Source organism: Aulonocara sp. 'chitande type north' Nkhata Bay, linkage group LG14 (assembly GCF_057382095.1).
Source record: "Aulonocara sp. 'chitande type north' Nkhata Bay isolate Kocher_YH1m ecotype deep benthic linkage group LG14, A_spYH_male_GT1.1, whole genome shotgun sequence".
NCBI classification, from domain to species: Eukaryota; Metazoa; Chordata; class Actinopteri; order Cichliformes; family Cichlidae; genus Aulonocara; species Aulonocara sp. 'chitande type north' Nkhata Bay.
This window is the reverse complement of record NC_141357.1, coordinates 27650462-27938819: the sequence shown is the minus strand read 5'-3', so window position 1 is coordinate 27938819 and position 288358 is coordinate 27650462. Positions and strand designations below refer to the sequence as shown.

At 39.7% G+C, this 288358-nt stretch overlaps 3 protein-coding genes across 13 annotated transcripts in view; 1 reads left to right on the top strand and 2 right to left on the bottom strand.

The window, feature by feature from the left end:
* The window catches only part of zbtb16b (zinc finger and BTB domain containing 16b), a 20412-nt gene extending 13834 nt beyond the window's left edge, over positions 1-6578 (bottom strand). The window contains exons 1-3 of the mRNA XM_086261884.1: positions 6344-6578; positions 3953-5218; positions 648-745 (exon numbers count right to left, since the gene is read on the bottom strand). Coding sequence (XP_086118010.1) covers positions 648-745; positions 3953-5127 — 1273 coding nt within the window. The 5' untranslated portion in view covers positions 5128-5218; positions 6344-6578. The remainder of the gene's footprint in view (positions 1-647; positions 746-3952; positions 5219-6343) is intronic.
* A 2123-nt stretch (positions 6579-8701) lies between these two features.
* ncam1b (neural cell adhesion molecule 1b) lies at positions 8702-92251 on the bottom strand. 9 transcript variants are annotated; one of them, XM_086261883.1, is made up of 25 exons: positions 91950-92251; positions 91324-91389; positions 48879-48953; positions 48055-48264; positions 46864-47007; positions 45692-45829; positions 45197-45314; positions 42268-42428; positions 38182-38324; positions 36926-36949; positions 31242-31271; positions 27579-27729; positions 27221-27408; positions 26780-26876; positions 25142-25312; positions 23575-23703; positions 22902-22916; positions 22371-22403; positions 21632-21634; positions 19828-19952; positions 19080-19260; positions 16616-16814; positions 14749-14865; positions 12869-13984; positions 8702-10813 (listed from the first exon to the last, which is right to left on the bottom strand). In XM_086261883.1, the coding sequence occupies exons 1-25, from the start codon at positions 91999-92001 to the stop codon at positions 10699-10701; spliced, it is 3801 nt and encodes a 1266-aa protein (XP_086118009.1). In that variant the 5' UTR covers positions 92002-92251; the 3' UTR covers positions 8702-10698. The 9 variants fall into 9 exon arrangements, with proteins under 9 accessions (XP_086118009.1, XP_086118007.1, XP_086118000.1 ...); XM_086261881.1 differs by lacking the exons at positions 21632-21634; positions 22371-22403; positions 22902-22916 and having other exon boundaries at positions 12851-13984; XM_086261874.1 differs by lacking the exons at positions 21632-21634; positions 22371-22403; positions 22902-22916.
* Positions 92252-122587: 30336 nt separating this feature from the next.
* Positions 122588-284152, top strand: cadm1b (cell adhesion molecule 1b). Of its 3 annotated transcripts, XM_086261870.1 has the most exons (11): positions 122588-122725; positions 230825-230845; positions 237843-237989; positions 244715-244867; positions 247779-247916; positions 255755-255913; positions 258562-258658; positions 258932-259104; positions 268044-268094; positions 280488-280616; positions 280782-284152. In XM_086261870.1, the coding sequence occupies exons 1-11, from the start codon at positions 122650-122652 to the stop codon at positions 280898-280900; spliced, it is 1263 nt and encodes a 420-aa protein (XP_086117996.1). In that variant the 5' UTR covers positions 122588-122649; the 3' UTR covers positions 280901-284152. The 3 variants fall into 3 exon arrangements, with proteins under 3 accessions (XP_086117996.1, XP_086117998.1, XP_086117997.1); XM_086261872.1 differs by lacking the exon at positions 268044-268094; XM_086261871.1 differs by lacking the exon at positions 230825-230845 and having other exon boundaries at positions 122591-122725.
* The last annotated feature ends 4206 nt before the right edge of the window (positions 284153-288358 follow it).

The following is a 288358-nucleotide window of genomic DNA, read 5'->3' as shown; positions in this document are numbered from 1 at the left end:
AGAAGCAGATTCTTTCTCTCATCCGTCAGCAGGATGTCATTCCAAAACAATCCTCATAGAGAAGGCGGAGAGGACAGGGACTTTGCCTTGTCTGTACACATAATCCAACTGAGGTTTCTGTTTTAGTTTCATTTTTAGTCCCTGATCTCTTACCCCCCCCCCCCCCCCCCCAAACTACCCGCCCCTCCTCTCTCTCTATTTTGGATAAAGTAGCTGGGAGAGCAGTCAGGTCTGATTAAGTCTGCATTTGGGTACAGTGTGTTCCTGGACACACATCTGCGAGCGAGCCATCACACACGCTTCGGAACACTGGCAGAACACCCAGGCCTGCCGGCAGCTGATGATGTCATCACTCAGAAGGGGCAGAGCTGGCGAGCTGCCAGAGTCTCCGAAAAAACACAGAAACGATTCAAACTGAGAGAGACTAGAGAGGGAGACGGAGAGAAGAGAGGGAGGGAGACGCGCATAGACCTAAGCATGGAAAAGAAAGCATGATCCAAGTATTCGGAGCAGCACTAACCGGCATGGGTAGGGGTGGAGGGGGGGTCGTAGCATGAACAGGTGCATTTGAAAAGCTGCACTACTGTATCAAGAGGGTTGATCAGCTCTGAATGCTCTGAGATGAGAGTGTGAGAGTTACTAAGTACCTGTGTGAGACAGCATGTGCATCCTGAGCCGCATGCTGTCCTGGAAGTGTTTGCCACAGTATTCACAGCCATTGCCCTTCTCCTCATTATGGAGCCTCCTGTGGAAAGACAAACACTAATGTGAGCGTGTTAACGGATTCAAGAAACGGAGCGAGACTGCACTTTTGATAAAGCAAAAAAGCCGCAGATTCGAGACACTTTTATTAAGGTCTCCCAAACCTAGAAGCATCATTGTAACAAGAGGAGCATGTTTTAATTCCGGCAAGAATCCCTCGCTGAATGCGGCATCATTAGCGTAAGAGGCCCTTGGAGTTGTGAATCACAACGCATGAACGCTAAAAGAACACAGACAATAGGATATCTGGCTAATTTCAGAGCGCAAACATACGCGTGCCTCCACCCGCCAGCACTGCAAGACACTGGGCACACACGCAAACCCACTCAGACTAGCGCGCGCACACACACAGACAGCACATGCAAGCAAACTCGCATCCCGACATAATATGCACACGCATACACTCCTCCTGTAACTGCAATGAAAAGGAGAAAAGAAGATGATTCGCTGAAGCTCCGCCGGCAGCAAAACCTATCATATCATATCACACACATCCAAGCATGCAAGGCATCTGTACTGTTATCCTTGGATCACCCCGCCAACAGCAGAGCAAATGGCCTAAAAAATCTGTGGTTAAACACACACTGTGGTCATAATAAATGAGACTTAAGATGTCATTTAATTTAGATGAAATCAACATTAACGCCGTCGGGAACAAAAAGGAATCCTTTTAGAGCTGCAGGCCCAGTTTCAAATTTGACCAGCTTCTGTTCATACTAGATTCTTATACTATACTAGATTAGGTTTTATTTAGGACATCCTGGTGGTCAAGCAGTCGGCGATATATGCAGTTATGTTACAGTCTTTGATTTTTGGCAGATGCTTGCTAATATTTGTTAATATGCTTAAAAAAAGATGTTTGAGGTAGTTTAGAAATAGTGTCCAATACGATTGCTTACAGCGAGGTCTGCAGCACATGTTGCAGAGTAGCATCAGTGGTTTTCATATTAAATAGAGAGAAGTACATTACTAGAAAAATATTTTCCTATTCAATATAACTGGCATTCTGCATTTATAATAAGAAGCATAATATTACTATTAAGTTCCAATCGCATTTGAAACTAACTTAAACTAACTTCACTCACCGTGCATCTTAAGCTGACATTTTTGTCATTTAGTTGCATAGATGACCCCTTAATTACAGAGGTGGGTAATTAATTTTCCCAAGGGGCCACACGAGAATCTCTTTAAAAGCTTATTGGCGTGGCCTTCCACAGCAGTCCCATTTTTCTGTGTGGCTCCTGCACGTCTGCATATGCCAATCATCAGCGTTCTGCATTCCCACTGGTCGTCACTTTAATCACTCGCTTCAAAGCTGAACTCGCTTTACCGTGGCACCCGCCCACTTCGCATCACTATTAGCTTTTTCAGCTGTCACTGCTACGAGTCACCGACTGGTCTCTTCCTTTGTTTGACACTGTTTGAAATACTTGGAAGACCAAAAAAATTTGATTTTGTGACTTTTTAGTTTATTCGTTGTTATGTTTTAAATCATACCATATATGGTTAAATGTCAATATCAGCTTCTGCCCTAAAAGAATAATTAACTGTTGGGCTCCAAATGCAATGAACGGGGTGGACTTTGTGTCCTGCTGGTCTGGGAGTGGGGATGGGGGTTAAAGGCACTGACCGTGTAATCATAATGTTTTAAAGTCGGAGTCCAGCTGCGAACAACTGTTGCGTTTGATTTTGAATTCATTCCACGTCTTCCTGCCCTCATTTCACTGTCATTGAAACAAAACCGATAAATTATTTGAAGTTAATTAATTTTGGAATATTGAAAAGAGGAGCTGTCCTCAAACATGCAAAACAGGCTTTTAATTTGATTTTAGCGGCTGTTTAGTAACCTTGAAAAGTTAGTGGAACACTGAACTGTTCATTTTATAATTTCAGCCTCAAGGCTGCTGATTTTTTTTTTAAAAATGGTATATATTTCCCAATTTCTTATTTTAATCATTCAAACCAAATGGATTTCTTTTTCTGAAGTGTTTCATACTAAAACTGTGCCAGGAGATGCCTCCTGAACAACACCAGAAAATGTCAATCTGCAGGCCAGGTGTATGCTCAGTGACCTGGTTACAGACCTACAGCAACTTCATTACATCCTCAAGCAGTGCCACCACCGCAGCTCCTTGAACCTGCGGACATGAGCCTGTCTCCGTGAGTAAGCTGTGCGCATCACTAAATATCCCACAGGATGCATTGTTTCAACAGAGTTCTGGAGTGAGGCTGAAATGTCAGCCACAGGCATGAACAGGGAAACACTGCGATCCTAATCATGGGTTAGCTGCACATTAGGACTGCAAACTGTCTTGTTTCTACCGACTGATGATGAGTCAAACGCTGACGAGCTCGCACAATTGGAAACATCTGCAATCAAGTTAATGAGAGCTGTCATCGATCTGGTTAATTTTTTGTGTACAATGACAAAAGGACAAGCTAATAAGTAGGGTAAAAATAAACAAGAACAATAAAAAAACAACAACAACAAAACAACAGAGCCGAGTCGTGAAGCAGAAGTTATCCATCATGTTGCTGAAGCGTCCAGCCCGGCCCCTGCTGAGAGGATCCTGTCTGCTGATGCAAAGGAATGCATATCAAATAGCCTGGGAGACAGACTGTTGTGTGAAGCGCACTTCTGCACAGATAATCAAACAGAATTTAGAAAATGAGGCTTTGTAAATGACAGCATTTTGCGACACCAAGGCCTCTTTATATCAAAGCCCTCACAGAGACTCGATTCAAAAGTTGCCGACACGTCTCACTGTTAAGACACGAGCGCAGGTGTCCCTGAGAATAAATGAACAAATTCTCAGATGCTGTTTCAAGCTTTTGACTCGCATTATATTCACTGAGAGAGGGGGAAAATCTCGAAGACGTAGAAAAGGTTAAATTTAAGAGACACGTGTCTAGCATAATCATTCATTATCACAATAAGCACAGATCCACCTGCACGCCCGTCTCCTCCATCTTTTATTAAAGGTAACGCACAAGTGTCAGTGAAAATGTTGAGCCGCAGGAGAGTGTAGCAGTGTTTCTTCAGCACAAAATACAACAAAATATTTTGTGATTATTAGCTATTGAGCCTGGCGTTTTTAAAGTATATTATTTCATTTTGCATTAGTTAAAACAAGCCAGATTAAAAATAAACAGCACAAATTAGTGTTAATGGTTGTTTTGTGCATGTTACCTGTGCTGCTCCGCAGCCTGCCGGCTGTGCAGCTGGAGCCCACATTCGCCACAACACTGCTGGCCTTGAGCTGGGGCCTCGTGCCTCATCCCTGCTGCAAACTGGCCAAGCCTGCTCAGGAGCTCCCTGTGCAGCAACCCTTGGTGCAGCAGTCCACTGTAGGTTCTCGGGTCTAGTGGCACACCCAGGGTTGGGGCCACAGAAACAGACACTGGCATGCCCTCCCCTGTGTGGTTGGATGGCACAGAGTATATGGAAGCCAGGTGTTTCTCAGAGATCCCGGGAAAACAGTCAAGAGTGTTTCCTGCCATTTGTCCTCCATCCTCGGGGCCTGTGTGCAGCTCTCGAGCACTGGTGATGACGCTACCTCTCAGGGGCGTCCCCGGGCCTTCGTCTCTAGGCTGGTCTGAGATGCAGCTTCCCTCCCCTGCACTGGAGGATCTGCCCTCATAGCTGTTGGCATCATCCACCTGCATGCGCTCTAATTTTATACTTCTGGGAGGTTCGTGGGATGAATCCTGGGCTATCTCTACACCGCTATGCTGAGCCTTCTGGGAGTTCTCCATGTCTACCACTGTGTCCTGCTTGGGGCTCGATTCAGGAGCTGCCTCAGGCTCTGGGCCAGGAGAGCTCCTCTCAGTCATGTGGTACAGTGCCAGGTGGTGTAGAGCTGTGGGACTGGTGTGGTTGGGTCCATCCTGTATGGAATGCTTCTTGGACATCAGCATTTGCCTCCAGTGCCTGGCCCGGCCATGGTCACTGTGATCTCCGGAGCTGTGATTCCTGACCGCCACTTCCTCACTCTCCTCTGCCTGGATGGTCTCCAGCACCTTCAGGCACTGCTCCTCCAGGTACTCGATCTCCAGAATCTCAGCAGCATACAGCAAGTCGTCCAAGTCCTCAGCTGTGGCCTGGAGCGAGGCGGTGTAGGCGTACTCTAGGATCTGCTGGAAAGTCTTGGGGGACAGGAAGTCCAGGGCGTAGCGCAGGCTGCTGCGGTGGAACAAGATCTCGAACATTTTGCTAGTGCAGGCCAGGACGGTGCGGTGCGCTGGAAACTCTTGGCCATCCACTGTGATAATGACATCACACAGGGTGCCGGTCAGACGCATCTGATTAGCCCGCTGCAGGAGCGTGCTGGAGTGAGTGGGATTGTGGAGTTGAAGAACACCCATGTTTGTCAGACCCCTATCCACTCGGACCTTTGCTGAGCCCACGCATGAGGTGTGGCTGTCCTGCCTGCTTTGCTTTCAGTTCGCTGTAGGTCTGCGTTTTGGGGTGGAGGAATGAAGATGGAAGACTGTTAGAGCCCATTTCACGTACAGTATGATGCAAAAGGCAGATGATTATACTCCAGGGAACACACCAGTCAAAAGCAACTTAAAATGATATTAATGAATATTATATAAAGTGAAAAGCAAACCCTCGACCCCCCTATGTGATTTCTTTAATTATTTTATTTGATGCACCCTACATGCATTTAAAAAATACCAAAGGGAGACAACAGGTCGATGAGCGCAAAGCAACAGTTTCCACTGCAGGTGATTAGTCTGAGGTTTCACTGAGAGCGGTCACGTCGCTGTAATAACGTCTGCATACTGAGAGGTGACGATCCAATTTATCAAGCTCCTCACACATTCATCCATTCCTTCAACAGGTAGGCCTGCTATTAACAAAGCCCTTCAAGGGCTGATTAGTTCATTTAGGCGGCGCACGTTCATGATTAGATGTGTTACAATTAAGCGCTCTGCTTAAAAAAAAAGAAAGAAAGAAAGAAAAGAAAAAGAAAAACCTGAGTAAGTTACCAAACTGGCAAAGCACGCAAATAAAGCGCAATCCGCGCATGCATGGATTTTTTCTATACATCCAAACGGCTGAATGAGTGTCTGAATAATCCCTGTTTGATGTTTTGTGTAGTCGGACCACTCATCACCTCGAGTGATGCTGACGGGCTGCATCCTCAACTAACCGCAACATCAGAGCGCATCAGGTGCAGACGCACAAATCCACCTGATTATCCAAACACATTGCGACAAATTAAGCCTCCCTGCGCGCTTTTCATTTAAGGGGACGCGACGGGTTCGAAAATAAAAGACCCAATTTGTCTAAAATAGTCCAGAGTGCATCACAGTGGCGTGAACAGTGTGCGATACAGTCTGAGCTCATTCAAGTTTGGAAAATCCTAAAGCAGTGCGCGGACTAAACTTAAGTGGATTTCCACATGGTTGCTGCGAATCGAAATTATATCAAGGAGCCGCAAAGCTGACATTATTGTTCAGTGTTAATAATTAAGATGAGGAGGTCTCAAAAGTAGTTCATCGGAGCTGAATCACCTGACAGAAATCAACAGTGGAAAGAATAAAGAGTGGCGGCTGTCAGAGCTGTTCTTACCTCCGTCTCCTAATGTCCTCCGCTGATTATCCAGGCAGTATCATGCTTACACATTTCACAGTACCCGCTCCAAACTCAGTCCTGCTCCAAGTAAGCAAATCATCACCCAGCCACGACAGTCAAACCAGCAGGGGAAAGCGAGACTGCCGAGGAGAATTTTCAAAATAAAACGACGGCCTGAGCGATGTGATTAATAACTGTTGATCCAACTGACTGTTATTATCAGGTTATAATTACAAACGTAGTGACTGTGTGGCGTTAATACATTGTTTCCAACATGCTGTAACTAACTCAAGAACTAAATTGTTTCCAGAACCAACACTATGATCACAATAAGAGGGGCAAAGTGATCGAAATGCGTGCAGAAAGCACTTAGTGTGAGTCAAAATCGTTATAACGATACTACAGTATTCACGTCTTTGTAGATCGTTGCAAAATGACACTCCTGGAAAAACGGCACTACATGAAGGAAATTATAAAGTTTAGTTAGATTTGATTATTCACAAATATTCTGTGCATTTTATTCACCTAAATACTGACACACACATCAACATATTTTGATCAGTATTAAATGATGTAGCCTATTTTACACAAATTACTGGGTTTAACTCTAAGCCTTCACGTGGAAACAAAGGTAGACAGAGAGTAATGGTTACACTTGTGTATTTTATGTAGATAATGCAAATATTTTGGAACAGACGTAGAGAATATCATTTTGTATTTGAAGACAAAGAAAGAATGCGATTCTTATGAGGCTTTGCTTCTTTTTCATTTTTGCCAGCTACAAGGTTACCCAGCTTGTAAACCGGTGTACTTTAGTTTTTAGTATTTCAGTAAATGAAGTGAAAAACTGGCCTGCAAATATGCTCTTGTGTTTAGGCCACTGAATCCGTTGCATCCTGGTGATTTAGTGCTTTAAGATATGCAACATGTTTCCCCAGCGCTCCTAATTTGCATCTGACTGAGGAGTTTTGATTAAGTAATCCTTTACCATCCTTTTGTGCTTTTCCTGTGCATCTCTCTCTTTCAAAGGTAAAATATGAGACAACGATAGATGGGGGTAAAAAAAAATCCATCCAATGCCTATTTAACTGTGTATGATTTTACCTTGGAAGTCTCAGAAATATCTACACTCCTATACATTTGAGCTGGAAATGCCATTCTATTTACGGCCCTGCATACCTCCTAAATTCCATATATTAACATATGATTTTATTCACCTGGACCAGCTGCAACTTTTAAATGGTCCTGCTGGTGGCTTATACAAATGCAGATGACGTAGATTACAGGTTAAATGAACTGAATTTTTATTGGCCAGCGGGACTGGGAATAATGTAAGTATGAAAGTATGTCAGCTTGTGGCATGAATAAAGAAATGGGTTACTTCAGACACGGTGAGAAGTAAACGGTGTGTCTTTGTCGTACGCACAGCTTGATTAAAATAAGTTTGACAGCAGGTTGAGGTTTGGTCTCTCTAAAGGGCGCTCAACGTGATTTCCGTAACCCTGCATGAATATAATGAAATCTTTCTATAGAAAATAAATAAAAATCACTTTTGCACTGAGTACTTGCAGTTTTACTTTGAAGATCCCACCGTCTAACTTCCTGTCTCCACAAGGCTGCTAGTTGCTGACTTTACCGGCTGCAAATCATCGCCGGGCCGACGTCACGGCTCGGTGTGATCGCCCTCTGCTCCTCGGCTCTCCATCAAGGCTGCGGTCAGAAACATCTACAGCGTTTCAGAACTAGTGACAGGCTACAGGCGGAGGACTAGTTTGTTTGCCTGAAATAAGAAGCACACTCTGATTAATTCAGTGCGTTTACGCATCAGCCTGGTTCGTGCGCACAGGGCACACCGGGGAGGCGGAGGGGGGATGAAACTGCCTAAGAGGGGACAGTGGGTCGGTGTGGCTCCTGAAACTGGATGCCATACCGGGTCACTGTGGTTGTTGACACTCTGACACAACACTGGTTCATGTCACATCAGAGGTACTGAGGGGAGCCGAAAATATCAAGCCCTCACTGGTACATAGTTTTGTCCAACACTCCAGACTGGAAGTACTAACTTTATTCCTGTACAAGCGTGCGTTACGTAACACATGTTTACTTGTTCCCCCATCTATCCGAAGCATTAGCCCGAGGGACTTCCAGCGCTAACATAACCTGTTTGCACTGTAACCTTTCTAAATCGTCCTGTGTTTCTATGACATGGCGAAACCAAGAGGGGTTCCGAAAAGTGGGTGCTTTCTGCCATCTACTGTTAGAAATCTGTCACTGCACGTTCCGGATTCAAGTTGTGCTGGAAAAATAAGAACGGAAAAGTGAATAAAAGTAATGACAAAATGGGACAGGACGAAATTAGATTTGGAAACCATTTTATTTTGTAAATGGGTTAGCACTCAGACTGTACACAACAGATATTTTCTGAGTTTGACCCAATAAAACCAAAAGGAGCATCCAGAGGCGAGAGAGCAAAGTGGTCTGGTGACAGCACTGGAGTACAAGGAGAGTAAAGATCTTCTTTTATTCCTGCTTTAAAACTGTATCTGATTTTTGTGATGGTACAAAAAAAAGTATGATCATCTGTCTTAGGTGGACCACCTTGCTTCCTGCCAATGGTATCGTCAAGCAGTCGCTCTTGGTGAGTGATTTTTGTACAAAAAGACAAAAACTTAAAAAAAAAAAGAATTTCAGAGATCACATTACAGAACACTTGAATAACAACTGGGGGAAAAAATAAAAAATAAAAGCAATGTGTATAATTATTCCAGAGCAAGCCCCAAAGGTAACACTCATTAAATCAATATGAGCACTATTTGCCCCCATACAAACACGGGCATGTCTATCTGCCTTGTAGTTATACGTTATGATGTACTGACTGAATTCATGCCGAGGCTTGAAACGCCTTCCTTCACTACAGCTGGCGATAATATGGTGCTGTGACCAGAGACGGACAGTTTCATACACTACACGTGTTATAATGACCACATTAGTCCATTTATCGTACTTTTTCTTCTAATAACACATCAAATAAAAAGAATAGGCTAAATTTCTCACAACGAAGCTATGCAGATTATCATAGAAACTGATGACAAGACAATCTATTGACACACAGGCACAGTGCACAAGCTTGCAGGCAGGAACAGAAAAGAAATCTTTGTAGTTTTTAAATAGTACAAAAAATGCTTTTTTAAATTTCCTTTTTTAAATGGTTTTTTTTTTTTTTTTGCTTCAAATGCACAACTCAAAACTATGAAGCCAGACCTTTGATCTGCGTAAATGGGAGGAAGAACTACAGCTCTCATAGTCGTCCCCCAAACAAACAAATTTAGCTCGAGATCACAAGACATTCGCTTGATCCACAGTTCTTCAACCAGCGGCTGAGAATCAGCAGCTGTGCTGCCTCCTGTTTGTTTGTTTGTTTGTTTTTTTGGTCTGTGACTGTTAGCGTTCAAGGAGTCGCCTTTTTGTTTTTCTCTAAATCAAATACATTTTATTAATGAATATTTTAACTACCAATCTGGTAAGGCAGTGACAGACTGAATAAATTTGATCCAGAAATGGTGTAAATCTGATCAAATCATGCACATCATGTACTTGTGGGATTCTCTCAGCCTCTTTCCCCCCTGCAGCTGGCTGTGGGTTAATCCTGGATTTCATATAACCATAAAAAATGGCTATAATCCAAAGGCCGAACTCGAGTGTATGTTTAATCAATGCCAGCATATATCTGTGCGTGATTAAACATCCCCGTAGCAGACAAAGTGAAACAGTAAACCTTGTAAACAAAACTTCACAACCAATTGCAGATCAGACATGCAGAACAAGCTATTTAATGAGACTAGGCCACAAAAGAAGTCAAACTTAAAAAAATGCTGAAAAAAACGTTTACATTTGAACATTAGAACATGAAAATAAGAAAAATAATTTCTATAGTCAGTTGTTTTTTTACCTTTACATTTCTCATAAGAATCCAATACTTTTGCGCAATTGCAGTCCAAACTATAAGCACAATAGAAAGTAGAGTCTAATTTTTTATATATATATATATGCATGTATAAGTGATCTGTATAATTAGAGATTGTTCTTAATCTTCCTGACTGGTTAAATAAAATAATAATAAAAAAATAAAATAAATCTCTTATGACCTACAGATAAACTCCTTGGGTGTAGTAAACATTTCATGAATGAGAGCAGAAATGAAAGCACAGTCAAAGTGCGCTCTAACCAATCGACACGCGTGTTGTTTTGAGAGTGGAGATAAGGGCACTGGAAACCAAAAACTCCTGCAGTGTTTCTTGCTCGATGCTGCTGCTGCAAAATGTTTTGGATAGGGCTGGGATGTCCCCGGCCCATCATGCTTTGCTCTCGGCTGTATTTGTCTGTATGACACTGTTGTGTTCTGCAGAGATCAGGGTGTTTGGTAAGCCTCCCTCCTCAAGTTTGCCCTTCTCATCAGAAAAAATCTTCCTGCAATGGGAAAGAGACAAAGTTCAAAATTAGAAATCGGGACGTCTCACGCAAGACAACAGAAAATATCTGAACAAACAACACTTTGTTTGAACAGTTTAAACCATTTATTCTCAATGACATCTTCACCCAATATGTAAGAAGACACTGTATTTAGATATCTTCTTACATACCTCTTCACCACCTTGACAACAGTCAGATAAAATAAACAGATAATGGCATACCCATACACCGCGTCCTGTAACGACTAGCATGCCTAAACTGAAACAGCAAATATTAGCTATTAATTGCTTTAGTTCTACTACAGAGAGACAATGGTAGGACGAGAAATTAGCCCTGGGCTTGTGGTATGTGATGTCCATTTTCATCTTTAAAGCAATTAGCACAGTTTCTAATTGCTCAGAGCACAGAAACACCACAGTTAGAAGCTGTAGAATTAGTGAGAACTAAACATTGTGGTGATTAACAAAGGTCCATTGCAGACATGTAACACTGCTGTTAAAGTGATGGCTTTTACTTAACTGCTTATTGTGACTTTATTCAGACATGAGAGCAACGCTCAGGTACTCGAGTAGTTGAACAGTAGAGATGGAAAGTCGTGTTTTTTTTGTTCTCCTGACAGACATAATCAGTGACTGATTTTACAACGTATAAGTTGGATTTAAGCGTTTCTTTTTTCTGCAACTTAATACAATTGCTGTTGAACAATAATGACTTTACTGGCTGTTATTTTGCAAATTAAAGCTGATTTTATTTTCAGCGATTGCAAAAAATTGTGGGATGTGGGGCATGAGCTTTCTTCACTTCTGAAGGGAAGCATGCCAGAAGAAGTTTTAAGAACCACGGAGACATCAATAAGACGGCACGAATGAAAGCACACTGAGAAAGACAGAAGATCTGTTTACAGCATTTTTAAGGCTGCATCACTCCATTCACTCGTATTTATTTTCTTGATTATTTATTCCTCCTGTAAAAGGTCAAAGTTTCCTAACGCTCAAGGTTATTTCATCACTTCCTAAATTCTTCAAAACCTAAAAAATATTCAGTTTACTATAAATTTGATTTTAACTATTATGTTGATACATGAAGACTCACCTCAACAGCTCAACACTGGCTTAACCAGTTGGGTTCTTTTTACAGGAATCGTATGAGGCTCGGTTAGGGACGTCGTGTTGTCATGGTAACTAACAGTGTGCAAAACTAGTTCAACAGATGTTTAAGAGCTGTGGCCCTCGCTAGTTGGCTCCAGCAATACTAACTCACTGAACTAATTATTTATATTTGGATAATTTACAATGCCAGTTAACTGTTGTGTCCAGAATGGTATGTAGTTGGGCATAAGACACCCTGCAGACCAGTGATCTAGACAGTGAATGACTGTATGTAAGCTGTGTCAGAGTAAACTGGGTAAAACCCACTTGATCACCACAAGTGGTGTGTAGACATTCACCCACAATGTGAGAAAACTGCCGGTGCTAGCTCCACCTCCCTGAGCAAACTAGCATGACGTGTGCAATCAAAGATGTAACACAATGGCTTTTCAGTGACATTTAAGATAAAATCTACTCACTGAAGAATTTGAATAATGGTTTGAAATGACTTAAACATACGCAGTATTTCATGTGCACAGCGTTTAACCTCATTTATTAGTTTTCTGACCTGTTCGTGAGAATGATTTTATTGTCTCTGTTTAAGTCACTCACCAGGAACACACCTAGACTTATGAATGGCATGTCAAATTTCCATATTTATGTAACGAGCTTCTTGTCTTGAAAGGGATTTAACTACGTTTGTGGTGAATGTTGCAAAGATAGAGACCCCACAATGGAGAACGGTCACAAACAAAACAAAAGCATCGTATCACTTCTCTATCCACAACATTGTACTAATAACTATCTTATTATCATTACCACAATTTACCATTACAATATTTTATATATTGTGTGGTCAATGGCAAGATGCGGTGGTGAATGAATGGGTATACAAGTTACACACACGCACTCACGCACACACACACACTCACACACACAGATAAACCTCTAGAGGGAGCCGTACTCATCGTTGACAGGAGGAGCAGTCTTGGCCAGAGTCTCTGATGGCTGTAGAACTGGGCCTGAGGGGGGGTCTGCTTCGTCTCCATTGGGTAGAGAGGGGGCAGCTGGTGGGCTGTCTAAGCTAATGAGATCTGCGGGGGGCATGGAGGGTCTTTCTGTCCCGTTTATCATCTCTAAGTCTAAATCTGCATTTTTGGGCTCCATGTCAGGGGTCAGTAAGTCATATGTGTCTGACGCTGATATAAGAAGGTTGTTCGATGGCAACGCCTCAAGATTCACAGGGACAGGATTGGAAGGAATAGGAGTAACAGGTAAAGGTGAGGGAATGCCTGAAACTAGAGAACCAGGGTTTACAGCATCCAGGTCTTCAGAAACACCGTGGATCACTGCAGGTGAACTAGTAGTAGCAACTCTGGCAGTGGGCGTGGTACTGTCAACAGTTTGATCAACAGTTTTGTCTTTGTTAAAGGCAGTAAGGCTACGCCCACTGGAATCTGGGGCTGTAGGTTTTGAATCTGGGTCTGGTGCAGGGGCAGTAGTTGCTAGACATGAGGCAGTTTGTACTGGTGGCTCTGGATTTAAGGCTACAGTGTTTGGCTGTGTGGGAGGTTTAGTGACTGGTGGGCTTGGAGCAGGTTTCCTGTTGTCTAAAGTGGGAGAGGAAGATACAGGAGAGACAGCCAGAGGAGAAACAGGGGGACTACTTTTAGCATTCAGAGCAGCAAGTTTAGGAGAGTGTCTACGCTTCGGTGGTATTGGCGTCCCAGATTTTTGAGGTTTGATCTGTTCGGGGGTGCAAGGAGGAGTGTTTAATTTCTCCTGTTCTTCTGGGGCATCTCTTCCTCTCTGTTCTATTAGCGGGGCCATTTTAGCTTCAACAGCAGCTGTGGAGACGAGGGGGGGCGGCGGGGCCGTGTTCGATTCTGGAGTCGGGGCCGGAGCCAGGACAGGGGTGGGTGAGGGTTCGTTGGCTGGGGTGGACAGGCTACAAGTGAGGGTAGTGGTTTCACTAGAGGGGCTGTCCTGAGCGGGATCAATTGTTGCAGTGGCTGTGTCAGAGTTGGTGGCTACGGAGGAGAGGGTGTCCAGTGCCAGAGCAGCAGTGTAAGCCGCCTTCCTGAGAGAGCAGGGAGAGAACAGAGACACACAGACTAGACACCAGGGTGACTGTGACAAGAGGAGGGGTGGCCCGCACGAGAGCATGCAGAGGGATTAGTTGGCTTTAGAAATTCACACAAACATAGACAAAGCAACTAAAAGAAACACAAAATACAGCAACATTTAAGCCTAGTGAGAAAAAGAAAGAAGAAGAAAAAGAGGGCATCATGCTGTGAGTGGACATCAAAGGATACATCCCATACACACACCAACATGGAGTACACTGACTAGGAAAACTACTGTAGTAAAAAAAGGCACCAGCCTTCCTGCAGGAAACTACAGCACCACAAAGAACCACCTATTAGGGTTAAACAGTACCAGTGGCAATCTCATACTGCATAATCTACTTTTTTCCAGACTGCTGATATGAGATGGCTTGCTGAAATTGTCAAATGGCTTCATGAGTTGACCACACTCTAGAGGACTAAAGCCTTTGTGTTTATTTGACTGGTATTGCTTCAACCTTCATACAATGAGACAGAAAAAATCTCCAAAGGCTGGAGAAGAAACACAAAATACAGCAATCCCTCTGGTTAGGGAATAAAAACAGAAAAGCAACACAGTCCAATGGACTCCACTCAAGAATGACCTCAACTTTTTCAATAATGTAAAGCGTCAAATTATATCCTGTTGAATAAATTCATTATTCTTTAAAGTGGAGTGCAGTGTACAACAGCTCAGAGCGGTAAAAAGGCCGTTTGCCATGTGTCAGCGTTTACTTACTCTGGCTCTGTGAGAGGTGTGGTTTCATTCGGCTCTACGGGTCCTGCTGCGTTATGATTGGCTGAGCACTCATCCTCTGTTCTGACTTCCACTATTGGCTCTTTGGACTCATCTTTCCTGTAAGACACAGACAGTCTTGCTAAGCTGTTGTTTTTGGCCAAGCGGGCAGTAAGAAAGGATGATTCAAAAGCAGCAGACGGCCCACAGTGATCATCTATTTTCAAGCTTACAAAGTAACGTCAAGTCATCCATCTGGCTGTGCTTTCGTGGAACCGCACTCATGAAATGTAACAATCCAATACGTAATGCAACATCTTACTCAGAATGATTCAAAACGACTGCCGTTTTGTACACATGAAAGCATCCATTCAGTGCTGCGCTTGAATCAAACATCCTCATCTGTTTCATTGAAGGAAAATTTCATCTTACCTATGGGGCCATTTTATTGACTCATGTATTCTTGCTGTACTTCAGATACTGCCTGGTTAGACATTGTAATACATGTTTATTTTGCTCAAGAGGCAATCTCAGTTATTGTTTAATTACACAAGCTTCCCTTGATATATCTAGATATAGCAGCCCAAAAATAAAATAAAACCTTCAGCTAAAATTCTAAGTAATCTTCAGAGTTCATTCCTGAAAGGCCTTCTGGGAAATGTGGGAAGGCCAGTTATTCTAAGCTGAGGTCGGCTTATTTAAAACGCAAACAAAAGGTAAATTGGAAGATAAATAAAACCCTCAAACACATCACATTTCTACAAAGAATCTTCTTAATTTTGTCTTTCTTATTACCCACAGACCTGCTTACAACAAAACTGAAAATTATTTTCTATCTGGGATTTTGTAAGTTAGGTACAATATGTAACCACATCAGTCATTTCTATCCACCACTTGCTCTTCCTGTTATACAGACTTTAAATAGTGACTGTGGCGTACATCACCAGCTGCTTGTATCTTCTCCCTGCATGATTCCCTGCATTTTTACCTGAAGTAATGAAACAAGTTTGTTGTGTGTACCTTAACCATTTTGCAAAGTGCTTTGCTGGAGGATGTTGAAGTAGCGCATTTTGAGCTAAATGTTTATTCGAGGCAGAGGTGGCTTTGGCTGTCTGACATGACTTGGTTTGTCTTTTTGTTGAGCATACTAGGGAACATAAGCATGCGTTGCTATAGCAATGGCATTATGATATGATCTGACACAGCCCTAATAATCACTTTATAAAGCTGATATGGTGAGAGTGCTTGTGTCAGGTTGTCTGACTGTTACATCCAATATTAACTCTGCGTTTAGCCGTTTTATTCTGCACCAACTCCTGATGTGTCTTTATCTCCTCTATGCTCACCCATAGACATTACAGAAAATCTGGACACAGTCACCCTGAAACCACCCTTTTGTAAAAGAAGTAACAAAACCTTAAAGTAAAACTGTTGACTGAGGTCACAAAGAATAAGAGCCAAAAGTTTTCCCATTTGCCTCTACAAAGACTTTTTAGTAACAGATCACTTATCCTCAGGCTACTGGAAATAACGCAGATTTAAAGCACTTGAATCAATGTTGGCTTTGCTTTTAAAAACCAAAAGCTACATTAGTCTTTTATATACAGTCTACCTTTTCCACTAGCTAGTTGCTCAGTCCTGTTGTTGTTTGGTGCAAAGTTGTATATAACCATCTCACATTACACATGTAAGAGATCCAATCATCTGATCCAATCTTAAAATGAAGATATGCATACGCTGAGTTGAAACAATCTCTCTGGTTCCACATTTTTAACTTTGAACATAAATTAGACATCATATGTGTGCCATCAAATACATCAGTTTAAAAGACCCAGACAACATGTATGTAAATATACAGTCTGATACTCACATGAAGGCTGCCTTGCCCTCCTCTAAGTTGTGCCCTTTGGTCCCTGTGCCTGACTTGCCGCAGAGACACATGATGAGGCCACATTTGTTAACAAAGTAACAGGTGACATCCACAGCCAGGAGCAGGAGTATAAATACTACAACGAGGATTCCTGCCCAGAGCATGATGCCCATGGAGAGCGGAGACTCTTCACTTAAATCTGCCACACAAGAGATGAGAAAAGGAGGGCGCTGAACTAACGTAGCAGGACACACTTTTACAGAAACCATGAACAACTAAATAAAGTGCTGACGTGTTACTGTAACCACAAATACTTCCATAAAACAGAAACAACTCACCTGCTATGAGCACTGATAGGTTCTAGATGGCTCAGCACAACTTTAGATGCTATGTGTCGTTTGTATCGACTGTGCTGTCAGACTTTAATTATTTATATGACTTCATTTCTAATTATGAGGCATACTGAAGATTTGATATGCATGAAGCTGTGCATAAAAAAACGAAAAGTATAAATATATATTCAACCCATTTATTTGGTAGTAGAAAGAAGAGCAAACCAAAGCATACAGTGTGCTGCTAGTTACCCAGACATGTGGAATAATCTGTGCACAGAAAATGAATGTCAGGCTTTTCCCAGATTTAAAAGCAGTGATGTATTGTCACTGTTTGGGTAATATCAACTTTGATTTAGCAGAAATTACTCTAAAATATACATTTAACTCTGCAGGTAATTAACATGTAAACAAGATCTATACATCTGAGTAAAGCATCCCAATTACGTACGTATAAAAATGACTATTGCTGATGACACTTGCGAAACATTACATGCTGGAGGAATATCTGGACATTTATCTTAGTAGTCCGCATAAAAATAGGTTGTTGTTTGATCATTCTTTAAGTGGCTTGTCAGTCTGTGCCAATATAAACAATTGTTTCCCCATTTTATGACCTTAATTGTGTAAACGTTAATATTACAAACCTTTACATTATGCAGAATTTTGTGAGCTATTAAACAATATAATACAGTGCTTATGTAAACACACAGGTCCAGCAGTCAGCCTTCACTCTGTTCTAATGCTACTTGAAAAAAATCTACTATTGTTCATCACTGTAAACTGGCACTCTTCTCTGTCTCTCTTGTCTAGTGCTGATGACTAGCAGTGCTAATGCTGAGCAGTATGAAACTGTGGGAGGTGGAGGATTTCCACTGCCTTTGGTTCAACATGTCTGTCTGGTCTGTTCTGAAACAACACAGCACTCTTTTCCTCACCCATAACAGAGACACATCTGTCATGGACAAAGTCTGTTGTAAGTGAGTGAAAGTGTCCAGAAAGACAGCCAGAGAGAAGGCAAGCTCTCCTCTACAGTAATGGTGTGAATTTCCTCACGAAAACTATGAGAGCAGGAGAACAGTGATGAGGGACATGATGAGTGATACCAAAGTGTATGTCACAGATGAGCAGCCCTGAGTGGCTGTGGGTGGGGACAGCACAACCCAGACCACACCAAAATGCACACAGGTCGGGACGAAAATGTTCACGTGGTCCACCACACCAATGTCCAGGACCAGGCAAGAGAGCAGGAACATTGAGAGAGAAAGAGGGGATAAAGAGAGAAGGGGGAAAGATAATAAAGGAAGAGGGGGAGAAATGAAACGGAACAAAGAGGGGGAGAAAAAGAGAAGGGCGGGGAAAACAGAGGAAGAGAGAAAGTGAAAATGTGTCAGGTCTGAAAACCAAAAGTGGAAAAAAAAAGACGAAGAAACTGATTTCTTGTATTGAAAAAGGGGAAAAAAAACAGCAACACATCAAAGCAAAAGCACAGCACAAAAGAGGAAAACTACACCATGTCGACTAGATGGTGACTCAGTGGTGGGTGAGTGGAAAATGCTTTAGTTTGGAGAATGAATTAGGAAAAAAGTGAGAGGAAACATAATGGCCTGCTGTGATGTTTCAGTGAGGTACTCAAGTGTGTCTATCACCTAAAGAGAATTTGACAGGCTGTGTAGGTTTCGGCACGGTTAGTAAAGAACCTTCAGCTGCAGTTAAGAATTCAACATACGTGTTAATCAGCGGTTACTGAGGGTCATTTTAAAAGCTCCAACCAGACAGAGACAAACTATCCACATTAACGGTAAACAAAGCTACAGACATTCAGAGGAGATCATTTTATCCTCTGTGTGAGTGTGTGTGCCAGATCTGCAAGCACAAACTCAAGCTCATTTAGTGAGGGCTGTCAAAACTTTAAAGTGAGAAAATTCAGCCGGAAAATCATTTTTGGCTCACCGCCGTCCACGAAATCTATTTATTTTTTCTATAGATTTATTTAGTTGTCATTCACCCGTCAGCGCTCCAGATTTAAAAATAGAACAAGCTGCTCTGGTTTTCAGGTTTGAGTTTGGCTCCTCAGGTTTCTGGCTGTTTAGTTCCACATTAGTGTGAGTGACCGGGGGCAGGTACGCTACCTGGGATGGCCTCTGGCTCTGACGAAGTCCTGAAGGACATGGTTGCTGGCTGAGACTTGCCCTTCTGATTCTCTGCCACCACATAGATGTTGTACTCTGTGTCCCACTCTAACCCACTGAGAACTATGTGATCACTGACACTGGGCAGCCGGATTTCTGGTTTCCACTCTGAAGACTGCACCTAAGGAGACACAGATAAATACAGTGCATGCATTCAGGGTTGAAACTTTATTTGGTCTTGTGAAGGTGAAATTTTTAAGCATGTTTTCAAATTGCTCCAAAAACACCTGTAAGAGCTCGGAGCAATCAAAATTTGTGTCTGTTTGGCCAAAACATAATTCATTCATTATGAGAATATGAGAAGTTTTTCTATTTTCTGTCAACAAACCAGGTATTAAATAACAATTTCAGCCCTAACAACAGCTTGAAAATCACAGAATTAAAAATTTTTTGCAGTGCTTTTGAAACTACAAGGATTTGGTAGAATCATTATTACCGCTGCAACTAAATTACTGCTTTCACTGACGATTAAGTACTCGATCAAGAGTTACTGATCAAATTTTTGGCATATAAAATAGCGTAAAACGCACATGCCATTCTAAAACCCACAAAAAAAGCAATCTTAAGACTATGTAAAGCAGTAAATGTTCAGAGAATATTTCATCGTTTTACTTAAATGATTAAATCAGTTATCAAAGCAGGTGCCTTAGTTGAGAAGGAGCAATTGCTCTTTAATCCTCATACTCACTGGTTTATAACGGATAAGATAATGTAAGATGGGAGAGCCGCCATCATCCTGCTTGATCCAGCTCACTCTGAGGGAGTTGCCTTTACGTTGAAGTGCTCCTTCAAGTTTAGGAGGATTAGGATTCCCTACAGGGACACAGGAGCAAGATGGAGGTCATTTAATGGCTCATTTCAAGAGGTGCAGCGAGCTAGAGGGTTATTTCTTTGAAAGAGGCAGCTCTGTCAGTCCACTTTTCCATTTTGAAATAAAGGAAAAAGAAAACTTTCAGTCCAAAGTTTGATCTTGGATGCTCTCCTTATTGTTGACCTTTTAGGTCACTTAACCTCCCTTAAACGCTCTCCTAAGGGTGGCTTGTGTTACTAATTAGTGAATGACACACAGCCGCATGCTTATCTGTTTCATCAGAGTTGCTGTGTGTTGCTGCTGTTGCTGAGTGACATCAATTGGCAGATGGACATCGCACCAGGCTTCAGGCTAAAGAGTTATTTATCATTAACTAAGAATACGTATATAAGATTGCCAAGTTCCAGCACAATAACAGGGTTTGTCTTTAATTGTTGTATAGTTGTACCTACTGGCATGGAAATCGCACAGAATTATACTAACATATGTCTTGTCTGTCTTAAACCTGTAATCATTTATCTATTAAACACTGATTACATAACAAACACCAATTAAGTCTAATATAAATGTAGTCAACATAATTTAAATTTATTCAAATTAATTTTTCTGACATCTTTTTGTGTCCATTGCTGACAGGGTGGAGGTCCTGGGGGGCAGTTGAAACTCTCTTTCCAGATAGATTAAAAAATTAAAATGTTCTGCATCAAATGAAACCACTGAATTTATGCATTAGCATCACATAAAGGCTACCTGATATGTAATTGAAAACTGGACGTCCTTTGTTTGTTTTACAACCTAAACTATTGAGTTCTGCCACAGTACACATATATCATTTTTCCAATTGCTTAAAATAGAACTACAGACTGATTTCAGTGACCTAAAAATATTCTAGTGTTTCATCCAGGGTTACTAAGTGGAGCCGAATCATCAGCTATGAGCTGATGGAGAAGTAAACAATTAATCCTGTATTTCTGGTAACTAACAGTCTAAATACATTTCAGGAATGGTTTGTATTCATAAGTGTCTGTCACAAGTTTCCAAAGTATAAGGTAAAGTCAAATATCTTGTCTAAACTCTAAATTTCAGTTTACTGTCAGAAATCTCAGAAAACATTCAAATTTGATGAGCTGGAACACTGAACGTGGCTGCTGATTTGTTTTGTCTCAGATATTTGATTAATCAACAAATTATTGAAGCTCTAAAGGTTAATGCACTTACAAACAGGTAACAAGAAAGATGTGCACAGTGGTTAACATTCAGGATTAGATAAAGTCTAAGCTGTTTAAGCCTCAGGTTAAATAAGATTAAGAAAATATAGAAAATATATACCAGCAAGCCTGCTGCAAGGATGAGTATTTTGTGGGATGGCTGGAAGATACTGACTATGTTTATTACACTTGATTTATAGCAACACATCCTATAAGTAAGAATGGTAACATCCCTCAGGTGACAGGCTATCAATACTATGTAAGTGAAGCTAACAGTAAACACTGCTGACTGTTATTTAAACAATAAATACATTCTCGTTCTCTACGTTTACATTTATCTTGCTCAGGCAAATGTCTAGATGACTGATTAATGTGTTACACGACCGCAGAAGCAAACTATGTGCTGTTTTATCTGCTGAATTCTTTAGTTCAAGTTAGGAATCGTCAGTCAGGAATCTGCAACAGAAAGTTACCTTCTGCAGAGTGGAGGGAATCATCAGCAACATGCAAGCCAAATAACAGTCGCAGAGACATAAAATGACACATGTGAGTGGTTGAAAGAGGAGGAAGAGCATGAAAGGCATAACAGACAACAAAACACAGATACAGGTTGAGGATAGAAAACTGAAGTGACCCAAAGACAAACCAATACTGATAAATAATAAATCACAGCTCCACATGCTGACAAGCTGCACAGGGATTCCTCTGTTTGGATTCTAAATGAGAAAAGTGCAGAAGACATCTAGCAGCTTTATGCTCTCGACAATTTGCAGCTAACTGATTAATCACTGCTGATGGGCCTAATCCGAGTGTAAACATTCCCAAACTACACCAAACAGCTGAAGCCAGAGAGAAAATGTGCAGCTTTTGAAATGCAGAGATTTGGCTCGGATTCCTCATACTTGCATTAAGCCAATTAATTCACATGCTGCACATCAAAATTATATTAATACTAATGGGATAAATCAGCTGTAAACTCATGGGATGCAAGTAAAATTAAAAACCTAATCGGTCTATGTTACAGACGGAGGAGTTTGCATTGATGGCCATGACATTATAGGTCACAGTTTCTCGAAAACGATACACCTTTTGAAATACTTAAGCGGGATTACAAACACTGCTAATCAGTAGGGGTGATGGGTTATCCTGTTGGGTAAGAAACAGCTACAGCAGTAAAAACTAATCTTCTATTATCCCCACTACAGAACAAACCTGTGTCTTCAGTGAAAAAATGAAAAATGCCGTCTAGGGACATAAAAGAGAAGAAAGGCAATCAGAATCACTTGTCTGCACAAATGACCACCTGAATCTCTAATAACACTTCACTGAAGAAATCAGGAAGACACATTTCTGTCAGATGGCTCCAGAAAGGAAGAAAAACAAATCATTTTAGGAAATGATTGCCACATTTAAAGTAGGGAGACAGAGCCAGCCTCCATGAAAATGAAAGGCCACTTTACGGTCTAAAAAGGTAGCTTGAAGTGATGTTCTTCTGACAGTATTTTATGTAAATATTTCAGCAAACCTCTATCGCATTTGATATTTCAGCAAACCTATATGACATTTGTTCAGTTTTATCAATTACTATGACTAAATGTTAATGATCTGGCCTTTAATTATGATCTTAGTTCTAAAAAAAAAAGAGAGAAGGGGTTTAAGTCAATTCAATAGCAATATATATACACAACTATAAAGCTATCTTTTTAATGTTTTTAATTAATGCATTTTAAATGAATCACTTACTGTTGTAAGTGTGGCCTGATGAATACAACAGACAGAAGAGCAAATGGATAAAAAAAATCAATGATTAAGAATGATAAAATAGAAGGAGAGATGATCAGTACACAGACAATATATAAATCATACCAGCACTCCCTCAAAAAACATCTATTGCCAAACAACAGAGGGCGCTAAAAACTAACTAATGTGTTGAGGTTTCACTGCATGCTGGCTTCTACAGAAGGATGAAATCACACTTCAGGGTTTGCAAGTCAATATAATGACATGATGGGCTTGAAACATGGCTTTAAAACAGGATATCTGAAGCAACTGTGCAGATGGCTCTAAATGATACCTATGTGATGAAATCAGTATTTAATTCCATATGTAAAAACAAGCAATCTGGCTTTAAAGATTTGGTTATGGCAGAAGTATTTCATGAACTAGAAAAATCAAATAAAAGCAAGAAGGTCAGAGAGCTGCTTCGTAGAGACGTAAAAGCGGTTTTAAAAAGACATACATGGAATGAAAGGAGACAGGTGAAAGCTTTTGTGGCATCATCCAAACAGTCTTAGGACCAACTCTTCAGCGAGTTTTTATAGAGAGACTGAAGGTAATATGTTTGTGGAGACAAGAGGTCAGAGAGGTATACTAAAAGCATTACAGCATGCTGTAAACTGTAACATGTGCCACTTACGAACAGGCTCCGTCTTCAAGAACGCAGCGTTGCAGCTTTCACCTTCACCCTTGCCGTTGACGGCTGACAACTTCACTTCGTAGCTCGTGTCTGGCTTCAGGCCTGTGACTGTTACCTCACCGATGGAGCCTGTTACAACAGCAGAACACCATGATCATTTTGGTGAGCACTAAAACAAACAGATCTCCTGTTCCAACAATATATGCATAATTCGTTGCTGCCCAAGCAAACACCGATTAGCTCAATTCGCATTTCATTCCAACAATGTTTGAAAAACTGATGAATATATTTAGAGTTGGTCTAAAACTAGACAAACAGTGACAGCTGTTTTATATGTTGCACTGTCATCTTAAATGTAATGATCCCTTTTGGGATGATGATTGCTTTTGATCAAGCTTTTTATATAAATTATATTGCTTTTATGTACACTTCCGTGTTCAATTCCTTTCTAAAGGGGTGACTTGTAGGTTAAAACAAAAAAACTAAATTCATACCTATTTCTTAGAAATAATCATTAACTTTTGTATTTTACTTTGTAGGAGACATTTAGGGGAAACAAACACCAGAGGAAAGGAGTCATTGTTACCACTGCTCTTAAAACTCTGTCCGACCACACTGTACAGGGCAGAGATGTGCACTGTGTAGTCTTTGCTATGTCTGTACTGTGAGTTGGTCAGTTTTCCTAGTCTGACCTTAATTTCATGATTTCACCATTTTGAATTATCATGTTTCTACAGGAAACACGAAAGACTTTCCTGCCTTCACTGTGCAGGACCCACTGCTGTATCTGTAACAAAAAACAAGGCTGTAAGTGCAGACATGAGGGTGTTCCAGACGATATAATTGAGTTTCACGTGAGACATCTAAACCAGGACTGCGTGAGACTGACAGCTGGTGCTTTTTCTTCAGTTTTGCTGGCAGTGGTCAGCATAAAGCTAGACAAAGTGTGAACTACAAGTCATCTATTCTAATGTTTGCTGACTTTCTCATACCTAAATTTAATAGATTTGGCTGATAGCAGTTGATTCTTGTGCATCAGTTTGTGCTATGGCACTAATATGCCAGCCCAATCTAGTACAACACAGTCAGAAATGGACTCTTTTATCCTGATCTGTGATATCAAAATAATAATGAGGCCATATAAGGCTGTTGTTTTTATTTAAATAAATATTTTCAACGTCTTACAGTATGTGTCCAAACAACTGTAGGGATCCAAATTTATTTTGTCATACATGACCTAGTTTGGCTGCTCTCCCTTTTGTGACTTCATGACCAAGCCATGTTTCTGTGTCGAGGGTATCAACAACTCTAAATTACGTTTTAGTGCATATATGGACATATTTGTCAAAACGAAAAGAAATCACGTTCACACAGCCTTTTAACCTTCCTTCCTTTAATACAGGTCATCTTTACTGATATGATTTAACAAAATGTGAAAAATCTAATTAACATTTTTAACATTAATATGTATTTCTATCTATTTGAATTGTACTTGGATATTTAAAAAAAAATGTAGTTAGACATTAAAGAACAAACAAACATCACAATCATGTTTCTGTGTTATTACCATCTTGGACTTCATAGACTTTCTGCACCCAGCTGCCTCTGCCACGCATCCTCCACTGAGCTCTATATTTGAGGACAGGAACGCCTCCAGTGGATTCAGGCTCCTGAAACTGGATCAGTGCTGTGGTGGAGAATGGCCTCACCTCCACGATGGATGGAGTTGACGGAACCTCTGTGAGGGGGAAAAAATCAGTGCAGTTACAATAAAAACTTTAAGATTGCAGCACACCAGCATTGTCAGACTCCATTGCTATATCAGAGTAACAGAATGAGCCCACGGCTCCTAATGACCCCACAGTGCATCTAAAAACCGCTTCATCTTCGTAAGAAATCTGTGATTTATCGTGACAGTAAGTCTGGTTCTCTTCTACTGAATTCTGTACACTACTGACATCGTTTCAGAAAATAAAAGGCAGGAAAAAACATTTAAAAGCTCCTTATGACCAACAGATTCAAGAACAAACCATTCCCAAGTCAGCCCTAAAGATGATAACTCCAGAAAGAAAACCACTAAAAAAAACAGTAAGTGCCTGGTTGGATGTTTGAAAAGACCAAAAGTTCTGAGAGACTGTTGAGTTTGATAAAACTTTAAATTGGAAAAGGAGATTTCATAGATTCAAAGACCTTGCAGTGAGTTAAGCAAAGCTTAATCTTTAAATTTAAAGTGAATATTAAAACTGAAGAATATGCAAAAGCTAGTTCAAAGACTTCTGTAATTGTACTTTGATTAAAGTTTAGAAAATAAAAAAGGATCCATCCTGTGATGTACACAATGATTAGACAATTAGTTCTTCATTTACAGTCTGCCTTTGTTAAAAAAGGTTTACTTTGTTTCAGCCAGCAATGAAAGGCTTATTTAAGAGAAAATTACATTATTTAAAAGTATTTAACCTACTGTGATTGTCCACATCTGAATAATGGTGGCTGTTCTGAACTCACAAACTCTAGTGTGAGTAGTTTTGTATTGCATCACTTTGATCTTCTAAATTAAAAGGCACACTGTAATTACTGTGGTTGCCCATGTTCGGCTCTGAGTGAACAATGTAGTGTTTTCAATTAATTCACTTCTGATTGTGGCTTAAGAGTGGCATTATCTCTCTGCTCTCTGTTCCATTTGCCTAATGGTACATTTGTCTGGGAAGTCTATGGTGTAGGTCCATGTTACAATAAAATGCTATACCTTAATATAAAAAAGTCTTTTACTTTATACTGCAAACAGTGCAATGTTAGTGGTGAGAGGTTGAGGTAAAGTTTAGTTGTAGAATAACCAGAGGGAACATTACATTATCATGTAGGTTACACATTCTTTTCATCTTAATCAATTTATCAGCCATCGATACAAACACTGATCTGTGTAATCTCACGTCATGGTGGATGTTTTGGTCTAATGCGATTTGATCATGGATAACAAAAAAATAAAATAAAATCTGTTCCCGAAGCCTTAAAAAACCTGAAACAAAAACTACTATGTGATCTAATGAAATTTACCTACTCATCATTTTTAAGCTGTTACTGAATCACGATCACATATAAGGCTGCTTGTTTTTTGTTTTCAAATTTTAATTATGCTGAAAATCTTGGCACAAACACTATAAATGCAAAGTAAGAATGGATTTTGAATCACAGCATTGCCACTGACCAGCCTGAATGAGCAGGAACTCCTTGGACTCTGTGCCCATCTCATTTGAAGCAGTGCAGTTATAGCTTCCAAAGTCATTTTCAGACTCGGGGGTTATCTGGAGGGGGGGGGGGAATAAAGCAGTAAATATACGAAGGGCAGTGTACCAAAACAGATGAACTAACTTGTGTGTCAAACACTGAAGGTGACCTTTTTGTTTGTCCATTAGAGTAGCCTATTTTTATTTGTTGCTGTGAGCTCTCCTGCTGCTGAATTATTCATGAGATTTTTTTTTCCCAACAATGAAGCTGAAAGAAAACCCTACACTTCAAGTCTGTGCTCATGAAATCTTGATGACACATGGGGTTCAGAGTGTGTGTTTGTGCACACTGTGTGTATATGTACATTCATTAGAGAGATAGAAAGAGGGATTAAGTCATGGTGTGACACGGGTGTTCGTACCTGCAGGAAGCTGGCTGAGGGAGTCCTGAAGATCTTAATGTTGGTGGTGTTTGAGTTGGGGAGCTGCAACCCGTCTCTCAGCCACACAATAGAGACATCACTGGGATGAGCTTTGACCTCACAGCTGATATTGGCAGGATTCCCCTCCCAGGTATACACTGCCACAGTACCATTTATCTTAGGAGTATCTAGGAAATAAAAACGGATACAACCTGTCAATCCATTTCAGGTGTTATTTAACAGTTCAGTTATAAATAGTCATAGTGACTTGCAGTGCTATTTTTTTTAATGACTAGTGCATGAGTGTACTCATTTTGTAGGGCTAAACACTTGTATAAAGACAGAGGGAAACACTTACAGCGGACCTCCATATATGCTGTTTGATAATCCTCTCCGATGACGCTGTGTGCTGTGCAGAGGTACTGACCAGCATCTGTATACTTGACATACTTCAGGGTGAGGGAGGACACACGAGCGTGACTCCTCACCACTACGTTTCCATCCGGGCTCTAAATGGAAGTTAAAAATGGCTTTGTTTAGTAAAAGAAATTAGTTAGATCAGTTCTTATAAATAGATATTATGCACATTTACATAAAGAATACAATTATGCAGAAACACGTGACCTTGAAAAAAAGTATTTAAAGTCCACTTTTACAGAAAAGAACAGAAACTGAAAGAATGAAACAAGCACAGACTGTTCTGTAAAGCTGCAGAGACATAAGGGCCCAGTTGACAGTGCAGAGGAGCTTTTCAATAATTGATGTCAGAAGGCATTAGAAACCATCTAGGGCTTTTCACACACAGGGCTTACTTGTGAAATATGCTGATGCATTACCTTACGTGTGGCGCTTGCACTTTTACACTAAAGACACTGGATTTAGCGTCAATCCACAACATTTTATTTCTTTAAGTTAATTACTTAAAAATAAAATGTTGTGGTGTTGTGGACTGTATTAGGTTGAGGAACTCTCTGAACCTACATCCAGCTCCAGTGTCAGTGAGGAAGAGGAAGCACACGCCAAGTCACAAAGCATCTGAAGCCACTCAAATAATAACAGACAGCTGGCTAATGAGATGTGTAAATGCACTTCCCTCTCTAAACCTGGTTTCATTAACTTGATATGCGGTGTTACAGCATCCTGACATGAGTAGCTTCCCAACAGGGTCAACAACTTTGTGTTGTTGTGGTTGTTGTTGCCATGTGACACTTAACTGCAGAGTGTAAAGTTTCAGACAGGCTGAATTTCCCCTTTCAACGATACATTTTCCTGTTATGTTATTACAATATTTCGAACAAACTCTGGACATTATTGTCTTGTGACAGATGTTTTTACTGAACATATCTGTAATATCTAGCATAATTAAGCATTATTCACAAACTCTGTGGATTTGGGGCTTTAGCACAAAGCTCTTACACAGTAAGATGCAGCATTTTTGTGAATTATTCCTTTAACAAGGTGCTGCAGGGCTGAATATTTGAGCTTCCCTTTTGGTTGCTTTCATGGCTTTGATCCAAGCTACAGGCAAAACAATAGCCGAATGCTTTTACACATATTGAATTAGGGCCCAGCCTGGGCAGCCATGTAAGAGAAACCCTTGTTAGTTTGTATTCAATTTCAATAGACAAAGCATGTCTGGGGCATTCATTATGCATAGCGGGTAGCAGGACCAGGGAGACACTTACATAACACGCTACCCTTGTATTGTGACCCCGTGCAGGAAGCATTCTCACTCGACCCCTGTGGTTCTGTTTCTGAGTCCTGCGTCTGTGCAACATGCCACACTATGCACAGCTATGTGTCATAGTAAGTGAGTTGACTCCAATATGGAAACCTTTTTTGTGTCATTATTTTATGATAAAGTATGAGCAGTTTCTCCAGAGCTACAGCCTCTCGTTTCCTATATGAAATCCATCATGATTATTGTTATTTAGCAAAGAAAATGTATGCCTTCACGCAACTTAATATTGTGATTCATGCATTTTTTATAACAATATATTTTCAGTATAAATTCATAGTGCACCGGAGTTGCTGTCTACTGGAAACATCCGTGCTGAATTTTGTGCTCCTTGCGTAAAAAGGCATAAAACCATTTCGCACGTCTATGAGAAAATGAAGACTTTCGCGTGTGCGCTCCTGTAATAAAACCAAGCTGACAGCAGAGCTCTCCCACAGATTCTTCTGCTGTACCAACAGAAGAGACACAGAGGGAGCATCAGGGCATAAAATTGAGATTGCATTGAAGACATGTTAAACTCGTGTCTCACCAAATATTAAACAGCCCACAGTACAAAATCACCTTCCCTTCTGAGGCTTGTCAAATGAACACTAAGCTTCCGACGCCTTTGCAACAAACATGGCTCCTCACCCTCACCCCCCCACCCCCCCACCCCCACTGTGCAATTCATAATGGGATGTCTTTGAGAGATGTGCACTTATCAATTCAGAGCACAGGTGAACTTTTAAAACAATATAATTATGTGAAGTGAGTGAAAATGTGAAGTGAGTAATTTCCATTAATGTAAACCGTTCCATTTGTGACCTGAAACCACAAATATGCTGCACAGATATGAGTGCCCACATTTAACTAAAATACTCCTCTTATATATATTAAAAAAGGGAGGCATAACTCTTTTTAAGTAATGCATGTGTTCAGCAGTGGAACTTGCTGAGATCATCAGTCTTTTAAAAAAAATGGAAAACGCAAGCAACTAGGATACGCTGTTTGAGCTTTTTTGGGGTTGCCTAATTTAAATATAATCAGCAGATCATTAATGTAAATGTTCAGAACGATTCATTTTGCTCAGATTTTCAAGATAAAAGTGTTCCAATTCACAAATTCAACAGCTTAGTATTGCAGATGCACAAAAATCCAAGTGCATCCATGTGTAAATCATAGTTATACACAAACTGAGCAATTACTGTCAGCATGTGCCTGATGAGAAAGGCTCTTCCTCCCCTCCTGTGGTGAGGTGGGTGAGATTTTTTATTCCACACTTTCTGCAGGTGCTATTAATGAATGCGTATCAGCTGACAATCGTAATGAAAAAAATACCAACAGCTGTCACGACCGAATAATTAAGGCCGACTGTTAGAAACACCCCTCCTTAAACCTATTAGCAGAAGGAGTAAAAGGAAAAGACCAATTCTCTTGATGTCCAGTGCTTCCTGCAATGTAAAAATAAACAGCGTGGCTATTTAGGGAACCGAATGGTCTAAGAATACACATTCATATCTTGTTAAATAGTACTGAAGTAAAAATAGAAATGGCAACCCTAATATCTGATCTTGCTCCTAAAACAGAGATGGGCTGATCAACAAGGCACTGCTTTGTGTGAGCGATCACTTCTCTTCAAGAGTCTGGATCCATTCTTTTTGTCACCATTTTTCTCGTATGTAAAACACATTCTATAGGGAAGTGCTGTATATTGGAGAAAAGCTTATGTGGGCAGCTCTTTCACTTACTGCCAATTTTCGCTTTCTTTCAGAAACAGTCGCTTGTTCTCATACTCTGTTGCTGCACAAAGGTAGCTTTTATTTCCTCCTACATACATATTTAGCCATGTTCAAATTAAACTAGTGTATACACTAATGTCAAAAGTATACTCTGAAGTTATAATTAAGATTTAGCGGTGGACAGGATGTGTGGGTGGGGGGACAGAGAGATCTGAGGAACAAAATCTATTTCTGCAGAAGACAAGTTGATCACATGGTATAACTGTAACTGTCATGCGTGTAATAAAATGCTTTTGCTGATGTCCAGGCATGACAGGTAAAAGGTCAGGAGAAAGACAAGAAAAAAAGACTGAAATAGGCTGTGATTTGTTAAGAAATCTAAGGAACACGGCGAGCAAAGAAACACAGACTTGCACTGTCCTGTTTTGCTACTGCTTCTCAGAGCTTATGCTCTCCCCAACCTTATTTGATCAAGAATGTTGATCTGCATCCATCCAGAATTGGACTAGATTCCCCTGACATGAAAGATGGATGGGTGTAAGAAAAAGTCATGCATTTAGAATACCTTGTGTTGCTCAGGCCGAGTCCATGATGCCTGTAGAAGACAGAGAGACGAAAAAACAAAAAGGCAGAGCAATTCTTAGAAAGCAATCCTCATCCTGTCAAAGCTGGGATGTTGCACACTGCATCCCAGTTAAATGACCAGTTTATTTTTTTATGCATCTAAAGTACCTGAGCTGAATGTCTGAATTTACTAAATTAAGAGTCTGCAGACATAACGAGATGTATGCTTTAGATGTTCTCTCAAGGGAAGCCTATTTTAGGAGGACAGGAGTTTCGTTTGAAAGGGAAATTTTGTGGGAATGTTTACAGTCTGTGCCTGCCTGTACGTGAAGTAAGTCTTTTGGCATCATGATAGCACAAATGCTTTGTGATAATAAGGTTATTGGTTCATCAGGAAGAGGTGAGTCTGGTACGCTGTAACAACAGAGTAATGTCTCCTTGGGTAATAGAGGAATTATCGCCTCACAATCCATTTCTGAAGGCTGAAGCAATAATGTGAGCCCAAAAGAATGGAATTTACTCTTTATCTATGAATATAAAAAAGCCCTCCCAAGATCGAGAAGCAAGTTAGTACCCTAGTCAATCAAGCCCTCTAACAACACTTGCTTGATATCTCAATAAGCAATGAAGGAGGTTCAAATAAGCAATTTGCTACAGCTCATCCTCCACACCATGTGAGACCTGGAAATAAATCTCAGCCTACAGGTGGCCTTTTTAAGTCATTTTGAAAGTCCAATGTTCTGCTCATTGTTACTTACACTATGAAGTTCTGTCTTTTCCTCCTTTGTCACTGATATGCTTTGATTGTACTCAAAAATAGCCTTAAAACAGCCAGGAAATGTGATTTGCATGATGAATACTGAACTTTCTAAGCTATAAAAATATAATGGCTTTCTCCTTGTTAGATGTGGACTTTTAAAATATTCCGTTTTTTTGTGTTATAAGAATGGATCCACTGAAGCTGTACTAACTGACCAAAACAATACTACATTTAAATATTCAGAATACTGTTTTTTAGCTATTCCGGCATAATAGCAAATATATGCACATACATTTTAGAAAATGACCACGTTACAGTCTAATACAGGAAGAAGAAAAAAATCACCTTTCTCTAGATAAACAAGTGATTATCATCGACATGTTGGTCAGTAACACATCGAATGAAATAAAGAATTAATTTTACACCAAAGCACATAAAACGTCACACCTAAGTAACATGGCAGACATCATGCCACATTAAATCACAAGAGACTGCAAAGCCCGACTTTACAAAACAGAAAGCTTTTTTGGACGGCATGCTGTGTGGATTTTATGATGCTGAGGAAAATGTTAAGCATGACAATGAGATGTGATGGCCTACGCAGTGAAACAATTTTGAAGCTTAACAAGGAAAATGAGAAACAGCAATTTCATCAGGCGCAAATGCAAGAAAAGTCAAATAAATGAAAGCAAATGGTGGTATCACTGTAGGGCAAACAAAGTGACTCAAACCATCAATGTTCACATCTAAAAATCACCCCTATATTGTCCCCTCACAATCACTGCAAAAGGACATATGGTGTGGTTGAATTCATCTTGTTTTATAATGGTTAAGTAGTTATATCACTGATGAATGTTAATCCTCCTCAGCGGTGAAAAATAAAGCCAATACCGAAGGTAGAAAGAGGAGGCAATAAAATTCTTATTAGAAGAGTCATGTCCGAAGCTTACTGCATGAATATAAATTCAGCCCTTTCTTAAGAGCAGTTTAACTCCCCTACTGGCACAATAAAATACACTGTGCACCCTACATCATTACAAGGAGCAGTTGGCTGCAAATCAGTACTGAGAAAGAGCAGTAGCCCAATTAAAACATAACCTAACAGTGTGGAACATAACCACCTCATTCACATCCTCGTCTGCGGCGCTGCCTCTGCAGTAAGTGAGCTGACAAGTATTGCTGTCATATCTGTGACAGGTGTTTGTTTAAGACAAAAGGACAATGAACAGCGGCGGATGCATGCGTGCACAACAGAAGACGCCGTAACAGAATCACTTCTCCGAGCAAACGCGAAGAACAATATGGTGATGGCTCCCTTGGGACTTATCATTTTTCCAGCCTATTGTTCCTCCCTTCCATGGAGAATTAGCCCCGCTCTTTGTTCTGACATGAATTGGATGTCAGTTCAAAGAGGATAAAAAAGCAGACATACTAACACAAACACATAAATATAAAGAACTGCTTCATTTACTGAGTGAACCCCGGATGAAAAGTCATGATTATGCATATTCTCAGTTTAGTTTCCTTCCTTGTCATTAAATGCTGAGCCTCAGAACCTTTGCAGTACATCACAGAAAATGGACAAGCATTTTAGTTAGTGAAGACATTCTTGCATCACATCACTACTGAGCCAGCCAGCATGCTGTAAATGAGTAGCCTTTTGTGTTTGGAGAAAACAGTGCTCTCTTTGCATTAGCATGCAACACTTGAAGTACGCCTGTTTCAGATGCTCTGCCTGCACTGCTGACACAAAACATTAAATAACAAAGCATCTCATTGTTTTGGTTTTTAATTTAACACCATTTTTTTTTAGCTTTTAATGTTGGAAACCTCTATTTGAGACTACAAATTTTAGACAGAGAAGGTCTTTTAATACAGATTTATCTCCTTACAAAAAAGAGACACACTTGAAACACTATAAAATGCTGATACCCAATCAATTACAAACTTGAATGTGCTTTTAGGTTTTATAATTACTCATATTTCCCTGCAACTTCCTTCTGTGTAGTCCAGGATATTTTCCAATAAATTCTGCTTGAAAGTCTGCATGGAGCACAACATTTAATATGTATTCAAATAAGCAAAATATTCATTATGTAGATAATGTACAAAGCATGGATAAATAGTCCATTTACATTTTCAGTTATTAAACCGACACACTTATCTACAGCGACTTGAGCGAATGCATTCAAAGGGCTGAAGGAAACAAATACCAAATGTAAAATTGATGAAAGTTTTCAAATAAATATATAAACACTTAACTTTAATAGCTGTATAAACAAAAACAAAACCATCCCCTGATGAGCTCCAATTTGAATTTGAAGCACAACTAAGCGGGAATACACCCACAAGACTTTTTGAACATACTCCTTTTATTCTGTCTTTTTCATGTACAATACTACAGTTCTCTATTGTGCGATACAGTAATCTTCCTCAATCCTCACATTGTGTTCCCCCTTACTCGCGCGCGGTTAACGAACAATGCTTTTGTGTGCCAACACTTTAGACTTTGAGTAGGGAGTTGTTCAGAATGAATTAGTCTATCTTTACGTTAACCTTTAAAACCCAAGACCACAGTAGACTGGGAACAAATTCAAACAAAGCCAGACAAAGATTGTGAGAACACAATGAATAGCTGATCTAGCTCAAAATGCTTCAGCCTTCACATAGACCACCTTGGTTTCGTAGGGCATGCAGGTCATGTAATAGACACATCCATTTAATAAGATCCATGTTGTCACAGTGATCCAGATGTGGCAGTTAGCAGGCAAAAATGCCACACGAATAAACATGGACATGGTTTTTTATGTTTTCAGAAATGTCGGCTTTGCAAAGATTCTCTAACAATCCGATACCTCAGGGTAAGACACTGTTTTGGAAGGTGGCATTCAACATAAACACAAGCCTCATCTGTTTAATCTGCATCTTTAATAACCCTGTAAGACATGCTTTTTAAGGGTTTTCAGTGTACTCAAACTTTAAAGAAAACAATAAACATGTAGAAATGTCTTCCCATAATTGGTTTCTGAGGCTGTTTTTATTTCTTCAAAATAAGTATCTTTTTCTTATTACAATCAATCTGAGCATTGAACTATGAACAGTTATAGCTCCACTCAGATGAAAAGTAGTAAACTGAAGCACTATCTAATTGTTTAGCTGTGTTGTGTATTGTCATTGTCATACTGTGAAGCAAAGGTGATCAGAAGCCTTATTTGTATAAACTAAACTGCATTCGTTTTGCATAAAAATCTGATATGAGTAATGATTTTAAAAAAGAAAGAAAAAAAGAAATGAAATCAGCAGATAAACTAGGGAGCCGAGGAGCTGAAAACACATTAGAATAAACTGCTAATTAATTCTGTCCTTTCATCACCACCACAGATCTACATCTGTACCGGTTTTCTGACAAATACAAAAATCTCACATTATTAACAGAAAAATGCTTCCCTTTACATCCTTTTTCAATTCACCGTGTTCACCCCAAATGAATGTCATGTCATTTGTCACACTCATCCTAGATGAAATGCAGCTGTTGTGATGATTACAGATAGCGTGGCGGATGGACATCGGATGAACAAATAAAACAAGACAATTAAACAATTAGCAGCCGTTTCCCATTCATTGAAAGCCCACCATAGAAATGATTTCCCCTGCTCAGAATCACAACTACGAGGGAAAATCTAACCAGTATGCATCTACGTGATTCGGTAAGGCTGCTAATCATTTCTTTGAAGACGGCTGTGAACAGACACCACATATAAAAGCATACCATAGGCGGCACCCCAAAACACACTGCCACCATTGCGCAGCTGGCCATCACGACATGTGTCATGTCAACAACTACACAGTGCAAAATTTGTGGGTAATGCCTATTATAGCCCATTGTTTCCTATGTGTGTTGTTTATTTATTCTGCCCTGCACCTGTAGAGTCAATCTACACTGCTACAGTATAGCATGACTGTGGTCAAACTGTGGGATGTAAGCCTCAAGACCACAATACAAGCTGTCCTGTCATTGACAAAAGTGGAAGCCGATGGAAATTTATTCTACAAAGCAAAATTTTGCTCAACACTGGGTAATAGGACAGAAGTAAGAATCGTTACTATGTGGTGCATTCATGTACGTCAATCTGTGTAGGTACAAAAAAAAGGGGTGGGGGACCGTCATGACGTGCGTCATATGGTGGCAGTGTGTTTAGCACTTGTGAGTGAGGCTCCACTCAAAATATATTTTTAAATATCAAACAATCTGGTGGTTTGACAGGTGGCTGTGAAATCTTCTACTTTCACAGTGAACAGCTGCTGCAGTCTGCTCAGTTGCAAGGGACTCCAAAAGTGACCTGTTTTTACTGTTGAAAACATGCCCATTAAATCTCTTCCTGCAGTTCTATGATTATTCTGTTTCAGTCATGTTTTACCTTTGCTGCAGGGTGCAAATGTTTGATACCCAAAAGATAGACTTTAGGTGGAGCACTTTTACCCTCAAACTTTGAAGTGACACTGACATAAGTGTTAGACAATCTACAATCTGATGGCGATGACAGACAGACTGAACCGGGCTTGAATCCAAGCAACCTCATGCTGTGATTGAAAGTGTGAAATGATCAGGAAAAAGCGACACAGAAATGGCATTTCCCTTTTATTATCTTATTAACCAAATTTTCAACTGATCTCGTGAGATAAGCTCTGCGCACTTGCTATCCCGAGAACAGTTGAGGTTTTCAGGCAATATTTGGAAAGCATGCGGCAGTCAAATCAATTTCATGAACTCTGATGAGATCATTCCTTGGGGTTTTTCAAGAGGCAGCTGGGAAATTTTCAATAAAAAGGGATGATTTGATTTCAGTGGGAGTTTTTGTCATATCTGGAGGCAAATTTTACAACACTACTCCACTACATTTCTGTGCCACGTGGATTTTTCCTACCTGATAGATCCTGTTTAGATGTGCCTGTAGGAAAAAAAATGTAGCGCATGTAATGGACTGGCTCAAGAATTTCTCTATGAGCTAGAAGCATTAGGCTCAAGCATTTTCCTCCTCATTACCTCCCAACTGTAGCAACACACCAAGGCCTTGGAGAGTCAGGCCAGGTGGGACATAGATGTATGAGAATACAAATCAAGTATTCACTGCTTTTGATGGTTTGCACATGGAGTAATGCAGAAGACCCCAGAGAACAAACTGGAGTATCAGGATGTAATGGAGGGTAAGAAGCTGGCTCTTGACCAGTGCAGAGCCAAAACAAATTTAAAAGATGGCAGCAGAGTATAGACAAATAACAATTTCATATAAATCAAAATAACTTTTCAATCACTGGCATGAGAAGAATAATGGAAATAGTGATTGAAAGTGCTAAACAAACACTTGAACGTTCAAGTACTCGTTCAAGCAAATACAATAGAAAACGGGCAAAGTTTAATTATCGTGACTTTTCTGGGAATGTTATAATTAGGTTTCTGTTGCTGATTTTCGTGGCATTTGAGAAATCTCAAGTCAAATCTGAATCTACTCCATATTACTGACTGACTATAATTGAGCTAATTACAGGAGATCCACGGGGCCATCTCAAAGGAACTGCTAATTTAGGGTAAATAATTAGCAGTGCATAAACCTTGTTGGGGGCATTCTGCAATGAAACTGCAAGCTGAGTCCCCCACCTGCAAGTAATCAATATACCACTTCAGTTTAGGTTAAAGATATTCAATTCCTCTCCTCGAGACACCGGTGTCCTGCAGGTTTGTGTTGCTCCCTTGTGGGTACGACCTAAGTGTGTCCCAATTTCACATCACCCACAATAAGGTATAGTAAAAAAACAATGTACTTTTTCCATTTTGTACACAGAGGAACAGATGCATTAAAAGATAAAGATAAAATTGCAAACTGTAAAGGAAATAGGTGTCTTCGGGCATTATCGTTTTTCTTATTAGTTTTATTCATCGCTAATTTTTTGTTATGTCATTTTCTCTTAATAACATAGGAAAAACTTTAAAAAAAATAGGGGTTAGAATATATTTATAGTATGCAACTGGGACACAGACTATATCAAACTACTTTGCACCAGGTGCAGTTCATTAACTCCAGAAGGAAAAATGCATACAGGCACTCACGGACCAGGATCGAGTGCCTAGGATACATAAGTATCTTGCTACTACTGTTCACTCGCCTCCCTGTAATCATTTTACCTGCTCTCCTTCTGTGAAGACATGACCTCCGTAGCTCCAGGTAATGGTGGGAGTTGGGTCCCCCGACGCCTCGCAAGTCAGGGTTACCTGTTCTTCCATCTCGGTAGCAGTCTGGTTTATGATGTATGTGATGTTAGGTTTGACTGTAAAACAAAAACCCAACGTCATCACACCTGCTCCATATAACAAGGCAGCCAGGTGTTACAGCCGCACGAGTATTATAAGCACAAGAGAAACTCTAGATTTGAAATGAGTTCAAAGAGGGGATGAGGATCAGTAGTTGACAGGTAAGGGGGATTTTTATGGCAGTAAACCTGTATTTAAGCTTTCCCAGTCCCAGCAGCAGTTACGCTGTGATAACCATGTGTGCCTCCAAACGTAATTTGTGTAATAACTTATTTAGCCTATCTCAAAGGAGCCGGCTTTCATTTTTGTTTACATTGGAGACAACTGTCAAGTTACACTACACTCGAGTTAACCTGAAAGCGCAGCGGGGTGCTGCAACGGTGACATGAGCCGAGCAAACGGAAGTGCTGTTTACGAATCAGTTGAGCATTACTTCGTGCTCCCATCTTTTCTATTCCGCTCCAAAAAGGATGAATGCATGGATTATGCAATATGCTGAAAAAGCGCAGCCCCAGACAGGATCGTAAATATAATTTGTAACCTGCCGCCTAAGAAAACAACTGCGACTTGGTTTTAACTGCTATGATCTCAACTGATAATTATTAAATGAACAAAGAAGCAGCGTTTAAGAACTTGTACTTACAGCCACGACTGTCAAAAGGCAGTCAGCACGATTCAGATCATAGCTTTTTAAATAGACTGCATGAGCTATTTAAAGCCTGATCCATTCCAATACTTTATCATAAAAACATTAGGTACATGGGTTTTACATTCAGAAATGTTAAGGAGCTATTTGCTAGGCTAATATCATTCTATGTATTCCAATTTCCAAAGGCTCGTAAAACTGATTTTCTAAGATTCTTAGTTTAAGCTTTTATGTCACATAAAAGCATACCCTAAAGTTAGACTGGTTTTGGTAATTTAGTATAGGTACACTTCAGTTGTATATTAAACAGCTGATATAAAAAGGAGCCCAAGAAGGGTGTTGTTTTCGGGTGGAGAACATGGGTGAAAGGACAGGCTTGGGGCTCTGGTGGAATCAGTGCATAAGTAGCCATGACCAATATCTGCCTGAAGACTAATGTTGAGAGTAGTTAGTAAATTGGATTGGGTAGCTTGCCCTCTATTGCTTGTATTTCACCCTTGCACCTGTTCTGGCACACGTATTAGTGTTCATCTGTGGATTTACAGCTTTACAAATAACATGTCTAGCATTTTAAAAGGACGGCTGATGCCAGGTGGATGAAAGAGAGACAGAGGCCAGCTTTTATAGGCTGTAAGACCCAGATTAGTTGTATTAGCTGATGACCCAGCCCCCAACCTCCCAAGGCTAGCGCAGTGGTTGAATAGTTAAAATAATTAATTTATATGCAATTGCTTTTTCTTGACCTAGATGGAAAATGTCACAAGGTTGACAAAAGATACGATAGAGAATTTAAGATGAAACTACACTATCTCTAAGATATAAACCAAAGAATGTCAGGTCAAAGTCAGCCTCATTGTCAAAAACCATATGTACAGATCATACACAGGAATTTGAAACTGCAGTGCTCCCACGCCTCTTAATGTTACACTAAAACAACATAAAAGATAAAAAGATGTATTGTTGCATCAACTTTTAATTTTTACCTTTATTAGCATTGCTGCATACTTTAAATAAAATTGACGAATGAGAATCCTAAGAGCTGGGAATACAGCAATTCCCAAAAGGAGGTTGTAAATTTACCTGTGCACACGTTTTTTAAGGAACTGAAAGAAATCTTTATACATGTTAGCAAGAAATGAATGAGATGGAAATCACAGTGCGATGATCTGTGCCATTTGTCAAGCAGGTTGTTTTTTGTGAACACTCAGTGTTTCAACATGATCTCATTTCTTTTCACTAAGGATGGTCTACTGTATCTTCAGCTAAGCACTGAAGCATCTGTCCTTAGTATATAGAGAACCTGACTAGTCCTCCTTGTGGCTAACACAATGCTTCCAGGGATCTACTCTAGAAGCCAGGTTTGGAAAAAACTGAGCCTGTTAACGAAGAGATGAGGGAAACGTTGGCTTTTCTGTTCTAGAAAAGAAAAAATCGACTGTGACCCAGTAACAGACACCATGAATCTAACCTGCTCACTGACAAGTTTTCTTCCACAAACTTTGAGATTCCCTCTGATTTCTCCCTCCCACTACATCTGAACTAGCTGACTGACACTTAATCTCATTTCCTCATTCAGTCACTTTTAAAGAGCATACCAGAACAGACTGCAGCTCTGCAGTCTTTTCTTAGTATTTAGGGCATTTATCTTTTTACAAATATTTAAATCCCAGTTCATCAGTTCATTATTTTCTGTGTGTAAAATGCACAGATTTATAATCGGTGATTTATTATCAGCTTAGAATAAAATCTATGGTTACATCTTTCAAACTCTGTGACTCTGTGGACATTAAGGCAGCTGTCAGGTTGTCAGTCAATTCCCCTGCACTAAAACATTTACTGTATGTTACTGCAGCAATCATACTTTAAATAAACCGTATTTGTATAAAGCTTTAGACACATAATATACTGATCATTCATCAATCATTTGTCACAGTGTAATCTATCTCACTGATGAAAAGATGTCTGTCATAGAGATGATGTGAATATTTGAGTGAAAATGAGCCTGAAATGACTTTAACACTGAACTAAATGCAGTTTAAAGGAACATTTTAAAGGCTACTGACATACTGATTGTATTCTGATTACAATTCATGCTGAAATATGTTGACATGTTGAAATGCAGTCATTAAATTCTGTCAAGAAATATACTGAAGGGTACAAAGTCTGAACATAACTGACAAATTTATCACTAAAAGCACACTTAGTGTGTCTAACTAATATCCGATCCACAAGAAAACAAATTCTTATATGTTTGATTCATATGTTTGTCGTCAATTTCTGCCACCTGCTTTTGTCCCCGTCAGCTTACGGCTGAATAATTAGATTTACTAGATAATTAATTTCTGATGTAAATACTGGGTTGGATTCCAGCTTCATCTAATAAAAAATCAAGTTATTTAAGTTCAAGGTAATTAAAATGACTTTTTTTTTTTGTCCCGCACCTGTTTTTCTGTTTTTGTTGTTTTAAGATGAATGGCACGGTCTACATTGAAACACATTCATAATTCTTGGTCCAGTGGATTAAAATGGAGGCTCTGCTCTTTGTTTACCCATTGTAAATGGTAAATCTTGGTATTGGAGCATCACTGACGATGGCTTACTAAAATATACTCACAACTGATCCAGACACATTACTAAATACAATGTTTTGATGGATCATCCAGGTGAGGAAGACTGTTTACCTGGACGTTCTCCCACTGAAAACGCTACGTCCAGATGAACAAATCAACTTTTTGGGGTTACTACATACAACTTCCTCCAAGAAAGATCCTGTGCCACCACAGAAAACGCAGGATTGTAGCTTTTGCTAAACGGAAGTAAAGAAACCAGAGCTTTGTGGAAATATTTCACAAAATAATGTCTTAAATGATGGCAACATACAACAGTCATTTACTAACTCTAAAGAATCGAGCTATTGCCACTTCTCTTGATTTGAAAACTAAACTCCCTCGGCTAGTTCACTGATAAGGTACCAAAAGACTGGCACTGATACTATAATTGGGCTTTAAATTATGGTCACTTTGAAGTGACAAGAAAACCTAGTGGGCAAAAACAAAGGGGGAAAAAAGGAGTTTAGAGATTTCAGCTGAGCTCATCCCACTTGGCTTGCTCTCTAAATCCTTAGGCTCCATCCCAACATGAAACAATCACAACCCACACCGACACACCGTATTTTGAATGCCTAAGAAAACAGACACAAAACCGTACTATTGTTCTTCTCCCACCTACATACACATATACCTCATTCCGACACACTTGGAGCATTTTATAATTCCACTTTCGTTCATGTAAATACACAAAACAATCTGTCTTACCAAACACTTTCAGACTGAGTTCCTTTTCAGTTTCTCCAGCCTTGTTCTTGGCAATGCAGGTGTACTCTCCTTCATCCAGTTTGGTAACATCCATTATCGTCATTTCTGAGCCATCTTCATTAAAGCTGTACTTCTCTCCTGCCTCAAGGTTCACTTCGTTCCTGTAGAAAAGGCGAGTGTTAAACCCTGTATCCATTTATCCACACAAATTTAAGCACTCTTCTTCAGCTGCAACATTTTCAGAGATTTACTTTTACCAGGATTTCAAATTTCATCATCCTTCCATCTAAAGAAAATCTAGTTATGTACATCTATAGACAGACCAATAGTAGTTTCATGATCACCAAATTACAAAGTGAAATTCCAATGTTAAAAAAGCATAATATTGTTTGGCATTCTTTGGCATTCCTTTTGACATTTGTTGTTTACATTCAATTCTACAAAAACATCTCATTTATTTTTATTCCAGCCTCGTAGAGTATAAATTATTAAAAAAAGGCCAACTTTTGGCTCTTGAATTGTCTGCTCTTTGTGACCCTGGATCTAAGTTTTGTGCCGAGTTAACAGATGAACAAGAACAGTTTAACAAAGCAGAAGCCTATCAATGGCTCTGAATGGAGCCATTGATAGGCACAGAATAATGTGGCTATTGTTGTCATGCTAGTCTTCATGTTTCACTGTTTACATGCTCCTTTGATAGCCTGTGATTAAGTATCCTACTGCAATGAATAAATCAGTTAGTAGAGTATCCCAAATAACCTAGAGTGCCCTGCATGCACATAATAGTTACTTTGACCTGTAGGCTGGTCTGAGGTAGTGCACAGAGCCAGTAGCATTCCTGTCACATTACTGTATAGATATTTTCATGGAGACTGGGTTTGACTATTCAGATAACTGCATGCTAAAGTCTTTAGACAAGTACTGGATGGGAAACTCAATCCAATAAAGCATTATCATATAGCTTTTCTCTGAAAGCAAGGCACCCAGCAGCCTATATTTAGTGGGCTATTCGAACTACAGGTTAGTGATAGGGGAAGGGTTGAAAAGTGTGCAGTTGCCACTTCTAACACATTATACAAATTATACTGGAAATTAGTCATTTTTTGTTAAAAAAGATCAATGGAAAAAAATATGTTCACTTATTTTCAAGATGATACAAGCTGATATTTGGTCAGTACACATACAAACTATGCAGCTCATTATTTTTGATTAGCCCTGCCTCATTAGTCTGTTGCTGCCAGCTTTTATCTCTCCTGACGCCACGTGTAAGTCATTTGTGGTGTTTACAACAATTGCCTTTACAGAGCCGACACCCGCGATTTTAACGAAATGGTTCTATGAATTGAAATGTTGGTCTGGCAGTTGGTTATTCCCGCATTCACTGCAGTTCAGACAGAAATATGTATTTGATTGCTGTTAAAAATGTACTTTTGTTCAGAATGAAATGCGTCAATAATTATTAAAAGAATTACCATAGAATTTTTTTTTTTTACATGCACGTATGTAACCCCCCAGAATTAACCGTAATAACTTGCTACATGTAAAACTGATGACACTTCCATAATTATCAACTTTGCTTTTTGTTTAATGTTTATTAGCTGATGTTAGCACAGCATCCAAGGGTGTCGATGTGGACATTTGTCAGCATTTAGCTCAAAAATCTGATGTAGCTGCTTATGCTATTAGGTAAGTTCGGCAGTTATATAAAATTAAACTCGATTAACTGGTTTGTTTAAACTTTAACAGGGTTTAAATTAACTAACTAACTAACTTAAGAAAATAAGTCATCTTTACAAGTCATCCTACACTTGCCTGCCACTTTGTTAGGTACATCTGTTCAACTGTTCATTAGTACAACTATCCAAATAGTCAATCACTTGGCTCCAGCGCACTACATTTAAGCATACAGACTTTAACTAGATGAGCTGCTGCAGCTTAAACTGAACTCAGAATGGTGAAGAAAGGTGATTTAAGTGACTCCAAATGTGGCACGGTTGTTGGTATTAACCAGGCTGGTGTGACTATTTCAGAAACTGCTGATCTGGGATTTTCCCCCTCAACCAACTCTAGGGTTTACAAACAATGAAAATATCCAGTGAGTGGGAGTTCGTTGGGCGAAAGTGCCTTGTTGACGCCAGAGAAGAATGGTCGGACTGCTTCAAGCTGACAGAAAGGTAAGAGTAATCCAATTAAAAAGACAGAGGCAATAAATGCAGCAAGTGATGAGCCACAGCAGCAGAAGGCCGCACCGGGTGTCACTCCGGCCAGCTAAGAACAGGACACTAGAATAGAAGATTGCCAAAATGTTGACTGGTCTGATGAGCCTTATTTATTGCTTCAGCATTAAGATGGTAGAGCCACAAATTGATGTAAACAACACAAAACATGAATCCTTCCTGAAATGTTTAGGCTGATGGTGATGATCTAATAGATGTGGGTAATATTTACTTGGCTGCTTAGTACCAGATGAGTATTATTTAAAAACCTCAAACTACCTGAATAGCTGACAATGTCCATCCCTTTATGACCACAGTGTACCCAACCTCTAATGTCTGCTTCCTACAGAATAACACCATGTCACAAAGCTCTGATCATCTCAAACTGTTGTTGTTGGGTTTTTTGAAAATGACAATGAGTTCACTGTGCCAAAATGTCCTCTAGAATTTAATTCAACAGAACACCTTCAGGATGTGATGGAATGAGAGATTCACATCATAAATGTACAGCTGACACAATTTGCAGCAACTGTGTGACCCCATCATGTCAGTATGGACCAAAACTGAGCTCTGAAGGCAAAAAGTGATCTACGAGTATAAATCACATCAATGTACAAAGATGCAAATGCCAAAAAACAACAATGATAATAACAAAAAGGTATTTACTGTACTTGGAGCATATGCAACCGAAGATATTTTATTATTAGGTTTACCTTGTCCAGGTCACCATGGGTTCAGGATAACCATCAACAGCACAAGTCAGGATAGCCGGCTGCAAAACGTCTGCTGTAGCATTTACCTCTGACTGCCATATCCTGATTGACGGGAGCACTAAGGTACAAAGGGAAAAATAAAATAGGCAGACACATATGCAGAATATAGTATAGCTCTAGATATAAAGAGTGCAAGTGCAAGAGAGAGCAAGTGAGAGGAAAACCAGAAACAGAAGCAGCGACAAATTCAAAATACTTATTTTAGACACACTCATTTGCTAGGCTCAGAAGTTACAGGAAACAGACTTCATTAGCATGAAACATCTTTGATACACGGTTGCTCTGGGCAACTGTTTCCACATTGATGTTGAGCCTGGTCGCCTCTAAGGATCTACAGCTTATTTAAGCATCACGGGACACCTGCCACACACAAAATATTCAGACAAGAACAAAAAGGAAGAGGAAAAAGCGTGAGGGGACGAGAGGGTCGCTAACCATTCACAACGACCTTGATGACACGCAGATCAATCTCGCCGCGCGCCATCAGGCGACCCTCGCAGGTATACAAGCCCTCATCCGTCTTCTTTATGCCACGGATTTGAAGGTGATTGTTGTTCAGTACTTTAAACCGAACTGGAAGGAAGCAAAAGATAATACATCTTCAGGTATGCATATTTGGCAAGTTAATAACAGCAGTAAATGCTACATGATAAACAGCTGTTAGCAAAGAAGTGAGTAAGGCATCAAAAAAGAAAACTATCTGAATCAACTCAGCTATAAAGACTTTGTTTAACTTAAACATTTTAACACTAACATCTTAGTCACTGAAATGTTTGGTGACAAAAACTGGAATGTCATTTTATTGCTCATTTGATATTACCTTAACTATCAAATTTGAGGCCATATATCCAACAATCATTTTACGAGCTCCAGAAAAACAGAAGAGAATCTAAGCAAAGCCCACATGAACTCCTTCAGTCTGGGATAAAATGTGAACCGAATAAATGTAGTCACATAATAATCAAAAATACTATTGCAACCCACACATAAGCGCATGTTATTATTTTTCAGTGAGCAATAACACTGCCGTACACATTATTATACTGCTCAGTGTCAAGGGTGAATAACAGAGAGTCAATTGTATTTTCAAATTCAAAATCAAATTAATTTTTCCCTTTCAAAGCACAGGGTGAATCCCGGAGAAGAATGGCAACAAAAGCAGTGGATGACTCATTTTATGACTCAAACACCAGGATCTGTATATGCATATATATATATATATATAAAATATTTCGTTGGCTGTGTGTTTTTATTTATGTAGTGCATTTTTACTACAGTTTCCATTTTGCCTTATAATCTGTTTTTGTTTTATTTTGGCTGTTAACATAAGTGCAACACTACAATATCACCGAGTTACATCTTGATAATGTTGCGGACATCTCACATTTTGATTCACCAAACTGCAGCCATCAACATAATCTCGTGGCTAACAAACAAAATAAACAATAAAAAAGCAAGCTATAACATCCTGAGAAGTAATGGTCAGTATGGCTGAAATCATCTTATTCCCTCCTCATTAATTCTGAAATTTGTTCACCTTGTTGTTCTGTGTTATAATCAACTGAAAACAAACTGAAATATAAATTCTGCATTGTTCATAAACTTACCATCTTTTTCCATCTGTATTTTCGCTCCTTTATATTTCCAGAGGACAGTGGGTGGAGGTGAACTAACAACATCACAAACAATGTTGGCATTGTCTCCTTCAGTAAACTCTTGGGGTGAGGGTGCGTTTTGAAAGGTGATTTTTTCTGGAATAAAAAAAGAAAAGCACTATATTCACTCAGTGACATAACGAGGTTCATTAAAGCTTTCACTCTCTATGATTGCCCTGCTATGGCACTATGTTTTAGTAAAACACTATCTTTAAAAGTAGTGCTGTCTATGCTAATAAATCACAACTGAAAATGATCAAACTGAAGGAATGCTTAACATTTTTTACCAAAAATCTCATTCATTTTATTATCACCCTAAACAAGCTCCCCTGGCTCAAGTTACCAGAACTGAAGCAATATCTAGCCAAGCCATTTCTAAAATTGACTGGTTAATGGAATTTGCTGGAAGCTTTTTAGAAAGAAGCAGAACTGCTACCTGACAGACTTCAGCAGGACACAAGTGACAGAATTGGATTCCGAACTGGAAAGCTATAGAGCTATCTCATCAAGGCTTAACATATGAAGCCATTTAGCTGTAATGCGCAGCTCATTTCTTGAAATGGTCGGTAAAAGTTTAAATGTAAAGTCTGCTCCTGTTAAACTGGCCGTCTGCATGGGGCAAAAGCAGTTATAGGTTATCTCTTATATGGCTTGCAAGCTGTAGCACTGAACTAACTATGCAAACTGCTGCTGGTACTGTACAAATGTTCATTCACAGGAAGTTGTGATGTTTTGTACACTTCTGTGCACAACATTGTGCATTGCTGTTAATATGGGTGACCACTTCTAATAACATCCTGAAACAGGCCCTGAAATAACAGAAAAGTTCTGTTTGGAAAATAATTTCATCTCTGACGGACAATTGCTGATGCTTGGCATTCATGGAAAATAAAATCCATTACTCACAAGAACTGCACAACAGACAGGATCATTAAGCAGCCTTCTAATGGTCTTCCGACCGTTTATTGAACTGATGAAAAATCCATCCTCACTTGAAAAGAAAGAATAATGTGTTGCCCTTGAGCAGTCAATAAAATACTATGAGTTCAATGAGCAGGATTCTTTTTCTTCTGTGTTCACACCACTCAGTAATTTGGAGTGTGTACCGTATACTGTGGGGTGGGGCGGTGGGGGGAAACTTACGGAAGATCTTCACTTTGACTGTCGACTCCGCTTGCTGGTCTCCATTGGTAGCGACACACTTGTATGTCCCAGCACTTTCCGTCCCGGCTTTATACAGCGTGAGGGTGGAAGATGACTCATCGTTACGGGTTACTGTTGTGTCTTGTCTGTTCGGCTCTATCCTGTCCCCGCTTGGTCCAAACCAGTCTATGTGCTTGGCAACGCCTACAACTAAGACAACAGACAGAACAGAGCAGTACATAAGAAACAGGTATCTATAGGGTAACACATTTCAAATCAGAGAAGTCAGCCACTGCCCACAGACTGTACATTGTAGGTGGTTCATGCTCCTGCAAGGAATGAAGCGTGTGGTTTATGCATTTTAGCTGTGTCTAGTAACTAAGACATCAGAAAATGTTATATGTTTTCAAGGTTTGATGCTAAACAAACAAACCAAAAACAAAAGGACACTTAATCTCATCATTCATTGATGACTGATTGATGAATGTATGATACACATTCAAGTAACCGGAAAACCACTTAACATAAAATATGAAGGGGGGTGTAGTTGTCCACTTTAATCCTGCAGAAGAGGAAGTGTGGCTGATCAAGCAATACTGTGTATTCGTACCACAAACATCCATGCATATTTATCCATACACCTAACACATGGATAAATATGAACTGATTCCAACAGAAACACAGACCTCTGCTATGTTTTGTCTAGTTTAACCACTTTAAACTCATTTTTTGCAAAACAGTCTAAAAAGTGGGTGAACTGTTAAGGTGCAGTTTATTAAAAAAGTTTAAAATATATATAACTTGGAACATTTTGATAAACTTACCTTCACACACAAAGAATTTGGACTCTCCAAGACTAATCTCACCGTGGGTTGGTGTGATCTGTACTTCCAATGAAACTGCAGCAGAAAAACAAACATACAATACAAAATTAGAATCAACCCACTAAGTGAAGCGCTGATTAAGAATGCTTAACAATGTTTCAACACTGAGATGGAACAATTATTAAAACAGGAAACAGGCTAATTAGATGCGCAAATGTCTGCATATCAATGTGTTCCATCTATATGCAAAGGCAAAAGCAATCACCTGCAGGCAATCAGAAATACGACTGTGGGGTTCTTTAAAAATATATTTTAAGGTCTTCGATTTGCTCATGTTAAGAGCAGCACTTGAGTGTATATCTTACTTCCTCCAGAACCGAGAGTGTACCTTCAATAGCACTTTTAATTTCTACTGGAAAGGATCCAAAGACTTGCTGGAGCCAGCATCTATCTACACTTTACTGCACTTTAAGGAATATGCTTCAGTTTTCTGCCACATAAACCTGATATTATCTTTGTACATTCGTCCATATTTTTTTTTACCGAAACTTAAAATGCAGTACAAACAATAAAATCAATCAACATGCACATTCAGAAAACAACAACAATGCAAATTTTGGCCCTAGCAGACATGTCACCAAAAATATGGACATTTCCTATGCCTCTGTTTCCTACAGTCCTCCTGTCCTATCAAGAGAAATAACATCAACACAGCAATGCAAATATTCCGCTAAAATTCAGCAGCTGGAACCAGTGCTGTGCTCCCAGTGTACCTTGAGACGAATTATTTTTAAAAGACTATTTAATTTTTAGAAATGACATCGTCTGGCAAGATGAATGTAATGCCTCTCAGTGATAGCCTGCACTTCATCAAAGATTGTCAGATAATACAAATCTCTTTTTCATCCAAAGAGAATGATGCCTTGAAACATTTTGTACTTAATTAGAACAAAGTGTGACTTGCTTCCTGCAGAACCTCCCAAGGGGGCACTCAGGGTTCCAGTGGATGATTAAGAATGGTGTCGAGATTGACCTGAAGTCCCACTCTATATCATGCATGAGCAATACTGTGTGGCTGTGTACCAAACTAAAGGTCAAGGCAAGAAGGTCTCCATAGGGACATCGATTGACACGGGAAAATAGCACAGTTAGTTAATAATGTAAGTTAATGTCTGGAGCTGGCAGAATTATTTCTATATTGTCAACTTGTGGAGCAAACAGGTAATAACTGATTTTATTTTAGTCAATTTGTTTCAAGTCTTCCCACAAAAGTGACACATCCCATCAAATGTGAAGTACAGTTCAAGGTTAAACAGTTAAAGGTTAAAGAGATTAAACAAAACCCAACAATATTGTTGTATTATGTTCAATTTTCTCACGTTCAAATGTGATATTCACCAAACGGCCGTTGTATCTGCAACAGAATTCTGTTTGAGGCACCAAATACAGAAGGAAGAACTCCTTAAATATTACAGACATGTAGCTTATCAGATGCACCTACATATACATATGTAGGTGCATACAAGTGTCTATTATCTACATACACATATATACATATACATACACACACATATACATACATATGTAGGTGCATACAAGTGTCTATTATCTACATACACATATACAGTGGGGCAAAAAAGTATTTAGTCAGCCACCGATTGTGCAAGTTCCCCCACTTAAAATGATGACAGAGGTCAGTAATTTGCACCAGAGGTACACTTCAACTGTGAGAGACAGAATGTGAAAAAAAAATCCATGAATTCACATGGTAGGCTTTGTAAAGAATTTATTCGTAAATTAGGGTGGAAAATAAGTATTTGGTCACCTCAAACAAGGAAAATCTCTGGCTCTCACAGACCTGTAACGTCTTCTGTAAGAAGCTTTTCTGTCCCCCACTCGTTACCTGTATGAATGGCACCTGTTTGAACTCATCATCTGTATAAAAGACACCTGTCCACAGCCTCAAACAGTCAGACTCCAAACTCCGCCATGGCCAAGACCAAAGAGCTTTTGAAGGACACCAGGAAAAGTATTGTAGACCTGCACCAAACTGGGAAGAGTGAATCTACAATAGGCAAGCAGCTTGGTGTGAAAAAATCAAATCAAATCAAATCAAATCAAATCAAATCACTTTTATTGTCACATCACATGTGCAGGCACACTGGCACAGCACATGCGAGTGAAATTCTTGTGTGCGAGCCCCACAAGCAACAGAGATGTGCAAACACAACAACACAAACGAGCAAAATACAAGAATGGCCAACCTGAAACTAATAAATATATGTACAATATATAATAGTGTATGCATTTCTGGATGTGTATACTAAATATTTTCCTACGTGTGTGTGTGTGTGTGTGTGTGTGGTGTGTGTGTGTGTATGCACATTTTTACAAATTAAATAGTTAAAAAAATAAATAAATAAATAAATAAATAATAATAATAATAATAATAATAATAAAATATATAAAATAAATATACAGAGTTGAATATGTGCAAAACAAGTGGCATTTATATACAGTGTGGAGTGCATAATGTTAAAGTTCCAGTAGTGAAGCTGAGGTGTCTATGACGTGTTCAGCAGTCTGATGGCCTGATGGAAAAAGCTGTCTCTCAGTCTGCTGGTACGGGACCGGATGCTGCAGAACCTCCTTCCTGATGGAAGTAGTCTGAACAGTTTATGGCTGGGGTGACTGGAGTCCTTGATGATCCTCCCCGCTTTCCTCAGGCACCGCTTCCTGTAGATGTCTTGGAGGGAGGGAAGCTCACCTCCAATTATCCGTTCAGAGCACCGCACTACTCGCTGGAGAGCTTTGCGGTTGTAGGCGGTGCTGTTGCCATACCAGGTGGTGATGCATCCAGTGAGGATGCTCTCAATGGCACAGTGATAGAAGGTCCTGAGGATGCGGGGGCTCATGCCGAATCTTTTCAGTCTCCTGAGAAAGAAGAGGCGCTGCTGGGCCTTCTTCACTGTTTTGTTTGTGTGTACTGACCACGTAAGATCCTCAGCCAGATGTACTCCAAGGAACCGGAAGCTGCTCACTCTCTCCACAGCAGCGCCGTTGATGGTGATGGGGGTGTGTACTTCTCTGCACCTCCGGAAGTCCACTATCAACTCCTTTGTCTTTGCGACGTTGAGGGTGAGATGGTTGTCTTGACACCAGTGGGTCAGGGCGCTGACCTCCTCCCTGTAAGCTGTCTCATCACCGTTGGTGATAAGACCCACCACTGTAGTGTCGTCCGCAAACTTCACAATGATGTTGGAGCTGTTAGTGGCTGTGCAGTCGTAGGTGTAGAGTGAGTACAGGAGAGGGCTCAGTACACACCCCTGTGGAGCACCAGTGTTCAGTGTGATGGGGGATGAGGTGATGCTGCCCAGTCTGACCACCTGGCGTCTGTCAGACAGGAAGCTAAGGATCCAGCTGCAGAGGGATCTGCTCAGTCCTAGATCCTGCAGTTTCCTGTCCAGCTTCGAGGGAACGATGGTATTGAATGCTGAGCTGTAATCTACAAACAGCATCCTCACATACGTGTCTCTCTTCTCCAGGTGTGACAGGGCAGTGTGTAGTGTCAGGGCTATGGCATCATCAGTGGACCTGTTGTGGCGGTATGCAAACTGTAGAGGGTCCAGTGAGTCGGGTAGTGCAGAGCAGATGAAGTCCCTGACCAGCTTCTCGAAGCATTTGCTTACGATGGGGGTCAGGGCTACAGGTCGCCAGTCGTTCAATGAGGAGATGGTGGAGGATTTGGGTACAGGGACGATGGTGGCCATTTTGAAGCAGGCTGGGACTACAGACAGAGAGAGGGAAAGGTTGAAGATGTGCGTGAACACTCCAGCCAGCTGAGCCGCGCATGACCTGAGGACGCGGCCGGGAATCCCGTCCGGACCAGTAGCTTTGCGTGCGTTCACCTTCCTGAAGCACTTCCGCACATCCTCCTCAGACACAGTGTGCGCACTGACGTCATCCGCGGTGCGCACACTGTCCGGTCTCATGGTGTTCGCTGTGTCGAATCTAGCGTAGAATACGTTTAGATCCTCACACAGAGAGGCCGTGGTCTGCGGTGTGCTGGTTTTCCCTCTAAAGTCTGTGATCGTGTTTAGTCCCTGCCACATACTCCGAGGGTTGTCAAACTGTTGCTCCACCCTGTCCCTGTACTCACGTTTGGCTGCTTTGATCGTCTTCCGGAGTTGGTAATGTGCGTGTTTGTAGTCCGATGTGTTCGCGGAGGCAAAGGCGGTGTTCCGTGCCGCGCGAACATCTCCGTTAATCCAGGGTTTTTGATTTGGGAAGGATTTGACTGTTCTGGATGGGACGACATCTTCCACGCATTTCCTGATAAATCCACAGACTGAGTCTGTGTATTCATCAATGTCCCTAGCAGCCACGTGAAACATTTCCCAGTCCGCGTGATCAAAACAGTCCCGCAGCGCAGACTCCGATTGGTCCGTCCAACAGTGCACCGCCCTCCGGGTTGGAGCTTCCTGTTTCAGCTTCTGCCTGTAGGCGGGCAGGAGCAGGATGGAGCAGTGATCTGATTGGCCGAATGGGGCGCGGGGGAGGGCTTTGTACGCATCCCGGAAAGAGGTGTAGCAGTGGTCGAGTAGCCTATCTCCACGAGTGTTAAAGTGGATGTGTTGGTGGAGTTTGGGTGAGACTTTCTTCAGGTTTCCCTTATTAAAGTCTCCGGCTGTGATAAACGCTGCCTCTGGGTGTGCGGTTTCCTCGCTGCTGATCGCGCTGTACAGTTCCCTGAGTGCTCGGTCAGTGTCGGCTTGTGGGGGAATGTAAACAGCCGTAATAATCACTGCTGTAAATTCCCTCGGTAGCCAGAATGGCCGGCACTTAATCATCAGGTACTCCAGGTCCGGTGAGCAGAAGGATTTGACCGGGTGCACGTTCGCATAATCACACCAGCTGTTGTTGATCATGAAACACACACCACCGCCTCTGCTTTTCCCAGTAAGATCCTGTGACCTGTCCGCGCGATGCACGGAGAACCCCGGCAGTTGTATTGCGGAGTCCGGTACTTTGTCCGATAGCCAGGTTTCTGTGAGGCATATCACGCAGCAGTCCCGCATCTCTCGCTGGAATGAGATCCGTGCCCGAAGCTCGCACAGCTTGTTCTCCAGAGACTGCACATTAGCCAGTAATAAACTGGGTAACGGTGGTCTGTAAGTGCGCCGTCTCAGTCGAACCAGAACGCCAGATCTTCTCCCTCTGCGTCGGCGTTTGCGGCCTCCAGGGCCAGAGAACAAAGGCGTCTCAGGTGAGATGAATGGGGGGTCTGCAAACGGAGCGTCCGTGTTGCAAAACTTGAACTCCGGAAAGTTATTAGAAAGACCGTCTTTTATGTCCAGTAAGGTTTGTCGGTCGTACACAAGGAGACAAGTGCTGCTCGTGAAAAAATAAAGGAAAAGTAAAATTAAACACAGAAGAAAGCCGTTGCTTGGGGGAGCTCGCGACGAGGCTGCCATACTCGGCGCCATCTTGAAGCAATAACTGTGGGAGCAATCATCAGAAAATGGAAGACATACAAGACCACTGATAATCTCCCTCGATCTGGGGCTCCACGCAAGATCTCATCCCGTGGGGTCAAAATGATCATGAGAACGGTGAGCAAAGATCTCAGAACCACACGGGGGGACCTGGTGAATGACCTGCAGAGAGCTGGGACCAAAGTAACAAAGGTCACCATCAGTAACACACTACAACGGCAGGGAATCAAATCCCGCAGTGCCAGACGTGTTCCGCTGCTGAAGCCAGTGCATGTCCAGGCCCGTCTGAAGTTTGCCAGAGAGCACATGGATGATACAGCAGAGGATTGGGAGAATGTCATGTGGTCAGATGAAACCAAAGTAGAACTTTTTGGTATAAACTCAACTCGTCGTGTTTGGAGGAAGAAGAATACTGAGTTGCATCCCAAGAACACCATACCTACTGTGAAGCATGGGGGTGGAAACATCATGCTATGGGGCTGTTTTTCTGCCAAGGGGACAGGACGACTGATCCGTTTTAAGGACAGAATGAATGGGGCCATGTATCGTGAGATTTTGAGCCAAAACCTCCTTCCATCAGTGAGAACTTTGAAGATGAAACGAGGCTGGGTCTTCCAACATGACAATGATCCAAAACACACCGCCCGGGCAACAAAGGAGTGGCTCCGTAAGAAGCATTTGAAAGTCCTGGAGTGGCCTAGCCAGTCTCCAGACCTCAACCCCATAGAAAATCTGTGGCGGGAGTTGAAAGTCCGTGTTGCTCGGCGACAGCCCCAAAACATCACTGCTCTCGAGAAGATCTGCATGGAGGAATGGGCCAAAATACCAGCTACTGTGTGTGCAAACCTGGTAAAGACCTATAGTAAACGTTTGACCTCTGTTATTGCCAACAAAGGTTATGTTACAAAGTATTGAGTTGTGTTTTTGTTATTGACCAAATACTTATTTTCCACCCTGATTTACGAATAAATTCTTTACAAATCCTACCATGTGGATTCATGGATTTTTTTTTTTTCACATTCTGTCTCTCACAGTTGAAGTGTACCTCTGGTGCAAATTACTGACCTCTGTCATCATTTTAAGTGGGGGAACTTGCACAATCGGTGGCTGACTAAATACTTTTTTGCCCCACTGTATACATACACACACACACACACACACACACACACACACACACACACACACACATATATATATATATATATATATATATATACACACACACACACACACACACACTAGAGGTGGGAATCACCATACATCTCACGATACGATATTATCACAATACTTGACGCACGATACGATATTATTGCAATTTTTAAAAAATATTTTGCGATATTCAGACTCTGTACATAAAGGTAAACTTTATCAATATTCATTTTATCTAATATCAAAGTTTCGCACTCAGTCTTTCTCTCATTTCAGTCAGTTTTATTGTTGACAAACTGAACAGTTTGTATTACAGTCTAGTCCAACTTAACTGAATGCAACCATCTGGTACAATTATAGCTATTCTGAACTATGAAATTTATGAAAACTGCAGCCCCTTCAGCAACTGAAGAATTTGAAAGTAAATTAAAACAAAATATAATTTTACATTAAATAAAAAAGTTTTAAACTTAATTAAAATAAAACATGTCTTAAATGAAAATAAGTAAACTGTCATGTTTATTGCTGCCATAAAAAAAGTTAAACACATTTGGACAGTGAAGGAATGTCAGGATTCTTGCTCAGAAAAAGGAGCTGATCAAAAAAAAAGTTTTTGTGGACTGGAACATGCTCTGAAGTAGGAGCATGTTCCAGTCCACAAAAACTTTTTTTGTAACAAAATATCGATTTCTGCTGTCCCTGTATCGATACATTATTAGCAAACAAAATATCACGATACTACACAGTATCGATTATTCCCCCCACCCCTAATATACACACATATACATATATAAATGGTAAATGGCCTGCATTTGTATAGCGCTTTTCTAGTCCCTAAGGACCCCAAAGCGCTTCACACTACATTCAGGCATTCACCCATTCACACACACATTCACACACTGGCGATGGCAAGCTACGTTGTAGCCACAGCTGCCCTGGGGCGCACTGACAGAGGCAAGGCTGCCGGGCACTGGCGCCACCGGGCCCTCTGACCACCACCAGTAGTGTGTGTGTGTATGTATATATATATATATATATATATATACACACACTAGAGCTGGGCGATAGAACGATAACGATATGTATCGCGATATAACTTTTACTCGATAGAGAAATTAAGCTATCGCGATAGACCTCGCCGCTCTTGTCCTCTTTAAAAAAAAAAAAAAAAAAGGTCAGCCGATCCAAATTCAGTAGCGCAGAGCCGAACCAATCACAGCCGCAGCGTCACGTCGCGTGACTTGTTACATACAGCACAAGTGCCAAGCCGCACGTGTGTTTGTTTGGGAAGCAGCCAGCGCGTAATGGAGGAAATGAGTGTGCCGACTAGAAAAATCAACCGAGCGTGACCGAAGAGAAAACAGATGATGGTTCCAATGCCGGAGAGATTGTCGAACGGAAGAGCCATAGAAGTTCCGTAGTGTGAAGGTATTTCGGCTATTTCAAGTCTGACAAAAAACAGAGTAGCGTGCACTGTAAATTGTGCCGAAAGCAAGTCTGGAAATACAATAAACTGGTGCATGCGTCACACTGTGCGCCATGTTATTGTTTCGGTGAAATGAATTTCTACAATACTGTTACTGTTAATTCTACTCTCTGCAGTGTTTAAATGCTTACATATACACACAGTTACTGTCCGTCCACACATACGACTCGGTTCTGCTTCTATGCCCCAGCTTTGTTTACTTTTTCCCACCGAGGCTTCTAGACTTCTGATTGGCCAACATTTCTGCACGGTTAGGAATCTAGCGCCACCTGCTGCTTTGGCATGTTCATAGCAGCGTTTTCCTTCATTTCTGCCTTTATGTGTGGATGGGATTATTTTTTAAAACGAAAACGGAAAATCTCTGTTTTCAAAAATACCCGTGTACGTGTGGACGTAGCCTCAGTCTCTAACTGGAAGCGCTAATTTGTCATTCGGCTTTTGTCAGACTAAAGTAACTGTTAAAACTGTTTGAAAAGCTAAGCTATACAACAAGGAGAGATTGAGAATTTCCTTTTAGTTCTCAGTTTATTTGATATTGACAAAAGTTAGTCAGTTTTGTCTGTTCTTCTGTAAAACAAACTAAGATTTATTTTTAGAATTAATACTTTGTTTCTAAGTGGAATTGACAATTTAGTCTGTTTCGTTTGTTCTATTTTGAAACTTGAACGCTTTAGCGGCTGCGTTTTGTGTAGTTTGCAATATTTGCCTTTATTTATCTGAAAAAGTCTCATGTTCCTTAAGTACATCTACCCTGTTGAACTTATTATGGGAAATAAATATTTAAATAAAAACAAGCTGCTGATTATTTCACATTTTACTTGTGAGCAACGGCACATTTAAATCTTACAATTATAGTTATTTGGCTTATATCGTGATAGATATCGTTATCGCCTGAAATGAAAAAAAACATATCGTGATATGAAAAAATCTCATATCGCCCAGCTCTAATACACACACACACATATGTGTATATATATATATATATATATATATATATATATATATGTATGTGTGTGTGTGTGTGTGTGTGTGTGTGTGTGTGTGTGTGACATATTGAAATCGCGTTTGAATTTGCGCTTGTTTTATGCTTTCACTTTGCAATCGCGCGAACTGTGTATAGAGAGCGACAGCACTGATCTGTGAGTGATGATAATTTGCGCACCAATTCCTCTGACATCGTCTTATCAATCGTTAACTTACTATGCAAACATGACAAGTGAAATCTCCCGCAGCTTAAACATGTGAGAGGTTGATCGCGCAGAGAATCGCTGAGCGTTATGTGAGTGCGTGTGTAAAAGCAGCAGGATATATATTTTAGTTCTGCTGAGCCAAATAAGACAGGTCAGGGTGAAGAAGTGACAGCCAAAGAAAAGCTTACCACAAAACGGAAAAGTTATGACAAATCAGACTATAAGGCAAAAAGAAAGTGCAGCTTTATGGTTTCATGGACAACAGAATTTCTGTGGCTACAAAATGACAAGCTAAATAACCAGGGCTGCACATAAGTGGTCCGCAGGTGCACATTCGCTGTCAAAATAAAAATTGCGCACAAGATAAGAAGTTGCAACGCGTGTTTGCGTACATAAGATTTTCAGGAGGAGGACAGACATTTGTTTAGAACTCTTAAAGATGTTGAAGAAGCAAGCTCCTTTAAGCAGTTACTTTGGTGTTCTTCCACCTCCAAAGAAATGTCAGGAGTCCGAACCACAAAAGAAGCACGTATTCTCAGAAAAGTAGTTGCAGGAGTCACAGAAAGATAGATAAATATTTAAATATATAAATTTCTAAGAAGGAAATTAAATAATCAGAATGCAGATATTTAATAATACTTTTTTAGATTCTTATTAGATTCTATTCTTTTTTTAAAATCTGCACAATTCCTTTCTTTAAGCTTGCCCAATAAACTGTAAATAAATATGTGAAATATAAGCAACTATTCCAATGCTAAGCTAAGCTAACATATGTGTGTGTATATTTTTGTTTTGTTTGAGAGGATGATACCAGAAATTCTGGATATGTTTGCCTAATAGATTAACTGTTGATCTATAAAGCCCCTTCGGCTCTTTACCCAAACTTAGAATCGATGCAATTACTGATATGAAGCTGAAAATAAAATGTTTGCTATATTTTTAGTGACTGGTACTGTGTCGTATTAATGAAAAGACAGTTATTCAGTTGTCTTACAGTTGTATTTTTAAATGTGCCTGTCATTTCACTTTTATCAGAAGGATTTTATATTCAAAGTGATGGAACATAAAATCCTGATATCAAAACTCTTGTCATTCTTTTTAAATACAAGTGTCTAATAAAAATAATGTCATGCTAATTTTATGGAAAAGGTTTATGAATTTAGTTTTAATTGGACTAACAAATGAGAACAGTTTGTATTTATTTATTTAGTCAAACAAACAGGCAACTAATTTGCAGAGGAGGCACGCCAGTGATAATTATTCAAGTCAAGAGAAGTTTATGTGTACAGCCCATTATCACATTCAGTGTCTAAAACGGTTTTGCGTAAACAATAGTTTTCAACCCAGACAAAACAACATAGGCAAAAACATCCATGCATGCATCCATGACATAAAAATGGAACGAAGGGATAAGAAATGTAAAATATAATAATTATACCAAAATTTGGCTGCGGAAAATGTTTTTAAATTGACTAATGTGATAAGTCCATTATAGGAAGCTTAATACAGAAAATAGTCCAGCAAAGGTTGAATGGAATAAGCTCCCTTAGATAAGAGGAGAAAAGATCTACTATTAGGATTAGGAAGGTGAAGTGGCCATTATGCAGAGGGGTAGGATGTGGGGCAGCTGATGATTTTACATTACAAAGCAGGAATGTCACAGTAACTAACATCATTAGCATCTAGCACTAAGCACACTGAGTAAAATGGCAATGTTCTCTGTGCATTTACTTGCCCCTGAAATTTTAACAGTAATACGACTTTGAGAATTTGCTCGGGGGAGCGTTAAAAGTGGTACAGTAAAAAACAATCAACTCAGAATACACAGTGTACTCTAATATAAAATAGAAATGCAAAGGCTGCAGGATGACCTATAACACACTAAATGCTCACCACTGCAGTGTTTGAAGACAAACAAAAGATAAAACAGATGCCTTGTAAAAGCCTGAAAAAATTTCATCTCATTACCAAAATCAAGGTCTGTAAACTAATTGTACCAATCTATTCTCTGTAAACCTGCTAAGTAGGGCTGGGCTATATCATACCGTTCACGGTGATACCGGTGTAATTTTGGGCACCAATAGGAAAATGAAATATCGCGATAGAATATGGGTAAAACACGCACGCGCAGTGCCTTTGTTTTCATACGCACATGGCGGCAACGCAGAATGAGAAGAGCGAAAGTGGATCGTTAAATGAAACGGATGAACCAGAATTGGTTTGTAAAAATGCTGCAACTTCAGTGGTGTGGAACTGGTTTAGCTTTCGTATGTCAGATACACAACAAAGCACTATTTTTGGTAGAGCATGCTAGCGGGCCGTCATTATTACCGTGTTGTTTGGAAAATACGGCACACTTAAAATCAATCCTTTGATTTTTCTGAAAATCGACAGTGCCCCTTATAATCCCGTGTGCCTTATGTATGAATTCTGGTTGTGTTTACTGACCTCGAAGCGATTTTATGTCGTACATGGCGCTCGAAAATCTGTCAAATGTTTTAGTACGACTTTGCTAAGCTACGAAGCCGCACCGCTTGATGGATTGTCGGAGTATTACGGCTATATTAGGCAGGCGCCTCGCAGAGTGACACGTACTGTATTACCTAATATTACCGTATTGTGTGTGTATAACCTATTTTTTAGTTTTGTGGATATTATCCATGGTTATGCTGAGGATATGTCAGCCAGTTTCCACTGGAAATGCCTTTTGGTTAAACTGTCAGCAAGGAATTTGTTAAATATTTATATAACTTTAATGCACATAAAAAAAAACAGCTGCTTGTTTAAGTGAAAATACGTTGATGGGGTTTTTTGCACTAATAAAGTTGTGGAGTTGTAAAGCATTTTGTCTAGTGTCAATTATATCGTCAGTTAAATCGTTATCGCAAATTTTCAAATGTATATCGTGATAAATATTTTTGGTCATATCGCCCTGCTCTACTGCTAAGTAATGATAACTGTTAAACTAATAGAAAGAAACTTGGTGAGTAGTGACAGAAATGACCTATACTTTTCATCTAACTCTCCCAACTGTATGGGTTGAATTATTGTCACAAAGTCAGAAAGCAGTGAGCCCAACTCTAAAGCCTGTCAGCATACTTCACAATGCTGCTTTTCCTATTAAAATCAACAATGCAAAACCACTTTCATATCCTCCGAGCAGGCTGACATTCAAGTCCCAAAGGGAAATTTTATCACATGATCCCATATCCTCTTCCCTTCCATTCAACAAATGTTGTTTTTCCTTGTTCTGTAAGGTATTAGAATACAGTAGCAACACACCTGCACCATCTGAGAGTTTTCCAAATGGAATTGTTCTGTAGGCCAAGCACTAATTGGTTCTCTCAGATTGAAGGCAGAACCGTTGCTCTTCTTCGCTGAGAGTTATGAAGACAGGGTAATTGCTCTCCAACGAGCAGCTCACTTTTCATACATTAGTGAGGCTAACAAGCTACTGTAGTTCATCTTGTTAAAGGGCAAAAACTCTTTCAAAGCAGAGGGTGGCAAAATTGAAGAGAAGCAAATTTGTGGTCTAGAAATTTGATATGCATACATTTCCCACACAATCAGATTGTATAGGAAAACAAATATTGCAAATATTTTGAATGCAAGCTCTTGGCTGCAATAAATAGCTTACAGGGAATGAAATACGCTTTTCATATTAATATGAAAAGAGTGTAAATATTTTCTGTTTCATTATGAAACTATGGTGGCGCAAATTAGATTAGTGAGCGGCTACACTATTGGTAACTAACAGGAAATCTGAACAATTGAATAAGCTTAGACTGGATCACCACATCAAAGAACTTAAAGGAGTAGAACTGTAGATAAGAGTAAGCAGGAAAATTATTTTTGCCTGTAGCATACATTTCAAACACGGTTTACCAATAACTGTGATATTTCTTAATTCCCCACCTTAAGAGTATTTATAGCATTACTTGTAGCATATTTCCAGAAGTAGCAGTTATAGTATGCCAGTTGGTTAATCTACCTAATCTAAACGGTCCAGACTGAAATGACTCAACTGCTGGATAGACTATATTTTGAACAGTCACAGCCTTCAGATGATGAAACTTCTCTCTATGTACTGTATTACAGGTTGTTTTCATAGTAGAAATACCAATTACCAGGAAAATACTTCATAGCATAGCATAGCATAGCATAGCTAGATAGATAGATAGATAGATAGATAGATAGATAGATAGATAGATAGATAGATAGATAGATAGATAGATAGATAGATAGATAGATAGATAGATAGATAGATAGATAGATAGATAGATAGATTGATTGATTTTAGGTTGTGTGCAGCTGTGTTTCTTGTGACTTTGGTAAAATAGACTGCCACTGGTGTTGTCTACTTGCTAGTAGATTTTTCTCAGTTTCAAGGGAAACATAACACTTTTTACACATAATCGTGTGTCCTGTTAAATTAACACTGTCTTTCAATGTTACAGACTGTTAGGGCTGCCAAGTTTGCTTCCAAGCTCACACATTACTGTCATTTTATTATCTGCCACAGATGCTAGCAGATACCTTAATGATAACTAAAGGCTAATGATAACAGATGGCTAATGTTGCTGTCAGGTAACTGCCAGTACATCTCGGCAATTAACTGAAAATAAAGCAAAACCGGTATTCACCTCTAATCAATGTGATCTTGCCGATGTTGGTTATTACATTTGATTGTTTAAAATCTGTTAGTACGCCTCCCAGTATATATGGTACCTTTTAAATCATACCACCACATGTGTTGTCATGTGACTTCGCTGCACCCAGTCTAGCATGATGGAGGAAAAGCCAAACACTGAGCTGATTACCCAACTTTAGTTTGTCCAGTTAAAATCTGTATGGGTTCTTTGGACAATTTTTTTGGCTTTAGTAAAGACAACATCAAATAAAAAGGAGAAAACTGTGGGGAAAATACTTTCATCTGTTACAACACGAGTACAGTAATAAAAAATAAATACATCTCAGCTTCATTAGTTTGGCATATTCACAGTACAAAGAGAGTGAACTATGAGGCCAAAAACAATACATATACTTCTGCAACAAATCTGAGTCGCAGGTGCATCATATCCACAAATCCTGCTGAAACCCAAGACATAACCTCATATAGGGCTGTTCGATATAACAATATATATCAGATGATGATATAAAAACATCTATCATTTCATTTTACGCCATCGTTTGTTTCGTGCTGTCGCAAAATAAGCTGTTTACAGCAATATTTTTTCATCGTTTTGATGGTCACTGTAGTGGCTATATTCATTTCTTAAAGTTCTCTCTTTCGCTTATATTTAATATAACCACACTACCTACGGACAAACGTCTGCTTTTATGCGTTGTGGTTAGCAACAACGACGGTAAAACCATCGCGTGTCCGCTTGTTTATCTTCCACATAACCCTTTCACAAGAAAGCTCAAGATCCTGTTGAGACTTTTCAAAATAAACCGAATCACGTAAAAGAGTATGCAGAGTATTTACGGATGAGAAGCAAAACAGAGCCGTCAGGTGCTAAAAAATAAACCTTAGACTCAAATGTTAGAACCGGCTTTTCCCCGCAGCATGCCGTGTAATAAATACTCACAAAGAAACAGCAGCCGTTACAACATATGACTAAAGATGTATAGTTTCATGCATCTGTTAAAACACTCGACTACAGGTACACAACGCCCAGCTGGAAAAACTTCACGCAACTTGAGCTGCCCGAGATTCACAGAATTTACAAAAAATGTTAAATTTTTGTGATTTATACCGTAATCGGACGATAGATGTCTTATATCGGGATATGAGATTTTGGTCATATCGCACAGCCCTAACCTCGTATGCATCTGCCAATAAATATAACTACGCATCGTCTCAACGAAGCCGCTAATGACTGTTACTGTCCCATTTTCTACTGTCCTGCAGCCACTTTTCAAACTGACTGGAAGAGAACAGACCAATTCAAAGAAAGAAACCCTACCTCCAAGTAGTGTTTTACAGCAAAATTGGAGACCAACACAGGCACACCATGCCCAAGAATAAATGCAGCCAATACCATAACTATGTTGAAGGCTCTACATATAGATTCAACAGAGACATATAAATGACGTCCTGTTTGTGTTGTGTGTTAAGGCCCCGATATCTTCCAAAATCTTCATTCTCTCTGCACAGCCTCTGTTCAAACGAAGCCATAATAAAGCATCCAAAAACAAAACTAAATTTGTTTACCCCAAACATCTTTGCCCAAGGAACAACAAATGTTTGTAAAGTTTCAAAACAAAATTTAATGCACAAAATCAAAGAATGTAAATGCAATGTAACTTTTTACATCCATTCCTTCCTTACTATTCCTTATCATATTAGATATTTGAGCTTGATCGCATTGAGTTGCACTATTTTAACTGTAAACACCTCATCATAAAACACAAACAATAAGAATTAAACGTTAACAATTTACAGGGAGAGTATGGCTCTTGAATACTGACGCTGGAACAATGACCTAAAAATGAGGATAGCAGAAGATGGTCTAAAGAGTACCAGAAGGTGCTATGTACTACTAATTGCCAAAACTTACCTTAGGCTCGTAAAACTTGCGTTCATATAGCAGTACCATACACAAACCTGTGCTATGTTTCCTAGCCGTTAAGGCACCCAGCAATAAACTGGATGAGAAACCTACAGAGAAATAAACAATTCAAGTAGAAAAGACTGACCCAGTTCTGAAGAAACATGTAATTTCCCTGCAGTTCAACTTGGCATTCAATTGCTTTTACATAAAATGAACACAAAAACGTCCCACTGGGGAGTGCCTCATCCAAATCAACCTGAACGTGTCCGCCTATGATGCAATAAACAACCCAGGAACACAAAATTACAATGCAAGGTTGTCAGGAAGTATTCAAAGAAAATTCAAAATTCAAGAAACAGACAAACTGTAATAAAAAAATAAAATAAAAAAAGATAATTACTGTAAATAATAGCTGTTGTTGACTAAAACAAAATATGGCTGGAATTTAAAAATCAACTGCCAACAACTGGTTTAAGATTGCTTGTCTCACCCAAAATCTAAGCTGCAAATTAAAGTCTTACTTAAATGAAATAATGACAAATTACATCACGAAAACACCAGCAATGTTTGTCTGTTTCTTCTGCATCCAAACAATAACTATGCTCCTGACATTAGCAGTTCATTTGTGATGTAACATTTTCTGTAGCTCTGGGCAATGTCATATTTGGATGCAGGCTGATTATGACTATAGGAGACAGCTTGCAGTGTCAATAATTCATGACTCTGTAGGTCATCAACCACACAGTGGTGTTTTAGTCTTGGAGAAATCTCATTAAATTCATACTAACATGTATAAAAAATGAAATTATTATTGGTAAGATATCATCAGTTACATAGTTTATTTATTTGCTGCTTCTCAATGCAGATCACAGCATGATGCTGGAAAATGCAAAACATGTTTTGCCATCTATCTGAATACAGCTGTGGTTTGGGGACCAGAAATGGCAGCAAAAATCCTTCTTGAAACTCTGCTATCATTTCTATGTACGAGATTCTATTTAAGGATCATGTTTGCCATTTCTTCAGAATAGCCATAGGGTATTATACTACAGCACATGCACAATTTCATGCACATGTGCTCGCACGTGTGTACAAGCGTTTGTATGTAACGACAGTATTGGAAGGGTAAGATTTCATGAATGAAAATTATGTACATTGATGTCCCTGGGTTACAGCAATCAGTGGCTGCAGCTGGAGGACCTTTAATAGCCTCATGTAGCTTAAACCTATCTTTTCTAGCATGGCTTGTATCTTAGATCTACATTTCCCACAGGAACACACTGTTATTTTGGAAGTAGCTGTGTAGCTAAGATGTGAAGGGCAAGTACACTATATGGATAAAAAAAAATTATGCAGAGTTTGGCCTTTTTCTTCTGGCCTCTGTAGTTATCTTAGAACACTCCGGGTGCTGAAGCCTAGGCTGTCGGATGTTGTAGTAAGGCTCGACCCAAGCCGTGACTCGCCTCACTTGCCATGTGGGATTATGCTCATCATCTATTCTGCCAGCGTAAAAAATGCACACACATTCAAACACTTAAACTTTAAGCCTGCCAAACCGACAGTCACAGTAATAAACATCAGCTTGCTATCTGTGGTTTAAACCAAACAAAAGATTGAACGTGTCCTCCAAATTAATGGTGTACTTGCCATGAGGTCAAGGAAGCTCATAATACATTACTAAAATTTATATTATTCATATTTGGCTTTTCAGCAGGGACACACAAATAAGAATGCGTGCGCCACTGCTTTACTGTCAAAGAGCATTTAATTGGCAGCTTCTAAATAACCGGAAAGCAAATGATTCTATAATTCAACTGTCTCCAGAAATCAAGAGCCTCTTGCTCAGTAATGGTGCCAGTGTGTTTATAATATATTGAAAGAGGCTGACTCATCCGTGCTCAGTGATGATTTGTCCCATGCCAACAAGCTACAAAAGCTGCCAATGATTTACAAACTTAGGCCAATTTATGGTGTTGATTTGTTATTACAAGTACAAAACTCAACTAATGCATTTGTCACTTGAGCAAACCATAACCAGATTTATTTATTACAATGCACAAATTACAGCTAGCAAGCCATTTGAAATGACAATAATATATGCATTTCAACATTTGACTTGAGAATTGGTCGGTTTCACAATGCAGCAGACACAGACTCAAAAATTCCGAACACATTTTGATTCCTAATTCATACTGGTATCAAGAAAACCATCTAATTACAAAAAAAGGGGATGGGAAACATTTAATCTTAGAAAATGTAGCACTGGGATTCCAGTTTGAAATGAACAGTCTAAGCCTTAAACACCAAAATAATTTAACTTTTAATTTAAAAAAAATATTTATTGGAAAGGCATCTTCAAATAGTCAATACATCATTTTGTACATTTTGCAAGACATTTTATTTTATTTTAACTGCTTTGTTTTTGCAAATTTTATCATGATGAGTTATTGCTTGTACAGAATATCATGCCCACAGCCTTCCTGGCAGGAAGAGGGATGGAGCTTTTTTCATACATGGTTGTTTTGTGCAGGTCAAGCAGTAGGACTCCTGTGCTGTGTCTGTCACAGGAAAAAAAATTGAGTGCAGCACTCATTTTAGAGAGAAGGCTTACATTCCTCCAGATAAGATGGAGTTCTGGATGGGATTTTGAAGTCAGGACTGTGGGACGCTGATAGCTGGTATGGTTCCTTGAGTGCAAGCCGCTGCTTCACTTTCACTTTCAGGAGAAGCTTATTGTACAGGTTCCGGTGGGAGCAATGGTCAGGGATTCGGCTTAAAAGAAACACAAACTGTGCTTTAAGTCTGTATTTTTAATGTCTGATAACTTTCCAATTTGATGGTATCACAATTTAAATAATAAGAAGCAATCCTAACGTGAACTAGCAGTAACATACTGCTTTGAAAACAAATTAATATCTCGTAAAACATAAATGTTCTTTTGGTTTGCTAATAGCTTTACCACATAAGTAACTACAAAGTAACTCAGGTAATACTCTCCCCATCTCACACTGTCAAAACATGCTAATTCAACTGAGTATAGTTGTTAAAAAAACAACAACTATAACTGTCATTTTCATGCATAGAAACATTTCTTTTCTGTTAAATCTTATGTTGATGCTTAATGCTATGTTAATCTTATTGCTTCATATTTCCCTACATTTATTCACTGAGGTCACCAATTTGTGAGTTGCTCTTTAAGTGCTCAGTTTCAGAACTTACTAGTTTTAAGGAACTAGTGAGTATTTGCTTGCCGCTCATGCCTCTCAACCACAGTTATACTCATTTCTACCAGTTGCTATGGAAACGTGTTTCCCCGCTCCCTTCTCCCCTTACTTTGACATCACCGCTTGCCCGCCGCTCTCTCCCTCTCTCTCTCCCTCTCTGATTGGAGGCAGCAGTGCAGCCTCAGAGGAGTGACTATTTACATTGAAGAGGCTGTCAAAACAACGAACACACAATTTCAGCTGATCACCGTGGCTGCCTTCAGTGGTTGAGCCGTTGGTGGTAGTAGGCTTGAATGTCTCTACCAGCTAACTACATACTGTACAGAGCTATAAATTCAACACTCTATACAGTACCATTCAATAAAACTACTGGATGTCTAAAGAGCAAAGGCTCAGCTGGTGCTTGCCTTATTATATTTCCAGTCTCAGGCATCGATATCTGCAAGGCTTTAGACAGTTGGGGCCTCTCATTTGTGCATTACTTTTCAACTATAAGACTGAATAACAGATGGCTAGCAGCTTACAGTCACTGTTCATTAGCTCTAAAAGAAATGTTTATGAGTCAACCCAAAAGGAACCCCTAGCACAGAAATATGACTGGTTCCTAATTATGTGGATCCATTTCAAAGCTTTCAACTTTTAATACCAGATCTTTCTGTAGCATCTATAACACAGAATAAGGATTATCTTTCAAATCATCTTAATTTCTTTTTCCTAATTTATAAATAATAAATTATATCTGAAAATTTTAATATTCTCCGATCACAGTCTGCAGAAAACAGGTTGTATATTATGTGAATCTTAGGTGTTAAAAAATGAAAGTGAAAAATATCACTTGGAATACTGACGTAATCATCATATTTATGTGTTATATAATAGGGCAGAACACATTAAAATAAGAGGCTGAGGCAGCAGAAGCTGAGCTGCCACAGAGGGGATGATTCAGATTTTTATCTCTTGTTAAAGAGTGGCTGCTTGAAAGGTTTTTGGCTGTGATATTGAAGTATTCTAATATAATGCATATTTTATCTCATATCATCTTTATCATATTGTCATAGGCCAAAAAGATGTGTGTACTGTAGCCTATGCCGTTCACTATAAAAAAGGATTTACCTTAAATACAGATTTAAAATCAACTATATAAATCTGACAATTCAATTTTTTTTAAAACTAAAACACGGACCTTTTTCGTGTTGATCGCTGCAAAATTAAAATGTGTCAAGTACAGATCTAGGCAAATGTGGAATAATGTGATGCTTCAGTGCGCTGGTTCAGTTTTTCAATTTTCATCGACTGTATTCATGAGCAAAATTCAATTTGGGAAGTTATTTTTCCAGGTTTACACTTGAGTGTAACACGCTCCCAGACATGACACTTTCAAATTCATTTTACAGTCTGCTGGAAAAAAAAAGAAAAAGAAAAAAAACAAGGACAAAACTCACATAATAATTTGTGTTGTGGTAAACACTGCCATGGTGCTCAGAGATCTTTAACATCGAACGGAAGCCAAAATATGAGTTTAAATGATCTCTCTCTTTCTCTAATGGCCATATGCCTCTCTGAGCTGCATCCCTTTTCCTCTCTGTGCTGAAGATAAGCTGTGACTCAGTGAGCTACGGTGCAGTCCACTTCAGTGGCCAAGAGAAATTTGCCCTCATTCAGGCAATTTAGTGTGAGTGCCCCTCAGCATCTGCCTCAGCTGTGCACCACACAACAAAAGCCCAGGGAGGCGGAGAGCTGAGCGCCTGTGACCCATCATGCCATGCTGCGTGCTCCTGTAATGAATCAGTATTTAGAAGGTTGAATACAAGGCCAAGGAGACAATATAGACATTGTGCTATCAGAGACACTCAAAAATTAGGTGAGAAAAAGCTTTAAAAATAATAATAATACACAGAAAACAGATTAATTTTGGCATAACAAAAAACAGATAATTCTGCAAAAGAAACCAAAACAATCCATAATAAACATGTTTTGTCATCTCAAACAAACAGATACATGATCCTGTGAAAAAAAAAAACATAATAATGCCCAAAACCCGAGTTTGATTTTCATCCAGCTTAGAGCTCCAGCAGAGCTGTACAACCTGTGCAAGGACTGAGAGAGAGCAGTCTGTCACTATGTCTAAAAAAGACATGCATAATCAGTGAAATGGAAAGATTCTTGGAGGCTGAATACTGGAGACTCTGCAAGGAATTTTTATTTACAGTTTGAATTCTCCGTGGCAAGAATAGGGAGCCTGTGTAACATGAACAATGACTGAAATGTTAACCATCACTGTCTGTCACTGAAGAAAAAAAAAAAGAAAAAAAGAAAAAAAAAAGAGAACACTCATCCTTACAGATTAATCATTACAGTGTTTCTCCTGTGACTTCCCTGATGGTGCTAGTCACGACATACTCCCCTGAAACAGCCCACAAAGCAACCACTCCGCTTGCTACTTGAGTGAAAGCCATTAAGGTTTAGCAGAATAAAAAACTATAAGGCTGTGCTAAATGGGCAGATTTTCATACACCTCTAATAATTAATGTAACAACAAAGAGGGGGGAAAAGGGCTAACTGGGAGGGTAGGAGGACTGGACGGAGGGAGCCAAAATGACCACTCAGCCACAAGATGCCTGTGACTACACAGAACCCCGAAGCCTGGCACATGCACACAGCTCCCTCTGTGTGTCCATTGAGAAAGCAGACAAGCTGGGACGAGCCGGATAAGCCTGCCTGTGACTCCACCAGGAAGAGGATCAATAGGAGGGAATGCACCATTTCGGATACAGCCAGACAGAGCCAGGGGCAGGGCAGAGAGGCAGAGCAGCACTTGAGTGCTCATTATGTTGTGTAGGATGACACAGTGTGTGCAGCCACTTCTGGAGTTATCTATGAACGGAGGGAGGTGTTGCAAACCCCTCAGAGATTAGGGCAGACCACACAGTAATTGGATTAAAGCACTAATGAAAATAAAAACTGGCATGAGCACATCTCCATCAAGGTTACAGAGCTCAGGAGGACAATCACATGAGCTAGCTGATAGCAGGTGGAAAAAAAAAAAATAAAAAAAAAAATCGCTTGCCAGGAGTCCAAAGCTATCGCACGACCGGACAAATACTGGACAACGTTCATCGTGGCTGCCTCTTTCGGCTCGCTTGCTGGCATGGAAACAGTTGGCTGCAGCTGAGCATTTGGACATCACCCACCAGCAGTCAATCACATAGCAATGTCCCGCCTTCTATACAGAGTCTCAAACACCTGCCAAGTATCAAATGCCAGTAAAATTTGTCTTTGCCAGTAAATAAACAAGGGTCAACCACCACAGTGGCCAAGACGATGATGCCTCAGCTGCCTTCTCCTGTCCTCAGATTATGTCCCTGCTGACCAGTGAACACTTTCTCCACTCTAAGCCAATCAAACCAAAGCAAAACAGTGCCTGTGTATCAAACAGGTTTCTGATGAGCTGTTTTAAGTGCTGGCTCTACACACAAAAAAAATGCTAAGCTGTTATTTCCCACTTGACAATATGATTAACCAGCCAAACACCACTTTAAAGATGACCAAACAGACTGCATGATGAATACAAAACTGAGTGACCAAGCTTGAAATCAAAGCGTTTACCTGTTCAACAGATTACTGACTTTTTCACCATGTTCTTCAATTGTTCCAGAACATGAAGCCGCACTCAAAATGAGTGGGTTTGTGTTACGGCTCACTCACATCAAGCGTGAAGATTGTAAGGAGAGAAGAAACAGCAGCACGGCAGAGAGAAAAGTAAAGTAGAAAGTAATGTTCCATCATCATCATCATCATCGTTTATTTGTATAGCACTTTAAGAACACACCAGGCAGACCAAAGTGCTGAACAACACAGATCAAAACAACAACCAAATTAAAAATACCATAAAATCATTACAAACAATAAAATAAATAAGAAGGTGTCAGTTTCCTACAGAGTTAAAAGCCAGGGAATAAAAATAGGTTTTCAATCTGGACTTAAAGACCTGCACTGATGACGCTTGTCTAATTTGGAGGGGAAGGTTATTCCAGAGCATCGGAGCCGCAATTGAAAAGGCACGGTCTCCTCTGCATTTCAGCCGCGACTTAGGGACCGACAGCAGCAGCTGCTCAGTTCCATAATCAATCGAACATAATTAAACTGATGAAATAATATTTTAAGAAAAGAGAAATATTTATACTGTCAAATGGGGTTTAAAATACTTGTTTTGTATGTTAAATGTCAACTTACTTACTGCAGTTAGAAACCCTGTGTAATAACCCTATTTTGATTTCATTTAATGTGTGATTTCAAAATACTAAACCAAGCTGTCAACAGCTTCCTGCAACACCAGATTTTTGCAGCATGTTTCCTCCTCTTATAAAATCCATATGCATAGGATCTCTCTCCGTCTTACTAATCAGCCTCCACAGTCTTCAGTTCAGTTCACATGGCCGATGTGTATAAACAACATTTTCCCAATTGAAAAACTGGCCTCCTGGTTGCAGTATCTGAATAAAACCCTGTTTATTACAACACAAGAATGATGACAAAGACCCTCATTTTTTTTAACAAATTAAAAACAACAGACTTTATAGTTTTTGTTGAAAAATTTTGTCCTGCAAGACACTTGGGACCAATTGCTGAAGTGGGTACCTTGGTTAGGGACAATAACAGGCCTCTTCTGTTAACTATTGTGCATGTTCATATGGTTAATAAACACAGCAGCTACAGGAAATACAGTGACAGGAGTCAAAACAGATTCTTGACCTTAAAAGTAATACATATTTATATAACAACAAAAGACATTTATCAGCATACTTTTTATATTTTGGGCTACTGAGGTTGTTTGAGTATAGCAAAAATCCAAAATGAAATAAATAAAAATAACCATAGCACCTGAACCTATTAGTTTGGGCTTCTAGGGAGTCAAATTCCACCACTATAAAGAAAACTGGCAAGCTATATTTATAATTCAATACAAAACAAGAGCATCATTGCCAGAGGAATGCTGCACAATAATCGCTTTATCTCAATTATCTTTTCACAAGTGCTGGAAGCCAGAATGGTAATTGAAAATAAAATTATTTTAATTGTCCAGTCCTGCCCAGGGTCATGGTCAGAATTCTTATTGCAGATTCTGACTTCTCTGAAGTTGTAAAGTGCTTTGTGACAAGGACACTGTTGTACTCCAGTAGAATGCTGTGTGTTATTCAAGGCCATTCCCGATGTCCCTCATTAATCCATGCCACATCTAATTGTGCTAAGCCATAACAGCAGGCCATTAGCATTCTTAAGCAACACTGCCATCCTCTTCCAAAATATTTCCAGTGGCTGACTAATTAGCGATGTTGTCATGCAGCATCAGGATAGGCAACACCAGTTAAGAGTTTTTAGACACAGGTGTGCTTGTTCAGGCAAAAGCTGAACAAGTTGATGGAAAGGTTCAGGTTTAGGCAGAAAAGACAGTTATGACAAGAGACGATCACGCAGCGTGATAAAGTCATCTGTTTTGTGTTATCTTTCGGTCCGCCAAGTCTGTAACACAAATGTTGTGATTCAGTTATTTAACACTTATAGTCAGACAAGTTCATATTCGACACATAGACTAGACAAGCAGTGACTCATGAACAACCTGTTACTACACCTGCTAAGAAATCTGTCCATGGTTAATGTTGGCATTTAACATCAGGCATTCCTTTCTGTACAAATCCAAAGAGCTAACACACATTTAAAAAAAAAGAAAAATTGTATTAACATTCAATTCACTTCATCGCACTACATATAGCTTCTCAAATGAACAACACGAAAAAAAAAAAAAAGAATCTTTTTCACTTCAAAAAGGTTTTCATTTCTCTTCTTTAGAAGCATCTCCATCATGTTTGCTGTATAGCTGTCAGTAAAAGAGAGCAAGGAAAGCCCAAGGTTGTGTTCTGCATTCTTTGAGACAGACTGACAAGGCGTGGTCGGGCTACACGATGGTTCCACTGAGGGCGACAGATGGCACAGAGGCACCTTATGACACAACATTAGCTTCCACACATACACACCTTCTTGGCCAATCAGAGACTGGACTATAAAAATAGACACTGGGACAGGGCTAGCCTCCAGAGAGTTAACTTCCCTGTTTCTAAGAGCTAGGATCTCCAGAGACGTCCACAAAGAGGGAACACTTTCACTGCCATTAATCTAGGCACTAGAATTTTTTACAACTATTAGCAACACAATGCCTTTTAGATCCTTTAATACCTTGTTATTATACGTGAGTGTTTTCATTATCATGCTTTTTATTTCATTATCAGTGGAAATGTATTTCAAGGCAGTTATGCTGATGATATGTATAAAAAAAAAGAAAAATCACTAAATTTGCTATGATTTGTTATGGATAGTTACCGGAGCATTTCATTTGGTTGACCTTCAAATGATAAAAAACAGTCAAGCTACCCGATTGGTACAGATTCAGTTTCCCAGCTTAAAATTCATTAAATTCAGCCTGAGGTAGAAGGAAGGCAGTATACGCTGCACGTTTGAGCTGTAGTTCATTCAATGTTCTGTTACAAAGCCTGTGAGCTGTGCTAACAGAATACATTTGTCAGCAGTAAAAAGCCTGGGAAATTCAGAAGTCGGAAATGTAAGTCATCTGAGGAAGTCAGTTTAGGTCTTCTTTTTTTTCCTTTGAGAAACTCAGGTCATTCCCAAGTGAGGGGACATATTAAATAAAAGTTTTCATGTAAGTCATGTTCAAAATGTCTCAGACACAAATTTTCCAAAAGAAAAAGAAAAAAAAATCAGACTGAAATAATTTATTAGAATCATGTAAGGAGACCCCACATATTCACAATATAGTACCAAAGACACTACAATATATGTTTTTTAATCAAATGGAGGTTCTACAAGTTCTACTACTACTTCTTCTCCTCTAGCACTGTGAAATATTATTCAGCAAGTTAAATAGAGGCATGAAAGCTGCAACTGTTTGCATGTAATTGCTTCAAAACCATTCATTTGCAACACAGAGGATGCAAAATCCCACAACCTCTGTGAGATTCTACAAGAACACAAATAAATCACCCCCGATTCCATGTGTAATACAGTTGTGACACATTTTTTAAGTTTATTGTAGTACTCTGTGGGTGTAATCTGCAGGTATTAGTGTACTGAAGGCACAGTAATGCTGTCACACCCCATTAAAAGTGCACCTTTTAGTGGAGTTTTTTGTTGACTCATCCATATGGTGAGATTTTAGTGTTTGGAGAGGCTAAAAAAAAAGTCTGTTTTGGTGGACCCTTTAGAAGTATGATGACTTCCCTTATCACCTGTTGTCAATAATAAATGTATTCATGGTTTTTACTGCTCTTCTGAGCCTCCTGATTATTTCTGTATGCTCTCATAATTTGCACAACACACAGATCAGGCTGAGACCAATTATTTTTGACAACAGCATACATTTTTACCCCTGTGTAGCTCCAGCTTGTTTATGATGGCCACTGTCGCTGGCTATTTAAACGAGACACTAGCAGAGTAACCACAGTCGCCTCAGCCCACAGCATCCTGGAATTGTGGGAAAATCTGTCAACCTATCACTGAAAAACCACCAAAAAACCTAAAGCAACACAACAGCTCTGTGATAGAGCCCTGCAATCACGATGTCTCATGTTGCAAAAGAATTTCAATGCTGCATTCCTCCATGTTTATTTTCTAATTAAGGGCTGGGCAACACATTAAACTGCAATGATTTGGACACAAACTGCATATAGTGCAGTCCAAATGAAATTAAATAAAAAAAATTTCTTGATGAATATGATTGTAGATCTGCTACATTAAATGAGGGTCCTTTGAGTTCAGGAATACAAGGCAATACTAAAAGAATAACTGTTATTTCTTTAATTAATTGCTCATTTGTAAGAGAAAGTATGGAAAAAGAAACAAAAAAAACACTGACTGTATGCTGTACATTAGGGCTGCCACAAACGATTATTTTGATAGTCAACCAGTCACGATTATTTTTGCGATTAATCGACTAATCAGATCATACATCCATTGGACGTAAAACGTACAGCTTATTGCACCAGCAGCATCTGCTCTTATATAACTATCATTAGCTTACAGCTTTAAGTGCTTAAGGTATGTGCTAACTAAAAATAAAGACAAGATGATAGTTTATTAAATTTTAATGAAATTTGCAGATTGTGATCTGTGAGTTTAATAAACTCAGCCGTCTGCTCCTTGCTATCTAAAATATAACGGGACACTGGAGTATATTCTCAAGCATCTCACACTTCTGATAATCAGTTGTCTGCTTGACGTTTATTCAGCTGTGTAAAAATTATAACTTTATCTCAGCCAAACCGATTTACTCAGGAACAAATAAAATACTGAAAAAAGCCAAACAATAACATTTTTAAGTTATCTAAGTGACTTATATATCATGTTTAACCTGAGTAACGAAAGACCGCGGAGGGTTTGAAAACGATTTGCCGGGAGTCCGGTGTTCTCACGGGCTCTAGTGAGCCTTGAACCCCGGCTAGCTATCAAGCTGGTGGATAACTGACGTCTCCGAAAACGTTGGAGCGCTTTTGAAAATATGTGGTGTCTTGATAAACTGAGCAGATATTTGAGGTTTACACAGCTACATTCGCGCCTGAAAATATGTTAAAAGTTTATTTTGTGACCCATAAAGAATAATAAGAGTAATATTAAAACCAACTAGCTGCCGCCATTGTTGGAAACTGAGCTGGGCTGCGCTATGAATTCTGGGACACTGCTTCTTCTTCTTTGGGGTTTAACGGCAGCTGGCATCCTTGTACATGCAGTGCTGCCATCTTCTGTTTCAGTCTGTTATTACACTCTTAAATCCTACTACTCATTCCTGCGTCTTTTGGGATCTTACAAAGCTTCAAACGATGCCTCGACTATTAAATTAGTCGTCGATGGTAATCGCGACTAGTCGACTAATCGTGGCAGCCCTACTGTACATAGCCATTGCTATGTTCTGTGATAGGCATTAACTGATGTAACTGTTACATCATTGTTTAAGAAAGATCCTCAGAATATATGACTAAAACCACTTTTTTGCTCATATGAATACCTGGACAGCTGGATCAAGGAATCAGCATAAACTTTTAAAAGTACTTTTATATTGAATGCCAACAAATACAGTGCCTAAAGGTCCAGTAAATTGAAATGAAAGACCAACTCTGAATAGTTTAAGTATTGCAACATAATACTCAAGGTCATAATACAAAAAAATGACAGGGGCACTTTTATTTGACTCAGCCTCTTCACATCAATAAACCTAATGCACACAAACAACTGTATGCACATCTTTACCAATATGGTTCACTCACACCAGTGTTCTGAATCTCACAGCAGCTGATGTCAATAATACTTAATGTTTCAGCATGGTGGCAGCACTACTAGTGAAACAGAGCCCTGACCCTGTTCAGTCAAAATGTGTTTTAACTGTTATTGCAGCCACTCATGCAGAGAAAGCAGCCATGTGCTGTCATAAGGTAGAGAAAAGTCCTTCACGGGCATATTCCTCTTTCCACTAATGGTGGGTGTTGTGAAGGAATCTCCACTGGGAATATGCACTCAAGTCACTAGTATGCCACTGAGGATACAGGGGATCATTACTGTTTGCTAACAGCATACATGCAGCCTCATAAGACATGTGCTTTCTTTTTACTTTTTTTTTAGATTATTATTCACTGCAATAATGGTTCATTAATAAGAAATGCAAATGTGAAAAATAAAACATGTTCTGATTTGTTTGTTGTGCCAGTCTCCCATTGGTTTAAAATGCATTTAGCTTGACAAAGATATGCTCTGAGGAATACACCACCATAAAAATCTAACAGGGTTTGGGTTAAGTAAATCAACACCATTTTAAGGGACTGTTAACATTTGAGCACAACCCTTGTTTTGAGCTGCTCTATACTGAAGCTTTATAATCACAACCAAAAGGACAGTAGCATTAAATACAATACTAAAACTATAAAGATAATCTTGGGAAGATGGCAATGGTTCTTATTGGCGGTTTTCGTGTTTTACTCCCAGTTTCAAACATATTAAGGACGCATAGATGACCCGCCCCCACACTGGCTTGGTCACCGTGACTGGTGTTGTGAGATTATTTGCTTCAGAGCAATTTTCATCTGCTGTGGCATCTATGGAAAAGATGCACGATGGGGTTCATGACACATCCGGCTTCTGCTGGCAAAGAGAGCAAGACAGCTTTCAGCCAGTGGAAGTCAATGAGTCATACTGAGTAGGGATCCTTTAGGGAGCAGTGTGAGAGACAGGGTAAAACAGAGCAAGACAGACAAGCAAGACAAGATGCCAAGCTCACAGCACGGCATTAAAAATAGAAAAAAAGTTAGGTTCAAAGAAAGCTCTGTATTATACAAATTCTATTTGGATACTGCATTTTAGTATCAAACATTACTTGGATAAATCAAGTGGTAAGCTTTATTGACTACTGGTTGATTTTTTTAACTACTCTTTTCTGCTGTAACTAGGTATCATTGTTTGGATTCTGGATATTTAGAAGCACCACTAATAACAATAAAACTATTCCCCATCAATAAAGTAATACAGAGGACATATTTTAATTATTTAATAATTCTATATAGGATTTATCATATCAATTGTTTCTGGGGTGAAGAACTGTTTTCTAATTCGTCAACTACTCTTTATCTACAGCTCGTTTTTTATGATTAATTTATATTAAATGAAGAAAATGATGAAGTGTAATGGCTTTTTTTTTTCCATTTAGTTTTTGAGCAATGATACTTTAATATGATATCAGTGAACCAGCACTAAACAAATACTACCAAGTGTTTCTTGATGGGTTAGTACTCAGACAGTTTAATGTCACTGCTTGATCAGTAATGTTCAAAACATAAAAAGCTATTTGTCAAGATTTAAAGTGAAATTTCATGAGTTATGAGTCATCAGCACTTTTTAGGGCACCAAATATTTACAAGAGCTGCATATCTATCTATTAATGTGAAATTCGACTTTTAGTTTGATAGTTTTATTGCAAAAAATATAATGATGGAATTTCCAGAGCTATGTTGAGATTCTTAGTTTTTTCCTAGGTTTGTCAATAAATGTCAGACTCACTATCCCAAAGCATCCATATCAATGTCCACAGCCAGAAGACTGATGTGGAATTACTGGCAGAACATTATGTGTGCGGAGTTTACCCTACCATTATACGACTTTGCCACTATGCCTAAGTGTTTTAACACAGCACGCAAGATCAATGAATGGAAAAAAAAAATCTATGACTATATGTAGCTCTCTGCCTTTCCGGAAAAAACACACAATATTATTTTTTGCAGGAACAGACTATCAGTATAATTACAGCCTTCAACAGCGAGTTCTTAATTAGGAGTTGTTCCTCTTAAGGCAAGTGACGTCAATCTCCATCACAGTAAAACAGGGTTTTGGACTCAACTCCAATAACGTGGTGGACTAACAACAACACAGACATGGAGATGTGATGGTGTACTGGTCCTAGAGACCCCAACGATATCTAAACAGCCTTCAGCATTTCAGATCACATCCCATCCATCACCTGCACCCTGTCATTGTAGCACTCCAGTGGTCTCTGACTCAGATGGACAACTGAGTTTTCCAGCTGCACCTCCTAACCAATGGGTGTGGGTGCCAGGTTTAGGAATTCCACAAAGTGTTCTGTTAAGCTGACCATAACACTGCCAGTTAATGTCAGGAATCCAGTGCTCCCAATAAAAACAAAATAAAATGGCCTTCAACAGCTTCAGAAAATTGCTTCCACACCCAAACTTCTGTGGTTACATTTGATTAGTTACAGTGTGAATGAAAATGGTTGGGGTCTGTGGTAAATAGAGTGAACCTCTTCATGTGCTACACACTCCTAGTGAAGCTACTCTGTTGGGGAAAAAGGGTTGTTGCGACTCCCTGTTAGAGGAAATACAGTGGAAAGCATTTCAGTTAGAAGTTAAACACCTCAAATTGAAGTGAAATGTCTGTCAAATGGTGAACAAATATGAAAACGCATGGCAGTAGAGTGCAAGCAGTAAGAAAGCAAATACAAGGACATGGTCTAGTTTTCTTAGCATCAGTTATTCATTATTCATTGAGATCAACGACCACGGGCTTGCATCCAGTGTCAAAATAACAAAAGGTCAAAGTGGACGTTAAGATCTCAGAGTGTACAGTGTAAAATCTTCATCCTGCTCAAATTTCAATAGGAGGATTGCCAAAACAGTCCACAGTGGTTTTCGCACAGCTAGAAATAAAGCAGACAGCCAATTATCACACAATGATACAATCAGAATGAAGTAATCAAGCAAACTGATCAGAAATTATCTGTAAATATTACATATTGGAATCAAAATGAACACTTTTTTTTACCACGTCAGTGCACCTACAGTTCCAGGAGATAAAAAAGTTCTGCTAAGAATTAAAAATAGGGTCCATGTTGCCATGTAGGTTTCTCTCTATCTTTGGGCATATCCATTACATAATTTTAAGATTGCTCTGCATGAATGAGAATGAAATGAGGTTAATTCCCAGCCCCAGTGATATCACTTTCTAAATTTTCCTCTCTTCTAATGCTCTTAAAATCCTAATACTGAAACATTTACCCATAAAATATAATTAACTTGACAATAATATGACATTTAACTCATCCCTGTGGCTACAGGCTAATAAATCTACAAAAAGCTGATTAAGAATATGCATAAAGTACTTTTGAATACAAGGTTATTGATTTTTATGCAAATTGTAAGGGTCATTTGTTTATCATTACATTAAAAATTATCAACATGCTTGGTTTTCCACATGTATGGATTACATCACATAACCCCTGCCACATGTAAAACCATTACATGTGGCAAAACGGGGTTTTAACACTGTATAGTTTTGTGACTGTTTATTTTCTGTAGGTTTAGGGAGTAATGCTTGTCTGTGAACTCACTGTCATTATTTCAAAGTGGATCCTGCATGTTGAATGGATCAGATATAGCTATAGCTGCTAATGCCCCCCTGGAGATAGAGCCTTCTTACTGTGATCTAATTAGCTTTTTTTTTTCTCCTGAATGAGTGTCACTGCACTAGTTCAGTGATAGATTTTTTTTTTAATCATTTTGCTTCTACACTAAGACAAGCACAAAAATATAGATAAAGATTGAAAATAGGGTATACAGAAAGTATACTATTATTGATGATGAAATGCAGAGGGATAAGAAAATCTGCTTTATTATTTCATTACAAAACACCACATACAATATTTTACTACAAATGACTGGGTATAACAGGTAAATTGTCTTACAGCACATTTAATCTATATTAATACCAACAGATTTTTGAGTCAATGGAGCCCCTTTAGAATTACTCTGCAACTGATCTCTGATCCAGCTGAGTATGGGTGGGTGATGTTGCATCCTTCCACTTTAGAAGAATTAGTGATCTAGCTATTAGACATACATAACTTAAGCTATATGTTCTAAGATTAGTTCTTCAACTGCTATTTGAAGTACTGCTATTAGTGTAAATAACTGGAAAGTGGCCTTGAGTCAAAGTTTCTGAAAAAGTCTAAATTTGGGCCCTATTTTGCATGGTACACAGGGGGCTCATTTCAGGTCATGATTCCTCTTTAGCACAGAAAAGTCAATGAAAAACTTTAAAATGGAAAAAAAGTGTCTTACATTGATGAAGTAGGCGTGTGCCCTGTTCAGAGTAGAATCAAATTCCGTGTAACCTAGTTTCACATAAATGTCAATCTCGTCTTGTTCTTTTGGTTGACATTCAAAATCTAGTTGTAATGGCTCACTAGCTTTTTTTTATTACTATTAAAGCTTTAGAACACAGGGTAGGTTGGAGAATAAAGTGTTAGCCTTCTGATTCTCTAATAATATGGTGATTTCTTTGTATCTACTCTCGAATTTGTCTTTTTTCATTTACGATTTTGCATTGTCTCCAGCTAACTGGGTGTAGCAGCCACCCAGAAAAGCAATTGCAAGTTGATTTTCTGTCTTGAGCAGGGCAGCTCTGGCTTGGATAACTTACTTTACAATTTTCCACAAGTCCTTCAAGCAGGTGGTGACCATTAGCCCTCTAACTTTCACTGATTAAGGTAGCAGATTCTTTGACATTTTTTAATATATATAAATGATCAAACATCAAAAACACGAAATGCACAATTTTACAGTATTTAAAAGATTTTAAATGTTAAGACTACATTTTTCATCTTTCCACACTAGTAGAAACCTCTAGTGGTACCACTATGATGGATTTTTTTTCCATAATTATATTACCACATGTCAAGACTGGGAGAAACAGAGGTATCTTTAAGTTGCCAGGCAATGACTAACCCTGTAGAGGAGTATAATGTTAGAGAGGGTGACACACTTTAGTGACTGAATCAAAAGAAAGCCTAGGGCATAGCAATCCAAATTTTCCCTGCTTTATGCATGGTGATGCATCCTACAGTGTTTCGGTAATGAATGCACCACGATGTGCATGGATGCATGAGAAGATGCACACACTGCTTCCCTTCACGCTACACAAAAGAAGTTGAGAGCCAAATCCTAGCCAACAGCATGTTACTTTATTATGGAAAGATGAGACACCCATTTTCTTAAATCAGACATACTGTAAGCTTGATAAGACTCTGTAAGCTCAAGCTGAGGAGGCTCATCTGCATCTCATGTAAAGTGGGACACAGTTCCTCCCAGCACGGACATGACATGATTGTAAGCCCATCTCTTATTTCAGGGGGCCACATGGGCCACAGACGAGGCTGTGATGATTTAGTTTGGGTCACAGGAGTGCTGTCTCTCCTGGCTTCTCTAACTGCCAAATAGGGCACAGAAAGGCCAAACAGAGCCAGCAGGTACTCACTTCATATCATCCTAAGCAAGGCAAAATAAGTCTTTATTTAAGGGTGAATAGCCAGGAGAGAAAAGGTGACACATTTTGAAAGTGCATCAAGTATTTAAATAGATAAGTGGAACTGGTCAACTCTGGTAAAACAGGACTAGTGGTTTTGATCAGTTCTATTATACCCACTGACAACCTTAACTGTTTGCAAACATTTAATTATAACATATCTCCCTTAAAACATTGGATGGAATTAGAGCATTAAATTGACTTGCCTACTCCAAGTAGATAACTGATACTCAAAATTTTGAAAATTCCACAAAGGGAAAACTTCAAAGAAGAGAGAATAATGCCTAAAGGTTTGTGAGTTTAGGGTTACATGTCCACCGGGATACTATGTTCTGTTAATTCAATGAATGACAAGGACACATTGCCCTAATTTCATGCAAGTGCTGAGATATTAGCATGTCTATATCTGAGAGAAGCTGGAACAGTCTGAAGTTACTCTAATGTTCAGCAGTGTCTGAAGCAGATTTTTCCTGCTCATATACATTAAAAACAAGGCAAACCCAGCTTGCCTCCCAGGCCACTCTGTTCAGTTTACTTTAACCTGTTTCATACTTTTAAATTAAATTTGATTAATATTAATCCCAGATATATTAAGTCAAAACTCCCAGGAATGCTGTAAGATCTGTACCCCAGCAGAAGCTAATCACTCAAAAAGAAAAATAAATAAAAACTAAGCCCACAGCCTGTGAGTCTTCTGTGAGCACACCCTTAGGAAAGGATGTTTATGTTCCTCCTACAGTATCTCACAGGGTAACATGCACGTGTAATGCTATCTTTTTTAACGTCCTTAGGCACTGAATCTCCTCAACTCTCTCAGACCTGGATCTGTCTAATCCAGTCCCCATCACCAAAGAGTCAAGCAGTCCTGGCTTGAATAAAAACACAGTCACCCCCTCCCTTGCTGCTTCATCCTAATTCTGGGTGAAAACCTTAGATTCTATGAGAATGTTAAAAATCATGTGTGAGAGGTATCAGAGCTACTGAGTAAGGGAACGGGCATCATGGACTGTTTAACAGTTAAAGTAACATAATAAATTTTTGAAATTGAACGTCTCAACAAATAAAACACTTGAAAAATGAATAGCTGATAACTGTCTCCCAGAAACTGTTCCCAGTGCAGTAGTTGTTTGTCTCCATAATCTGTTACATAGCGAAACAAATTCGGGTTCAATAAACATCCTCTAAAGCTTAGCAGTAGACTGTCAGTGGACACTCATATGATGGCAGGTTAAGTTATTTGATAAGACAAAACAAAAATAACCGAAACTGGAGGTGATAAGATATGGGCTTAGCCTTTTATCCACTGTGGCTGGCTGGATTACTCAGATTTCCTTCAAATCCAACATTTAACACAATTTTGCAGAGATTGCCTTGACACTAGAAGTCCAAGGTTTAGTAGGTTTAGTAAAGTCTTCAGATACACATTACACTAGCATTCCTATTACAGTTTTAATTAATAAATGATAACCCTGGACACAAATACATTTGCTTTGATCTTCTTTGTCTTTTGGCTGGTCCACAGCAGACATATGCCTGCATCTCACCCTATCCCTAGCATCGTCTTCTGTCACACCAATGCTTTGCACTTCCTTCTTTTCCCTGGCAGTTCCATAGTCAACCTCCTTCCTCCAATATATCCACTATTCCTCCTCTGCACATGTCCAAACCATCTCAAACTTGCCTCTTTGACTTTGTTTACAAACTGCTCAACCCGTGCTGTCCCTCTGAAATACTCATTTCTAATCTTGTCCATCCTGGTCACAGTCAATCAAAGACATTTGGTTTAATATGTTGGGGGCATTATATAGGGCAGTCAAGAAACCCTATATAATGTCCACAAAAAAGATGAATTTATCAAAATTACACATTTAGATAATTGTTAAATTTAGTTATCCAAAGAAAATTGCCAAATAATCTTTCATTTGAGCTTGAATAACATCCTTTTAACATCAACAAATGACTGACGCTAGCTGGCAACACAAACAATTTAAAGACAATTATTTTGAAATTCTAAATATTATATCAGACAAGATCAAAAAGAACTTTAACAATAACAAAAACAGAAGCTGGAGTCCTGATTGTATGGAACTATCGTCTTTGTGCAAGGTATGACTATGCTGAACCAAGATACAAACGGTATTAGGCCAGAGACACACTGTTAAGGCCTCTGTTCTCAGTGGGGTTATATAATTTTGTAAAATGATTGGTTGTAGTCACGTAGGTGACTGTAGTGTGTGTTTTGGGGGAGGGAAATCTATTTTAGTGGACGTCCCAAATAAAATCTCAATATGGCAAACACTGCTGCCAGTACACAATGTGCCACAATCTACTGGCTTTATTAAGATGGAACTATTGGATTTTTTCCCTCATGAAGCTAAGTCAGAAGTCTGGAGCTTTTGTTAGTCAGCCTAGAGTCGTCTATGCTTCCATCTTGCTTTGTATGGTGCAGCATGGAGCAATGTCATGATTTCCACATGATCTGACTGATGATGTAACACAAGCTAAGTGAAACAATCCTGCTGTAAACCAGAGAGGCACATTTGCATAGTCAAAGGATCCAAACTGCAGGGTCAAACTGCAGAACTGCACTTCATTCATCAGTTTCACACATTGAGGACACTGGGAAGTCATTTCTTATCTTGCCCAATTCTCCTTAAATTCTCTCACTTTAAGTTCCGAGGCTATGTTTCATTTTCTGAAATGATTCCATATCCCAGTTATCAGTTCAAAGAGGATCAATTAATAATCATGTCAAGCAGCTCAACGGGCCCATTGAGCATGCAGCCATCAGGAGTGGGAAAGAGATATAGAAAGAGGGTTAATCCTTCCTCAATCTCAGTTCAGTCACTAATACTGCAACTACACCATATAATCATCTGTAAAAAGATTAAGATTTTCTTTGATTTACATGCTCGAAGTTCAAAAGTGCTATTTTAAAGTACCTTTTTTTTATACTTTAATGAAAGAAATGTAAAAAATATTTTGCTTCGGTGATGCCATATGAGTTATGTGAGAATGTGACTAGTTTATGAGTCATAAATCATGAAGTTATGACAGTTTACACTCAGATACACTGAATATAGACCATGATTATCAGTGCAATGAAGTGGAAAATAAGAAGTGAAAAACATGTACCCTGTAACTGTTATATCCATACTTAACGTAGCTTTAATAACTCTACATTATCCACTGTTGTGCATAACTCTATGTTGAATGTGAATTACCAGCGTAGCATCAGGAGCTGAACCAGAACCAAAACCAAACCCCAAATTGTCCATCTAACCAATTAGTTGGCTGGGCTGACATAAATTACCTTAAAATGAGGCCAAACTATTTACGCAATGAAAAATGCCAAAGATGTTTGAGGGAAAGGTTTTTAGAAACAATATCAATATTACATAGTTTGTCCAAGTCTGACAAGTTTATTTTCCAAATAAAATCAAATTCCAGGCAGCAGAATCACAATTATTTACTTTAATAATATGCACACTAGGAGGTTTTTGGTGCACTCCTTTTCAGTCGATTTCACCCAGTGACAGCGAGCATCACATGAGAAACCTCAATAAGAAGCGTACCCGCATAGTCTTTCTCCTCCAAATGGCAGAGACTTAGGCTGTCTCAACATACTTAAAGCTCACCCACCCACGTCTTTTTGTAACTAAACTAGTTAAATCATAAATTAACCCCTTTTTTGTTGCAACCTTAAGCAATCTGTAACATCAATACATTTGTTTAATTGCCAAAACTTAACCTCTAGATTAACCATTATATGATCTCAAATATTATTTTATCAGCCTTGGCTAGACTGAATAATACAAAAACAAATATTCTCCATCAAGCAGAAGAGACACTTCCAGAGTTTAAAGCTGCTTTAATTATGCACATGTTATTAAAATGTTAAGAACTTTTTTTAGTTCATCTAACACTATCATTTCATTACTCTGATTTTCTGAAGTTACTCACGGGCGCCTATGATTTATTATGCTATATAATAAGCAATACATCTGTGTCTAACTTACTAAAATACACTATGCAGAAATTTGAAAAATAAAATAAAAAAAGGATTGCTCTTGTTTCCCCTCTGTTCTAAGCGCAGACAGTATAAAAGATGGGTGAAGCGCCTGTGGCATCACCCATTGGTTTGTTAAGCCTTGAGATGCACATATTCATCTTCACCGTGCTGGAGTTTCGAAGTGGGCGGATCTATGGACTATGGAACTGCACAGTCATTGGCTAAGTCATTAGTCAATGAGAATAGCCTGGATAATCCTTCTTGTGAAAGATAGCATGATTAAGTCTTTGGAATATTTTTCATTGAAAATGATCCAAAATGAGTTAATGGGACCAGAAACCCAGCAGTAAAGTTTGTACGGAAGTTAAGTCTAGGGACATTTTCCAGACTTTTACTGAAGTCTGTTGGATCTCAAGCTGCTTTAATTATTTATGAGGTCTTTCCTTGTCTAACCATGTGACAATAACTTGTTTTCTATTTTGGATGTGTGACGCTTCAGGGTCAAGTGAGTAAACTCTCAGTCACACAGGCCTAGAGACCAATTGGTGCTCATCTGAAGGCCATCAGTCACAAGGTAGAACTATGTATTACCCAACCGATTTGCTAGCAGATTGCTGCAGTTAACTGTAGTTTGTGTGGAAGACGGGGAATTGTCTGCAAACACTAGCCTTAAAAGTATATGATGTGACTTTTGAAACGTGTTGGTTGCAGCACTGAGGCACAACTTTTACTTTGAAGATGAACATTCTTCATTTCTTGAAGTTCATTCAAGTTTAACAGCACTTGGGTAGTAACTGGTGAGTGTTTGCAGGCAAACCAACATGTTCTATACAAACTACAGTTGACTGCAGCAATCTGCTGCTGAACAAAGCAATCACAAGGAGCTTTTTGGTACAGCACAAAAAAAAAAGATAATCTGTATGTAAACAATGACTATGTGAGTAGAGTGTCGAAGGTCATGTCAAGAAGAAGTAGTCTTAGCTACCCTCACATGGGCTCAGGATTTTTGTGGGAAAGCCTTTTAACGCTTTATGTGCAATCCAGTATGTGCAAGGGTGTTCCTCCATCATAAGAGAAAAACAGAATGACTGGAGCCCTGCGTGCTCTGTAATTGCAACGTTCTTGCATATATTAGACAATTGTAGGTAAAATAACAGGAAACTGACCACTGGATTAGATTTTCTCTTGTGCCAAAGAAAGGAGTTGTCTGATACAGGGGGACAGCTCTTGCGCAATGTGCTTATGATGAAACGTGAATAGGATTGCAAGTGTTTGCAAGCGCAACCACCCACTGGTAGCCATTTAAAAAAAATATAGGTTTAAGGCACGTCTGTGTCTGTTTCATTTTTCACACCCCGAATCTACTTCCATTGTTTTATTCTGTGGATGGTTCCAAGCTCCTCCCATCAGAAAAACACTAGCAAAGGTAAGGACATACAAATTTAGGGCTGCTCAATTAATCGAATTTTAATCACGATTACGATCTGGGCTTTCAACGATCATTAAAAATGACTGAGCCGATTATTAGCCCCTCCCTCATTTATCCGCGACACCTTAAAGGCCGGTCCGTGAAAATATTGTCGGGCATAAACCGGTCCGTGGCGCAAAAAAGGGTGGAGACCGCTGATTAAGAGGACCCGAGGGAAGCTCGGAAAGCTAAGCAGAAGTTATTTGGAGAGGAGAGTGACTGCTGTTGGTTGAAAAGAGAGGTTAAAAAAAAAAAAACTTCAGTGGTGTTGCACACTATTTTCTATTATTTTATAAAGTCATTATTCAATACATTGTTATTGTTAACCCTTTAAAGCCGGTCAGAGCTGCACGCTCAGTTTTGTGTAACTATTTTTAAATCCCTGAAGAACCCTGAGCCCTGTAAGCTAGCACAATTTTTTTTTGCATATGAAACCAGAGGAGTTGTACTTACATCTTATGACATCAGCTTGTCCTCGGTCACGGTTTCCTTCCACATAAAGCTTTGCAAAAATTGCATAAAAAGCGCTTGCAGGAACAAAAACATAATATTCCAGAAACAGGCTTTGCCGATCCGATCAGCTGTTCCTAACACTTCCCACAGTGAAACAGACGTCAGTGCGAATTATCGCGCATGTCCGCCATTTCCTGCCCAAAACCAGAAGTGACGTCATTTTCGCGGAAAATGTAGTTTTTTACTTGTAGGCCTTAAAAGCCTATACTGGTGTTTTATAAGTCATGTTTGACTTTTCTGAATAGTTGCTGGGATGCTTAGAACTCGAATTGCACTGCTGGAAATAGTTTATTTTGATGCACCTGCTGTTTTCTTTGCAAATTTGCATCATAGGATTGTTTTTTCGTTTTTCCTGCAGTATATAAAAATTGGTGTATCTCCAAAATAAAACTATAAAGACACTCAAAATAAATTTCGTGTGGTGGGAAACTATTTTTTGCAACTTTTTTTGTATTTAAAGTTTTGAGGGATAAACCTCTTAAATTTCTCCAAGTAGAAATATATGTAAAAAACAAAACAAAAATGATTTAATTTTTTTGTAGTTTATTGCACTTTTTTGCAATTAATGTAGTTACTATGGACTTAACGCATACATATTATTAAAATATGGGCTATAATAGTTGTATAGCAACTTGAAATGCTCCCACAAATGGCACTACAACATGTAAAAAAAAATAATATAAGCTCTGGCGGACTTGGTTCTATAGTAGGTCGTAAGGGTTAAATAAATATCGTCAAATAATCAAGATCTCAATTTCAGTGAAAATAATCGTGATTATCATTTTTGCCATAATCGAGCAGCCCTATACAAATTTTTTTTAAAAAACACTGACTTTTTACTTCACTAGCACTGCGACTAGGACTGTGCAATTAAGTTTAATTTTTGGCTTTCAACAATTACTATACAATTATTGTGCTTCCTTACTTTGCCTTTCAGCACAGCCCCTTCAATCAATATGGCCTCTCAGTCAAAATTTACTCCCCATGAGAGAGTGGCAGATTTGGTTAATTTCACATTTATATATATAGTTAGTCAGTTTTGTCTTGTGATAGACTGGCGAACTGTCCAGGGCAGGGGTGCCCAATCCCGGTCCTCGAGAGCTACTATCCTGCAGCTTTTAGATGCATCCCTACTCCAACACAGCTGAATCAAATGGTTTGATCTCTTCAGCATGCCATCATGTTTGGCAAAGGCCTGATAACAAGCCATTCATTTGATTCAGGTGTGTGGGAACAAGGATGCATCTAAAAGCTGCAGGACGGTAGCTCTCGAGGACCGGGATTGGGCACCCCTGGTCCAGGGTATACCATGCTGCTTCCACTATGAAAGCTCGGACAGCCCCCGAAGCAGAAGAAAATGGAATGACAGATAAATCTCACATAATTATAATAAGTTTTAAGCAATCAACTTCAATAAAAGAAAAGTTTTTTTTCCAATACACTGCTTTTACAAAATCTGTCCAACTGTGTTAGGTAATTGTGAGTTTAATACTGACCAAAATTACTGTAATTATGATTTTCACACAATGATGGAGATCTAAACGCAGCTCTCGTGGGTGAAAGGACCTCTGTTTAACCCACTACACCACCAAAATGGAATTTGTTGTTTCTCCCGATGAGGTATGAAAAGGATGTGTGATTGGCTGAACTCTCCTGTTATGAAATAGGTTTTCTAAAGTCAAAAACAGAGCCAAGAGGAAGTCCACAAGTCTACATTCACCTCAACTACTGAAATCAAATATGCTAAGAGGTTAACATAAATACTTGCTCCATTACATCATAAAAATACTACCTCCTCCTACTGCTACTTCCTCCTACTTCAAATGGTTCTACAAGAGAAAATTTAATCCAGCAATCGAGGTCTTATTATTATTTTACCTAATATTTTGTAATACTGCAAGAGAGTTTACCATTACAGAGCAGGGAGAGCTCCACTCCCTCTGCGTTTTCCTCTCCTGATGGAGGAACACCCCTGCACATACTGGATTGCACATAAAGGATTAAAAGGCTATCCCACGAAAATCCTGAGCCCCCGTGAGGGTAGCTAAGAGTACTACTTCATACATAAGCACCTCACGTGTGAAATCACTAAGGTTAATAAAAAGGGGGGGCGGGCAGATGTTATTAAAATGTAATTTCACACAAAACTCCCTCAATTACACTTACATAACGACACATTTTACCAACTTAGAGGATCTCATTTCAAAGCCTTTATCGTGGCATCAGATTACATAACAGATGATTCAGAGTAGAAGTTGTGCTTGCTATGCATCAGTGTGCCAGAGAGACCAAACACTGTCCCTCACAGACTGCCCATGCACTTCATCCAGTCATCATCGTCTTCTCAATGCTACCATCGCACCTGTACACATGAAGAGGTACCTGCCAAAATGCGTTTTATTTTTTTATGCAGATTATACCTTTACCTGAGATGCCGTGACTCAACCCAGAAGCCCGTGATTCAGTGCGTATCCCGTTCTGTGTGTGTGTGTCTACAAACACAGAGAGCCCAGCATCACTCCCCATCAACAACAAACACGTCCCATCCAAGCTAAGAGAACGGCCCACATCAACACGACTACAAATGCAGAGAAATGCATGCCACCCCTGCAAATCCCTTTTCCCATGCTGCTCCTATCCACTCCAATATAAATTTAAAGGCTCTTCTTCTTCTTCGGTGTCATATTTTATTCAATGTACAATTATGCGAAGTCAGCGAGCAGGCTGGTCACGCAAAGTGAAGCTCCCCCTCTGAATGTATGGGAGTGTGTAACACATTAGCAGCTGGCAGCTTTAAGCTGTTTTTACTTATAAGAGAAAATAAATAAACAGCTCGTCAGTAGGCTAATTAGCAGCAGTCGCAGTGCCGTTACCGTCGCACCTGCTAAATGAGTGCCTGCGGGCGGAGGTGGCGAGGAGATGCCTGCGGTCCTGGTCACTTTTTTTTTTTTAAGGGTGGAAATAGAAGGGGATTCATGGCAAAACACCAACAAAAACACGTCTGTCTTAAAAGCGATGACTTTGATTCAAATGTGAGATTTTTTTTCCTTACCTGTACAGCTCACGAGAAGCAAGGCTAAAAAAATATCCCTTGTCTGGACCATCGCAACTCCCGAGTAACGTGAACGTTAAACGGTGTAGCTAACGTTTAATCTCCGCTCGGTCCCTACGGTAGTGCCCTCGGGTTTCCTGCCCCTGTTAGCGACTGTTCATCCTAATCTACAGAATTGAGCTCGTCGGGAATAAGTGTCAGCGGCAGCGTTGTTGATGACAAGCAGCGGTCAGAGATTAGCAGCGATGAGCGCCAGTGCACAGTTCAAAGTCTGACTGACAAGCGGAGCCTTTTCACACACTTGAATTACTCCGCAGAGCCGGAATAAAGCACCTCCTGTAACTAGTGCGTGGGTATCAACGGGAAGCAGGTGAACAGCTGCAAATAATCATAACAATGAAAAATTAAAGTTGAAATATAGCATATATAAGATTGTTTCAAAATATGGTAAAGCAAGTAAAAGTGTGAAATGCAGAGCTGTTTAGTGTATTTTTTTTATATCGGTGTCCCCCCCTACGGTAAGATACATAACAAGGCACCCTTTATAAGCAATTGTAATTAATAACTTTAAGGGTTTCTTTTAGTTTTACATTGCTTTAGGGAAAGATGGTTGTTGGCCAGTTATTACAAATAAATTTTACTGAATTCAAATAATTGATTTCTTTTGCAGCTTGCTATACGCAAGGATTTTCTGCTTTTCCAGTCTTATTTGATAGCAAACAGAATATATTTTAACTCTGGACTGATAACACAAATAATAATTATAAAAATAAAATAGAAAACTGCTTGGGACTAGGATATTGTGATAGTTATGTCTTACTATTGTGAGTTGTACATATTAGAGCCAAAGTCATCACCATATTTTGCAACCTTACTTGTAAGGAATTGACATTTCCCTTTGACTGTAATCATGGTACATAAAAAGACTGTAGAGAATCTAAACTAAAATTCATTAACTACACAACCATTAACGGATTGCCAACATCTGTAATTGCATAGGCTAATTATGAAATACAAAGAAAAAGCATCAGTCAGTAGGAATTTCACAACATGTGAATGCCCAATTTGCTACTGCTGCATTAGTTAAGGATTTATTAATCATTAAAGAGACACCGTTTATTATCAACTATTGTATTTTGACTGCACACCAAAAGAAGACCTTCAAATGTCCTTTTTTCCCTATTTTCTCCAAATCAGTTTTGCTTCTTGAAAAGTTTATTTTCCTTCATGTTAGTCCAAATGCAGTTTCAAAGCTTTTATCTCACTGCCACAAATATAATTTTTGTGGAGAATTATTAAATCCATCTGTCGAACTGAGACTCCTCTGGTCTTTATTAAACCCAGCCCGCTATTCACAGAAATAATAGGGCTTGTAGTACAACTGTGGCAACAACACCACTGATATCTTACCCTCTGTGCGCCAGATAAACTAATTACAGTGTTATACACATTAGCTTATAATTTACAGTGAAATATTGATCATTTGGATCTCTTCCAACTCTGTTTTGTGTCACACATATTTGAAATGCTGCATGTTAAACCACAGGCATTTGCTTTGACATATTTGAAGTACTACTCACCCTACAGGTTACCCCCACAAATGACCAAAGGGAGCCTTTTATATAGGTTGTAAAGTGAATCCCACCTGAGAGCGATGCAGGGTAAAAGATGCTTGTTTGCTTGCACAGCAGGGATGATCGGTAGCCATGAGCACCACCCTCTCAGGCCTCCTGAGAGGGCGGTTTGCTTTATATTTTCATTGCTGGCCAGCAAAGACATGCAGTTGGCCACAGTGTAATAAACCCAAATCAATCTGTGGGCTCACTGAAATTGCACTGTGGTTATATCTGGCATATTTTCCTTAACCCACCCTTTTACAAGCAATTCCCTCCAAACATACCACCACTGGGAGTCCGGCCTCAGAATTTTCACTCCCTTCCTGCTTTGCTCTTTCCATCGACTAATAAGCAACTTGTGAAGGAGGGTGGGCGTGGAGTTCGGGTTTTTATTTTTAGGTTATCTTGTTAACGTAGGAGCTCAGTATCGTATGAATTCCCAAGAAATCTTCAAGTGGTTTCTTTTTAAATGGAGAAATCTACTGGCTGAGTAATTATTTACGATTATGAGATCTCATAGGTTCAGTCAGCTAAATTCCTTGATGTTAATTAATTAAAATGCCTAACTGGAGACATTATTTTCAATTAGTCTGAAGAGAACAAACAACATCATGCCATCTGAGTAATCTGCCCAGCATTAACAGTGTCGTGCTTTTAACTCCGCATTCCTCTCATCTTCTGCGTGGCACCATACCATGAACTGCCACATGTCCTGATCTTCCTCATAAAAAAATCATTTGGTAAAAAAAAATTGTGCTCCTGTGTTCTCACCGAGCTATCAACTCAATTTTTTGTTAAACTGAAATATGCTGTCTGTTTGTGGTAATTCGCCCATAACGTGCTCTTTTATCTACTCAAATTACCCAGAATCCCTCTCTAAACCATGTCAAGACCTATTACGTTTTCATCTCTCATGCTAAAAAGCATACAGTTGTAATAGTAGTAGTAGTATTAATAGTAGTAGTATAAGACTGTACATGCTTATACTGTGCTTCATTCTCCTCACTTTTACACAGAGAAGCGTAGGATTAAATACACAGTCATTTCAAAAACACAATTCACGCTTGCATGCACACACATCTCTCTCCAACGCAAAACATATGTTTCATTACACACCGGCCTGTGAGGGGGTATTTTTTTTCTTTTTTCTGTCCCTCCCTTTTACAGTCTCTCTCACTTTTTCTCTCTCCTGCCTCTTCTCATCCTCTTCACCCATGTGAGCCATGACCACACACGGACTCTCTTGAACTCACACCTACATGGACACACACATGTGGAGCACTTTACATCTATTTTTTTCCATTGTTGAACCATACTAGTGTATATACTATCTATCTATCTATCTATCTATCTATCTATCTATCTATCTATCTATCTATCTATCTATCTATCTATCTATCTATCTATCTATCTATCTATCTATCTATCTATCTATCTATCTATCTATCTATCTATCTATCTATCTATCTATCTGTAGCCTCCAGTAGAGGATCCATGTGGACAGTCTCTACTGTAGGAGGTTTTAAAATAGCTTCAATTACCTCCTCCACTACTGTAACAGAAGACAACATTCAGTACTGACATGGACATTGGTTTCTGGGTCATGAGAGAAAAGCAGAGGTGTTACAGCCCAAGCCCTGCTGTGATTTTCCCCTAGCAAGTGTGCCTTGTTCTCGCTCCAGCCTCAGGTGCACCCTTCCCTGCCGCTGAGTCTACTCAGCAATTAGGCCAGAGAGAGGCGAGCTCCAAAGCTCCAGTGCCAGAGAGCCTGGTGTGTCGCGGCTGCTTACTGCTCTCTGGAGAGGAGGTTGTTGGTGGTGGTTTACCTATTTAACTTACTCTTTTATTTTGTGACCAACTTATGTTTTCTTTCTTTTGATGATGATGGCAGCTTGACTGTCATTATTATGTAAAAAGCTTTACTTTACTGGTTAATGGAATGGTAATTATATAGTGCTTTTGAGCACTCTTTTGACTCCAAGCCTTTATACACTCATTCACACCTTTTTGTAAGCCTACGTGCTTTTAATCTAACATTTGCCCATTTACACAGTGACTACACTGTAAGTCAGAGTTCAGTATCTTGCCCAAGGGATATTTTTACATGCAAACTAACCTTTTGATTTTTAGATGACCCCCAATACCTCCTGATTAACAGGCATCCAAATCTTGCCTCTTTGTCTTCTTTTTTTTCAACAAGGACATTTTTTGTTACCTCCCTGCATCCCCTGGACTTTTAGGGGAATGTAACAAGAGGTCATTTCCGCAGGGAGGTGGACGACATGTTCTGTGGACATCAGCGTGACTAATGAGATAAACTGGGAATCCACCGTTCCAGGATAGCATTATTTTAAAACCGCCTTCTTCTTCCCACCGAGCCTCGGCTTTTTCTCTCAGGATCATATTCAATTACTGTGCATTTCAGACAGAGGAGAACAAAAACATGCTGTGGATCAGGCAGGCTTGTAGAAATACAGCATCATGGCCTGTGAAAGCACCAAACTTCAATAAGGATTTGTTGATATAACCAACAGCACTTTTCTTAGACCATTATAAATCATATATACTTTTTTAAAAATCCTGTGGTTTTGAGCTATAAACGGGCTGCCTACACTGAAAGCAGACCAAAAGTAGAGGTACAGGTGTCAAAGCAACAGTATTGGCTTTTCTAGTTGAATGTTCTGCAGTGCAGAGGAATGAATCTTTGAAAAGCCTTGAGAAAACCTGGGAAGCTCTGTCATTCAATTATCACCTTTAGTGCAGAAAGATTGTGCTTCCTATAATCTCAGAACTAAAGGGTGCGTATCAGTTAGCTTCAGTGAGAGATGGTGTTGTCACACAGTGGACTCATTGTCCTGAAAGTCTGTCCTGCAAGGCACACAGGGCTCCTTTGTGAAGTGCAGATATTAATCTACGTAGGCAGAAATCTGGAGGAGTCTGACTAAGCTCACATACAACCACACACATCAGTGCGCACATAGACAGACACAGACTAAGCCATATGCATATTCATTATGTAACAGGAAAAAAGGATGCTGTGTCCACTCCCGTGCAGCTTGCCCATCATAAAGATTTCATTCTTCTTTGAACAGATTCAAACTGCAAGCCTGCTGTCACCACTGTAGACATTAAGTGTTATTGCCAGATGTCATTGCAATGCTCTAACCAGGTTTCATCATCGCCAAGTACAAAGCGGGCATAGTTCCTCTCATAGTCTAGTGTTTTTTCCTGCCAGTCCAGTGACGGCATTTTGTTTCTACCTTGTTTGCATAACTCACATTGTAAGAAACTACATTCTGTGACCACAAGTTGACAGAGTCTAAACCCCACAAATGAATGAATGACATCTAAGTGCAACGAACATTTTCCAGTCAAAATAGCTTGAACAGTTTTGAGAGGCTCAAAATCGACATTATTAACACATGAAAATTGTCTCATGGTGGAGTCTAAGTGCGTATATCTTCAAACACCTTTTTTTTTATAACATTTACTTTAGGGAATAAATAAAGAAATAAAATAAGAATCAAACATCTGAACATCACAAAATGTGGGATCCTATTTGAGACACCTTTAAACAGTGTAAGACGTAAATAATTTGTTTTGAGCCTTAAAGTGTTTTAGCCTAAAAGAAAACTAATTCTCAAGTTGAAAATGAAATGTTATTTAAAAATACATATTAGATATCTGCTGCCATCTAGGGTTGTAAAAAGATTACAGCACTGAAATAAAACCTGAGAAAATCCTGAGCATGTAATTTGGTCTTTCTGACATTTGGGGGCAGTATACCTCTTCTGTAAATCTGCCTCAACAGATTCTGTTGCTTTTACTGTATAATTCATGTGTGGACACTGTACAAAAGCAATTAAGAATGAATGATAACTAATGTTGATTACTTTTGTAAAGAGGTGCAATTTGGGGAAAAAAAGGAGTGGATAATAGATTTCCATTCTGCACCCATTGTTTCTGGCTGTAAACCTAACTAACTATGACCCAACCCTCCAGCTGGATGGGAGGTCTGCCTCGCAGACAAAAACAACTGCAGTGATATATACTGAATCTGATATGGTTCATGTTTGATTGATTGTTTTTCTTTTTTGTTTCCTATGTTGGTTTCCAGCAAATTCTCTCCCTTGGTTATTCTATAAAAAAAAAAAAAAAGAAGTCTCACCTACAGAGCTCAGCAAATTGCATACATTTTTTCTATTTGTTTTTTCATATTTTCCCCTGTTTTTCCACAAATTTCTTTGTTTCTGGACACTGTGAAGATATATTTAATTAAATCCGAATTGGAACCAGCGGTAGACTAGATCGCATGCATCAGTGTATCATGGGGTGTGCAATACCAAATAAAAGTAGTACTCTTATCCCGATCTTTAGGTTGTTCTTATGCTTTTGGCTCATGTCTTCGTATGCGCCCCCACGCCCTCTTGGTTTTATTCTAAAAGCAGTCCAAATTGGTTGAAACAATTCCACAAAACCTTGACTATTTGTGTTAAACGTCACCATTTAATGACATCTGACAAGTGAATCCGAACATGAAAATTCACTGACCATATGTGACATGCTAAATGGTTTTCTTTCCCATCACCTTCAAAACACGCGCGCATGCACGGTTACTATGCCTCATTGCTACACCACAATAACAGACAAATTATTGCAACAGAACCCAGAAATACACCAAAATTGCAATCTGATAATGACGGGAAATGAGTTCAACACAGATGTTCCAACTGAACAGGTGGCAAATAGCTGTATAGTGTTATAAATCCATCAAAAATGCAAGCAAACAGCCTCCTCCCCAAATGCTCTAGTCGTTACTTATACAAACTTATTAACAATCAGAGTAACAGTGTAATTTTGAGACTCACACTGCAGACAACCCAAACATGCTGTAAACCGAGCTTAGCATGCGCCAGCTTCTATAATGTGCAGTGACAGTTTGCATCAGATCTTGGGTCTTTCAGGAAGCCTGTCACTTTGGATTTCACTCAAAGTGTATGACAAGCCTCTAACATACTCAAACCCCATTTCAAACCCTTGGATAGAACACTGCTCTCTGTCATCAAACTGCCTTCAACATTCTCTCTGCAATACTGAAAATGAAAAAAAAAAAATGCTGCATTAAAAAAGATGAGATGCACAAAATGCATCTTTACTGAAAAAAAGACGATCGTTTGCATTTTTTAGTGGTACATCTGGATCTAAAAACAGCTGTTGGACTGAATGCACACACAAGCACACTGCATTTTAGTGCTATACATTAAATGCAATGTGTTATCGTCACTTGTGTGTTGTTTCATATTTTGGGCATACTGCTGTTATTAGGTACCACAAATAGATCTACGTTTGTGTGTGTCTGCCCATGTAGTCTTAGTTTAACATCCCCCCACCCCTTTCTTCCCATTGTGCAGTGTTTATGTGACCAGTGTTATGGCCTTGACAAGGCACTTGAGTCCAGCCGGGCTATTATCCTGCAAGCCAACCTGGAAGTTAACTCTGCCATGGTTCGTTGGCTCCAGCTCCTACTATAACTTCAGTGGGGTTTTGAATGTGCCTTTAGATTGATGCCAAAATAAGGTGTGGGCTAAACACAGTCAGGCACTGACTAAAAGAGAACTAAGTTCAAATTCAACACAGCGCTGAAAAGCAATTGCACAACGTTAGGAAATCTATTTGGAAAACTGACACGTGGAGGTATAGAACACAAAATCAGTGAAAAGGAAAGAATGTAATCTGCATGAGAGCCAGGATTTAAAAAACAGTGCTTTGTAACAGAAACAGAAAGGTTTCCGTAGAGTCCCCTTCAAAATCTACTGTTGTTACACAGACATTACCCCCAAATTTTAAGTAGTAACTTAATTGGGGGATAGTTGAAAAACATCCCTATTTACTATCATCAAAAGAAGGGGCGATATGAAGATTAGTCTGACTTTAATGGCTACAGCCACTTACCATTTACCTCAGCTAATAGGCTCAAATCAGTGGGAAACAGCTAGTCTTATTCTGTCTAATTGTTTTTACCTGAGCCTGGGCAAACATTTCTTTCTCAACCCATACCGAGATAAAGTGTTTAGCTGATTAGTCGATTGGCAGAAAACATTTTGAGGGAAAATCTGGTAATTAATAAACATTTCAAAATTGTCAAAAACTAAATTAATTGTTTATGTTAAAAAAAACCCAAATGTGTTCAAATCTGAATACAGTATGAAATCATATGTTATACGTATTTAAAAAATAATGAAGAAATCACATAAAAACAAGAAATAAACCCACTAAAAATAGTCAAGACAAGACAAAGGATGGAAAGACAATTATACTTCAGTTTCTCTGATTAAAATAGGGATTTTATACAATTCAATAAACCCAAATGAAATGGAAATCAGGAGCTTTAGGGACTGCTGTGTGTCACCTGGGCAATTGCTCTGTGGGTGTTGTTCCAGCAAACCAAGAAGTAAGATAACGTAAAAAAAAAAAAAAAAAAAAACAACAACAACAACAACAACAACAACAACAACAACAACAAAAAACCCCAAAAAGACGACTGGATGTATGAGGATGGAACTAGTCTCAGTAAGGCTATCAGCTTCTGATCATTTTTTTTTAAGCGATGTCAGCAAATCATATAATATATACATCATGTGATGTTAGGAGCTCAGTATGCAGTCTAATTACAACACATTTTGCCAAGGTCTTTGATGGTCTAGATCACACAGTGGCAGTACAATGCCTCCTCGATCTTGAAATGAAAGCAGGCCTAATTTCATGGATCTGCAGCATTATAACAGACCACTGTCAGAAAGTACGCTACCAGGGACACCTCTCCAGTTGGAAATACCCCATATCTGAAGATAATTGTACTAGGGCCCATCATCTTTTTGCAACGATTAACAGAATGGAAGTGACCACTGGAAAAATGTGGATGATATTATTCTGGCAGGCAGTTATCCCATACTCTGCAACAGACCCTGCAAGGCCTGGACATGGAAGAACACAGAATGAAGCTCAGCCTAAAGAATTATAAACAGCTCTGTTGACTCTTTCTATTGAAAGATCCTGGGAGTCCCAAACAGTTTATATTGACCTCAGCCAACACAAAGCTTTCTGCTTTGCCTCTACTGGAGAGTTTTCATCTTCACAGGCGATGTGTGTCCAGCGCTGGAGCATGCAGCACCTGTCTGAAACCAAGCTACACGGCAGGAACACACACTGATATGGGCATGTAAAATCATTCTCAGCCAGAGGTATTCAGGATACTCAGAAGCTCTTCGCACTTTCCGATTGTGTATTTCAGTAAGATACAGACCCGGCTGTGTCTTGGCTTTACCAGAAAGCTCCATAAAGTTCAACTTCAGACGAAGTGACTGCAACAAGGTACTGAACTGAGAAATACAAGAGATCATCAGTCTCCTGCAGTGTGCAGACTTCTAAATGAGAAGTAGATTTCAGGAATTTAATTAGTGATATAGGTAAAGAAAATGAAACTACTGTGCATTGTTTCAGTGATATGTATGATTATGAAACTGTAGTAGTGCTGAAAGGTAAATAAAAACATAAAATTCTTGCCACATCTAATTTTAAGTGATGCATCTTGACTCAAAGTTGCTAACAACTCTGGAACTCAAGTGACAAAAGTGGTGTTCTCATTAGTTTCATAATGTGTCTAACGCTTCTAGCTCTTTTTTTTCCATTACAGCACAGTTTTATTGTAATACCACATTATCATAGGCATACAGTAAGCTGTTCTTATCATTTGATGTAGACATATTTAGACCCTTCATATATCAAAAGTAAACTTCTTCATGTGCGCTTGTAAAATATAGCATTTCTTCAAGTCTACGAGGAGCTGAGTGTAGATACCAGCACACTCTCACTTGTTTTAAGTACTACAATACCGACTTCAAACAGAATAAGTTGGACTTGAAAGGGGAGGTGTTTAAAATGTTTCCCCTTTCACTTCTATTGATCGTGTGAGAAAGATAAGAACAAAGAAATGTTGCCTGTTGCATGTTTTGCAGGGATAGCTCAGTAGGTAAAGTGGTCGCCCCATGATCGGAAGGTCGGCGGTTCGAATCCACTTAACAGCTACCCTGAGGTACCCCTGAGCAAGGTACCGTCCCTACACACTGCTCCCCGGGCGCCTGCTTAGTGGGCTGCCCACTGCTTCACAGAGTGAATGGGTCAAATGCAGAGAAAAACAAGTAATTTCCCCATGGGGATCAATAAAGTATCCATTATTATTATTATGTTTCCTTTGACCCCTTTCACAGTTCACACCCTTCCAACCATCTTGACTTTCATTTCTTTCAGTTTTTGTTTTGTTTTTGCATTAATAAATGATTGCCACAAAAACTAAAAGTTCTCATGAGGTTTCATCTTCTAATTTCCTAAAGGTCTTGTCCTAAGCAAGCTCACTGACAATGAACACTTACTGTACAACACTGTTATTTTTCTGAGAAGAAAAGAATAGAAGAATTACTCGCTACTGTGTATCAAAATGAATACGCTAACAATCCCGAGAGTGTTTCATATTTTACTTTGCAAAGCAAAAGAACTGCACTTAGTCATTTCTTTTCATGTGTACAACATTTACAAACGCTTGCAAAGAATGTGAAACGTTCTTTCCAATGTGCACAAAATGACCTTGTTGAAGGATTTCACATATTATTTTGCAAAATTCAAGCATCATTCAGGAATTGGGCCAATGCAACTGAGAAAAACTTTAAGTGCAATTGAGTTACAGTTATTTGTGAACAAGGCGAGTGCTCAGATAAACATTTATGTTGGCAAAGGCTTATCTGTGAAGAGCAGGATTATAGGAATGTGGGGGTGTAACAAGGAGAAGACAGCAGAATATACACGTATTGGCCACATCATTACGTATACCTGTTCAACTGCTTGTTGATATCAAATCGCCAGTCGCAGTATCAAAGTGCATTTTAACAGGCAGACACAGTCAAGATGACCTGCTGAAGAGAAACTGAACATCGGAATGTGGAAGAACAGTGATTTAAGTGACTTTAAACATAGAACACAGTTGTTGGTGCCGGATTGGCTGGTCCAAGTATTTCAGAAACCGCTAATACTGAAATACCCAGTAAGCAGCAGTTCTGTGGGCAAAAATGTTAATGTTATGGTTCAGAAAAGAATGGCCAAACTTCAAAATAGACGATTGATGATGACTCTGATGAGTCTAGATTTCAGAATTTGGCATAAATACCATGGTAGCATTAAACCATCCTTCCAGATCCAGCTGCTACTGGTGGTGTAATAGTGTGGGCGATCCTAAAAAGTTCATTCTGTTCATCTGGATGCAGCGTTTCCAGTGGGAGAAATCTTTTCGTCGCTCATCCAAGTGACTTCTTCACAGCTGACTGCATATTTCCCCAACCTTATAAACAGCACAAATGCATAATGATCGAAACAAGCACCACTTACTAACAATGGGCCTTGAGGTCAGTTTTATGATCATTATGCAAATTATCATGACCATTGATCCATGGCTATGAATACCATTCGCAGACAGTTGGGGAATGCCTTCAATCACAGCACTGAAAGATGGTGAAAGACGTACCATTAGCCTTTTTGTTCTCTTTATGACAACAGTGTACCCATCCTCTAATGGCTTCTTCTAACCATGAACATGGTACTCGATGTCTTCACAGTCACCAGATCTAAATCCAATAGAGCACCTTTGGGATGTGGTGAAACGGGCGATTGGCATCATGAATGTTCAGCTAGCAAATCTGCAAGACCAGTGTGATGCTATCGTGTTAATATGGACCAAAATATATGAAGAACCTTTCCAGCTCTTTGCTGAATCTATCCAACAAAGAATAAAAAAGCGTATCTCAAGGCAAAAGGGAATCAAACCCAGTGGTGTAGTTAATGAAGTAGGCGAGTAGAAGAAGAGTGTAGAAGAGTGAATGAATGAGACACTTTCTTTCCCTGCTACTACTGCTGAGTCTGATCAAAGTCTGTGGTCAAGCGTACAGCAGGCCCAGGTATTCTCAGCACTGTTTTATTTCTGTAAGATACAATTACACAGTAATAAGTCATTCTAATTTGTTTCCACTGTGCTTCTTTTCTGATTATCTAAATGTTTGTGTTATGTGAAATACACCACAGATTTTTTTTTGTCCTACTCAATAAAATGGAATGAAAAAGAATTTGCTCAAACAGTGGTATTCAGTGTCAGTGTAAACATGTAGGACAAGACTGTCAGTAAGTAAGTAAGTGAGAAGATGGGGAACATACTTTTGTTGTCCACCGTCATCCTGACAGGATATCAAAATATTTTGACCACCCTGGTTTACACACTGCTAAAGGAACATGTCATTTTAGTGGCAGTGACTCGCTCATTGACACAAACACTTCATTTTGCTAAATGAATTAAGGACTTTGGATACGTTACAGCTTTTTGCAAGTTATCTGCAGTGTTTTGCTGCCTGCATGAAATATTCTGGGAGATGCACCTTCAGAGCTGAGAACTTCAAAAATGTTGTGAGAATTGAATGCTGTCAAAGCAATTAAGAAAAAAACCTGCAAAACCCTGACATCAAAGAAATATTTGAAGTCATGAAAGCATATGCTATCTTTGAGGTGATTCCACACATTTTTCATGCCATTCTTCATTACACCTTCTGCATAGTGTGAAGGAGGTGGAGCACTTTCTTGCAGTCTTATAAACTCTGCTTAAAGATAAGGTCACGCACTAGTGTATCTCTGAATTCCATTTAAGTCTCTCTAAGTTATGTTAAATGTATAAATCTGAATGACATTCAGATCATCTTTGTTTAGTATTTATTCATTTACGTTAAAATTGGTCTTAATGACATTTAATTTCAAATTAAAGCTGGACCTTACTTTATCTGTGTGCTTAGATTTAAAAAACAAACATTCCTCAGAGATTTTGGCCCACATTAAAATTATTGCATCACACAGTTACTGCAGATTTTTCAGCTACGCATCCATGATGTGAATCTCCTATTCCACCACATCCTAAATGAGATCTGTGACTGTGGAGGCCTTTTGAGTACAGTCACTGGATGTTGTGTACACTGTGGTCATAAAGGGATGGACATGGTCAGCAATAATACTCAAGTAGGCTTATGGCATTTAAAGAATGTTTAGTTGTTACCAAGGGGCCCAAAGTGTGCCAGGAAAATATCATAAAGATAACACAGATTTGCATCTTAACATTGTCTCTGTGAGTCTGTTGGTAGTACAGCTGTCATGTCAAGTTTATTGTAAAGCCCACCACAGCCACACGGACCAGCTGATGGATGCTGCTTCCACGTCAAGGAAGTAACCAGTTCTATACGTGCTTGTTGTGAGCTTCTACTGAACTACCGAACAGTCTTTTCATGCTTTAAACTACTATGTACATTTTTTTCCAGCTTTTTAACAGGACATTTCTAAAAACTAGAAGTAGATGTCTTTCTTTATGGTATGTTTATGATAGGATCACCAACCACTTTAATTGTTATGGTCCTGGGTCGTTGACCCAGCGTTTTGTGTTTATTCTGATTTTGTACTAGTTTAGGGTTGAACCTGAAGTTTGGTGTATATTCAGCCCTACTGGTGTCTGTCCTTGGTGCTCTGCTCATGTCCCCGTGTTGTGTTGTAAATCAGTCTGTGTGTTTCCTGCTTTACTTTGAAGGCTCGTGTTCTGGATTTCCTGTTCTATTCTGACGGTCTGTGTCTGTTGTCATTGTGTTCAGCTTGTGTCCTCCAGTCATCATGTGTATTCAGATCAGCTGTTCTTCCCTCCTGTGTGCGATTACCCGATTACCTTGTGTATGTGTGTGTGTATATATAGTGGGTGTCGTCTGCGTTCTATGGTGTTCCTGTTCCTGTCTCTGCGTCTCTCTGCCCCGCACCCCTTTTGTATGGTCTCAGGTTTGTCATTTAGTTCTCCCAGTTTAGGTTTCTTCAGTTGTTTTGTCATGCCTCACTGCCTGTTTTTGCCACTCCACCACTTGTAAATAAACATCACTCGAATCATCAGTCACTGCCGCATTTTGGGTCCTCCTTTTCCTCCAACACCACACGGCTCACCCCGCCAGCCGTGACATTAATAGGTACCAGGCTGGATCACCTTGTGCCTTCCTTAATTCTTCATAGCAGGGATTCGACAAGTTGCTGGGAACATTTCTCAGAGATGTGGGCCATACTGAAATGACAGCATTAGGGTTTCTGCAGATTTGTTGGCTGCACAACCACAATCCGAATCTCCTGTTCCAGTAACTGTAGAGGCTGCCTGTGTACAGTAAACTGTCATGTTCAAGAAACCAGTTTGAGATGATCTGAGCCCTGGCAGGAAGCAGCCATTAGATGATGGCTTCACTGTATTTAAGGATGGACTTGGTCAGCAACAATACTCAGGTAGGATGTGTTGTGTTTAAACAATGCTTGCCCAATACATGCCAAGGAAATATCTCCACACCATTGCACCAAAAGCAGCATGAACTGTTGACAGAATGCAAAATGGATCCATGTTTTCAGATTCTGACCCTGTCATCTGAAGCCGATATGCCAGGTTGAATGCGCATTCAGAGATCTTCTTTGCATACCTTGGTAGTTATTTGAGGTATTGTTACCTTTCTATCATTTCTGAAGCACTCTGGTCTTCTTTGATCTCTGACATCAACAATGCATTTTCACCCAGATGTTGCCTGATTAGATTTTTTGTAAACAATCAGCTGAACAAATCTAATAAAGTGGCAGCAAATACGGAGTGCACAGCACCAGCGACAAAATAAATAATAGTGATGTAAAGTTTGGCCATTGATTAATATATGATTTGAAATGGCAGGAAAATTTTATTTGAAATAACTTCATATTTCTAAAATGATCTCATGCCCTTTCAGCTGTATGTCAAATTATTGTGTGGGCTTAATTATATTAATTAATTATATGCTAGTGAGCCTGGTGAATTTGTGCCTGGAAAAAAATCATAATGTTTGAGCTGTATAAGTTTTTCACTCTGATTTCATTCTGAGGGAGAAGATTGACAACATCCATCTCAGGCAGGATGAATCTCTAAGAGATATATACTCAACAGCATGACCTTATTTAAATGATATCCATGAAAAAAAAATCTTACACTGTAGTAGCCTCATCCAAGCAGAGATGGAAAAGCACCTAAATCAACCCGAACACCCTCTGCTATTTTGAGATATAAATCATCTTCCCATACTGTTCCGATAGTCTGCATCCAGACAGGGTTTAATAAGTGGATGAGACTATACAAAAGAGAGTGGGGTCAAAATGTGGGCAGTTCTGGTATAGCTGGTGCTAGATGAGAGGGAAATCGATTAACCTCTAAGTATCTGTAAAAAAAAAAAAAAGTTTGAGGAGACTAAACATGCCAAGAAGAAAACGGAAAGAAATCTTTTAAAGGAAAATGTCGACATTTGGGTGGGTGGGTGGATATATGCTCATGTGTTTTATTGCTGAGAGAAGCTCAATACCTCACTGGTGTCTGCATGCCAAATATGAAGCTACAGCCAGCAGCTGGTTAGCTTAACATTAAGACTGCAAGCAGCTATAAGGATTTGTCAAAAGGTAACAAAATCCACCTACAGCACTTCTAAAGCTAACCTAATTAACGTGTTATCCGGCACATATTGTGTATGATCACAATCCTTAGTTTACATTTTCAGTATAATAGAAACATGGCCCGAGAGCTCGGACACGTCTTTTGAAGAATTAGACTGTTTGTTTCTTGTTATCTTGTGATGAAATGAGAATCAATAAAAGAGCATCAGTCAAGACAAGCAGTACATAATGATGCCAGCCTCTTGTTTTGATATTCTGCTCTGTTCGTCATTTGTACCCTGTTTCGCAGTGCAAAATATCCTTATGTCATGGTCATGTCCAGTTTTGACAGAGAGGAAGCAGGAATGCAAATGCTGGGTTGCCAATTAATTACGTGATGGCTTGGCAGTCTGTGTGTATCCACCTGGCCCATTAACTTTCAGAGAGTGGATATTTTTTAGCCCCCCCTCCCCTATTTCCACAATAAAAAACAGTTAGAACATATACTTCTCAATTAACTCTGCTGTCAATTCTTTAAATTGATTTCTCTCATTAAATTAGAAAAAATAAAGAAATAAAGAAATAAATGATCCCTGCACTAGCCAGTCAGTATATAACCCTTTTACCAATCTCATGTGGTGATGCTGCGTGCTGAAATTACTGAGTCGCTCACTTCTCTCCTAATTTTTGTCAGAACTCAGACAACGTTTATATGCGTGTCGCTTCAGCTTAATTCAATTCATCACAAGAGGGGAAGACAGAACTATCTTATTTGCTGCTTTGTGCTAGATAGTTACATTTGACTCGTGGTTAATACACAATGGAACAAAGAGTGACATGATTTATGTCAAGTGGAAAAAATAGTCCGTTTGACGGGCCTAAATTTAGCTGTTGCATGGTTTTGTGGTGCCCATCACTCTCGCGAGCGTCTCCTTTTTAGTGAAAGAAAAAGAAAAAACCCAACCCGACTGAAGAGACAACTCTCTCAAGGTTATATGAGCTGTCACGTTACAGGCCACAACCTGAGGAGCCACAGTCCACTTGTGAAATGTCAGATCAGTATGATGTGACATTTACCCTTGTTACAAATAAAAAGACAACTTAAATAGCGGTGATGCTGTAAGGAGCTGATCTGTGCATATAATAGCTAGCCCTAGTTTAACATCCCATGCTTTCTACATGAGTAAAAAGAAGTGTTTTACAAGCATTAACAATTTTTAACATATTTTTGGATCAAAAACTCAATCTACAAGCTGGAGTTACTCTATCCCACAGACTACATAAGAAGAAAAATACAGACTTTTAACCCATCTCCTATTTGCAAGCCTTCTGTTAAGCCAAACAAACAAACAAACAAAAAAAGCCCAACTTGTCCTTTGTGGTGTATGACCAAAATTCAAGCCTTTACTTTTAGGTTCATACAAATTTGTCTTCTTTTTCATTATTTTACATCTTTGTGTTCTCTGCAAAGCCTAGGTAAAGCTCTGCGAAAGCACCTGTCATGTTTATTGCTGCGAAAGAAGGAAACAAAGGGATTACAGTATATCTGGGTGTGTAACTGGGTCTGACAGCACTTCATTGCAGTATGTCATTGCATTGTGGCAAACACTCAGGTACTTGTCACCACTGGGGTAGAAATGCATGATGCAATGTTTGCTCATCCACTTTGTACAGTGTAAGCAAGGAGATATGTGACTGAGGCCGACATCAGACAGATTGGCACCTTGAGGAATTTGTTAAAAACAAAACAAACAAAAAAGTCATCACCGCTTTGAAGTAGTACTTCTTTTAAACTCCAGTTATAAAAATGAGACTTTGGAAAGGGGGGTGAAAATTGGCTTCCCTCAGGTAAAGCTCCCCTTACACTTAGAGGTGTATAAACAAGCATAAACATGCTCGAGATGTGATGTTTTTAACCTACGTGGTTGCAGTTTGGCAATTAACATCACTGACAACATGACTATTTGCTATTATCAATTCCTGTTTAATATAATACTACTAGTAGTAATACTAATACTACTGAAACTGCTTTTCGTACTACTACTAATAAAAATAATACGTTTTGCTGTTTGCCCAGTAAATGCTGCAGAGGATTATAAGGATTATCCATGATGGGTAACAGTTTGCACAGTGACTTCCTCCTTCCAAAGCATCCAGTTTGCAGCCAATCACGACGCCAGCCTTCCTAATCACTTTCTTCAGTTTGTTTGTATCACTAATTCACCAATTCATACAGCAGAGGCTCAGCAAAGTACACTGCTATCACCAAAACTGAATGCTAAAAAATCATAAATATTTTGGTACACCCATTGAAGGATCTCAGTTTCCTCAGGATACACAGCGTGCTCATTGATGCTGATGAAGATACCCAAGTACCTTTAGTCCTCCATCGCATGGACATCTTGTCTCAGGAGAGACATGGGTTGCGTAGCTTTATTCACATTTAAAAGCAAATGATTGCTCTCAGACTGCCCCACAAATTCATCCACTACTGCTCTATTCTCCCGGTGCTCATTGTTAATACATCCAACCCCTGCAGAAATGTCAGAGTGTTTCTGTAGGTGGCACGCCGTGGAGTTGCACTGAAAGCCTGAGGTGTGCAAGGTGAACAGGAATGGAGACAGCACAGTCCCCCGTGCAGCTCCCCAATCACCAAATCAAACTGTGCAATTCCTACATTTATTAAGACCTATTTTTCCTCCAGTCTTTATTAGAATGGTATTTTCTTTCCAAATGTAAATCAGTCTAAAATTATGAGTATCCTTTCTGTATGTTTGGATTTTACCGAGTTATTGAGAAGAAATGCACTACAGTAACCCTTTCCTTGAACAATCTAGCAAACAGTGTCTTGTAGCCACCACTGCTGTTCCAGCTGCAAAATGTGTTGGTGAAAGGGTCAAACTGCAATATTTAATTGTAAAATTCAATTAAAATGTGTACAACTAAAGTCTGGGATTTAAAATTGAGGTTATACGAACCTCTATGTATGTGTGCTTCTAGCAGCTTCCAGATGCAGTATGGTTGCTTCTTATATCATTGTGTTTTTGTCTCGGACCTCGTGCTTGAGGTGACATTAATGAGGAAATACTAGAATAATAGAGGTCTTCAATGCAGATGTCCAGAGAGATGTGTATTTTGCGCAGTGTTCAAGTTACTTTAAATTTTAGCCACACGCAGTGAATATTAATTAGCACCGAAACAATCAGCATCTTATTTCAGACGGATGTTTAGCCAGCATCCCCCAAGGCTGAAAATGCTATGAATCTTTTCTTTTAGTATTTATTGTCTCACATAAAAGAGTACAACAAGTATAACATAAACACACACTTCAACCCCTAATTGTTTCTGTTATGCTTGCGCATGAGTATTTATCAGTGCCCAGAGCCAGACAATATGACTGGCAGCGTTATCCAAGCACAGACTTCTTGTTCATAAATTTTATGATTAATACAGATTGTGTTGTAATCTAGGGAAGCATCCTGGCATGAAGGTTGAGGATTATACATTTTTCATCTCAGAAACTAATTGAAAAGACCCATGATGTTGCTCTTATCACTCATATCCCCAGCTGAGCAATGGCCAGGGTGAGATATGACTGACAGAAAAAAGGGAGACTTAATGAACAGCATGTGACTGTTGAATAGGCAGGTGCTGGATTGTAGACTTGGATGTATTTTAATAAGGATATCTTATATTAGTCGGTATTCAGCCATTCAGGCTAAGTATTAATACCTGCAGTCTGCTGTAAGCACCTTTGTAATGGATGAATGAGCAGCCACAGTAACTCTTTTGATATAAGACATTCAGAATGATATTATTCCAATTTCATTTCATGTGACATTGAAGTAATACAGCGCTGAAACATTTGGCAAGTCAATTATACTTATTTTGACGTTTATTTATACCTCATATTGAATACTGAGATCATGTTAAATCATTATGAGAGAACCCAGGTCTCTGCAGCAGTTAGCAGATAAGGCTTGTCTCCATGCTTCACACATGCTCCACACGTGGTTTGCTGCTATACTTCAGATTCTGAAGTACACCAGTTTCTTTGACCCAAGTGTGAATAACACCCTGGACATCCCGAGCTATTTTTGTACTTGACAACTTAAGGAAGATCTATATCATTTCCATGTTTGGACAGTAAACAGAAGCCAAGAGTGCAGTAGCCTAGCTAAACATAAAGACTGGAAACAGAAGGGAAACAGCTGGCTTGGCTCTGCTTGAGGGCATTTTCCCCCTAGTCTGCGAAACTGAGCTGCTGTCCAACTCCTAACAGTAGCTTCATATTTGCTGTACAGACACAGTAGGGTGGATCTTGTCATCAAACTCTTGATTAAAAAGAGTGTCTATTTCCTAAATGGTCAAAATCATCCTTCAAAATGACGTTTTTACCTTTTTTGTTAGAGTGATTTTTTTAGTAGTCATTTTAGTAAATGTCAAAGTATTTCTCACAAAAAATAAGTTGCAGTTCATCTGAGCACAGTGAACAAATTCTTGTGAGAGCTTAAGAGCTTTTGTAGGGTATCTGGGGTGTATTAATATAAGAATGAGTCATTTGTTGCTAACATTTTTCACAAAATTTCTTCTCTCATTTAACCTAACACATGTAGTTTAGTTACACATAAAGTGTCTTTTACATAGCAGTATTAAAAGGAAGGTTCTCTAGCTTCTATGGTTGTCTTTAGGTAAATGGCATATCAATCAACCACATTTCTGGAGGGAATAATATGGTCATGCTTCATCACTGCTTCTCACAGTGACCTGTTATCTCACCCAAAGGAAATATAAAATCAAACACATCCACTCCTTAACACTCACTGATGGCCTGTGAGCTACTGTGATGGGTTTTATTAACTTCCACTCTAGAGAAAACAACATATTTAATTCAATTCCATTTTCTAACTTAGTCTAGATTACACTAGGTTAGCTCATGTTCTCCTCATCCAGGGACCTTAAGGGAACAATATCAGGAACAAAGCTTTCATCATATTTTCAACCAGAAGACAAGAAAGGAGTACTGTGGCTAAAAGTAGCAAAATAATCTAAGTTAAGTTGCGTTTAAGCATGTTAAAACTGTACCTTTATAGATGCCAGCATGTTGGTTGCCCATCGGTTTGATCCAGAAACAGCTATTAGATTGACTGCCATGAAATTAAACAGGCATTTAAGGCTCCAACATGATTAATCCTTAAAACTATGTTGAGCTGCTGAGCTTTCTTAAGTACTCCACCAGGCAAAAGGTTTAACATACCCAGAACAGACGCCAGCGTTCGCATAAATGGCCACAAAATCGGCGTGAGGTTTGAGTAAAATACTGCATCTGCTGTATATAGAGTAAAGCACTGAATGACTGCATATGTGAATGAAGCTTACAGAGTGAGGGTGCTTTAAGGTGCCAGTAAACCCAGGAAAGAGATACACGAGTCCATCACCAGTTCAGTACTGGTGTATTTAAAAATGTATTTTTCAGTGTGAGAATGCAGATAGAAGCTGGTGAACATGGTCAGCATTATGACTAATAAACATTTGCATATTATTATTGTCTCTGTGAGTCTTGTCTCTGCACAGCTGTCATGTCAAATTCTATAGCAAAGCCCACCACAACACAAAGAGCAGCTGATGGCTGCTGCTTCCATGTCAGCAAAGTACAAAACTGTATATGTGCTTATGCTGAACACGAGTGTTTTCGTGTTATTAAACTATATAATTACAGTGCACAGTTTCCCTGCCTTTTAGCAATTAGAAACCAAGTATCTGTCTTCATGATATGTTTATGATATGAACTATATGTAAACACTGATTATACACTCATTAACCACTTTACTAAATGCCAGGTTGAACCTCATTTTGCCACCTTTGTTAGCTGCTTCTACACACATTTCTCAAAGATTTTGGTCATACCGACACGACAGCATCACAGTTGCTTCAGATTTGTCGAGTCACCTGTTCCAGTGACTGTGGAGGCCGTTTGAGTGCAGGTCAGGTCGGACCAGCCACAATAATCAGGCCAGCTGTGGCATTTAAATGATGCCCAGTTGCTACTAATGAGTCCAATATGTGCCAAGAAAATATCCCCCACACCATTACACCATCACCGCCAGCAATGTGAATTGATGCCATGCCCTTAAGTTTTACACCAAAATTCTGAACATACTGTCCAAATATCACAGCAGAAATCGAGATTCATTACACCAGGCAAAGTGTTTCCTATCTGCTGTTGTCCAATTTTGATTAATCTGTGCAGCTTTTAGCCTCAGTTTCCTGTTCTTAGCTGACAGCATGACATCCAGTGTGGTCAGCCTACCTGCTTCAAGGTTCGATGTGATGTTCAGAGATGCTCTTCTGAATACATGGGTTCAGGGAAAACCGCAGCAGATCATCAGTTTCTGAAATATTCAGAAACACTGGCATCAACAATCATGTCACATTCAAATCACCTTCCTTCTTCATTCTGATGCTCAGTTTGAACTTCAGCAGGTCACCTTGGTCATGTCAGGATTGAGCTGTTGCTTTGTGATTGGCTGATTAGATATTTGTATTAAAGAACAGTTGAACAGGTGCAGCTAATTAAGTAGCCCACGAGCGTATAGTCGCCGGAAATTAGATCTGCTAAAGCAGCATAGTGAAATAGTGTATCTCTGATAAAGCAGGCTGCTTTATCAAGCCAAAAAATGTAAAAGGTGTTATTCAATGGGATTGTTATACAGCACAAACCATCGTGTCACAGGAAGTAAGACAGTGTAGAAAAAGTTAGCTCATGTCCACATCATCCACTACTTTGTCTCGCCTTGAAAGCTTGTCACGAGACATCGAAGTAGGAGACATTAAACCAAAGGTCAGGGTGAAGATGAGTAAGACGCTATCTGTAGACAATCAGAGGATGAGAGTGCGGCAGAAAAGGTGGTGAGGCTCACCATTTCAGTGCAAAGCATCCCCTTTATGTCTGCTCAAGACTTTTAGTTTTATTTTCTGCTTTGGGAAAGAGGTTATTGTTTTGAGACTAAGAGCATGCACAGTATTATATCAAGCAATAAACCATCAATTTTCAAAGTTTTTTTTTTAAAGCAGAGTTTCTTTTTGGAATATAGAATATATATAAAACAGGGAAGCTTTGATGTCTGAAGTTAGAACTTCAAAAAAAATACCCTCTTTCAAATGGGAGGAAAGACTTTAAAAATGTGTTCCTTTTTTCATTCTTTGAAACAAATGCATCAGAGTTATTTATATTGTTTTTAGACTGTGCAACTTTCAGATTTGTACTGTATATTTGTACATTTCTCACCAACATTCAGAAAGTACAATATCTGCCAGATAAAGCAGCACGTTAAAAAAGTATTTGTCACTAGGTCCTTCTTCTTAGTTGGCTCATGTATTCATTGTGATGTCTTGAAACATCGGCTAGTGAGACAACATGTTAGAGCAATTTTAAAGTGATTAATTAGTGTTCACAGAGTCAAACACTTGAGCATTATGCATGATATTATTCTGATATACCTCACATATGTTTATTCTGCAGACATGACAAACATTACGAGGCCAACATACTAGGACACTGCATGTTGCTAATGAAATATTTTGATAATTAGGGTCACTTTGTAAACACAAGCCATCATTCTACACTGCCTGTGATTGGAATAATTAAGTGTGTAAAACAGTAGATGACACCAACTACACTGCCTTCTTGCAAAGTATTTAGGAGGCTACTCATCGCGTACAGCGTGCAACACAACTATCTGCCCTCTGTTCTTCAGTCAAGGGGACTGACTCATTTCACTGCCCTTACATCGGTGTGGTCACTGGTGTGGATCCTCTTTGCTTGCAGTATGTGCCACCCGCCTCTGCGCAATGCACCACAGGCCTAATGACACACGAGACTGCCGGGCTCTGCCTATGGAGTGACAACTATAGCGCTATGGCTACCTGTTTGGAGATTTACTGCAAACAGAGCAAAGCGGTGTGGCTGCAGCTCTTCCGCGCCTCAGCGTCCTGTGGTTATTTGGCTGCCTATTTTTAAGTGTGTGGATTTGAGCTGCTACAGTGGTGAGGGTTGGGGTCTTTTATTTAAATGACCTCATTCTCATGAACCATGCTTCACTCTGTTCATTGAATGCGGATAGTACGCAGTTTGTTAACAATGACCCAGACATGATTTTAATCGAAGACAATGCTCCTTCAGATCAGTTACTGTGCTATTATCTATCATCTCAGAAACTTTTATTTTGAAAAGCAATTCTGATAAAGGCCATGTTCTTGCCTTGGTGGGATCAGAATACAGCACTTTGTGATCTGAAAATAAATACTTTGGGAAGCAAAGGGATTTCATTTAGTGCTTAGATTAGATCGAAAAGAAGACTAGAGTCTTACATAAAACAAATATTTTATTTTATTTAAGAATTAATGCTTAACTGGAGCCCATCATCCTCATCCACAAGACCCAAGAGACGTGGCAACTTTAGAGGAAATAAAATGGGCTAATGGCTTCATGGATGGCTTCATAGATAAAATTCACTCCTTTCACCTTTTTGTGGTTATTTCTCCAACTTTTCTTTTTGAAAAAAAAAATCAGTAAACTCAGCTGAGGTGCAAAACACTGGCTTATATTCCCATAGTCAGAACTGCTACCACTTAAACCCGTCTTATTGACTTGTTGTTTAAGCTATAGTGGGACATGCAGGCTGTAACAGAAATCTGATTAGTAGAGTAAATAACTCGTCACAGACGCATTAGAAGTCCAGCGGTATGGCTTCATGTAAACTAATTTGCACGCACAATCAAAATCAATGAGATATCTCAGCGTGACTGGCGCACAAACATCAATTAACTAACCAGCTAGAACATAAACATTTAAACCAACATCTGATCAGTGTGTTCAAAGCTTGTGCTTGTTCAGTTTACATCCAAATTGGTCGAGCATTGGTAAAAGGACTGTGAAATACAGGAAATTGTAACAGCGCCGTGAGACTGTTTCGGTTTTTTAAAAATTAAAAATAAACAAATGTTGCCTGCAGCAGGGTGGCTACTTGTACAGGGGGTACTCCCCCTCGCAACCCTGAACTGGATAAGGGGAAGAGAATGGATGGACACACCTTTTGATATATATTTACCAACTAAATATATTCTTATTATTATACATAATAAAAATAAATTATCCTTGTGTAGGGTTATAAAGGGCTATAACTGTGAGTGCACATCAGCACATAATCAACCACAGACTGGCTTTTGGTTAATTGTAGCTGTCCCACGTAGATAGAAAGGAAACAAAATTGGACAGATTTGAAAAAATGAAGTTCCACCCGACCCTGTGAAACTTCCCCAGTGGAGAGAGAGAGAGAGAGAGACCCAATTAAGCCTGGCTAAAGCACTACTTTTCACACCTGATGAAATCCTGTCTGTTTTTGTAAAGACTCTCATACCACACTTCCCATTCATTTATTAAATAAGGGAACTTTTTAAACACAGGGGAGGAAAAGTAATCTAATCTGCTAAGACTGTTACTTGATGAGCTGTGTCTTCAAAACCGAGCCGATTTAAAACGTGGGGAGTAGCAGCAGCTTTACAGCATAAATGACTGAAATGGGCTTGAGTATTGATATGTATTTGGCAGTTTATTTATGAAGGACACTTCAGCTAAGTATAGTTGAGAAAAACAAGTAAATAGATGCAACAGTTGTCTTGTGCTATGAATGTAAAATTGTGGTAAAAAAAAAAAAAGCAAACAGACCAAGAATACCTGAAAAATAATCACATATTGCATTTAGTATCTACTTGTACAGCATACTAAATAGTCATAATCAGGTGCATTTAAAAAAAAGTTTCTTTACTATTAAAGCTCAATTGTAACTCCATTAAAAAACATCAATAAAGCCAAACCTGTAATTCTGTCTCCCTTTGGCCCTGCTCAGCATAACAAAGACAGCCCAAGACTGTAGCGTAGTATTATAATAACAATGCAAATTTACATAGAAATTAGGACACTATAAAGCCCCCTTAACAGTTTACAGGCCACTAGCTATCTAATTAAACCATCTTTCTTTTTTTTTCTTGTTTATAGGGCTTGTGCTGCAAATAACATGTAATTTTTCCTAAGAAGAGGATGCAGCTATTGCCAAGTGTAGACATGTTCATCAAGCCTTTATGGACCCTGAGTGGAAGCCTTGTCTTTAATCAAAGACATTAGGCTTTGCAAGGAGCTTTCTGTGAGTTCACTTAAAGCGCTAATATGATCAAACAGTTATTTCTTCAACAGCAGTCGGTGAAATCCAAATTGCCAGCGGAGCAGATAACGTAATCGATGGGATCTCCCTTCTTAAATCCACTTGAAATCCTTTTGTAGCTATATAAACAAGAAATAAAAACAAAGATATGTTCTTTCAACTGAAAAAAGTGTCCTTTTTTTTTAAACTAATGGTCTGCTGTTTTAAGCTGAGTCAAGGGTTGGACTCTGGAGAATTTCTTCTTCTGCAGAGAGAGGTTACAAGATAATAACCTTTGCCTTTCTTCAAATCATTTGCAATTTAAGAAGTGTTTGGATGTTTCTAAGCCATATTATTGTCTCTTTGATTTCAGTAATTGAAAAATGAAATTATTTTGATGTGTGAAAGCATAGTCTTAGAATCTAATTTGTGTATCCAATAGGATTACAGATGATTGCTGCATGCTCTGTCAAGGTTAAAGCATTTTATTGGATTTTCGGAGGTCTGATTCTTGCTCTTTAGTTGGTCTTTAGTGTGTATTTTGCACTGTAGTGACTGGAACTGTAGCACAGGGCTGGGGAAAATACTGACTTGATTGGCTTTGGATAGAGCATATAATGAACTTTAAGTTTACCTTTGGGTGCTATAGGATAGTAGCACAGACTTGAACCTATGTTTGCTGTAGTTTCTCCAAATGTCGATGCCGCCACGCTATAATTGAGCATATGCATGAAATCACTGATCTGGATTACTGGAGATACAAGCTTAGTTTGGGGGATTTTTGTTACTAACTAATATGTGAATGTGTCCTAATCCTCATGCTATTTAGAGGAAATGAAGTAATGTCCTCCAACTGACTGCCTGAGCCTGGTAAAACGTTAATCTATTTATACAATTAAGTACAGCGTAGTCTGTTTTGTAAACATTTAAATTTCCTTGGTTTTGCTGTAATGACCAAATTTCATGTGGTTTCTGATGGCTAAAAATGCACCTATACATCTGTGTTAATGTGATGTAATCACTTGCATTGTATAATCAGTTTGACTTTGATTTAGATGTGGAAAATTAGAGGCATGATATTCTTCATTAACAGCAGGTAGCCACAAGCCGTTTGGCTCCCAGCAGAAATAGACAGTTTGATGCTAATGAGCCTCGATCTGCATTACTCTGTTCAGTCTACTGTATGTGGGTATTTTCAGCCAAGTGCTCTAGCTGTGCTAATAATTCCAGTAAAGCGCAACTAGCAATACATCATGAAACCAAAGAGCTTTGCTCTGTTTTTCCCCTGTTATTCACATATATTATTTGTAGTTGTTTGAAAACAACGCTCTCTACGGCTAGCATCTGTGTTGTAATTGTTGCACAAAAGCAATCCCCATTGAGTTGCTTCTTTTTGTGATTATGAGCCTGTCTACTACCAATAATCATGATAAAATGATTGTAGGATAATGTTCTATGCCAGGGATAAATAAACAGTTTAAATGTCTTCAATCCAATTTACAAGGAAATGACTTTCAACAGCTTGTAGGATATAACATTTATTAGGGCCCTTAGGCAGTTTTTCAGCCAGGGGTGCTTTTTACTGGAGGGGATCCTTCTGCAGTAACCAGGGGGTGCATAGAAAGGTTTATTAGCTCAGATTTTTTTTTAAATAAAGAAAAAAAGATGACATATTGTTTTGAAAAGATCCAGATGCAGTCAGCTGTAACACCATGGCTTCAGTTTTGTGGAAACAAGTGAGCAGGTTTAAAAGAACTTGAAACTGTTAGGACGTTAGTAATATGGAAAATTTCAACTAAATCTTGTTCTGCTGAATTAAATTAAAGCAACAGATGCTGCAAGTCTCCTTGGAAAATGTACGCGAGCTTGGAGAAATCGACCTAAATGATATGAAAACGTAATGTACAGATTCATAATTTACTGTCTAAACGATATTTGGGACAAGAGTAAGGAAGGTAGCAAAAGTAAGGTATGTGTAATATGTCGTATTAAATAGACAATATCTGGCAAAACAAATAGAGAATAAAGCAATAAGAGATCATTTCAAGCTCCAAAAAGGTTGAAGTAGCCAAACAAGTGCAGTGTGCAAGCCCCTGCAGTCTTTCAGAGTTCAGACTTATATAAATGAGACGAATGAAACAATATTTCTCTTCTACACATATATAGAGACAAGAGAGGCAAACTCGGGCCTACCCAGCCAACTTGACATACACTATATCCTGACAAATTTATTACCATTAAGCCTCTGCAAGGTACCACGTGACTCATGATTTATTACAATCACCTGCTGTATGTCTGTGGATGCAAAATTGCCTTTATCAGGCAGTGCATGCACCGGCTGATAACATGTGTAGCATGTGTGTAACAGTTTACCAGTTTTCTATATGGGAGAATGATGGCGGTCGTTACTGCATGCAGTTCATATTCAGCTACGGAGGTTTGAATGAAAGATGAATTCAGGCGCCTCGAAGAAACAAATGTATGGAATAGGGTGGTGGTGTTTTTGTTTACTGTAAAAAAGCAAAAAAAGCACAAATTACATTCAAAGGATTCATTATTAATGGAAGTAATTGCATCACAGTTCAATCTGGTCTTGCCTTTGACATTTACCTGTAGCAAGGATGACTTACAGGTGGTTACGTGTATATTAGCGTGACAAAAAACCAGACAGGAAACCAATTGAGCGCACATGTTTCATCCCTCAAAGGCATAAAGAATTGATGACCTGATATATTTGGAGTATCATTTCCTGTAATAATTTGCTATGGGGGGATAAAAAAAAAGAAAGAAATTAAAATTTGCACTAATCCTGTCCTCGGTTATAAATGCTGTTGTGCTAAAATAAGTTTAAAGACATGCAAATGTGAATTTTGGGTGAATAATAGGTCAGAAGAGAGTCTTGCAAACATGCATTTCCTCGAGCATGATTACAGTCCATTACTCTTCCCGTGTTCTATCCCGCTGCGTTACGCATCATACAACTGTAGAGTCCCCTACAGTATGTGCTAACGGTGTGAGGAAAACACATACGTGTGAATGCTCACATACACGTATATGGCCTGAGCATAAGAAAACCTACATTTCATTTCAATAAACCATGTTCTGGCTCAGCCATTCAGGGTCACTTACAAGGGTCTGATTCAATTATTCCTCCTTTCACAACAGGAGGAAAACATTTTCATGGTGAATGGTTTTGCCTAAATAGATTACCATCTCAAATAATTCAATTTCCGTTAATTTGATTGATTTCATACCAGGGGGAAAAAGAAATCTTAATTTAAAACCATTGCATTTCTAATCAAACATTAACTGAAAAAGAGGCCTGGGTGAAAATCTTTTATTACCAGTTTCTCCACTAATTTAAATAGAAAATGCTGATGGCGGCCCAATTAAATGGCTCCACCACTATTCGGCCCACATCCAAGATCTCAAAAATAAACTGCTTAACAGTTTGTGCATGACCGTTTGTCTTGTAACACACACAACACACACTCATACACACACACACACACACACACACACACACACACACACACACACACACACACACACACACACTCATATACCAACGTACACACATAGCAGGGAGAATCTATGGTTAGCCATTACTACAGAGGATCCAGATCAAGCAGTTCAGTCATCTGATCCATTCCCATTTATTATTCATCCTGCTCGGGGAGACAGAAACGCTGGGCTTCTCTTCCTAGAGAGACCCTGGAACCCCATCTATTCTCGTGAGCAAAGGAAATGCCATGCAGTAGTCGAGTGAATCACAGAGACAGGAAAAGAGACAGAAAGGGAGAGAAAACAAAAGTTGGAGGTGTGGGTTATTGTGGTGCACATGAAGTCGAAAGGACCATGAGGCATGCTGCAAATCAAATTATAACCAATGGATGGGGCTGGGGTCTGTAAAAAATATGAAATTTTGACTTATTGAGGATGCCTCAACCAGGTGCACTTTGCAGACTGGTTCCCACCAATACTATGCTGTCAGAAAGTAAAGCAGCCTGGCCAGTGCTGTGAGGAGAAAACACCTTGTGGAGACATTGTGTGAGTGGCAGGCAGAACTGGCAAGCTGCCACAGATAATAACATCTGAAATAAATTTGATGTGTGGAATTCAATCTGTAGTGATAGGGACGGCTGCAGCATTAGAGTGAAGTTCTAAATGCTATCTACTCATCCATGGAATGAGGACTGACACGCAGTCTCAGAGAATAGATTGTGCAATTAGCAGCCTTTGTGCTGTTTTGACACAATGAAAAAGGGAAATGAGATTCAACGTCGTCATGCACAGTTCTCTGTAGCGCTGTGATTCCCACAAGATCGTCCACATGTACCATGTTTCAGGTGAGAATAACTTGAGGGACTTGAAACATTAGGAGGTATGATATAAAAAAAGAAAAAAAGTATAGAGCAGGAGAACAACAGAGGGTTCAGGTGGTCACACTTATTAATAATCTACAATATTACATTTCCATTCAAATTTTTTAAATGATCACCTCTGATGTGATTTCTGACATGTTTTCTCCTCATTTCGAGGAGCACGCCACCACTGCCACAACCAAAGGATGCAATACACAAGTTAAAGAAAAGGGGGCGCTCTTTGAGTAGGCATTAAGCAAAACCTCTGAGAACAGCGTTTCACCAAACTTTACTAATTATTCCTTTAATTAAACAGGCTGTTGCGGTCCTTTTAACACACGTGTTATTGAACACACACACAAACACAGACGAACTGTTAAAACCTGTGGATACATTATAACCCATGTATACGTGTTGCTCCTTTAGGTTATTGATGCGCATCGTAAATATAAGAATACACAATTCAATTACCAAATATTACTCTCATTGGACTAACTGCTGCGTAAAAATAAGAAACTAAACGCTTCTTCTACCTCAGAGTTATTTGTGCGTCAGCTATAAAGCCAAAGCGCAGCGAGCTGGGGACAGGCTGGTTTCACTCACATGAACTAAAAAGCTATAACCATAAAATAAAATTACTATAATATTCCTATAAAGTGTCTGTGGTTCTCGGTGGTGAAATCACCACACCTCCCTGCATGTTTTTTACACTTCCCGTGGAATTACTGTAATATTCTTTCAATATTCCTGCTGGGCTTTCGGGTGATTCCCTGTTTGTTTTACATTTCTGTAAAGTCTCCAGGTATTACTGTAATATTCCTATAGTGTTTTATAGGCCTGCATGTCATTGCAACACAACGCAGTCCAATATCATAGCGGGCTCCCTGCTTGAGCCCTCCCTCCGCCTCTCATGTGTCTACATTTTCATCCCATGGCCGTCTCTAGGTGATTTAGCGCCGCCAGTCTCAAGCAGGTGTCCAACATGGCGATCACGGGAAGCGGATCTCTCGCAATTTCTTTCTTTGTTTTCGTGATTTCAGCAGCGTTTCTTCCGAAAGGTACGTGTTTTCGTAGGTGTATGTATGTTTTTATTTTGGTGGGGCTTCTCGTGTGTGTCCGTACCTAATGCAGAAATAGCCCTTCCACAGCAAAAGCCCGAGGAGTACCGGGAGAAGTTGTGGTGCGTTTGCGCTCTAGATGCGCACAAGCTTCCCCTCCAAATCTCAGCATCACTTTCTATTTCTCCGATAGTGCCGTCGACTCCAAATTACTCACGCCGTTTCTCGAGACTGTTGGGCTGCTTATCGTGTGGGCTTATTTTAGCGCTGATTAAAAGGGGTGCTGTCCTGAGTTTTTCACTGCAGCACAGCTACAGATAGGACTGCTAGAAAAAAGTATTCTCAGCGCTGCACAGTTAGGACAGGCGGAGATAAAGTATCGCCAGAGATAATCGAGTGAAGTGGTCGTACAGTATTTTGACCCAGGGCAAGTACAAGGCAATTGCTCACTGAAACGTGGTCGACTCTTGTGCCTTGAGAGAGAGGATAGAGAGAGCACGGCTGGAGTGCGCTCGTATCGAGTGCGCTCGTATCCTTTGCTTATACCGCATAACCCTCCACAGTCCCAACTCATCTCTGTGTCTACAAATCTCCCAAGTCTGGGCTTCAGGTGCGCTTTGGAGGAAAAACACGCATTGCAGCTCTAGTCTCGCACATTGTCCTCTGGCCGCACAACTGCAGCCGCTGCTGACCGTGTGTGTTCCCGGTCCGCAGTCTTCACTTTTCCCCTCAGTGAGTGACGCTGGGAAATGTAAATCTGTTATGTCTTTGTTACTCTTGTTTTTTCACAGCGTAACTGCACGAACCAGGGCTAACTAAATGTGCGTGGCTATTGCAGTGCTCAGTCCCATCATTTCCCCGTTATTCCACCGCGTTTGCATCAGAGTTGCATGCGTCAGTGTTTTTTTTCCCCTGGAAAACGTATCCGCTGACAATGTGACGCATGTGAAGCGGTTAAAATGTCAGCTTGGAGCCACTTTAAATCCCTCCCAGAGGTAGGATGGACATGTTGTGCTGTGCATGTTGTTAAAATGGCAAGCAACAGTTGCAGTGACAGGTTTACACTTGAAGATTACTTGAGCGACCCCCCCCCCCTTTTTTTTAGCAGTTTATTTTATTTTATTTATTTTTTTAGAAATTGCAGGCACATTGTACAACAGTGGCATCTGCAGCACACATCAACAGGTCTGCAGAAACTAATCACTGCATGCCTGTGCTTGCCCGAGTGGTAAAGAGTGTTCCCAAAATGAGGTTACTAGTCAAAGGAAGTTTTAGACATTGCGTTTTTTTCCAGTTCACTGCTTGTGAGACTTTCATTTCACAGTTGTTGAATTTATTATAGTCTGTGTTGAATAGCGGTTAAATGACATTTACAGCATTGTCTGGCGTCTCCTTGTCACATTAATTTAATTAACCTCTCAGTTGAATAAAATAATGCATCGTGAATGTGAAACAACCCCAAGCTCGGCACGCTGAGAGCTGCAGCGTTACAGGAAACTCGTGTGACCTCTTCTTTCAGGTAATAATCCCCAAGCGAGAAAGGGTTGGATGTGACCCTAGTTTATTCAGCCTCTGGCTGTCCATGTGTGAGTGCTGGGCGCAAAAGAAAAAAGGCCCAAACTCTGTGTGTGCAGTGGGGAAACTTTTCTTTTTACAGCTTTCAAATTTTTCTTTGTAAACGATCCAGAATGTGTGGATTTGAACTAGTGAGACGAGAATAGTTTCACTAACTTGATGTTTCCTAGCACAAAATGTGCATAGTGATAGGTGAAAAGGGAAGCACTGATAATGCTAAAGAGCTTCTCAGCATCCTGTTATGAAATGCCCAGACTTTGCATTTCACCAAAGTATCTGTTTAGCAGTATTTCTCTGCCTGCGTCTCCTGGGGCTCGGCCTGTTGTAGCAGATCAGATGGTTGAATTTCAGAAGGTCGCATAATCCCACTTATTGCCAGTTTAAAGTCATTCGTCAGGACTGAGTGATGGTGAAGTGGATCAATACGAGCTGTCATGAAGCCTCAACGCGCTGCTGAAGGAAAGGGTCTGGGAGAAACAAAAGGAAACATACAGTTGTTACGGTACTCTCGGTTGCCAGTTGGCATGTGACCCAGTGAGTGATTGAAGACGTTTGTCTGTGGCTCCTTGTGGTGGGGTTTGGCTTTGAAACAGATCCTACTGAAATCTGCTAACGGTGTGCTGCTTTTCCCTCAATTTCTGTTTGTCTCTTCGGATTCTGGAGGGTGGCAGTGTTTTAGTTCTTCAGTCATCATACGAATGTTGAGCTCCCCACTTTTTTCCGCTAGTGTGTGCCAGTGGTGCAAGCTGGGGCCTCGAAGAAGTACATTCATATTTGACTTTGCATATTTTTGTTGAGCCCTACAGGATCAAATATCAAAAAATGAATAAAAATATCCTCTTTTAACTTGTTTCCTGCACAGTGTAATGTTTCCCTGCATTTTACTAATTTTGAACATTTTACCATTGCAGTTAGACAACAGTAAAATGTTATTCATATATGCATTTACTTTTTTTGAATATATATGTAGTATATAAATCCAGCTCATTATTTCCTTTTAGGGTTTTGTATTTAGCAAATAATTCTGTGAAGTAACTACAAATACCAAATAACTGGCTTAATAAAAAGCTAAAATTTGTACTTAGGTACTACCTGACTGACTGCCAGAGTATCTAGATCAATAGTCCACGAGTCTTCCAAAGCCCAAGGTAACCCGATCAAACTGCATTATTTGGCTGACTAAAAGTCTAAGGCTTGAAGATGTGCAGTTTAGTTTCACAAAAGACGAAGAAAAGCCTCAAATTCCCCAGTGAAGCTTGGCATTAGTTCTCAAAAATCGCCTCAAACAATTACTTTATTACCAAAGTAGATGCAGATTAATTTTGTGCGAATCCACAAATCGATTAATTGAGTAACTGTTTCAGCTCCCAGTTCATTAGTGCCATTTATGTAGCAAACTGAAGTGGCCTTCTTTTGACTATCTCTATAAAATAGCACTTACAGTACAGTACAGTGTTTCGGGATAAATGTAATACGGCACTTAATGGCTCATTGATATGTGCCCGCTTGCAAAGTATTTCATGGCCTGTACGGTGAGATCACCACAGTACATCATTTGTAACAATAATATTCTCTTCTATTTAAAGAAATTGAATTTATTGCTCATTAAATTTACATTAAACTCTGCTTAATAAGCCTCACTCTAATTGCTGGATAATGCATGGCACTACTTTATGCGGTGGCAGCTAATCTTACTGTTGGAAAGCGAGCGGCTGGCAGAAAAATGGCAGGTGATGCATGTAAGAAATGTAGCCACTTGTAGGAGCTGCAACGATGAAAATCATATAGACTGGAGTTTTATTACTTCACTGAGGACATCACACTTCCAGGCTGCATCTTCCTACTGTATATGCTGTGTGAAAATGCAAAGATTGCAGGGGCTCATCTGTAAATCAAATGCAGTTAAAGCCATCTCTATCTAGTCTCTGCAAGGCAGAGTGTGTGAATGTGCACTCGCGATCAAACTTCACACTCTCTTTGAGCTTATAAAATGAATCTACGTGCAGAGGGTCCTTGTAGCTCAAGGCAAATGGGCAGATTTCACTTCAACACTTGTCCTTTCACGTCAGGTGTTGTTGTAAGCCAGCCAATATACACAGAGAAAGAAGGTGGTTATGGAGGTCCGTGTTGGGAAAAATTGAAAATCTCTTTCTATCCTTGACTTTATATTCCTTTCAATTTCTGAAAGACTCCAACGTCTCTTTAAAAGTATCTCCCTGGGTGCTGGGCATGAAGGTTTTTGTCCATACACTTTATAGCAGAACCTTTAAGTAAATGCTCTATCAGGTTGTTTTGTCAAGGTCACAGGAGGTAGTGCTGGAGACCTACATCACACTGAGTTGTGTAGTTATTATTACCAACACCCCCAACCAGCCTGCCACCAAAAAAAATAAAAAAAATAACTGTGGATCTTCTATGTAAGGAATTTATGTACAACTGAATGACAAACTGAGGCCGATCAAAAATGTGTCTGTCTGTCTGTGTTGAAATGTAGTAAACAGTCAATTAGGAGAAACAGACAGATGACAGGTTCTTTCATGATTGTGGGGACAGAAGCCTCCATTCACAGTGCTGTGGTAATGAGCAGGAGTGCTGATGTCTCTGCTTATGAATATGACATTGTTCTCTCTGTTCCCTGGATCTGGGAGACCTCACTCTATTGGCTGCGATGCTTAGACGCTGACAATCAGGACCACAGTGACAAAAAAAAAAAGTAAATGCAAAGATTTTGTTTTGAAAGGGGCATAGAGTGCACATTAGTGTGGGTGATGGAGCAATTACAAGCCACCATTAAGGCCGTGGAGCAGTCAAAGCACAGCACTTTGGAAATGAAGAACTCCAGTGGGTAGAAACCCTCCATAACCGTTAAAGTAATAAAAAAGAAACAATAAACAAACAATGAAAAAACCTCCACAAAACACGATTGATTGCTTGCTAAAGTTAGGTTTGGGTTGGTGGTGTCAGTATGACTATTCATTTTGCCAAATACAACTTCACAGATGCCAGTAACGGTGTAATAGATTCACTTTGACACCTTTAAACCTTCTCTGAATTTACCGCAGTGCAATATGATTCAATCTAAAACAGTGGCAATGCTAATATCTACTGCGATCGCTACTTGACATTAACTGGTTGCTGTTGTGCTTTCTAATATATCCTTCTCACCTTGAATGAGATGCTTATTCAATTACAGCGATTCTACCGTGTCATAGCTAAACATCTACTGCACATGGCTTTGGGTAGCCAAGGAGGGGTGGTTTGTTGTTGTACAGTTGCAACTGCACGCCACTCTTTGTTGAATATACATTTGAAGATTTGGCAGTAATTTTATGTAAATTCACATTTTTTTGGCTCTCTCTGATGCAAAGACGTTTAATATCAAATGAATAGGAAGACCACATGAAATAAATTACAAATGCTCAAATTAATAAATACTGAGAAATCTTATTACTGTATATAGCCATGAGAAACAAATTCTACAAAAACTCTGAAACATGATAAAAGATATTGGACTGTGTTGACATTTAGTTTTTTATTTTTCTGCATAAACATGATTTTATTTTATTAAAAAAATTATTGTCGCTCAAATGTTCCTCTCTTATAGCTGCATTGTTGGTTGCTCTTTAGCTGCTAAATGCTCAAATACGTTCATCAGGTAGTCTCTGACTGTGTCTGTCTGCGTTTTGATCTCGAATGTTGATCTTTTGAGAGGTGAGAGCCAACCAAAACAGTCACTTTGTGGGCTGTACAGCTCAAAAATGAGGTGAAACTCGCTCTTAACCTCGGTATGGTTGAGGGTTGTGCAGCATTATAAAAATTACGAGTTTGTAACATGACATGCAATCGACTGGCCATCATGGCATTTCACATTTTGCACCCACCAAGCTAAGCTGGGTCCTCCTGCATTTGTCCTCTTGCTGGATTTTGACAGATTCTGGGGAGACGTTTCACATTATCAGAAATTACACAGATCAGATGGACCCAAAGGGCCATTCTGCAAAATTTGTCCACTCATCCATGTGTCATATTCAATATCTGAGTTGTGATTCTCACAAAATATTAGATGATGTATTTCATTTCAGTGTTAAACCATCAAAAATTGCACTGCTTGAACCAAACGGGGATCAAAATAGGCAAGGATTTTCCTATTGATGATTATCCAGGTCGTCAATGCTTTTTCTTATGGGCAACCCAAATTATTTAAATAATATTTTAACAAATTGTGTTGTCTTTAGATTAGTCATGGCAAAAAGGACTGAACAAAGAGAGAACCTCGAGGGTGGATGGCACAGATGATAACTCACAACATTAGGACTAAATAACAGTTGATGAATGTGGAGGAGAAAGGACTTTTTCTCTTAGAGTAGACTGCATCCCTAATCAATAAATTCAGTTATCGAGTTCCCTCTAATCCACTGCTGGAATAAGAATGAAAAAGGTTCCAATTTAACTTATAAAAGAGGAGATTTTGTTTGATCTGCTAAGAAAAATGACCCGGATTCAGTTTATCATTACGTTTCCACATTTGGAAATATTGCCCACCCCCCCTCCTTGGACCGGTTTTATCCACTTTGCCCACTGTGGCTTGATGGCAGGTTATTTAGAAGTCTGAAGGCAGGAATTTCTCTTCCCCTGGCAGAGCTTAGTTGCATTTCAGACATCAGGAATGGAGCAGCTCCTTTCTTTCTCCTCTCGTGGCTTGTTTGGGTGGATCTGAGCCTGATAAAATAACCAGTGTGTGCTCAGAGTCCAGTGTAAACAGCAGCATACAAGTGGGAGTGATGCAGCGCTGCTTTACAAAATCAAAAATACAACTATTCCTCAGTGCCGGCAGAATGCAAACATTTCACTAATCAATAAATCCTACTCTTCTAATAGAAAGACAATTGTTGCAGCTATCACACTTTATTCTGAGAATATAGTGAAATTGGAAAAATCAAAGATTGTCAGCTCGTGCATATCCAGTAACATATTAAGACAAGGATGGCTCTTGCCTTGCACCCTCCTGTGGAATCAGTCCCTGCTTTTCTTGTTGGCACGCTCCGAATGAATTTATTCAAGCTTGATGAAATGTTGTTCCCTTACACTGGGACAACATTAGAATACCTTAGTACTTTAAGTTTTGTTTTAACACTGCAACCATTGCACCTTAAAGCTTTCCTAATTTGATTTACTCAGTGATGTCATCTGGAAAGAACAAACATGTATTAAAGAAATCAGACATATTCCCAGAATATGATTTATTCTGAGAACATATAGTCCAAAATTATGCCTCTTTTTAAATTTAATGCTGCTTTCCCAACTGTTTTTGAAAATGGTTTAGCTATTCGATAAAATGTTACAAAGCAGAAGAAAGCAAAAAATCATCTCTTTTGAAAAGCATGAAAAACAGTATTTTTTCAATGATTTATTCATTTAACTGATGAAAAAACATCTAACATATACCCCTGATATACGTTAGATGTTGACGATGTGTAGCTGACTTGATTTTAATGGTCTGTTTGCTGATTGAACATTGTTGCTGTATTGCACTTGGTGACAGTGATAAATATTTGTAATATTTGTTGGCCTTATTTATGTATATGGAGCCTTAGTTTTCCATAAAGGCTAGAAAAACACATCAGCCAACACCTTTAAAGTTCACTGATTAACATATTGCAGGTTGTTTGTGTAATCCAGACCAAAAATCAACCCTGGACTGACGAGAGCAAGGCGACATTTTTAGACTCCAATGAGGTAGTACCACCCACAAAGGCATAGTTTGGTGCTTAAGCCTCTATAAAAATCAAACTGGTGATGTTACTTTAGATTAAAGTATTCAAGAAATTAGCCAATGAAATAGTGAACCATACAGAACATAGTAAGTAGATTTTGATATTTCTCGACAAAGCAAGGCTAGCTGTATCCCCGCTGTTTTTAAGTCGGTATGCAGATCTAGTCTCTATCGCTGCTGGGTATTAGTTTTTAAAAGATTTCCTTTGATTGAAGAGATACATCCTTTGACTGGACACATTAAGCAGCTCTAAACAGAAACATTTGTTCTGGGGTTGTAGGTTGGGTTAACATCGCTTACTTGGTGGAATATCATACATATTATTAGCCAGCCTTGACAGACTGGCTGTTGCCCCCAGAGTCTACTTGGATGGATGCACGGATAGATGGCTGCCCCCTTTAAATAAGTGATCTGAATTTAATATAATTAGGCATGTATATATATATTCAGATACACTTGGTTTAACCTGATGAAAGTAAGTCTGTAGTAGGGATAAAAATGTAAGAGCTAATCATCGTTGCAGAATCCATACAGTGAGTGCTGCTCAAGGTGAAATTCGGATGCTGTTTACTCAGAAGTGAGTTGTTGTCTGACAGGTTGGTGTTGCCAGCCTCTGGGGCATCATGCTCTTGAATTATCAGCGTGACGATAGACCCATCTTAATTACCCTCAGATACAGCACTATAATCTGTCATTGTCAGGCCGATCAAGACTGTGCAAACCAAGCACTAAGACTCATTCACCCAAACCAGAAGCCTATTGATTACTTTTCATACTTGAGTCATTGCACTGCGGCGAGACATGGGAGGCAATAGAGCTAATGGAAAGGGGAAACTCAAAGTCACATTGTTTACAGCTGAGATGACAGGTAAATGTATTTGAAAGGAAATATGGGCTTGATCCAATGGCTTCCAAATAACCGTCTGTTTGTAGCTAACAAGGAAATTTAACCCCGAGCCATTAAGCCATCAGCTGCCCTGAAGCTCAGATGGTGAGCTTAACGCATGGGAGCTTTTCTATTTCAGAATCAAATCCATGTCCAACGATTGAAAATAGAATTTGTGTTGTTTGAAAAGTTCTTCAAGCTGTTTCACACAATTAGTTTTAATTTCTCTTTGTGTGCAAATGATCGCATCAACAGCATCCTCAAAAATAAAGACTTTCTTAGTCTGCATACCAACTGTACTGAATATACTTTATCAGTATCGCTGCGCTGCAAAACCTGATTAAATTCATGTTGCACACTCGCTTTAAACAAAAAAGATTCTGTATGTGGTGCTAAAAAACATCTTATCATATCTAGTTACTTTTTATTCTTGGTAAATATTCCCTAAAATAAAATGATCTTAGCATAGCTTAAAGTTCTCAAAGACCCAGTATGTACTTGTTTCAGTCATACAGTACTTGAGGCACTTGAGTATATATACCATCACCAATCAATAAAATCCAAGAGGCCTAATATGTGGCCTAAGAGAATCCCACATATATACATGCACACTCTGGTTCCCAGATGATAGGACCTGGCAACCTTCTACCTCCCCTGCATATTTGCCAGCATTTGATAGCAGAGTGGGCAGCAGATGAAGAGTTTGTGGGGAACTCAGTTAGGGTATTACTATCCACCCACCAAAGTGCACACTATGTGGCCCAAACACAAGAGCACGACTGCTGCTTGTGAGACAGAGAGCGAGGGAGAAAGAAAGAGACACCGGGGAGTTTATTTTCCACTTGTCTTTGTCTGCAAACAGCAAATTTTTTCACCAAACACGTGGTGGAACAAAATAAAGCTGAGAAGAGATGATTAATTAGCATCTGGAAATACGCTGTTATGTTAGGCTCCCATTTAAAAATGCAACTAACAGAAAGAAATACCTTGTATCTGTTTTCTCTTGTTTTGTGACAGTGCTGGATTATAGCTGCTCTCCACATGCATGTTCATTTGAAAGAGTGCAGAGGTGTTGGTGTCGGCTATATGCAGGAAAACATGAAACTATACCGAGGCCATTGAAATGTAATAATAATGCATTAATGGAAAAATAAGTTAAATATCTCTGTTATTGGCAAACTGTTGGCACTATTCTACTAGATGAGGGACCTATGTTGGATGTCATGCTGCTGTGTTGCTCACTCCATAGTTCCCCTACCTCTGCAGTGGCTGTCAAATAAAGATAAAATATCAAAGCAATTAACTGAAAAATAAAAAGAAATGCCACTTAGTTTTTTTTGTTGTTTTTTGCTAATACTGACCTATGACTCATTTAAGCTTAAGAAAAGCCACCTAACTAAAAGGATGAACCAGTGTTGTGTCTGCACATAACAACTTATCAAAGTCTCATTTTTAAATTGTATCTTTAAGCCCTTCTCCCTAGCAGCCTGTCACAAAAACACTCATTTGTACCCGTTTCTTTAGTCGAATCTATGAAAAATGTCAAGGATAACACAGTTTGACAGGCAGAAAATAGTATTTTTGGAACAACAAGTTGATTCCTTAAGAGCTATTAACTGAAAACTTGCCATATGTCAACATGGTGTGCGGTGTGTTCTTAAAAAAATGGGACAAACTGGACAAGTATAGGACAAGAAAAAGAGGTGTCAGGCCTACAAAAACAATCTACAGGAGATGAGCAGTATCTCAAAGTCATGTCCTTGAGAAATAGGAAAAAGTCCAGCAAAGATGTGTCTCTCCATAAGACAGGTCTTAGTGATGAATACAAATTTGAATGCTTTGGTTAAAAAATGAAGTATACACATGGAGGTCAGGAGAGAGGTACACCAGTCAGGTCATGGTTTGGGGCTTCAGTTCAGTTAGTGATGTTGGGGATCTTATCAAAATATATGGAAGTATTATTATCTTTTTTTAAATATATACACTGCTGATTGTGTTTTAATGGACCAAACAAACTGACCAACGTGTTGAAGCCAAAGCCTCCAAAACATTTTACGAAATTTAATTGCATTAATTTAGATTTCAGTTTCTTTGTATTCTTGTAATGATTATTTAGTTTATGATTTTTTTTCATTCAGTATGTGGCTGTATGCTGTTTTCTGTTTTCCCAGTGGGGTCTACACCGTCTTGAGACTCCCTTAATGAACTGCGGGGCTTTAATGGAGCCAGAATGCATGTTTTTGCTTTATCATTATATGTTGATGTTTGTTTTGTTCTTGTGTTACTGCTTCCAAACCCTCTATAACTTTCCTATTAAAAGTGCAACTTATATTGCACAAAATAGTTTCAGAGCTTAAAAAAACAGGAACATGGATCTAAGCTGCATACCTTCATTAATGCTATTCATTTGTCAAGATAAGCCGATTCCACATGTCAGATTTTCACTCAAGTTAATTCTTTCATCTCTACTTTTTTCTTTGTTCCACCAGTGTACAAATTCTGGCAAAAATGGAAGAGCTGTTATATTTGCATATATAAATATATGCAAAGTGCACAGTCTTAATGCTTTGAATTTGTGATGAAGTTTTTTTGGGGGGGGTGGGAGTCTATTTGTGGGAGGGCACACCCACTGAATGTTTCCCTTTTCCATTACTAACAAGCAGAACTTTCATTTATTCAAATCCACAACAAATAACCCAAATTTCTATCCATGCTTGCCATTTACTGTTCTAAAGTTATAGCTTAACTCTTTACTTATTGAGAACCTATAGGATTAACCCTTGAACGTTATGGTTTCTGTCATATTTCACGTCCGCTTATATACAGCTACCCTTGCAAAATCTGGAAACTATCCTAATGGATGTCAACCCACATTTTTATTGACATATACTGAGGTTTCAAAACTCATCATTGAGGATACGGTGGAGGTCGTTAGGTGTCGTTTTTATGGGAGCAAGACGTCAATCATGTATTCCCTTTATTCTAAAGGTAGCCTTTTTGTTGTAATGTTTGCCTTTATATGTTTTAGTATGCACTACATAGTGTTCATTTTACATACTTTTATATGCCACTCGATAAACACATAAGAAGATGTATGGAGGCAACGGGACAGCTCAAAGGTAGAATAGCAAAGTGGCACATATTCGTACATTTTAGTGGCTGTTCTTGATCAGGAAGGACCTTTGTCTTTGTGGATGGCTTTGTAGCTTACAACCAGAACTCCATACTTTAGCAAGGTGAAGAAACAACAAAGTCTGCTTCTCACTTCAGTAATATTTGATTTCATGTTCTTTTGTGTAATCAGGTCTCATCTAGTTTTGAAACACTGTGAATTTAATTGGTCATTGTGAAATTTATGCCCTCTCTAAACCCGTTTCAATTGGTTTTGCATTCTTCAGAGAGGGAGAAGACATGCCAGTACTCATTAGTGGGGAGCTACTGTTTACAAAAAGGTTCAACACCTCTCTTGCGCTTAATTTGCCTTTATTTTTAAGTGTGTTAATGATCTAGTTTTTGGACAAGGCAGTAACTAGTAAAATATGTGGACACTGTAGCACACTGTGTGAACCTGTGTGTGCAGAAACTGAAGTTTAGTCTGTCTGTCATCTTGTCTATCAGTCATATTAGGATTTTGTTTTTCCTTGTAAGGATCAGTGTTGCTCCCTCTCTTGTGAGAGCTATCAGTCATTTCAATAGTTGCTCGGTAGCTGTGTGCACTTTACGGAAATGCTTTTTCCTTCCTTCCTGTGAACTCTGGGCTCTGTTTTCATCCGGGTGTGTGCCACAAAATTTTGCTGTCTTATTTTCTGATGGTACAGGGGTTCACAGGATCATTATTTGTGAGCCGTAAACAGGGTCATTACTGGAATTGTCACTTTGTGCTGCCACAAACACTTCCATTCCAGTTTGGCAATAGTGACTTAGCTGCTTGTAGACAGAACCAAATCTAACTAAATGTTCCTAAATAATGTGAAAAATTTAAACTACAAAAAATAAACTGCATTTTTGTTGTCCACCATTATTTGGTTTATATTATGTCAAATTGCATATTTAGTTCATGTTGGAAATTTGGGATTTTAACATCGCCTGTGGCACTTTATTTTGCTAGCTGCATTTTTTTCACTTGCGCATCCTTAAATTATAAATTTCCTCTTGGGAGAACCTCCTCTGAACTCTCTGGCATTGCCAAATTATACATCACTATGGGGAGAGGAATGCTTTTAAAGAGATGAGAGGAGCTCATGTGATTGACCCTGATTGTTATCAGCTGCTAACGCGCTCGCTGATAATGCATGATAATAGCTTATGTCTAATTCAGTCCTGTTTTTATGTGCAACAAGAAAAATGGCATTGATCTCAAAATTTCAGAGCTGAAATCACTAAAACTGTTTACAATTTGAGAGAAAATTCTGTGTTTATGTCAGACTCGGCTCATGAAAGAAGCTGTTTAATAAATATGTTTTCATCAGCATTTAGAAACCCATAACCAACGTAGTGTTTACAGGTACACTAGACCAGGAGTGCACAATTAATTTCCCCAAGGGACTACATGATAAACTGGGACTGTTGTGTAGGGCCATACCAATAAGCTTAAAAAAAAGACCAAATTAATAATGATCAGAACTGAAGTTAGGTTACTCGTCCAGTCCCAATTTGTCCTGTGACCCCTTAGGAAAATGAATTATCCATGCCTGCAATAGACCGTCCTCCATTGCTCTGTTGTCCTGAAAATGCAGTAATTTCTTGCAACGGTAGCCTACTGTTAGCAAGCATTACGGCTAAGGTTAGCTAGCTACCTGTAACTTAGCTCTACTTTAAGGTGGTGATGATTGGCACAGTAACTAGAAGTATACTTTTAAACCTGTGAAATTATTTTATTAAAAACAGAATTCAGCTTGTGTATCAAGCTTTACATGCAGTATAAGTCATGTGAAGTTTTGCAGACACATACCTGCCAACCATGTGATGTTAACTTGTCCGTGACTTTCTACAGTTATAGTGACAATGTACAGTCAAGTGATAACGCAGCAGCCCTACACGTCTGGAGGGTTTATTCTGTGTCCATTGAGTGAGCGCTTTCTGGAGGTTGTTGGTAGTTGCTGGGAAATTGATCACTGAAGCCCCAGTCACACAAAACTTTAGACCTGGCAATGACCTCTTGGCAATCACTGGCCATTTGGGAAAAATGTTTTCCAAACCTTCTTGCAATTGATTTGGCCACTAGTAGGTTGCTGCATTCACTCGTACTTTAGGTGGAACATGCTGTCTTCTCTACAGACATTTAGCAGGTACTCTCCGAGGGGTAGCGAAACTGTTAAAAGTGTGACACAAACTAGAAATGGAGACCATTTGCTTTAAGAGTAAAAGTTTGAAACATGTCATTTGCAGTGCTAAAGTGCATCTATTACTTTGAAAGGGAATGTTCTTCAGTTCTAATTTGCTTTGCATTTTTTCAAGTTTTATAGGCACAGCAAATGTTTGCACATAAGTTGGTGTCTTCCCTGCAAAGATCAGTTGATTTAGGCAGTTTCCTAGGGACCTAAGAATTCATAAGGAAGTTTATCGTGAATAGCCTTCTTTATAAATGACTGTCCAATCAATCGGGACTACATGTTTTTCACATACAACGTCTGGGTGTATCATGTCCAATATGACGGAAGACTCCCAAGCAATGTGCATATGAAACCACATGAGGAATATTCATTGATTATACTACTTCCACTTGATATGCAATTTAGCTACTTGCCCAATTGCTTTGGCAAATATATGTTATAGTTTTAAAGTTTAATTTAATTTCCATAACATGTAAAATTGCCAAATCAATTACTTTTAAGGTTTTGCTTTTTAAGTTGCACTCTTTTTAAAAAAAAACATCAACAGGATGCATCTCAGAAAAGAATATGAACAAAATATTTTTACAGCCTCTTTCTGTGGTCAAAACTTACCAAATGAAAAGTTTTGTTGTCAGCGTAAGTCAAACTTAGCTCTGTACAGAAAACCACTAAGGAAGGCAGAGTTGCTCCAGTCTAAAAACAGATATCAATAAATGTAAACAGTACTGGCCTAGGGATGTCATTAAAAAGAATAGCATGTCTAGACCTCATAAAGCGAAAACATATTGTTATTTCGAAGCAGCAGGAGTTATTGCCTGTGAGCACTAAGATGACATCCATCAATTTAGGGTTTTATTGGAAAATGTAGATAGGCTGCTTGGGAGATGTAAATGATTTACTTAGCATAAAGTTTTGCTTGAACAGGCAGGGAGATAGTGTAGTTAGCGAGGGCAGGGAAGTATGCATGTGACAAAAGCGGTATTGAAGCAAAAGCTGATTTCCCCAACCCTGAGAGAATCACGATCTGTGCATGAATAAATAGGCTGGACCTGCACAACATGGATTATTCTGGTTCAAATATCAGTAGACTTAAGGGTTGTCAAATGGCATACATGTGTAATAGGATTGTTGTACATGATTTAATTTTGTCACTTGTACCCAAATGTCATATCTTCTAAGGTTTATGCTGATTGTTTCTCACTGTTTTGCGCAAATGAGTTTTTCTTTCCTTCTGCCTTTTTATATTGTACGTTCAGGCCAATTTAACAGAATCTCTTCACATTTAAAACTCTTTCCTTTGAATTTCTAATGATATGATGGCGAATGAAAACCCTTCCTGTAATGAAGACAGTTTATACAATAGATGTCAGCGCACGGGCAAATCACTATTAACTTCATTACTGCCTGTCAGTGGAATACGCCAATACGTGGTGTGACAAAAACCTGAATAAATTTAATTAACATAGAAAAAAAGAAAAGATTTTAGATTCGGCACATAAAAGTTTGTAAAATTCCACTCTGCGTTTTCGAAATGCTAGAGCTTCAAAGTCAGAGCATTTGCATTCAGTTGTGTATCACTTTGACATGTTGGCCTCATCTTTCAGTAAATCTCAAATCTACATTTATTCAAATGTGCTCAGCGCGGTGAAGGTTGACACTGCATAATCCATCAAAATGTTCCATTTGAGGAGAGGGGCTGGAATTATTTGAATCATCAGAAAGCAGCCTTGCTTGAGGTGAAGCAGCAGATATTAGGGTAGAAAGCTGAAATTTTTAACCCCTCGGAACAACAGCTTTTAAATTCTATTTAGATAAAGGACATGAAAGCATTCCTTTTTCTCAAATCGCGTCTCTCTCTTTTGTAATACTACTTGATGAAAATGCATGAAATGTGGTGACACAGGCCTAGAGATTGCTTGGTGATTTCCTGGCAGCAGTGTTGAGGCAAGATGGCTACATATGCATTGTGAAACTGGATTATAATATAACTTATTTTCTAGAATATTTTTGCTGTCAGCACATCACTTTTGTAAAAACAAAAGAAGAACTGAATCTGAGAAGCCAACATCTCCTAATTTTCCAAGTTTCTAAGCAGTGGATATATCAAGGTATCATCTAAGGCATTGTTTTCCAACATTTTGGAGCCACGCACATGTTTCACATTAAAAAAATCACACGGTCACACTTTTTTGCTTTCTTCTGACCACTAGTCATGCTAGGGCCTTCATCTGGGTCGGAACTTTGTCCAGGACCCAGGTCATATTTTCTTTTCAAATATTTATCTATTGCTATTACTCGCTGCGTTGTCTCACTCACAGCATGACTATTATGTAATTAATTAGAGCCACTGGCTGTACTGCCCTCTAGTGGAAGACAATGTAATTTTCCACAGCACACCTGATCATTTCTCACGGCACACCTATGTGCCACGGCACAGTGGTTGGGAAACACTGATCTAAGGAGACAACCACAAGCACATGATTTATGTCTGGGATTTGCACAGCTTGTCACTAATAATACTGGTTGGTTATATAGAACCCAACCCAGGCTCAAAGCCACCTATTATCAGCATGAACGTCATACAGTCATCTGTGGTGGAGCTGTAATTTGATGTTCAGAGTGTTGCTCCTGGCATAGATGTGGATGCTGGTCTGTCTGGTGGTCCGGCGGTGTTCTGGTCTGCTTTCCCAGTGGTTTTCAGGGCAGGCTGTGGGGTGTAGAGGTGCTTCTGGGCTGTTGTGCCCACTTGTTGTGTTGTGGACTGCTTCTAGTGGTGTGATCGGTCTTGGTTTATTGGTTTCTAATCCTGATGGTGAGTGTTTGGGACATGGAGCTCCTGGGCTTGTTTTCTGAGATTGGTATGCCTGGTTTGGAAGATAAGCTCACAAAAAGCATTTTTAAAATTCATTTAAAACTATAAAATGACTTAAAGGTAAATCCAAATGTAAAACTGTCCCAAAGAGCCAGCAGCAAAACCTTGAAAATGCTCTACAAGGGACTGATTGGATTGAAGTGATTACAGATGGGGGCATAGACAGCGGGTGTGATTTATTTCTTGTAAAAATTAATGAAGTGTTTCATTAGAAGGAGGAATCAAAATAAAAGAAAAGGGAATACTGATAAAAGGTGGGGACAGATTGCTTAAAAATGGTCTTTATGCATACCGACAAATATTCTGGCGAAAGTAATAGACCATACTATAGGCGAAACAAATGTTTTTATTCAGATAACTTAAGGGACAAAGGAGAATGGGGAAAAACTGCCAAGAATTACTAAAACTACTTTGAAGACAAAAATAAAAGATGTAGAATTCAGAATTAGTAATTCATTAACAAAAAGGCCAACCCCTATAGCTAAGATAGCAGAGTTACTCACTAATAAACTAAACCATGGCTGCAGCACTTTACATCCAATTTACATCTAATTCAATTTCGATTCTTTATATAGTGCAACATTTAACAGAAAAAGCTAAATGTTTACTGCATATAATGCATATAAACACTTGCATGGTTACTGTAAAGAAAGAATTTAACAGCGTCAGTCATCAGCTCCTTTTATTGAAATGGACACTTAAATTTTTCTAGAAAAATGTAATCAGATCATCATCAGATGATCAGATCATCAAATCATATTTATCTCATAGGAAGTAATGATGGTGCCGCATTAATGATCTATGCAATATGTGACAACATGTTAATATTCAAATATATGCAGATAATGCAACAATCTTTACACTAAAAGACACTAAAATAGTATCTCTGATTCTTAAAAACCTATTGAATTATGTCAGCCAAAGTCCTTTCACTTGTTTAAAAAATATTAAAACAATATGTATGATAGAAAAAAAACAGAACTGTATGTTGCCTCATATGTGCACAAACTGTGTTGTAAGTCAAGGGAATTAAATATCTGAATTTTTACAGTGGTAATAAAAGAGTGCTCTACTTATCCCACATTTAAGGCACATCTTAAACAATGACTGGCAACCAGGTCTGTGACCACTATAGCCCCTTTTCCATTAGTAACAACTCTGGTCAACTTGCCACAGCTCACCACGAGTCAGCTCGGATTGGATCGACTTTTTTCCGTCACAATTGAGTATCATCTAATGTGTGTGGCTGTTGTTATAGCAACGAGTCAGAGCATCCCATGACGTAATTTGTATGCGTCATGAACGCTAAAACAAAGATGGATATACATGCTGTTCTGTCTGTGGCTTTTTCTCAGACTCGGGGACCACAGTGTTGTTTTTGTTGCATTTCCCTCATTGTCGGGCTTAAAAAATGGTGGTTTTGATATTCATTGAGAGATGCTTTCATGACTCATCGAGTGCTGCCGCTGACCAGCCAATTTGGTGGCATGCAGTATGACGACCTCACATTTTAGTACCTGCTCGGATCTCTTGGAACCATTTTAGTACCTGGTACCAGGTACTATGACCTAATGGAAAACCCTGAAAACGGTGGCGAACTGTGGGGATTGGATCCAAGTAGGTACTAATGGAAAAGGGGCTTTTTAACCAATTTCTGTCTAAGTTTCACTGTTTGCATACAGTTCAACATGTTACATGAAAACCATGCGTGACTCCTCTTGCAAGACTGTGGACCAGGCTCTTTGCGACTGATTTCACTTGACGATAGCCTCCAACATCCAGCAACGATTCAGGGAAGCACATTTTTCCTAGCGACTAGAGGTTGCCAAAGGGTTGCTGACTGGACTGTGTGACAGAAACAGCCATGGCCTTGGGCATCCATATTTCTCTGGATCTCCTTCTGCACAGTACCTCTAGAACCCCTTGAGGAAAATACTGTCAGATATTCACTTGGATTCAAGGGTGAACTTACTATAATCTGCTGGTAAATAAGGTTACTGTGACCTCACAAATCTGTTTTTAGTCAAGTCAAGAATTCAGGTGCTAATTGAGACAAAATTGGCAAATGTTTTATAAGATATTTAGGCAAAGGGATGATTGTGTTTTTATCCAATAGGTCCACAGCTCACTTCATAGGGTTCTGCAAAAACACTTCTGTACATTTTCCAACAGCAGAATGGGAGATATTTGGTTGGATATTTAATTTATGACACTTTTTGAATCTTTTCAAACTCCATTCATCCATTAAAGCAAAGACATGATAAACCACAGCGAGGTGGTCTAACACAAAGCAGATAGGAAAACCACACGCTCTCACATCCCCACATACAGCCAATTTAGATTCATCAATTAACCTAACATGCATGTCTTTGAACTGTGGGAGGAAGCTCACACAGTCACGAGGCGACAGTGCTAGACACCCCACCACTGTGCCCCCTATTCAAAGGTTAGGTTTGAGCTACAGTTGGACCTTTTTACCTAAGCTTGTGTTTTAGATTACTATTTTGGTCCTTTTATTGTCCATTTTTATAGAAAATGAGACAGTGCTGCAACTTTCAAATCTAATGAAGCTTAAAAATTAAACAATCTCTTGTAACTATCTGCGGCACATTAAAAGAACCTGCATAGCTTTACTTTAGTTGGAAACGGATCTTTATGTCCCCATAAAAGTATCTTCTTCCCCTTTACTGACTCTTCTGATTGCTTTCATGTGTACTATTTGAGTTTTACAATCAATTACAGACATGGTTTAAATTCCATTTTGGCCATAAAGAGTAAAAAATTATGCCCATGTCCATTCTTCATTTGTTGCAGCGGAAAAGTGGAAAGGAGATGAATACTGAAGAGAATAAAGAAGTTGTGTTTCCATTGCTACCTGTTCCGTGACTTCAGTCAAGGTTGTAGTTCAGGGCAATGTATTAAATGATGCTCACATTCATACACATCTTCACTTTGTATGTGTGTGTGTGTGTGTGTGTGTGTGGTGAGAGCTGGGAATGTATTTTTTCATCTCTGTGTCCAATTTCAAGGTTGGAGTGTGTGTTCAGGGACACACGTGGAAAAAATGAATTAAACAGCATTTTGCTGTGCTTCACTTAAGGTCAAAACCATACCCTTAATATCAGTCACAGTTTTGTAGTGCCTTATAGATCAAAATGTAATTCTGTTGATTAAATGCAACTTCAGAAGCCTTCACACAGATGTAATTACCGATCTTCAACAGTTTGTCACGAGATTCTTTTAGTGCAACCTTGTATTTTAATGAAATTGATACATTTCTTTTACTTTATACACATATATATGTTATTAGTATAAAGCAGAATTACTTTTGACATGTCTTGCTTAAGCTCGGATAAGAAGATTGATGCCACTTTTATATTTCTGTGATAATAATAGGTGGAACCGCATCTGTACAGAAAGTGCAGCTTGGAGATGGTAGCATTTGTCACGCACTCAAAACCAAAAGTCTTTGAAAAGTTACTTGGGTTATTTATACAAACAGCAAACATCACTCTTGCAGAATAAAGATTTATTTGTTGTCTCTTTGACTCGATTATTCGGTGATTAGCGGCACAGGTAGAAAACTTTGCGTGGATGACACATTGAGCCCTTGGCTGATGAACTGCTGAATGACAGTTGGCTTACCCTCAGGGGAGCACCTGTCTTTCAAAATATATTGTAAGTGTAAGTGTCATTATTAGCAAAATGCTGTCACCTTGTGCTTATGTACCGTGTAAAGTTTGAAATGATATATTCATAGTAAACAAACTATTAGTGTGATGGGTGACATGTTTTGTCCGGTGATTATGCATAATTGTGTTTAATGATTTTCTAGGCACACAAGCATGTCAGACAAACCTACTGCATGTTTGTTTTTGTCTCCAGCCATCGCTCTTTGTGTTGTCTAGGTCACTTTGGAATATTCATAACCTCTTGTGTCATCAACACCCACGCAATTTGCAGAAAAACGTCTCACTCTTGACTCCGAGGCCGGGTATTGCCAATCCAGGCCAGTGTGGTCATCAGGCATCCGCGATGGCATAATTGTGGAGTATAAAACATATCACAATGACATATCAGTCAGCGGAGATATGCAAAGACCTACTTGGTTTATCCTTACTCTTGTCATAATGGCCTGAAAAATGGAGGTTTGTTTTCTGCTGGATCATAATTATGTTTGGTATTTATGAGGCCCATCAAGCCTTCAGTCTGGAGGAGCTGCGTTTGAAGGTGACTCTCAGACACATCGCATCTAACTGCGGACACATCGAAACAAGGCTCTCAGACAAGCTGTCTCCTCTCACCGAGCCTTTTAAATCATCATCACTCTATCCAGCTGTATGATGGTTCACATGATATATCACCTGTTAGAGCAGCAGCGTGCGCACCACCGGCAGACAGTGACAATGAGTCTGGCAGCGAGCCTTTGCTCGTTTGTTGCTTCTGTTTCCTGTTATTAAGCTATTGCTTCCATGCTGGTGAGTTAAGCGTCACTTAAACTGTCAGTTGAGTTTAAGGTTGGTTTACTTCGTTTCTTTTTTCTTTTTGCCCTTGAAACTTGTTTCAGTGATGTGGCCAGTTGAATTTTTCATGGCTTCAATCAGCTTGCAACAGCTTGTTAAACTCAGGAATGTAACGCGACTGTAATGCTGCTGCCCGTCCGCACGTCATTCTGATAAAGCTCAAGCTGTCGGCACATTTACACAGTCTGAGTAAACTCTCTATTGTTCATAGTTAGGAAACCATTTTTGTGTGTGTGTGTGTGTGTGTGTATGTGGAGTTTTGTCAATCAAAGCTGCTGTTCTGATTGTGATAATAATGCACTCACAAGCTTAATTGCTGACATAATGACACTGCTACACAGACAGGATTCAAAGGAAAACTAGGTGGATATTTTGTCTTTTGTTGATGGTGACAGCGGAGAGATAAAAGGAAATAAGGGTGAAAGATGGAGAGAGGACTGGTGTGCACCAAATGTTGTCGGAATTTTACAATCAGAACCTCTAAACAGCCAGGACAGTAGAAAGGGCAAATCCACCATCTGGTTCAAGGCCTTTTTGGGATATATTCACCCCCGTCTGCGTGGGTTCTCTCCGAGTACTCCGGCTTCCTCCGACAGTCCAAAGGAATGCAACTTGTGGGTTAGGTTAACTGCTGATTCTAAATAGGTGGGAATGAGAGTGTGAATGGCTGGTTGTCCCTCTGTGACGAGCTGTTCAGGGCGTACCCCACCTCTGAATGGGATAAGCGTTAAGTGGATGGAAATAAATTAGCTCAGTAAAATATAATACAATATCTTCCTGAGAACCGAGGAAAAAAGAATCTTCCCATAAGTAAAAAGATATCCAGATGTTTTATTATGTTTTACTCTTTTCTGTTAAAAAATGTTTCTGATCTATCTGCAATTAAAACATTTTTACAATTTCTTCTTTCAGAACCACAAAATAATAACTTTACTGCAATTAAGAAATAGGAGTTTTAAAGCTAGTCTATAAGGAAAACCCATCTCATTCATTGGCGATTGGATTCTATCAACAAGATTTGTCTCTGTAACCTAATTTGATGTATTTATTACTGTTAATTAGTCAAAAGAAATGCAGAGAATTGATTGTGTTCAACATCTACATTGTGCTGTTGGCACAAATATTTTAAAGATGTATTAATTAGCAGTTTGAATGAACCCCTAACAAATTCTTGCTACCTCTCTGTGAGGCAGGTTGTTCTTCTTTTTGGAAATTACAGAGCGCTTTCATTAGGCAAATGATATTGATTATTTGCGATTTTTTTTTTCATTGTAATTATGTCATCAGTGTGAAAAGGGCGAGCCACAGACAAGGGAGGAAAAATATTAAAACACTTAATAAAACCAAATGGATTTTACTGACAGTAACAAAACACAGAATATTGCAGACTTTGTGCTTTGAGTTGATATCACGTTTAAGCTGGTTATGTGAACATTCGTCATTTTGACAATCAATAAAACTGTGGAATAACCCAAGTAGCAGAATCCTCATTTCTGCTTGAAATAGTCTGACTTTAAATCACCAAAAAAAAAGTCATGTTGCCAGCTTCTAACTGCGGGAAGAGAAATTACGTTTTCACTACTAACTGTGGATCTCAGTAGTAACACTGAGGAAGTGTGTGATGCCAATTATTTTTTTGTTAAAGACAACAAATTATTTCTCATACGTAGAGTGTGAATTAAACCAGGTGGGACTGCTGGAATCTCAGTCCATGGTGCTTTTTTGCGGCTCCTCATTACTCTTCCTTTTTTTCCTCTAACCTCTTTTCTTTGTTTCTTTCTTCACTCCTCTTTGTGTGACACAGCCACTTATTACAGTTAGAGGGCAGGTGTTTCTGGCCTCAGCTGGACATTATCCTGGCCCAGATTGTCCTTGGACCCCCATGTCTGTCTTATGACCTCGACTGAGGCAGCCACATATATCATCTGCTATTCTTAAAGCTACCCATACCACTGATTAATCCGCTTTGGTCCGATTTAGAGATAATCAAAGGCAACGCATCAAAGCATTTTATGGAAATAATGACTCACTCATTAGCCATATGTTTGACAAGTACGCCCTCTTGGCATTGGGAACCTCTCTATAAATCATAAACACAGATCTGACAAAAGGAGATGATGAAATAGATATTCTGACTGAGAATCATCGAGATTGTATTATTGATGGATTACAGAGCAAGCTGTCATAAAGTAGCCCAGTCTTTACTTGATGTATGACTGCCGAGAATATATTTTGGGTCATCTTTGCTGCCACCATATTTCTTCACAGAACATGTTGCAGTCATCATTATCAGTCTGACCTGCTCGGGGAATTTTTCTCCCCATCCAAACACCCAGATGTCATCACATACAGCTTGTTATAACTGAAGCAATCTAAACAAATGATCTCACTGGCCACCTAAACATGTTTTCCTCCACATAATATGAAGCTGATACCCTCCCTTGCCCCTCCAAACCAGCCACCCACTCTCTGTCTCCTGTCTTCCTGGGCAATCTCCCCAGGCTGTGAGGACAAGACAGGACAGGAGAGGATAAATTACAGCCACAGAGCCCCGGCTCCCTCTCATGCTTTCATTTGCACCAGCAATTAATCAGCCATCACTGGAGAGCTCTTGCATGTCAGACTGAGGATTTTATTAGGGATGTCCTTTATGGGCCTTAATGAGACTTATGTCTTCCTTGAGTATTTCATTTGCTGCACATAGCATGGCTGCTTGTAACCTTGAGGTGAGGATTTTTTTTTCTAAAACAGTAAAGCTTGGCAGGGCTTTGTTACTCACCTCTTCCTGATCTTGACTTGATTTACGCTTTCATCCGCTGCCTCCCTCACTATTACAACTCCTCTTGTCTTACAGTTATCTAATTTTAGGTACAATTAGGCCTGATTTGTTTTGTTTATTCTGACATCCTTCCTGCTCGCTCTGTTTTTGAAATACAGCACTAAGTGCATCATTGAAAATGTGACAAATTGCCTTTCATTCTGTGAAACGCAGGTAGACAGTACAGCAGCGCGATAACTGCTCTAAGTTGATTAAAACAAAAATGTCTGGGCTTCGCACTTCATTATTATTGCGACAGCTACATAAAACGCACTTTTCCGGGCTCTTGGAAAAACGTGACGTCACGTACTTTCATGAGCCAATCGGGATTTAGCGAACTACATATGAAGAGAGGGTTGTTGGGTTGTTTCCTCACATTACTGGACCGCTGCACAAAGCCTCATCCAATCGCACCCACACAGTCCTTATGACAGATCAGCTGAAGTTTTAATTAACAAGTAATGATGAATAAGTTTTTGTGTTGCTTTTTTTGGCACAGCAGTGAGTTTGACACTAGACAGAAGGGAAAGGAAACGTGCAATAACTGAGTAGTCTGCTGCTTAGGTGCATGTGTTTAAAGCATCACTTTAATCATTTAAAAAAATTAAGTTCAGCTATTTGTTTCAGAGACAAAAACATTGGATTTACAAAAAAATAAATTCAGTGTGATCTTCGAAAAACTCGTTAAACATGTACTGTGGGAGTATATAACCTCTTCCAACCATCTGGATTAAAAATATTCCATCTGTGAAAGAATAACTACAGATTATTTTCTTACCAAGGTAAAACATTCAGCGCAATAAGGGGCAAGTTCAGCTTCATAATTTCAATTTTCAAAGAGCTTAATAACCTGTGTTAGGACAAAGAGACAGGACAGAACTTGCTATTTAATATGCATCATCCTACAATAACATGTCCTACTGCACAATAATGTACACTAACAGAGAATTATCTAGATGTACACACACACGCACACACAAAGTGTTAATGTGCCATGCATACTAACTGCATATATTTATCAGTTTCATTATTGTGTTAATGTTCATATTTCTATTTGAATATTAACATTATTAAGATTATTGTTTACTGTTCAAATATTTTGACAAATGATAATGTCTTGCTTCAGCAGTTCTTGAAACACTAATACAAATAATGGCACAAAAAATATATTATTTCTGAAATTCCAAGGTCGGTCGATCTGTTTTCCTAAATTGTCCATTAGATTGGGTGATGGAAGGTGTACGCCTTGGATAGGTCCATTGTAGAGCTAAAACAGAGATGTTGTTGAGGGTAACATTCGCACCTACAGACAATTTGGAACCTTCAATTAACATAAGATTTCTTTGGATTTTGTGAGGAGTTCCCTGACAGAACCAATGCAGACACAGGCAGAACATTGAAACACCACACCTGCCTGCCAAGTTTGAACTAGAAACCTTCTTAAGGGGAGGTGACCGTTCAAGTTCAACTTGGCTTTATTGTCACTTCAACCATAGACATTTAGTTCACAGTGAAACGAAACAACGTTCCTCCAGGACCAAGGTGCTACATGCAACATAAATTTACAACATAAGTTAACACTAAACTAGCTAACTAAGAGGCCTAGTTAGCTGGCTAGCAGAGACAAGACAGACTGACCTAACATAAATTACAACATAAATTAACAAAAAACTAACTAACTATCTACCGTGTTAACCACTGCACCACTGTGCAACCTCAGAGTTCCACTTTTTTATGCTAACTAGCAAAATTTGATGTGTGATATTTGGCTTCTAAACAGTGTAATACTCAAGCTCTTTTCACACACGCATGGCTGTAACCAGCTACCAGGATACAGAGGTTTGGTTTTCAGTAATTATTTTTTCAAAAAAAAGACAGAAAAACTGGTCACGAATCAATATTTGATTCTTCAGATGGCTTTTACTTTGAAAAGACTTTAGAAAGTTAATCACACGTACTACAGCCCATCTAATTAGGTTGTGCTGTGTTGTGAAGGAGGTCAAGCTGACGTTTGACAGTAAGGCCAGAGCCACAGAGTAAGTGTCTTTTTCAATATTTTGTTGTCTTATTTTACTTCACTTTTAAATGATACACATATTCCATATTTCAACCAATATCTCTGCCGTTATTAGCCATTTGCAGCCATATCGGAATCAGAATTTATAATGGCCGATAAATTTAAAAAAGAAAAGAAGAGATGGGAGATACAACCTTCGACAATGTTCTTAGTATTGATGTTACATAATTTGTACACCAGCTTCCTTGTTACAGGCAGGTAGCGATTTTTACGTTGTACATTATTTTATAGATGACATTTGGTCGCTATCAGACATTCCAGGCTCCAGTTGCCTGGGTAACTAATTATTTACCACCCTACCATATGTTAATCAACAGTATTCTCCACTCTCATTGGTAGTCCATCCAATATCTTGCCTTGGAATTGAGAAAGGATGAATTCAGGACCCGCCTACTTCACGTCACCATTGGTTATTTCGACAAAGTCGCTGAATGTCATTGCCTTTCTACGGCCTCTGCTTCCCTCATGTTTGCTAGTCCTGTGTGAATGTGACTTTAAGCCGCTTGTACGTATATTTGCTTGATATCTGACAGTTGATCAGTAGTAGACATTGCAATCTCTGTTTGCCTTGGTACCTTGTTTTTACCCCCCCATTATATCTTCGCTTCTATTGGTAGTCAAGCTTTGATCATGAGATTAGTATAACTTTGTATCCACTTGCATTCCAAAGGTTATTTCAATACAAATTTACAGGTTGGCAGATTTCAATGACATTTCAGTGACAGTGATAATCTAGATAATATAGTCCTACCTGATTCACATCTGTTAGTGTTAGCAGAAAAAATATAACAGAAGAGGATTGTGGCTGTGTTTTTATTGGTCTTTACCTCACAATATAAAGCACCTTGAGATGACTGTTTTTGTGTTTTCGCCCTATATAAATGAAGTTGAATTGAACTGAAGCCTAGCTTGCTCATAACAAAATAGTTTAAATAAAGATAATAATTAAAACTCCAATCTCAGTGTATATTTCGGACTGCGTGATTAGGTTTGTGTGGCTGCTCCTTCTTGCTCAATTACTCGCTGCAGTATTTTTTTTCCGTCTCTTTTTGGACAAAGGCGTTGCATTAACGAAGCTTTTTTTTATCCAGTCCAAGGCATTCATGTGTCACCAGTTTGAAGCTCTCAAAATGAAACAGTGGGAGTTTGAAATGTATGGCTTGGAGTAGCAGTTGCTTAATAAAATATAGAAGTAAAGAAATGAACAAAACAATGAGTTCAAGCAGTGGATTGTTTTCCTTTGTGTTGCTTATCCATATGAAGGCAATTTGACTCCACCGATTAAAAAAGGACCATCAAGGAGATAATGAATACAAATGTATCAAATTGCCATTAAGGAAGAATATGACAAACATAAAAGACTATAAAAAGCATTGTACGTTAAGAAAAGTAAGAAGAATATTTTCATTTATTTACTTCTGTATGTGTGTGTGCGAGTAACAGGCGGAATACTTTCTTTTTTCACCCAGATGGTTATCAAAGACTCTTACCTTCAGAACAGCAGTAATTCAAAGCATCGTTTGAATGAAGATTTCAGAGATTGCTGCAAAATAAGAAGCCTATGCATGACTCGTATGTTCTGATAACTGGTGCTAGTGTCAGTGTGGCTGAAGGACAGAACCAGAGCTGCCAGTGGAACAAATTAAACATCAGTTAAATCAGAGCTAACACAATGGCCACTGTATATGTCTATTTGTATGTAGAGAAAATGCAAGCAAAGGACTTTGTCCTCTGGTTTTCTTTGTTTGTTTGTTTTTTACTGGGAGCCTGACTGCACTGTTTTGTGTGTGCCTAAACAGAAACCGGCTACAATCACTGTGAATACACTCGGAGTGGGCGTCACTAAGTTAACCCGTAACCACAGAGTCAGGCAGTAGGAGGATATGGAGGCCATCTGGAAGCATTTTTACAGTATGGTGTGGCACTTTGCCCATGTGTGCTACAGGAGGGGTCGTATGACGGTCATGAAAGAGAGAGTCTCTGGAATCCTCCAAGGACGCTCACATGAATATTCTCAGCCCAATTTTCTGGGTCAGACCTAAGCTCAAGTGAAAGTACATGACCTGATCACATCTGTCACCAGGTTGTGGAGCGAGAATTATCAAACTGTATGACCTTTAAAAACTTAAATGATATCTTAGGAATTCTTCAAGCAGCTTTTGTGAGTGTGTGATGAGACCCTATGACGACAGAGGCCGTTTAAAATTACAGTGCCTGACTGCCCTTCTTTTTTTCCCCCCTCAGAAACGCCATATGTTAATAAGTAGGACATTTTACTGGGCTGCTGGAAAGTTTGGAGATGGTTTGAGGAACTGAACTAAAACTGGGAACTGAATATCATTATTACATTAATAAAATATAAAAAAAGGCTGTAATCATTATGCTCCATAACATAAAAGCTTTTCAGTTCTCTTTTTTACCCACTTATTTCAATGTTGTATAATTCTATGTCTTTTTCAAGCTTTTCCACTCAATTATTATTGAGTATTCACAGCTATAGTAAAACACAAGCGACTTGGACTGTAGCTTACAAGGTAAAATAAAGCTGTTGGTTGGTTGTTGGAGCTGGTGTAGCCTGTACGTGTAATAGATGTACTATTCAGGACATTAAAGCAAATGTAAGCTCTGCTGAGCATTTGTCAAGTAATATTATTTTCATATTTTCTCTCGCTCTTCCCCTAAAAGTATTCCAGTGGTTAATCAATCAAAGCTGAGACGGTGAGTAGTAATAACACAAAATTCACTATTTATTATAATGTACAAAGTTAATAAAAGTGAATAAAAGATAAAAATCTGTTTTGTTATTTATGTGTAATACTGTGTCATTTATGGAGCATTTCTACCATCATTATTGCCACTCTGAAAACAAGATTAGTACTGTACATCAGGAAAAAAAATTCCAAGCAGAGCTTTCCATTTCCATTATATGGAAATTATGAGAGAAAACCAAAAATCAATTTTACATGGGAAAAACACAATAAAGAAAATGGAGACAGTGCAACTCTATGGGGAAGTACATAATCGTGACTCCCACATGGTGAATTTATATCATCTTCCTCCACAATCGCTTTGCATAATGCATCTTTGATAATTTTCTAATAAATAATAATATAACACAAGTGCTTTTTTACTTTTGACACAAAAGATACAGTTTTCTGATAATATTTCCACACTTTTAAGTAAATGATCAAAATCATCAGATTTAATTCGTTAAAGCAGGTTTATTTCTTTCCTCGCTGCAAATGCAATTAAAATGAGATGAAGGTGATGTCCTTGAGGCCAGGTGTGTACAGTCAGTGCTTAGCAGTCCATTCAGATGATATCAATTAGAATATTGTATTGAAAAAGACACGTTTTGGCACAAACTTGTGCTCAGACTAGTCTGTTTCTCGCTGTGTTCCCTGTTTGACAGCCAGGTGGTTCAGCCTTTAGCGCACAGCAGCTTCAGTTAATTAAGGTTACCCATTTGGATCTTGTCAATGGTTAATTTGCAGATGAAAAAGAGGAAAGTTTTTCCTGCTTCAGCAGCCTAAGCATTGTTTTTGTCTTCTGTAACAGCTCAGCCCTGTCAAGTTGAACACAACTGAACAGTGCACGCAAGCCAGCATTCAGAGGCATAGATAAGGTTTACTCTGAGAACTGCTGGAAATCAATACTGAACCTAGACAAGCTGTTTAATGTACTTTGATAATGTTTGACAGAGGCTTATCTGCCTTTCAGTTTGTGCATGGTATGAGGAAATTACTGGCCAAAGCTTTTCATTTCTGGAGAAATGTTGCAAATATTAGATGAAGTAACTGAGCTTTATTCTTAAGCAAAAATGCCAAACATTGCCTCTTCTCATAAGTTGGAATTTGACACTTTTCTTTTGCTTAAAGTTAAACTGAATATACACTCACTGGCCACTTTATTAGGTATACTTGTTAGGGCTGGCTTGGACCACCTTTTGCCTTGTGGCATAGCTACAACAAGGTGTCGAACACATTCTGGTGCTCTGTTGAATTGAGATCTGGTGACTGTGGAGGCCATTTGAGTCCACTGAACTCGCTGTCATGTTCAAGAAACCAGTTTGAGATGATGTGAGCTTTGGGACCTGTTGGAAGCAGCCATCAAAAGATGGGGTCATAAAGGGATGGTCACGGTTAACAAGCAGGTTGTGGCATTTAAACAATGCTTAGTTCTTACAAAGTGGCCCAAGAAAACAACCCCCAGACCATCACATCATTGTACCAGCATAAATTGTTGATATAAGACCGGATGGATCCATGCTTTCATGTTGTCCATGCCAAATTGCTGTTGTGTAGCAGAAACCAAGATTAATCAGACCAGTAAATGTGTTTCACTTTTGGTGAGCCGGTGCAAATTGTGGACTGTGTTTCCAGTTTTAGCTGGAAGGAGTGATGCCCATCTTCTGCGCACCTTGGTTGTTACAAGGGGCTATTTGAGTTACTGTTGCCTGCTGTTGCCTCCATGTGAGCGGCTGATTAGACATTTGCACTAAAGAGCAGTTGAACAGGTGTACCTAATAAAGTGGCTGGTGATTTGTATTTTTGAATTGTTGGCAAACATGATGTACACTTCGATTGCCTCTAATCTATTAGGCGGTTTATCTGGATATATCTATTCCTACTAGTTTTCAAAAATGAGGCTGTTATTGTGTTGTATATGATATGTATGTATTAACATGTGCTATATAAATTGTTTTTGAAGAGTTTAATATATTTTCAGATGCCCTTATGTTCTGTTTTCTTGCTCTCTGGGGCATTACCTCTTCTCACATAGAAAACAATTGACATTCTCTACGTAAGTCTGAGACCACAGAATATGACAGAACAGCATCTTTTCAGCCCTTTATATTGAACCGTAGAATCGGAGAATAAGTTTAGGAAGATTTTATTTCCCCACACAGGCCTCGTAATCTTTGATATTCACTGTTATGTGCCACTTAAAGAATATCCTTACACCTGGAGTTTCTTCACACATCTCATCCTACAACCACTTTATTTCACAATTAATTATCTGTGGAGAAGTGCCACATTTCTGCTGCGCTTTTGTAGAAAAGGAATCACAAAAATGTAAATACTTACACTGGATATGTCGAAAGAGTGTTGCGGCGACGGGTACTGCGAGCTTTTTCGCCTGTCTTGAAGAAATCTGAGAGAAAATGAGGTGCAACCTTTTTTGCATTTTAAACAAATTAATTTGTAGTTTGAGGTGTGACAGTGGTAAGAAGCACTAGTGGAGGAGCAGAATAATCAAATGACTCCCTCTGTGGGATTTAATAAACCAGAAAGTGCTAATTTCACCTTTGATTGCGTGCGGTATTTAATGCCTAAAGAAAGCAGATCTAACTTCTCATCATGTGCCCAGCGTTCCAACTGTTCTGTGCTGCGTGCGTTACACCGAGCTGTGCCCTTGGCAGCGGAGTACAAAGATCGACTGAGGAGAAGAACACGGTGACCCATCATGTGTGGACATTGATCTTTAATAAATATAGACAGGAAGTGCCTGCAAATATTTATCTTGTAGATACAGAAAACACCAAAGCTCTTAAATCTTTAATGTTTAAGTGATAAACCGGGGGGTGAATATTGATATTCCCGTCACAAGTACACCTGCGGAGCCTCAATTATTGCCTGTAACAAAATAAAGACACCCGTCACACTTTTCAGACTCAGAGCTGGCATCCTAAATGGAAATCTTAAATATTATATGACAAAGCAGCAAATTCTCACAAACTGGAACCAGCTGTGTAAGTAGACTGAATGATCGAAATGAATTATACGTTATTCCCCTAATCATTACAGCTCTCCTTTCACCTCTGCCCTTCCCATTAAGTTCAGCAGCCAATACTCCCACTGCCACGCTGATCATTAAACACGCAGAAAAGAGCGGCATTAGGCGCACGAGCCTACACGCACAATTTATTTACATGATCAAGATTTTTATATTCGCAGCTCAAAAAACTGTTTATGCCATCACTCAGCTTGTAAAAAAGAATTTACATCCTGACTAACAGAAGCATTCACATAAAACCGAACCTCGCGGTGCCTTACAAGATTCGGGGGGCAAATAAAGGAGGCAGACTGAGTGACTTTTCTGCACAGCCACCCACCAGCTGCCGGAACATAAATAGCAATGTATCATTATGGCTGCTCTGAGGGAAAACACCCTGTGTTTTAGTTCTTTGCGGAGGTCATGTGGCAGTCGGTGGGTTTGTTCATGCAGCTCTCGCTTAGAAAAACAGTCTAAATTAGGCCTTTATGATACAGCCACGTAGATCTTCTGAAGCTTATGATGGCAGTTATGGAGATTTTTGTTTTTACTTATTCTCTTTTTTTATTCTCTGAAATCTCGGGAGCAGAGATTTCAGTAACATTGATTGCACTGGCTCTGGGAGCTGATGGAAGTGACCCTGAAATAAATTAGATTTGTCTACTTCTTATTTATGTCCCATAAATATCACTCTGGAGATTATTATTATTTTTGGTCTAAATGAGGTGATGGGGAGAAGGAAAAAAAGATCAATGAATCTTTCTGTTTTGTTGCACACACTCTGCTGCAGGTTTGTCTGGAATGAGCTCTGTGGCAGATGACTCGGTGGTGTGCCCCCACATGATGCAATACGCCGCAAGTCCATATTTCTTTGAACTCGGGCTTTCATGGTAGTCTACCAAAGATTTCTTTTTTGTTATTGTTTTCTTGCCTTTCGTTTGTTCTGAAATTTATCGTTCATTACACATAAAAATAAAAGCTACAAATCCATTATTTTGCCGGAGTCTCGCTGTAACTTTCCTGGTTAGAGTTTGTATTAGATTTGATTGGCAGATAGGATTAAGCTGGGTGAGTTGCAGTGTAATGCAGAGAATTGTAATGCCTTTAGAAACCATGTGGTGCATGTTTGTTGTTGGGGTTTTTGTTATCTGGCTTTTCGCGCTTTAATCTAGGCAACAAAGTGTTGAACTCTTATGATGAAATTTGACAGTACACTGAGAGGAGATTGCCTGTATGGCGTTTAGGGGATAACAAGTTGTTTTGCTTCGTCGAAAGAGAAACTCCACCACATGTGAATGAACGCGTGAAATGACTGATTTCATTTGTGAGGATCGCTCTTATTCACTTCATCGTGTCTCGAGCACCGTTGATCATCCCTAGGTCGGTTTTTCTTACCGCATTTTTCGGGGGGCTCGTGCATTTTTGACATAGAAATATTTGGCTGTCACGTTCACTGACAGTGTTGATGAATTCTTGGAATGACTTCCATAAAGTGGCCTGTTTTCCCCAAGTGAGAGCAACTGTTAAATATGCATGGCTGAAAAATAAATGAAGCCGCCTTCTAAGGAAATGTTGATACTCGAGAGGGACTTCTGTATGATTTACAAGTCTGTTTTATTTGGTAGTTTCAAATTTGACGAAAGAGGCGTGGAGATTCAGGTTCGCGGGGATTGACTTTCACAAAATGCAAGAAGCTGCTTTTGTCATTCCGGTCATTTCTCAGCTCACATTTGATGGGTTCAAGCACATATTTATTATTTTGATGACACTGTATGAGTTGGTTGGAGGTGACAAGATGTAGGCAGTGATATGTCTGTGATTTCCTGCCAGGATGAGCTATAAATGATTTTCTCCTTATCCCTTTGGATTTTTTTTTAAGTAGGCTGAAATTAAAGACATGCCGGCTCCTTCTGAGCAGCTCTTTAAATCTTCCCGTTAGCTTTCTTTGCTCAGAGTGACCCATTCTGTAATGAACAGATCCATAGTGCTTGTTTCATCTCTCTGCTGCTTTATGTTTAAAACAATACCAGCTCCGCCATTCGGCTGCTCCGAACACTTCTGTGATTTTCCAGTGGGCTGAACGCTTGCCCAGTTTTGCACAGATCCAGGTTCAGTTTCTGGCAGTGTTGTTGTCTGATTACTGGTGTGAACCAAGCAGTGCAGTTAGCGGTGCTAGTGGATGGGAGGTTTTTAAATAGACCCTGATTAGAAAGGTTCATCTAAGCAAATTACACATTCGCAAATTAATTTCCTACTAAAATGAAAGAACTCAATCTCACGGTGACAAGAGGACCATCAGACCTGCTCCTACAGAAACAGAAGATAATTAGACCTGTTATAAAATTAGAGATGAACCCGTCCCAATACAGAGACAACATCAACACTGATGGCAGCGTAATGTACCTGCAGTGAGGAGGCACAGTTAAAAAGAGCAGCAGCATAGGTCATTTTGCCCGCACTTTGCAGTTCTCACTTTCCATCAAGTGCTAAAAAAACACAATTTTTGGACACACCAGCGGTACGCTTCGAGTCGCTATTTTTTGGTATAATTAAACTTGACAACTGTTGGATGGATTGCCTGTGAGTTTCACAGGTGCGTCATCTAAATTTAAATACTCATATCCATATACGTGCAAATGACGGACATTCCCATCATTCTCAGCAGTACTTTTGTTTGATTTTGTGCTATCTTAGCATGCTAACGTGTAGTGATTGCAGATGCTAAATGTCAGCAAATCGATACTGTTACTGTGACCTTGCATACATTAGCATTTTGCAGCGTGTGTGGCCATGCTAGTGTCATGTGAGGCTGCAGACTCTTGGTCTTGTTCGTCAGTAATGACCCAAACAGCTTCTGAATTTTGAAGCAGAAGTAACTCCCTGCGGTCGTTAAAGAGTCAGAAACATGTTGGAGGGTAGCTTGAACATCTGCATGTGTTATGCCTTACCAACGAAGCTTCTCGTTTGTTGAGGGGATGTGGTTGGTAACTTATTGTCTATCACTTGAGGCACAAGGCTGTCAAACCAAGAGTGGAGAAGCAGCACTACTCACATTAAAGGAAAGCCAGGCAACTCACCTGGGTAAGAGTGGTGGTAATGTGCAGGAAGCACAAGAGTTTGAAATGATTTTACAAGTTGTGCACAAAGCACCTGAGGTTTGATGAGCGCAACTTCCTTCATTTATACACATAAATCCCTCTGTTTGCATTCATTAAAATCCCATATTGATTCTAAAGGACTCTACTCTGACACTGTCGTGGCTCAGAAAATCCCAGTGGCTTAGTGCTGTTGATAAGACAAACTTTTGTACGAAGCTTTTCATTCACACTTGCAGCTACAGTTCACAGCTGTCAGAGATTTAAACATAGTTCAGCCATAGTTTTTGACATGTTTATTACTGACAAGAACTAAAGATCAATTCTCACTCACTTCACACCTCGCCCATCATGTTGAGCATCACGCCGAGCATCTTCTATCATTTCAAAACCTTAAAAGCATTCACAGGGTTCACATAAATTCTCTAAAAGGAAAGGGTTTTGTTGTTTTGTTGTTGTTCTTATGTTGTTTTTCTTTTCTCAAGTGAATCCCGAGAGATGTACTCCAGTTAAATATGATATTAAAGTCAGAGTGTCCACATTACAATTTACACAAGGCTAGATCTAATGTGTCTTTCTGACCCTTCCATAACAGCAACTCTGGAAATAATGTTTGTCTTTTTCATCACTTCCTTTTGTTATATAAAACATTTATTACTGTAAATCAGAGGCACAGTACATATATTCACTCTTGTAACCTTTTGCTTACAGCAAGCCTTCATAGTCATTATATGTGTAATGTGGAAATTGTTTTTCCAAAAGGTCAATTGCTTGGTCAATAAATGATGTATTTTAAGTTCAGTTTTCCATCTTAACCAATAAAAACATCCGCTTAGCGCTAAGAGGCTGAAAAGAGAGGTATTTAAATTGAGGAAGCGTTTCTCGTCATTCATTTAATTTAGCTTTTTGATTTATTCGTTAGTATTATGTTGTTTTCCAGTCAAATAATAGATAATTATAGGTCAGTTATAAATGAACTCACGACATGTGACTTTACACCTGTCATCGATTATTTAAAGTGTCTTGAATTCACTAGAGTAAACTCTGGAAGTTCTACAGGAGGAAGTGAATTTGAAAACAAGGAGCGGGTTTGCATGATGGCGTGCATGTGCTGAAGATTATGGTCAGATCATGATCACCAAGAAGCAGAGAAGCAATTCGGAGGTTTCAAGATATCCATGAATATCATGAATGAGGCAATAGTCTGGAAATGTGCTTGTCTTTGTGACCAGAGGAAAAAAAGCAACCAACCTGGATTATCCTTTAGTGACATTTTGTCAAAACTGCTGGCGTGGGTCTTTAGGCTCAAGGTGTTTGGGGTCTTTTGAGAGAGGTCTGTCAATCCCAGCCTGGAAGGCCGCAGTGTTTTTGTAGACCTAATCAGATATTTCTTGGTGCCTTAATCAAATGAACAAACAAAGTAAAATGTGTCAAAAAAAAAAATACAGCAGATGAAAAAAAACAAAAACTTCTCTACAGAACACGAACCACGGTCTCCTGGTTGACAATCCTGTGACTTAAACCAGCGGTCCCCAAACTTTTTTGCACCATAGACCGGCTTATGTTCGACCATATTTTCTTAGACCGCTCTTTAAGGTGTCACGGATAAATACAACCAAATAAAACCAGTACCAGTACCAAAAAAGGGAAGATTTATTCATAACACACAGGAAAAGACCCAGGTACACCGAGTTAACGATAAAAACGATAAAAAAATAACCAGAAAAACCAATAAAAACCCTGAAAACCATAAATTTCACACCCGAGCCTCAACTGTCGCAGCCCGGTACCAAAAGACTCCGATCCGTGGCCCGGAGATTGGGGACCACCCACTTAAACAACTGTCACTCCTCCGCTTCCTTACTGCGAGCTTTGCCAGTCTTTAAAATGTGTCCCTTATCTGGAAGTGGCCAATATAGCCGAGGCATGAGTGCCAAAGGACTGCTTGTGCATACTAAGATGATGACGGCGTCTGATAAAACAGAACTGTGTGACACCTCATAACGAAAATGCATTGGGCACCCTGTACTCTTACCTGCGTAAGTGTCCAACTTTGCCTAATTTCACAAAATAGATGTGGACATTATTATTGCAGGGTCTTTGCTTTACAATATAAGAGATCCCGAGGCAACTTTTCTTGTGAATTGATGCTATAGATTGATAAAAATAAAAATAGAATCGTAAAACTTCTTGGTCTCGCAACCTTGATGGGGTGAAGAGCTTGTCTGCAATTCCAAGGCCAGATGTGACTCTGCATGGCCGTCCTCGCTCACCGCCTCCTTTCCAGAACCTTACAATAAACTTGTTCCCCTAATAACAGGCTGAGAGCCTCTGGTCGCCTGTTTTGCAGATGGGATAATGCATTTAAAAAAAACATCATGCCGTTTAAGGCATCGGACAAATCTTGCATTTATACATATTTTCGGAGCCACGGGGTGCTTTCGTGTTGGCGTTGAATGTTTGTTTCAATAAGTGGATTTACGAGAGCAAAATCTTACACATGAAAAAAATAAGTCTACAATATGGTATGAAGTGTTTTGGAGCTCACGCTGTGACAGACTTTGGCAAAAATGTGTTATCATTCATTTACACATGAAGAGTGTGAAAAAAAGTATCACCATATGAAAATGTTGTCATGCGATGGTAATATGGAAAGATTATAAAAAAAAGAGATTATAATATTAACATATTGTCCGGCTCCACATTAAAATGTGTTTTCTGTCTCACTGCTCCCATTTATCTTATTGATTGTGGGATAATGTTTTCTTTTTATTTCCGGCGCCATGCGACAGGAGTTGATGCCGGCGAAAACGGGGCCGTCCGCGGCTTTAAGCACGCTTCACCCTGAATCATCTCATCTGATATTCTCCCTATTTCTTTTCCCCTGGATTTTGAATAAAATAATCATTGTTTGCTCAATGAAATTTCTACCCCACTTCCCTCTGCTGATGATTATCTTGTTTAAAGTATATCAGCTGGAAAATATCCTGTGTAATTTGAATGGCAATGATTCCACCAAATATGTTTGGGGAGAAACATAATATTGTGAGCTCTTATTGCTTTTTTATCTTTAGAAATGCCTTTGCAGTTTCCATTCAGAGGCTTCAAGATCGTATGAAATGTGCAATTAGGCAGTCCTCGCACCTGTGAATATGACCTTTATAGTGCGAGGATGGGCTTCGACAGCATGTGTGTGTCTGATCATTGTTTCCTGATAAGCAAATGCGTGTGCGTGTGTGAATTTCACGAGCGTTTGCGCATGTGTAGCTCTGTGTGTTGTGTGGGAGATTCCTGCTTAGCCTTGGTCTACTTCAGTATTGACCTAAAGCTGTCTTTGCTCTGTCAGAGGCTTTAATGAAGATGGCAGAGTGAGGGTCAGCCACCCCTCACTTCAGAGCTCACAAAAGCTTTCGCCGGCCATTATGTTCCTCAAGGGTTCTGTTTTGTAAACACATATTTCTCAGCGTGCGTGTGTGTGCTTGTGTGTGTGTGCTTGCGTGTGTGTGTCTGTGTCTTTTGGGAGGGGGTGGGGGCTTTCAATTAGGTGGGCGGCTAGGTCATCAGATGTCTGTGTATTGAATGACTGTCAGGTTTCAGACTTTCCTGCTAATGCTTAGCCATCTGGCTCTTATGCTGGACTGAAGCACCGAACTCCTTTCAGACAGCTTTCTAGAGTTTTCCAGGCGTGTTTTATGTCAGAGAAAAAGAAAACACATTTCTGTAAACGCTTTCCAACTGCAAGTGCGTCTTTTTTCTCTTCCCTCCTTTGAGCTCCTCGCCCATTAACGATGATATGCTAAAACGCTCTGCAAAATAGCCCGGCAAGACCAATATTCCCATCAGCAATGTTTGTACTGATATTTCTGATTGTCCCCCAGGACAATTAAGTAATCTTTATATTTAATGGGACAACTTTTCTTTTTTTTTAAATATGAGGATAAGCCTCATAACTAAATTGCTGCGTCTACAGTTGGAGCAGAAATGAGTAATCTGTCCCTGGTTCTGCTGGCTTGAATTTTCAGAGTGAGTTAGACAGATGGTTCTAGTCGGGATTTCAAAGTGATGGAGTAAAACTAACGCTGCCTTCGCCAACTCTAATTCTTTCATCCCAGCGAGTTGCACTTAACGAAAGCGGCCCCTTGTTGCCCAAATGAAAGTGCACAACAAAGCGAATCTGCTGACTGTCACTACTCAGCACATCAGCCTTCTTGGGTGCCATACTGAGCAGAGCAAAGTGAAGCAGCTTTCTGCACTCGACTGCTTCTTCCTTCAGGCTGGTGCAGCCCAGAGTCCTGAGAGGTAAATGGATGAATGGAGGCTTTATGGAGATGAGGAAGTGTAATGGTACTCTCTTCTCAATCCCGGTGGCTGGAACAGTAGCTCTCTGTGTCTTTTATCAGAGACATGAAAGGAGGACAATAAGCCTCTCTGCTATCAACAATATGGTGTCATTTGAAGCAGATTATCCCTCTGTTGAAGTAGAGGAAAATAAAAGACTAGGAGACAATGGATGGAGTTATGAGCCAAGGTTTCTCCTCCCATGAGGAAATCCTCCATTCTGCTTTGTCTTATTTCAAAAAATCTAATCTGCCAAAGTGCCCACTCGTTGTCATGTGAGGAAACATTTTCACACTTGAAACCTAAATGCCAAATGTAAAGTTTTCTACACTCAAAGCATCTTAAAGCATCATCGAGTCTAAATGATTTTCCGGTATCTACTTAATGTTAGATGTGTACCCACTCTTTCCTTTTTAAGCGCCAGGGGATAACTTTGGTGCTTAGCATCTGACAATGGGAAGAGAAAGGGCAGAAAAACTCATAAATTATTGAAAGGATTTCCCATTTGAAAAAGAATGGAAATAGAAAGACACTTGTAATTATTAATGTTTATGTTTTAGATGTAGTGTGTATCTTAGAACACCCTCATATCATCATTTAATCATTAAAGGCCCACTTTATATGCTCTTCTTAGTATGTGCCTAATTTCAAATGAGCAACTACGGATATATACACATTCTTTTTTTAAATTTCATCTCTTTGTATGACCTCAGTTTTGTAGCAGTGCACATTTCTAAAGCACTCTGGGGGAAAATAGCATTGTTAGTTAGGAGAGCCACAACACCTTATTTTATTAAGATTAAAAATCTAAATAAAAGCAGCAACACTGAACAAAAAATAATCCTCCACACAGTCATAATCATGCAGAAGTATCTCCAGGCTCAAGGAGTCCTGCGACAGATGGTCTGGGCCCCACAGAGCCCTGATCTCAACATTGCTGAGTCAGTCTGCGATTATATGAAGAGACAGAAGACACTGAGACAGTCTAAGCCCATAAAAGAACCATCATAGGTTCTTCGAGATGTTAAGAAAACCCGGCCTGCCACTGTCAATTATTTTGAAAAGGTTTGTGCAGGTGTACCAAGGACAATTATGACTGTTTTAAAGGCACTTGGCAGTCACAACGAGTATTTATGCACTGCCAAAGAGGTGCCTAAATGCAGACTTCATTTTTATTTTTTGCCAGAGGTACATGCACTGAGAACCCATTTCATTTGCATGAATGAGAGGGTCACAAATTCCCACACAAGTGCACCGCTGGTGTCTCTCTGAACGTGGTGTTTGGCTTTTGAGTTGGACAGCAACAATTATTTTTACTTGTAAGATGCCAGTTATTTTCCCAAGTAATAGGAAAGTAATTTCTTGTTCACTGTTAAAACCTTTGCAAAATAAAACAGCAACGGCAGTTATAATTTCCTGCAGCCCATCCAATGCCTTCACAGTGATAGCTCTGCTACACCAACAGCTCCAAACACAAAAGCAGCCGAATTTACTGAATTGTAAGAAAAAGTAAATAAATAAAAGCAGGAACCTGTATGTTGGCATATGGGCTCAAATGTACTATTCAACAGTTGGCTGCAGTTTAAATACCATAAGCATCAACTACAAGAGAAGTCACAAGCGAGCCTCTGAGAAGTGAACTTTAATCTTGTTATCTTATGAATTCCATGTCAGCCTGCCCCCACACAGTTTTCATCCTTTGGGGTCAAATTTAAAGTTCATCCATCTATCATCCCTTGTCTCTGTCCCTAAATCAGCTGTAGAGAGCCTGTTACAATCTCTTCCATCACTCCTCCCAACAAGCCCCAGGCTTTAAAAGGCTATGCTCAAATTGAGACTAAATGCTGTAGTAGAGCCCCAGTTTAACAGTTTGACACTTTACGCCATCACTTATCCAGCAGGACACTATATAGGTTGAATATATCTCTCATATAAAAAGCACGAGCACAGTTATTGTGATCCTTTCGGCCTGCTGCCCTATCATTCTCTTGTGTATTGGTCTTTTTTGATTGTTGTCTCACATCAGTCACTCCTGGTTTGATTTCTCACAAACAAACTGTTCAACCTCGTTGGGGATGTTTTTACAACAGCAGCACTCGAAAATTTCATTTCAATTCCATGGCCTTAAAGTTAGTTAAAGTGATAAAGTATGATTTTGTTATACGTGTTTGATATTAACTGTTTCAGAGGGGGGACAGGTCTCCAAGAGAGACAAACAGAACATCACGCTTAGATAAAAACGCACCGAAACTGCCGTCTTAAATTTGACTTTACCCAGATGGGATGAAATGATGACAGCGGCTGCAATCAAAGGTACCGATTCTGCGCCGTCATGGGGGTTACGCACGTGAGGAACGACAGTCTCTGCGTAGAAACTTGTGACAAAGAGAGGGAGAGACAGAGGCAGAAAAAGAGATGAAGACAGCAGAGAACAAATTATTGGGATCAAGCCAGATGCTTCAGGTCTCCATAGAAACTCCCCACACTTCACACTCTTCTCTATTTTCCTTCCATTTCTTTATTTATTTTGTTGTCAGCAGTTCCAGAATAACTTAATTAAAGCCAAGGCAGGCTAGCATGCTGTGTGAGATGACAGGAGGCCTGAGATGATTTGTGATGGATTACTGCATTTTATCTTCCCTTTATTTACTCGGTTGAAATGCACTGAAGCCTGCTATAATGCCAAATGAATGTGTGATAAACAGTGTTTTTGTGTTTGCTCAAAGTGATTTAGCAAACAGGTCTTTGCAAATATGCATGAGACGCCCCCCACCCCCACCCCTTTACTTTATACATGATCCATGTTTTTGTTTTGAACTGGTGTCCTGCTGTCTGTGCAGATAAAAGTGGCGGCAGCAGCGGTGGGTACCTGTAAAAAGCTCCGATGTAGAGCTCCTTTGATAAACACAGCTCTTAATTGGACATCATGGGGGGAGTAAAAACACATCATCTTCACGTGAACTGGTTAACTAGCAAAGTTTGCTTCCTGTTTATTTTCTGTTTACGTAGCATCATCCCAGTCGTGCCAGTACAAGGTCACGGAGATTTCTGGATGCACAAATTAGCATCGGTGATGAATTCAAAGTTGAGCAAGATTTAATGCTTGAGGGGTTTTTAAACAGTTACAAAAATGCAGTATATGTCTTAAACCTTCAAGGTTAGGTCCTCCGGGCAGAAAATATTATTTTTCCCTCCTACACATCCGTTTCAACTCCAAAATATAGACCTAGTTTCAGTCTGTCTTCATAAAAAACTTTAACTTTGACTGATATCAAATACCGACTGAGCTGTCGCACGCTGTCAATCAGCCTACTGTATCAAGCGCTCTGTCAGTTGGCACTGAGAAGTGTTATTTTGCTATTTCAGGGCTAAACTATTGAACGTGTCTTAGATTTTTTTTGCAATTGAAGCTTCAAAATGAAGTACAGAGTGGATGCACCCTAGTCGCCTCAAGTTGTCTCTTATTCTGTGTTTGTCGCCCCAAATCAGAATAATACTGCTGGATCGAGCTGAGCTACTTTTCTTTAAAGGCTGCTGAGCTCTGTGGCAGTCGAAGCTAAACTCTCTGCAGGGTTGGAGTTCAATGATCTGAACCTGTGAGGGGTGCTAGGATGGTTAACTGGGGTGGACGTTTGTTCTAAAACATTGTTTTGTTTTTTTTCTTTAGTAATGCGGTATACAGAGCTGCCACTACCCCCGAATTGCACTTGAGACAGTGTAACTGGGCTTTTGCTCTGTGGTTTTCTTTTTCTACTAATGGACTGTCCTCAGCCAGGGGTGCTATCCATCACATGCACTACCTGAAGTCTGGAGCCTCTATAAAGATTGGGACTGTTAAGAGAAGATGGATGGCCCTTGTCGCTGCCAAGCATCATCCTCCAAATGCCTAAATTAAATCTAGAAAATCTCATGGGGAGGTTAGATTAGCCTAGTAATAGCAGACATAAGGGAGGACTTGCCTTGCCCCCGTTATCACTACACTGGCAGATCTTTAGACATTTTATAAAAACTGTGAACATTAGCTTTAAGAGTCATTTTAAGGTTAGGTGAAGAGCACTTTATAGATATGAGATTATCTCACCTTGGTTAAATTCCCAGAGAGAGCTGTGCCACAAGGAGCAGGAAGTGGACTAGCTAACTGGATCTTTCCTCATTCCCTCCCCATGCTCCTTTCTTTCTTTTTTTTGCCTCTGGGAATTAGTCAAAGAGTGAAACAATCGTTAAAGAAGTCCATATTAGATTGACCTTTGTTTCTCAGCTTACACCTCTTTTGGTCTTTTAAAAGGTTTGTTGGTCCTGTGGCCTTTTAAAGCCAGTGGTTATGGATTTGTTTCCTCTCTTTGAGGTGGTTGACTGGGGTAGCATGGTTTTCATTCGCTGCTGGAAGCTCTTTAAAAAACAAGCACACCCAGTTTCATAGACACAAATTCTCCTTCACTTTGTAGCACTTTTTCGGAGAGGTAGTACAGAAATGGGGTGTAATCTGTTGATTATGATTGATTATGAGGGCAGATATGCTTCTTTTGAGTTACTGTCTGGATCCAAGAGATGCCTAACGCCTGTCTTTTCAGTTCAAATTACAATTATACAAATGGGTGGATAAAAAGTAATCGCGCAAACTTTTTTTTACATTATCTGAGTGGCTGAAAAATGGTATTCTTTGTACCTGTAGTTTGAAAAAGTACAGCAACTATTATGGAACTATTTTGGTGCTGTTATTCCAGAGATGGGCAAGTAGTTCCACTCTCGTCTTTTGGCTATGAACAATGTCAGCGAGTGCTGATATCCTTATCATGCTCATATCAGGCACATAGCTCTGGCTGTGAGCACAGCAGTCCCACCGACCTGCTGTTCAAACGTGCTGTTTGTAGTGGGGAGCCAATCACAGAAAAGCTGGCTTGCAGGGAAGAGGAAGGGAGCTTAAACAGTTTGTTTCAGGGAGTGTGTAAACTGAAGTGCTGCACCAAGGCCCAGTATAAAAAGAATAAGGATCATTTTGAACTGTGACTCATTCAAAGCTACTCAGGTAAAGTCCAAGAATTAAAATATTGAGGTGGAAAGGAGCACAACAGGTCTCCTTTACATTTTATTGAATTATAGTCATGGTGTCGTTTAGTTCCCCTTCACCACTCAGGGTCCTGGGCGGGCTGGAGCCTTTCCCAGCTGTCACTGGGAGAGAGATGACACACACCCTGGACAGGCCAACAGTGCTAACCACTGCACTGGAAGCAACATTTTAGATTTTGCTCATTCCTGTTGATAAACAGGTCGATTCTTGAATTTCTTGAATTGAAATTAGATTGAAGATTCAATGTGCAGTTATAGTTTCTGTAAGTCTTAATGGCAACACTCTGGACAGGCTGTGTGGGTTTTTTTTTAACACAACTAAGACTAATTATTTTTTGAATCTGTCATTTTTATTCTACTGGAAATTCATTTAGTCAAAACAAGCTTTAAGAGTGCTGATCTGCTTTACAGACAACACTGAAATAATTACAGAGTCTCAGACAGAGTAGTCAGAACAAAGGGGACAGAGAATTAGTGTAATGGGTAAATTCAGCATAATGTCCATTTCCACAGCACTTAGTCCATCAGAGTACCAATGGAGTCATCTCCTACCTTTCACTCTCCTGTTCTGGCTTCTTAATCTCCAACCTAAGGCCTGTGGTCAGTCACTTTTATTATTATTTCTCTTCTGCTTTCACTATAAAGCGGACATTTCCTGTTTGTGTTTCAAATTAAAAGGCTGCTGAGGCCAGTTTCAATAAGGAAATTAGCGATGACACACATGAAAACACAGAGGCCACAGTTCACTGATAATGATTAATAAGAATTGCAGGTCAAAAACATAAAGGTGATTAATTAAAGGTAGATTATGTTTAATATCTCCCACTCAAAGTGGTCACCGCTGTTTCACAGTTGCACACAGTTTGAATTCTACATGGTGCTGCCTTGCTTTTTAACCCGACTTTTAATAAATACAATAGTACGCAGACGTGCAAGCAGCAGATGTTTGTTTCTACCAAGTTACACAATCTCAGCTTGCAAGAGGACCAGGCCTCCAGTCTTCTGCATCAGTTGATGCCTCTGGTCATTGGAAGTAGATAGTGCCACGAAGAAAACAAACTCTAGGAAGCCAACTATCCCATTGGTTGTGTGCTCTCCAGTGGTCGCTTGGCAAGAGCATCTACCCACGGTGCATTTACTTTTTTTTATTCATAGCATGCCTGTCCTTCAGCATGATTGACAGGAGGTCAGAATCATATTAAAACATGCTCTTTTGGCTCACCTATTTGTGACCTCAGCAAACACTTTCCTGATGATTTCACGGTCTCATTCACATACAGGAACATGTTAGGTGTTTAATTATATTCCCAGTCAGAGTCAAAAAGGACAGTAGCGCGCAGTACTTTTTGATCGGCATGCCACAGGAGTGTGAGGTGTCCCTCGGATTCTCAGTCTGATCCACTCGTCCATGTTCAAAACAGCGCGATGCTCAGCTCAAGGCTGCACAACTGGACTTTGGCACGGGCACCACGTTCCTTCTTTCATATTTATGGCCATTATTTCATCGCATCATTAATTCAGTAAACGTTAAAAGGCAGTGTAGCTGTTGCGGAGGGGTGAGCATAATATGGCGATATTGTTGCACTGGTGGCTGTGGTGCTTACAAAATGCAGGCTAAATTCACTAGAACTGAAGGTAAACAAAGAGGGCTTTTATTTATTTTTTTCAAACAACAGCAAACAAATTAAAGAGGAGTAAATCAGCGAACGGGGTTTTTAAAAAAAAACTCTAGTCTAGCATGCTTGGAAAATTAGAAATCATCATCTGTCCTTTATGGAAAGCTTATTTCAAATCGCCTACAGGCCTGGCACTCTGCAGCTGAGGTTAATGGAAAATATGTTAAAAATGAGCAGTCCAACATACATACTGCACAGACACAGCGCTGCAAAGGTTTACACCGACTTCCCATTTAAAGTGAATTTGTATTCGCTGTCAGAACATTTTCCCTGCATTTGGATAGACTGCAGCTATTTATTAAATGGCTAATAGTGAACACTGCAGGCATTGTGGCCAATTGATATCCTGGTGCTTTCCGTGAAGCCTATTATGTAGACTTAAAAAAAGAAAAAACACGGGGCTTCTTCTGAATGTTTTTCTGATAAGTATTTTGACTGCCAGCGTGTTCGATAGTCTGTAAAATACAGTACTCCGGCTCTTGTTCCATGCTAAGCCCAGGGGAGGGTTGCTGCCAATCATTTTTAGTTTGAAGTGTAATGAACTGCCACCAATCTTTCCTTCACAGTTTCTATTCTAACATTCAAATCTATCATCAAGAATATCACGCTGCTGCCGCTGCACTCGGTGGTAAGTGTCTCTCCTCCACTTATTCCAATGTATCATGAAAGGTTTTTATAATTTTTTTCCCCTTCCTCCTGCTAGCAGTGTAAAGCCCCATGTGTATCATGTCTGAGTGCTACAAGGGTGGGAAAGAGTGGCTTTTCTCATTTCCTCTGACTGTTTTGGAACTGAATCACATTAGCACAGTGACAGGGAGTATGACTAGACCATAAAACATCTCGCTTTGCCTCTGTCCAAATGAGAGATGTGTCTGCTCAACGCTGCAGGTGCTTGCGGCAGCTGAATGATGCAACGAGAATATTGAAAATCACTCTTGCTAGCGTTTCTTTTTAAGGCGACCTCTCTGCTGCATCTCACTGTCGGATGGTTCGTATTTAGCGTCTTATCAGATCTAAAGCCGTCATTACTGCACCAAGTGCTTGCTGTTTTATGGCGGTTCTCTAGTGCACCAACTCTTTGGGGTAGGAGATACTGTTGAGTGGATCTAGCAGATCTGGGCAATGCCACTGGTGGGTAACAGGCCAAAATGTGTCAGGGGACCAGACTGTTATTATCTGCGATGAAAATCCATGCTATCTTGACGGCTACAATTAGTGTCAGCTGGGGTATTGAGTCTTTAAAAAGGACTCCTGGCCTTTTGGCTCCCAGCCTGTCTGGCTATAGATGTCTCTAATGAGTCATTAGCCGCATGGCCTCTCCTCTCATGAGTCCACCCCATAATGGCACACCTTTCATCTATTTTACAGAGAGGCTGTCGTTGGTCATTAGTACAGCTCTGAAGTCCTATTACTTTTACGTCAATGATGAATGAATAAAATGCGGTTGCCAAGAACAATATCTCTTCGTATCCTGTGGTCAGCCATGACTCTGTTTTAATTCAATTTCTCCTCTACCATTAAGTGTAATTGATAATTGATGTGGTCTAACTTCATTGTCAGAAGATGCTGAATTTTTCAGACTAAACCACGGGGCACGTTGTCATTGCCGCGTGTTTACCGGAGGTGCATTTTGCTGTCTTCAGCAGAGGCAGTTTGCTGTCACGGATGATGACTTGACACTGATGCGATCCGCAGGGAGCTGCAGCTCTCGGGAACAAACCTCCTAAAATAATGAAGCTGCTTTAGTCGTTTAAAATGCTGCACGGTGCCATCTTGCCCGTGCCACTCGGTACCGACACCGTGCCCTCGCGTCTCTCTGAAATTGTGCCGCTTCGGATTGTTGTTTTCTTTTCATGTGTTTGTTTTTGACACAGGAGCAAATTGTTAGTGTGCGCAGCCGATTGACAACCACGGGCAAGCACAGAGTCTTCGGTCCAAAACGTAGGGCAGTATCGATGGCTTCAGAGGCTTGTTTTGCATAACATTGCCCGGGGAAATATCCGCTTTTCTTTTAACTTCAGTTGAACGCAGCTCCCTATCAGAGTGCCAGTTTAGCCAGGCTGCAGGTCTGCTGCTGTGCGTGGTTTAACTCGCACGATGGCACATCGTATTGATGGAATAGTAAATTTGTAACTTTGAAAGCAGCAGAAACATAACACAGCTAGAGGTGTCACCCAGAGTGATTAAGTAATTACTTTGGGCTTGAGGTTAATTATTTAATCAGTGGATTTATTGTTAATCAATGGTCTTAGCTGACAAACTCTTGCTCTTTAATTGAATAGTCATTCTGTGTTTCGCATAAATTATCCAGAGATGAAACTATTCGCGCGTCTGTGACACCACTGCAGTTTTCACATTCATCGCTGGGTGCCAATAAAAAACAGACGGTTTTATTATTTCTATTGATAGACAAATGAAAATCTCTCTAAAGAAGTCAAGGGACTCCTCATTTATGATGATTTAAAGATTCTGGTGAAGCCTTTTAAAAGAGAGATGTTTCTGAATACGTGAACTTTTGGGTATGGATGAATTGGAAATAATAAAATCTACTTTAATAAAATATAGCAATTTTATTCATAGATAAAATATCATCTAAAAATACAAGTTCGTTTCAACCAGGAGACGGAAAACAGAGACCCATTTTTTATCACAATGTTTTAAATTTGCATATTTTTTTTACTTCCTCATTTTTACTTCTTCATAATAACCAAGAATATTATTAATTAATTAGAAGTCTATTGATAATAAGGTCAGATCTGAGATGGCAGGAGGTCTGGCCTTTTTGCATTATCTTATCCCCCAATTCTGTGAACTGTCTTGTCATTAACAGCGCTTATTGTAAGAGTTGGCAATGGCTGGATGACCTCTTTCTATCTGCATTTGTGTAACTTTGTAAAAGTTCCGACCTTGCTCAGCAGATCAGGTCCCTCTTGCTAATTCATGGCTCAGAGCTCTTTGTAAAACTGGAAACGATCTTTAAACCTAACACTTTTCAAGGCTGGAAAATTAGAGTGTGTCCTTCTTGGTTGGAGCATCAAGGCTTCAGAACAACAGTGAAAGAGCGGCTCTGTGAAGCACAGAGCGTAGTAAAGCTACAGTTGTAAGTGCTACGATGAACTAAATGTTATCTCTGTGCTGATAACTTACTTACCCCGAGGCTTTACTGCAGAAATCACTGAACAGATATCTCATTATTTAAGAGCAAATAAAATGCGAAAAGCTGCTTTACTCTGGAGATTGTGTTTTTTCAGAGCTCACAGAAAGCTGCGTGTTATTCTATTGAATGGGCAGTTGCCATATCCCACCAAGGGAGACACACTCAGGTGGACAACCTTGAACTCCTCCTACCCATTGACCCACCCGTGCATTTTGACTGATTATCAGTAGCAGTCTAGACAGTGTGCTTTGCCCTTGTGTCTCCCAGGCTTTGTATGGACTATACTTTCAGTGTGAGTCGATCTTTGTCCTGCTCCATTGGCTGTCACAGCTCAGTCAATTTTTTTTTAAAAAGAGAGAAAGAAAGCCATCTCTGAAGCACCTGGGGTTCATAGTCCAATGGACTGAAGGGTGGAGGTTGTTTTTAATGATGAGCCCAGATCAGCCACGAGGGCACCAGGCTAACTTGCCTCTGCTGTCAGTCATAGTTCAAAGCTAACAGCAATATTTTGCTCTCATTGCCTTTCTTTTGTTACTTTGTGGCTTAAACTGTTGTTCCTTTCCTCCTCGAGAGAGTATTGTAACCCATACCATTTAGCATCGCTTATTGTATTTACCTCCACATGCAATAAGGAGATGTTGTACTTTCTAGTCCTCAACGTTTGTTATGATTTTCTGTTTTCAGCTGTTTTGCAGATTCAGATTAATAATAAATAAAGTATGCTTTCAGACTGCAACATGCAATTATCAATAAATCTACACATTGTCTTCCTGATGCATCATTTTGACTTTTTATCTGAAATCACTAACATTTTAAAAGCTTTGAATGAGACTTTTTATTTGAATCCATCTCTCCTCCAATAGATGTGCTACTGTTAAAGGCTCACTATCACACTTAATCTTGCGCGGTCCATGAATACATCTCTGGTGTGACGTTGGTAATTTGCCAGATTATCTGCCAACACTTTTTTTGTCTATTGGACTTTGGAAGTTTTTGATAAGAGAGCCGAGTATGAATCCCGTGTTTTAGCAATGTTAATGTTTGCTCTTTTCGCATTTGTTTCATTGTAAAAGGTTAAAAATAAATAAAACCTGAAGAAAAACAAGTCTTGTTTTGTAAAACCAGAAGGCCAAAACCCAAAATGCTCAATGTTCTATAAAACCTTTAAAAAACAACTGCATTACAACTTGTTATTGCTAATTTCTTAGAAAGCTTAATAGTGCTTATGAATTCTGTTAGGGCTTTAATGTGAAATGTTACCCCTCATTTCAACATCTCTTGTAATGTAGGACTTAAGTGAAGCAAATCCTGGTTCATTTTGTCGTCTCTTAATCTTAGCACCCAATTGTAATTCTCTGTTTTCCGCTACTACATTACATCAGTAGTAGGTACTTGATTGATTGGGATTCAATTCACTCGAGTCTTTCACACACTGCATGCATCTCCATTTATTTTCCCTCAGAAGTTGTGCAGCTTCCGTCCTCAGATTGTTCATTTGCCTTGTTTGTGTGCCTACTTGGCTTGGCGGAGGGGTTGTGAGATCCCTGGAATTAAAAGGGTACAAATAAGCAGAGAAATGGATAAGAGAGTGTGAAGAATCAAGCTGTGTGATGTAACATCCGGCGTTGGAAGACATCCTTGTCTTTTGATCGAGCCGAGTGAAAAACACTTCACACAGGCCCGTGGACTGAATACAGGGCTCAATCCCTCCCGGGCTACAGCACGAAATCCCCCAAACTTGCTTTTTCCCCCCTCCTTTGCTTTTCTCCTCTTGAGCTTTGCTCTGTGAATATTCAAAAATCAAAGCCAGAAGACCTAGATTTTAGATTCTCAGCTTGATGAAGGTTTTCAGTGTTTTGATGAAGTACTCGTTCCTCGAAAAACACAGATGTGTATTGACCTTTGTTGCTGCCTGAATTTAGACACATAAACTGCTGAGCACCAGAATATATGGGATAATCTCCCCTCTCTCCATTTCAATTGGAGGTACAACTCCGTGGCAGTGCACTGTGCAGAGAAGAGATTGGCTAATCTGTGAAAGCGAGTCTAGTGCTCACTAGAATATTATGCTCACTGATTTAATGTCCTCTCTGTCTTTTTCTCCTAGGTAAGCACTTTTCTGCTGCTGTATCGGGCATGGGGGTCGGGTCGCTAGTAGCGGTGGCTGCCTACAAGGGCTGGGATGACTGATTGAGGTGATGTACTGCAGTGTGTCCATTGACAACAGAATAGCTAGTAGCACTGATTTCTCAACACATTGACAAGTGAAGACTTGCTCGTGCTGGAAATGGAAGCCATGACAGCAACTAAGACACCTAGAGACGTCTATCCTGTAAGGTTTCTGAAAAGCAATCACAGTTGCCTAAAACCTGGTCTTATTTTTGCTAAATGCCATTGCTGAGATGTGGAAATTCAGCATTAAAAGAGCCCCACCAGGAGAATGCACATGAGCCATCAGCTAATCAGACAGGTTTTAAACAAAGCCCCAGGACAGAACTGATTTAGAAGAGAAAATGGAAGATGAGAAAGTTATTACCCAAACTGTAGCATCCATCATAATTCAGTTTCAATTTCTTCTCATTATGCAGATAGATCAAACCTAGAGTTCAAGACCAGGTCCAAATAAATAACAGAGAAATACTGACAAAGTTCAAAACTGTGCACGTTGGAGGGGAAACAGTTGGCCCTATAATACGCAACCACGGTCTGAAATGCAGACTAAATGTTTTTAGCTAACAAGTGTTAGTTTTTTACCCTTTATCTAGTCAGCTGTCAGATCTACAGCTGAAGGTGAACCACTTGGAAACATAACTCCCACATTTCTCCGGTCGCACCAGATGGCCGCACCTCCCTGAGCCTGGTTCTTCTGGAGGGTTCTTCCTGTTAAAAGGGAGTTTTTCCTTCCCACCGTCATCAGGTGCTAGCTCAAAGGGCACCGTTTGATTGTTGGGGGGGGGGGTGTTGATGCTATATAAATAAAAATGAACCACTGATTTCTGAATCATCCCTAATTTCCTTCGGGATTAATAAAGTATTCTGATTCTGATTCTGATTTCCCTGTCAGAATCCTTACAGAGTCTAATGCTAATAATGCTAATATTTGTTGTATCTGTGAGAGTGCTCGCTACATATATAGGTGTAGCTGTCAGCATCCCAAGTGTCACATTTTTTTATACTGATGATTCATATCTTATTGCTGGTGTCCTGATGAAGGGCTCAGTTTGTTTTATTTTTTGCTTAAAATGCTCTTTACCCTGTTGGTCCTACATCCAGCCACATTGTAGCTTCATGACAGGTTTCAGTTTTTTGCTAGCAGGCGTAAATAAAGAAGCTTGCTTTCCCAGATTGAGCGGGACTAAAATGTGCTATACTGCGATTGAAACACACACATATATAACATAGTTATCCACTTGTTATCCGATCTATATTTTGGATAACCTAAAATGTCGTCTATAATCAATATGTTTGTATTTACAATAAGCCAACTGACTTCACTGTAAAATTCTTCACTTGTAGTTATGATCCCACAGGGAAATAGAACATCTCTGCAGTTCCTCTTATGGCTCTACAGAGCATTTTAGAGTCTCTAAGCTCATTGTTTTGGTTTTATAGCTGCAGTTTTATTGTTTTGGCTCATAGCCGTCGTTTTCTGCAGCAGCAGGGAGCCGTTTTCACTTTATAGCTCTGATGAATGCACTTTACATTACGTTCTCAGCACCAGATGACGGAGAGACAACGTTAGCAACTTGCTAGTGGACGAAGTAGACCATTTAGCTCCTAAACAGTTGGAGGTTTCTTTCTGAAGTTAGGGGGACATGAAAAGAGAGCGTGCATATTGGACTTATTTATTGGATTTATGATGTGGGCACAAACGCGACTCCCAGTGAATGCACATCAGTGATGTTTCCCTGATGTGATATATGCAGTCGTTTTCTAACCCTTTTTATCATGTCAGCTTAAAATATCTTAATATTTTTGCAGATTAATTTTGTGGTTCATACTTTTCATACTTTAATGTCCCCTGTACATAAATCTGATCACCTGACTGCTCGTACCTCATCCTTTTTCTCTTACTTTTGTCATGGCCCATACTGACTGACCATAGAATACAAATACGAAAAAAAGAGATTGTTTTAAGAACAGGCAAATATCAATCAGCACTTAAATGCCTGTCCTGATCGCAGAGTTTAAACAGCAGTTAATATTCAAGTAACCCTGCAGTATTGACACTGAGATGGAACTACTTCCACATCAGTGAAGCAGTCAAGTTGTGGTGTGGTCTGCTGTGCCTCCATTATGCATGAGCCCTGACCACCCTTCACCAGCTGTCACCGAGCTGACCACTGAATCCCATCTGGACCCTGGGGGACATCACCATCGTCCATCAGGGAGGCTGTAAGATGAGCCCGCTGACACGGAAACTCCCACCTCAGATCCCACTTACCGCAGCCCTGCCTCTCCCCTCAGTCAATACCCCCCTCCCTCTGAGGCTGGCTTTCTTTCGTTTCTAGGTTCAAAGGTTGGACCGCTGCTCTGATCTAATAGCTCGAAAGACATTTTTCTCTCTCCGCGCGCAGGTTGTTTCTGGCTTAAGTCAGCGCGAGGATGACATTTTTAACACATCCTGGGTATTTAATGCTTTGTCATGTATTTCATTATGGAAACAGTTTGGAAACATTATGAAGCTGTGGTGCTGAAATGTGGCAGCTTGCACTTGCATGTTGCTAGTGTTGAAGTTATCTTAATATGGAGGTGCTAAATTGTTCAGAGCCCTGTAAACTCATTTTTAAATCAGTTCTGTCAGGGGCAGCAGGAGAGCAAAGCAAACACACTAGAATGGGTGTTGTGTGCTTGCTCCGAAGGACTCTCACTGATATACTCAGATCAGACTAAAATACTGTAGCAGGTTCTTCTCAATAACCACAGATAGGGAGTGATTTTACATCACACGATCCCTCTACTATACACATCCATGCAGGAAAATGCTTTACAGCTCGCCCAGTTTCAGTCTGTTAAGCTTTTCTTACTTTGGCACCTACTATATGAAGGGGGGAGGCAAATGCACTCCAGGTGCACTATTTCCCCAACTGATGCTGCACCCTCTCCCTCCTATAACCAAGCCACAAGCCATACCCTGCTGTCACACATGCCCCCATTTATATCTGGTTATATATCTGGTAGTGCAGACCATGTAAAACCTAAGTAGAAATTAAGTTTTGTTATAAGTCATGGTATGTCATTTTAGGTGAAAAAATGCAGACTTATTGACTTATGTGCTCTCCGACAACCGAATAAATAAATAAATAATACTACTAAAAGACATTAGCAATGCCAGAAAATGATTTAAAAAATGGATTTCTAATGAATTTTCATCATTATATTTTATGGTGAAGTGTAGCATTAATGGGACAGGTAAGAAATGTTATTTTTCAGATTTCCAGAAAGTAAAAAAATGTGTTTTACAGATATTTTTCAGGCTTATTTTTACATATACTGTCGTGACAACTACTAGGGTGAATAGTTTTTTTAGAGCTGTTCTGAAAAGCACCATGTGATGTTGTGTAAATATGTGGACAAGGCCACACTTCTCACACACTTTCCCGGCAGTTCAAACTGCTTTTTCTGAGACAGTTGGCCAGCATAACCTGAAGTGGGCGTGAATGTTGGCTGTGAAAAGTAAAAGTAATAGAAAGAAAAATGAAAAGTAATAGAAGCCTTCGTTTGTACAGCACAGGAAAGGATTGGGAAAATTCTTTCCAAAGCTATTTGACCTGAGCTCTGACAGATTTGTAGAGGTCTCTTTGGCAACCTAACTGTAAAATGATCATGTGTCATGATACTCAAGCTTTTTGATTTACGTTCAGGATTTTGCTGTCATTTTGAATATTAAGTCTCTTTTCTCTCTAAATTTTATTCAGTACATTTTTTCAGTGGTTAGCACTGTGGCCTCATGACAAGAACGTTCCTGGTTCAAACCCCAGCTGGGGCCCTTCTGCGTGTTGTCCTTGGGCCTGCGTGCATGGGTTTCCTCTGATTACTCTGTTTCCTACCACAAAATATTCGTGTTAGATTAATAGGTGATTCTAAATTTGCCATGCGTGTGAGATAGATTACAGTCCTGTGGGGGGAAGAAAAAGTTTCCACGTGATTCCCTGCAGTCCTAAACAAAACCAAAGTACACTAATGCTGTTTCATTGAGGTTAAGACGGTAAGTAGCAGCCAGGTGCTGCTAATCAATTAACTGAGCAGACATTTAGGTAGTTTGCTGGTCTGGTCTGGAGCATTCAGGTAAGATTTAACACAATGAAAAGGAGGAAAGACAACAGCAATGATCCTAGAGAAACAGTGAGTGCTGAATGAAGCTCGTATGTTATAAAAGAGAGGGCCAAGTTGAGAACTCTGAGGATCACCATGCGTGATATAGAAGCACGCCTTCTTACACAAACAACTGCCCCTTCTGAGTAAGAAGAACCTGGGCTAACACCTGTGACCTACTTTGATCAGCACAATATGATCAAATGTGGGACTACTGGATTTAAAGCACATCTGCAGCTATTCAAGCTAGGAGATTTTTGTGGAGTCTTTCCTATGGACAAATCCGGTTTATCCAGTCATCGCTAAAAGAGCCGAGCACCCCTCTGTTCTGTCTGTATTGATGATGTCATGGCTCTGATAATCACCACCTGTGTTCGCAAGTACAGTATTGTCTATTCAGCATGTCTAAAAGTGGCCTTTTGCGGCAGATGGTGCTAGAGGCAGGAGACCAACCCTTCTCTCACCTCAATCTGGATAACAGGGCTCATCACTCCCAGCCTGGATGGGATGGGAAAGAGTTTGCTCAAGGCAAGACAAGAGGCAGCAACCTCGAGAGCCTAGAGGTGGTGAATTTATGCTTTATGTAAAACTGAAAAGATTATGTCTTTAGAGTACGCTGCCATATGAGGCAGCGTACTCTAAAGCCCTCAGGAAGTCTATAGATTACTGTTAATAAGCACACATCATGCTGCAAATACACATTACACACAGCCTGTCATCGCTCAATCGTCTTAGAAATAATCCTTATCTGAGCCTTTGTGTTCTAACATCTGATTAAAGAAAATTGAAGGGACTCCTTTATCTCTCCTGCTCTGCAGCTGTGCAGCTAATTGGAAATGTAACTAGCGCCTCCAAAACATATCTCAATTACATTTTGTACATTGAGCATCATAGAAGTGTTTCGTTCAGAATAAATGCATGTGTGTCTGTGCTTTTGTACAGTATGTGTACAAGTGTTTTCAATAGATAAGAAATTGTAAAAGAACAGATTAATTGTAGTCATTGTGCGATGAAAAATACTTTTAATAAGTTAAAAAAACGAATAATATACAGCGGCTCACAAAACGTTTAAAGACCATTTAAAATGCATGACAAAAACCCTCAAACATTGCGGTAAATATTCAAATGATAGCGCATGCAAAATATTCCAAAAGTATCCGGACAGTTGGAATATTCTTTCACTTTTTCGTTCGTTGGCTTGAAGGACTGTTTAACATTTGAACATGGATTCAGCCAGCAAAGCTTTCGCTCTGTCATCCTTGCTCAGAGGTTTTCCTTTTTTTTCCTTCTCCATGGCATTCCATAGGAGCTCTGTATGATTTCAATCAAGGTCTTGGAGGGCTTTTCTGAGACTTTGATTTTCTCCTGGGCAAAATATTATCTTAACACACAGCTAGTGTGGTTTAGATCTGAAGGATCTATTTCTGTCACTGGAGTTATTTTTTTTTCTTTCATTTTTCTTTCAGTTTGTAACTAGAAACACTTCTGCAGACTTCAGAGTTCATATTTCCATCAGTACATACACACTCACGTCCATGATTGAAAGAAAAACAGCCCCACACTCTGATGTTCTCACCTACTAGCTTGATGGTACCCTTGGCACGGTCTTGTCGGAGGACTTCAACAAATCAAAATCATCAACAAATATTTACTTTTTGGACTCATCTAAAAGTAAAACATCCCCAAAAGGTGGCATCTTTCTTCACATGTCCTTTTGCAGTTTTTATCCTTGCTCTTTCATTGTTTGTGCCTGGGTGGTTTCTGCAGTATTATTCTCACATCTGTACGTGTTGGCTGCTTTAAAAGGTCTGTAAACTGAAACATCTACCTGTGTCCCATTTGTACTTTAGTCCTTCACAACAGGAATGGAGCCTTTTTAATTATTTGTCCAGAATTTATTTCTTTATGGCTGCACTATATGAAATTACTCTCTAACCCCTTACCGGAGTTTTAAGCGTCCAGATACTTGCAAGGGTTAGTGTGGCAGTAATAGTATAAGAACTGCAATATATATATGGTTTTCTAGTAATTAACTTCACAATCTCCATTTTCCCAAAGATCATATTTTACTTCTTTTCATAGGTTTTGATGCCCTTGTTTTATCTGAAGACACTGTGGCTCTGCCAGTAACTATGCAGAATAAGATTTTACACCTGGAACGTTTGATGAGCTCATAAAATGTTATGCATTGTTAGAGTTTAAACTAGCCAGCAATATGTGGAGTGGTGATCCTGTCTGTAAGAAGTCTGAGATTTTCTCGCCTTGGATGCAGAGTTGGTACAAGTTGAATGCAAATACAGCATACTGTTGTATGAGTTGAACATGAAAAATACATTTTACTGATATTATACCAGTACTATAAACTGTAAACAGACATTTTTCCCACACTGGAATTTCCTGCAGCCAGTACAAACGAAACTCACAAAGCTAACCACCAAAAATGTTGTTTTAATCAGCACACTGTGTTAGTTCTATTTGCACACATATAACTAGTACAAGTTCTTTGTTTGCACAATGTGCACTACAATCTACTACTTATTCCCCGAGTTATGAGCATAAATCACACATAACTGACATTTGTTTTTTAAGCTTTCCTTCTAAATAACAGATTGTTATTGTGACACGTTTTCATGCATGTCTAAGCTAAACTAAACAGTCTGAAGGTTGAATGCAGTAATAAGATCTGAGCTTTTAATACTGTGAGTTCTTTCTGCCTATTTCTGCAGTTTTGCAGGACTAGGGCTGGGCAATATGATCTCAAATCAAAATCACAATTGATGGAACATTTTATCTTGATTTTGATTATTATTATTTTCTTAATGGAAATGAGGAGTATTCTTCACACAGGAAAGTTAGGCATGGACTTCCATAGGGTTTTGTGTTGGGACCAACTTCCCTTGGGCAATATTTTTAGATAGCACTGCATACTAGAGATGGCACGATACCACTTTTTTATATCCGATACCGATACCATAAATTTGGATATCGGCCGATACCGATATGAATCTGATATAGTGTGTTTTTTAATCAATAAAACTGTTTTTTTAATATCTTGCTGCATTTTGTATAAGTTCATACTCAAGTTTAAAAACAAACAAACACTAAAGCTATTCTGTTATACCTGTATGCAAAAAATACACTGCACCCAAAATATTTCATAGTTCAGCAAAACTGATCAATCTAATAAACTTAAACCTACACCATCCTCCCTATTCTGTTATTTTAAATATTAAGCAACCTAACTAATAGGGTTGCAAACTCCCAACAAAAAAAGTAAAAAATAGGGAACCACCCACCCTCCACCTCATGATGCTTAATCTACGTAATCAACTTTAATTTGATGCAGGGTGGAAAAAAAATGCACAGAAATCAATTATTTTTCAAGAATAATTAAATAGATTCAACATCTTTCTTTAACAGAATTGCAGACTGCACAGATGGTACCTTCCCAAAGGAAAAAGTACTATAGCTTACTAGGGTATATTAGACTTAACAGTTACTATATACAGTAATGGACTTCTATACATTTTACATCAGATTAAAACTTTGGGTGTACGATTCAGATAATTATTTATTAAAAGCTAGACATTTTAAATGAGAATAAGAAAGAAAAGTATGTTTTTGTGCCCCCTTTTCCCTGTTCATGCCCTATCGGCCCCCCTGGCTAAACTTTGTTAGATCCGCCCCTGCACAGTTACCAGCCGTCAGCTATGTAGAAAAAGATCCTGGTGTACAAAGTAATATTAAATAAATTCTAACAACAGATTATCAAGCTGTTATTCAACCCCTGGTTTCCTCTTTCTGGCGTGAAGTGGGCAATAAACAAACAAGAGAGACCGACTTGCGACAGAAAAGCCAATCAGCTGATCATTAATCAGTTTCATGATTGAAGTAGCAGCAGGAGAGGGAGGGGGAGAGAAGAGGCAGTCGCTCCATATATCGGTTGTTAAGCTTAAAGCTGGAATGCTTTACAAACATCCTAACCCTAACCCTAACTTACACACTTGCTTTACTTCTCTCTGGGATAACTTCCTCGGGGATGAAATGCCAGTTTGGTAGCGAGGCTCAAAATGCTCAACCAGACTGCTGACAGGTCTTGCACGCCACAGCCGCTCTATCACATGAGGCACACTGCTCCAGCGTTCTACGGTTATGAGCCGGGTTATGCCATGTCGCAAGTTTTGTGAGCTGCTTTTGTGATATTTAATGGATCGGATTACATTTTTTATTTCTATATCCGATCCAGTAATTTAGGTCAGTATCGGACCGATACCGATACGTGATATCGGATCGGTCCATCTCTACTGCATACATTTTCAATCCTTTGCAGATTTATTTACCCACAAAGCCAAATGACACAAATCACGTAGTTAAAGACCTGCATGGCCTCTGATTTCCAATTTATAAATTCAGATAAAACTGAGGGTACTGTACTCAATCCTAAATATCTTAGAAACACGGTGTCTAACCAGTTTTGATGCCATTACCTTGGCCTTAAGTTGTTTTTTTGAGCAGGATATGTCCTTCAGTGAGTAATTAAATGCGTAGGACTATATTAATTTGCACAAGATCTCTAAATTTGAATTATTCTGTGTCAAAGTGATGGTGCAAAACTAGTTCATGCATTTGTTGCATGCTGGGCTGTTGTTGTTCATTATTATTAAGTCGCTTTAAAAGCTCCATGAAAAGCTGCCAGTGGATCCAGCATGCTGCAGTGAGAGCACTAACTGGGACTGGAAAGAGAGGCCATATTTCTACCATTTTAGCTTTTTTTTCAGTGGCTCCCTGTTAAGTTAAGAACCGAATATAAAATCCTTCTCCTCACATACAAAATCTTGAATAATCAGCCCTGCTGAGTTATGCTGCAGTAGGCGCGGGGGGGGGGGGGGGGGGGGGGGGGGTTCCTTGAGGAATTCATTGAGTGATTTTCCTTCACTCATCTCTTTTCTCTGTATGTTTACATACCACTGATGTATTCAATCCTCATTAAACTCTAGCCTTTTCTCCTATAGTTTCTTTTATAGTTTTGTTTCTATCTTCTCTTTCCCTTCCCTGGGCCTGGTTCTGCTGGAAGTTTCTTCTTTTTAAAAGGGAGCTTTTACTTCCCATTGTCACCAGTGATTGGTCATTTTTTGCTCTTGCACTCATAGTTCACTACGCTTTTATTATAAATAAGCCCGACTAACCTGAGACTGTTTTTTTGGCTTTAATTATTTGTGCTCCAAGTGTTTAAAAGCCAAAAATGTGTCCAAACACGAACTACTTGAGTTGTGCAGTGGTTTGAATTTTCCTCCATGATGTTTCCATGTTGCAGACTGAGTTAGTCAGTAATAATCACATAAAGGCAGCCCCGTTTACTCAGCAGTACACTATTGTATTAATGTCATAACTCATCTACTTTTGTCATCCTTTGTTGAGTCAGCGACCTGTTTGTATTTCTTCAAAGGGCTAACTTCAATTAACCTGCACCGCTAACAGAGCGAAAGCTGTAGGTTCCCTTCATGGATATTGACGATATGCTTCGTGTCTGCCAGCTATTGAATTTGAATCTCATTCATAATTTCGTTTCTAATATTAAAGGTCACATTTGCATTTGTGTTGATAAGCAGTTGGTATGCAGGGCCTATAGCACTCACGCCGCTGCTGTGGTTGTTGCTGGGTGGATGGTTAGTTCGTGTGGTTCAAGAATAAACACTCATCACACTTGAAATAATTGAAAAACCGGCTTATTTAATTAATTAACAGTGTAATGTACCGATGTCTATCACCAGTGTGGGAGTAGATTGGAATTAATATTTCAAAACTCTGCATAGTGGCTTGTTCGATTCACTCCATCTTTACAAACAACATGTTACGTGTCAGTGATTATTAAACTCATCACAATACCTTGTAGATCTATAAGTTCTTTGTGAAGTCTAAAAAAACACAATTTATTATTAATAACTGTAGATAAATCATGCATTTATTCAGTGAACTGAGTCATTATGTAACTATAGCTTCTGGTTTCAATAAACTCAAAGTTTCAGATTTACAGGTACATTTTAAGTAAACTATGCACTTTCTCTGGCCCATGTAAGTACTTTCTGAGTTTTATTTATTTATTAAGTTTTAAAGAATACATCATAACCTCTCCAAGCATCCTGATTTTGAGTGGTGAGTTTATGCACCAGGATGAAACCTCTATCCAATCATCCATTTTCTTACCACACGTTGCACAGCAAACGTAATTAATCATACACCTGAAAGATATATAGAAGGTCCGCAATCATCACTTTTATTTATCCCACTGATTTGTTACTTTTGAAGTGAACATTAGATATCATTTGATGTGCCGTACCAGAGTTAGCTTCAAGCCGATGTTCAGCAGTCTCTCCGGAGGTCACAGTTAAACACACCGTGCAGGATATAGTATGCTTTCCCTTTAACCTTCAGTTACTCCGATCATATGTTGGGAAGACCTTGATAAATAGCTGCGTCACTGTACACACTGTACACACAGCCTAACAGCATGGAAAACTATAAACTTTTACAACCCGAGCCTGCTCTCCTAATTACCAAGCTACTAAATTAGATGTGAAGGAAAGAGATATGTGTAATGGAAATGGAGGGCAGCACGTTTCTGTTCTGCTCTGACATGCTCAGCTCTGGCACTGAAGATGAGTAAAGTTGGCTAAACTCTATTCAAAACAGGCAGCCGTACAACTTCTTCTTTTGCTGTTAGCAGTAGGAGATCAAGAGAGAGGACTTATGATACCCAAGAGTTTTATCAATCTAATAAAAAAACATCACTGCTTACCTTTGTAATGCAAAAATATATATTTAACGGCGCATGGAGCAGAAAAAAAAATCTCCATTATAAATTATTAAACAACAGTTAATAATTTAAAAGATTTCAAATGTTGAAAATATTAAAAGCAGAAGTAAGGTGACTGATTATTGGGATTCATAGTTGAATTATGGGCAGAAAATGATGAATAAAGTAATTTTTATAGGTTGCTATAGCACGGAAGTGTGGTGTGTGTAGCTGTAATACCTCAGCAACATCAATTTACATTTAAGGATATTGATGATGGAGCTGCAAGGCAGGTGGAAAAGAGGAAGACCACAGAGAAGGTTTATGGATGAAGTGAAAGAGGCCATGCAGAGGGTTGATGAGACAGAGGAGGATGCTGGGGATAGGGTGGAGATGGAGGCAGATTGTCCCCTGTGGCAACCCCTAAAGGGAGCAGCCGAAGAAGAAGGAATTAAAGCAATATCAGCAGATAAAGATGGGAAGGGAACCCAAGCACGTGACACTTTAAAAAAATAATCAATGAGTAAAAAAAAAAAAAAAAGCAGACGGCCATAGAATTGGGAATGACCAGAGACCACAAAATGTAATATTACTCTATCACGCTACTTAATAGGATATTAACATTTTGCGATATTATTGGTATTATCCTCAAAGGTAAATTTTGTTAGTATCTGCTTTACCTAATAAGATGAAGTTCTGAGTCGTTCCTCTTACTTCAGTCATTTTTACCGCTGCTAAATGGGATTTTCCACAAACAGACTGAACAAACTGTCAGTAAAAGCTGTCATAAATGTTGCAAACAGCTGACAAACTGAACGGTTTATATTAGTCTAGTCTGAGGTAAATGAATTCACACTTGTGTAGTATTACAGCTGTTTTGAACACAAGAGAGCAGTCACCAGTCGTCTGGGACATAATGAGCAGTTGTAATCACATATGAATCATAGCCTGTGAAGTCCATGGCTTACAACTCTTTTTACTACACTCAGCTTTTCCTCAGCATGGACATGACACAACGTGGGTACGGCTGTGTGTTGAGCATGTAAAAAAAGTGCTAATTTTCCACAAAGTTGTATGGATTCAGGTCTGGGTGTGTGTGATTTTCTTAGCTCACTCTAAATCAGGAAGTAGCTTTTTCAAGCTAAGCGTGTTGGGTTTTCTGTTGAGCTGATGTACTGTTAGCTTTGCCGTCGTCAGCTAACATTATCACAGGATGGTGCTGCGTGAGAGCCGTCATGTTTGTGATATTTCCAAGTGTCATTTACGTCTCTTTTGTCCCATCGTTGTTGCAAACAATCAAAGCAGACAGTGCTTCTCTGATTTCTTTCTCCTGTGCCCCAATCTTTGTTTGACCAACTTCCTCCTGTACTCATGACTATCACTTCTCCTCATGTAGCTAAAAATCTAATATCTAATAATAATAATAATAATCTAATAATAAGATGTCAATATTTGGTGTTCCTGTGTTGATATAATATTTCCACTCAAAATATGGCAGTATTACACTGTATTGATTGTCTTTCCCTCACCCCTAACTCCCACTTCGAAAAGCTGAATATTAAGTAAAAACGCTGAAGACTCAGGCTTGGAAAAGAAAAGTGAACAAAACAGGGTATCACACTGGCCAGGCAATCAAAAAGTGCATGAGAGACAAATTAAAAGCAAGAACTCCCACAGGCAGTTAAAGTCTCCCGTCCCTATAACCTGTATGTCATTGGATTGTTGGAGTAAACCTTGTGTGAGACGGCAGTAACTGCCACCCAGGAAGAAATAATAAGAAATGCATTAACTACCACAAACATACCGTCGATTGACAGCTTAAAGTGTTTCAGTTTAGCACTTTGCCAGTAAGCATTTTATTGGAGCATCTGTGTTGTGCAGATCTGGGTTTGCTGCAATAATGTCTTCATGTATCTTATTGAATACATGTGTTTGCCCCCAAGAATTATGGGCCTGTGCAATATTGAGTTAGTGTGTATGTATGTGTGTGTTTTGTGCCTGTAAGCGCTCTTGCTGTTTTGTGTCAGTGCATAGAGTATCTGTGGGGTTTTTTTTTTGTCTTTCCATAAATCCATTTTCGCTGGTTGTCAGCACTAACGCTACTGTCAGCAGCAGTTGATGGAGCTCCACTCTGCCGTAAGACTCTCTGATCTATCAGCTGTGACGTAATGCTCTCCTCAATCACCAGTCCTGGGAACAGTAAATCAGAGCACTGCTGCTCTGCATGGTGCTAATGCTGGTACCCTGCTCCCTGCTCAACCACTGAGCTCATCTACAGTCCAAACAGCAAGAGAACAGCAGGATGATTGCTGGACACTTTAATCGCTTCTAATGACCTCACCTATCAAGACCCTATTAAAGCATTTGTATGCAAAAACTAAAGATCATTTTGCATTTTAGACACTGCTCCTCTTAAAATATATATATTGTTTTGTTTCCTAACAACAGGTTTTGTCAGAGGCAAGGTTGGTCTCAACTTGAAACCTCTGTTCATCAAATGTACGGTATAAAAAAATCCTGCAATTAGAGTCTGGCTGTAAACAGAAAAGCTGGTGGTTGAACTCAATTGGCTTTCATGATAAAACCTTAAAGCTTAAATGCACATTGATTACAGCCTGGTACACAGTGGTTTTGTTCTATTTAATCAGTTTTCTCGAAGCTACAGGTGGGGATTTCTGTTATTTCTTACCCATCTGTATCAAATTAAGACTTAAAGTTATTAATTATTGGGGTTTGGCTGCTTTGAGATACTGAAATGGATCTCTTGGCCATGTCTGTAGCGTTTGTATATGCTATATTGTTAATTATACTAAGAGCACTCAAGAAGTTTTAACAAGAAAATATTCATCGCATTTGTGATTTGCATGAGCACATTAGCAGGTATCTGCTGTGTGATGTAACCCTACAATTATTCGAGTACAGCTTGCAACAACACTTGACAGTGTTAGATGATAACTGAGCATGCCAGAGAAAAAAAGAAAAAATACCACGGCGACAGTCATAAGGTTTTAGACAAGGCACCAGACAGGACTTCAAAAAACCACTGACGCATATCTCATCACACCCGCGTCCATTTTTGGTATTCAAATACAAATAGTGTGCGTATAAAACCACAGAAAGCTCAAAATGTTTTACAGCAAGTCCTTGTCAGCCCCTCCATATATTAATGTTGAATCAACAAGCCTTTAAAATTAATTTAAGGAAAGACATAAATATTTTTAAATAATTTGATCACTTAATTACAAGAGCACTGGAGCTTTGTACAACCCTGTATTCCATACGTTTTAGGACGCCAGTCACCATCTCCTGGTTTCAGTCATTCCAGTTCACACTGAGAAAACATAAAACAAGAAGAATGAATTTTAATTTTGCTAATCCTTCATTGAACATGTTCTCTGAATCTTTTTTTTCTTTGTCATTTTCATTCTTTAGACAGGATAGCTGCCTGCTGGTAATGCCGACTTTGCTTTCTCAGCGGGTCATTGAGGGCTTGTATAGAGCACAACAGGGAGATTCCTGAAGTAAATATCACATTCATGTTCTGCCTAGGGATTTTGATTATGAGCCATAATGTTATAACCATCTAAAGTAGACTTAATAATCACCTACGACAAGGCAAACCGATGGTATGTGCTCCTGTGAAAACACATCTGTATCATCTGTAAAGTCAGTAAGTGAATACAATTTGATTTGTAGAGCACCTTTCAAGATAAACATCACAAAGTGCTTCACAACAGAACAGAAGATAAAAACAAAAGTAAACACATATGAACCTTTTTAAGACAAAAGTGATTTATTTGCTCTACCCACAATCCTAAACTGTAACTCGTCTGTTATTGGTGGAGGTCGCGGGTTATTATGGAAGTGTTTAAAACCATGAGTATCAGGTCTCTTAGTGAGCCCAAAATATCAGTAATATTACTGAATATGAATGGGAAACTTACTTCTGGAACTGGAGCCATTAAAAAAGTGATCACTAATTTTATCTTTTCGTCGTTTTCCATTTTGAGCTGTTTGTTCGCTATCGTGAAAAAATCACCTTGAATTGCCAACGCAGAAACAAAGTAAAACACACTGGTTAGCGGTGCTTAGGTGGTAGAAAAAATATTTGTCTTTCCTTAAATGTTCAATTTCAGCAGTTTTTCTGTCCAAATAGCGAGTTTTTATTTCTTTTGTGTCTTTGTTGTTAGCATTACTTTCTCCTTTTGCTCCAGACAGAGACGTGTCACTTTGTTGCTTGTAGCTAAACATATGTTGCTTTTGGCTATATGACTGGCACTCTCATTTTTCTTGGGAGGATAGACGTGTATCAGCTGCACAGGCATCATTGAGAAATAGCTGAGGATCAGACTTGGTGGAGTGGTGTGCTGGATGAACTTACAAGCAGTGTGGGACCAAAAATGTTAATTAGATCATAAAAGAAGAGGCAAAGCCTCGAGAACTAGAAACTGGCAAACCTGTGTACTGTTGACCTCTGCACTTGTTCATTTAGAACAAGGAGACTTTAATCATGATCTACTTCTTATTTCCTCATGAGAGGGTTTGTTTCAGACAGTAGTCCAGAATGAGCCATGCTGGCAGGGAGAGCTAATCGGTGCCAAAAGTATAGCTATTTTCCTATCAGGAGGCGACAGACAGGTAAAAGACCCTACAGAGATGAGTGAGCACAGGCAGAGGTCAACAGATGGAGCTTGGCAGGGCAGGGGGAACAAGCTGCACCATTCCTTTCTCAAAGGGAGGCTACCATAAGTGTCAGCACCAGAAAGTCAGAGTGAGCAAGAGAACAGTCGATGAAACTGGAAGGACATCGGAGGGTCGGAGATTTTCACCAAATTACATGATTTTCTGTGACAGGTGTCATAGTTTAAAGGCAGGGAGGGTGACATCGGGTTGCTGGCCGTGTAGCAGAACTGACAAGGCAGAAGCTTCACATTTAAGAAAACCGGCATGAGAGAAACATCTGAAGAAGAAGAAGAAGAAGAATATCCATCTGGCTTTGCAAGCATTCAGGATGCCTGATACTGCTGGATCTTTGCACAATCCATGCACTTTTGTAAAATCTTTGTCTTCTTTCATGCGGTGTACTCTCTTTCAGCAGCGCTAGCTTGCCTCCTGAACAGCTAGTGGTTGAACTCAAGGAGCTAGGATGGAGTTTCTCATATAATGGTTAAAGCCCAGTGTCAACAGCAATGGAAAGTGATGGGTTAGAATGAGGTAGACTTATTCGTCAGTTCAAATAATGCTTTTGCCCTAGCAGTCAAGCCGAATGATGTGGAGCAGGAAGGGAATTTGTTGTTGTGAGAGACTGCCATGAAAACTCTGAAAAACTTAATAAGCGCTGCTGTAGTCTGGACAGGATCTATCGAAAGGTGGTGTCCTTTGAACAAAAAGGTACTTTTCACATCACTAGGCAGCGTGTGAGCTATTCTTGAAAGGTCTTTTGTTTTTTTTTTGATCGTATATGTAAGTAATAACATTTTGTCTGTCATTTACATGTAAATCCAGGCAGATTCTGAACAGGCAGCCTGACTTTAATTGTTCGTTTGCATCCTTTAAATAACAATAGTAGAATATGATATGATTATACCCAACAACAAGACAAATGGGCAAACGATTGTGCCAGTTAAGTTAAAAAAAAGGAGAAAAAACACATAGTTGTAATGCATCACTCCAAGGACAGACCAATAACAGCAGCAGTAAGAACGAGAATGACAACAAACTGGAGAGAAATGGGTAAAAAAAGCAAAGGCTTATGTGATAATGGGCAGCAGCTGTAACAGGTGAAGCCTGCATGCACATGTGGTATTTACCGGGTCTGTCTATAAGAGAGCACAGGGAGGAAACTGGGAGCTAGAGGAAGAAGAGAGAGGTGGAGATGGAGCTACAGTCTTGACACTCGTTATCTCTGACCTAATTTGTCATGTTGCTTCTCTTTATGTCAGGCATGGTAGATATTTCCACTGCCTGACAACCGGTGATGTTTCAACATATTTGGATGCTGAGAATCAGTCTCAGATCATAGCAGCTGAGGTGTGCAAAGACAAATGTGGAGTATTTTCTTGTGAAACCGACACGCAGTTACACATTTCAGCATCTTTATGGACATTCTGAAAATGTTACAATGTGTTGGCAGGAAAAACACGACTGAGAAATCTCCAATTTCAAGCAACAGCATGTACCACGGTGTTCCACACCCCTCTGTTTGGTCTGCACATGTGAGCCGGTGTGCAACACGAAAGCTCCAGAGAAAACTTAATGCTATCAACCATGATTCTGAGGCAGAAAGCTTTATCAACATTTCCTCAGGGTAGCAAGGTCAGATGCATCTTCACAATCCAAAAGATAAATGGATCAGATTTCCACGCCACATGTAGTTCAGGGCCCAGTCTGCCAGCAGCCACATAAACGTAAGCTTTCGGCCTTAAACACAGGGTGCTCGGTCTAGTGAGGCTCGTCTGAAATACAAAATGTCCCCAAGCTTAAAGAGCAGTTTGATGTGATTGATGGACACCGGACGGCACATTACAATAAATTCACTGGAGTGACCTGCAGACTTTCTGAGGCCTGGCTTGGTTGGATGAATGCAAAGTGTTTATGCTGAGATTTTAGAAGGAATGATTGTGGGATTCGATGAAATTGACACCTCAAGTAGTTTTGGTTTTGAAGGAGGCGGTAGTGCTCACACAGCGACCACGTGAGTTTGCACAAATACGCACATTTAAAGTGATTTTTTTCAAACGGGATGTACAGTGTGGCTTCGTTTCCCTGCCCTGGATCTTTTTTTTTTTTTTTTTTTTTTTTTTTCTTAAATGACATCAGAAACAGCAGTATGCGACATTACGTGATGGCAGAGCTTCAGTTCATCCTTTGTCATTTTTTTTTTTTTTTTTTTTTTTTTTTTTTAATAAATAGGACAGGGGGAATGAATGAGAGAAAGAGGGGGAGAGAAAGAAAGAAAACCAAAGGGGAGAAGAGACGGTGAGAAGGGGGGGAAGAGAGAGAGAAAAAAAAAAAAGAACTCCTGGGTCACCTGTATGGAGAAAAAAAAAAAAACTAACAAAAAAAACAAACAGAGGAGACAGCAAACAACAAAGAGCAACATAATAATAGAGAAAACAAAGCACCATCACAATAAACTAGCTAGTCATAGATATCAATATTTACTAAATAATAAACGATATTGTGCAGCACGCAAGATAGACAGCGCACAGTGTGCTTTGAGGCAGCAGCCAAGAAAGCTTTAGTCCGTGTCTGTGAATACCCATGTGTGCATACCTGTGTGGATCAGCATGCTTGCATTCCAAAGGTTTCTCCATGTAATGATCTGCTAGGGAGTGTGGGGGGGCCACAGCCCCGTCCTCCAGGGTGTGAAGCGGGTATGGAGGAGATCAAAACTCCAGACATCCAGAGGCCCCCAGAACACAAGAGACCATGGAAGACCAACAGAGGGGCAGCCGCGCCTATCTCCCTGCCCTGGATCTAAGAGAGTATTGGCAAGTGAATATCCCTCATGTGTCTATATCCATTCGACTTGTTTTCATCGCAACAGGTGTTACCCACAGATAAAATGTGGAGGGAGAATATGATTTTCGGTTGAAGGATAGACGTTTCTTATCTCAGATAACCACTTTACTCCTGTCATAACCTGTCGCTTCCTCTGAGTTCAGCTCTTGTGATTGCTTGTGTGTGTGTGGGACTCGGCGTTGTTTGACATGCATACGCTCGGTTGTGTTGTCATATGCATTCGCTGCAAGACCAGGGTTCACCAAGTGTGGCCCACACTTTGCGTAGTGACAAAGAAAGATTGCATAACTGTTCCTTTTTTATCGTATGGCAGATCATAACGATTTGTTTATTTAACTTCAGCTCTTCTGTTTCAGCTCTTCTTAACGTTAATGATTGTAATAACCGCCTTACTAATGATTTGAAAATAAAACTATAAAGCGTCAAAAATAATTGAAGTTATAACTACAAATCAGACAAATTGCACACACCAGTTGTAATTTTCTTTGAAACTTTGAGAACCTCTGCATTAAAAATGTGCAGAACAAATGCAAGGTATATTCAATTTTGATTAAAGATCAAATCAGATTGATTCCAGACTGATGTTGGTAAATTCTGGCATTTTTAGCTATTACTTAGTACCGTCTGTCTTTCTCTATGGCAGTTGGTTACTTGATGCTGTGATCCGATAAATGGAGTCACATGGGGGCGTGCCGAGGTTACAGCACTACACGTTCTTGATTATAGTTAATTTCCTAATGACTAAGCTGGTGTCAAATGTTCAAATTATAGACGGTACAAAGCAGCAGCTAAAAATGTCAGCCCCCAAACAGCGTTGGCAGATTTTGTTGACAGCTACCAGCTCCACATACAACTCAAACCCCCTCGATCACCATAAAAGTAAGGTCACTTTAAAAAGAACAAGCAAAAACATTTGAATCCATGATTAGAAGAAATGTTGAATTACATATATACATATTGTTTGTGCTTTACAGTGGCTCATTAATGTGTTTTTGAACTCTGTGTGTGTGTTTTTTTAACACAATCCGTTGCCACCGATTGTTTGGATTCACAACTTTTCTGTGAAGAGTGCTCCAAGCCACCGAGACCTGGAAGAGAAATACGCTTCTGAGATCTCAAAATTAAGTGAGGAGCAAAACAGAACATGAAAACGAAGTAACCTCTCAGCAAGATATTCAGAGAGACATGATCCTGCAGGCTGGTCTGTTGGTGTTACTCATAGAAATGTTGGCACCGGTTGCTCTCTGTTTATAAAGCTGGCGGGCCCAGAGCATGGGGTGGAGACTGTGGAGATCTCCGATATTTGGCAAAGTCAACAGCGGTAACAGGAGGATACTTCATCATAGTCACAGTCACTGTCAGGTAGCTGAGACCTTGCCAGCTTTTTCAATTTCTCCTGGCCTCATAGCAATTTGCCAAGTGGCGGAATAGCAGTTGAATTGCAATCTGTGCATAATTTTATTTGTATAACGCAGCGGAGGGAGTGACCTAAATAGGGCTGAAGGACACCCGCAGAGAAATAACCAATAATACAGTCATAGGTGCTATATTGCATTGCCGCCACCAGAGAAATGTCTCCTAGTTGCTTTGAGGAGGTCACCAGATGGCATGAAAGTCAGCAGCCTTTACGTCCGACAAACTGGGAGCCTGTTTAGTGAGGACAATACTTTGTGGTGTGAAAGAGTTTGAAAGTGGACGACCATACTGGACTGGACTGGAATGTGTCACTTTTTCTAAAAAGGTGTCTAAACGGCACTTCTGTTTAGGTTGGATCGCTTGAGAAATTTACCTGAGATATTCATGAAAAAAAGTGCTACTTTCTTTAAATGAGTTGATGTTTTATGTAAAATACTTTGATGACATTAACAAAGTAACAAGGAACATTTTAAATTTAAAAATCCTACTTACAAACACCTCATATTCTGTCTCTTTAATTACAATAACTGAGTCAGTGAGATATCTTTAAACAAAACCAAGCTCGCTGTTTTTGTCTCTGTATATTCATTAACTTTGCAGAATTTAGTCTTTGGTTACAAAGATGGAGACTTTGATGACTGGCCATACTGCAGAAAAGTGCAAGTACCTCTCTGCCGTAGATATACATATTTTAGATCTGCTTTGTTCAGGGAGAACAGAACATTCATTTAACTGCATGGCAGCTGACATAGAACACATAAGCTGCAACAGTGTAAAGAAAATTCCTAAACTTTTGATAAAGCTTTTTTTTTATTGAGGATGTTGCAGTTATTTTTTATTGTCAGGCAACTGAATCAGAGTATGAGTGTGGTTTTATAGAGAAATAATGTGTATTAAAAACTGTATGTGAGCACAGAGGGGAAACACATGCAAAGGATTGACAGCAGCTGACACTATGAAGAACGCAAATGTGACAAGACGATGTCACGAAGAGGCTAATTAGGTGGTGACAACATTTAGAGACTTTTTAACCTGGCTTTGGCTAGTTTCCATGGAAAGCAGTTGAAATGCTGTTTCTAGCATTGCAAGTATTTTTACACAGCCGAATTACCCAGCTATTGACTAAAACTCCATAATTATAACAGGCAGAATGCTGCTTTGAGAGTGGTGACAAGCATTTACAATGGTGGAGCATTTCTTTAAATATTATCTACCTAAGATCTTCATATGTGGTTTATTTACCATCATTGAATGTATACGTGAAAAAATTAGTCATGTCCGAAAAGTCAGAAAATGCCTTTTTAAAAAATTTGGATAAAAGAAACACTATTATTCTTATGGCTGTCTCTCTCTTTCGAGTCCCTCAAACTGATGCAACAGTGCCCTCAGTAATTCAGTCACAGGACAGCCTCAAATTGCACTGTGTCAAGATAGGTGCAGTTCACTGAGAGCATGTCAAACAGCAGTACTGGGCTAATGGATTTCCTGTGTGTCCCGGTGGGTTGTTTCACTATCGACAGGAGAGTGGCTCAAGTCCTGCCATTCACAAACCTGGGAGCTGATAACACGGGGAAGGAAAGCAGACAGTGCCACAGTTCACCTGTCACTCCAGCTCCCGTTCCAAACGGCTGCTGTTGATTTAACTGATTGGAGACAGGCCCACTTAAATAAAACAGAGTGTGGGCGTCCCACCGAGAGTGTCACAGAGACAAAACACGTTGGTATAACTGGCCTCTTGTTTACTCTAACATGGCAGACGTGACCTTTGGTGAGCATTTCAAATAACCAGGGGGACCCGACAGAGGCTAAGCCGAGCTTGGGAGACAAAGTTCCTGCTAGTGCTGACATTACCGGCCATCTGCTTTAACTGGTCAACTGGGAGACCAGCGCAGATGCAGGTAGTTAAAAATCTGCAAGCAGCCGTAGCTGCTTTTTTAGGGGCTTCACAAAAAAAATCTCTAGTTTTTATTATTTTTTTAATTATATCTTTATTTGGACAAGAAAAATCCATCAACATAGCAATATATGAATAACATGAAAACAGAGTTCATTCAGGTTTTTAGAGTTAAGTCCAGGAGAGCCAATAATTATCCTCTAATGGATATTACTTGGAGAGCTGCCTGATGAATAAAGTTTAACAAGGTACACATGTTCTCCAGAAGGGGACTCATGTTACATAAAGATAGAACACATTATATGGAACTATAAACATGAACTGGGGGGGGGGGGGTGCCTGTGCTGCTGTCATGGCGAAAAATCAAAAATAAAGTAAATTGGCAATGGTCAGAAATTAGATAAGTAGGTTACAAAAGTACAAGTAACAGTGAGATCAAGTAAAGTCAGCTCTTGTGGGTGTAATGAATAGGATCCAATTGTTCCAAATTTTGTAGAATTTGGCCTTTTGATTTCTTAACAGATATGTCAGTTTTTCCATCCTAAATATCTCTAAAATGATCCCAAACCAGTCATCCAGGGTAGGCTTGACTGGGCTTAACCATCTTCTTGTAATTGTTTTACTAGCCACCAAGAGTAAATGCACCAACTTAACCTCACTCCTACTAGTTTTCATTTTTTAAATATTGTTTTTAAATGTTATTTTCTTCTTTTTTGGTTTTGTTTTTCTGCTATTGACAGTTACAGTCAAAAATGTTCTCACACAGGCTTTGGAAGGTTTTTCTAGTCAAGGCTGCAAATAATGTTCACAGTCATACTTTGTTGATTATTTTGTTATTTATTAACCAACAGTGAAAGCCCAGACTCAAAGGCTATGTCCTTGCCAATCTGGGAGGGGGGGAGCTGACCAAATAGTTTAAAAAAACAAAAAAACAGTTGTTGAAGGACACATTTGCATTTTTTGTGCACAGTGTCAGAGTGAGACAGAGAATTGATATAAAATACATAAAAAATACCTCAAACTTTTGCATGAAATCAACGTAATGTAGGTTCTACTAGTGTTAGCTTCATTACTACTTGTTCTGTTTTTGTCTCCCTTTATTGACTTCTTCACTCTTCTGCTGTTTTTCTATTACGTTTTGTAATAGTAAGCACTAAACAAGGGAGTAATGTGCAGCAAAGGTCTAGACACACTCGCTTGATGTGTTGCTCTGGCTAATGCAGCATTTCAATTTTAATATGAACTGCACCACATACTCAGTGTGCTAAACGCTATTTAATGTGCTATGAGACTGAGGAACGTTGGCCAGGTTTGACAAGTCAATGATGGCATTAACGTTGTTGCCCAACTTCACAATGAGCAGTGAATAATAAATTCATTATTCATCTCTCACTAAAAACAACAAGATGGCAGTTCTGTAAAATGCAACAGGAGGATGCTCTGTAATTTTGAATGTGAGGAAAATAACAGATTGCGGCTTTAAGATGTGTTTTAATCACGCCGTTGGATTTCCTGGAAATTTAATTGCACACATTTTCAGGGCCGTGTTAAGCTGTCGTTTATAGACGGGCTAACTCGCGACGTGTTTTGTGACTGTCTTTTATGGCTGTGTGTAATCAGACTGCATGCCCTTCTCTGGATTAATAATGGCTGTGATTTCACAAGGTGCTACTGTATCGGGGTGGCTCTTTTCCAAGGTGTCATTTGGCCAAAGAGTATGAACCGGCAGCAGAATGAATGACTGCATATCCTATTACCCCCAGTGCTGGGTTTGCATTTTGTCCTCTCTCATGGAGACTTACTGAAGGGTATTTGTGAAATAAATAAATAAATTAGTGAAACACCTCAGAGTACCTTTACAGCAGAAGGAAATAGTGTCGAGATTTCTTTCCTGTGACGCCTCGCTTATTCGTGCTTCCCCTCATTCTTAAATGAAAGCCTGTGAAATACTGGCTATTGCTGGTTGCGTAGCTAGCAGCAGGAATAATGTAATGACATGTTAAGATTCAGAGAGAAGGGTTTGAACCAGCAGGATAGAAGAGTGACCTCAGCCCGGCTAAGTGATGGTCTCAGCTCAGCTCCATCTGCCCATTGTGTTTGCCCTTGGCAACCCAACATAGTTGCTGGTGTTGGTGAGTTAATGAGGACTGCGGAAAGGTTAAGTAAACAGGAGGGGCCGGCCTAACAGGAAAATTACTACTGCCATCATCACAGACCGTAGCTGAGCACAGCTCGCGCTGCTCTCATCATTATGTCATTCATCAAGTCTGATTTTAATGATGCGTGGGTAATATTGAACTGTAGATTACAGCAGCATGCCAGTGGTACATATTGGCACCCCTGGCTGCTAAAATGCTTTGAATTCTAATTGAAGAGCACGCAGCCAAGTTAGGTAAAGAAATACAACCAGTTTCTGCTGCCATATTCTTCCATGCAGAACAAAAAGTACAGCCCGTTTCTTTTGTTCTGTTTTGAAGAATACAGAAGCAGCACGAGTGGAAGTGGCCGTTTTCAGCCTTGCCATTCCTCCTGATTGTGAACTGCTCCTTGGAACTTTTCCTCGGGACGAACGCAGTCTGCCGACTCCCTACGTACCATGATGGATGATGGGATTGTTATTCAGCATTCCTAGGCTCCGCTCGGCTGCCAAACTGCTGTCTCCTCCGATGGCCATTGTTCTCCGGTCGGCTGGAAGAGTCACCTTTATCCGATTGAAATAAATGAGATATACTCAAACTGAGACATTAATTACAAAGTTTATCTCCCGGCTAAAGTACACTAATAAAGGACTCTAATAAGGCATCCATCATAGCTAGACTCTGTGGATGTGGCTAAGGGCACTGGCCAGAGGTCACCCGGTTTGATGAATGACAGTATCTATGATACAACAAAAGATATTACAGATCTCCCCTTTCACACAGTAACAGTGACATGCCTCCCTTTCAGTGCTCCATGTAAATCTCAGCAAAATAACATTATTACTATTTTCTCACTTTAAAACGTTACCTGCATTTACAGTTTTGATCAGATGCAGTAAATTGTATGTTTATGGGTCTGAATCCGCTCGTTTTCACGGTGCTCTATTCAGTCCTCCAGCCAGTTGTACTGCTGGGTGTGTTCACCTACAATATGCTTACTTGTCAAAGCAGAAAACCAGCACAACAACTGTAAGTACTGTTTTTGTGTGCTTGCCTGCAGACAATTATGACAAATGTGCACGCTGCACTGCCGGCACTCACTGCTGACTGCTGCAGGCCAGGCCAGAAATTGGTCCTTCTGGCTCAAAAGATAAACTCAAAGAAACAACCAACAGGACCGAGCCAGTTGTTCACAATTGATTAAGCTTTTCTGTAACCTAACCCTGGGGCAGTAGATGACTCAGAAAAATTCTCAACCATAACATTAGATCATAAAAGTCATTTTTGTCTACATGATCCATTACTGTCAGTAATTGACTTTGAGCTATGTTATCTTGAGCCACCTGCGATCAAACACGATGGCAAAAAGATTTCTCAGTTATTTTATTTAGCCCCCCTCCGTGAAACAAACTGGAACAAGCAATGGCTGCACGGTGCAGTCGTGCAATTCCCCCACTGAGCTTGATTTAAGACAGGGAGAGACGGAATGCATGTTAACGTTTTACATCCCATTTTTTTTGCATGTGTAATACAAAATGCCCCTTTTAAACGTTTGCCAAAGGCAGCAGCTCCTTCCTCTTGCACACGATTTAACACGATTTCGTGACCGTGCTTCGCATTCAGGAAAGACTCCATTCATGTTTTGTGTCTCTAAACAACAGTTTCCTTTTAAGCCGGGCGTTAGGGTGAGACCTCTGGGTGTTGAAACGCTCAGATCATAGGTGAAGTTCAAGGTGATTACACACGTTTTTCACAAGAACACATCAACACTGTGCACAGGCTGGCGTTACAAAAAACTAAGACGAGTTCTCCTGCATGAAAATACCTTGAGAACTGATTTTTTTTAAGAGTAGCAAGATATTTTTATTTTCTTTGATCTAACTGAGCGTATAAAGCTGAAGTAAAGGTGTTCCTTTAAAGCAGATCCCTACAAAGCGGTATGAAAAGAACTACTTCTTGTACTCTAAGTCTTGAAGAGCCATTTTTCTTGCACAAAAAAGCAAATTGTCCATGCAGTGCAATTTTAGTGACCATATTGTGCCTTTTGGCAGCAACTCAGAATGTCTGTCTGACATCTCCACTGCTGCTCTGCTCTGCTAAGATTGCACCAGCTGTCTCCCGTTTGCTTTCTAATGTCTTCTTTGTTAACATTTCATCAACTGTCTGATAACGGCGTGACTGGAGGGCAGGCTCCCTCCAGCAATGGACTACAATGGCACAGTGTGCTTAGCAAAGATCTACTGCATGTGTGAGTCAAAGAGAAACAGTTACAGAGACATGGGAATCATAAATCTACTTGCAATCAATGCATTATTAAATATAATGCAGAAGATGTGCCGCAAATTATCTTTAAATGGCCAGAGTTTAATTTTAAAAGGCATGTCGAGTGAATTAATTCTCATCGGTGTCTTTTATGCTTGATGCAATTAATTGTTACTGCATGTAGCGACACACTGAAGCAGAATTAGACGGGCTGCGAACTGTCAACAAGAAACACAAGGCAGTCCTTTTAACATCAAATCAAAACAAGTGTGGTTAAAACTTTCAGTCTTTTAATCACAGAACCGGTGTCCCTGTGCATGTCACACATCATACAGACATAAAAGCTCATTCATCAGTGAAAAAAAATGACCAGCATACTCAAGTGTACTACTTAAAGTATGCAAAATAGCAGCTTCCACTCATATGCAAAACATTCCTTTCACTCCATGAGATCTATTATTCACTTTCTTGCTTGCATATCCAATTACTAAATGAGCTTTGCCTTATTGCAGTAACTCAAAAAAAAAAAAAAAATCCTCATGGACAAAAGTCTGTGGTAGCAATTAGTAACACCAGAGGGTAGCATGGCTTGTCTTCTTGTTGCTCTCATAATGATTCCCTTTGGTGTCATTAACCGCTAAGTCTGTGGACTGTGATCTGTGTTGATCATCCAGTTCAATTTTTTTTACTTATCTTCATCCAAGTGCAGAAAAAGCTGCATATTGTATTTGCGCACAAATTTCCTTTCCAGGTGACCACTTCCTGTCTATGAAAATGATTCGAGTAATTTCTATGCTAAAATGCTGCCAGTTAAAGTCTCCAGTGTGTTTTGGCATAGAATAAGAGAAGAAAAACTGTCTGTATCATGATGATCTCCTGCTGCTTAGTTGCACATAATGCATGCTGTGGTTGGTGGTGGGTTTGAAAGGACAGTGCCATATTGTAGCCTGGAAATAACATTACATGCGCTTTTTTTCTTCCCGTCACTGCTGCAGAAGTTCACCCCTGCAGGCTGACCAAAGCTCTGTGGTTTGCCCAGGGCAAGCTGTCTCGCTCCTGCCTCTGCAACTCATCTGTCATTGGCCAGACCTAAAGCTGCTGGATCATTGCCTGAAGACTTTTAAAACTCTCTGGCGAGAGGTCATACATTGAATTAGAAAGCCAGTGGGGGAAATATCTTGGTGCTGGAGCAAAAGCAAGTATTAAACTGCATTTCTGAGGCAGGAGAGCCTCAAGCGTTGCTACCCTTCTCAGTGTGGGCCTGGTCTGTCATATGAAGTTTTAGTTTATTCCAGGGGAAACACATTTTAAATACCAGGACCGAGTTTACTGTTTAGCTGATGTCTAAAAATTTCGTATTGATTTTGTAGTTTCTCCAAGTTTTTTTTTATTGACATTGTGTTCAATGTATGCAGTTTTTAAATCATGTTGCACTATAAAGATGCTCCGCTTCAAGCAAAAGTTATGCATTGGAAGTTTTTTATGTACAGAATTTTATGCAATAACAATATTGCTCAACACCATCTTAATCTAAAGCTCGCCCGAGCTTTAAAAAGCTTTACAAGGAGTTTCGGCTTAATGTTTTGCTGTCGGTCCTGCAACTTTTCCATGTTGGTTCACTCTCATCGCTCCCTTGGTGTTGATTTTGGACACAGCAGGCAGTCCTTTTTCAGAGAAACAGCTACTGTACCAAACAGCAAACACAATTAATGACTAGCGGGTGAAAACACTGGAGCATTTAGCAGCTAAACAGCCGCACATTCCCTTAGGACTTGCTAGAGAACAAAGACAAAGCTAAAATAGAGTGAATCCTGAGCTCAAATTAATGCTCCTTAACTATTGGATGTGTGAATAAGGATTTTCTCGGTAACAAGTTCATTGTATAAACTTAAAAGGGGGTAATATGTCATTGTTCTATGCACAATAGCCTCAAATTATTGCTGATTTGCATAAGAAAATATTTAAACTTATTAAAAACGAGTAAACAGATATACTGTCCACTGTGTGTCATACGTTTACATGCTGGAAGTCTTGTATGAACATTTTTAATTAGTAATTTATTGTAGAATAACAATTTCTGCCTAATAAGTACCTTTGAGGTACAGTCACTGCATTGTGACATGGAAATACTCATATACAGTGTTACACGTGAAATGCCTACTTAGTGCACTGCTCATTAGTTAACTTCAACAAAAAGCACGGCAGAAAATGTACAGCAGAATAAAAAAAGGTACTCTGGAAAAGTAGCATGTGACTGAAATGTGGGAAAGCACACGCCTCCTCTCCCAGCAGCCTCTCTCCACTTCAAGTACTGAAGTGTTTGTCATTCAGCTTAATAAGGTGGCCTCAACAGGGAACACCACACCAGCAACCACAGGCTGGAGAGGCTGGGGCTGTGGAGGGTTTATGTTTGATACATCAACAGCAGATGCATTTGCATAGGATTGTGGATCTGTGAGAGTCTGAAAACGGACGGAAATAGGTACCAGATTGGAGCGAGTTATTACGAGTGAATGTCTTCAGTTTACGAGTGTCTAGCCTAAATGAATTAAAGCATAAAATAAATAAGCGAAACAAATTCAAATGATGTTTTTACAATAGTGACATCATAGGTTAGATGTCCTGAAATGCGCAGTGAGGCAAAGAGAGCAACTAAAATATGCATGTGGGACAAAGCCCATTCTCAAAGTCGGCTTTAATAAAAAATAAAACAAAATCAGGTTTATTTAAAGAAAACTGCAAGTATAAAACAGTAGATAAAACAAAGGACCTTAGAAACAAGAGTGCTTACACTCCTGCAGTCGCTGAAAACAACCCCATTACAGTGACAGCTTTACATTTTGTTCTGTTTAATTATTCATCTCAGCCACTGAATTGTAAACATGTCTTAATCAATCAAATGACGATGGCTAGCAATTCGTAAATATAACCACTGAGGGGGTACTAAGGCCATTAATTATTAAAACTGCTCGCCTCTTATTAGTAGGATAACAGTGAGGAGGTCAGTAGCGTTCTCGGTTCAGTTCCTCAGCTCAGCAAAGTGACCCTGAAGTTCATCCGCTGTGTTGGATCGCCTGCAGCAAAACTTTAAACTTCAGAAATTAATTTCTCTCACTGAGTTCAAAGCCTTAGTTAGGGTTGTATAAGACGAATCCTGTGGGAAGTATTGTTTTGCACAAGTTGTTATCTTCCAGACTGTGGCACTTTTAGGGCTGTGAGATTGTTTTTGTAATATGATAATGTTTTGTTTGTCTCAGACTTCATATGTGTTGCCCCCTTGCCCACATCTGACTCATAAAAAAACGGTGAACTCATAATAGAATAAATTAAAGAATACTGAAAAAGACAGAAAATCCTTCCCGGTGATACTCCAGAGTGACTCAGACTGCCAAACTGCACCAAATGGTCAGTCTAGCAGCGAAACCTGCCAGTTATTACTCTAAAGCTGCACCAGAATCTGCACAAACCGTACGGGCTTTGAGATTCCAACGACTGCAGAGAGGAACGGAAGATAGCAAAGTGATGCTGACAGGTCTTCAGATAGGGGAATTTATGACAGTTTACTTGGCTGTGGAGCCCTCGGTAAATTATGCGAACAGCCAAACATATGTGATTATTAAATGCCTCATTCCAAAACTTTGGGATTCAGTCTGCTGCTATAACAGCCTTTACACGTCTATGAAGGCTTTCCAGGCTGAAGGGATTTGCTCCAATTCAGCTGCTAGAGCATTAGTGAGGTCAGCCAGTGATGTTGGGTGATAACGTCTGGCTTGTAGCTCCAGTTCGTCCCAAAGCTCTGTGCAGGCCGGTCAAGTTCTTCAACATGGAGTCAGATGGTCCAAAATACTACAGTTTTGTCAATCCATACATTTTCTGACTGATCCCTATCCAGGTTTGTATCACGGGGGCATCAGTCTATGCAGAGACACCCAGACCTAAGACATTCCCATACACAGCGACACATCAATCTCATCTAGGAGGTATTCAGAAGGAATCCTTGTTGGATTCCTGAACCACCTCAACTGGGTTTTTTTCAACGTAGAGGAGTAGTCCAGTAGTAGTCTCCTCATCCTATGGCTAAGGGAGAGCCCAGTCACCCTTCAGAGGGAGGTCATTTTCATCGCTTGTATCTGCACTCTCATTCTTTTGCCCAGAGCTCATGGGCATAGGTGAGGGTACTACATAGATCGACTAGTAAGTCGGCAACTTCGCTTTTCACACTCTCTCTTATTACCAAAACAGGCACCGCAGGCACCACACCAATCCATCTGTGAACCTCCTGCTCCCGTCTTTTTTCATTTGTGGAAAAAGACCCAGAGATACTTAAACTCCTTCATTTGGTACAGCAGCTTGTCCCTGACCTGGAGTGAGCACAAACACGATTTAAACCAAAATTGCAAAATGAAGAAAATAAACAAAAACAGTTATTAAATAGGGCTGCTCCTGTGGACTGGCAGCATTTGTGGCTTGATTAAAGCTTGAGATCATGTCAGATGTCAGGATTAGTCTTGTATCTTACACTTCCATCTACTCTGACTTGATGTCTTTGGTGAGGTTTTGCTCACTATTGAAAGAGTGACTTTTTCTTCAAATTACAGTCAATTTTATGCTATATCACGTTTAGATTTTCTTAGGGTAACACTATAATTGTCAATTATTTATTTAAAAATAAATAATTTACAATATATGTTAAAAAAAAGAAAAAGAAAAGAAGATTTCACAGTATTCCTAACAGTCCTGTCATACTTTAATAGCTTGAAGAAACACCTTTGGCTTCATTTCTTTTATGTTGGTTGCTGTTTATTTCTGCACAGCTCTCCGAAGGTCGTACCACAGCATTTTAATCACTCTGAGGTCTGGACTGTTGACCATTGGTACACAACAACTCTTTTTCAGCTATTCTATAGATTTGCATGCTGTGTCGTACTATGTGACGCAATTTTGGCCAAAGTTTAGCTGTCAGATGGACTCACATTTGACTCTAGAGTCCTTTGAAATGCTCAGTGACTGCAAGTTGTCCAGGTCCTGTGGCTACAAAACAAGCCCAAGTCACCAGCCATCCATCACCGTGTTTGACAGTTGGTGTGAGGTGTTTCTGCTGCTATGCTAGTTTCTCTGTGCATTATGGCCAGGCATCTCAACATCTGTCTCATCTGTCCAAAGGACATTATTCCAGATGTCTTGGAGAGAGTAGATGCTTTCACTGGCCAACCCTTCCAAACAAGTGCAGTTTCTCTTACCTGGGATGTCCACTCCTGGGACCATTGTGGTATTGTGTTAGCGCACCTGAATGCTCCAGAACAGTAAACTGCCCTAAACTTTGGCTTATATAGAGGTTATCACACTTGCTGATGAATTTGTTTAGCAGCTGCCATTTATCCCTCTTAATTCCTGTGAAAGCATTAAAGGTATTCTGCATAGAGGCATGTGGAAACTTTGTTTTCACATGAATGATGTTAATGCGTTGAATTATATACTTGTAAGTAGATACATTTTACATCATTACATCATAGGTTTGTTCTAATATAATCATTTTCTTAATAAAATGTGCTGAAAGAAAATCATAATTTAAAAAAAAATCTTTCAATTATCTTTTTTGCCATCAAAAAGTAATAAGTCTGCTAATAATAGACTTCTGGGCTCAAGGCAGAAGTTGACTGGCATGACTGGCTTATCCATTTACAAAGCTGTGTGTCATATCATAAGTCCAGTTTTTGGCATTTTTGCTTGGACTGAGCACTGTGAAGTGGAGGATGACGGGACAAATGTGTAAAGAAAAAGAGCGAAGGGGGGGATGATATGCAGACATGGTCTTCAGCCAGATTTACCTCATATACCCGGGATGTTGCGGTTAAATTGCGTCTGCCTCTGTCATACCTTGTGGTCGACGTGACGCCTCGCAAATCGCTTTTCTCACATTTGATGAGCAATACACGTGAGAGTGACTTCTTGACATGAAAAATAGCATGTGGTGAAATACAAATAGGATCACAATCAGGAGGAAGTAGTTCATACTGGAGATGTTGACAAGACAAATGTTTGTTCATAGGGTTGTAATAATCTGTAATCAGAGCACAGCAAATGCATTTTCCATCAGACTGTTTTGTAGTGCAGATAGATTTGAAAAATTGCCTTAGGATTGTGATCAAACACTGGAATCACATCATCTCAAACAGCCAGTATTAGAACATTTTGTAAACAGTGTTTATCTGTAATTGCTGTCTTTTTTTTTCTCCTGACATAGTAAAAAGAAAAAGACATAACCTCACCTTTTTTTCTCCTTGAGTATAGTTTGGCATTTAGAGTGGAGATGACTCGGTACTATTTTTTTATACAAATGTGGTTGACTTTAGAAATTAGACCTCTGGGACTTTGTAGTTCCTCAAATAGCCGCAGAGATGGGCATTGCTTCCCCAGAGTGAAGGCGTGTCCTACTTTGCACAGGAGTACGCGAGGCAAACTAGATGCTTTGATGTGCAATGCACTATATTCTTTGGAGACTTACGGCGGGATGGATTTAGCGTTTAATCGAGGAATTTGTTTGAAAACAGCAGTGAAATAAAAACCTCTCGTTTATTTTAGCCCAGGAATATATTTGGAAGACTTTATTAGAAATGGAGATCATTATTTCATTTTTTTTTAATCTTTATGTAGTGCCAGAAGAAGAAAATCCCAGTATAGGTTGACTCCCAGGGGCCTTGAGTAAACAACAAACATTCACTGGCAGATTGTGTACCAACCTTCTTTTTTTTCTAGTGTTTTACTTGTGAAAATCAACACATTTGTTAACAGGGTTATATTCACTGGCATAAAATAACACTTTCAGTCCAAGAAGTGTTGCTTTTTTGTGCAGCACAAAATTGGTGAGGGGGCGGTCCTGTGTGAACATGCACATAAAGGAATATATACAAGTTTTTTTCAAGAGTTTTTACTGGTTTAGCTTTTGTCTAGTGTAGTATTGCATTACATTGAAACTGCAATACTCCTCTGCAGTACCACATGATACTTTTATCTAAACAAAAATGAATGGAAATCAGCGGGTTTGAGGAACTGTAAAAACTAGCAGAGCGGCGTGTTCTGCAGCGTGATCGTAAGCGTGCGTCATTAGGAGGAAATCGGCTAAACCAGTTCAGTATTTAACCGGCAACCTTTCCCTAACCTTAAACAAGAGTTCTGAGCGGATAAACAAATTAAAAGCATTATCAGTGAACATTTACACATATCAATAAAAAGAGTCATTACGCTCATCAGGTGTCAACCAGGTGGCACATTGCTTCTTTCTAGATGCATTTTATGTCTCAAATTGTTGTGTTAATGGTATATAAATGACATTATAAGCAGGAGATGTTTAGACCCTGTGGTGAGCGTAATTAAATTCCTGAGATGGTGATGTTCTTGCTATTTAATGAAGATATTAATCTTCTGAAACACTTACTGTTATCATCAATATTGTTCTTAACATTTGACATTATGTGGCCGCTGAAAAATACAACTCATCAGCGTGAGCGTCGCCACACATTGTGTGAACGACTGGCAGTGTGTTTGACATCTCGTGTACTGTTTTGTTATCCTAGGAAAGAAGAAGAATAGAGATCGACTATGAATAGAATAGTTTGACTCTGGTTTGGATAGATGTTTAAATTTAACCGTTGCACAAAATACTTTATTCATTGTCTGTCTTAAGCAGGACTGTGGTCCAATAAAATCTGTGTGAGTAAAATTGCTAAACCGCTCTGTTGTGTTTACTTCATAAGAATAAAAATACAGTGAGAGTAAACACTGTAAACGGTGTAGGAATCTTCCAGCTGAATAAAAGTTTAAAACTGTACTGAGCTTTGATGCTTTGGCTTCTTTTGAGCTTTGAGATAAATTCCTCAGTCAAACAAAGATTTTGTGTCTAGTTTCTCTCTCCACGACAGCGTTAGCAAACCACGAATTCTGAAGCATGGTTTCCTCGTCTTTGTCGGTGAGGCCCACTAGTCAAAGCAGGTGTTACTCACTGTTGCCATGCCGACTTCAGCCTCATGATGCGTAACATCATGGTGCAAAATGAAGCCCTAATTTTGTGGTGTTGGAAGCCCGTGAATATTTGCTCCTCACAGCCAGCAGGTGCGGAGGTTTAACCGATATCTGAAACATATTTTCACGAAAGAAGCTACTTTGGGCTGCCCCCTTTATTCACCAGGGGTCACCGCAGCAGGTAGCTCCACATGCTTGATTTGGCAGAGTTTTCACACAGGGTTCCTTTCCCAACGTAATCCCAAAGGGATTGCTTTTCCCCGAGCTCTGTCCATTTTTTTGTATGATTGTCAGTGGCCTCGGGAGAGAACCCGGAGTCTGTGGAAGCGCCCCAGCTCATGGATTTTCATGACACTGTCATAGCTGGAATTGTTCAGTTTGCACAAATGCAAATTCACAAAAACTTCGAGTTTAACGTGAACCAGCCATGAGAATTAAGTTAGCTGGGGTAAATGTGTCTAAAAGTCTTTAATTAATGGTTAATTTACAGGTTAGATATCAAGGAATCATACTAATACTTGTTTAACTCTAAAGCATCCAACAACCCCAAGTATGCTGCCATGGATATTGTATGTAAAATTTCTAATGCTGAAGTTCTTTTTTCAGGTTGTGTCTCTCATTAGCAGTAAAGGCACAAATTCACGAGGTGCTTACTTTAAGATAGCGAACTGCAGTTTTGAGCAGCTGCTTAAACAGGTACGTTTCACTGGGCAGCAGTACGTACATGTAAATCTGTAATTTCATTTAAATAAGTTTCCTTTCATCATCACATAAAGTTCCAGAATAAAAATAACTTCCCATTCTCTGTGATAATTGAGGCGACACACCGTTCACACAGTGGCACTGATATCAGAGTAAGAGCATGTAGGTGTATTTACAGAATTAATCCTCGCACGTGAAGTGCCATATGTGTTTAAAGCTTGCGCGTATCAGTGTGTTTGCTGCAAATAATCATCTGATGAGCGATACAGACTGAATTCTGATATGATTTAATGCAGTACAATAAATATTTAAGAGTGTACAGTGCCATGTGCTGTGGCTCAGCCTTGAAATGCTTCTTACGTGTGAGACTTCAAGTCAATTTTGCTCATTGGAGCTGAGAGTTGATCTCAGCTGCTTTTCAGCCACTTAAAGTTAAATTTAGCAGCTCCTCATCCTTAAAAATAGATGCGTAATGAAAGGCAGTGCCTCAGCAAAAAAGCAAGAGAATTGAACTTTACCTCACGTCATTTATTTATACAGCAACACGGACCTCTTCGCGGGCATACTGTTTCTGGAGAGAAGAGAGTATATTACATTAATCTGACTAATGAGCTATCACATAGAATAAATAAATCTACAAGAACAATAATGTATTTTAATAAGAAATGCTAAAGGCCACTCAGATGAAAAATTACCTCTCAAAAGTCTTTGCCTATAGAATAAATCTGACTTCCCTGTTTTGTTGACACGTGGGGGCCATGTGAAGTTGATTTTAATAATTGATCACCACAAAGTGCTGCGAGAGAGCTTTGCTGATAAGCAAAAGAATGGGTTTTTGTGTTTGAATCACAACATCCTATTGATCCCTTTTGAATAACGCTTACTGGAAGAGTCACAGACTTGGAGATTATTTATGGATCCCTCTTGACCTTAGCGTTTCCCAGAGAGAATGTGTTTAAGACTATGAAATTGACTGCCAAATCTGCACACATACAATGGATAAATCTAAAGTGACAGCAATAATCAGAGTGGAGAGATTAGCGCTTCTCAGCGTTTTTTGTTTTTTTTATCCTACAAATGCAGAAATCATCATCAGCAACAACCAAGGTGGAGCAGGCTCACCTGTGAGGTTGTGATTCTCAGCTTACGTGCATTTGCGACGCCGTTCTCATTTGTCAGCTCCGATCCATCAAGAGTTATTCGTTTCAAATAAAGAGCACACAGAAATATTTTGCAGATGGATTTCAGAGGAGTTGGATACAATGCAAATGCAAAATCAAATTTAAAAACGATGTAAGGGCCATTTCTTTGGCACGATGGCCCGTGGTTAAAATGACTTTGTGCAGAACTCTGCTTTGAGGCCTGGAGGCATTTTAGATGTTTTCTTAATACAGCACCGAATTTCAAAATTAAAAAGAAAAGTGATATTAGCTTTTATAGGCCTTACAAGAAAGTCCAAAATATTCATTTTTTGTGCAGTATGTGGTCCATAAAAGAACTTATCTCTTTATTTCACTCGCTTCACTTGTAACTTGGCACAAGCTGATGATTTTTGGGTCAAAGTGAAGATGCCCAGAAACAAAATGGCTTAAAGATTTGTTTTATAGAGTGGACTCTATCTGCCCGCTGTGCCAAACTAATACGCAGCCGTTTGAGAGAGCAATCAAATGGAAATGGAAATTTGAGCAGCTTAAAGATGAAGCTCATTTTTCCCTTAAGAGCTTGTGTGTGTTCTGCCAAAATGTGTGACTCTGCTTTTCACGATGACTGTACCGAGGGTATGCTGGCCGATGTTCACAGCCTCCTTCTGTTATATATTGTGTAAACTTTCACTTTTTCTCGTGCCAGAGATTACTTTCTGAACAATAGTGCTTGTGTGTGTTTGGCGTTTATCCAAGATAACACAAGCGTCCTTTATATTATCGTATCATATTAATACTTCATCCTTCCCAAATGTGTTCAAGTTGAAAAAATTCAAGTTTTTCCAACATTTATAGTAATGACTCCTCACTAAACTCTGTCCACTAAACTACTGTGGCCGAAAAAAAAGAAACAGCAGCATAGCCTGTCAATCGTTTTGCGTTGAAATCAGGCAACTATAAATAAATTAGGTGAACGATTTGAATCCATGTCTGCCTTTGAGTATCTTAGAATTAAGTACCACTCATCTGTCTGTTTTCATGGGCCCGAAATTATGTTTTAATTTGAACCTAATGTTGTTTTAAACGTAAAAGACTGACTCCCAGTCTCTTCCTCTGAGTGAGAAATCCAGCCTTTTAATTAAACTGGTATCAGATCCGTACTCATTATCAGCAGATGCCTTAAGCCAGACTGGAAGTGGAAAAACTCCGAATGACGGATCAGTTTGTGAACTGTGTTGCTTGGCTGTTATTGCAGTTTTGAAGCACCTCTGTCCTGTGCTTGATTAATGTTTATGAATGCTTTTCTATGAGTTTGTTACATATCTGAACCTGAACCTATTATATGCAGCAGTAATATTGATGTTGCACAATGCCCCATTGTTCAACCACTGTACAAAGCGCACTGTGGCTGTGCACATTATGTGCATTTAGAAATCATTTAATTTTTTTTCTTTGTTATTAATGCTGTGCATTTGTCTGTTTTATCAGTGCAGAGATATGCATGCTGTCAGACTTGCAGAAAGGTCCAGTAGTGACCAAAAAAGCTTGACTGCATTTTGGTGACAGTGTTGATGCATGGTACAGTGTCTTCTGATCTGTTGTTCTTTAGCTAGTTAGCAGCTAGCGGCAGAGCTAGTGTAGCATGTAGGGCGCTACAGTAATCTAAGCTAAGTAAAGCAGCAGCAGTTTGGTGGTAAGCTTCTGCTTTTATGTTTTCTTTTATTGCTTAACTGCAAACAGTGGTCAAAATAAGATTCAAGAGTAAAGTCAGTCAAGTCAAGAACAAGACTCGACTGACTTCCTCACTTTCAATATGTTTGGTCAGAGAGGCGTGGTGTAAGATAGAAGCACGAGCCATGTTGGTTGGATTTAATGCTTGTTGGGAAGCTTTTATTGTACTTATGGTAACATAAAGTGTTGCCCTCTGTCCAGTTCAATAATATTTCACTCCAGCTCTTTGGCAGCTCCAGACAGGAGGTGTGTGTGTGTGGAAGAAAAAGGACAAAGAGAAAGTACTGTGACTGTAATTGACAGCAGTGTAGCAGTTGTGACTCGCACTTGAAAAGAAATGGGAAGAGTGCAGATAAATGTGATGAATAACACCAATACATATTTTATTTTTTAACTTCTGTTTATCACAGACCTGTTGTCATTTATTATTTCACTAATAAATGACAACAGTTCAGCAAATATATATTCCTGGATGTAGACTGTAAAACCACCGCTCACTTCTTTATATTTTCCTCCAAGAAGCCAGAATTTATTGTAGGGTTGTTGTTTTTTCATTGATCTTGAATAGTCCTCCAGACTTGCTGAGCTTGCTGGGGTTTTCTTTGGACACTGGGTGCTTTTTCACTCAAATTTAGTCCAGTCCTTGTACCTGAGTACTTTCAGAGGAATGTTTAGTTTTTTTAATCAACTTAGCACTGAACTATAAATCATTCAAACATATAAAGGCACTAACTCAAAGGATGATTCAGTGTTATGTTTACACATAACAGACAACTCAACAAAGAAAGTTTTAAATTACATCTTTAGGCACTTTGTTCGTAGCAACCTGTTGCAAAACAAACTTTTTGCACCCGTTTCTTTATTTGAACGGAAAATGCCAAAGATAACAGTCTGACAGGCATAAACAGTATTTTTGCTGAAAACGTGGCATATCTAAGTATGGCGTGCCCTACACCCCCCACCCGCCAAATTTGAGAACACTGGGCAAGTGGAGAAGAAAAGAAGAAATGTCAGGCAGCAGATGAACAATATCTGAAATTCATACCTGTGAGCAATGGGAAAAAATAGCAAAGAGCATCCAGGCTGTCACCCGGACCATCTACTGTTTCAGAAATGGTCTCATTGCAAGGGTAGCTGTCAAAAAGCCATTTTGTGGAAAGGACAATGGGAGTAAAACTGCTGAGGTTCGCCAAATTACTCAAGAACTGACCTGAGAATCAGTGACCACGGGTTTTATGGAGTGATGAATCCAAATGTTGCATTTCTGGTTCAAATCTGTAAATCAGATGGCTGTAGAGACATAGTTTGAGCCTGCATTTCAACAAGTGGTTTTGATGATCTTGTCAAAACTGATGGAATTATAAATGCAGAAAATCAGATTTTGATCCCCCATGCAATACCATCTGGAAAACATCTGACTGGCAACAGCTTCATTTTTCAGGATGACAATGATCCCAAACACGCTGCCAGTGGAGTAAATGCATAAATGGATAGAAAAACATACATTGGAATGCTGTCAGTCATCGATTTGCCTCCCCTGAGCCCAGGCCTCAACACTATTAAAGCAGTGTGGGATCATCTTAACATAGAAGAAACAAACAGCAGCCAATATCCAAAAGACTGGTGATTTTGTTTTATATACTTACTTCCCATATGAACATTTCACTCAATCACTGCACCTATTCCCTATTTTCCTCGCAAAATATGTTTACATCCAGCTCAATGTTGTCTCTTTCTCTCATTAATTAAAAAATAGTGTGGATCTGCATCGGCAGATAACCACAGCTAAGATATGCGGAAAAGCTGGACGTGTGCATGCTGTAAGACTTGCATGTTCAAATCAGAAACTACATGCACGTGAACTCACCTTGTGACTTGCATCATGCGTATCATTGATCTTTCCTAAATAGTAATGATAAACACAAGCAAAATCTTTTTCTGAGCTGGCATAACATATTGCATTCCTTTCAATAGAGTAGAGCATTAAATTACTCTGTACGAGTAGCATGGATGCAGCTTAGAAACTTTTCCTGTTAGAATCCAATACCTCCTATTTACTATATATCATTTAAACATATGCGACATGTCTCATAGTTCTACTTTCAAAGGAAAAAACAAACACCACTGTGATCACAAACACTTCAGTTAAATGCCTGTTTGTGCTCCATCAAGTACTTTAAAAGACTTTCTTCAACTTTGAAAACACTTTTAGCTTCTCTTCCGTGGTAAGGGAAAAAAAACAAGACTTTGAAGGCACGGTTCCTTCCTTGGTTTATTTAAAAGTAAGGTAGTTCCTCTTTTTAAAAAACTATACCTTTTCAACACAGCGAGCTGGCATCAAATTCAAAGAATGTGGAGGCAGGAGTCAAAGAGCTAAAGTGATGAAAGAACGAGACACCAAAAAGAGCAGTGGAGAAAGAGATGCAGGCTAACAGAACAGTTGTCACTATAACACAGCTGCTGTAATGACACTGATATATTCACGAGATAATCCTTGCATTCGTGTATAGATCCTGTTTCCTAAATCGAGCGAGTCCAGAATATCTATGTGAGACATTCTTGCAGGTTGAATATTAACGACCCTCGTGCGCATCTATACATCGAACCGGGGCATGTGTGAACGACGTGAATGTTAATGCGCGCTTGTGGGGACCAAGTATTAGCAGTGGATTACAGGTGACTAGCAGGCTTTTGAGTCTCCTCCCTGTGATACCCTTTGGATGTGTTCACTCCCTTTGAAGTGATGTCAGTTTTAAAATATCTCAGCCCTTTTATGTTTAACCATGGGTGTTTGCGTTCAAGAATTCTTTCTCTTTTTTCTTCTTATTCCCCCTTTTTTTTTTCTTTTTTTTTTGAGAAAGGAGATGAAAGCATCACAACAGTCAGCATCCATCAAAGAGCGCAAAAGTCTGGGAAAAGTCCCGCACATAACGAAGCATGACTTGTTAAAACAGAACGTGAGGCTGTTGTTGTGTCTGCGCTGGGTGATTGGGGCGCAGCAGCGGGTTAAAGAGTTGAATGACAGGCGGATCCTGACGGAGCGCGCTCCGCCGCTGAATTTGATCGACTGATTGTGTGCCTTGCAGCAGTAATGAGCTTTACAGTATGTGCGTAATGTGCCAGGAGCTGATTCGTATGCTGGATGAGCTAGCTAATTGTTCTCAGCGCACATTCCACGGGTCTCATGGCTCCTCTGATTTGGATTCATTTAGCCTTTATTTTACCTCATTATACAGCTCTTTGTTATCGCCAGGTTGTATGAGAGGTATTCTGTATTGTTGAAACTGACTCTAGTAATTTCATTTTAAAAATCCACTGCTCAACCCTACGCCGCTCCTCGTAAATACAAAACGGAGTAGGAAGGTGCAAATTTAAACTGAAAGGTGAAACATATTGAGGGGGTTTTGCTGTAACATGAGCTCAATACAAACAAAAACATCTCCTCGTCGCTCCTCTTGTCATGTCATTTTATTGCTTTCGCCAAAAAGCTGCAGAATCTTTTAATAATTCTTCACCGCCACAGCAAAAGGCAGACCTCCCCAACTGAACTTGCCACTGAACCGTGGCTCCATCAACCTTGTGCACAAATCAAATGTGAGGAACAGTTGTGAGGGCTTTTTAAAGAAATTCTGGGAGTAGAGCTGGCTCAGAGCAAAGAACAGTAAGGCTAGGAAGAGGATGCGGAGCTCCAGTTTGGTATGTTTGTAAGCCGAAGGATAAGAATGTTCTCTGATGCTGATCCTGTGGTTGCTCTGGATCCCAAACAACAGCAGAGAGAACTGACAAAACCGAGTATTTACACTGGCATTCCAGTGGCAGTCTCTTGTCTGAAAAACAAACAGTACCCTATGCATAGGCCTCATCTTCCTGGAAAACACACTACTGCCAGTGTTTTCTGTGTCTGGCAAAAAAAAAATTCTATCAAACGCTATTTTTCTGGGCATGAAAGCTCCAACAGTCTGTTCTGCTGCATTAGCGGTATGGTCGCACCTTTGATGTTAAAGTTTGCATTTAAATTTGAGAGAAAGGAAACTCCTGACGAGTGATTCATGACTGCTGGGGAGTTTCCACCGCGTTGACTGTGCCATCAGCCCACGGAAACACTTTCTATAAAGACTTTCACTGAATGTTTTTCCTGTTAATCATCATATTTGATTCATCTTCATCCCGTTCGGTGTGACTGTGTGAGAGAAAGTGTATTTGAGCTTGGCATCCACTATCGTGTGGGCAATAGACCCCTGAGGGTAGTACCCCATAAAGGCAGTAATAGTGCTAAGCATGCAGATAGAGGCCTGATTTAGACTGAAAGGCATCTCTAATCTTATGAGTGTCAGCGGTGTTGTGTCATAGATTAGCCAAATGGTTGTCTTTATTTCTTCAGTGATCATCGTGTCTTCCACGTTCGACGCATCTTCTGGCAAGGACTACTGTGCAACATCTCACATTTTATTGCTATTATTATCAGCAGCAGCAGCGATATCCACTGGATTGCTGATATTATATGTTATAAACCTTTTTGTGACAGAACTATGATATTGGTGTTATTGTTATGAACTGTGGAAGGATGCATAATAAGCACCGATCGCTAAAACAAGCAAGACAGCAAGAAATATTCAGTATGTTTCACAGAGCCACTCTGTGCTTTAAAGAAAGAAAAACAAACATGAAACCTAGAATTAAAAGCAAGAACAAATTACAAGAAAAAAGCTGAAATAAGACCAAGATTTTTTTTTTAGAAACAATTTTTAAAAAGATAATTTTTTAGAAACAATTTTAAAAAAGACTCTTTTTTTTTTTTAAAGTGGAAAAATACATTATAAAGCCTGGCATTTCAATAGTTTTCAATTACTGATGAAATTTATTTAAATAATTAAAATTGTTTAAAAAAAACTGGAAAGTGTTTGCAGCATCTCTGTGATCAAATTAAATGAAACCTAAAATTTTAACAATGTAAGCTATTTCCAGTTTACCTGCTAGTCTCTGCATTGTGTGAACCACTTAACCATTTTGATGTAACCTTCAGGTATATTTGTATGAAACTCACATATTTTACAGGCATATTTTGCCAACATTAGTTTGTTACATCATTTTGATGCACATACTGGTGGATTAACCATTAGAAAAACATTACAAGTACTGTCAATTTTGTACAACTGTGGCACCCACCCTACATTTGGTGGCTGAGCACTGTGTAGAATTATATACTTCTAGTTTTGTTTCTAGTTAGGAGCCTTTTTTGTTTAATCCACTGCATTTGTTAAGTAGCTGCAGTTAAAGTTCCTCACCATGCTAAAAGAAAAAATATTAAAATGTTAGTTAAAAATGTTTATATTTGCCCTGGTGATTCTTACTCGAGTTTCCATTGCACAAGCTACAACTACAAAATTGACATATTTCACCTTCAAGTTCTTTTGGCAAACATCTTTTTTTTTTTAGCACATCCAGTAAATACGAAGCAACATTAGCATTTTTTGTGTTGTGTTTTTTAGGTGACCTGATGAATATTCAGTCTGGCTTTACTGTAGCTCTGTACTTGTCTCCACAAACTCCTTAGGGAAATATCAGCTCGTTTGCTGCTCCATACTGTGTTCACCCGTTTCTAACTTTGTCTGCCACTTGTTTGTTACCGGGCAGGTCATGTACAATATGGTTTTACAGCTTTTTTCTTTTCTTTTCTGTAACTGAAAACTGAAAACAGCTGCCTGCTGCAGCTGAATATGAAACTGCCAGAGCAGCAGTGAAGTGAAACAGTAGAGTTGGGCAGCAAGTTGTAAGCAATGAACTGAAAGGCAATATAAAGCTCCGTAAAGCTGAGTGCTGCTGCAGCGTCTGCCGCTAATTCTCTGTCTGTTCCCTACAAGGAACCAGTTTCTTGCCATTATAAGAATATTGATTACAGCTGCTTTAAGCAACAATCTAAATGCATGCTCGTACCCCGCTGCGCACCACATGATCAACTGCATCATTTATTTAATTTATCAGTAAAAAATTAAAGTTACAAGCAGTTGAACTGGTGGTAGATATACTCCTATTAGCTAGGATGTTTTTAAAATAAATTTATATCATTATAAGAACAAGTATGGTTCTGTAATGAATTCAATTCATTTCAAAAGTGATCAATACATTGAAGTGGTGTCTGGTGTATACATATTTTTAAAAAATCCAAATAAGCTAGGACATTACAAGCTTTGGTCTTCTTCATCTGAGGTGATTAGTGTGTTTGCCGGCTTTAAGGTGCAGACACTGTGTTATATGGCTGTGCAGATGCAATAAGCTCCTGTGAATTTGTGAGTCTGCTGGAGTCTGGTTTGTTTGGCGCGCACTTGGTTGTGAGGAGTCTTTGATGTTGTGCTGAAAGATCTGACGCTCTGATCTGAAGCTTGACAGAGATGGCATTACGTGAGACTGCGTCAGAAAATTTAGCATGTACAATGAAATGTTTCTGCTCGCGTCCACACAACATCATAGCCGCATGTTCCTCCACTGTCCTGCGTGTCCTGCTCTCAGAACAGACTCATTCCCATTAGAATAAGCTTCAAACATTCCCTTTAAATTGACAGTACAATTCATACTAATGCTGTTGGCGCTGTGGCCGCGCAGTGTATTCCCAAAGTAGTTACAGAGGTGTCTGAGCTGTTTCTGAGAAAGATGTGGAAAAGCCATTACAACTTAAAGTGTGTAAATTGCCGCAACCAAATGTGACCACCGCAAGTCATGTGGGTGGTACGCTAACAACGGAGTCAAGCTTGCCCGAAACACAAAGACAGACAAACATGGCTGTGCATATAAATGTGTGTATGCTGCTGCATTATAGTGTTCATTTGTTTATGCTGGGTGCCAGTGGGGGCAAGCAAAGATTAAAGTGGTAACTTTAACCTACAGAAGACGGAGTCAGTGTTGACAAAAAAAATTGAGAGAACAGGAGCAAAAGGGAATGCGGCGAAAAAGCAGCAAGGCAGCAGAGGGTACAAGGGTTTAGAAACTCTTTGATTGATCATAAAGGTGCTGATATTCCCCTAACAAGCCAAGCAAACCGAGTCTCTGAAGAATTTCTTTTCAAAACGATGACCAACAGTTGTTAACCCACAGATACACAAACGATTCACATACCGTACAGACAGCTTCAGACAGCTTCACTTTGGGAACTGGTTAGAAAAGTTTATTTCCCTCGAAGCCAGCAGGTCTCTGCACAGTACGGAGCCCGTTTTATTGCTGACAGCTTCACAGCAGTCTAGCTTTAAAGGGTCAGTTTAGCAGGTTATTTGTGTTTTCACACAATTACAGTAGACGTTATTGGTATTTTATTTTACAGAGAAAATAAAAAAATAATAACACCTGTCGGCGGCAGTTTTGCCGTAAGTTTCTAAAACAAGAAACATTTTAACGTCGACTTTTCCAGCCCACTGCCTCTGGTAATTGCATTAATATTGGGTTCATCAAGTTGCACGTCTCACAAATTATCTTTAATACCAGCATTCTGCATGATTGCAGAAAGGCAGGTGTCCTTCATCTAGCAAGGCGGATTGGAAGGGCTTAGAAGGTGGATTAAAGGTTCGATTGATGCGGGAGACGAGAGTTTGCATCTGATCAGGGATATTATTTTTTTTCTCATAGTCTTTTGTAGTTTCCTGTTCTAAAGCACGCATCAGTTTTCCTTGCTATAGCTGAGATATTTAGTCAAAGTTTTTTTTTATTAGAACGTCAAAAGTTAAAACAAAAGAACTAGATCTAAAAATAAAAATAAACCCTGGAATATTAGACCCTGACAACAAGTAAATGAAACTGACAAATGTTTTTTTCTGGTTTGTTTGAACCATCTTTTTAAGGTTGCTTTCCCTTTGGAAAGAGAAAAAAGAATTAATTGACATCGTTATCATATAAGCTGTGGGTGCAAGAAAATAACTCCTTTTTACGTGAGGGCACACAGAAGCCGCGGAAGATGACCACATTTGTTGATTGCAATCATGCTTGGAGCCACTGGGCTCAACCTCACAGCGCAGTCTATATGTAGTCGCTGTGTCTTTTTATTTGTAGAAATTTTCTCAGCAGGTTGTATGAGACAGTACGTAGCTGTAGAAGAAGGAAGTCAAACAAATGAACCTGTGCGAGTTTGTTTGCTTCTGACTCACTCCTAGATATGTTCTCCCTTTGATCACATGGATTTCAGCTTGTTTCCCTCCCACATCCAACAAACATACAATCACGGGGATCGGAGACCAAATTGCCTGTTGGTATGAATGCGAATGTGGACCCAAGCGAGCCTCACAGTCACTGAGGCTAATTGGAATCCAAATTTAGAAAAATAACCTGCGTTTTACCCACAGTACTCGTAGTCATGGTTATACCTCCATGGGGAAAAGTTTGAATGTAGACACCATCCAGACTCATAGCGGTGCTCCTTTTTCTTTCTTTCTTTTTGCCTGATGTGTGTTAAGTTTGTGTGAGTGCCCCTGGCCTGTCATTGCGGCACATCAGCAGTAGTAACAGGTGGTCCCCGTGGAGGGCAGACTGACAGGTAGATAATGATCAAAGAGGCCGTTTCCTGTGTTTCATGTCGGACTCAGAGAGAGACACATCTGTACTGCCAGTGCCTCTGCTTTTCTAATGGGCTCGGGTTGCAGAAAGCTCATCTCACACACATGTGAATGACTGCATGTACGAGCACAAACTTTAGTCATTTTGAGACCCCTCGCATTAACAGCTACTAACACATTTCTCAGATCTCCCCCGTGCCACACTCCCTCCCTTTTAATAAATCGCTGAACTCTTGCCGCCTGCACGCTGACTCTCCGTCATCTCAAACTGTCACCTGAACTGTATCACACATCCATAAAATATTAACCTCAAGGGAAAACACAGGCAAAAAAAACCCCACCTTGTCATTCTCCCCACCTCCCCCCTCCTCCGCAAGTAAGCAGTACTATCTCTCAGACTCAGGTGCCCGGCCACTCACGGATATCTTACCCTCAATCTTGTGTCCACAGTCGCCACTGGCTGCGTGGACGAGTTTGTACTCTCCTCTGCTCTGTTCAGCCTGCCAGTTTCTGTTTAATCAATTCAGATTGTATTTGAAGGAGGCCAAATCTCATCTCAGGTTCGGATGTTGTTGGAAAAGAAGTGCATCCTGGACGATGGGTGTAAAAACAGCTTCACTTTATCTGGTAGATTAAAACTTCAGGGTCACGGTAATCTGTCTTAATGAAACTGTCAAGTAATCCGAGAATCTGTAAACTCCACGTGTCACGTCGGCATCCTGGGCACCCTTTCGTGCGTACGTGTATATTTTAGCTGACTGAATTTAAACGTGATTTTTAAATTGCTGATTGGCAGACCAGAGGGTTATGTGATTGCTTTGAGAGGTAGATTAACTAGCAATTAACCAATGTTAAGGTAATTGCGTAGCCAATCAAATAAAACTCAAAGCAGGTACGGGGGAAGCATGAGGCGCTGATTTAATCATCTATAAGCACTACTTCTCTATGCGCTCTTAGGTTTGATCTGTTGGCACTCTTAATATTCGAGGATTTATTTTGAAATTTCATTTCTGCAAGCAGTTTTATTTATTTGCAGCATTCACACCTTTGTACCAGCGGCCTCAGCAGTGGTCTATCAGGATCCAGCAAGCCTTTCACTGATGCGGATGTCATTTTAAATCAGCTTTTACAAATGATGATTCACTCAAACCTCAGCTTGAACCTTTCCCTCGCACAAAATGGTACAAAAGATCTTTTCATGGATCTCAGATTGCATGCTTCTCTGGAACCAAAATTCTCTTAAACCTTATCAAACGCTATATCAAACATACATTTAAAAAGTAGGTCGCGCAGTTGTCGCACACGTGCTCTATTTTATTCTGTTATTAGGAATCATATAAACCAATTTAAGCCCTGTTGACCCAGTTTTCTTTAAAATATCCCTTAAATAGTTGCAAGGTCACAGATTGTCTGATAGGATTACACATAATATGTGATGCATAGAAGCATGTTCCAACAGTTTCTTAGAGTTGTAATATATTTACAGTGTGTTAATTCTTTTTAGGACTGCAGAAATTAAGTTTGAGGTTTAATAAATGACTTATTGCATAAATGCAAGATGGAAATTGAAAGAGCAACTCTTTTTTTGCCTGTTTCACTTGTGCTGACTGTATATTATTGTAGGGTTTTATAATATAAAGCACCTCAAGGTGACTTATTGTGATTTGGCACTATATAAAAAAATGAATATATGCTAAGCTGTATTATCTGTTGGAAACACATTGTTAACGTAGCTCTAAACTGTCAAATTCTGGGCTTCTTCTAGATTCAGTTCACACATTTCCCTGAAATTCAGTCTGACATATAGTCTTTAGTCAGGCAGAAAAATTGGAATCCCCATTAAGAGTGTTTTGCTGTACAGGACAAGTTTTAATTCACTCTCCCAACAGTGGGATAGTGGGATTTAATAGGTTAGGTAGTTCAAACATCAAACATGATTTGATCATTGGCCAGCCACGGATCTGGTTGATCTCCTTCCGTTACAGTGGATATTTTCCAGAGTTAAAAATTGTATACACAAAACCCAAGTTCCCAAGATGTACTGGAGCGCGTTCAAAACAAATTATTTGTGTTTTATATTTGATCTTAGTTCTCTCCCTTTCTTCAAAATGATTTATTATCATCGCTGATGTAGCTGCATAATGCATCTGACAGATTGTGCAATAATACAGTACCATACAAGTTCATTATAGCTCGTGCGCCGTGAAATGCATCTTGTGTAAGTCTCGGTCACGTTTGTGTCGGGCTTAATAAAGTTTGGAAGCGTTTCACATGATGCAATGGATGTGTAATGACCTAGAGTGCAATGCACATGGAGGAAAAAAAGGGTAATGTTGAAAACCTCAAAAGTTAAGTTTGAGATTATGAAGCAGTTTTTGCAGACAGATAAAAAGAGGGCATCACGGAAGAATGGAAACTGAGGTTTTTATTCCATTAACCGTAGCACGATGCTAACTCACGAAGCACATCTGAAGCTGTGTTTACATTTACCTAAAGCTGCATTCAGTCGCAGGCTGTCTGCCTCTTCTAAAAAGGGCTTGTCAACAAACACCAGTGAACTCGAGGCTGACCCTTTTTTGCACAACCCAAAGCTGGCAGCTGATCCCTCTGAAAACCGACCGAATCTCTGAAAGGGGAGCAAGAGATGCATAGCTGGCAAGCATGGAAAGCTTCAAATGATTGATAGCCATTTGTTTTGCCTGCTTAATACAACATAAACTCTCCAGCGATTCATCACCGGAGTGAGGGGTTTTTCACGGTGCCTCTGCAAAGCCCACTAAAAATAATTCATTTTCTGCGTGCTACGAGCCAGGCGCTAATGTTAAATATTCATGCGGGTCCAGTCTAAGTGATGTGGCCATTGGCACACAGTTAGAGCACACTCTGTGGAAGGGAGGAAATGTCAAGCTGTGAATAAATGAAAGCAGTGAAGCCGTATATTACCCTGCCATTGTGAATTTACTATAGTTGCCATTTTGTCCAGCCACTTCAAATGGATCTCTTTTATAATCAATACACTCAGTAAAACATCGAACATATTGCCACGTTGGCAAAAATCTCGGCTCGCTGTGTTTGCCCATCCTTTATTCAGTGTTTGTATTTGTTTCCTAATTTGTGCCTCATGAATGTTAACCGAGGGCTTTGTGCTGTTCCTCTTGTAGCAGTGTTCAGTACCGGCAACTAAGCCAACTCTCCTCAAGGATGTCGATGCACTTTGAGCCCATCTTGTCACATTAATCAATATAGCTTGTGCCTATGCAGCTGTTGTGTATCGACTGCCACATCAGTCAGCTGCATTCGTTTTTGAGATGTTTTCACTGCAAGCTGATATGAGAAGATGTTGTCATGGTTGCACAGAAATTGTTTTGAAACGCTATAGGTCATCTTCTGCCATGATATCAGTAAGCACAGTGGAGGGAAAGGGCAAAATATAATAGAACTTACTGGGTTGAATATCCATTTAGAGAAACTCAAATAGAGAGCATAATGTCCGCTGTGCATCATTTGGATGGAATAGGAAATGCTAAATGGCCTCATATTGACAGACACACTCTCCCTGTATTCATTTTTATCACGTGCACACACATTCGCACGTGCGCGCGCCACTCACATCCACGCACACGTTTCTTTTCTGCACTCTCTGACTAATGAGGCCTGGGGCTGGAGATGGTTCCATCAAGGAACTTCCCCCTCTCTTTCTCCTCTCTCTCTCTCGTTCTCAAACACGCACCTGATTGATAGCAGTGATTTGACTGAGAAAAGGGAAATGGGAAATTGAAAAATGGTGGGAGAAGATTGGAAACAACGTGCTGATTATAAACTCTGTGAGGAAACAAAAGGCTTTCCCTCTGCCTTTTCTCTTAGCTCTGAGGTAGCAGGTGTGTGTCTGACAGGTGCCTGATTGAGGCGCACAAAAGACATTACAACTGCAAACAAATGGACGTATTTAGCGTCCCCGGATGCAGTTAACATTTTGGGCTGATAGAAGTGATTATGAGTATATGAGCACACGCAGCCGGGGAATGGGCCCAGGTGTTTGGGTGAGTGGAGCAAGAAGGCAGCCATGTTATTGTTGTGATGATAATAATCCATCTATACAATTAATGGTATGCCATCACCAAGGTCATCAGCCTTTGGAGATGTATTTAATATGTCTCACATTGTAATAATAGAGCCTTTCTGCGCTGGCGACACATACACAGGAGGTGTAAGACCGCACAGATTTATCATCATGAGAAAAAAAGAAAAGAAGCGTGAGTGAAAAAGTGAGAACAACAGACGCTGTGTTCCAAATTCGCTGATTTACAAAATAACCTCAGTTACCTCGATGCCATCGCCATTTATTCTGGTCTTTTTATGTTTATGCTCTTTTGTTTCATGATCAAAAAACCCCCAAAACCACAAAAAAACCCAGCACTTTCACAACAGTGGCATAAATTAGCCACTGCCTCCTTTTGGAAAGCCTTTGTGTATTCCATAAATAAGGGAGCATCTTGGCTGAAGCCCCGGTGGTTTAATATTCTCTGAGAGCTTCCAGACAGTGAGTGGTGGTGCAGCAGCTGTCTCTTGACCCTGCCGGACCCCCACTTACCCCTCTGACCAGCTCCTTTCCACTGGGCAGGCTGTGGCGATGACAAGCCTGTCAGAAGCTTCTCCTAATGTCCTAATTACCCCTCACACACACATACACGCAGGCGTGCTTGCACAGATGTACACACATTCCTAGTGAGTAAGCAAATATGCTGGCAGACAAGCTAAAAAGGACGCACTCACGTTCTCACCGTTTCCTGCTTGAGTATTGCTCATGTGAATTTTCCTTGCAAGAGACCGCACATTAGGTGAGGCATTACAGTGTAACCAGAATAGCAGTGGTTCTTCCCCATAAACAGTTCTTGGAGTCTTGATCTGAAACATTTCTTGTTTCTTTTTTTTTTTATCTGGGCACAATCAGAGCGTCGGTTTCTCTACTGTGATAACAAACGTGGCACTCCTGCTGCAACTTTCTTTTAAAAACTGACACCAGGCTGAAAAGAGGTTTCAAAGTGCCTGCTGCCTCTGAGCAGAAAAAAAAGACACCAAAAAGTTGCAGCATCACCCGAAATAGACAACGTGAATGAGATGTGATGTGTCACTTTGCCAGAGGTTAAGCTTTGCTTCGGCTTAGAACACGAGTCTCTTCTCTGGTGCATGGTTTTGGGTGCAGAGCGTAGTGCTGCTGCCGCTGCTGCACTTAAGTCTGTGCTCAGTCAACTAGTCTTGTTAACATAACAGAGTGGATCATTGTGCCTGGTAGGAAAAAAAAGGAAATCATTGTACCTCCCAGCAAAAGCAGTTGCTAAGTGATTCATAGACCCGGATAGTTACTGCATTTGTCACAATCCGCATGACTTAATCGTGTGCTGCTATACCGTTCTCCCTTCCTCATATTGTGCTGATTTGCAATATATCTTTTGAAAAAGTGTTGTTTTGTAATTCTTGTCGGATCACCTTTAGTTTGACAGATCTAAAGCAACCACTGTCTCTTTTATTTTGCTTTTATTTTTGCCACTTTTCTTGGTAACAGGGATTGTGTGGTGCCTATCATGTGAGACCGTGTGGAAGAGCAGCCTGGCATCCACACTCATCAGAAATTTGTTAGCAGCTTTTTTTTAAACACACGCACACACCCCACCCCCTTGTTTTTTGTTTTTTTCTTTATGACACGACTGTAAGACACGAACACTACCAGAGCTGTGCGGAGCTGTCATGAAAGCGGTTGGCTGCTGTTTGCAATTTTTTTTCTCTTTTTTTCTGTCAGCCGCAGAGACATTTTCATGTGTATTGTGAACGACAGCACCCAGTCAGGTACACCGATGATATTATTCACCTTTTATGCTTTCAAAGGCGTTTCTAACACTGACATGTCTTAATTTGAAAATTGCATTCACAAGAACACGCATCTCTGGGAATTTCTGTGCAATTGCAGATGCCCATAGCACTTCACTGAGGGGGGACAGGGCACCGAATTCAATATAGCTACTTTTTTCTTTTTTTATCTGACAGCATTTCTGAAGGATTACCCTTTAATCTCCCAACGCAGAGACTCGCGTCAGCTACATGTGTCTTGCTGGCGCTGCTCACACAATCAAGCAATAGATTGGACCTTTACAAAGCATATCCCATTAACACAGAGCAATTACCCACTTCTGTGGGGATATTTGCAAAATCTCCTTTTTGTTGCGGTTTATCAAGCAGAAACATGCTTTGCATCTCCTGTAAGCCTACCTGATTATAATGTCTCAATTGACTCAGGGGAAATTTAATCTGAATATTCCTGGCCGTGTTTACAGGTGAGCATTTTCTGATATTTCACTGACTGTTTGGGCTGGATTAAGTAGTACCGGAGAGGTGATAATAAAAGAAGTGGGTCAAGTACATAAATGAAATGCAACTTAATTAGTTCTGCCATTTTACAGAGTAGAAAATAGCTCTTTTTTTTTAGTATAACAAGAGCACACAATCTTGAGAGGTCCACTCAGAAGCTTTTTGTAGAGATTTAGGCCATATTATTCAGTCTTAATTGGCGGATGACGTTGGCTCCATTGTCGTAGAGATTAAGCTGCTCGGTAGCTGTTATGATTTCAGCCACGTCAACTTTTAAGTCATCTGCTTGACTAAATGTTATGTAATCCCAACTCAGGTCTGTTTGCTTTTTTTTAAAAAGGTTTTTAGGAGTCAATTAATGGCTATTTTCATGACACATTAAGCAGTGAGTAAGCCTAATATTATTTCCTTAGGCTCATAGACTTTTTAGTCTTTGTGTTTTGCAACAACCCATAACTCAAAGAAGTATTTCATAATTTGCAAGGTTGATTTATGCCAAAGGGATGACTCACTTTCCACCCCAAATGGGAAAATAAATCCTTTGTTTTGGTAGATAAGAAAGGTCTCCCACCTGAGAGCTGTTGGCACTGAACTTTTGTCTGAGCACCCACAGACTGTAACTACAGATGGGCTTAGCCACTTTTCACAATGTAGCTGCAAACATTTTTATTTATTTTATTTTTTTTTATTTTTGAGAAGTGATCATAGTTTGGATGAGAGGGTAAAATGCTGAGACAGCAGCTAATGTTTGTTTAATGAGGTGTATCCATATATACTGCTTGGGTGCATCCCACAGTCAGTATCTGCTAATTTATGCTAAGTAATATACAAATAAAAAGTTAAAGACAAGCAGGAGCGCTTTGTTGGTGCTAACGACACAGCAGGCCATAATAATTGAACTAAAACTCCAACCCCACAGGCATGACAGAGAGGTGGCTCTGTCATGCCAAGCTGCTAATAATGGATAGCATTATAGCTTAATGTAGCTTAAATAGGTGGGCTGTTAAAACAGTTATACACTATTGGAGATAAATTATCTGAATTTCAGGAGCAGGACCGCGCCTCCAAACACGCCCCTTCTGGATCTTATCTATATATGATGACCCAGTTCTACAAGCTGTTCGTTCCCGCTTTCGTGCCCCATCCTCCCTCCCCTTTTTTCAATTCTTTCACTTATTCACTTCTTATTAGTACATGAGGATCTGCCAGGCCTGGCAGCTGCATTGAGAAAATGACAACATGGGCCCAGCTAGTGAATTGTCATGATGTAAAATATTAGCTTTGGGGATTAAAACTGCACTTTTTGTACTGGTTTGAAAGCTGCTATAAAAAAAACCCTGATCACTTATCATTTTAACTCGCGAGTCTTCGGGGCCTGACTCACCTTTGAACCCTGCATCAAGTGGCCATCAGAGGAACTGCTGCCTTGACATTTGAGTCTTCATTTTTCAGCCCTGGAGTTGCTATATGTATGCACACTATTAGGCCAATAGGCTACCTACAGTACAAACCTGGAATGTCTGCGAATTTGTTTTGCTGTTGATAAATGAATAGATAGGCTTTCAGCTAAAGCATGGAGCGTGCTCAGATGTCATGTCGCCTCCAACCATTTCATCTGCAGTTCACAGAAAAAATAAATGGCATATCTGCGGAAACTGAACAAATTGTTTAATAGGGATTTCAAACTAGTTACAACTGATAAGAAAGACTAGAGTAAAGTGTTAGAGACTGGTTTTTGATCTTATTTGTGAGGAAAGCAGAGTTTCTTTCATCAGTTTGCTTTGTGAAAATTCTGACCTCAAGAGTCGCCTGTGTTTATTGGGTCCACTCTGCAGGAGTCCGCTTCTCCATCCGATTTCCTTGAAGAGAAAAAGTTTGAAGCCCACCTCTGATCCTACTAATTAAATGAAAACACAGTGGGCTACCCACAGTAAGACAGCATTACTCCACACACACATGCACTGTCGCAAAGGTAACCAGTGTGGGTGTCTCTATGGGGAACTACACCAAGCTCCAACATCCCACTCTGTTGTGTCCTCTTATGCAGTGCGATCACACACTAGGTTGACATGCAACACGCTTCAGATCATGAGCATAAATAAGCAAGGGATGTTTTACCTGAAAGGAAGAACATTAATTCAAAGGCATCACTCTAGTACTGAGAAGAAATGTTGCCTCATTAGTGTTACCCCACTGCTTTTACCGAGCAGTAGGAAGAGAGAGAGAGAGGCTATGTGCCACTCTTGCCACACAGACATCTTGTCTCCGGAGATCTTAGTTTGCCTCAGTGACTAAAAAACAGCGTGCATTATTATGGATTCACTGGGGTGGCAATGGGTTGAACGTAGACCCCTGAATACTGGTGCACTTAGAGCCTCACTTCGTATAGAAAACATACTGCAGTGCAAGAGTCTGCCCTTTCAAATGCTCACAATGAGCCGGTTTCCAGCAGGAAATGTAGCATCAATGTAGGTGGAGAGTGTGAAATGCTCCACTTTTGTGTTTCTGAACATAATGTTGCTCATTGTGCAGAACGGGAAGATGCGATTTGGATGAAAAGGAAAAGAGGTGAGGCGACAAGGACAGACATTATTTGGAGGACGGTTAGCCTGCCTGCTCTCATCCAGTGTGATTGACATATTGGTGCAATGGGTGCACTCGCACAAATGCCATCACATGCATTTCCCCAGAAATCTGTCTATCAGCACTGTCTAAGCAGAGCGACAGCCATGACATCTAATCACAGGCGAGCTGGCACCTCATAACTTCTACCTAATGTGCTGCAGGTACAGAGGAGAGAAGGGGAGCGCTGCACGACAGCACCCCCGCCACCAAAACACTATTTATAGCCCCTTCAGAGGCCACCAGCAGGAAGTGGATCATACTGAAGGGTTAGGGAAGGTGTCACTACACTATATCACAAGTCTCTGTGTTTAGATATAGGTCTCTCTTGACAAGATTAAACACCGAGATGCCCCGCTATCAGGCCGACGCATTTTTCTGGGTTATAGTCCTGACAAAGTATTGCAGCAAAACGAGGGCAGATATGGTACACATACAAGATGATAATGAGTCATTTACATAATGTTGCTACAACATATAATTACCTGGCAATTAAAGCAGCTCAAAAGCCTCATTATGGACTGTCCGGAGGGCTGGTTGGACTGGGATACATGCAGCGTGCTCATTCAAGCTCAAGTCTATCAACGCCTATTATTCGTGAGTTCTTTTTTTTTTTTTTTTACATCAACTGCCCAGAAGCCTCATTCTGGTGAATTATCACATATAAGCAAGTTTTGGCTGACACGCTGTGTTTTAGATGAAGCAAAGCTTTAAGGTAGTGAGATATCGTTGCGGGCTCCTGGACAACGTTCAAAATTTGTTTCCCATCATGTGTGATTTGTCACTCACATTTTTGTGTCCCGAGGGACTTGCTGACACGTCGAAAATGCACAAAGGAGCCATAACAAGGACATGTGTCATACCTTACACCCTTATTAAGCCAGCAATGACAAGTTAGACAGGCAGTCACTTCACCATACTGTACAGCACGCTTGGCACTGAAGCTCCCATTGCTCACAGCCAGAGTAAAGAAGCACCAAAGTCTGTGTGAAATGTCAATATAATAAAAGATGGTGCGAAATATAAAAATGTAGATGTGCAGCAAGGGGGCAAGAGATTTGTGTGTGTGTGCATGTGTGTGTGTCAGAGTTGTTTATGAATAGCAGACAATGAATGATGGAAGCTCTCCCGAGGGTACAGGCCCTGAGCAATGCTGCAGGGACTTGGGAACGCGCCAGTCTCCCATGCCCTGTGAGATGCCAGTTTGGGTGGGCACCGTTCCGAATGGGTGCTCTCTTCTCCAGGATACACGGCGGGTCCCAGGGGAGCGTCTCCAGGCAGTGGCTGCTCCACAGTGGGGCTGGCTGGAATCTCAATCAGGGACACAAGGGGTAGAAAACAAAGTCCAAATATTCCCTCTGTACCTCTATATTGATGTAACATCGGAAAATAGATGAAGGCAGGAAAATGGCTCATTACGTCGGAATCGCACACACCTGTGTTGTAAAAATGACTCATTATGACGGCTTTTGTATTTGTCTTAATTGGTGGAAAATTACACAAATAGCATATGGAGCTTGAATTTAATGAATTTCAACAAGCCTATTTAAAAATTATGAATATGCTTTTTGTTTCCAGTGGAATATAGCTCCCTGCTTACATCCTGTCTGCTCACAACTTGTCTGTTTTTTTTTCTCCTCTTTTCTCTCCTGCTCTCCTTCTCACCTGTGCTGCAACAGGAGCTGCTGAAACCCTGACAGGTAATCTTTCTTTTTGCTACCTGCTGTTCATTTGGAAGTGCTTGCTTCTGTCTGTGTCTGTTGATTGGCTGTCCATTGCGGTTTGTTCATCTGTGCATGTTTACATGAATGGCTGGTTATGTTCATAACGTTTCTTTTCAGGAAGGAGGAGATAGCCGTCGGCTCACAGCTCTGATCCTCTGTTTTTATTTGTAATTCTCAAATCAACATTTCACCACATGTAATGGCTGATTTCGATTTCTTTTCAAGCCACTTGGTTTCCTCTTCAATTTGTCTGTAGTTTTGACACATTCCTGCTCCTAACTATAGAAGTTTTGCTAATCTCCTCCCATTCTGTAGCCTCTCCAAAAGTAGAATCTCAGCAGTAAAAGTGTGAGGAATGAATTTAACAATGTGTTTTTCTCTCTTTCCGAGCTGTAAACAGCAGTATTTTCACATAATTTCCATCCTGTAATAAACTAAATCAGTGCTACTTCCCAGGCTAAGAGCCGTAATTACCTAGTTTGAGGGGTGAGGCTATGAAAAAAAAGACCTGTCACGACAGAATATCCACTAAGGTTATTTTCCCAAGCTGCTCCTTTATCAGAGGATAAGTGTTGCAAGTAAACACTCAAAAAGAGTTAATATGGAATGAAGCATGATATTATCATATTAGTGCCTAAACTTAACCGAATTACTAGTTAACTTATTACTAGTACTAGTACTGGGTTGGCCCAGCTTTTGCCTCCAGAACTGCTTTAATAGCATCGTTTGAACAAGGTGCTGGAACAATTCTCAGAGATTTTGGTGAATATCGTCATCGTCTGTTACACAGTTGTTGCAGATTTGTTGGCTGGACAGCAAAAATAATCAGTTAGGCTGTTCCATTAAAATGGTAATCAATTGATGGTGGACCAAAGTGTACCCAGAAAATATCCCTGACATCATTAAACCAACACCAGCAGCCTGAACTGTTGATCCAAGACATGATGGGCCCATTTCAATTTCTGACCCTACCATCATAATGTCACAGTAAAAACAAAGACTCATCAGACCAAGCAGTGTTCTTTAATTTTGGTGAATGCATACAAACTGATAGGAGTCTGGTCTTCTGCTGCTGCAGCCCATCTCGTTCAAGGTTCAATGTTCAGTCAGTGATCAGTGCTGAGTGTTGTGCATTCAGAGATGCTTCTCTGCATAGACATGTAAACCCTAGAAATCTCTGTGACATTGTGGTTTTTAACCTCCTAAGACCCGAACTCTTTCATGGCATACATTTTTAATTTCTCTTTGGTATTTGGCTTTATAGTGTTTGATAGGACACTATAAAGTTACAATCGAGTAATGATGTGCAAAACTCTTTATTTGGTGTCTGAACACAGCAGCATTTTGCCTGAGTACAAAAACAAAATGAGAAACAACAATTGTGCCCCTTTGAACAATATGGCTCATTTGAAAGCCATTTGAAAGAGCAAAATTTAGTATTGTGGTCTAGACAACCCAAAATGTGATGTGGACGCCGGTCCTAGAAGGTTAAAATACTCAGGCCAGCATATCTGGCACCAACGATTATACCACATTCAAAGTCACTTGAATTGCCTAAATGTATCGAGTTCCTTCCATGTGATTGGATGGTTATGTGGTGTCATTAAAGAGCAGTTGAACAGGTGTACCTAGTGAAGTAGTTTGTGAGTGTAGTATATGGTGTTTAACCTTTCATGGACCAATACAAAAACAAACAGTGAACACAGTGAGCGTGCAGACCTAGTGAGAATCATTCAAAGGGATTTCTCATATCTTTGCAGTTTTATTCACTTAAAACTCATCTCTAAAGAGCTGCTACCGCTGATGAGTGTGATTTATAAACCCGCTGGAGTCTTTCGTTTCTGTGAGAAAAACAACACTGTAATATTTTAGTTGATAAAAGATGCTTTTTCAGGAAGGACATCCTTTTTTCTAGTTGTGTTGCAGCATCATTATACAAACGGGCACCCTTAGCTTCTAAGAGAGCTTATATTTAGTTAGAAAAAAAACGATGGTCAAATTAGGGGGTACGAATTATTTTTTTTGAAGCTTTTCCATGCAGGTCTAGGAGAAATGGCACAGCGCTAATTATACCCTGAGACACAGGCCTTCTTTCTTGTGAACATCCTTAAAACAGCATTTCATCATGAGGATCAGGATTTAATGACTGAGAGGGATAAAGTGCAAAAAGGCAGCATCAGAGAAAGAGAGGGAGAAACTTTTATTGTTAATGACTGTCTATAGTCCTGGTTGTTCCTTGAAAGGACATGACTGCTGCAGACAGCGGTGACTCAAGGGAGAGGAATTGGGGGCTGGCTATCCTGCTTTTTGCTGCCCCTTTCATGTCTTTTGATGTGAAAACAAGAGAGAAAAGTTCAAAGAAAGCGCGAGCTCCATTCAAAAGGTGCCTGTCTCCGAACTTCTGATGGAAGAGCCGACCCCCTAATATTTCCTGATTTCGTCAACTTTTGTAAAAATTGGTCAGGTTTGTGCCGTTTTGCATTTTGAGTACGGCTGATGAACCGAGACTCCGCGCCAGACACTTCATGCCAGATTGTACATCCCCTTGGAGAGCACACAGACTTTTGAAGGTCTGTATTTCCCTCTGACTGTTTCATTCAGTATGTTGTGATGCAGGAACAGGAGGGCAGCCATGTGTAGAGATACAGGCACTTTACTCTCCCAGACAGCTGCTGGAATGAGTGTGAATTTATCAGCCAGTCATCTGTGCCATGCCTCTGCCCACTCCCCCCTACATCCCCACCCACCACCCAGAATTAATGACTGCCTTTCCTCATTTGCACCCAATCATGACTAGGATGCCGAGGCAATTGAAAATGTTTACTTCAATTGCGAAAACCCTCCATGTTCCACAAAGTGGCCTGTTTTTACTTTGATGGGATTGCTAATCACAGCGACGATATTTATGTGTGTTTTGAATTGGAGATGAGCCTAGGCTAGGATATTGGAGGGGGACCAACCTTGCTTGGGGCTGCTAAACCTTATGGAGAATTTATCTTTTGCGTTCCCTTTCTCTCAGCCCAACAGATTGGGAGCTGAATAACCTTGCTTTGAGGCTGCTGCTCTATGTTGCTGTTGTGACTGCCAAATATATTACTTTTACAGCAATGAAATAAAATAGACATCAAAACACTACACTTTGCTTTTGCCTAAAAACACTATTATGTAGTGTACAGAGGAGCTGCACTGTATTGTTTTCTTTATACTATACTAGAATGCATCCACATTTTAAATGTTCACGTGAGGTCATTTTTGATTTGATGCTCACCATTATCTTGTTTTATTCTATTATTTTAGATGGTAAACAACTAGTGTAGCTAGAAAGTGCCTCTTTCTTCTTATCACTGATTCAGTCGTTCTCATACACCATATTGCTAATGGGTCAGGAGCAAATTATGTGACACTGGAGACTTTAAAAGCTGTGATTAAAGTCTGATATAGGTTTTTTTGTAGACTAATAACATTCTGTGAAACCCATGAGACCAGAATACTGACTTTAAACTAATGCAGCTCATCAGAACAAACCCTGAATTGCCGTCATATTGAATTTTTCCTTCACCTCACAATGAGCCCTGTTTCCTTGAAATTACTTCCTTATTCAAGTAAACTGCACTCTCAAGGGAGGCATCTCCTGGATTCAAATACGTTTGTAGTCAAGTCAACATATCTTTGCCATTTATGTTTTTGTTTTCTTCCCTTTTTCAGGCAACAAATCACATTAGATGGTTGGAACCAACCCTCAGAAACTGAGGAGAAGCTGACATGAGCTCCAGCTTCTTCTTTGAGTAATGTTTGTGCCTAATCTAATCTGAAAAGTTAACTTAAAAGAAAAAAGGAGTAGAAATGTCTAAAGGTTACAAGCTGGGGTTAAAGTGGGATTTCACAGGTGTAGCAGTGCAGCTTGGAGAAAAGAAGAATTCAAATAGTCACACTTTTTGTATGCTCTGTGACCAGCTAACCTGTGTTGTAACACCTCACAGCTCGTTATTCTACTGAATGCAGCAACTTATAAGTAGGGCTTACACAAACCTTATGGCTAGATTTCCAATCCCTAGATGCTATACAGCTATTATAGGTAGAATTTGGTGAGTGAATCTAATCCGCATTATTGCCTTAAATGTAAACTAATTGCTACCCTGTATGTAACCAGTCCATTACTGAAGACTTTATCACAATACTGTAAGCTAACCAGGTTAGCCTGCACTAAACTGCCTAGTTTTTAACGCAGTGTTTGAATAACACAGACAAACTATACTTCAAGATATTTCACTAAAACATAATTCAGCAACATACCTTGTGTAGATCCAGTTTATGATTTTAAAAACTCTGCAATGAATTAGGACATTATATGCAAGCTTAACATTGCCAGTGTGTAACATTTCACTTGCTAAGCTGTGCTTACCTTTGAAAATAGTCTCCCGTCTTCTCCTTTCCTCCCCTTCTTACATCTTTATCCATCTCTCTGTGTCACATATTGACATGTTTCCTCACGATTTTACATTTAACTCACAGACACATTTTGTCAGACTGCACAAAATAGTTTGTATGTTCTTTGAGCTGTTTCTAAAGGCACGTTTGAAATTACATAGCACATAAAAACAATGATCCTCCTCAGTAGTTAACCAGATCCTTGAAGTTTTGCGACCGCCACTTTGCATCTGCACCATTAACACATTAAAAGGTACACGTATGTCCATGATGTCGCTGGAAGCAACGCCAGGCTGCAGCACATGAGAAATGAACTCTTGATTCTTCCGACACATGATCCCCTGGTTACAACTCTTCAACATGGTTTTGGTTCATATGTGAGGATGAGGATCAGATTATGCTACTTTTCAGCCTGTTTTTAAACTCGTGCTGTTACGCTATCACAAAAAAAGACTGTTTAATTCTGTGTTTAACCATAAAGCCTGGCTAGCATACCAGTAATGCCCTTGCAGTTAGCTACAATGATAAATCCATTCCTGTCTTTCTGGCTGTCACATAATTTTTCTCCTTAGGTCAACTTTTACAAGGTTTTTATCATTCAATCATCTATCATTGCTTGTATTAGAAATGTAATAAAAGTTCAACATTTGTGGCAGGGGGTTGGGCAGGAGTGTGGAAGGTATTGTCACACTGGTATACAGCCTGCTATAGCAAGCCAGGGATTTTTGTAAGTTTGGCCTACGTTTCAGAACCGTTACACCTCCGTGAACTCGCTTGTCAGGTATTTTGTTGAAGAGAAAATAGGTTTGCGTTCAATTGTAAAGGGGAATATAGTGTAGCTGTTTGAACTTATATTTTAGGGAGCAGGATTGTCACAATATATAGTGTTTATTGATTAATTCACAGTTAACCGTTACAGTTTTTTCAGGTACCTGGTAGATTGTGGTGATTCCTCTATGGATTCAGCCTGTGGCAGTGTGCACTATTTTGCACTGACTTTAGTCACAGTGTAGGTGGGATCCACACTTTTCTGATCTGCATGTGCACTATCCACTCATTATTTGCTGTGGCTTGTTTTTACACAAGGGAAACTAAAGGTCTAATATATATGTTACATTAAAACATAGATCTCATTTCCATTTTTATATGCATTACAATCCATCAGTCAGAGGTAATGTGCTGAAAAAGATGGGGCTTCAAACCTTTTTTTGCATTTTCTCATGTACTCTCTCATTTACACATTCAGTCATTGTTGTCCTATCTGAGCAGTTATTCTTGGACGTATTCTTAGTCCATGCCTGTTCAGCAGTATTACATGAAATTGTCCTCAACCACATTAGCATGTAGTAAATATTACCTATTTACGATAAACCTTTAATTGACTGTATTGTGTACTTGTTGGACATAATCTGTGGCTGTTTTTACCTATTACCTTCCTTTTGTCCTGAGCCTGAGACCCGGCAGCAGAGTGGAATGAAATGGGTAGTTCATTGCATCAGACAGGTCTGAGGAGCTTTTCTCCACAGGAGGTTAATTTCTTATTGCTTGCCGCATTCACAGAGTTCATTTTGAATCATGTTAGTTTGCCTGTCTATTCCCATTATCACTATCTGAAAATGCAGGCGTTTTTTCCCCCCCTCCACTTTGTAAATGTCAGAATGCAATAGAGGTGTCTGACAACTCGGGCATGCAAATGTGCTTTTGATGTTTTCTTGGGGCTGTGGCTTAGAGTGTTGTTCCTCCGCTGGTGTGAATCTGAAGCATTAAAACGTATTCTCCATTCTTCTTACGCTTTTTTGGCTCCTGCCGGATAAATATAGCACAAGGTGACTTTTGATTCTCTTCCTCTTTCTCTCCAAAGACAGGGGAAACAAAGCAAGGCTTTTTGTGTGTGGGGGGTTTGGTGTGAGGTGACAAGGTCCAGGGTCTGTCAGTGGCAACAATGCCAGTGTACAGAGAGTGACTCAGATGCTTACAGCACTTTTATTCCTAGAGATACAGAACAGAACCGCTGAGCACACTGAGCACACATTGGTCACATGGAACCTCAGATGGAGGGCTCTGATAAAGCTTAACCATATACAGCATCCAACTCGGCTCATCTCTCCTCTCTCTGTTCTCTCGTGCTCTGTTTAACTCCCCCTCTCTTCTTCACCTCCTCCACCCCACCCATATCTACTACTTGCCACTTTCTTACACTCGTTCTTTGTCTCTTTTTCTTCCTACCCTCTCCTCACTCCCTACCTTCGTGGGCAGCAGAGCTTACAGCCCATCTGGCACTGACTCACAGGGCCCACTCTGAGCTGGGGGAGATCAATAGTGACAAACACTGCACATGGCTCTTATATTAAAAGGATTAGACATGGCTGCAAACAGACAATCTACACGGCCTATTCACGTATCTTTGCACTGTGCGTGTGTTGACATGCAGTCCCTGTTGTTAGAAACATAAATATTTAAGATACTTTAAATATCCAGACAGAGATGCTTGTTCCACATTTCAAATGTATTTTTTGCTTCTGTGTTTTCCGCCTGCGTTGTGAAGTCGAAGGTCAGAATCTGGCAACTGACAACGTGACGGTGATTGAGGGGGAAACGGCCACCATCAGCTGCAGAGTGAGGAACAACGATGACTCCGTCATCCAGCTGCTCAACCCCAACAGACAGACCATTTACTTCAAAGACGTTAGACGTAAGTGCCAGTGTGTCTTGCACACACACACACATACAGACAGACACACACACACACACACACACAAGATGTCTTTCTGCTGTGAGTCGTCATCATTCTTCCTTTTTTGAAGAAAAGCATTTGTCAGTTAGCGGCTGTATTGTGTTTGTAAGCATGAAGGCTTGAAATGCAAACTTGTGGTCCTTGTTTGCACCAAGGACCATGAGTGCAAACAATTGATGGAAATAGAAGAAATCCAATTTCTTTTAATCCTGAGTACCAGATACCAAGAATATTTGTACTGTCAGTTTTAGAGAATCTTTTTTTTTATGTTTATGACTTTTATACAGTAGTTTGGCACTGGTAAGATAAGCCTGGTCACTCTTGGCATACTCCCGCTGGTATAAATACTTTCAGGATTTTGATAGTTATGCACAGTATCTGGGGTTGACATCTAGTAAACAAACAAAATAGATTACTTCTACTACTACTATTGCTCTTTTATTTTTGTCATTTTAAATCATAGCTGCTGAAAGCTGGAGTGTGTTGATGTGAGGACCCAAATGCAAGGACACAGAGAGGCAGAGTTTAAAACAAGAAGTGACTGACAGAAATTCAATAAACATAATCCATGAAAAAGCCCAAAGGGAAAAATAAACAGAAATCCCAAACAGGTATGAGATAAATCCAGAAACACTGGGCGATAACTAGGAATTAAAGACAAACAGGGACTCGGAGTTAGGAGTAAACGATATAACACAACAGAGGACGAAAAAAGACTGAGTTCATTTATACAGACAGGTGCACTGAGGGGTGACCAAAGAAAGTGGAAACAACAGGGGAACAAGAGACAGCTGAACTAAACCTAGATAAGAACAGAACAGATTAAAACACAGTATAAAACAAATGGGGAGACCAAAACCACAAGTAGCCAAAAACAAACAAACAATACTACTAGATATCAAAACCAAAGCAAACAATAATCAAACACAGAACAAAGCAATTTGAAAAACTGGAACTTTACTCAAAAGTCTTCCGACTCAAAGACACGCGGTCATGATAATAATATGACCCTGTGATAATAGTCCAGGATACGGTGCCCCCGTTTCCTGGAATAATCTGCAGAAGGAGCTGAAATTGTCAGAAGTGGTTACCTTGGGGGAGTTTAAGTCAAATTTTAGAAGAACAAGAGAATACCTCTTTTAGTCAGTGCGACTGTTTTTAATGTCGCTCTTAATGACCTAATGTCGTATATTGTTTTTCACATGTTTGTGTGGAAAATTGCATTTGTTTTTAATTGTTATGTTATTATGTGGCGTATGCGTGTTTGGCTTTTGCTGATTTTTACCTGGATAAATAAAGGAATAATAAAATAATAACACATATGTTAAATGGCCTGCATTTGTATAGCACTTTTCTAGTCCCTAAGGACCCCAAAGCGCTTCACACTACATTCAGTCATTCACGCAAACATTCACACACTGGCGATGGCCAGCTACACTGTAGCACTGACAGAGGCGAGGCTGCCGGACACTGGCGCCACCGGGCCCTCTGACCACCACCAGTAGGCAGACATGGGGTTAGTATCTTGCAGTCAGGAGGCAGCCTGGGATCGAACCACCGACCTTCTGATTAGTGGCTGACCTGCTCTGCCACCTGAGCTACAGCTAATAATGGCTCTTCTTCCAGAAGACTATGGTGCAAGAATCTGTCTGGGTATAATTTAATGTGCAATGTGTGTATTAGTTTCCATGTTAAATACCCACTTTCAAACTTCAACAACAAAAACTGTAACCTAAGAATTTTTTCCTCACTGTCAAGTGGAATAATTTATAATCTATTGCAAAAAACCCCAAAAAAATTCTATTGAAAGTTACAAAATTTACCTCCACTTGTCATGGGCTGGGTCTGTGACCCGGTGTTTGAGTTCTTATATATTTTGGTATTCATTTGTGCCCTAGTTTAGTTAATCTAGTTAATTTCGAGGTTGCTGTTTAGTCCTTTGTTTCTTAGTTGTTTATGTCATCTCCTCCTGTATTCAGTCTCCCTGGTCCGTGCGTCTACCTGTCATGCGTCATGTCTGTGTGGTTATGTTCAGTTCAGGTCACGTCTAATCCCCATGTTTCCTGTTTTACTTTGAAAGTCTGTGTCTAATGTCAGTGTTTGTAGTTTCACTTTCCCTGTCCTGTCATTAGGTTCATGTGTATCAGCTGTTCCCCCTCATGTGTTTCCACTTCCCTTGATCATCCCTTATGTGTATTTAGTCTTTGTGTTTCATTCAGTCTGTGTCGCGTCGTCTGTTCCCACCCTCCATGTTTTCACAGCCAGTCTTTGCAGTCATCGTCATAGTTCTCCGAGTCTCCATAATTTATCACAGTATTAGTTTCCCAGTTAAGTTATAGTTTAGTCACGGTATTTCTGCTTTGTTTGAACTCTGTGTCATCAGCCATAATAAAGGCTCGCTTTCAGTTTAAGTTCACTCCCGTCTACTCACTTGTGTTCGCACCTGGGTCCACCACACACACCACCGCACGGCCTACGTCCACAGACCGTGACACCACTTAAGCAGAGCAGAGATGTTTAGCTGTCTTTCTTTAATGTTACTCAGATGTGACAGCCTGAAATGATCCTGTGCATTTCTCACCGATATTTTATTTTTTAGTCAATTGTCAAAGAACACAATAAACAGAGTAATCATAAACAGCCTATTCCTGCAGCATAGTGGAACATCATATTTCTCCTCATTAGCTTGTCCACAACATCTCGTCTACACTCTCGTCTAGACTTTTTGCTTATTTTGCTTATTTTGTGCGATTGTTGCACGTAAAGAGCTGCAACAATTGTAAACACATCCCGTTCAAAGGAATTGTCCTGTGTTTGGCATTACTGTGAAGATATCAGATATCACTAGAACATCAGCTCCAGCTTTTTGTCAGATTTTCTGTCCAAACATGATTCCATCTGTCCTTGACTTTCTGGCTCTTTTACACAAGTCATTAGGCTAAGAATACTGCAAGATTGATATGAGATAATTAACAATGCTACCATAATGGGAATACTTTTGTGTCCTTGTCACTGTTCGATTTTACGATAATCTCTTAGATTAGGATATTGAACATTATGATTATGCATGAGCATATGGGCTACTTCTACTCCGAACTGAGTTTTTGTCTCTGCTTTTTTTTTTTTAAACTTGTTTATATCTGGGATCTGAGCCAAGATTCAAGGTGAACGAGGAACACCCTTCATTTCGGTCTATATTGCATCCCAGCTGTTTCACAAGTCTAGGTAGTGAGACGTGTGTTCCATTTTCCACTAGCGAAGAGCATCGGGGGAGTTTGAGTACACATCTTTGTCATATTTGTACAAAATGCCTAAAGCTGTCTCACAATATGGCAGAGAAGAATGGACTGTAAAATAGCAAAGATCATGTTGTGCTCTACACCTAAAAAAATATTTATTTTGACACCACAGAGACAATCAAATTTAGATCAGCACTGCTAAGGAAATCTTTCCATGATGTTAAGACAACATTTTCCTCTTCGTGCTTTGTCGAGGTGCTCCAAGCGGGCCTATAAACGTGGCATTTTCTCCGCCTAACTCAATACAGTGCCACCTTCAATTACAAAAAACAAGCAGTTTTGTTTATCCACGATTAGATCTGAGTATATGTTTGGCTGGAGTGTTTCTGGTCCGCCGCTGCATATTTGTGCTTCTGGTAATGGGGTTTAGTGAACCCCATAGCAGCGCTATTCTAGGCTCTGTTCCTAAAGGACTGCTGGTTCTGCTGGGACCCCCCTCGGCCAGTGGCATTGTTACCTGTCAACAGGGCCGCCTGACACAGTGGCAGATCTTTGTATACAAGGAAGTAAACAGCAGTGACACAGAGACACACCAGGAGCCAGAACAGTGGCTACAAGCAAAGCGGCAGCCGCAGAAACACAGATACGCACAGAAATACCAAAACGATAACAGCTTTACAGTACCAGTGAAGGCCATATAAACAAATTTCTGCTGCAGCAAATAAAGATGAATTATGTCACAGGTAGAAGCGGAGCGAGTCTTGTTAGGGTGAGCCATTTATTGTGCCAGATACATGCGAAATGACATGCAATTTGGCAGACTTGTCATCTGAAATGGGAAAAATGAGCCTTTATCAGCGAAGGTGGACCTCTTTGGATGGTGATGCAATTGAACACCATTATTTATTCACTGCATCTTCTCAGGAGTTGTCTGACTTTGTGTTACAAAGGTTTAAAATGATACTGCCGAAAGGCTTTTGTTTCAACGTCAGACCTGGTAGGTTTAGAGCTTCTGGAAACTGGTTGCTGTTACAGTTATAAGGCTGTTATAAAGACTTTTTTTTTTAATACAAATAAAGTGAGAGCGTCAACCCAATGTGACAGTGTGAAAGGGTTCATTCATAGTTAGGCGTGTGCAGAGAATTACCAGCCAAAGCTGCGTCTTTCCTAGACTTTATTGAGCTTTACAACAAGTTTCAGCTAATTGTTTAGCGGTCTAGCAACAACTTTACCACCTTGTTTCACTTTCATCAATCTTCACGCATCAGTAAAAAGCTTAGGAGTTGGCAGAGATCTAAACCCAAGCAGCAATAGACTAAGCGCTGGATTTACAAGATTCTGATGCCTAGAAACTCCGTGCAAATGCCATATCACTGCTTTGTCGTAACAAGTACGCCGGTTATAGCAGTACTTCTTTACGACGTGAAGAATTGTGGCTGATTGAAATATATTTGACTTTAATATGCAAAAGCTCAGCCAATCTACTTCATAAGTATGCGGTGGGGACCTGGCACCATAAGCGAGCGTTTTGATTTAAATGTTCCTAAATTGTGATTGGAGCACAGAAATATGAGACATCCCCCTTTTCCGCTTCAGCCCTACTTGTAATGTACAGGCACAAATACTAAATTACTGATATAAAATATACCACAAGTGTTCTAAATTTGACAGGAAATAAATGTGTATTCATGAAGGACTTCATAAGTAGGATACTGTGAAGCATCGGATCATCGGAGCATTTAGAGAAAGTCCAGATGTCACTCTCTTTCTAAGTGTTCAAGGACCATAACTTAAGGCCCATTCTAACTAAATGTGTCTTACAGATTGACACAAGTAATGTGATTCCAAAACTGTTTATAAATTGCACTTTGATTATGAAAGGCTTTCCAAGAAAAGTACAAAAAGTACACAGATCATATATATGTATTCTTACCAATTTTTTGATTCATTAAATAGTTCCGGCTGCTGGTTGGTGGACCTAGTACTGTTGTGCACAACAAATGTGATTACAGCTCTCAGTTTTGATTAGCTCATCACCATTTCAAAGCACCAGAGAAAGGATGTCCAATCCTTGAATTTGACTTTCTGACTTCCTGATGAGAGCAGTCTCACTGGCTGCTGTGATTATTGATTTACTTGTGAGTTTACATGATGAACAATGGACTGTTTGTTGCTATTTTTTGCCAAAATTGTAAGACAATTAACTAATTATCTTTCTTTTAAGCTCTTTGAGTTGGAATATGTTCTACTTTTATATTAATAAGCATGATCTTAGACTGGATAACATTTTAATGTGAGATAATTTTTTTTTCATAAAGCCATCATATTTCCTGATATTTAATAGGCTAATGAATGTAATCATTAGACATATTTTGGTGAAAATATGCACATTCTAATAAACAGCAGACACTGTGCATCATCCACGCTCTTATGTAAGCAGCGAGCCAGTTATGAAACAGCTTTGTGTAAACTGCCATCAGCATCTCACAAGTGAAGGGTTTCCCTCCCTAGCAGGTGCTCGGATTCTCAAAGTGCATCAGTGTCATTGTTTCCCTTTGAGGAGAGACTTCCAAAGAGCTCTCAAATTATATCAGGGAATGAGGTTTCATGTTGACACTGCCCCGAGACCTTGGGTAATGATCATGATGCTAAGTGTAAAGCCTGATGGGAATAATAAACTCCCTGCGCTTTAAGGGGGCTGAATTGAGTTCGTTAGCTCGACAGATGCAGAGAGGGCTTGATAAAGAAGGCAGGTCAAAACATCAAAAGGGCTCCCAATCAAATCAACCAAAGCTGTTTATGTAAAAGAGTGCTCTGGGATGAGGGCTGACCTAAATGAAACGCAGTGGGTAAAACTCAGAGATGGCTAACCTAGTTTGATGACATTAAAAGAAATTTCAGCCAGTCTATACAGGCATTAGTATACATATTCTTGTCTACTTTTGATTTAGAGTTTGAGGCATCCGAGCCTCTCTTCTTGCACACAGTGATTTCATTCATTATGTATGTTTGAATGCCTCTCCTTTTTGTGGAATATGTGAGTTTGATGCATCCATCCATGACCAGCCGCAGCCCATTTTAAGAGTTCCTAGCTTGTTAGGAGTCTTCATGAGCACTCTTCACACTTTCCTTTCTTTGCGAGTGCTCTTCGGACTGTAAAGCTACTTTATAAATCAACTTGTATGAATCATTTTGAAACTCACTTTTCTTTTACTCAATTAAGGAGAAAGCCCACAAAAGAGCAGCACTCTGCCCACCACATTCTCTCCTCAGTCTCATTTTCTACTGTCTCTTTTGTCTTTCTCCGTCCTCTCTCTCGTTCTCACCACTCTCCACCACTTCCCATTTCCCCCACCCGTCCCCCTTCTTTCTCACCCCATGTCCCGTGTTTGTGTCCCTGTACTCTGTATCCTCACTGTCTCTGTCTCACATGTATCCCCACAGCTCTCAAGGACAGCCGGTTCCAGCTGGTGAATTTCTCTGACAACGAACTGCGGGTGTCTCTGTCCAATGTGTCACTCTCCGATGAGGGACGCTATGTGTGCCAGCTCTACACAGATCCTCCTCAGGAAGCCTACGCAGACATCACTGTCCTAGGTAGGTGTGAGGACACATGTGTGAACCTCACGCGCACACAGTCTTTTGTTTTATTTTGCTCCATTATAGACGGTGAATATGAAATAATAGTAATCTTTGATCCTGTTATCTTTAGCAACTGAAACAAAATGTCAGCCAATTAGGCTCTCGCGGTGCTCAACAGCATAACGAAAAGGAGCAGATGCTGAAACTGATGGCTCAGACCGCGTTGGTTTTGGCAGCTGTGTTGACTATGTGAATCCCGGTGAATGTTGACTTGGCTGCTCCAAATGATTCCCTATTGAGAGTCAGCTGTGCCACACTTTGATGCTTTGGAGTGAAATTACTCTAGTTAAGCTTTATTATACATGCAGACATCCTGGGGGATTGAAAGGAATTAAAAGCACTTTAAAGTAATTACTCTAGTTGTACAATTGAAACCTAGCTGCAGTATTTCTGAACTAAGGGTTGCATTGAAGAGTCCTTGAAATAAGCACCCTGCTGACTTTTTTCTTTCAAGTAACTGAAGTTCAGCAAGTTTGCTGTGATGAGTAATACAAGGGATGAGGGAGAACTGTTCCCCATCCTCTTTTTACACCCATAGGTTCTAATCACATATGCTTGTTTAACATTAGCTTAAAAGAAATGCAAGGAGATAGATTCGTGACTCATGCTAGCTGAAGGTGTTAATGAATGCATCACAAACTCCTTTTACTCACCTAATAAAAAAAAAAACAACAGTAATTGAGGTAATGTGGTTTGTTGGTCCGCCACTTGTTTGATGGATTGTCACGACACTGTGCAGATTATCACGCAACTCATATCAGCTACTTAAGCCCCTCTTGGGATGAATAAAATAAAAATGTGAGTCATATGACCTCTTGTGTAGGCACCTGCAGTGATTAAAATAAGCACACGTCCGTTCATTTAGACAGGTATGATATGAACAACTGCAAAAGCATCTGAAATGCAGACAAGCTGTTACAAATGAAAATATATTTTAGTCTGTAACAGCTTGTCTATTCTAGTAGCATCTAAATAAAACTATATTTCTCGTGTGAGTTGGTAGAAATCGTCAAAGTTATCAAATATACAAACGAGTATCAGGCTCCCATTTTCCAGATGGTATAACAAAACTTTAAATAAATGATAATTATATGATTTAAAAATATGAACCAGTTCACTATATCAGCATGAAATGATGATGTGTCACAACCTCACAGCAGAACAAACAAAAAAGATTTTTTTTTTGTTTTCAGTTGTTTTCTACTCTCCATAAGGTTAACATTCTAAATTAAAGCTTTGCTTGGATTGTGCATGCTTTCAAACGAGAACATGGAAAAGATTGGATCTCCTTAGACAATAACAGAACACTGCTTAATGTTAGCCTGTAGTTTATCCTTGCCACATTCACACAAGTTTCTTTTCTTTTTTATGAGAAAATAGAGTATTTCTGTTATTGCTTCCCCAAAAATCTGCGAAAAGACTAGATATCTGTCATAGCTGGTGAGGCAACATCATTTTCAACCTCTCACACTAACGGCTACTTTAAACTACTGTGGTGAGTCTTTTAAGTGCCTACTACGATGCCGTTGCTAGCATTCATGCTTGTGCATGCTGTTAATTGCCTTGTGGTGCACCTATGCAGTGCTAGCCACAATAGAAACAAACAAAATCCTGGCTCTTTTTTCCTTCTTGGATCCCCTTTATTTGCAGTAGTGTCTTTTTTTTGTTTGGTATATCTGTCGCTCAAGTTATTCCACTTCTTTGTATAATCGTGTCCATCTCCTTCCAAGAATTCGCTGAGATATGTGAGTCCTTATATTGAATCTATAATTATTATTCCTCATACTGAAGACACAATACTTGTAGTTTTGCCTCTGTACACCACCACAGTGGAGTGTAATTTCAACAATACGTGATTGAAGTGCAGACTTACAGGTTTAATTCAAGAAAAAATGTAAATTATTGGTCTAATTGACTGGCAAGTAGTCTCATGGCCATGTGAGGCCTATTCCCTTGTTATTTTATGACAAATACAGCAGACGTGCTGTCATTTATTGCTGTCATTAATTTAATTTTAAATATGAGAAATGTTAATGCCATTATTAGGCAGAAGACAATCAAAGTCCACAATTCGGAGATGCATTCATGAATGGAAATGCAGAGAGTTTAGAAGGTGAAAACCACTAATTACACTCAAGAGCACAAAGGTCAGGTTAGATCTTTAGACAAATGAAATACCAGAATGATGGGAAAAGGATGAAACCTGTTAGACATAGTGGGGGCAGCATTGTGACGATGCGACTGCTGATAGAAGAGATTCAACCAAATGCTGCAGACTGATCAGTACAAATGACCCAAAGTGTACTGCAAAAGCAACCCAAGAGTTTCTTAAGGTAAAGAAATGGGATATTGTTCAATGGCCAAATCAGTCACATGATCTGAGCTCAACAGAGCATGCTTTTCCATTATTTGATACAAAGGTGGCTGCAGTAAAGGGGTAGCGGAGCATCTCAAGGGGGAAACAACACTTTGTGATGTCCGTGGGTTCTAAAAGTTTTTCCATCCAAGTACAAAGAGTCTTTATGTTTATATTGATTTTGAGCCTCTGAAAATGGGGAACTGTGTATAACCAGTTTGTTAAGTTTGTGTGCTTCCATCACATATTGACTGATTAATTTATTGTGATGGTGCACAGATGCAAAACTACAAAAAAATGTATCATCGTCCCAACTGTTATGGAGAGCACTGTAAATCAGTAAAAGCTGAAACTTATGTATTCACTGACGATCAGTGTGAACAGGTAGCTTACTAATAGTGAGGAATAGTGACTTTACCCAGTATTTAAGTATTTGAAACTTTATTGTAAAGTTTTAATAGATTTTTGTCTGTGTGTCTATGTGCTGCCTCTGCCATTGTTCTGGGTCAGTCCCGCCAGGCAGCCCAATCATCGAGAGCCGCGAGGACGTGGTCAGCGAGGGGAACGAGACGGAGCTCACCTGCACAGCCATTGGCGGCAAGCCAGCCGCCTACATCAGATGGATGAAAGGGGAGGAAGAACTGACAGGTCAGTAGAATAACAGCCTCACCCAGTTTGTTTCACATGCTCCAGGCACTTCTTCTGTGAATAAAATGGAATTCTACTCCAAAACATTAATGTGTGTTGTACTGATTATGTTGACTGACACATATAAGAAGATAATCCAGTCTGGCATACACAGCTGCAGAAAGACAGTGCTTGCTTTCTTTCTTTTCTTTTCTTTTTTTTCTTGTGTGTAACCCCCCTCCCACCCGTCCTTCAGCCTGTGCTGCCTGCTCAGCTCCACTATGTAATCAACAAACTATGCAACCGCAACTGCAAGACCTGCAATTCGGGCCTGTGTTATTTTTCTCATAAATTTTCGAAAACATTTGCCTTAAAGGCATTTTCATACTGTAATTTTCATTTCACAGATCCAAGTTCAGATTTAAAATTGCTTAAATATTTACTGGTTACACTCCGTCTCCTGATGGAATATGTTTTCTAAAGCTACTAAACTCTACATCTTTGTATTTTCTTTAAACCATCCATACATAGCAAACATGGTTATTTGCACATTTCTCCTCCATGCATTTTCCGCCTAAGGCCGGCTGTAGGCTGCTCAGAAACAGGGATGTAATGTGGAGTGGTGAGAAAGCCTTATTACCTCTCCGTTATGATTAGGGGGTCATCAATTATTCATGATATACTTATTATACAACTAGGGAGATATTCGTTTTAGTCATATCGTATTTACACAGAGTGGATGTCTCAGAGCTTGTTGTCAAATTATATATGTATTAGAATGGAGAGGATTCATTTGGCTTGTTGAGAGATGAAATATTTAGACAAGAGTGAATCTGAAGCTAAATGGCATCTGTGCCTCCAGTGTTCCCTACAGGAGTCGAAGTCAATTTCTGTTTATGAGATTTTGAGTGTTGTGTAAGGAAAGAAGAGACAACAGGATGGTTAGATCAGTGAAATGCCCCTGACATGCTGAGCAGGGCTAATCCATAGTGGCAGTCGATACATAAAGAAAGCCAGAAAGTCACGTCCTCCTGTACCCAAGGAAACACAAATCACTTCTCATTATGGACGTGCTAAACAATTCATTAGCTCCCGCTCAGATTGAGATTCACATGCACACATCTCAGTAGTTTTATAGAATCTCTCTGATCATGTTTGTCTTACGTATCTATGTGGGCGAGACAGTCGTGCCGGTAATAAAGAAATCCTTGGCCTAATTTACACACTCTTTCAAATTGGCCGAATTGCTTCTGCAACCATTTATCATGCTGGCAGGTACGGGACTGATGGGCTGTGGCCTGCGAGAGACTCAGCACACAAAATGCTTGTTAGCATAAATGACATCTGCAGTGTTATTTCAAATGTAGTGGAGCCGAGTGCTCGTCTGCTGAGTACAGGAAGAGATCTGTTCTGTTGGACAGCTGCATTTAATGTTTTAATGCTTTTTTTCCAAATTTACAGGCGATCATGTGACGCCACACGCGGAAAATTTAAGAGGAGCTTTGAAAAGTAGCAGGCTTTGGATTTTATAATGAATTTGAAATATTCCATTTATTGAAAACACACTAAAAACTCAAAAGCTGAACTTTCAAGTTCAACTTTGAAAGATTTTGAATTAATATACAGTTTAAAAAATCATTTTGAAAAATTTGAATATCTTAACTGATAAAATAAAACGTTATTAATTTTTTTGCCCTTGTTTTTAATTTGATGCACTTGAGCTGGTTTATTTTTGACTTTTGGAACTTATATGAGCAAGTATTCCAAAGTCAAGGTTTACCTTTTTTTGGTATGTAATGCTATTCTGTCCCCTTTTGTTACTGAACATCCTGGCATCTAAATAACAAAAAATTACATTCGACAATATTACATCAAAAGAGCTGCTTTTAAAATATTTTAATAAATTCCCAATACAGATCAAATAATCTATTTTTCACTGCTTGTAAGCTCGAGTACATTTCAGTATCACCGTAATGACGTATAGCTACCGTAATGCTTTCTATATATGTCAACACCTGCTTTGTCCTTTGAGCTATCAAAGATCTTTTAACCACTTATCTTGTGGCAAATTGGCACCATTAAATTTCCACCAAATTAACTATTATCTGTTCCTTATTGTGCCCTGTGGTGGCCTCGGAGACCTGCCCAGGGCATACCCTGTCAGCTGGGATCGGCTCCAGACCCTGAATTGGATAAGCAGTTAAGGAAATGGATTGATGGATGTTCTTTATTGTAATGGATGCAGAAACAAGAGTAATTTAAAAACCTGGCAATTCTCAGACAGGTTCTGGAGTAATGAGCAGTGTCTTTCTGTTTCTGATTTCTAAGCAAATTTATGGATGTTTATTTACGGTGACATCTGAGATAATGATATCCTTGGTAACTGTAAGTCACACTGAATCTTAAAATATGTGTTGTGTCTCAGAGTATCAATTTTGACAAATTGTAGCAATTGAACACCGAGGGTTTAAAGCATTTTAATCACTTCTTTGTGCTTTGCGTCACAGGAGCCCCGACTGCTTACTGTACAGGTTAAGTCACTCACAGTGTATTTTCCTTACATCTCCAGGGTCCCCAGCGTAACTCGCCTTATCTTATATCGAGTGAACGGAGCAAGTTAAAAATCTTTATCATTTTCATTTTCTCTGCATTGCTAATCGAAATACCTCTAGCAGTTTACTGTCTAAGCCTCGCCAAAAGAGCTTGATCACTGGTGGCTCTGCAGTGTGTTGGCAGGCAGAAGACCCGGGTTAGAAACTGACTGAAAGAAAATGTCACCCTGAGAAGCGGTTATGCTTGATTGCACTGGGATTGATCAGTGCTCGATGCTCACAAGAGCGTTTGATTTGACATCTCTGCTGCAACTCTCAAATCTCCTCTGCATTCAGATTTGAGTCCTTCCATGACCTGATGCACGGTTGTTTTCCTCATCTGGGTCTTGGATGACACTGGTAATTGACAAGCGTTGGTTGGCCTGTACATCATTAATAACTCTGTATGAGTTGTCAAGATGCGGTGCAGAACTTTGTTTCCCCATGATTTTCTACTGGTTTTCGTTTTAAAAGAATTTAATAAGAAGACTCGAAACAAAGCAGAATTGATCGTAGAAGTCAAATTAAAGACGCTTTTGTTCATGAAAATGCCAAGACAAGGGTAAGTGGTGCTATTTTCCTGACCTTGAAAAGTGTTGCCTGTCCCTTTGGTATTTTGTACTGTCAAATGAAAGACACAACACCATGGGACTTTCAGGCAGACACAGTTACACAAGGCGGATTGGGGCTAATTTGGCAGAAAGTCCTCTTGACATTGCACAGAGACAGCTCTTTTTTTTTTTTAAGGCGGAGAGGTTGTTACATACCACAAAAAAGCAGAAGAAAATAAAATGACATAAAAACCCATTTGTTTTTACTTGAATCATCAGTTACATCAGCCAATAACTGGATTTTCAGTAGTTACTACAAAAAAAGTCACACATATCGTACCTCTTCTATCTATTACATAGGATTCACATCTGCTTCATAAGCTAACTACTGTTGGAGCAAACATCAAGATAGCTCATTACCTTTAGCGTTTCTGACAGAACTAATTGCAAAAGCTGTTTTTAATAATAAATTCAGCGATTAAATCAAGATTCAAGGCAAGGCAACCAAGGCATAAAAAGCAGGTGTCACGAGGGTGTCAGATTCATTTCTGATGTTGGGGTGACAAAAAAAGTTGAACTGCTTATCTTAGAATAAAAAAAATACATAAACACTGCCTTTATCACACAGTGTCAGTCACAGAGTCAAATGGTAATTTTCCCTGACATGTATAATGACACAGCTTCACCTGAAGTGACGTTCAAAAAGCTTAAAATATTTTGATACAACACACAAGATTTCTCAATAAAGCAGTGTGCCATATGATTTAAGAGCTGGGTTTATGTTAGTTAACATAAGTGGCCAATAATGCAAAGATGTAAAACTGCTGTCCTCTCTCCAGGCGCTCATGCTCAATGTGTCTCAGAATAAAGTGGCATTCCTGTAGTCGGCCTGTGGCCGCACATGCCCACCTCTGGGTCAGAGCCCATTTGCTCGATCACATAAAGTGAACAGCATTGGCAGTAGTGTTTTAATATAATTCATTCTATTATTTTCTAAAAATTTCTATAAAATCACATCAATCAATTCATCAAATTATGTCATCACTCTACAAGTTTTTGCTATCCAGCTGATTATTTCCCACAACATGCAATTAGCCTAAAATGATTATAAAAAATTAGATGGGCACCAATTACGGCTTAATTTGATTAGTTCATTATTTTGCCACAATTTCACGTATTTATTGATCACTTAATCTCTTTATAAAGAAAAACTGTACTGTGCGAAGCTTAGTCATTTCTTTATATTTTGCTGCCAGACTTTGTTGTAATTCTTTTAAGTGTCTTTGAACAACAGTTCTCCAGAATTTCTGAAGGCATTTCAGTTTTTCTTTAGGCACTGGCTGCCTGTTCCAGTCATTTTTAGTCCAGTCCAATTTTCAGAGCAATTTTTTTTATTATTTGTTAAGCGGTTTAACGCTGACCTATAAATCATTCAATAAATAATTTAATAAAAAAGCCTCCTAACTCAAGGGATGACGTGTGTTGCATCTGCACATAACAGGCAACTTAGCAAAGAATCAATATTAAATTGTATCTTTAAGTACTTTACTAGCAGCCTGTTACAAAACCGCATCATTTGTTCCCATTTCTTTAGTTCAATCTATGACAAATGCCAAAGATAACACCGTTTGACAGGCATAAAATAGATCTTTGCATTCCCAAAGAACTATTAACTAAAACCACTTTGCAGTTGTTATGCACGTGTGCAGTGTGTCATTAAAACATTGAGGAAACTGGATAAGTGGTGGACAAATAAGTGTCAGTCTTACAGCAGATGGATAGTATCTAAAGGGCATACCCTTAAGAAATGGGACAAATTCCAGCAAAGATCTGAAACACAGCATGAGAGCATCATCTGATCCATCTAATGTTCACTGAAGCCTCATCAGAAATGGTCTCAGTGGAAGGGTGGCTATCAAAACTAAAAGGCTAAGGTATCCCAAATTACACAAGAATTGGACTGAAAATCGGTGGTAACAGTTCATATGGAGTGATGAATTCAAAAATGAAAAGTTTGGTTGAAATCACTGTCAATATGCATGGTGGAGGTCAGGAAAGAGGTACAGTAGTCACTGTCTTACAGCCATCTGGAGGTTTTTAGGCTTTGGAGCTGCATTAAAGCCAGTGGTTAACGGATCTTGTTAAAATTGATGGAATTATGAGCATGGAAAATCAAATTGTAAACCACCATGAAATATCCTCTGGAATGTGTCTGATTGGCAATGACTTCATTTTTCAGCATGACAATGATTCTAAAAACACTGCCAATGCAGTAAAAGCATACCCGGATAGGAAAACACACAGTGGCCTCTCCAGAGCCTGGACCTCAACATCAGTGACGCAGTGTGGGATCATCTTGACAGACATGAGAGCATAAGACAGCCAAAATCCAAAGAAGAGCTTTGAATGTCCTTCAAGAAGTCTGGAGAACTATTCCTAAGGATTACAAATTACAAGAACGCCCGCCTAAGAGAGTTCATGCTGTGCTGTAGAATGAACGTGATCATGCCAAATATTGACTTTCATACTTGTCAGAATTGTGGAAAGTCTGGTTTCTTGCCTTATATGCTGTATTTGCATTTAAGTTTGTGCATTTACCAGTTCTTACAAAATATAAAGAAATAAGGGGTTGGCTAAGGCTTTTACATTGTATTTAAAGAATTCCAACCATATATTTAATTTATGGTGTCAAATCCTGAAACATTTTCATCAAGTTTTCTTTACACTGTGCAATTATGAAACCTGGTAAGACTGTTATTCATCAGTCTTAAATGTTGGTAGCCTGTGAGATCTGTGAGAGCCTGTGTCTGCTACTGGCCAAGTTGATTTTTTCCACCAAGGCACCAGAGTGCCAGAATTTAAAAACAAAATAAAACAAAATCTCACAGTGTGACTGTTGCTACGACCCATGGCCACACACCAACCATTCACAATACGACATGGTGTGACACAGGATACACCAGCCAATTTTGTAAGTGAGTTTTGAATGAAGCTTGAAAACACACACACGCAAACTCTCACACATAGAGACACACTTTTCTTTGGCCAGGACAAGGTTGTCATGTTTTTAAAGCATCTTCTCTCATACTGTATGCACCTTTCTATTTACGATTTGACATGCCTCAAATTGATATTGTACACCCTGTCAGAGATTGCAAACCAACATTTTATTCGACACAAACATAACGTAAACTGCCGTGATTGTTGTTATCGCACGCTCTAAATGCTTCACTGTGATTTTGAGGCAATTAGTGCGACTGGCCGAGAGAAAAATGGCTAATCACCGCATCTCTTCAGTTTACACTCCACTTCACTCAACTCTTTGGCGCGCAGGGCGCTGCTCCTGGCAGGTGTGCTTGGAAATGCCCTCATTGACCTTGTGATTGTATGGTGACAATACAGCTCTTAATTGACTTTTTTTTTTGCTCTTATTTGGAAAGGAACAAGTACCCACTGATCACAGGACTCAACTTTAACTAAAGATGTTTGGGATAAACTCATTTACTGCTGTTGTGGTGCTTTTTCGAGTGAAGTTAAATGGCATAATTAAGCTGGAGTAGGCACCATGCTTTTGGCATCACTGGACCAAAAACCCACTAAAACCCTGCAGCATATTGTAATTCAAGTGGTCTGCAAGGGAATGAGACTCCTGCACCTCCTCTTGGCTCTGATATCAGGTTCTAATCAGATGTCTTTTAAGAGTGAGCATGTCCACATGGACGCTGAGATGTAGTAGTACACATGATTAATCAAAGAACCTTCACCTTTACCCACTGCAGGGCACAAACACATGCTGCAACACTTTTATGCATTTTTGTGCAGGCTAGCAAGATCGCTGTTGTTTAGATGAAACCCTTTTTTTTAATGCAGCCTCTTCACACTGACACTGTATTCCTGCTGTTATTACTGTTATTACTTACTTACCCTTTTCAAATGGTCAGTGCACTTTTTCGACTGCCTGTTTCCTCATTGCAGCTGGCAGTGTGGTCAAATTTAATGCCCACAAGTGCATTGACCACTTACTGCTCCCAGTACTTTAAATTTTATGTAGGCAGGTCTTGGGTTGGTGTGTATATGTTACATGGGGTTAATATCCATCAAGAGGCCGCATATATGTGTATTGGTGATCATCAACTGTGGAACAACAGTGTTTTGCCCTCACTGAGTCCGGCACAGCTCCCCTGTGACAAGGCTGAAATGGAAGTGTGCTGCAGGTCAGTGTGGGGCTGTAATTATTTCCTCACTTCATTAAGTGCGAGTAAACCATCACACTCAGCACTGCAGCTAATGCAATACCCCTGTGGCATTGTAATGCTCTCTAAATGAATGCCCTTCTGACAGCCTAGGGCCTAGTGGGCAGCAGATTACTGCAGGGTTAGCCCCAACAATGCTCAACCCTCGAGCAGCAGAAGCCTTCATTATCAGGCTGGATATGACCCAGCCGCTCCTCGCTGCTCTCGTCAGAATCGAAGGCCTTCGGACTCTTTGAATCCCCTAAAGTCTCGCCTGGGCACCACATCACTGAATCATAAATTAAATGTAAATGTCATCTGAAAGTAGTCCTCTTTGACAGGTAATGCTCTCTTAATAGCTTTGACTATTTGCTCATTAAAGCCAGTGCAGACTGCTGCTGCTGCTGCTGCAGGAGTTCAGATTTGTTTTTGCCCTGTTTCGCCATTAACTTTCTCTTCCTGTCATCCCTGTGATGGTTTTCCAGGTGAAACAACAGTTGAGGAGACGTATGACAGGATGTTTACTGTTACCAGCCGGGTAAGATTTTCTGTCACCAAGGAGGATGATGGAATGCCAGTGGACTGCATCATTGACCACCCAGCTGTAAAGGACCTCCTGGCTCAAAGACACTTGGAAGTACTTTGTGAGTGACCCAAAACTCAGTCTTTTCAAGCCTAGAACTAGACCGAGGCCCCACAGACAGTGTCGGGAACTGTTTCTTTTCTGGGATAGTTGAGGGGTTAACTGCTTATTAGTGAGGCTGGGCCATTGATATCAGATGTCCTTCATTTCACTTCACACCTAAGATGTTTCAGGTGTAACACTTGATTCTGATTGCAAAAAAAGTAAGTAAAAAATACTACATGTAAGAATAAGAGAACCTACACAGCCAGATAAGCAAGAGCACTGACAGGGTTCTTTTAGAGTTACTAGAAGCATATTTATACCTCTACCAGAGTTAGAATCCACCACAGTGTTGGTTATTTTGTCACAGTTGAGCAGTGGGCACAGAATTTGGCTGTATTGATTTTTCAAATCCTTACAACTGTGAGGACAAAATGAACAACCTTGGGCTGTATTGATAATAGACACTTGGGAAAATTCTGAAATACAAGTACAAGCACAAGTCTCCGCATCACCAGGCCAGAGTGAGTCCGCCTAGTCAAAGTTGTAAATTGGGCAGAAACTACTACCTGGGAAACAATGATCTTTTGAACCTGTTCTAAACAGCAAAAATAATTAAAGCATAATAATAATAATTCCTTCAGCCTTCAAAAGATGATGACAAAGTGCATTTTTAGTAACACACACAGGCTAATCTCAGTAAAGGCACCTGTATGAATGGAAAGGGTTAATAAGATAATATAAGTCAATGTGATTATGAGCCTAGTACACTTAATCTGGAGTTCTGTGGGTAATCTTAGCCATAAATGTTTGTGTTGGAGTTTGAAAGTAAACACAGACAGAAGCCACCTGGAAGGGCCGTTATGGTTGACTGCACGGTGAACAACAGCAGTGTAAAAAGAATGTTAACTACTAAGTACACCCTTACAGCTTTCATAGGAAACAGCAGCCAGGTGATGCTAACATGAAGCACTTGATTAACTGATCATTAGCACTTTTGTATGTGGGTGTGTGTTGACTCGACACAGTGCCATAATCTTCAAGTGAGTGGACATTAAAACAACAGCGACATCTCAGACTCTATAGGCCTCAGTTAGCATTTTAGATGTTAAAGTTCATGACTGCTTTTTTTTAAATAAGACTGAGCAAATATGTCTCGTTTGGAAGGGTTGCCAAGAGAAAGCCTCTTCTCGCTAAAAATACGATTCGCAAAGTTGCATCTGAGCAAACCGCAAGGCTTCTGGAATAATCTTGTTTGGACAGACGAGACCAAAGTGGAGATATCTGGCCATAAAGCACAGAATCAGAATCAGAAAGACTTTATTTATCCCCAAGGGGCAATTAAGAGAGCACAGCAAAGCCTTTGGCGAAAACTAGGCTCGGCATATCAGCACAAACAGCTCGTAGCAACTGTCAAGCATGGTGGTGGAGGGTTGATGATTTGGGAGCTTTGCAGCCACTGTCCTTTATACCAAATAATTGTAGAGTCAAAGCTTGGTGAAAATGGGTCATAAAACAGAAATGCTGGGGTGAGACATTAAGAGAGCTATGCTTAAAAAAATGCTCACAAACCTCAATAAACCAAAGCAACTTGGCCAAAATTCTTCCACAACAAAGTGAGAGGCTGATAAAACTTACTTCAACTTGTTGTAGCGAAAGGTGGTTCTACAACGTATTGCATCATAGGGTATATTTAGTTTTGCATAGAGTCCTGTGAAAAACATTCTTTTTCACATGACTGTACATCCTCCTTTTTCCAGATCTCTCCAAAGGAAGTGCAAACTATGCAAAACCCACAAATAAACATGTAATATATAATAAACACTTTCCTTTTACATCTCTGGAAACTTGCAAGACAGAGTGGCAAGAAGTAACAGACTCTTGAACCCAGCATTATAGCTGAGCGTGATCAGGTGTAGATCTTGCGCCATGCTGCGATGTAGATTACACTGCCATATTGCACGACTCCTGCATGAACTGTACGCACACAGGAATAAATAACTTGCAGTTGATACGGTCTTAGAAAGACTTGTAGTATCCTCAGACCTTCATGCCGTAGATGTGTCGCATGTATTTGACTGCTTTATCGTACAGCTGGTGTTTCTTAGAGTGTAATGGTGCCTTGGCCTGAGAGGTACAGCAATCATAAGGGAAAACGTTTCTCCTCAGGTATCAGTGATGTTTATGTGTTCTTTAAATGGTGAATTGATTGAAGAGGTAATGCACACGGCCTTACGCTGTTAAACATCAAAGAAAGGTTAAGGTACCCTTTTGTAGTCTGTGCAGAATTTTAATTTTTTTTCAGAAGATAACTGTTTTGTCTGACCTTTCAAGGAAAAAGAGAAAGCTTGACTGCAACCGCTTGACATTTTGGCAATCTTTGGCTAGCATTGATAAGAGGAGGGGGGGGGGGGAAAGCCATTTTACTATAAGGTACTGCAGGCGGACTGGATGTCTAGTGAGCACATCTATAATCATTTCATACTCTTCTATGTTTCGTTATTGACTGTTTTTCTTTCATTTAGAAGTCTGTTTCTCACTGCGCTTCGCTTTAGAGTCCAATAATCATTTAACACACCCTTTAGCTGCAAGTATGAGAAAGAAAGTCAGCTGGATTATAGCTTACACCACTGAAGCATTGTAAATACTGATCTCTTTAACTTCCAGATAAACCAGAAGTAAAGATCGTGGTGACATATCCTGAAGGTTTAACCAGAGAGGGTGACAATCTGGATTTGACATGTATCGCTGAAGGAAAGCCACAGTGAGTATGGATGCATTTCAGTGCTTGAGACTTCTGTTTCATTTTCTATTTTCCACTGTATATTATTTTCCCCGCCAGTCCAAATACCCTCTTAACCTTTACATTTCAGTGTACCATTTAAATGTTACCAGTTGTTAGCATGCTGTATAAACTACATCATTAGACAGGGCCTGCCAATGGCCCTTCTCAGATTCTCAGATTTGACCTTTATTTCAGATTTCTACGATGGATATACAGAGGCTGAGTGATGTGTGTGGTATTTGTGCTCTCCAGTCCCCATCAGATTAACTGGCTGAGAGTAGATGAGGATGTGCCGCCTCATGCTGTGGTCACCGGCTCTGATCTCTACATCGAGAACCTCAACAAGTCCTACAATGGCACCTACCGCTGTGTGGCGTCCAATGCTGTAGGAGAGGCTTATGTCGACTACATCCTCTATGTACATGGTAGATGTTATACTTTATTCCTTTTTACACTATTATTTTAAATACCTCCATCGATTCTCATCATTCCTATGAAAAGCTTATAGACTTAAAGACCTTCGGCAGCTTTGGTGGTTATGATTTTGTGTTACAGTGATGGCACACTGTGTACATACAAGCAGCCACTTTTCAAGCATAGATGTACGTTAGCCGTTATTTAGAGAAATAGGAAGTTTAAAAGGTGGCGGCAGCTGACAAATCCACAGGGCTTTGAATTCATGTTGAAGATTTTAGCTGTAGCTGTATCATCAATGTATGATGACTCTGAAGTATGTGGAGTACAAAGGGATGGATAAAGTGGCTGTTGGCATTACACTGGGATGTCAAAAACCCAAATAGAGAGATGTGTTATGGTATATTATTATTTTTGAAGCAGCAGCAAATAAATCAGACCCAGTAGAAACCCAGAAGCAGCTATATGTTATATCACATTATACTTACCTCCCCTGAATGTGTGGCCCAAATGTAACTATTCAAATGTGGGGGTTTTTTGTGTTTTGTAGTTCTTCCTCCGTTCTGTGGAATTGCTTATCATTCATTGTCTGGTTTTGCTCACTGATAAAGGACACAGACACTTTTAAGAAGGTACTTGACTAATTTAGCATTGCATTCCTAGAATGTCTGAGTTGTTATCGTTGAGCAATTAGCAAAGATAAAGAAAAGTAGGTCACTTCTTTTAGCCTTGATGTCAATGCCTGTTGACGCCTAGTCTACTAAACACTTATTGATTCATTTCCATTTTTAATTTAATGCAGTTTTTTGTATCTCCTTGTAAGGTTATCGCTTTTTTAAAGTCTGCACCGTGTCTGGAAATAGACGCCACCTTGCTTTGTGCAGAAATATGCTATCAGACTGTGATGCATTTAGAAATGTTATCAGAAATATGCACCTTCCGTTACCACCAGTGGAGACAAGGATTATACAGACATGCACAAACAGTACCATATTCCTAAGAGCACTGCGTAACACTATGCACTATATTGGCTATTACTTCATTTTCTGTGATCAAGATCGGCCGTGGTGCTGTTGACTTACGTCGAAGTGGTTGGAATTTCAATGTGTTCTCCGGCCATCCAGTAAAGGGCAATTGAGGGACCATCTCTCCCAGGACTTGACTTTAAATTTCACAGACAGTTTGCTCCTCTTGGTTAACCTCTCTTCACTGAGGCCTCATTTTCTTCTTAGCTTAACATGCCTGTCAGCCTTTTCACACTAATTGGAGTTTTTGTGTTTTTCTTGTTTTCTTTTAAACACAGTACAATCCTCAACAAAACAACCAAATGGAACACAAAACAAAATCTAAACATAGGGATTTAATGACTAACTCGACTACTTTTGCCGTTGCCAGTAAATTTTACTTGGATGCAATTGCACATAATTCTGAAAACATTTTTTTTCTCCATACAACTGTTTAAAGGCATCAGGCACTTGCACTTGAATCCCCGAGGGGGGAACAGCAGGAGGTAGCTGTTTGAAGTTGCACAAAGCACCGCGGACTTCATCATTTAGAAATCTCGTAACTTGATGTCAGTGAGGTACACACTACTTGGACCTTAATTTCCTATTTTTGGTGGCTGGCAGGGGTGATGTGGATAAGGGGAAAATAAATTTTCAGCAGGTGCAGCCATTGTTGGTGGGTTTAGCTTTCTCTCCTTGGAGTGCTTGCTCCCTGCTGTTTAGAGAAGCATTTTGTATTTCACTCCCAAGTTTCAATTTGTTCCTGCCTGTGTGCCAACAGCATTGTCTGCCAGTGACCATACACAAGACCAGGAATGAGAATCTGTTGTTTAGGCTCTCAGGAAATATAAACAAAAATACATGTTTGCGTTACCTCAAATAGATTTTCTTTCTTTTTACCTAAGACTCATAACCTATTGCCGGTTGCTTGTAAGTCTTTGCTTTAAACAAATGTCAGGGGCTGGAATCAAAATGATTCTTGATGTTCAGATGAGATTGTGGTTTGCTTGTCCCTTTAAACCTGGAGGCTGTTTTCTCTTTCATCCTGTGCAGGGGGGATGTTTCTTTGGGTGGAAAGAAACTTAAAATTCGCAGTTTCGGGCGTGTACTCACTGGCAGGATTTTGTAACACCGAATCTAGTCTGGATGCCAGTCATGGTAAATTATACAGCTTAAACTGTTAAAGTGAAGGAAAAGGCACTAAGTCAATGAGTTACCCTTTAAGCTGTATAAAAAATAAATTTAAAGCTGTATGTTTATCATTATTTTACTGTAATTCCTTGTATGTATATGCTTTATATCCAATCTGTGTGGCAGTAAACATTTTGTTGTGGTCATAGCACTTGTATTCCTTTCACCGATACTGGTATGAGGAGTCACGCGGCATATAGAATAATATCAACTATGTGTTTTTAAAGTGAACCAATCGTCTCTCTCTCCGAATTAAAAACCCAGAAAGAAACAGGACAGCTTGGTTTTAAAACCACCCAAACCATGCTGGGTTGATGCAGTTTGTTAAATTTGGCCTCCAAAATCAACACTCACATTTAAGCCTAACATGCGCAAAGCTGCAGAGTCGAATGAGAAAGGCTCTGTTGTTCAAAATTGGCTTTTTGTGGATTTTGTGCAAGAGCTGATTGCAGGTTTCCTGCTGGTGATATTGTTTTGATTATTACTCAGTCTGCTTGCTTAGGTCATGTTGACAGCCATGAACTGTGTGTCAAAAACCAGCAATGTAACAGTTCTTTTTTTTTTTTTTGTCTAGCTGATGAGCAGATGTTTACGGCAGTTGCTGAAAGATGTGCATTTGTGAAAGTAAATGTGTTTGTAATGGCCTTCATGTCAACACCATTTCACCAATTGTAGGGCCAGCATTGAAAAGGATTTTAATGGAGGGACAAGGTCTTGTGCAGAGGATGCAAAAAGCTGTCAGACTCTAGAGGAATTAAGGAAGAATAAACAGCTACTGTTGGAGCAGGGATGATGGTTTTCTGGGGCTTTGTAAGAGTAACCTGAGACTGAATTTCTACACCTGGAAGCATTACAGAGTTGTGAAATGACTCCCCCGTGATTGCTGAAACTGCATAGGTGCTATTGATGGTTTGAATTTTCTGAAGAATAACCATGTGGGGTGTTAGGAATGTCTTCTAAACTGGGCTTCAAACACAGCAGGATGTCGCTAATCCAAATCTCTGAGGCACAAAGCACTCAGAAAAGCGCTGGTATTCCATTTTATCATTGCTGGAATATTTTCAGTCACATAAAAATGTCTCCCTGCACGCAGTTAATGGAACATACACAGAATTCCTCATCACTGTATGTCTGACATTCAGCAGTTCCATAGGTTGCTCGAGGACTAATGTGTTTATTTCACCAGCTGACACGCGTGACTTTGTCACCATGACGTAGATTTCCTGTAACTCCCATAACTCTGCCGCCCCATGGTTTGTGCTCTGCCAGGCAGATGATGGCATCTGCTTGTTCCCAATGGGCCTATAATGATCACTTCCAAACAAAAGGACAGCATATGCCAGCAAATAGCTCACTCAAGGCAGCGTTATTCAAGCTACCACGGCTAAATTTCTAATTGCTGTGTAAAGATTCCTCGGAATCAAAGATTTATTGTACTCTCTCAGATCAAATCCTCTCCGATTTTGAACAAGTGGCATAAGCATTTTTTGACTCCCCATCACAGATCTTGAAAGTAATATAATATTCTAATAGTTCAGAAGTTTCGACTGAATCGCCTGCGGGCATTTAGGAACTCATGCATGATGCGTGTCTACTGCTGTTAAATTCATGTATCATTTGATTCATTCTGCACCCATAACACTTACGTGAATGACTGAAAGCCACGGGAAGCGAATGTTCTCCGGTCCCGAATAAAAGCTACAGTGTCTGCGTTGTCAGTGTTTGTGCCTTTGGCCATGACTCCTTCAATTAGTAACTTCCTATCCACATATTTTACCAATTTCCATTAAACACCATTTCTCTGGTGTGCAAATGTTGGACGCTCCATGACTTTAGCTCTCCGTAATGAGACACAGGAGATTGGTAAAAGGTGCTCAAACTGCATATAATTATATCTGCGACTCCCACTCCTGTTTTCTGGAGGATTTAATGCCAGAAAAAAATCATGTTGTGGTCCACGTGAGAGTTTGTTGTCCCAGACTAATCATGCTTGCAACAGTAGCTTAATTAATGTGTGTCTCTGCAACATGCATTGCTCTTTGCGTGATAACCTTGTGCCATTTTTTTCCATAGCTTTCCAGCAGCAATACTCAACAGCAATTTCAACTGTCCACCAGTGCACCCCTCTTATCTGGCCAGCTAGCATTAGGCTCATATTTTTCTGTTGTAAAATGCAATTTTCCCTCTCTTATCTGCCAGTTTTGCTTTGTTTTGCTATTTGCGAGCTCCTGCTAAAGCCATCACACGCCTGTTGCAAAAAAAAGTATTTTATTTAACTAAGGGCATTGCAACCAATAGTTTTATTTTAATGAGCTGTTTTGTACTTGATAAATATTTGCTTGCAGAATTATTGATAGAGCTGGGCCTGAATTGTCTATCAGTTTCAGCCTGTTGCCACCCTCTACCAGCACTGGTTCTTCGGGCTCTTCCTATTTCAAAAAGACTAATGACCTTTCACTGCGTGACAGCCGGGACAGGTGTGAGGCCGATGTAAATTCACGTCAAATCAAGCCCCATTGTAGTGCTCGTATTGTATGTGGCCAGTTGAAAGGCTGAAAAAGAGGCTTGTCATGCTGTTCTCCACAAGGGTGTGCCTTCAACAGGCTGTGAATTGTGCCCTCTGGCTGGTGTGTGTTGTTAGGGAGAGCTGGTCAGAGAGAGGCCTTTCTCTCATAGAGGTGACCTGATGCTATAACTCACACATGCTGCCCGTTGGCAGGAAAACAACCCTCACTTTGCCACCATGGTTAAGCTCGCACTTGACTTCCTGACCCAAAAAATCCTCTACAGACAAAAAAAATAAATCAAAGCTTCACAAGCACTGGGAATTTAGGGTTTATCAGGGTTTCGACATAACATGACGGGGCTCGTGGGTCTCCTTGTTCTTATGAAAGGCTGTCGGGAAACTGTGTCCTTGTGAATCACACTGATTTTATGAAACATGCAACACAGTGTGGAATGAGTTTCAACACAACAGCTTGCCGATTTTTTTCGTCGCAATAAGAAAAAAAAGAGAAATCGTTAGATAAATTGATGCAACCTCTTTTACAGGCTTTTTTTCTCTATGTGTGTTTTTATAGAATACCTCTGCAAAACTTTATATAAAGGGCACTTTTAACTAAGAGAAGTAAGCAGAGAAAACAAGAAACAAGTAAAATACATTCCACGCCGTCATGTTGGCAGGCAGGTGTAAGCAGGCATAGATAAACAATTTCTCCTACATTGTTTCACTTTATGGTTAAATTCTCTCATATCAAATTCTTCACTGATACAAATGCTCCCTGAAAATATGGTCTCTCAAAAATACACTCATATTTCAGCCCTCATAATGCTGAGCCCAGAGTCATTCAGCCTGGAAATTGCCCATGGAGAATTCTTGTTCGTCTGGATATTATATGTGCCACATCCTATCCCGGCCTTTGTGAAGACCCTCATCCCTGAATGGCCAATTTCCCTCTTCCAGACACTGACATTTCAGCTATCACACTGCCTTCGGTCACAGGGAAAGAAATCTAGCCCACCCCCCTTTTCAAATACTGTCAGAGCCGAATCTCTTCCTGATACCCGATGCTACACCCTACCACCATCAGCACCACCTCTGCCATACACTCCATCCCCGGCGGCAACATTATGCTGTCCTTGATGTTTTATCATTAGTTTGGGAGTGTGTGGTCCCCCACTGCTGTCTTTTGATGGAGTGCAGACAGTAAAGGCATGGAGACAGCCAGCCAATTTCCCCTGCTGTGACTCTCCCACAGCAAGGGGTCGTGCTGTCTTCCCTCTGCACCAGAGCCTGGCATATATTCCCCTGATGAGGAAGCTTTCAGCCCTCCTTAGTACTATTGCATACCTGAATTGCCCTCCATTCTGTCTTTTTGATTATTTTGTTTGGGGGTTAGTGACAGGCCTAATCAGTACAGTGTGGGGCAGGGGATGCAACTCAGGGCTCTGCTGTGCTGCAGCGGGAGACCACCAAAGTGCTTTAATTTGCAGCCTGACTCAATTATTGAGACTGTGGAAAATAGTAATACCTTTGCATGATTGCCAGGCATTATTATTCATACTTAATTAGAATTTTTTTTTTTTTTTTTTTTTTACAAATAAAGAAATATAATAGCTTGTCATTATGAAATATAATACAACAACCCCTGTATAGTGAAATGTTAATGCCTTTTTTTATTGTATTTTTAGCCATGATAGTGACATGACTGTTTGGGCTCAGCGACTACTTAATGGGGTTTTGGTATTCACCTATTCATGATCCCCAGATGATGTGTGCTAAATACTTTCATTTCTTGGCTTACCTGTAGAAACACTATGAGGTTGTTTTTAGTGAAATGAACGATCATTCTTAACTTGTGAAATGTCTGAAAAAGGACAATGTTTTTAAATACGGTCACTTTATTAGGTACACATTACCAAGTTGGACTCCATTTGTCGTCAGATCTGCTTTAATTCTTCATGACCAGGTTCAACGAGGTGTTGGGAACATTCCTCAGAGATTTTGGTCCATGTAGACACGATGGCGTCACACTTTCGCTGCAGATTTCTGGCCTGCCGCATCCTAAAGGTGCTCCATCAGACTGAGATCTGAAGACTGTGGGGGCAATATGAGTAACGTGAATTATTTGTTGTGTTCAAGAATCCACTTTGAGATGATTTGAGCTCTGTGGCATGTTGCATTATGCTGCTTGAAGCAGCCATAAGAAGATCGGCATAGCCTCAGGTAGGCTGTGGCATTAAATGAGCGGCCCAAAGTGTGCCAAGAAGATACCCCGCTACAATATTACACCACCACCAGCAGCAGCCTGAACTGTTGCTAGAAGGTAGGATGGATTCATGCTTTTGTGTTGTTTATGCCAGATTCTGACCCTACCATCTGCAGGTGGTACAGCAGATATCAAAACTCATCAGACCAGGCAATGTTTTCCAATCTTCTGCTGTCTAGTTTTGATGAGTTTGCCTGAATCTTCGGCTGTCTTTCCTGTTCTTGGCTTAAACGAGTGGCACCCAGTGTGATTTTCTGCTGCTGTAGCCCATCTGCTTCGGGGTTGAGTATTCTGGGATGTTCTTCTGCATATCTTTGTTGTAACAAGGGGTTATTTGAATTACTGTTAGTAGCTTAAAGCCGTGTGACCAGTCTTCTTTGACTTCTGGCATTGACGTCAACAGAACTGCCACTCACTGGTTATTTTCTCTTTTTTGGGCTATTGTCTCTTTACACTAGAGATCCCAGTAGATTAGCATTTTATGAAATACTCAGTCTGGCACCAGCAACCAAAGTCACTTAAGTCACCTTTCTTCCCCTTTTTGATGTTCAGTTTGAACTTGAGCAGGTCACCTTCGCCATATACGCATGCCTAAATACATTGAGGTACTGCCATGTGATTGGCTTGGACCATTTTAAGTTTGTCTGGTTTGAAGTTTGAAATTTACTCTTACTTACTCTTTTGCTTGTTTCATTGGTTCTGCTCAGTTAAGTTTAGGCACAAAAACTTTAGCACTTGTTTAGGAAAAGATAAAGGTTAAAATACATGTTTTCATAAAACTGTTACAAGGCTCAGTTTTCTGGGTTTCCAGGGTGCTGTAGGTGACGACAACTGTGGACATTTTACAAGCAGTTTTTCCACGTGGCAGTTGAAGGCTTATTTTTAAAAGCCAAGTGTATGATTGTGTATTACGATGGTCATCCCCAGCAAGAAAACGCAATGTCGATTCACCAGAGGACGACTCTGGATGACTTGATTCTCAGACTTTTCTATCTCAACAATTACTTGATGGTTTGCCATTTAAATTTAGTTCAGACACTGCACCTCACCCCCCCCCCCCCCCCCCCCCCCCCCCCCCCACGTCTGGACAAACTAATATGACAAACATGGTAAAAATGTTACCTCTGAAACATCAGCATGTTAGCACTGTTGCTTGAGCATGTTAACATGCTGATGTTAGCTTTTACATCACAGCTTTTGCTTGAAGGACAGGTTCACATTTTTCCATGTCTGTATTAAAACACCAGTCAGGTGTCCATACGAACATGAACACATGTTTGTTTGCTCTAATCTTTCGACTCATACTGGTCCGTGCTACTTAGGCATTTCCAGTAAAATAAATTGAGAACAAAAGCAGTCCCGATTTTTGCAAAACAAAGTTTATCTTCTGTGCCCCGGCTTGAATAAGAGGCTATCCTCTAAAGTCAAATTCTTTTAGAACCCAATTTCCTCCTTTTGTTTCCTGGGCAGTGTTTCTCTGTAGAGCTGCAGCAGATGATTAGTTAGACAAAAAGATTTCATAACTTAAAAAATGTGACTTTGAAAGGTGCTTGATTGATTTTGATTTAACTGACATTGGCAAGGCCCTGTAAAAGTTTTGAATTTCTTTCTTTTTCTTTTTGCTTTTTCTTGTGTTTTGCAAAAAAAAAAGTACCAAATCACTTAAATTGATTGGTACTGCTGCATTAGGACCAGTAAGAAGAGGATGAATTAACAGTGCAAACGATGTTTAAATGTTCATACGGGTGCCTGACTTTGTACCTGACTTCTGTTTTAAGATAAACTTAAAAAGTGTTGCTCTGTCTTTGAACCAGTCTCAAAGCTACGGGCATGACCTTACAGTAACTCACACCGTAGCTAAAATGTGTGCATGTCATAATTTTTATAGTATAGCTTTTCATCTTCAATGACTTTTGTCTCTTTCTTTACTCTTGTCTTTCTTTATTTCTTATACATGTTCTTTATTTTTTACTCTTTTTCATCTAGATGCTCCCACTACTATCCCCACACCCACCACCAACCCAGTCAACACGCAAGGTACTGTATGCCCCCACTGCTGTCCCTCCTAATAGTTGTGTGTGTGTGTGTGCGTGTGAGTGTGAGAGAGAGAGAGAGAGAGAGAGCCTGCATGCAAGTGCGATAAGATGTTTGGAGAGAGCGAGAGAGTGAACGCTGGTTTGTACCTACAGCTAAGAGACTGTGGATGGCCAGTTTTAATCAGATAGTGCCTCTGATAGGTGACAATGACAACAGGCAGTGCAGGGCTGCCAGAGACACCTGTCACAGGCTTTTCCAGTCACATGATCTTGATCTGAGAAAATTTAGAGACTCCGCGTTGCTGCTCTGCTATCTTATCAGCATCTGCAGCTATATCTCAACCGGCCCATCCATCATATTATAATGCCCTTTACATCTCCTCTACAAATGCCAGTCACATTTCGTCTTTGCGAGGCCAAAAAACATCAATAACTATTTTCTCAAACACATATGAACTCAATGAAAGGCAGTTCATTTGCAGTGTTTTTAGCAGAGCACCCTTTTGGCATCATCTGTGTGCTGGATTCTACGCTTTGATTTACCCCGGCTGAAAAAATAAAAAAAAACATTCATTTCAATATAAACCTTTTTTTTTTTTTTAAGTTTTGCTATTATTTCAAAAGCACCGTTAAGGCTAGACAGATGGTGAGGCAACCTTGGGAGCTGACATTTAGATATGCCAGAATGTGACATTTCAATACAAAAACTATCCTTAAAGAATAGATCAGTTTATCAATAGCTACTTTAGAGTTATGTCAATTTTCCTCTTTTGTTCTGACCACTCTGCAATTCATAAAGTCATAAAAAAGCAAAAAGCAACCAATAAGTTGGAAAGAGTGCAACAAAGAGCTACGGGAGTCTAAAGAGGGGGATGCTTCCAGACAGCATTCATTTATACAGTCATTGGATCACCGGCCTTTAAGCAGTATTTGTGTGCATTATGCATTCATTTACTAAAAACAGGGCTATATGTGCGAGATCTCCTCCATAAACCGCTATGACACAGCTCTTCCCCAGAGCAAGTTAAGAAATATTTCCTTATGTGTCCTCACTATCTGCAGTACTGCATGTCAGTGATCGCACTGCATGGTTACAGCCTCATTTCAGCTTTCTGACTCTCTCTGGGCGTGGCAGAGTCACAACAGGAAGTTGCTTTGCAAAGCTGTGCATTACTCTGCAGTTTTCTCTAAGCTCTTCTCCTCGGAGTTACTCTGCTGCAGTCGCCTCTGTGTTTTCTGCTGTAACATTCCAGTAATTTCCGAAAGACAGGCTTGAAAAGAGGATTTAACGTGATTTATTCAGTACATGCTGGGAGGATGTAATTGAGCTTTCTTGCAGTTCACTACTCTTCTAAATACCCTGTCACAGGGGCAATGCTAAGCTGGCTTGCGGTAGATTGGTTTGCGCTACCTTAATCAGCATAACAGCAAAGTAAAGCATTTTCCTCTCTCCAATAAAGTATACAGAACTATTTTTTATTCATTCATTTAGACTGGTTTGACTTGGCATGGCCACCACTGTAGGGGTTTTTTTTTGTAATCAGAGGCAACTGAACTTCTTTAGCTACTGTATGTGATCCTTAGTGATTTTAAAGGTACAGTACAGTAAATCTTTGGTAGCATTTATTTTGTTTTAGTTTGGTAGCATTTATTTTAGCTACTTTAGTTGCTCACATATCCTTGTAGTGTTCCTTACAAAACCAAACATAATTATGTAGCTTACAAACTGATTAAAAACTTCACATAATTGTAAACTATAAATAACTTTGCATAGTTGCATAGTTTCTCTGCCAGAAGGCACTCTGCAACTTTCCTGTTAGCAATATGTGTTTGAGATCGAAGCAATTGCTCATTGACAACTTGTTGTGACATTGAAAGAAGATTATTTCTAAACTGCCATATTTGTCTGATGTCATATTATTTTAGTAAAGGCTAATGAATAACTAAACATCACAACCTTTAGAGAAATATGTTTATGTTTCATGTGTCTATTGGATTTTTAAACAACCGACTGCTGTTATTGGCATCAGTCTTAAAAATTTAACATCAGTCAAGCTTTGGAAGTGCCTTAAACCTGCATTTGTTTTAGTGGCCACCAGAGGGCGATATTTTGGGTTGTAAAACTTTGTCTTCGGGGTTGCCTTCGGTACTATCGATGGCTGTGAGCGAACTATGGGCAGAAATCTGTGCCATCAGAAACTGAATTTGAATAAGTTAAATTTGAATTTGAATTGCTCAGATTGAATCTGAATTGTAACTTGAATAAATGCTTTTGAAAACTGAATTTGAATTAGTCTAATTTGAAATTGAATTTATGGTTTGAAAATGATCATCACTAAATTGAAATTGAATTTTATATTTTGAAAATGAATAGTTCTATTAATCTGCGCTTGAACCGGAACCGGATGTAAGTTCCAAAAAACTGAATTTTGGAACTGAAATTGACTGGTGAGAAGTGAAACTGAAATTATTCGAGAGCTGAATTTTTAAAGGATAAAATGCAGTTTCAAAGCAAATCAATTCATTTTCAAAATATAAAATTCAATTTCAATTTAGTGATGATCATTTTCAAACCATAAATTCAATTTCAAATTAGACTAATTCAAATTCAGTTTTCAAAAGCATTTATTCAAGTTACAATTCAGATTCAATCTGAGCAATTCAAATTCAAATTTAACTTATTCAAATTCAGTTTCTGATGGCACAGATTTCTGCCCATAGTGAACAACTTTCTAATTTGACCTCAGTGAACAGTTTGCTGCTGAGTTTATGGGCTCGGTCCCTCATGTAAAAAAAAAAAAAAAAAGAAACAAGAATTAGGCCCATTTTGTAAATTCGCATCGTACTTTTCAGAAAGAAGAGTTATCCAGAGTGTGCTCATTGGTGGAGTTGGAGATTAACAGCCTGAGCTACTCTTTTGTGGTCATGTCCAGGGGCGTAATTTCCAGAGGGGGTTAGGGAGGTTATGACCTCCCCAATAATCAGACCCAACAAATATAAGAATTATCAAGTATCTTGCATAAATAGGCTGTTGATTTTCTTTACTCATTTCAGGTATTACCAGCAAAATAGTTGCTAATCATCAGGGAATTTACCCAGATTTATTTATTTATGTAGACAGAGATCTTGACCCCCCCCAATGTTCAGCACAAAGTTACGGTCATGGTCATGTCCTGCTTCAAAAAAGGATTTCCCATGGGTGCTGTCACGGTAACTATGTCCATTATTATTTTATTCTCTCTGTGAGGTTACAGTCGGCCTTTGCATGGAGTTTTTAATATATATGTAGAGACTGAGAAGAGTCACTTGGACAGATGTATTCAATAAAATAAATAAATACATAAATATGTTCTGTTTAAGAAAGTCTGTGAGGCGTACACTTTTTTTACTTTCAACGCACCACATACACATTTTATGACTAGCAGGGGTTCAGATTACCATTTTGTGGGATGATGAAGTGTAACAACCAGCATAAGTCCACATGAGAAGGCAGGCTTCTCTGCCATTACCGTCTTTGGCTATGGCCTCACAAACTGCCCAGAACCTTGAAAAATTACTCTAAGGTGGTACCTGGTGCATTAAAATGTGATGCCAAAGGGACTAAGCATCAGTATATGAGTTGGGAATGAGACCAGGTATGGAGGAGGATTTCTGAAAGCAGTCAACCAACTCCTGCTCCTTTTTGTGGATCAAAAAAATTGAAAAAATGTTATTTTGCTTGGTAGACTTTTTTATTTATTTTTAAAATATTTTTTTGGTGATGTTTTTTCCCCTTGGTGAAGCCTCAGAAGCATCACCCCCAGACCTAAAGCACAGAAAGTCACAGTTGTTTGCCTTCTGTGCTGTTTCATGTTCAGAAAGTTTCACAGGAGTTCATTGTGTCAGGTCTTCCAGTGTCTGAAAAGATGCAGAGAGTGTGTGTTTGTGTGTCTGTGTCGACCACCGGGGAGAGATAAGTCACTGCTTGAACTTGCGCCAGACATATCGCGCTAAATGCACATAGTATGTGGCTGTTCGGGAGAAATTCATTTCAGTTTGAAAGAAGGAGAATGTTGTCTTCAGGATGGACAACCGACATTCACAGCATCACAGAAACAAAAAAAATAGTATGCATCTAGCATGCTGTCAGTGGGTGTATTTTTTGTGGGCAGAGGGTCAGAATTTATCCAGAATCTCCAGCTCTGGAGGAATAAAGGGAGTCTGTGGCGATAATGCTCCAGCTCGTCAGATGCTCAGAGATGATCCAAGGCAGGGACATCATATCCTGGCTAAGCCTCCAGTAACCCACCCCCTCCCTTTCCCCCAGCTTGCTGAGAGGAGCCAGAGGAAAGACATGGAACAGGGAATTATCTTGTAGACTTGATTGAACACACCCTATGTTTCAGCGTATCTGCAGTCCAGAGTAAATTGTTGTTTATCATGCTGCAGCAGAACCTCTGCTGATTAATCTGTAGGACCAAAGGAAAGGCGGGAAGGAGGTTGGGGTTAATTTTTTCTTTTTTGTTACCCATAATTTTACAGTTTCAGCTCGATATCCTCGCTGAAAATTGTTCTTAAGATTTGAGTTGATAAAAATGTTAATGCAGTCATGTGAGCTTAAACAGCACCAGCTTCTCCAGCTACATTCATGCTATAATAGCTTGTTGCTGGGTGTTGTTTAACCTGAAATGACCTGCAGACACTGTTTGGAGAGGAAAAAAATATTTAGGTTGCAAACGTGACTAGAATTATTCACTAAATAATAAATAATTTATGTAGGATTACAACACAATTAAACACAATATTTCTTTCGCTAACTAAACATGGCTTTGGGTTGTTATGAGTTAAAGGTGGATTTCTTAAGTCTTCATCCTTCTGGTTTATAGAAGGTGCAAAGCTGTAAATTAGCTGCCAATAAGCTTTGCAAGTAAACACCACACTGGCTTCTATACAGCACCCTTTGGACTTAATAATACTACTAACAATAATGTAGGTTTATTACGTGCTTGGCGAAGCTGTCAGGGATTTATAGATCTTTATGACTTTAACATGCAGCTGCACTGAATACAAACATGACTTCAGGGCCCGACCTGAACATGGGTTTGTCTGTTTTTTAGTGAATAAGTCACGCAATGTAATGCCAGACAGTATTATAGGAATCCATCTCTGGCAGGTTTTCAAGCATGTTTTCCAGCAGTTTAGTCATTGACAGGTTTTCCACTTCTGTTTAGTCTTGGGAGTCAAGTCTTAACTCCTGTACGCTATTGACTTCAACAAAGACTGTTAGGAGTGCATTTAGTATTCAGCATAATTAGTCATTAAACATTTACCAGCGTTGTTTTAACTCTCGCATGTATCATTTTTTTTCTTTGAAGTATTTCATTGGAAAAATTAAAGAATCATTTAGAAATGCTAATTAGGTTTTTCTCACGTTTGTTTACTCTGACTCCCATACGCAATTGTTTTTTTTCCCTTCCTGCCTTTTTTTATTTATTTAAAAGAGTTATTAGAAACAGAAAAAATATATATTTTAATGGTCCATTTTAATTGGTCTCCAGGGAAATGGTTAGTATGCCAACCCACCCTGAAGTTAAAAGGCTACCTCATGCCATGATAGATAGATAGATAGATAGATAGATAGATAGATAGATAGATAGATAGATAGATAGATAGATAGATAGATAGATAGATAGATAGATAGATAGATAGATAGATAGAGTGTTCTTGGCACATTAGGGTTTCAAGGCTGAATGTTATGTTTCTCACACTGTGTCTTTTGTGGCACCTCGCCTTGGTCAACTCTAGCAAACTCTAGCAAAAGAGAAAGGATTTGATTATTTTGTCAACCTTTTCCATTGCCTTGATCTTAACTGGGGTGAAAGCACACAAAACAGAAAGGATGAAGTGTCCATGGGTACTTCTTCCTATTGTGTGCAAAAAATTTGCCAGTCTCAAAAGATACAATAAACAGGGAGGTTAAGTTCAATGGCATAGCTTCCATTCAGCTTCAGTTTTTATTAGTTGCAGTCAGGCCTTCACTTGCATCTGAGCACCTCTGTTAAATGTCACTGTTGTATTGGTACATCTTCGAATCATTGTTTGGGTTATTACAAAAGACACGGGGAATCTATTTAGCGGGCGAGCATTGACATTGGAATTCAGCTGAGGACAATGTTGTGCTCTATTGACGGTCTGCTACAACAGCAATACAAAAAAATGATTTGGTGGAGATTGCCCACGTATGCTCATTTCATTACGTTCATTTCCTTTTCGAATGGCAACAAATACAAGAGCTGCGGATGTTAGCAGTTCAATGCAGTAAAAATGGCTATTGACAGTCCTTAAGTTTACTCTGCAGCAATGCTTCATTGTCCTGCCCTTGTCCTGGAAATAGTTACTCTGAGGCTCTATTCAGTGCAAGTGAAGGGGTTTTTTTGTCTGTATCAATGCACGAGAGTCATTGTTTCAATTATATCCATGTAATTACATCTATAAATTATAATGCGTGTGTGTGTTGGGTTGAAGCATGTGTGCTGAAATTCCTCATTATGTGAGTGGAAAACTATTAAAAGAAAAAGATGGGAAGGCTGAAATCATGTGTCCATGTAATCAGCCCGGTGACAGGCCTGCAGCTGTGATCTCTAACAGTGACAGTAGCAGTCAGATAGGATGCTCTGTTACTGACCAGAGAGGCAATTAGTCATTCCAGTACAGAGCTGGAAAGGTGCGACTGTAAAGCATGTGGTACTGGGAGTTCAGCGGAGCAGATTTCACCACCGTGCAGACACAGGCATCAGTTGCAAATCCTCTTTATTCCCCCATAAATCCCCACGGCTGTGCACATCCTGTCAGGACGCCTGTGTGGGCATGTCAGCACTCCCCGACCGAGCCGTGAGCAGAGCTGTGCTGGCTGTATGGACACCAGCCACATTACAGACATAATCAAATTCTACTTAATTCAAGTGAGGCCACAAAGGCTGCTTTAATAATACTGCCTGTCATTTGGAGGTTTTTTTCCTGCTCCTAGCACAGTCGAGTATTATATATATACTGAACATGTATGCCGGAAGGAATCACAATCTTGATCCTGGATGTGCTGGAGCAGTGAGTGACAAAGGCATCATCACGGCAATGTGGACGAATGATAGTAATATTACAGTAACACTTTATGAGGTAAATCTGCTCCTGCTCCTGTCAGAGATCAGGGTCAGACACAGATCAGCATTTCTGGAGAGGAAACCTTTGTACTGTTTATTTAACGTTGCTATTCTACAATGTTCTGCTTACTCAGTCTTTCATGTGAGCGACATACAACCTTACAGGATCACAAATGAGGTGTGTCCGTAATTTGTGACATGCATACAGGATTCATTGTTGGCAGGTTAAGTGCTGGCTGCAAGTAGGAAAAGAAGGTTTCCTAGTAATCACAAGGTAGCGCTTTCCACCTGCCTGCATGTCAAAACATCTTTAAGTAAACACTAAACTTGATTGGCTCCTGATATTTGGTACATGTGTGTTTGCATTAGTTAATAAAATGTGTATGAACTTTTTGGTTTCTTTTAATCAAGGTTGAATTATTCTGAAGCATTCAGCAGCTTGCTGGAATCATTTTTTTCAGTTTATTTCATTTGGAGATCTGCTCTGCAGGTGTTAAGCCATGAATTTAATTCACAAAAGGCCCTTTTGTAAAAGGTAGTAATGTTATTACACTTGCATTAGACTATTGTGTGAGAATGTGGTTTTTTAATCTTTTTACAGGGATCTTTAGTCAGGAAGCTCCTCATCAAGTGATGATGAGCCAAAAAATTAAACTTTTGTATAAGTGTGTCATTTTTAAATGGGTTAATCCAGCAATTCACTGTCTGGCACTTATCTATCCACAGGTGGCATTTGTTAAATTGCTGTTAAAGTCTCAAAAAATCTTGAATTCACCTTTTGTGAACCCAAAAGAAGCCTTTTGGTTCCTTTCATCTGACTTAGACATGGCCACCAAATGTATGTAGCAAAGTAGCAAAGGCTGTTTATTGTCAGAAGCTGCTGGCATCACAGAGATAAGCACAAGGTGTCCTTTGGCACTGGTTCTTATAGGAAGGCTGGAGGTGTGTTGGTGGCTTTAGTCACAATTGTCTCAGCCAGGAGATTTTTCAAAGTCACTCACTGCATTTAGGGAGGTCTGTGCTTTGTTTTCAGTCAGCGATTAGCTTCAGTTTTAACCCTTTTTTTGATGATGTTCAGGCACCACAGCTAACCTGTGGTTTGAAGTAAATATCATCCAATGTTAGCCCAGCACTAAAAGAAATAACACTTCAAAATATGCTTCATGGCAAGGGGTCAAGCGCTCATGAATCGACACCAAAAGATACCTAGTATCTCTTTGACAAAATGGAAAAATTTGGCTTCCTCGGAGTGAAAACTGTGTGGTTTATTCTGACTTTTAGCCTCTGATTTGATTCCTTAAAAAACTTCCGAAAACACTGCAAAAAAAGCAAAAAGTAGCATCTTACCAGCAAACCTACCCTGCCTGATAATAGAGAAGAATTCTGAAGACAGAGTAGTGCTTCTCACAGGTACTGACCTTTCTGTTAGGAATTACCGTAAAATGCACTTCAGACATTTGTGTTGCACAGCATTATTTTGCTACTGTTTGATTATCTCCTTGCAAAAAGCTGCAGGCTTCATTATCTATTGTATGTATACTAAATTTAAGACCATGCTTTTGCAGAACATCCTCTGCAGTAAGCACAGAGAGATAAAAATAAAAACTAGTGTTGAGTAGTGTACTTAATGCAGGCAACATGAAATGCAACCAACCATAACAGCTGATACTGTAGGTATTATAGGATTTTTGGTTTCTCTCTGACATTTTTGTGATAGGTCTCGGTGCTTACTCTGGGCGAATTTTTCTACCTGTTAAATAAAAGTTTCCCTCGGTGTGCAGAGGCGGCTGAGACCCTGCATGTTTCCTGGTGGATGTGTCAAACGGAAGACAGCGGGGAGCAAGGTGAGGGCAGCAAGGTGTGGGGTGGGGAGTGAGCGAGGGAGGGGAGAGGAGACAGGACGGTTCGCAGGCCATTTAGTGGGTGCATGTTCATTAGCATGGAGCATGGGCTGTTCCCTCTCCTCGGGGAATGAGCCGCGCTATCTGACATCCTCGATACAGTAAACAAACTGCGCCTTGCACATCCCTGCTTCGCACACCCCAACGCACAGCAACGGCTTGCTCTATGAAGACGAGTCCATTTTAAGGGAGCGCTCAACTGAAACACAACTTTTCTCATTAATTAGTTTCATTGTAGCTCCGCTGCTAAGATGTCCCGGTGCTAAGTGAACGCAGCTTAAATAAGGTGTTGTTTTTTAGGCCGAGATCTGCCCGCGTCGCTCGTCTTAGACCCTTCGACTCGACTTATTACGCCCTCGCAGCTTTAAGAAATTCTGAACTCTCCGCTCGTCTTTTATCAAAATCATTCAAGTTCAGAGCATGACTAGTGAGATTGATGGAAAATTGAGCTGCTCCCTCATGCAGCAAAGAACAGTGGAGCCATTCCCTCACCCGCCACTCCTCCATCAGTCCAAATGTGCACAGATATAGACTATTGATAAATGCCTCTGAACTATTCTGAGACTAGAAATTTAAAGGCTTCAAATTTTGTTCTTCTGTGGTGCACGGATAAATCTGGCTAAGTGCTAGACAGTGATACTCTCTGACACCTGAGGCAGCCACGTATTTCTCTGCATGGGGACACCGGGCGCCAATTTATCTCCAGACTTGTGTCTATTTCTGATGATTGAGCTCTATAACTTCCAGAAATGGCCTCTTAAATCAGACTGTATTTTACAGTGTGTGAACCCTCGCTGAAATTGCAGACAGTGTCTACTGTTTCATGGTGAAATAACTGTCTTAAAACATTTTTCAACATCGCTCACTCAAGGGGCAGCTACATCAGCTATCGAAGCGCTAGAAATATCCACGTAACGAGCTTGGTTCAACAGTGTAACACCACAAATGTATGCTTAGACAGAAGTGTGACTTTTCTAAACCTGCTCAGAAAATAGATTAGATATTTTTATTAATTAAACGACTGTTTTAAAGTCCCGAGCCAGCCCTAGTTTCTTTATATTTTATTTTCAATGAGCCAGATTTTCTAGTAATTTTATTAAAGTCTTGAGCGATCGTTCTCCAGACTTTCTGATGGTCTAACTCACCAAACTTAAGAGATGAATCACTGTTGTGTCTACATACAACAGACAACTTAGTTTCTAGCAGCCTGTCACAAAAATGCATAATTTGTTCCCATTTCTTAGTTAAATCTATGAAAAATGCAAAGATAGCACAGTATGACAGGATCAACAGTATATGACAGTGTTTGTGCACCAGTGATTCCTAATGAGACTTGGCATATCTCAGCGTGGTGTGCGCTGTGTCCTTAAAAACCTGGACAAACAGAGGGCAACAGAAGGAGTGGCGGGCCTAAACTCCCTACAGCAGATAAATAGTAAGTCGTGTCCTTAAGAAACAGAAAAAAATCCAGCAAAAACCTCACACAGGACCTGATACGTGCATCTGGCCCTTTTGGACACAGGGAGAAAGGCTAATGTCTTATACAGGCTAAGCTTACTCTTGAAGCCACTGAGGTGTTCGTTGGCGAGGGTGATGCGATGTCTCTGATATGAATTAACTTATTAAACTTGATACAGTCCAATAACTTCAGCCGTACTCATCTTGTCCTTTAGATTCTTTAATTCCACGATTAACATAGCAGCGCAGGGGTTACAAACTATTTGCCTGCTTCTGATCAAAAACACATCTGCCACTAATTACGGTCACTCAAAAAGTGACCTCTAGCGGCATACATAAGGTATCAATCCAAAATTGGCTCCTACAGGTCTTATGGAGTGATGAATCCAACAGTTGACATTTTTGGTTGAAATCATGGTCAATATTTATGGAGGAAGTCAAGTGAGAGGTGCAACAGTGAGTCTGCAGCCAACCCTGTCATGGTTTGGAGCATTTCAGCCAGAGGTATTGAGATATTCCTAAAACTGATGGAATTATGAATGCAGAAAAATATAGTCAGATTTTAATCCACCTGGAAAGTATCTGATTGACAACAGCTTCATTTTTCACACTGCCAATGTAGTAAAAGCATACTGGAATAGAAACACACAGTTGCACACTATCAATCACAGATTAGCCTCCCCGGAGTCTGGACCTCAACATCATTGAAGCAGTGTGGGATTAGAACAAAAAGTCAGCTAACATCCAAAGAAGAGCTTTGAATGTCATTCAAGAACCTGGAGATCTATTCCTGAGACTACTTAGAGAAATTAAAACAAAGTTAAGAATAAAGCTGTTGATACCAAATATTGACTTTCAAGCTTGTAGTAACAGTACAGAAACTATATTTCTGTCTTATGTTCGGTATTTGGATTTTTGTTTGCATGTTTCAGTAACTGCTGCACCTATTTCATGCTATCCTAGCAAAATATAAAGAAATAAAGGGTGAGCTGAGACTTTTGCGAGATTCTTATTCACTCATTCTTTATCTATGCTGCCCTCATGTCTGTACATGTTACATTCAGGAGCGAGTTAACTTTAGTTAGCACAAAGAACAAGTTGCCTCAGAACTCAGAGAAGTAGCCTGGCACATAGTCCCTGTAAATTCACAGTACTTGAATTTGGTTAATTAGTGGAATTTTATTACCGTAGGCCACAGTAGCCCATCCCCAGCCCCTCATTTACAGGCTTTATGCTAAGTTACACTAACAGGCTGCAGCCTGTAGCTTGTTATTTACTATGCAGTCACAACAGTGATATTGATTTTCTCATCTAACTGTTGGCGAGAAAGCCCATCTGCCTATTCCCCCAAAATGTTAAACGTCAGTGTTAAATGTAATACGTGAATGGGTTTGAATTTGAATTAACAGGTGCTTAATTTTAAGGGGTTTTATAAAACAACCGCATTATAATGCCGCAGATACAGCCTGGAAGGATATTGGTGAGGAAAAATGAAACATTGCTCTGAGTAAAAAGCATCAGTTTGGTTATTAGCAGGCTGAATCAAACTAAACTGAAATGATTTATAGCTTATTTTAAGGATTTAAGCAACATATTGTGAACAGTTTACCTTCCTCTCTGGACCAGCTTGTGCTGCTTTATCATCTATTTTTCATTGGCAAATAACATAAGCTTACTTTTTTTTCCTCAGCAGCTTTTTCAAGAGTTTCCACTCTGTGGTTAGGTCATGCTAAAATGCTCTGAGACAAAACAAACCAATTTCGTTTATTTTGGCAGCCTAATGATATAATAGCCACAGCTTCCAGTGCTGTCCACGTCTCTGTGAAGGTATTAGTTTTGTTGCTGCCTGAGAGGGTTTGCTGATCATGAAATTATTTACGGTTATTGTCCTCTTTTTAGACTCCAGAGCCGGGGAGGGGGCACCGCAGAAAATTGACCACGCTGTCATCGGTGGAGTGGTTGCTGTGGTGATGTTTGCCATCCTCTGCGCGCTCATTGTTCTTGGTCGATACTTTGCCAGACACAAAGGTAAAGCACCGGCAGGGCAATCATACTTGATCATGAACACATCTTAAGCGTTCAAGTGGGTTTTTTTGTTGCTTTTTCTTTGTTGCCGATGGAGTACAATGGGACTGAAGTGAACAAGAGAGTGACGAGGCGGCATGCAGCTAATTTGCGTGCGCTCTTTTGCAGGAACTTACTTCACGCATGAAGCCAAAGGGGCGGACGACGCAGCCGATGCGGATACGGCCATCATCAACGCGGAGGGGGGACACAACAACACAGACGAGAAGAAGGAGTATTATATTTAAACTGGACAGGCCAGGAGAGACGGGTGGGGATGCTGGTGGTTGTGATAGTGGTTGTGGTGGTGCTGTAGGAGCATTGTGTCTAACTCTGATTGGTTGAAGATGACTTAAAGGCAGGGAGGGCAATATTTAAAGAGAAGGCAAAGAAAGAAAAAGGCGGGAAAAGTTGGACTGACGTGGTGGCCAAGTGGTAAGAAGAAGAGGTGTTGCTGAGTGTCCTATTCGACCTTTCCTGGACAGCTGGGGCCTATTCTGTACAGTTCAGTTATTTTACAGACAATTTTGTGCCTTGTTCTCTTTCTTTTGTTTGTTTCGTTGTTTTCCCCTCACACGCCGGTTGAATTGGATTCGTTTTTTTGTCTTTTATCATGTACTCCACTTGATCTTTTGTTGCATTTGGCTTCGTCTATGTGTGCCGCAGCTAGCTTTGAGCTCATGTACCCAGATACAGCGTGATGAGCCTGCTCCTCAGTGCTTTTTTCTTTTTTTCTTTTTTTGGAGCAATCTACAGAGTTCATTAACTGGAATACGGTGTCAACACATTTCTCCCCGCTGGGTCAAAGTCCAACAGTGCCTGCAAGTTCATCAGAGGCCCCCCCTCCTCCCCACATTCCCTCGTACAGGCAGGTCTGATTGGGTTTCAAGTATTACAGCGCAGATTTCCCTCAGCCCCTTTGAGGTCAGGTTCACTGTGTTGATTACTTATATAACAGTCATGAGTAATTTTGCTCATCATAGAATGTATTTGTACATGAAGGTGATGTAAAAGTGGCGGTACGTACCATTTCGCACCAAACCACACAGTACAACCAATCTTTTGTGGTTTCTGATGATTAGTCGCTAAGAGGCTTTTGCCCAACTCCACCTACGATATCTCGGCAGCTGTAATGTGCCATGATATACAGTTCTAAGTTCTATATAGCCCTTTCTGTCATTTCTGATTGGGATACATAAATAATGAATCTATAATAGAGAGAGAATAACTCTACACAATGCCTTTTGCTAAGCTTCAGATAAGTTTGATGTCTCTATGATAAATAGAAAACTACAGCCAACAGCCAGCTAGCTTGAGACTTGGCTACCTTGAGCTTCACTGCAGCTTGTAAGTGTAGCTGATTCTACCCCTCTTCAGTAGTTATTGACCCAAAAGACTCTGTTTGCAGGTGTTATTATGGGTCAAACTTTACATTCACACATACACGCCTTACACAAAATAGGTCCTGCTACACTGATCGTAACATTTTATTTAATGGTATTCATTAGCTGTTGGTATACCCTGCCATGTGTCTGTTCGCTTTTGTTTTAAATATGACATTTGTCACCTTTTCATACCACCCACGTAGTCTACCTTGGACCAAATCTAATAATTATAGTGCGCTCATACAGTATACAGCAAGTATAGCTTGTGTAAAGCATAGAGCTTTGCAGTGAGCTTCTCGCTAAATAACTGACTTTATTTGATGGCACACTATATTGGCCAGTTAACTGGGAGATGTTAAAAGGCCTTGAGTTATTAATTTTCCAAGGTTTTACCCTTTTATTTGCCGTATCTAAGGGAAGAAAGAATGTTAGGCCTTCAGTGTTTCCTGCCCATGTAAAATATCCTGGCACGTCTCTGTCAATACAGCACGTGAACAAAAAATTCACAGCTTATTTTTATTTTTTTTTGCCCTTACCCATACACAAGTATTGCTGCAAATATGAATGAGTTATATTTTCTTGCTGTGTTTTTAGACATTTCACCTTTGATAACTTGCGAGGGCTCTTGGCCATACAAGTTATCAAAGATTTGCAGATAGCTTTAGACTTGGGGGAAAGATAATTTTCTTACTGTCATCCTGCAGCCACAAACCTTCACAGACGAAGTGTCTGCTGTTAGAAATTTCTCTCTTTTTGTTCGACAACACAAATCGGCAGTGTGCACACGGCGCGCGCTTCATCTCTGACTAGAAGAGGAAAATCCGTTTGGTAATTAGCGAGTGATTTCAGTGTATTGCCTAAAATAATGGAGGAAAAAAAAAATCTGTAAATGTATTATGAAAAAGGATAACCACTGCCTTAAACCCACCTCTTGATACTTATCATTATAAAGGAAAAGACTGAAGGACTTAATTTAGTGCCTTCTCCTTTGATTTTGAGGCATATGGTTAGTATCATACAGTATCCTCATGTACACTCTTACAGTATACCTTGTATATATCCGTCCTTTTTAACTTGCAGGGCCAATACTCATCCCAGTCGTCTGTCCGCGCACCATAGAGCGGCATCACAATTACAACCTGCAGCATAAAAAAGCTGGAATGAGTTTAAAGCTGGAAAAGAAAAAAAGTATTGGCAGCTTCCACTGACTAGAATGTTGTATTCCAGGATATAGTACTTGTCTTAATTAATGACCACAAAAAAAGTGTTATTATCTCAGCTTCACTTCATTTATTATTTATTTGGATATTTTCAAGGACAAGGCTCTGTAGTACTGTATTATCAGAGAGGAATACTGTACTTAAAGCTATAATAAGCTACAATAAAAGTAACTTTTCTGGATTGTAGTTACAGTGTCATGGGAACAGTTATGTGCATGACCTTTTTGTTTTCTGGGATTTGATATTTATCTTAAATGGTGATTGCTGCTTTTAATGGGGCAACGTTAAAAGATCGCCGGAAGCATCGTTCTAATTCCGTTTTTGATTTTGTTATTTTGAAATACTTGATATTGAGTATGTTTGTTTTCACTCTCTCAGGTTCATGAGTGTTAATAGTTGTGTTTTTTTGCATCTCAGGTAGAATGCAAATTTATGGCCCCAAGTATATACTGTAGTACCACAGCTATTCGAAAAAGTAAAGAAACCACAGGATGTACATGTTTTTTCTCAGTTGTACAAGTTTATGTGTTCTTAATATGGTGCACTGTTACAGTAAACGTTAATTATTTTGCATAGACCTAGTTCACAAAGAAAGAAAAACTAGATTTGTTAAGCAGACAAAAATGATGTACAGTCAGTGTCAACAAAATCACGATGATGTTCATGAAACCTCTTCTTCTTCTTCCTCCTCCACTGTAACATTTTGCTCATGCAGTATCGGTTATTTAGTAATTATAGGATGTGACCACAGACAGTCAATCAAGCATCTGTTTGCATTCATAGATGAAGATGGTGTATTTACTGTGACATGAAGTTTTATCAACGATCTGTAACGTCTTGGATATTTGGATGAACTTTATGTTTAAAGCCTGGGGCGGCGGCGTGGGGAAGGGTCGGGAGCAGGGTGGGTGGGTCGCTTGTTTTATAACCCCACAATGGTTGTTTATGTTGTTGAATCTTAAATTTCTCTCTATTCCCAGGTGGCATATTTTCTTTTGTGTAGTGAAGAGGATGTTTCTCATATGGCCATGCATATTTTGTATTGGTTCACGCCAACATTTTTACAAAAGGAAAAAAAAAATCAGAAGAGTACTTGTCTTAATAAAAAGATATCAATGTTTAAAGTGGTGTGCCGCTGTGACTTGATCAAAAAACATGGTTTCACTTTGTAGTCTTGTCCTGCTCGGAGACGGCGCTGAATTTATTAACTCGTATCTGTTGTCAAATTCACTCTGCCTGTTTACCATGCTGAATACATTAGCTGGATTGAACCTGCCTGCCTCATCCTGCGCTGCTGATACTCGTCAAACTCACAAAGGAAGAAAGGTCTCGCGTCGAGGCAAAAATACTGTACAGATGTAGATTCGTCGTGGGTGAGCAGCAGCAGTGGCAGCAATCTGATCTCCCATCAGTGACTGACACACGTGGCGTGGCACAGATAGAGGCGAGAAGTGTTTTAAATGACACGATGACTGACATCGACAGGCTTGGGGGCCCCTGTTAAGGGTTCCAGCTGAGCATGTGGATGTTAGTGATTTTGACAAATTGATAGGCATTTTGAGGAACAAGACCTTATTCATAACCATAAGCTATTTCTGTCATCATAATTCTGTCAGTGCCACCATTTCCCATTACTTTAAGTGATCCATCCCAGGTAAAGGTCAATAACATTATTCAAATTTTAATGGGAATAGTTTAACCTTACAAAACAGCCACTTTTCTCCCTTACTCATACAATCACTGCAATATAATGCTTCTCTCAAAGAACATTAGCCGTGTATTGATTTTTTTCTGTGTGAAATATAGCAGATTATGGGATTTTCTCCATATTTATTCTCGAGGTTAAGCCGTCTAAATTAAAGGCAGGTAGGGCGGCTTGCTGGTTGTCTTGGTGATGTTTCAGTTAGATGCTACTAATCCCATTTAAATGTTCAATTTTAATTTGGAATGACATGTTTAAGTGTAATTAGCACAATGGGGAAATTGAGAGTGAACGAATGTCTAAGCATGGCTTGTTTAGTTGGGTAATTGATTGATTGAGATTGATGGCATGTAGCACTTGGCATGGATGAGGTATAATTAAATGATGTGGGATTAAATAGTGGGTGAACAAAGGCAAATGCAACAGGCTGCACACTTGTCTCCCTGTAAATCACTCCTGTTTAGCACAAATACTTTGACTTTTTTTTGTCAGATTATTAGCAGGAGGACAAATCTAATCAGAACGGAAACCTTTCAATTGCATTTGTTTAATTCCTTATAAAGAGCTCAATATCTGTTTTATACTGCTGTACCATTTCTTCAGGTGACTCAGGCCATATATATATCTATATATAGATATATAGATATATATACTGTGGGCTGTATCAACCCTTTACATTCTGCAGGAAATTTGTTAGAACATCACAATTTTTCATCATGTTAAGATAAAATCATCACTATTAAATAATGCTGTCAAACAGTAGCGAATTCCCATGAGTCAATGCCCTTTGTACTAATTTCCTTAAAGGTTATGCAAACAGCATAGAAGGAAAATGTGGAATTTATGCAAGAGTCCGTATGTGCAATTATGTAGAGCAGGAGTAATTTTAAGCCCTTTAGAAGGAGACATGTTCTGATTTTAAACAGTTTTAGTGGATATTGTTATACTACTTGTTTTTTCATTTTCATTTTGGTCAATGGATAAACCATTTATTCATCATGCTAAATATTTCAGCTAATATTTTAGCTAATTGACGGCGCATTATCTCTTATCTTTTTCAGCCATTTACTGTATTAACAACTATCAACATAGCATTTAATGCAGTGTTTGGTCTACTGTGACTCATTTGTTTTCCCTCACTATGAAACACAACAAGCAGTGACTCAATATGTGAATATTTTATAGTCTTTCGATCAGAATTAACTTTTTTTTCCTTTTCTTTTTTCTTTTAACTCAAATTAGCTGCAGAACTGTGGGTGATTTGGTGAATATAGCTGCAGAAGCTGGTGCTAAAGTATCTGGTTATAATGTAAATGGAAACACAAAATAAAAGATTAAAAAGTAATAAAGTGAGAAATGCAGGAATAATAAATAACCGGGGGAAAACATGTTTGAGGTGTGACTTAAAGAACGTGACTGACTTCACCACCTTGTCTTAACCATATACTGGATAGGTATTATACACCCCACTCCTCCCACTGAGGCAAATCCTGCCATTGTCATGTTGCAGACAGACATTCATGGTGTTCTTTGGCACCTGTGCCTTTGTACACCAGTGGCACCAATGCTGGGTGATGAGAGGTAATTGTACTCTTTTAAGAAGCAACAAAGTCTACATTATAGGGTCAAGACAGGAGAGTGCAATTCAAGGTTTTTATACTATGCTTTGCTTTTCTTCCACCTGCTGATTCCTTTTCTGTTCACTTCCTTTTCATTTGTTGGTAAAACGAAAACACAATCATTTGATTAGCTTTTTAAAACACACCCCATCCAAAACATGTGCTAAATTTATACTTACCCATTGTGTTTAAATGTGATGCCCAGGGGGTCTTTTACAAACTGCATATAACAAGCTGGGAGGGAGGGCCTGTTTAGTTATAGCCATATACCTTGTGTGTCACAGCACAGATGCCAAAGGGCACCTTGGTATTTGATGCTCTGTCAAAGAAAGCAGCCTGGTAATCCTTACACTTGTAATTTCGCCCGCTGGTGTATTTTTCCTGTTCTCCACAAACCGCAAGTGACTTTTTATCCAAGACCGTTTTAAATTTGTTGATTTTAATCATATAAAAGTACCCTAAAGTCACATTTTAACATTGTAACATTAAAGTAAATAATAACTCACATTGCAATATAAGAGCCTGTATTTATTCTAACGTTTTATACTTTCAGTTGCAGCATATATTTCAGATTTATGCACTGTTGTTGTGGTGACTGTCACTATGGGTAGTGTTGCTATAATAATAAGAAGAAAAAGACTGAGGAATATTTTATTTATCCCAAATGTCAGGTAATTACTATGTTACAGCAGACAGAACATAAAAGCAAGGTAGCTCAGAACAAACACCGCGGGAGGAGCTCAGTTAAAAGAAAACACAAAAAAACTGACGAGCTCAATGAGCTCAGATTTTAAATGGCATATAATAAGGAGCTTTAATTTAAAATTCATGCAGATATTGCAGTATAAGTAAAGATCTTCTGTATCTGTTCTTGTGGAAGCAGAGCTCAAACAGAGACAGTATTCAGCAGCAAGTCCACTGCGTGCTTCAGAGGGTCATCAGAATCCATTAAATATCCACATCCATTCACCACAGCCACAGTCACATTGACGACCTCTACGTCAGCTGATGGAGGAATACGAACAGTGTGTCTATTCAAACCGGATTCAAACAGCAACAGCGATGACGAATTCCGCTCTTTGAGATGTATGGATGCTTTCCAGCAGCCATCAGTTCAATGTTCAGGCTAGAGAAATGTTCCTTCACAGCTACTGCAAACCCTCCACATTTCTACTTGCTTACACATTTCTTAATGTTGCTGTTTTTCAGTGATCATAATAAGCACTGGAATTGCGCCAAACAAGAGGCGACTGTATTCTTAAGACATCAATATGCGATTTAGTGTTTTCTGCTTTGTATAGAAGAGCAACGTTTTGCTTTTTAAGATAAGTAACATTGTAAAAGTTGCAGGAGAAAGCAGTGTGCAGGAGCCAAAATGCACAAAGTTACTCCACTGTATGCCAAATAGGTTGGTAGAGCAAAAATAAATAAATAAATCAGCTGACTTCTACTGAAAATCTCTAATGTATATAACTTTTTTATGTTTTGGGGGAAATGCCAAGTCATACTCCATGAAACAGATGAGCTGGCTGTTTGAAACAATGGTGAAGGACAAGCACCTGAAGCCTGTGATAACCACAACACAATTATCTCCGACTGCTACAGTATGACCCAGAGAAATCTGCATTAATTAAAGCACACACAACCAGCCTGTTAATCCCGTATGAAAGTGTCAGAGAGAAGAGACTTGTGTTTGTGAGGTGATTAACTCCGAACCGGAAAGATGCTGCGAACAGCACTATAGGCTCTAATGTCAGCGATGTTGCTGCTTGATGTTTAA

What these genes read in the sequence shown, in the direction of transcription:
- ncam1b (XM_086261883.1), bottom strand. Translation starts at nt 92,001, where the DNA reads ATGGTCCAGACAAGGGATATTTTTTTAGCCTTGCTTCTCGTGAGCTGT. An exon ending in GTTGAGTCACGGCATCTCAG is followed by an intron (nt 48,954 to 91,323) that starts GTAAAGGTATAA and finishes TTTCTGCTGCAG; the next exon opens with TTTCATTGGAAGTACAGATC. An exon ending in CCTCAGCCAGCTTCCTGCAG is followed by an intron (nt 26,877 to 27,220) that starts GTACGAACACCC and finishes CCCCCCCTCCAG; the next exon opens with ATAACCCCCGAGTCTGAAAA.
- cadm1b (XM_086261870.1), top strand. Translation starts at nt 122,650, where the DNA reads ATGGCGATCACGGGAAGCGGATCTCTCGCAATTTCTTTCTTTGTTTTC. An exon ending in AGGGGAGGAAGAACTGACAG is followed by an intron (nt 247,917 to 255,754) that starts GTCAGTAGAATA and finishes ATGGTTTTCCAG; the next exon opens with GTGAAACAACAGTTGAGGAG. An exon ending in CAACCCAGTCAACACGCAAG is followed by an intron (nt 268,095 to 280,487) that starts GTACTGTATGCC and finishes TCCTCTTTTTAG; the next exon opens with ACTCCAGAGCCGGGGAGGGG.